Genomic DNA, 288,358 nt, shown 5'->3' with positions numbered 1-288,358 from the left:
GGGTTTTAATTTGTTGCTACCAAACAATGAAACATTTGCACAACTAGAGTAGAAGTGAAGAAATTATCCTTGGGGACTTCATGCCAAAAATAGTCGAGAAAGAACCTGAGGGCCAGTGTTCTCCCACTCCTGATTTAAAGAAAGAAATATTAGAAAACAGAACAACTGAGTGGGCAGTATTTAGGGATGAGGATCATTTTAGAGAGGAGTATCAAATAGGAGTTTGAAAGGGAAAGAGTTAAGTCACAAGAAACAAGGGTGTTGCTTTAAGCTGGTTTCTATACACCCTATAATCAGCCTTTCCTATGAATCTGAAGATACACAATCTAAATGTGGCAGAAAACCCTTCAGTGAAAACACAACAGTGATTCTGGCTGATCCAGAGTCCTCCCCCACCCCACCAGTGAGCCTCCCCATGTCACCCTGGTTCCCTGATAGAGTGACTTCTGGAGCCCCAGGCTCTCCTTTTTGTAGACATCAATGTGGCTATGGTAAGATGAGATACAGAAGGTGCTGGAGCCAATTCACACTGACTTGTGAGAACCGTGTATTAGTCCATTTTCATGCTGCTGATAAAGACATACCCGAGACTGGGCAATTTACAAAAGAGAGGTTTAATTGGACTTACAGTTCCACATGGCTGGGGAAGCCTCATAATCATGGCAGAAGGCAAGAAGGAGCAAGACTCATCTTACATGGATGGCAGCAAGCAAAGAGAGAATGAGGAAAACACAAAAGCAGAAACCCCTGATAAAACCATCAGATTTCGTAGACTTATTCACTATCATGTGGACAGTATGGGGGAAACCACCACCATGACTGAATTATCTCCCACCAGGTCCCTCCCACAACATATAGGAATTATGGAGCTACAGTTCAAGATGAGATTTGGGTGGGGACACAGCCAAACCATATCAAACCCATGGTTAAATGTAGCAGAATTTGGAGAACTAGCTATTAAGCCACCATTATTAAAAATTAAATTGAGCCAGGCACAGTGGCTCATGCCTGTAATCTCAGCACTTTGGGAGGCCAAGGTGAGTGGCTTGCTTTAAGCTCAGTAGTTCAAGAGCAGCCTGGCCAACACGGCCAAATCTGTCTCTACCAGAAAACACAAAAATTAGCTGGGCATGGTGGCACACACCTGTGGTCCTAGCTACTCAGGAGACAGAGGCTGGACAATTTCTTGAACCTAAGAGGTGAAGGTTGCAGTGAGCCAAGATTGTGTCACTGCACTCCAGCCTTGGCAACAAAGTGAGACACTGTCTCAAAAAAAAAAAAAAAAAAAAAAAAAAAAAAAACTAAATTGCATAAATGTACAATTAAATAAATCATATTAATAGCAAAGGTAATAAATATTCAAAATTCATCATTTCCTGGTTATTTTCCTACTTTTAACTACTACCTATGCTGTCATAGTTATTTACATTTATTCTGCCTGTTCAGCGGAAATACTACACAATGATGACTTCCCATCTCCATATGAAGTGACATGATACTGGTAGCTTGAAATTAACCACAGTGGGAGTATTTACACCACAGAAATCAGCAAAAGCTACACATCAGTGGTTCCCCACCCCCCGCCCTTTTTTCATTTTAGAGACTGAGTCTTGCTCTGTCCCCCAGGGTGGAGTGCAGTGGTGCAATCATAGTTCGCTGCAGCCTCAAACTTCTGCGCTCAAGCAATCCTCCTGCCTCAGCCTCCCAAGTAGCTGAGGCTACAGGTGCTTGCCACCATGGCCAGCTAATTTTTTGTAAAGATGAAGTATCTCTGTGTAGGGCTTTTTAATTTCTCAAAGAACTAAAGGTTAAACATTTACCAACACACCACCAAATGGAAGGGAGAGTAAACTGCCATTGTTTTTACTGCAAATGTAAAAGTTGCTGTTTTCTATGAAGATAGAAAATAAAGAACAAAGAGGGAAAGATGGGAGTTACCAATGTCCCAGGTGTGCATTAATTATTTTTCCACCGTCCACTGCATCATGTTTGCTACCATCCCTATTGGCCAAAACAAGTCACATGGCCAGCCCAGAGTGAACACAGGCAGTCATGAACACCTTGGGACCATTCTCGAAATCAACACATTGCCCAAAAAACCAGAAGTACTAACATTTTGTTGTTTCTTCTATAGCATTTCTCCAATATCCTCTCATCTGTGGAATAGAACAGCTGTGAACTTTGAAAAAGAAGAATAAAAATCAATGTGGTGTGCATATGTGCATGTGCGCACACGTGTGTGTGTGTTAGGGAGAGATGATTTCTAAGAAGAAAACTACAGAGAATGCTAATTTAAAATGGGCACGACCGAATAGGCACATCTTGCCAGCTACGTATATCATAGATTCCTCCTGGGCACATACTGTCTTATCCTTCCATTTTTCTCCTTTCTTAATTACTCAGCACTTAATTATGTCTCTGTAGAATTACAGGTGACCAATAGATAGTTAGATAGGTAGGATGGATGGATAGATACATGGATAGATAGATAGATAGAGAGATAGAGAGATAGACAGATAAGTAGATAGATATTGTCCTTACATATAAAATATTTTCACTCAGTTTATTCAGATATAGTCTAAGATCTCAGGAAGTATTTGCCTGTTTTTTTTTTTTTTCTAAGACAGTTTCACTCTGTCATGCAGGCTGGAGTGCAGTGGTGCAATCATGACTCACTGCAGCCTTGAACTCCTGAGCTCAAGTCATCTTCCCACCTCAGCCTCCCAAGTAGCTGGGACCACAGGTGTGCACCACCATGCCCAGCAAATTTTTGCATTTTTTATAGAGATGGGGTTTCACCACATTGCCAGGGCTGGTCTATAACTTCTGAATTCAAGAGATCCACGTGCATCAGCCTCCCAAAGTGCTGGGATTACAGAAATGAGCCATCACTCCCAGCCCCTCTTTCTTAAAGACTAAAAACTTTAAAACTGTAGACCCATTAAGTCACATATATATGCACCTCATGAGGGTTGGGCCCAGGAGAAAGTAACTACCTGCCCATGTGATGTATTTTGAAGGGTATTAGGAAACCCTCCCTTTTTTTTTTTTTGAGATGGAGTCTCGCTCTGTCGCCCAAACTGGAATGCAGTGGCGCAATCTCGGCTCACTGCAACCTCCGCCTCCCAGGTTCAAGTGATTCTCTTGCCTAAGCCTTCCAAGTAGCTGGGACTACAGGCATGCGCCACCATGCCCGGCTAATTTTTTTATTTTTAGTAGAGATGGGGGTTTCACCATGCTGGCCAGGCTGGTCTCGAACTCCTGACCTTGTGATCCACCCACTTCAGCCTCCCAAAGTGCTGGGATTACAGGCATGAGCCACCGCACCCGGCCTGGAAAACCCCTTACTGCCCAAATACTCGTTCATTTCCTCAAAGCACAAGATGCATGCTTAAGAAAACTTCAAGTGAAACTTTCATCAAAGAGTTTTACACCCATATACATATATACGCACACATACATATGTATATAATGCTGCTATATATGTGTGCGCATATATATATATATATATGTATGTATACATACACACATACATACACATATTTTGGCTGAAGTCAGACCCAATAAAATATGCACGAACTATGCACTTGGGTTGAGGCAAAAAAGGTGAGTAACAGAAGCACAGAGAAAAAACATTGAAAAGGGATGTAAAAAGAGTTTTTTAATATAACCTTTCCTTATTGTAAAATTTAGCTGAAGTTAATTTACAAGTTAACTGATAGTCTGTTAACTGATAGTGATTTTCCTGGGGTGCACATTGATGCCTGTGATATCCCCCATGTACCATGTGGGTGATGTCGTTAATCATGGCCACCAAAAAGCACACTTGGTTCTCTAGAGGCTGTTATTTTGTCCAGTTGTGTTTTAGGGCATTGCAAGAAGATCTGGTGTTCATCCCACTGTGGGTGAAAGTGCTGAATTAGCAGCTGCTAGTTCAGGATTATTATTTATTTCTAGCATTGCCTTTTTGCCACCACTACAATGGCCCTTTCAAAATAAAAATAACAATCGGGAACTTTATTAAGTTTTCTCCTTTTAAAAATCTTTACTTTGGGAGGCCGAGGCAGGAGGATCACTTGAGCTCAGCAGTTTCAGATCAGCCTGGGCAAAACAGTGAGACCCCATCTCTACAAAATAAAAATCAGCAGTGCGTGGTGACAGGCACCTATAGTCCCAGCTACTTGAGGGACTGAAATGGGAGGGTCGCTTGTGCCCAGGAGTTTGAAGCTGCAGTGAGCCATGTTCACGTCACTGCACACCATCCTGGGCGACAGAGAAAGACTCTGTCTCAAAAAATAAATAAAATGAAATATTTAGATTATCAAATTATCTTCTAGTTTCTCAAAAGGTGAAGTTAATGACCCTATCCTAACTTTAGTCCATTTCCCTGGTATCTATCACTTAAAAGAAGGACCTCTTTCCGTAAACTAATATCACTTCTTGCCTTACCATAGAAAAGAATGTAAACTCAGGTTTCTAGTGAAAAGACCTTTATTTTTGAAGACTGAAGCTAGAAAGTCCTTCCTTTAATAATGTCATCTGTATCTTTCCATTTTCTAATAAGAAAGAGGAAACAATTTTCTGGGTCTTTTTTTGCTTACATTTATTCTGAGTTAAAACTTATTTTATCTTTGAACTACTCGTGAAGAAAAAGGCTGCTTAAGTCAAAAATCAGCAAAAATCTGAGGACGATTATGTGGCAGTATCTAAGATAAGAGTTTTCAGCAAGTTCATGAAAATCCACTTACTTACAATTAATGTAAAAATATAAATACATATTTTTACATTATGTAAATGTAAAATGGGAACGTAAAATGATACAGCATCTTTGGAAAACAATTTGGCAGTTTCTTCAAAAGATAAATAGATACTTACTATATGACCCAGGAATTGCACTCCTAGATATCAATCCAAAAGGAATGTAAACATATGTCTGTCCAAAGACTTGCACACATAGCGGTATTATCATAATAAAAAATTACAACCAATCCAAAAGTCCATCAGCTGGTATATTAAGCCATTCTTGCATTGCTATAAAGAAATACTTGAGACTGGTAATTTATAAAGAAAAGAGGTTTAATTGGCTCATGGTTCTGCAGGCTGTACAAGCATGAAACCAACATCGCTTAGCTTCTGGGGAGGCCTCAGGGAGCTTTTACTCATGGTGGAAGATGAAGCGGGAGCGGGCACTTCACTTGGTGAAAGCAAAAGCAAGAGAAAGAGAGTGAGGGAGGAGGCGTCACACACTTTTAAAGGACCAGATCTCACAAGAGCTCACTGCCATGAGAACAGAACCAACAGAACAGAAAAACAGAACCATAAGAGGATGATGCTAAACCATTCATGAGTGATCCACTTCCACGATCCAATCATCCAATCACCTCCCACCAGACCCCACCTCCAACATTGGAGATTACAGTTCAGTCTGAGATTTGGGCAGGGACAAATATCCACACCATGTCAGCTGCTGAATGGATGAACAAATGTTGGTATATCCATACAATGAGCATTATTCAGCAATAAAATGGGAAGAAATACTGATACATCCAACAACATGAATGAACCTCAAAAGCATTATGCCAAGCGAAAGGGCCAGATACATAAGATCACATATTGTATAATTCCACTTATATGAAATGTCTAGAGAGGGAAAAACTGTAGAGACAGAATGCAGATTGGTAGCTGCCTAGGGTTAGAGCTGGGAGTAAAAACCATAAGCAAATGGGCATGAGAGAAACTTATGGATGGCGGCAGTGGTCTAAAACTAAATTGTGGTGATGGCTGCAAAGTTTATAAATTTACTAAAGCTTTCCAGCAGCATAATGAAAGTGGATGAATTCTATGTTATGTAAATTATGCCTCAATAAAGTTGTTTTTCAAAAGGGCATACATAGTATTCTACCATTAGTGTAAGTAGAAGGAAAAATAAGAAAACTTATCAATATCTCTTTGCCTTTACAAAAAGAAGCACAAAAGGAAAGATAAACCAGAAAACCACAAAGTTCGCCATGTATAAAGGGAATGTGGCACTAGGAACTGGGGAGGAAGTGGCACTTTTACAAGGGGAATTTTCTGTACAGTTTTTCTTTTGGAAACATGGCAACCTTCTACATAGTCAAATTAATTAAGTTAATAAGAATAGGTTGAAGAAAATAAAATGAAGAGCAAACTGAAATCAACCCAATTAGATGACTAGTATAACCACTCAGATGGAAAGTAGAAAAAGAACTAATTCTAGCAGTGTATAAATACAATATTGGACTACACAATATTTGACTAATTTTAACAGTGTATAAATACAATATTTGACCACCCTCCATTCATGATGGGATAATTGGGCAAAGAGGACATCAGAATTCCTGAACTTTTCTCAGAGGTCTGTTTTGTGTAGTGGAAAGAATGAATTCTGAAACTATTTTAGCTGTGTTATACAATTGAGCAAATATATAAATATATTGTTTTGGGGACCTAGAGTTTTCACTGAAAAAAAAACCCCTGTGAGGATAGATAGAAATTAAAATTATTGCTGTGAACTCATGAATTCTAAAATATGTATATGTTCACATGTATATGTATTTATGTATATACATATATGTCTGTAGGTATATAAGTTTGTAGGTATAAAGTATAAACATCCTTTGACTTTTTAGATCACTCATCTGAAAGGTGCAAGAAGCAAAGATTCCCCAGTAGCAATGGGCATGCCTTACATCCAGAGCTTGCTCTCTAATACCTTTTTCCATTAAAAGGAACCAAGACACATCATAGAAATGGTTAAATTCAGGGCTGGGACAGGTAGCTACAAGAAAAGCTTGGATGATCTCTTTATACCAGATATTAAGAAAGTGCTCAAAATGATGGAGGAATATCATATATCACGAGAACACAGGAGCCAGCTTGGAGGGGCTTCACTGGTTAAAACCAGGGCATTTTGAACACCAAAATCTTGAAGTACAGTAGTGAATTATAAGCCTGAAAAAGTAGTTTTTCATGAGTCCATACCTATGATAAATACATCAGGAACTGGAGATTAGGGAGAGTTCCTGCTTAAAGTAGCATACTAAGTGTCAAATGGTAAATGAGGAGGGAGTGCTACCATTGGAAAATAACTGTTTCCCAATCATCATAGTAAAGACCCGTTCTGCAGGAATCAGTAAAGAGTGAACCCTAATGTAAACCATGGACTTTGGGTAACAATGATGCGTCCTTGTAGGTTCATCAGTTGTGACAAGTGTACCACTCTGGTGAGAGATGTTGATAATGGGAGGCTGTGCATGTGTGGAGTAGGAGGTACATAGAAAAGCTCTACATTCTGCTCAGTTTTGCTGTGAACTTGGAACTGATGTTAAAAAAAACCTATATATTTTAAATGGCCCTGCATATATTGAGATGTCAGCTGTCAGCTGTCTTTCTCATTATCTTTGGGTTTCAGACTATGATGTAGCTCAATATTATTTCCTATGTATACTTATTTTTCTCCACATACATCAAACTTTTTGAAACTGTGGCTTGAAATCTTTTATCTATTAAGAACGTGTTTGTGCATTTCCTTTTCTAAGGTTAATTATTCCCTCAGTTCTAGCTTTTTTCCTTTTTTATTAATTAATAAACTTTATTTTTAGTTTTGGGTTCACAGCAAAATTTGAGCGGAGAATAGAGAGAGTTCCCATATCCAGCCCACTAATTGTGTCCCAAGTGTCATTTAAACTCTGTTTAACTTTTCTGCTGTTCATCTGTTGCATTTATTGGGACATTTTCTTTTAGCCTGTCTTCCATTTTACTAATCACAGTTTCCTGGGCTCCTCTTGTTAATTTCTTATATTCTTCATGTCAGTTCTAAATATAAAAGAAGAATGGCTTTTATAAGAAAAAGATAGAAGAGCAGCTTTACAACTTCTGAGTAGAAAAACTATTGTTTTAATGCAATAAAATTATAAACACAAAGGAAAAAGATAAATTTGATTATAATAAAGAATATGAAATGCTACTGCTCATCAAAATGCATCATTAAAGAAGGGATTGAGCACCCCACAAACTAAGAACTGTTTGCATTATATATGCCCCGTAAAGCACAGAAAGCCAGAATATAAAACAAATTCCTACCACTTAAAAAGAAAAACTCTGAAAACCCATTAGAAAAATGGGTAAAAAACTTGAATAGACACTACCCAAAAAAGAATGTCCAAATGATCAATAGAAATATAAAAAGATGTTTCACTTCTTTATCTTCAGGAAAATGCTAATTTAAATCATGATGAGATACCATTCTACACACACCCGTTCAGCTAAAATGAAAACGAGCAATATCAAGTCCTGGCAAGTCCATGGGGCAATCAGATCATTCATGTACACGTGGTGGAGTTTAAATTAAACCACACTGGGAAACTGTTTGGCAGCATCTACTGAAGCTGTATAGGTAGCTATCCTGTTCCCCTTCACACAAACATCTACAGCAGATAGGTTTTCAAATGTTCTTAGTCCCAGGAGTCATAGCATCTACTGAAGCCGTATAGGTAGCTACCCTGTTCCCCTTCACACAAACATCTACAGCAGATAGGTTTTCAAATGTTCTTAGTCCCAGGAGTCATAGGAGCTCTGCAGAGGAAACTATCCAAATGTCCATCAACAAGAAAATGGATAAACACCGTGGTATCCTCACCCAGTGGAACACTAGACAGCAATAGAAATACACAAACCAGAACGCACACAACAATGAGGAAACTCACAGGCCTAATGCCAAGCTACACCCCAGGGAGTCCCTATTCATGGTTCTGTTTACATAAAATATAAAATGAATGTTATAATTCATTTTATAAAATTGTCAAAATGAATGAATCTGTGGTGCTATTAAACAGTGGGTGTTCTCTTGAGAACTGGATGGCAGCAAAAAGTACTTCTGAGATGCGGCTGATATTCTGCGTATTGATTTCAGTGCTAGGCACGTGGGTGTGTTCAGTTTGTGAAAGTTCTTGGAGATGAACATGTATAATTTTTTGCATTTTCTGTATGCATGTGTAACTTTAGTAACAACTTGGAGAAAAAGAATGAAGTAAAAATATACAATCTGACAGTCAAAATTCAGCAAAAATTATCAGTAGGCATAGAAGATGATAAGAAAAATATGCTGTGATATTTTTGTTAAAAATTCATATTTCATTAGCTGGGTGTCGTGGCGGGTGCCTGTAATCCCAGCTACTTGGGAGGCTGAGGCAGGAGAATTGCTTGAACCCGGGTGGTGGAGGCTGCAGTGAGCTGAGATTGCGCCACTGCACTCCAGCCTGGGCAACAGAGTGAGACTCCATTAAAAAAAAAAAATCTATATTTTAGTGTGTATTTTGTATGTGTATAGAAAACCTCAAATGGCTGCATACAAAAAATAATTTAAAATTGGAAGGAAATAATGAAGAGGTTTTTAAAATACAAATTTAAAAGTACGATTTTTGCATTTTATTTTGCTTACTTGTAAGTATTTTATAGACTGTATATTCATATACATGAAAATGAGTGAACAAAATTTGGCAAAAAAAAATCTATGCACTGTGCTAACAAAAGCATATCTCAAGTGAGTAAAACCAGATACCTCATGAAATTGTTAAGCTAATTTCCAAAATTGTCACTCATCAGGTTGCTATTAATATATTCTGAATGATATTTAAATATTATTTGATTTTGATATTTAAATATAACTTAAGTAGTATTTTAAAAATAAAACATGAAGATTTATTAAAAAAAATTAACACCACCAATGAGGGGCAAATGGGTATCATGTGCCTGCAATTGTGAAGGACAGAGACTCATTTATGTAGTATTCTGGCCAAGAATGCATAACCTAAATGCAACCATGAAGAAACTTCAGACAAGCAAAAAATGGATGTTTTAGTTAAAGGCTGTGGGAGGGCCAGACTGCATTTTTCAAACATGTCAATGTCATTTTGAAAAGAAAAAGTTCCAGATTAAAGGAGGTTAAGGAGAGACATGACACTTAAATTCAACGCCTGACCAGAGGCTAGATCCTGTACATGAGAGAAGAAAATGCTAAAGCATATCATTAGGTCAATCAGTAAAACTGGAATACCAATGGTAGATTAGATAAAAGTATTGTATCAATATTAAGTTTACTAATCAGTTAACATAGAAAAAAATGAATAAATTCATAGACATATAGAACCTACAAGACTAAATTATGAAGAAACAGAAAATGTGAACAGATCAATAACGTGTAAGGAGATTGAATAGGTAGGTAAGTTTCCCATCAAAGAAAAGCCCAGGACCTAATGACTTCACTGCTGAATTCTACCAAACATTTAAAGAACTCATAGCATTCCTTAAACTCTTCCAAAAAAATTAAAAAGGAGGGAAACATTGATGAAAGAAATTAAAGACACAAATAAATGGAAAAGTATCTCATGTTCATGGACTGGAAGAATTGAAATTCCTAAGATGTCCATATCCAAAGTGATCTACGGGTTCCATGTAATCCCTATCAAAATTCCAATAACATTTTTCACAAAAATAGGAAAAAAAAATCTTAAAATGTTATGTATCACAAAAAATATCAATTAGCCAAAGCATTTTTGAGCAAAAATAACGAAGCAGGAGGCATCACAGTAACTAATTTGAAAATACACTATAAAGCTATAATAATAAAAACAGCATGGTAGTGGTATAAAAACAGACATATAATCTAATGGGACAGAATAAAAATCCCAGAAATAAATCCATGCATTTATAGTCTATGTACTTTAAAAAAGTACCAAGGACTTACAATGGGGAAAAGATAGTCTGTTTAATAAACGATCCTGGGAAAACTGGATATCCACACGCAGAATATTGAAATTAGACCCTCATCTCACACCACATGCAAAAATCAACTCAAAATGGATTAAAGACTTAAATATAAAACCTACAATTGTGAAACTAGAAGAACACATACGGGAATAGCTTCATGACATTGGCCTAGGCAATAATTGTTTTTATATGACCACAAACACATAGGCAACAAAAGTAAAAATAGACAAATGGGACTGCATTAAACTAAAAATCTCTGCATAGCAAAGAAAACAACTAACAGAGTGAAGAGAAACCTACAGAATGGGAGAATATATTTGCAAATAATAATCAGCCTCCAAAATATGTGAGAAACTCAAATAACTCAAAAGTAAAAAGACAAATAACCTGATTTAAAAAATTAGCAAATGACCTGAATGGACATTTCTCAAGGGAAGATATACAAATAACTAACTAGGTATGTGAAAAAGAAATGCTCAGCCAGGGCGCCATGGCTCATGCCTGTAATCCCAGCACTTTGGGAGGCCGAGGCGGGTGGATCGCCTGAGGTCAGGAATTCGAGACCAGTCTGGCCAACATGGTGAAACCCTGTCTCTACTAAAAATACAAAACTTAGCTGGGCGTGGTGGTGGGCACCTGTGATCCTAGCTGCTTGGGAGGCTGAGGCAGGAGAAGGAGGTTGCAGTGAGCCAAGATTGTGCCACTGCACTCCAGCCTGGGCAACAGAGTGAGACTCTGTCTCAAAGAAAAAAAAAATACTCAACATCTCTAATCATCAGGGAAGTGCAAATTGAAACCCCAATGAGATATTACCTCACACCTGTTAGGATGGCTATTACCTGAAAGATAAAAGATAACAAGCATTGGCAACGATGTAGAAGAGAGGGAAGCCTTGCACACTGTTGGTGGGACTATAAATTAGTACAGCAATTGTGGAAAATAGTATAAATGTTTCCTCAAAAAACTAAAAATAGAGCTATCATATGATCCAGCAATCCCACTTCTGGGTATATATCCAAAGAAAATGAAATCTGTGTATCAAACAGATATCTGCAGGCTCATGTTCATTGCAGCATTATTCACAATAGCCAAGATATGGAGTCAATCTAAGTGTTCAGAAAATGTAGTGTATATGCACAACAGAATACCATTCAGCCTTTAAAAACACAGAAATCTTGTCATTTGTGACAACATGGATGAACATGGAGGACATTATCTTGAGTGAATTAAACCAGGCACAGAAAGACAAACTGATGACCTCACTTATATGTAGAATATTTTTTAAAAGTCATACTCATAGAAACAAGGAGTTAAATGATGGTTACCAGAGACTGTGTGTGTGGTAATTGGGAAGATGTTGGTCAAAAGAAACAAAATTTCAGTTAAACAGGAGGAATGAGTTCAAGAGATCTACTGAACATCAAGATGACTATAGTTTATAACAATATATTGTATACTTGAAAATTGTTAAGAGATTTTAAGTATTCTCACCACAAAAAAGTATGTGAGGTAATGCATATGCAAAATGACTTTAGCCATTTCACAATGTATATACACATATCAAAACATCATGTTGTACACCATAATACATATACAATTTTTACTTGTCAATTAAAAAAAGAAAAAGTGGCTGGGCATGGTGGCTCACGCCTGTAATCCCAGCACTTTCGGAGGCCGAGGTGGGCGGATCACCTGAGGTCGGGAGTTCGAGACCAGACTGACCAACATGGAGAAACCCCGTCTCTATTAAAAATACAAAATTAGCCGGGCATGGTGGTGCATGCTTGTAATCCCAGCTACTTAGGATGCTGAGGCAGGACCATCGCTTGAACCCGGGAGGTTGCAGTGAGCCAAGGTTGCACCATTGCACTCCAGCCTGGAAAACAAGAACAAAACTTCCTCTCAAAAAAAAAAAAAAAAAGAAAAGAAAAAAGAAAAAGTAACTAAATGTACTCTATTTGTTAAGTGTACTGTGGTTACAAAGGAGAATCCCTATTTTTAGGAAATATGCTGAGTATTTTCCCCTCAAATGGTTCATAAATATATATACATATATCTAGTTTATACACAAATACATATGCAGATATAGATGATGTATTTTTAATGTATATATAAAAAGAGATTGAGAATGGTGAAGCAAATGGGGTAATCGGAGTAAACTCCTGCAAATTTTTTGTGTTTAAAATAATTTCCAAACAAAAGTTTAAAAATTGGAGTTAAATCCTAAAAGTTATCTTTCACTCCCATCTCCTCTTCCAAGGAGTAAGCCAATATTAACAGTTTTATATGTGTATTTCTAGACCCATGTCTATGTTTTTTATTGAGGTAAAATATATATAACATAAAATCTACTATTTTTAAGTGCACAGTTGAGTGCATTAAATACAAAAATGTGGAACTCTTCTTGAATTTGTGTGTCATCCTTGTGCAGGGGCCAAGCCAATTTTGTCTGTATTATTCCAATTTTAGTATATGTGCTGCTGAAGCAAGTACTCCATGCATTTTTAAACATACATGTTCCAATATTATAAATGTAACCATATTGTACCAAAAAAGAAAATGAAAAAGAAAGATGTTCCTAGTAAAATGAGAACAACTATTTCATCACCAGCAGAACTGCAGAAATGTTAAAGGAACCTCTTCAGGCAGAAAGAAAATAACTTGTAAAAATTTTAATTCACACAGTGTAATAAAGAACACTGGAAATGGCAAATATAAAAACATGTTTTTCCTACTTAATCTCTTTAAAAGATATTTGACTATTTCAAGCAAACGTAACAAAGTCTGTGGATTTCATTACCTACATAGAAGTAAAATATATTACAACAATGACACAGAGGACAGGAGGAGCAGAATGAAAGTATGCTGTTGTAAGTTTCTTACATGTCATGTGAAATCATATAATGTTATCTGAAAGTAGGCTGTGATTAGTTAAATATTGTAAACCCTGGAGCAACCACTAAAAAGAAACCTTAAAAAAGAAGAATTGCTAGTAAGCCAATAGTGGAGAGAAAATAGAATCTAAAAATAATTTGATTAATATGAATGAATAAAGGAACAAAGGAAAAAGAAAACATAAAATAGATGGGACAAAGGGAAAACAAATATCAATATGGTAAATTAAAACTCAACTATATCAATAATTCTATTGAATGTAAGTGGTCTAGACAGTCCATTAAAAGATTGTCAGATTGGATTAAAAAAGTAAGACCTAACTATATGTATGTTGTCTATAAGAAACTGACTTTAAATATAAAGACATGGACAGGTTAAAAAAAAGAATAACAAAACATTCCCCAAAATGTTACAAAAAAGTAAAAGAATGTCATGCAAGCATTAAGCAAAAGTAAGAGAATTGGCTGTATTAATATTATACAAAGTAGATTTCATATTGGGGATCATAATGGGAAATGGATCAGAAAACACAACAGTGCTCACAGAGCTTCAAAATATATGAAGCAAACACTGGTAGAAGTAGAAGAAGAAATAGACACAATTACAGTTATAAACTTCAACACTCCTCTCTCAATAATTGTTAAAATATGTGGGAAGAAAACCAGTAAGGATGCATGAAACTTGAACAACACTACTAACTACTTAAATTAATTGGCATTTATAAAACACTCACTCAACAACTGCAGAATAAACATTCTTTTCAAGTGTACACGGAGAATTTATCAAGATAGACCATATTGGGTCCATAAAACAAGTCTTAATACAATTTAAAGGATTAATTTCTAAAATATATTATCTGACACCAATAAAAAAATCACAAGTGAAATAAGAAAATATTTTGAAAGGCATGAAAATGAAAGCATATTCCCACACATATAAAAAGTGTGGGAATCATTTAAAACAGTGCTAAAAAGGAAATTTATAACTTTTTTTTTTTTTTTTTTTTGAGACAGAGTCTCACTCTGTCACCCAGGCTGGAGTGCAGTGACACAATCTCGGCTCACTGCAACCTCCACCTCCTGGATTCAAGCGATTCTCCTGCCTCAGCCTCCTGAGTAGCTGGGACTACAGGCATGCGCCACCATACCCGGCTAATTTTTGTATTTTCAGTAGAGATGGGTTTTCACCACCTTGGCCAGGCTGGTCTTGAACTCCTGACCTCAGCTGATCCAACCGCCTCGACCTCCCAAAGTGTTAGGATTACAGACATGAGCCACTGCACCCGGCCAGAAATTTATAAGTTTAAATACTTATGTTGGAAAGTAGAAAACTTTATAGTTAAATGTCTACATTTCCACCTTAAGAAAATAGAAAAAGAAGAGCAATTTAACCCAAAGTAAGTGGAAGGGAAGAAATAACCAGAAATCAATAGAATAATAAATGGACAAACAGTAGAGAAAATCAATGAAAACAAAAACCAGTCTTTGAAAACACAGCTGGTAAATCTTTAGCCAACTTAAACAAGAAAAATAGATAAAGAACACACAATTACAAGTACCCAGAATGAACAATTTCTATACCCTACTAAAAGGATAATAAAAAAAGTTATGAATAAACTTAAAACAATAAATTCATCAAATTAGATAAAAATACATTCCTTGAAAGATCAGAACAACTAAAGCTCACTCAAAGAGAAATAATTTAAACATCCCTATTTATATTAAAGAAAGTGAAGTTGCAGTCATAAACCTTTCTACAAAGAAAACCCATAGATTCAGAGGCTTGACTGATGAATTCTACTGAATGTTTAAGGGAGGAATAAAACCAGTCCTGCACAAAAGCATAGAAAGAAGACTTTCCAGTTCACTTTATGCGGCTAGTTTTACCCTGATAACACTAGAAAAAGAAATTTAAAAGGTAGAAAACTACAGACCAATATTTCTTATGAACACAGACACAAAAATCCTTAACAGAATTTCAGTAAATCAAATCCAGCTACATATAATAAAAGAATACATCATGAACAAGTGGGGTTTATCCTAGAAATGTAATATTGAGTCAACATGCAAAAATCAATAAATATAATTCATCATACTAGCAGACTAAAAAGGAGAAACTGTATGATTCATATAGTTTCATCTTAAAAGGTGCAGAAAAGCATTTGACAAATTTCAATACCCATTCATGATTTAAAACAAACAAACAAAAAGCCCTTAGCAAACTAGAAATAGGAGAAAACTTTCTCAATGTGATAGAGGAAATCCACCAAAAACCTACAGCTAATGCCATAATTTAAAACTGAATTATTTTCTCCTAAGATCGGGAAGAAGGCAAGATGTTCCCTCTTGTCACTTCTATTCAGTGCGTGTTTCCAGTTAATGTTATAAGGCAAGAAACCAAAATAAAATTCCTATCTTTGGAAATGTATATGTAAAACTGTCACTATGCACCAGCAATGTGCCTGTTGATACAGAAAATCCAAAGGAATCTACCAAAAAGTAACCACAGCTAAGAAGCAAATTTAAACAACGTCACAGGATACAAGGTCAACATACACAAATCAATTATATTTCTATATGGTAGCAACAAACAATCGGAAATTTACATTTTAACAATATGTTTAAAATGGCATCACAAAACATGATTTATTTAGGAATAAACATAACAAAATAATGATGGTATGTATAGTAACCAAATCAGTCTTTTCCTTTTCAGCAGTTTTCAGTTATCTACAGTCAACTACAATCCAAAAATATGAAGATATTTTGAGAGACCACATTCACACAACTTTTATTACAGTTTGTTATAATTCTTCTGCTTTATTATTAGTTATTGTTACTCTCTTACTATGCCAAATTTATAAATTAAACTTTATCATAGGTAAGTAGATATTAAAAAAACATAGGATATATAGGGGTCAGTACTCTCCACAGTTTGAGGCATAGCTGGGGTTATTGGAACGTGTCCTCTGCAGATAAGGTTGGGCAACTGCACAGAGAAAAGTCCAAGACTTTGCTGAGATAAATTAAAGAATATCTCAATAAATAGTGAGACACACATGTTCATAGTTCAGTTGACTTGGTATTGTTAAGATGTCAATTCTCCCTAAATTGTGAGTCAGTGCTGTCTCAATCAAAATCAAGCGAATTTTTTATGTAGAAATTTATATAGAATTGCAGGCGGGGCGCAGTGGGTCACGCCTGTAATCCTAGCACTTTGGGAGGCCAAAACAGGCAGATCACCTGAGGTCAGGAGTTCGAGACCAGCCTGGCCAACATGGTGAAACCCCTAAAAATACAAAAATTAACCAGGTGTGGTGGTGCGCTCCTGTAATCCCAGCTACTCAGGAGACAGGCAGGAGAAACTCTTGAACCCAAGAGGCAAAGGTTGCAGTGAGCTGAGATAGCACCACTGCACTCCAGCCCGGGTGATGGAGCGAGATTCCATCTCAAAAAAAGAGAAAAAAGAAATTTATGTAGAAATGCAGAATCCTAGAATAAGCAAAATAATTTTGGAGAAAAAAAAAGAACAATCACTGGTCAATTTCAAGGCTTACTATAAAGCTAAAATAAGACAGTGGGATGTTAGCATAAGGACAGACATATAGATCCATGAAACTGAGAGTTCAAAAATAGGCCCACGCATAAATAGTCAATTGGTTTTCAGTTTTCAATAAAAGTACCAAGATATCAAAAGGGAAAAGGTGATTCTTTCTTCCTTCCTTCCTTCCTTCCTTTCTTTTTCCTTCTCTCTCTGTCTCTCTCTCTCTTTCTTTTTTTTTTTTTTTTTTTAGACAGGGTCTTGCTCTGTTACCTAGGCTAGAGTTCAGTGGCATGATCACGGCTCGCTGCAGTCTCAACCCCTTGGGCTCAGCCTCCTGCGTAGCTGGGGCTACAGGTATGTGCTGCCACACCCGGCTGATGTTTTAGTCTTTTGTAAGGGGTCTCCCTATGTTGCCCAGGCTGGTCTCCAACTCCTGGCCTCAAGTGATCCACCTCAGCTTCCCAAAGTGCTGGGATTACAGGCATGAGCCACCGTGCCCAAAAATGCCCTCAATGTCTGACACAAAATGTATTCTAGAAAAATTGACACAAAATGTATTCTAGACCTAAATGGAAAATCTGAAACCATAAAACTTCAACAAAACAGGAGGGAAAACCTTTGTGATTGGGGCAAAGATTTCTTAGATGGGACAAAAAGTGTACAAACCATGCATTAAAAAATTAGCACATTGGAGATATCATCAAAATGTGAAACTTCTACTCTTCCACCTTATTTTTGTTGTTGTTGTTGTTGTTTTTTAGACAGAGTCTCACTCTGTCACCCAGGCTGTAGTAGTGTCGTGATCTTGGATCACTGCAACCTCCACCTCCCAGGTTCAAGCAACTCTCCTGCTTCAGCCTCCCGAGTAGCTGGGATTACAGGCACCCGCCACCAAGCCTGGCTAATTTTTGTAATTTTTTTAGTACAGATGGGGTTTCACCATGTTGGCCAGGCTGGTATTGAACTTCTGACCTCAAGTGATCAGCCCACCTCGGCCTCCCAAAGTGCTGGGATTACAGGCATGAGCCACTGCACCCAGTCTCTTCCACCGTATGTTAAGTGAAATAAGCCAGGCACAGAAAGGCAAGTACTATATGATCTCACTCATAGGTGGAATCTAAAATGTTGTTATCATAGAAGTAGAGAGTAGAATAGCAAGCAGTTACCAAAGGATGGGGAGGGGTCTCAAAAAATAATACAGTTAAGAAAGTGAAAAGGCAAAACACAGATTAGAAAATAAAGGACTTACGTCCAGAATTTGTAAAGAATCTCAAACTTCAATAATGAGGCACAGTCCTTGATTTTTTTAATTGGTAAAAGATTTGAATAGACATTTCCCCAAAGAAGATGTACTAATGGCACAAAAAGCACATCTAAAAAACACTCAACATTATTCATCAGCAGGGAAATGCAAATAAGACCACAATGGGCTACTGCTATACACCGTCTACAATGGCTAAAATTGTTTGAATTGGCAATATCAAATGTTGACAAGGTTGTGAAGCACCTGGGACTCTCATACACTGCTAATAGGAATGCAAAATGGTCCAGCCAGTTTGGAAAAGTGTGTCAGTTTCTTATGAAGTGAAATATACATTTACCATATGATTCTGCAACTCTATTCCTAGATATTAACCCAAGATAAACAAAAATGTATGTTCACTTGAAGACATAAATGTTCATAACAGCTCTCTTCATAATAATCCCAAACTGGAAGCCCATCAAAGGTCATCAGCAAGTGTATGGAAAAGCAAATTGTAGCACACTAGCTGGCAATATAAAGGAACAAAGTGATGCATGCAACAACGTACCACAATACATTATATTTTGCTTGTTATTGTTTTTACTTCCCCTCCCACCACACTTCTACCACTGTAAACTTGAAATCAGGAATCGTTTCCTTTTTTCCATCATATTTCCAGTGCCTAGCACAGAACATGATACTTAGTGAGTGCCCAGTAAATATTTGTTGCCCATGAAGTTCTTATTTATGCCAGATTTGCTTGTATAGTCTCTGGCAATGGGTTCTTTTCTCATGCACTCTGTCTTGGGGAAGACAACTAATTCATTTTCCTATAAAAGTACACTAACTCGGGCTGGCCGCAGTGGCTCACACCTGTAATCCCAGCACTTTGGGAGGCCGAGGCAGGTGGATCACCTGAGGTCAGGAGTTCAAGACCAGCCAGACCAACATGGTGAAACCCGTCTCTACTAAAAATACAAAAATTAGCCGGGCGAAGTGGCAGATGCCTGTAATCCTAGCTACTTGGGAGGCTGAGGCAGGAGAATCACTTGGACCAGGAGGCCGAGGTTGCAGTGAGCCAAGACTGCACCATTAACTCCAGCCTGCGCGACAGAGTGAGACTCCATCCAAAAAAAAAAAATACACCACTAACTCCTTGTTTGATTACATTAATGTGTGTGCGTGCGTGTGTGTGTGTGTGTGTGTAAAATAAAGCTCCAGAAGTGAGCTCTTTTTTGTGGCACATTTCAGGGACTTCCAGCCTTCTGACTTCGGGATGACTGGTTGGCAGAGTTTACAGGGAATGAAAGCCCCTGGACTCCCACTTCCTCCTCCTTTCCTCTTGATCCACAAGAGGTTTGAGCCAAGGTTCTCTCAGCCCTCCTTTTTAGGCTCAGGCGCTGTGCCAGCCCCAGCCCAGTCCCAGGGCTGAAATTATTTGCTCCTTTGCCCAAGCTTTAGGAGCCAACTTGCAATTTGGCTTTTACAATATGTTCTGACTCTTTCGAGTGTGGTTTGGACTCATCAATATTCATGAGCTTGCAAAGAAGAGGTTCTCATCCCCAGGGAGACTGTGTGGTGGTAGAAGGACCCTTTCCTCAGTCTCACTATGGCACTGGCCAGGCTACCATCTGCACAGAGAATAGCTGTACAGATGCTTCTTGAGGAAATCCTTACGCTTCTTCCAGATGGAACAGACCTTTCGTCCTTGAGTTTGGATATTTCGGCCTCCAGAGATGAGTACTCAGAAGTCCATGTCACCGTAGAAGATACTAAGTTTTTATCTCCTGGGGACTCTGATGTGTTTTTCATTCAGTTTTTTAAAAATGTGTTCCCAGGTCCCACATCCCACAGCAGCTAAGAAGAGATGCCAGGGCAGAGAGCAGTGTCCTCAGTGACAGAGGTTGCTGCACTTCACTGGGCTGGCAGCCAAGGAGATTGCTTTTTCTGGGGAGTGGAATAGATTACTATTTCTGCTTGTGTGGGATTTTATTTCTGGTTAGGTCATGAACTTCTGATGCACACATGTCTTTGCTTTTTTTTAATTCAACTAATTCATTTTCCACTAAAAGTATACTAACTCCTTGTTTGATTACATTAACGTGTGTGTGTGTGTGTGTGTGTGTGTGTGTGTGTGTGTGTGTGTAAAATAAAGCTCCAGAAGTGAGCCCTTTTTGTGGCACATTTCAGGGACTTCCAGCATATGAGGGCCTCCTTCTAGCTACAATAAGATTATAATGCTAGAATGATTCTTCACATTTTAGTACACACTGTGCTAGGCATTGCGTTAGATGTTTTGCAAGGTTTATATGCTTTAATCCTTACAACACCCATGTGTGGTAGACTAGTATAGACCCACTTCACAGATGAAGAAACTGAGGTTTATTAAGACAAACTGATTTGCCCAAAGTCACCTCCAGGAATGACAGAGCTGGCTTTCAACCTCAGCGATCTGATGCCAGAACCATTCCTTTTATCTCCATGTCTTGAGACTGATGATTCAGTTCTCAGAATAAGACTATCCAACAGAGAGGAAGGACAGCAGCCACCTCTAATTCCATGTTATTGGCTGCAGATGAGCCACACACTGCTCTAAGGTAAGGGTCAAAGTGTCTGGACTCTGAGTTAAGGTATTGGTTAATTTTTTGCAGAAGTGACTGCTTTGTCTTTCTCAAATATCCTCTAACCTAGACCCACAGGAATTTGACAAAGGTTCCCATGGGATGAAGGGCCTGTGTGGTTTTCTAGGAGCCTGTGAAGAACCGCAGCTCTGGTGGGAGGACAGCCTTCTGCCCTTCTGAAAAAGCACTGGCAAGAGCTCTTCCTTCATTGGTTCATCAAACATGGTTAAGCAGCTGGGCATGGTGCCTCGCACTTGTAATCCCAGCTACTCAGGAGGCTGAGACAGGAGGATCACTTAAGGCCAGGAGTTTGAGACCAGACTGGGCAACATAGCAAGACCTTGTCTCCAAAGAAAAAATGTGGTTAAGTACCTCTTTCTGGAGTGAAAAAGACAGCAACAGATCCTACTTTCATAGATCTCACAGTCTGGCAGAGAAGACAGACAATTAAATGAACAAATACTGAAGGAGCCATAAGAGTAATGCCAGAGGAAGTGCTGGGTGCAAAAGGAGTATAGCACCCTAGGAGGATGCTTCTGCTAAAGAGATGTAACAGACATCAGGGTAGGGGCAATGGAGAGCCATCTCCGGTACCCAGAGGCAATCCCTAGGGTCTGCCCCAGCCATGAAAAGAAGCAGAGTAAGATCACAGGGAGCTGAGGAAGGCGTTATCTGTAGCTGTCTCAGGACATTTTAAATCACCATCAAAGACACTGTGTGAGCTCTCTGGGACACTGCAAGAGAAAAAGACATCTAAGAGCTGCAGGATTCTGGTACTTCTGCTGGTAGGCACCCAGAACCCAACATTTTAAATTCTCGTTGCACTCGTCAACCACACTGCTAACTGGCTTTGATCTATAAAAGCTTGATTACATCCAGCCATTGCTAAAAGAAGTTTCTTTTTCTAAATATAATTTTTTTTCATATATGGGAACTGCTATCCTCCTAGGGAGAGTAGTTCATTTTCCAAGGTTGATTTTTCTTTTTTTTCTTTCTTTCTTTTTTTTTTTTTTGACAGAGTCTCGCTCTGTTGCCCAGGCTGGAATGCAGTGGCGCCATCTCAGCTCACTGCAAGCTCCGCCTCCCTGGTTCAAGTAATTCTCATGCCTCAGCCTCCTGAGGAGCTAGGGTTACAGGCATGCACCACCACACCCGGCTAATTTTTGTATTTTTAGTAGAGACGGGGTTTCACCATGTTGGTCAGGCTGGTCTCAAACTCCTGACCTCAAGTGATCCACCTGCCTTGGCCTCCCAAAGTGCTGGGATTATAGGCATGAGCCACCGTGCCTGGCTCCAAATTTGATTTTTCTAAGAAGTAAATTCTCATTGACTTTGAAAGACTAGCAGGAAGTGACTTGACAAGCCAGGGACTACTGCAATAATTAAAGACCTCAGGGTTCTCCAGCTTTTTATCAAGTACTCCAACAACGGACGAGAGTGAAACTCTAGAAAGTTTGGAATATCGCTACAAGCTCTCAGAAATTTCTTTGAATTCTTATTTTAAAATATTATGTAAATTTTGTGTTAATTGTGTAATACATCAGAGATTATTTTAAAGGAAAACAGTACATTGCCATCAAATCTCTGAGTACTTAACGGTCCCATAAAATGAGCAGGCTGCAAAACCCTTGTCATGTTGTCATTATACTTTGCATTTTTTTTAACAGTAAAAACCATCATTAAGTACATGAAATATAGAATAAAATTTGAAAATATTCCACAATGCTTAACAATTTTTTCTTCTTGGATAATGATCTCAAATCTAAATTAAAAACCTGGGATTCATCCTAAATCTCTTTGAATTTCTGGTTTTTTTTCCCTCTCCACCCGCCCCCAACCCCCCAACAATTAGGTGTATTTCAGTGTAGTTTAGACAAAGTGCAAAGAAAAGCAATGTCTTCTAAATCAAGACAGAATTCTTCACAGAATTATCTGAAAGTCAAAATACTTAAAGTTTAAAATAGGTGATTAAGGTTCTGGAGATTTAACTTCTATTTTCAACTCCCCTGTTGACTTTAGGAAAGTGTCCATTCTTTTAGAAAAGCATGTATTCTGTAGTTTTTCTGTCCAATAGTTAGGATAATAATCCTGACTTGTATGACAATAACAATAAAAATAACACAAGTTAGAATAATTTTTAACTTTTATTCTAAGTTAAACATTATTCTAATTCTAAAAATTATAATAAAATTCCAATTCTTTAAACATACATCAGTGACTACCGTGTGCCATACTTGACCATACTTTAAACATACATCAGTGACTACTCTGTATGCCATTCTTGACCATGTTTTTCTAAGTGTATTTGAGAAGTTTGATGAGCACCTGATGTGGTTTCGCTCTGTGTCCCTACCCAAATCTCACATTGAATTGTAAATCCAGTGTTGGAGGAAGGGCCTGGTGGGAGGTGATGGAATCACGGGTGCAGACTTTCCCCTTGTTGTTCTAGTGATAGATTCTCAGGAGGTCTGGTTGTTTGAAAGTGTGTGGCACCTCCTCCTTCTTTTTCTCTCTCTCTCTTTCTCTCATTCTCTCCTGATGGCCATGTGAAGATATGCCTGCTTCCCCTTTGCCTTCTGCCATGATTGTAAGTTTCCTGAGGCCTCCCCAGCCATGCCTCCTGTACAGCCTGCAGAACTGTGAGTTGACCTCTTTTCTTTGTAAATTAGAAAGCTCTTTTCTTTATAAATTCCCCAGTCTCAGGTAGTCCTTGATAGCAGTGTGAGAACAGACTAATATAGCACCATTCTGATAGGATAGGAATTCCTATTCTGGGAACAGATGAGAAATGTAAGGGAACAGGGATGAGCAGTCCTGCCCAAGGTGACTTGGTAACCGCTGAACTGGCCAACATATGACTATTAATGTCTCTGATGTCCACTTATGGCAGACAGCAGCACATCCAAAATGTTATCAAAAAGTTCGGCTGACAATTTGGAACATATGATCAAAGACTCCCTGAATTTCATCATTTTAATTATTGCACAAGAAGACTGACAAAATAAAAGGAAGGCTCAGCGCGATGGCTCACGCCTGTAATCCCAACTCTTTGGGAGGCCAAAGCGGGTGGATCAGTTGAGCCCAGAAGTTCAAGACTAGCCTGGCCAACATGGAGAAACCCTGTCTCTACTAAAAATACAAAAATTCGCTGGGCCTGGTGGCACATACCTGTAATCCTAGCTACTCAAGACTGAGGCATGAGGATCGCTTGAACCCGGGAAGCAGAGATTGCAGTGAGCTGAGATTGTGCCACTGAACTCCTCAAATATATAACTTATTTTTCTTCAGTCACAATGCAGAATTTGGTATCAACAAATGAACTTTAAGTGCAGAATATTTGGTCATACGCTATTAAAATAGATAAATATTCTGTTTTTAAAACAGCATGAGAGCTAAAATAAGCTATGTAATGTAAATAAATGAATTCATCAGGAATATGAATAAATGCAACCTTCAAATAAAATTGTTTGTGTAGTAAATTGTCATTTTTTTTAAACACAACAAAAGAACTTTTAAATATTTAGTTACAGGTTACTAAGAATTATTTTTATAGCCATATTCCTTTAAGCAAATTTGTTAAATTTTAACTGTTTTAAATTTAGGAATCTCTCAAAAGATTTCTTCGACAGTATTGAAGAAAATAAAATAGGGTTTTATTAATTCCTTTTAATAAAAAAATTAAAAGGAATTTTTAATTTCCTTTAAAGGAGGGAAAAAGTGTTCCCTCTTGCCTTGGTAAAAAGAGTAAAATATTACATAAATTATTATAGTACCTGAAAGGTTATTATATTTATTTGATAAATATGATAGATAGAAATGGTACAGGAAACAAGCTAGATATACAAACTGACATTTTATTGTGCACATAAAATTCTCATTAGTCAGGTGTTAGATGTGTTTATATCACATGACATATCTATTGGCATTTTCCTTAATCTCATTTGTTCATTTATTGCCTTCATAATAACCGTGGTGCCCTGAAAGTAGAGTCTGACAAATTTAATCTTTTACTATTGGATTGCATTTTCATATTTACTGGGCTATTTAGTAAAAAGACTAGGGGAAATCTTTGATGCCAGATTGTCACATGAAATTAAATCTATGTCCTTAAAAATGAAATGGGGCACTCAGCACATGGCTGTGCTCATACAGAATTAGATCTAGCATTGTTTCTGGTTTTTCATGTTGCTAAGAACTATTTCTTGCTCTTTGGAAAATTCCTGTCTGAAATTATCTATGCAATATTTCATTTAAATTGCAAGATGGAATAATCTTCTTCATTTCGCTTCTGGAACTTCTATGTAAATAGGCCCATCAGCCTAAAGACAGAATACTAGCTTATAGATGTAGTAAGACAGACACAAATAGAAAAAGCACTATATTTCTGTTTAGCTGTCTATTGTTGATGCTAATTGTCAAGTATAATCTTTCGCCTGATTTAAATTGTTAATGCTTGAAAATCTATTTCCCGAAATTGGCTCCCTGTCATGAATATCAAGGCATGTGAATTTCAAATAAACCTGAAGGAAGCAGGATCATTTTAATTACCCAGCAGTTATAATAGGATTTTTTTCATATATGTGTGTTTTTATATCATGATTATTAATACTAACATAAAATAATGTTAATAACAATGAGGACATGAATTTCTTGAGTGCTTCTATGTGCCAGGTATTGTGCTCAATAATTTACATGACTTATCTCCTTTAATCCTCACAAAACTCTGAAGTGAAAATTGCTATCCCCATTTTGCAGATGAAACTGAGGCTTCACGACATTAAGTAACTTGCCCAATGTTGTACAGCCAGCAAGTGGTCAAACATGAATTTGGAGGGAGACATTTTGACTTCAGATCTCATGCTTTTAAACTAGTGTCCTACCACAGAAAGAATTTAAGGTAGCTTTAAAAGACACCTACAGTATATCAAAAGAACATTAATTAGGAGCACGTGAGAAAAAGAACAGAGAATAGGAATATAAATGGCACCAGAATTAGCCCAGTACATGAAATTTACAGTACTTGCTTAGGCTGAACTACAAATATACTCAAAGCTTTCTAACAGTCTTCGCAAAGACCAAACAGAGTATGGTGCTACATTACAAAATCAAACCATTTGGTCAACTGAAACACATCTATTGTTTATATTAAGACTGTGAAGACAGTCTCCTAAGCATCCTCATAAACCAAATACTATGCAAGGTAATGAAGCCCATTTTCAACAATATCCTTACAGTAAATATGATGATGAATTTCATTGGGCTATTTCTTCCTGATCTGCTGACACAGACAAATAGCTTAATTCAGTTAAGTCACCCCAAAGCACAATTCAGTTAAAGCAACTCTTCAGGAGGCCACTGCGACATATCCAGATATACACAAGGGCTGTAAGCAAGAATGAAGGCATTAATGAAGCCAAGCAAATTGCTCTGAAAATAGAAAGCTAAAGCAAAAAAATAATAATAATGAATTTACTGCATAGTTTTCCCTCACTAAAGACAATAACTAATTTTTGTCTTCATATATTAGTAATGGATCTTTCCAAATTCTTGGTGTGGTTGTTAACCAAATTTACCCTGTAATTTCACATTTACTTGTTTTGTTTATATAATTTGTGCTCATTTCTCAAATATGCTTTTTGATTTTTTCTCCACTTTAAAAAAAACTTCCCTTTTATGATCTGCATCCATGACACCTCTATAAATTTTTCTCTAACTCTGCTCACCTAACAGAATCAATCAAGTCTTATGCTGTATTTCCATAGCACTTTGGAGAGAGTAATAAAAGCTAGAATGGATTGAGCATTTACTATGCACCAGGAACTTCCCTTTAATTTTTACAACTCAGTAAAGAAGATGCCAGTGCTATCCCCATTTTACAGTTGAAGGAATCGAGGTATTGAAGGTGAGACAACTTGCCCAAAGTCCCACAGACAGTAAGTGGCAGATCCAGCTTTCAAAGCCAAGGCAGTCTGGCTCCAGAGCCCCCACGGGTAGCTCGTGCACCATCCTGCCTATAATATACACCACCAGTTATCACTTGGTGCATGGTACTCAGTGTTTCTATTTTTATCTCTCTTCCTTCTTCTACTTGCCCGTTCTAGCTTTCTCCATTTCTTCATATCCTAATCATTCCTTTACCAATTCCGATCTGGCTTCTGATTCCCCCACTCCTTTGAAACTATGTCCAGAAAATATTTGCAAATTATGCATCCAACAAAGGTCTAATATCCAGAAGCTATAAGGTACTTAAACAAATCAATAGGAAAAGAAACACCTCATTAAAATGTGGACATAGGACATCAACAATTACTTCTGAAAAAAAAGACATGTAACTGGCCAAGAAACATATGAAAAATGCTCATTATCACTAATCATCAGAGAAATGCAAATCAAAACCACAATGAAATACCATCTCACACCAGTCAGAATGGCTATTACTAAAAAGTCAGAAAATAACATGTTGGTAAGACTGTAAAGGGAAAGCTCATACACTGTTGGTGGGATTGTAAGTTAGTTCAACCACTCTGGAAAGAAGTTTGGAGATTTCTCAAAAAACTAAAAATAGAATTATCATTCAACCCATCAATCTCATTACTGGGTATATATCCAAAAGAAAAGAAATCACTCTACCAAAAAGATACATGCACTCGTATGTTCGTTGCATCACTATTCACAACAGCAAAGCCATGGAATCAACCTAGGTCCCCATTAATGGTGGAATGGATTTTTAAAAATGTACATATACACCATGGATTACTACACAGCCATAATAAAGAATGAAATCATGTCCTTTGCAGCAACATGGATGGAGCTGGAAGCCATTATCCTAAGTGAATTAATGTGGAAACCGAAAATCAAATACCATGTCTTCTTACTTGTAAGTGGGAGCTGGCTGGGCAAGGTGGCTCACACTGTAATCTCAGCACTTTGGGAGGCCAAGGTGGGAGAACTGTTTGAGGCCAGGAGTTTGAGACTAGCTTGAGCAACATAGCAAGACAAAAAAAAAAAAACCCAAAAAAATTTTCCAGGCATGGTGGTGCACGCCTATGATCCCAGCTGCTTGGGAGGCTAAGGCAGGAGGAGCGCTTGTGCTCAGGAGGTTGCATTGAGCTATGATGGCGCCACCTTGCTCTAATCTGGGTGGCACAGTAAGATACCGTCTCTAAAAGATAAAATAAATAAGTGGGAGCTAAAGATTGGGTACAAATGGACATAAAGATGGGAATGATAGACATTGGAGACTCCAAAAGCGTGGCAGAAGGGGTGAGGACAAGGGCTGAAAAGCTACCTATTGGGTACTATGTTCACTATGTGGTTGACCGGTTCATTTGAAGCCCAGACTTCACCATTACACAATATGTACACATAACAAATCTGCACATGTACCCCATGAATGTAAATTTTTTTATTTTTATTTTTAGTTCTGGGGTACATGTGGAGGATGTCCAGGCTTGTTACATAGACAGACGTGTGCCATAGTGGTTTGCTGCACCTATCAACATATCAACTTGGTATTAAGCCCAATATGCATTATCTATTTTTTCTAATACTCTTCCTCCCCCCTCCCCATCCCCCGACAGGCCCCAGTGTGTGTTGTTCCCCTCCCTACGACAGTGTGGTCTCCTTGTTCAGCTCCCACTTATAAGTGAGAACATGCGGTGTTTGGTTTTCTGTTCTTGCGTAAGTTTGCTGAGGATAATGGCTTCCAGTTTCATCCATGTCCCTGCAAAGAACAAGATCTCATTCCTTTTTATGGCTGTGTAGTATTCCATTGTGTATATTTACCACATTTTCTTTATCCAGTCTATCACTGGTGGGCATTTGGGTTGATTCCATGCCCTTGTTATTGTGAATAGTGCTGCAATGAACATACGCATGCATGTATCTTTGTAATAGAATGATTTATATTCCTTATATACCCAGTAATGGGATTGCTGGGTCAAATGGTATTTCTGGTTCTAGATCTTTGATGAATCACCACATCATTTTCCACAATGGCTGAACTAATTTACATTGCCACCAACAGTGTAAAAGCGTTCCTATTTCTCTGCAACCTTGCCAGCATCTGTTGTTTCTTGACTTTTTAATAATGGCCATTCTGAGCTTTTTTTTCATATGTTTGTTGGCTGCATAAATGTCTTCTTTTCAGAAATGTCTGTTCATGTCCTTTGCCCACTTTTTTTTTTTTTTTTTTTTTTTGAGACGGAGTCTCGCTGTCGCCCAGGCTGGAGTGCAGTGGCGCAGTCTCGGCTCACTGCAAGCTCCGCCTCCCGGGTTCACGCCATTCTCCTGCCTCAGCCTCCTGAGTAGCTGGGACTACAGGCGCCCGCCACCACGCCCGGCTAATTTTTTTGTATTTTTAGTAGAGACGGGGTTTCACTGTGTTAGCCAGGACGGTTTCGATCTCCTGACCTCGTGATCTGCCCGCCTCGGCCTCCCAAAGTGCTGGGATTACAGGCGTGAGCCACCGTGCCCGGTCCACGTTTGCCCTTTTTAATGGGTTTTTTTTTTTTTCTTGTAAATTTGTTTGAGTTCCTTGTAGTGAATCTAAATATTTTTAAAGGAAATTTTTAATAAGTCCCCACCCCCAACCAAGAAAAAGAAGCTATGTCTATATGGTCACCAAGGATGTCGAGGTTCTCAATCAAACACTTCTCTGTCTTCATGTAATTTCTCAGTTGTGATAGAAATTTCTGACCCCTCTCTCCCTCTGAAAATAATTCTTTCCCTCGGCTTTCCTCACCTCTCTGTTTTCTGTGTCTCTTTCTATATTGCAGGTTGCTTCCTCTCAGTCTCCTTGATTCTTCTTTTTCTGCCTACCCTTAAATTTTCCTTCTGCCCCACTCTCTGACTCCCAGTCCAATCCTTAGCATTCTTTTCTCTTTCTACAGTTTTCCTAGGGAGACTCATTCACCCACAATTATTTTTTTTCCAGCACAGATCTTTCTGTTGAGTTCAACATTCATATAATCATGTTCCCTCACAACCCCAGGTTTTAGATGTAGACCTGTATTATAGCACTTCTCTTTCATCTTTCTATTCTTAGCACTTGGCACAGAGTAAGTGCTCAATAAATATTTTTATAAGAGAATCTAGGTAAACCAGACTAGAGGATGTTTTGGCAAGTCAGGCCAAACAGATGATGCTATAAACTATAAAACCTTCTACAGAAGGAACTGGACTCAAAAAACAGAATAGGTTAGCCTTGAAGACCAATAAGATACGGTTATGGGGGCAAGACTCAAATATAACTCTTAGGCATCTGTCAAATGCCACTGGGTATAATGTGTGCAAAGAGAAAAGGTTGGCCTTTTCCTTTGGTTAATTTACCAGGTAATTGCCAACATTTTCTTTTCTTTTGCTTTGTGCTGCATGGAAACATTCTGCCATGCAAAATAGAACCAAGGGAGGAGGATGTTCTCCATATGCCATTATTTAACTCTGCCATTTTACCAGCCTATAAGCTCCATGGGAACAGAAGCCCTGTTTCTTTTGTTCTAGTGCCTAGCCTATATTTTGGGCACACAACGAATAAGGATTATCTTTAATTGAATACCTTCTTCTGTACCATATGCTTTGTGTATATTTTCTCCTTTAATACTCACCAAAAAAGAGGGTCATTTTAGGGCTGAGGATGCCAATGCTTAGAAAGGTTAAGTGGCTTGCTCAAGTTTGGGGTACAAATAGCTAAGTCAGTAGTTAAACCTAGATTGCTCTGATCCAAAGGCTTCCCTTTAATAAAATACTATATGATCTTCCTATATGTGGTTAAAATTTCCAGGAAAGCTGGCTTCTGTAGCACATGCCTGTAGTCCCTGCTACTCAGGAGGCTGAGCTGGGAGGATTGCTCGGCTCAGGATTTCTAGGCTAGACTGGGCAACATAGCAAGACCCTATCTCTAAAAGAAATAAATAAATGTATATTTTAAAATTCTGATGATAGAATGAAAGAACACAAGAATATTCACATTTGGGGATATATTTTGATGTGTTTCATTGAAAGGTGTTTTTCCTTCATGAACTGTTATATGTATAAATATTACCATTTAAAATGAAATGCTTTTATGTCTAAGGTCTTTAAGCTCTTAATCAAATTATTGAAATGTTATTTGACATTTTAAAAAATACATAGATGGAGTAGATTCTTCATAATTTTATGTGTGTTACTGTTTCCTATGGTTTGAATATTTTCCCCAAATTTCATGTGCTGGAATCTTAGTCCTCAAATTCATATGTTGGTGGTATTTGGAGGCGAGGCCTTTGGGAGGTAATTAGGATTAGATAAGGTCACCGTGAATCCCTCATGATGGGACTGATGTCTTTATAAGGAGACGAAGAGAGACCTGAGCTAAGATGCTTGCTCTGTCTCACCATGTAATGCCCTCTGCCACATTATGATGCAGCAGGAAGGCCCTCACGAGATGCAGCTGCTTGATCTTGGACTTCCCAGCCTCCAGAACTGTAAGAAATACATTTCTTTTTTAAAAATAAATTACACAGTCTGTGGTATTCTGTTACAGCAATGCAAAATGGACTAAGACACTATTGTTGTTATTGTTACTGTTGCTTCTTAGGGAAAAGAGATTGTTGGTTATGAACAAAACTGCTACTTCCTTTCTTGGTGAGACTCTAGAAGTAAAATAACTTTCTATATGTGTCCTAAATCAGGAGGCCTCAGAGTAGAGAAAATTTGGAGGGGCTTTCTGCAACTGAAAAAGAAAAGAGAAATGAAGACAGGCACCCGGTAGAAAATTTTAAGATTCTGAAAACACAACAGGAGAAAATTGAGGATAGGGAAGAAGAGGTGAGAAAGAGATGCCATACAGCGGAAGTGTAGCTAGCAGTGACCGAGAAGGAGGTGAGAAGGGACTACTCATTCTCCAGGAGTGTGTTCTCAGAAGCAGTGCTGCCTTCTTGGCAAACCTTAAGTTAATGAATTGTCTTGACAGTTAAGAATATGATGAGAAGGTATTAAAGGCAGAGGTGAAACAGCAAGCCTGACCATGAGAAGAGAGTCCAAAAGTCCAAACTCTTTGCATGCTTGTTCCTCTGTCAACCAATGGCCCAGATTCTACTCCCAGTCCACTCTGGACCAGCCCAGACTTGACTTCATCTTATACACACACACACACACACACACACACAGCCCCAAGGCATTGCTGAGTGAAACCCCAGCCACAGCAGCCACATCAGTCCCCCAGACAATGGCCAAGAAGCCAATGGAAAAATTTAGTGCCCTCCTATTGGCTCTTTATGTTTCTTACATATGCTGGGAGACAAACTAGAAAAATGAGAAGAATAATGTCTAAGAAAGAGGACACAAGAGAAAAAAATTATATCCTAATAGAGTGAAATTGGACAGCCTTCTAGGCTGTTTCCTTTTTAAACAATCTCCTCTTCTTAAAAAAAAAAAAAGTTGTTTAATGTCCCAGAAAGCTTTTTGAGAAAAGCAGTTTGTCCCCTTTTTCTAAGCCAAAGGCCAAAAATAGGAACTATTTGGCGATCTCTTCTGAGGCAGATCCGGGTATGCCTAGCCTGAGAAAATCCTCCTTGACCATTAACTCAGGGAGCTGTCATGAAGGAATTCTGGGAATCATGATATGCATTTATACACAGAATGTCTAAATGGGAAACAAAGCTTGACCTGGTTTTCTCAGAGCCAGACCACTCTTCTTTTTTCTCTTTTCCCTTAATAGATGACAGGGAGGAAACAGCTTCAAACCACCACTACCTTCCAAATTCCCCATCAACTTGGGTCACCAAAAGGAAGATGGCCAGGTACCTGATAGAATCTGATTTTACAGTATTTTGCCTCTGCTACAGTAGAAACGCCTTCCTTACTCAAAGGACACATTAATTAATAATAGGTAACATTTACTGACTGCTTCCAATGTGCCTGGCACATCTGCTAAGCACTTTACATGCTATCTTCTTTATCTTCACAATAACTCTACAGGGAAGTACTGTGATGATTCTCATTTTACGAATGGCTAAGTTGAGGCTTAGAAAAGTTGGATAATGTGGTTACAGTTAGGAGAAGAAAAAGCTCAATATTAAACCCAGGCAATGGGACTGGAGCCAACACTCTTGACTACCTGGCTCTAAAGTTACAACTCAGTTATGGAGACAGAACAGAAGCCTACAAATATTTAACAACACTTTAACTTTTCTCCCATCTGTTTGCAAATAAAAATAATATTTAGCAATACAATTAGCATATCCTTTATGCCAAATAAATGGAATGAACCACTACTTCTATGGAACACAGGAAAAGGATGCTTTCGGCACAGCAGAGCCTAGGATGCAGGACCTAGGGAGGACTGGCTCTTCAAACAGCAGATTTTATTGGTATTTCCACCATTGGCCTCCGCTGAGAAACAGTATTAAAAACATCTTTGGAAGATTAAAAAGGAAGTAATTTTTTTCAAACACTTCAAGTTGTGATCTACTTGCAAAGCCAGCTATATCAACAAGCGATTGATCCCTGGAAATATATGCAAAGGAGCCCCCTAGTTTGTCTCTGATCCCCTTCCTTCCTACCTCCTAGAGGGACAGGTTCTTTGATTTTAAGGCAACTTCCACTGAGGCCAGGAGTTAGCTGCCTGGGCTGTCAGTTTCTAGCAAAGGGCAGCCCAGAATAAATTTGACTCTTTATGTATCCTAATCTGGAACAGAAAGAGGCAAAGTTCTCCCTGTCTCCTCCCAACTTCACACGCACTTAAAATTGGCATTCCCCCTCTGCAGTTTTTGGCAGACCTTTCAGGAAATATTAAGTTAGACTGAAAATTCAGAGGTCCTCGTAACTGTCTGGGCTACTTTAAAATCTGGCATGTTATGAACACAACCTAAAAGTTGTTAAACATTGTTTCTATTTATTTTAGCAAGATAGCGGCTACCTAGAATCAGAATTGAGAACAATAATAAGCTTTCAAAAAATAATATATTTTTACAGGAGCTAAAATGTCTTACTTGATAGATATATTTAATAGCTACAAAACACCTCGCTCCACACTCATATTGACTTCAAAGAAGGGTCGAAATATTAAAATATGTTATTGCCTCTTTCTTGGCCTCCCACACAGAATGTAGGACTTGACTACAGCACTGTTGGCCAAGACAAAAGACTTCTGTACCACCTAACATAGCAACTGCAATGGTCTAGGCTGCAAATATGTTCTTCCTCTTTGGGTGCCCATTTAGCCTGTCTTCAGAGGTCAGATTTGGAACAAAAGAAAAGGAAGTGAGAGAACAATTTCATCTTCAGATGTAGCAAACAGTGTGTAACCGAAATGGGAATTTCAGGGGAGGTCTCATGTTTGACACAATATAGCGCCTTTTTCTTTTTTGGCCCTCAGTTACCTTCATGCAAATGTACTAAGATGTCAGAATTGCAGATATTTTACATGTTAGGAGAATTCTCTCATACCTAAATTCCCATGCAAATTGTACAATTCTCCTTAATCTCATTATTGATGGTACTCTTTCCAAACCGCTAAAGTGTGACAAAATGTGTACCTTACTGAAACAATATGTAAGCATTTCATGGATGAGTCCCAAAAACTGATGAACTATTTTCAGACATGGTATTTATGAGACTACCAAAAACTCATTAGTCTTGTCATTTCTTTTGTAAGTTGAAAAGTAAGCACATGTTATTTATATCATTGCTCTAGAGACACTGGTAATTTTGGTCTGGAAGACATTTGCATTTAAGATACACCATGCGACTGGCATCAGTTTATTTTTTAACGTTATGTTTATACACTAATCTATTACTAGCAATGGAAATATGCAAATATATCATGTGTTTTCTCTTTTTTTTTTTTTTTTTTTTTTTTTTGAGACAGAATCTTAATCTGTTGCCCAGGCTGGAGTGCAGTGGCTCCATCTCTGCTCACTGCAACCTCCGCCTCCCAGGCTCAAGCGATTCTCCTGCCTCAGCCTCCCAAGTAGCTGGGATTATAGGCACACACCACCACACTCGGCTAATTTTTGTAGTTTTAGTAGAGATGGGATTTCACCGTGTTGGCCAGGCTGGTCTCAAACACCTGACCTCACGTGATCTGCCCACCTTGGCCTCCCACAGTGGTGGACTTACAGGTGTGAGCCACTGCGCCCAGCCTCCTTTCTTCATTTGATAAATATATTTGGAGAATCTTATGCTTTGAAGTGAGAGCAGCACATCTAAGTGGACATTTATAATACTTCAGTCTCTCCACTAAACTAGACCAGAAGGAAAACAGAACCTCAGAACAAAAATTACCCTGAATTCTTTCTCTTCTGTAAACAGTCTTGGACTTCCCTTTCCATGTGGAATAGATGGAGAACTTGTTAGAGCTGACATATACTGTACATGCCAAAGAGACAAAAAGATCCCTGTGCATCAATGACCCCTGGATGTGAGAACATCAATGCCTAGTATAAAGTGATGGCCTGTTTCCTAGCAGTTAACTTCAAATGAAGACACCCTCACAATATGTGTGTGTGCATGTGTGTTACATGTACACAGCTTGTCATTTAGGGGAACTATATAATGCAGGCTTCCTTCTCCATAGGACTACCACCAATTTCATGTCACATTTCAGAAGATTTTGCCTGAGATGAAGTTTTAAAGTTCCCTGAAGACCTGTGGGTCTTAACCACTGATGAGAGTGCAGCCATCTTCAACAGTCTTGGGTGAATTAGATAGTGTTTGGCAGAATTGTCAGATTCCTCCCATCTTGGAAGCCTGAGTTTCTGTTCCTGGCACTCTAGTTGTTTTGCTTGATTCTTGATCCTCACATCCGGCTCCTCCCTCCTGGATCATTGACTGAACCCTTTCTCAGGCTTATTTGTCTGTGTTATTATTTTGATTTACTCTGTAGGTCATAACTGGGAATAACACAGCGAGTCATAAATGCCAAAACTTAATTAAACAAAGGACCCTAGGTCCTTTCCTTTCCCTGCCTATCACATCCAATTTATCACCATGTCCTCTCAATTCTACCTCCTAAGTTCATGTGGAATCTGCCCTCTGGGCTCCATCCACACCATCGCCTCACCTTAGGACCTAATGGCCTCTTATGTGAATAGCTGCAATAGGGTCTTCTCTGGCCTCCTTCAAGTTTGCTTCCAAAATGGGAAGCCCTTTTCCCAGATCAAGGGGATCATACTAAAACAAAACTGTGATCATAGCTATCACACTGCATAGGGTATGGACCCCTTCCTTGTTTCCCCATGGCATCAGAATGAAGTGAAGGCAGCTTGCTGTGCACAAAAGACCTTTCCCTGGTCAGCTTCTTCCCAGTGTCCCAGCACCACCCCTGCCCCACTGCACAACTGCAGCACAACCCACCCCCAGTGCCATCCCACAGGAACCCTTCACCTCCCAGCCACCCTGCCCACTCATCTCTGGACTCGTTGTTCTCCTTCAACGCTCATTCTTTTTCTTTCTTTCTTTTTTTTTTTTTTGTTTTTGTTTTTGAAATGGAGTCTCACTCTATTGCCCGAGCTAGAGTGCAGTGGGGAGCTCTGGGCTCACTGCAACCTCTGCCTCCCAGGTTCAAGCGATTCTCCTGCCTCAGCCTCCCGAGTTGCTGGGGTTACAGGTGCACCCCACCTTGCCTGGCTAATTTTTGTATTTTTAATAGAGACAGGGTTTCACTATGTTGGCCAGGCTGGTCTTGAACTCCTGACCTCAAGGAATCTACCTGCCTCAGCCTCCCAAAGTACTGGGATTACAGGTGTGAGCCACCACCCCTGGCCAACACTCATTCTTTTTCTAAAATATATTTTTATTGAAACATAATAGTGTATATTTATGGGAGATGTGGTATTTTGATACAAGCATACAGTGTATAATGATCAAATCAGGGTTATTGATCACCTCAAATTGATCACTGCATTTTCTCAATTCTACTTCCTAAGTGCATGTGCCATCTGCCCTCTGGGCTCCATCCTCATCATCTTCTTCCTCATGGTGCCATGGGAAGCCAAATCACCTTAAATATTTATCATTTCTTTGTGTTTGGGAACATTTCCAAATCTCTTCTAGCTATTTTAAAATTTACAATAAATTCTTGTTAACTAGAGTCACCCTATTGTGTTACAGAAGGCTGGAACTTACTCCTTCTATCTAACTGTATTTTTGTACCTATTAACCTCCCTGTGCCTTGGGACCCTCCTCCCCTTCATCCAGTTATGCTTCGTCAGGGGAGCCCACCAGTCCTCCCCAGGGATATAAACCCCAGAGCATGGACCACATTGTGAAACAATCGAAAACTGGTCAAACTTGGGTTATGTGCATAGCTGATATAAACCTTTAGATATTCTGAGGAAAGCAAAGAAATCACCATCAAAATCTAATCTGAAAGAGATGACATTATTTAAATCCAGTAAAAGAATCAAAGGAAGGTTTTTAAAGAACAGGAACTTTTTTAAGAACTTTTTTTTTTTAAAAAGACACAGGGTCTTGCTCTATTGCTCAGGCTGGAGTACAGTGATACAATCATGGCTCACTGCAGCCTCCATCTCCTGGGCTCAAGCGATCCTCCCCTCCTCAGCCTCCTGAGTAGTTGGGACTACTGGCGTGCACCACCACACCCAGCTAATTTTTTCTTTTCTTTTCTTTTCTTTATTTTTTGAGATGGAGTCTCGCTCTGTCGCCAGGCTGGAGTGCAGTGGCACAATCTCGACTGACTGCAACCTCTGCCTCCCGGGTTCAAGTGATTCTCCTGCCTCAGCCTCCCGAGTAGCTGGGACTACAGGTGCATGCCACCTACGCCCAGCTAATTTTTGTATTTTTAGTAGAGACAGGGTTTCACCATGTTGCCCAGGATGGTCTCGCTGTCTTGACCTCGTGATCTGCCCACCTCAGCCTCCCAAAGTGCTGGGATTACAGGTGTGAGCCACCACGCCCAGCCCCAGCTAATTTTTTAATTTTTTGTAGAGATAGGGTCCTGCTATGTTGCCCAGGCTGGTCTCAAACACCTGAGCTCAAGCAATCCTCCCACCTTGGCCTCCCAAAGCATTGGAATTACAAGCATGAGCCACTGCATTCAGCCAAACTTTTGACTGGAATTCTAGTCTCAAAAATACTTTTTTGCTCAAATGGACGGCTCCTATAATATCTTTCCAGCTACTTCTTTTTCCTAAAAGCATCTCTCTAATCCCCTAATGACCATAAGATAACTATGTGTAAGAATTTTTTAAAAATCTTGTCCTCAATCAAAACCTGGGTTTTATGTGCAGAATTAGGCCACGATCACAGCATTATGTGGCCAAAATGAATTCTGAATGGACAGCCCTGCTCCCTCAGATACCCACACAATCAATCAGATTAAAGAGCACAAGAAGAGAAAAAGTGTGAATTTCAGTTAGGAGACATTTTGAGGAAATGTGCCTTTGACAAGCATGGGATGGTATTTTGGTCTCTCCCCCTCTGAAGGGTGTGATTGCAATTCCTCCTCTGCCCTCATCTCTCTCTCTCTATTTAGAGAGAAACAATGAGGAGATGGAAAGATCGAACAAACACATCTTTGTGAAACAACAAAGAGGTACAGTGGGGTCCTGGGGCTGATGGAGGGGTGGAGACTGCCTCTGGTTTGCATTCCTGGCTCAGGGGGTGAAAGAGAGAGGGGACCAGATGTGGCAGCTCACAGGAGTTGGAGGGGGCCTGCCCACCTCCCCCTCTTCATCCCCTAACTCCAGCTGTGGTGATGAGCTGCTCTTTGAACACAAGAGGATTCCACTTAATGTATCTTCTGCTGATGTTGCAGTTGGTGGTGCTGACATATGGAGAAGGAGGGAATGATAGGGAGATGATTCACACAAAGATCTTGTCCTTTAGTTTTCTTTTACAAATTTGGGATGAGGTCATGCTTGGTGGCTCATATCTCTAATCCCAGGACTTTGGGAGGCCAAAGCAGGCAGATTGCTTGAGCTCAGGAGTTTGAGACCAGCCTGGGCAACATGGAGAAACCTCATCTCTACAAAAAGTAACAAAAATTAGCTGGGCATGGTTGGTGCACAGCTATAGCCCCCACTACTTGGGAGGCTGAGATGGGAGGATCAATTGAGCCCAGGAAGTCGAGGCTGCATTGAGCCGTGTTCACATCACTGCACTCCAGCCTAGGCAATAGAGTGAGAACCTGTCTCAAAAAATAAAAAAGGGAGGTGAGAAAGAGATACCAGTGAAGAAATACTACCACAACCAAGGAAAAGATACCTCGATAAATGAGGGACTAGAGCCCAAGCCTTATCTGAGTCATTCATGCTAAACATCCCATGAGAAGTCACATTTAGAGGGATTAAGAACACACACTCTGAAACCAGACGGCCCAGCATGGATCCTGACACTCACATCTACCAGCTTTATGATCCTGGGCAAGTTTCTTAACCTCCCTGCGCCTCAGTTTCCTTTGTCTTTAAAATGAGGGTGAAATCACACCAACCTCCCAGTATTGCTTCGAGGGTCATATGAGAGAAGATTAACATAAAGCAGTCAGAAGGTTAAGTCTCAATATACGTTAGCTATTATTATGGTTAAGCAAGTTATAGAATTATTTTGTACCTCGGTTTTTCTTTTTTTTTTTCTTTTTTTTTTTTTTTTTGAGATGGAGTCTTGCTCTGTCACCCAGGCTGGAATGCAGTGGTGCAATCACCGCTCACTGCAAACTCTGACTCCTGGTTCACACCATTCTCCTGCCTCAGCCTCCCAAGTATCTGGGACTACAGGCACCCACCACCATGCCTGGCTAATTTTTTTCTATTTTTAGTAGAGATGGGGTTTCACAGTGTTAGCCAGGATGGTCTCAATCTCCTGACCTCATGATCCGCCCGCCTTGGCCTCCCAAAGTGCTGGGAATACGGGTGTGAGCCACTGCGCCCGGCCAGTTTTTCAATCTATAACAATGAATTTGTTTTTATTAAATCAACTCTATAGTCCTTAGAAAAGTTAGGAGGGAATTATGGAAAAGCTTAGAAAATATGACTAGCATGTCAACTTGGAAGACATACTTAGAAAGGCTTTGCTACTTAGTCACCAAAATATGTAACAAACAAGAAAGAAAGAACCCTGTCAACACTTAATATGCTCTTCTTTTCAAATACATCCCCCTAGAGCTATCATTAATTCTACCCGCTCTACACAACAGCAGGCTGACAAAAACAATCATCTGACTTGAGAAGATAAAAATGGAGTTTCCCCACCAACCTTCCAAGTTCTATGAAAACCAAGTCCAGAAGAGAGGCTGAGTTTGTTTATGTTCTTTGGTCATGCTGTCTGAATATTCAGAAGTTAATAATTAGCTAGAATTTGTTAAGTACATACTATGTGCCAAATAATGTGTTAGATATTTTACATTCCTGTTGATAAGAATCTTAGGAGTAAGAACTGTTGTTATCCTATTTGACAGATGAGAAGACTAAAGTATTAAAAGGTCAAGTAAGTGGTCAGGTCTGTCTGACTCCAGACCCTGTAAGCTCAATCACTGCATTATGCAGCTTCTTTTGATCCTAGGTATACTGAATAATGTTTTTCACCATATACTTGCAACATTTGATGTCAATTTTTTTTATGTTTTAGACAGGGTCTCACTCTGTTACCCAGGCTGGAGTGCAGCAGTGCCATCACCACTCACTGCGGCCTCAACTTCCCAGGCTCAAGTGATCCTCCCACCTCAGTCTCTCGAATAGCTGGGACTACAGGCACATGCCACCATGCCCACCTAGTTTTTTTGTATTTTTAGGAGAGATAAGATCTCGCCATATTGCCCAGGCTGGTCATGAACTCCTGGGCTCAAGTGATTAGTCTGCCTTGGCCTCCCAAAGTCCTGGGACTACAGGTATAAGCCACTGCGCCCAGCCCCAACATTAATAATTTTGAATTATTTTTTTAACTGGCAAATCCATATTCTAAAAAACATTTCCAGATTTACTAAATGTCCTTTCCTAGAAGACCTGTCATTGTGAAATGAAGTTTTCCTACTTTCGGGGATTAAAATGTCCTTCTGAAAAATGAAATAAAAGTGTTGGTAGATTATATATTTTCCCTCTTTTTTTTTTTTTTTTTTTTGAGACAGAGTCTTGGCTCCTGTTGCCCAGGCTGGAGTGCAACGGCACGAACTCACCTCACTGTGACCTCCGCCTCCTGGGTTCAAACGATTCTCCTGCCTCAGCCTCCTGAGTAGCTGGGATTAGAGGCATGTGCCACCATGCCTGGCTAATTTTGTATTTTTAGTAGAGACAGGGTTTCTCCATGTTGGTCAGGCTGGGCTCGAACTCCTGACCTCAGGTGATCCACCCGCCTCAGCCTCCCAAAGTGCTGGGATTACAAGCGTGAGCCACTGCTCCCGGCCCTATTTTCCCTCTTTTTAAAGAACAAAACTAAACTAAAAAAAAAAAAAAAAAAAAAAAAAGGATGGATCTTGCCAATTTTTTTCTTTTAATTGATGGACTATGAAATTCACACATCTGAGCACATTACATCATACTTTGCATAATGGTTTAATGTTTGCAAACAACCATTAGTTGTTGAGACCGGAGATCTCGCCTCGGCATCATCGCTGTTTTCTGGAATCACAGGAACACAGTCAGTCGTCTTATTAAAATACATGCTTATAATTTGATGTGAAAAAACAGCATGAAGAAAAGGTATTTTGAAAGCAATTAGGGAAATTAATTATGGACTGACTCTTACATGATGCCAAGGAATTATTGTTAATTGATTAGGTATTGTTGTTAGTTTTTAAAGTCCACGTTTTTTAGAGATGGATATTGATATAAGTCGAGGTAAAATTATACATCTGGCACTCGCTTAAAAATTCTTCAGCAAACTTAAAAAAGTAAAAGAAAAGAGAGATGAAGCAAATATGTCAGTCTTAATAATTTTTTAATCTGAGTGATGGGAAGAATGAATTACAGTCATCCCTCAGTACTCTCGGGGAATTAGTTCCAGGATCAACCCTCACCCCCACCCCCTCCCCACAGCCCACTCCCCCATGCCAAAATTCAAAGATGCTCAAGTCCCTAATATAAAATGGGGTAGTATTTGTGTATAACCTGAACACATCTTCCCATATACTTTTAATCATGTGTAGATTACTTATAATACCTAGAACAACGTAAGTGCTATGTAAATAATTACTATACGGTATTGTTGAGGGAATAATGGCAAGAAAACAAGTCTGTATGTGCTCAGTACAGATGGAACCATCCTGTTAGTTTTCTCAAATATCTTCAACCAGTGGTTGGTTGAATCCACAAATTTGCAACCCATGGATACAGAGGGCCAACTATACTACATTTGAAATTATAGTACATGACATTCTTCATAATAAAGATATATATGATCATATGTAATATTGAAATCTTGTCATCAAAATTTTTTTCCACTATTAACTATGTGGACTTGAGCAGTGTTCTCTTCTGTAAATGGGGTGAGGATATCTAATTTGCATATTGTTGGGAGATCACATGAGATGCCTGCCCCAAAAGATATTCAATCATTGTTGGTGCCCTTCTCCCCAACTTTTCTTCTTCTCTCACATGTTCTAGACAAATTCAGAATTACAAAATGATATTTAGGCAGTAGCTATTCACATTTTCCTAAATGAGTTACCATAGACTTTTTTTTTTTTTATTGAGACGGAGTCTTGCTCTGTCACCCAGGCTAGAGTGCAGTGGCGCGATCTCGGCTCACTGCAAGCTCTGCCTCCCAGGTTCACGCCATTCTCCTGCCTCAGCCTCCCAAGTAGCTGGGACTACAGGTGCCCGCCACCATGCCCGGCTAATTTTTTGTACTTTTAGTAGAGACGGGGTTTCACCATGTTAGCCAGGATGGTCTCAATCTCCCGACCTTGTGATCTGCCCACCTCAGCCCACAGATTCTTTAAAAGAACAAATTTCTCTAGTGCACCTATATGATTCAATTTATAACAATAAAACACAAAGGCAACTTTTCAGACACAGAATTTGTGTGAAGTGAGATGTAGTTGGAAGAGGAAATGATAGTCATTAGAGACAGTGGCTATAAAAGTGTTGCATGGCAATTAAATTTTTAGAAAATTCTGCATCCTTTTAATATTCTATTTTATTAAGTTTTTGATAAGAAGTATATTTCACTAATTAACATGTTTATGCAACTAGAATACAGCTTATATAGCACCAGCAAAGTCCTTCGATCTACATCACAATTCAATTGCTTACATTTCTCAACTTCACACAATTTAACGGAAATCTTTTGAAACTGTGATGCTGAAAATTCAGCAACTTTTTGTTAGCCAACAAAAAATTAGGTTTCTCTATTAGTATAAATAATTATGTAATAATTTTCATGGGCATATTCACGCTTTTTATTGGTATAATGTGGTATAGTTCTTAATCAATAAGAAAGAATTATGTCTAAATTACAGAAAGAATCTTTGAAGAGTTTGATTAATCACAGCTACAAAGAACACTTTTATAAAAATACTGGTCCAGAAAGCAGATTATTCTAACTCATTCCTCAGATCACCCTAGTATTGCTTATTGAGTATCAGTGTGGTGCTACACAAGGCACTCATTTTTGAAACTTTTGCAGAAGAGCAAATGCATTCACTATGCTTTGCCACATGGTTATTTCAAAATTTCAATTAAGAACAAACATTCATCATTTTCCCTAGCAAGCTCCTATGCCCAGACCGTTTGAAAGGGCAGGAGAACAATTTAATAAGTTAAATCCTGTCAAAAATAACCTATCAAGCAGATGACAAAAGGAACCTTTGCTTTGAAGCTTGAAAAAAAATTGCATTTCACTATGAAAAATCGCCTGTCTTTAGGATCTGTTTCATGTTTCTTCAAACGATTCATATCAACCTTCCCACAGAGCAAGATTTGAGATGAAGTTATGTAATTTATTGTCATGCTTTAAACATATTATATTTATTTGTCCCTTTGATAGCTTTTTTTCTCTTAGGTCCTTGGAGGCAGTGAGATTACTGTGAATTGACTCTTCCTGTGGTTAATGGAAAAAGTGGCAGGATTTGCTGAAAGTGAGGAAGGTAAGGAGTACAACAGAAGAGATGGAATGAAGAAAAAAAAAAGGTAATGTTGCAGAATGAAAGTTTTGTTAGTGTAAGAGTTGAAATCTGAAGGATTTTCATTCTGGACCTAAAAATAGAAGATCAACCCATAGGTAAATATCACAAATACCATTGGGGTGGAGACTTTGCCTCTAGTGTAGCTTCACCACCAAGTCCAATAGTCTGTATTGTGCAAAGAAGGGAGGAGGCCGGGCAAGGTGGCTCATGCCTGTAATCCCAGGACTTTGGGAGGCCAAGGTGGGAGGATCACCTGAGGTCAAGAGTTCGAGACCAGCTGGCCAACATGGCGAAACCCCATCTCTACTAAAAATATAAAAATTAGCTGGGTGTGGTGCTGCACACCTGTAATCCTGGCTACTCAGGAGGCTGAGGCAGGAGAATCACTTGAATCCAGGAGGTGGAGGTTGCAGTGAGCCAAGATCGTGCCACTGTACTCCAGCCTGGGCAACAGCAAGACCCCATCGAAAAAAAAAAAAAAAGAGAAGGGAGGAGAAGTTCTTGGGTGTCTCTGAGGTGCCCTGATCTGCAGTGGGTAGGCCCTTTACATATTTATCTTGTGTCATCCTCATGACAACTCCATGAAGTAGATGCCCTTTCCCAATATACAGATCAGGAAACTGACACTCAATGAAATTACAGAATAGATTGCAAGTAACCTTTGCCACAGAGCTGAACTCTAGTCTGTTAATTCTAAAGCTCACAATTCTACAACAGAAGTCATCTTGTGTTAATATGAAAATCTGTTCTGTCTGTGGCCTGCCTTTTACTCAGTTATGGTCCCAAATCCATCAACAGCATATAATGGAATGTGATGTGAGAAGATCCTGTCAATGGAAGTCTTTTAAGCCATAAATGAAAGAAAATCAATGAGGAAATGCATCCAAAATAGGACACAGACAAAAATCAGCAACCTCGGTGAGTTGGTTAAATGACACATTGATCATCCAAATTAATGGTTCTTTACCTTTGTTTGAATTATGGGACCCTTTGAGATTCTGATGACAGCTATGAAACTAGACATTTATACAACCTTTCAGAGGGCTGAAGAACCACCACTTCAGTGTATTTAAAAATAATATTGTTTAAACTCAATATTTTTCAAGTGTAAAATGTATTTAAATATGAAAATGTTTAGGTAGGGCGGGCATCTGTAATCCCAGCACTTTGGGAGACCAACGTGGGGAGATCACTTGAGGCCAGGAGTTTGAGACCAGCTTGCGTAACATAGTGAGATCCCATATTCACAAAAATTACTGAAACTAGCCAGGTGTGGTGGCATATGCCTGGAGTTCCAACTACTCAGGAGGCTGAAGCAGGAGGATTTCTTGAGACCAGGAATTCAAGGTTACAGTGAGCTAGGATCGCACCACTGCACTTCAGCCTGAGTGACAGAGCAAGACCCTGACTCTTTATTTTAAAAAAAAAAGTTATGCATATAAATGAAGGACTTTTTGGATACCTTTATATACTCTGCAAACATAAATTATCTGAAGCTTGACCACTGCGATGACACAACTTTTTAAATTTTAATTTAATTCTTAATGATTTTAGAGATGAGGTCTTTCTACGTTCCCCAGGCTGCCCTCAAGCTCCTGGGATCAAGCCATCCTCCACCTCAGCCTCCCAAGACCCTGGGTCTACAGGTACGCACCACCACACTGGCTTGTGATGACGTAACTTTTGAATGAACCGATCAATGTTAAGGGTTACTACTAGGGGCCTTGGATCAGAAATCCATCCATCTTCAAGAAGCCACATTAGAAGGGAACCATTTAAGAAGGATGTTGCTGGCATGTAAAACCAATAGCAGTACCCTACTCCTCGCAGTTCTAGAGGAATAGAACCGAGCATGAATGCTAATTCAGTTGATAATTTCATTTTCGCCCATTATATAAAGTTACATCCTATTATTTCATGTAAATTGATGCATGATGGGGCAGGGCAGGCCCAAGGGCCAGAGCCTGAGGGACCCCAGGGCCTGGATGCCCCAGCCAGCCTCCTCCTAAAGGGGAAGTTGTAAGAGGAATAGGATGACCTCTCACCACCACTTCCCTTCCCCAAAAAAGTGAGAAGCATGGAGAAAGGCACAGGAGAAAAGTGAGGCAGCAGAGAGAGACAACAAGACAGCCCACACGAGAATGAAGGACAAAGGTGGTGGTGAAGCAGATGAAGCACTTTAACCAGCCTCCCAAGCATGGCGCACTCTTAAGTTAGAAATGCTCTGCAAGACATAGCATGAAAACACACTTCGGGGAAAATGAAACTGATAAGTTACATTCCTTTACTTTCCTGCCTCATTATTAATTAGTTTCCCACATTTTTATACAAAGTGTTTATTAGTTAATGTTACAGACCCAGCAAGGGGGTTTCTATGGTTGGCTCTGCTGCCAATTTGCTCTGAAAACTCAAGAACTTCTATCTGGCATGCGGTTGAGTCCAGAAGAGTGGACTAATGAGACTCTTCCAGTTTTCCTAATGCTCTAAGAGTCTGTAATGCACTGCAAATACACGTGGAAAATTATCTATTGGTACAACACAGGAAACAGGAAACTTCTGCACCCAGTTAAGATGAAGGATATTCCCCGTCCTCCCTGCCTGAAGTAAAGGGATAAATAAAAGTTTGTCTTCCTGGAGAAAACAAACTGGATGTTTGAATGGATCATTTTTCCCCTTCTAAACTAGAAATTAAAACCTTGAGACATGGTGAAATATAGACAATTTATCAAAGTAAGCAGTTTATTCCTTGGACTGCCCTAACTCTCTTGCTGCCCCTCTGTGCCAACTTGGGAGCCTCACGTGATGTATCCTTCTCTCCAGTTCTCTCTGCCCCCCACCAAAGCATGGCTACTACTTGGCAGGCTCAGCATTCCTTGGCTTTTGAATTGCCTCACATCTTAAAATTCTTCCATACCCCAAGCAAACTTGGCAGCTTTTATTTCTTTCAGGTGCTTTAAGAAAAGCAACTTTATTGAGCCTTACACTAAGATATAAATGACTAATAATCCTTGAACATCCCAAAGATATTTGCACTTTTAATAACATCTTCAGAGAGAGAGTGAGATTTTTAATTGGTAGGAAGTTGAGGAAAGTAAAATGAAATTTTAAAAGAAAAAAAAATTCCTTTAGGTTGAGAGAGATCTGAACGCATGGACAGACCAGGTCTCCTGAAGTCAGATTCTTACACTGTTTTTGCACAATTTCTTTCCTTCCTCCTGTTCTGAATCCAGGGAAACTAAATATTCCTTCCTCACCCCTTCCTGCTGGCATGACAGCTTTTATGGAAATTACTGAGGCTCTAGCAGTTGAGAGAAGGGATAAACATTTGTAATTTTATCAGTTATTTATAAGTCTGTTTTTATAAGTCAGGAAATGTGTATATTGATAAAATTTCTAAAATCCCCAACTAAAATGGTGACAAATAAACTCCTTTCTCAAATATCAAGTGAATGTTTAAAAATCAAATCAATAAATGGAAAACATGCTTCTTTGAACCATTTTGCTCTTACATTGTTTCTGATCTTCTGAAAAGGCCAAAGTGGGAGGGAAAGAAAATACAAAAAGTAAAAGAGATTCTTAATATCCACTTACTTAAGAACTGACAAGCACATGATTTGGGAGATTACCAGAAACTGCAATGTTTTCATGTTCTTTTGAGCTTTTCAAAATGTGATTTTGAAGAAATTAAAACAAGAACTGCAATTTTCCAGAAATTGCTCAATATTGGAGAAATATATATATATACACATATACATGCACATACATACACACATAAATATGGAAATTACCTAAGTGTATATGAATTTATGTATATATGCATGTGTATATGCATGTATACATACATATGTCTATGTGTGTACATAGGTACACATGCACACATAGTTGGATTTTTTCTAAATCCGTATACTTTATCATCCAACTTACTCACTCATGATAATTGAGAAGATCATTTTGTAATCCTTTGCATTGGAATATTAGCATTTTTATACTACTGGTCACAGAAGATCAAAAACAGCAAATATGGTTAACCTTGGGCTGAAACTGAAAGTTACAGCTTTTGTCCTGTACCATGCAGTTCTGTTAACACCAAAACTTTTAAACTATTATGTAAATAACTTCCAAAAGAAATAAAATATGCAGTTACTCTCTCTCATGGCTGAATTTGAGATCTGGGTTAACAAAGGTTATTTCTATTATACGCCATGGCAACAATAACCAAAATACCAAACACATATTCTTCCAAATATCTAGAATCATCCTAATCTAAACTATTAAAGGGTCTTCCTTTACTGGCTCAGCAAAAGCTCCCTAGACAGGAAACTGTTTTGGTGGTAGAGACCCCATCAAAGACTTGAAAGAAGACTATATAATCTTTCCTTAACAGTCGTTTTTTTTTCCGGGCATCTTCCTCACTGTTGGAAGCTACCTTAAGGAGATTTAGGAAATTATTAATAGTAGGCAAAAATCAACAAAATGGGAAAGGGAAATAGAAACATCCCAGTGCTTCCCTTTGCCTAGGAAAAGCTGTACTTCTCCAGTGATGTGACCTTCCCCCTGCCATTGGGCCAGATCACCATTCAGTGAATATGCCGTCTTCTCTCCAACAGTCATGTGCTCTGAAACTCCGTCTGTCAGTACCAGGAAGATGTATGTTTTCTCTGTACAATTCAACCACAGGTTGAATCAAGGGAAGAAGGGTTGGGTAGTAGAAAGAGTCTGGAGTCAGATATCGCTGAATTCCAATCCTACTTTTGCCAATCATTAGGTGTGTGGCCAAGGGTACATTTCTGAGCCTCCATTTTCTCATCTGTGTAATGAAAATAATATAGCCTGTCTCATAAGTTGTTGGTGTGTTATTTATGTGATGCACCTAGCATACAGCAGTAAGGGTGGCTGTGGACCTTACTAGAGTGGCCATAATATAATGACCCAAGAGCTCCAATCTACCCTAGTCTGCTCTTTATAATCTGGGAGGATTTTATGGTTTTTGTGCATTAAGACTGTTCTTCTGGGTGAAGTGTCATATGACAGAATAACTGAGATGCCTTTTATAAGCTCTTCAGACAGGTAGGATTCTAGAATAGAAATGGGACAATGTAATAATTGAGTTTGAACTTTTACCTAATAAGTTAACATTTTTAAACATTAGCAAAGCGATTTGGTGAAAACAGTATGGAATTTGTTCCCTCTTCATTGTCTCCCATTAGGAGCCCCCGGATTAAGCCCAGTTCCTCCACTTATTAACTACATGGCCTTGAACAAGTTCACTTACATCTTGAAACTTCAGTTTCCTCATATGTAAAAATATCTTACTCATCTCTCAGGGCTGTAGTGAGCATTAAAATAACATAATGCATATAAAAGAGCTATGTAAGCTCTACAGTTCTAGACAAATATGATCATATTTGTTATGAAGATTGAAGTCATTCAGCGACAGTATTCAAACCTTGCTATAGAATGACGAATCACAGTATTTAATATAAGGCAGATCTTTCTCAGAGCTCAAAAATAATTTACATAATGAAATCTCTCATTGGCTTCACTTTAAGGGGACATGGATATGGATAAAGACTAAACATTATTATATTATATTATATTATATTATATTATATTATATTATATTATATTATATTATATTGGAAGGCTCCAAGCTTTCATGTTTTCCATGCCATGGGACAGAAGTCTTTTTCATATTTGTACTTTTAAAATAATTAATACAAGCCCAATGATGAACACACTGAATATGATTGTTAGTTAAAATGATTGCCTTTTAAAAAACGTTTTCTGTCTTATTTCAAAAAACCTATATTTATGTTATGTGTGTGACTCTCACTACGAACCTAAAATGTGAAAGGCCTTTTCATGCGTGACATGGTATTTTTGGTTACAGCTTTTCTTTTTAATATACTGTATATCAATGTATAGAGAAAAATTATCAGCTATAGAACTTACAAAAGTGTTATCTAAACTTTATTTGTTTCATGTCTTTTTCCTTCAAGAATATGCCACAAATATTTCCATGTCTTCAAAATGACATTTTAAGAGGTTTCTAATATTCCATTGAGGACACACATCCTATTATTTATTCAACCTAGCCTTTATGTGAGATGGTTTTTGTCTCCATTTCTTTCTGTTTCGAACAGAGATGTCAAGAACATTTTTGCAGCTATATCTTTCTACATATCCCTGATTATTTCCTTGAATAAACTGCTAAAAGGGAAATTACTCATTCAAGTGGTATGTGAAATAATAAGAATTCTGATAAATTTTGCTAAATTTCCCTTCATATGATATGCCAACTGATGCTCACACCAGTATTTTGTTAGTACCTATTTCTTCCTATTATCTATTAAATATTTATTGAAGGGTGCTTTAGAAACGTAAACAGAAGAAAATTAAAGCCTCCATAATCTCACTATGTGACCAACCATTGTTAACATTTTTTGTATCTATTAAAATATATTTTAAATATTTATAAATATTTATTTTATAATGTGTATTTTAAAAAATTATTTGGTGAAATATCTTTCTTATTACTTTGTAAAAGCTCTTACATGAAACATATATTGCAATTTTTTTCCTTTTTTTTATCCTTTAATTTTTGTTTCTGGGATATTTTGGTGTGCATTATGTTTTTATGTTCATTATTCAAATCTATCCTTTTAAGACTTTTGAAGGGAGGGATAAAAGAGATTTGTTAATGGATACAAAATTGCAGCTAGACAGAAGGAATCAGTTCTTGTGGTCTACAGCACTTTAGGGTTACTGTAGTTAACAATAACATATTGCAGTTTCAATATAGCTAGAAGGACATTAAATGGTCCTAATGTAAAGAAATGATAAATGTTTGGATGATGGTTATGCAAATTACCCTGATGTGATCACTACACATTAGATGTAGTGAAATTTCGCTATGTATTCCATACATATGGACAATTATTATTAGTCAATTAAAAAATAAAATTTTAAAAAGAATTTTACCTGTTGTGTCATGCATGAAAAGGCCTTTCACATTTGATAAAATTTTCATTTTTGCTAATCTCTTTTTACATTTAGCTCCTTAATCTACTTGGAAGCAATTTGGCATCTAGTGCAAGGCTGAGAATCCTTTTGTTTCTTAAAGAGCTAATCAATATCCATAACACAATGATTTTCTTTTAATTATCCTTTCATGCTCAATGGGAAGTTCATATTCCTTGGACTTTTATGCAATCTTACTCTGTTCAGTTTCGCTCTCTTAGTAAAGGACCAATAAATACCACACCGTTTAAATTATTTTAGCTTCATCATAAAATTGAAGATAGAAGCACAGCAAATTCTGCTTTGTTATTTCTCTACGAGAATGCTCTTGGTTTTGCTAGAATGCTTATATTACCAAAACAACAATTGCCTTTAAAAATATTTTGACAGGGTGTTTAGACTTTTATCAGGTCATGCTTAAAGAAGATTTTTGTTTGTTTGTTTGTTTTTTGTTTTTTTTAATTATACTTTACGTTTTACAGTACATGTTCACAATGTGCAGGTTAGTTACATATGTATACATGTGCCATGTTGGTGCGCTGCACCCAGTAACTCGTCATTTAACATTAGGTATATCTCCAAATGCTATCCCTCCCCCCTTCCCCCACCCCACAACAGTCCCCGGTGTGTGATGTTCCCCTTCCTGTATCCATGTGTTCTCATTGCTCAATTCCCACCTATGAGTGAGAACATGTGGTGTTTGGTTTTTTGTTCTTGTGATAGTTTGCTGAGAATGATGGTTTCCAGCTTCATCCATGTCCCTACAAAGGACATGAACTCATCATTTTTTATGGCTGCATAGTATTCCATGGTGTATATGTGCCACATTTTCTTAATCCAGCCTATCATTGTTGGACATTTGGGTTGGCTCCAAGTCTTTGCTATTGTGAATAGTGCCGCAATAAACATACGTGAGCATGTGTCTTTATAGCAGCATGATTTATAATCCTCTGGGTATATACCTAGTAATGGGATGGCTGGGTCAAATGGTATTTCTAGTTCTAGATCCCTGAGGAATCACCACACTGACTTCCACAATGGTTGAACTAGTTTACAGTCCCACCGGCAGTGTAAAAGTGTTCCTATTTCTGTACATCCTCTCCAGCACCTGTTGTTTCCTGACTTTTTAATGATCACCATTCTAACTGGTGTGAGATGGTATCTCATTGTGGTTTTGATTAGCATTTCTCTGATGGCCAGTGATGTTGAGCATTTTTTCATTTGTCTTTTGGCTGCATCAATGTCTTCTTTTGAGAAGTGTCTGTTCATATCCTTTGCCCACTTTTTGATGGGGTTGTTTGTTTTTTTCTTGTAAATGTGTTTGAGTTCATTGTAGATTCTGGATATTAGCCCTTTGTCAGATGAGTAGATTGCAAAAATTTTCTCCCTTTCTGTAGGTTGCCTGTTCACCCTGATGGTGGTTTCTTTTGCTGTGCAGAAGCTCTTTAGTTTAATGAGATCCCATTTGTCAATTTTGGCTTTTGTTGCCATTGCTTTTGGTGTTTTAGACATGAAGTCCTTGCCCATGCCTATGTCCTGAATGGTATTGCCTAGGTTTTCTTCTAGGGTTTTTATGGTTTTATGTCTAACATTGAAGTCTTTAATCCATCTTGAATTAATTTTTGTATCAGGTGTAAGGAAGGGATCCAGTTTCAGCTTTCTACATATGGCTAGCCAGTTTTCCCAGCACCATTTATTAAATAGGGGATCCTTTCCCCATTTCTTGTTTTTGTCAGGTCAAAGATCAGATGGTTGTAGATATGAGGCATTATTTCTGAGGGCTCTGTTCTGTTCCATTGGTCTATATCTGTGTTTTGGTACCAGTACCATGCTGTTTTGGTTACTGTAGCCTTGTAGTATAGTTTGAAGTCAGGTAGCGTGATGCCTCCAGCTTTGTTCTTTTGGCTTAGGATTGACTTGGCAATGTGGGCTCTTTTTTGATTCCATATGAACTTTAAAGTAGTTTTTTCCAATTCTGTGAAGAAAGTCATTGGTAGCTTGATGGGGATGGCATAGAATCTATAAATTACCTTGGACAGTATGACCATTTTCACGATATTGATTCTTCCCACCCATGAGCATGGAATGTTCTTCCATTTGTTTGTATCCTCTTTTATTTCATTGAGCAGTGGTTTGTAGTTCTCCTTGAAGAGGTCCTTCACATCCCTTGTAAGTTGGATTCCTAGATATTTTATTCTCTTTGAAGCAATTGTGAATGGGAGTTCACTCATGATTTGGCTCTCTGTTTGTCTGTTATTGGTGTATAAGAATGCTTGTGATTTTTGCACATTGATTTTGTATCCTGAGACTTTGCTGAAGTTGCCTATCTGCTTAAGGAGATTTTGGGCTGAGAAGATAGGGTTTTCTAGATATACAATCATGTCATCTGCAAACAGGGACAATTTGACTTCCTCTTTTCCTCATTGAATACCCTTTATTTCCTTCTCCTGCCTAATTGCCCTGGCCAGAACTTCCAACAGTATGTTGAATAGGAGTGGTGAGAGAGGGCATCCCTGTCTTGTGCCAGTTTTCAAAGGGAATGCTTCCAGTTTTTGCCCATTCAGTATGATATTGGCTGTGGGTTTGTCATAGATAGCTCTTATTATTTTGAGATACATCGCATCAGTACCTAATTTATTGAGAGTTTTTAGCATGAAGCGTTGTTGAATTTTGTCAAAGGCCTTTTCTGCATCTATTGAGATAATCATGTGGTTTTTGTCATTGGTTCTGTTTATATGCTGGATTATGTTTATTGATTTTTGTATGTTGAACCAGCCTTGCATCCCAGGGATGAAGCCCAATTGATCATGGTGGATAAGCTTTTTGATGTGCTGCTGGATTCAGTTTGCCAGTATTTTATTGAGGATTTTTCCATCGGTGTTCATCAGGGATATTGGTCTAAAATTGTCTTCTTTTGTTGTGTCTCTGCCAGGCTGTGGTATCAGGATGATGCTGGCCTCATAAAATGAGTTAGGGAGGATTCCCTCTTTTTCTGTTGATTGGAATAGTTTCAGAAGGAATGGTACCAGCTCCTCCTTGTACCTCTAGGAGAATTCGGCTGTGAATCCATCTGGTCCTGGACTTTTTTTGGTTGGTAAGCTATTAATTATTGCCTCAATTTCAGAGCCTGTTATTGGCCTATTCAGAGATTCAACTTCTTCCTGGTTTAGTCTTGGGAGGGTGTATGTGTCCAGGAATTTATCCATTTCTTCTAGATTTTCTAGTTTATTTGCATAGAGGTGTTTATAGTATTCTCTGATGGTAGTTTGTATTTCTGTGGGATCAATGGTAATATCCGCTTTATCATTTTTTATTGCATCTATTTGATTCTTCTCTCTTTTCTTTTTTATTAGTCTTGCTAGCGGTCTATCAATTTTGTTGATCTTTTCAAAAAACCAGCTCCTGGATTCATTGATTTTTTGAAGGGTTTTTTGTGTCTCTATTTCCTTCAGTTCTGCTCTGATCTTAGTTATTTCTTGCCTTCTGCTAGCTTTTGAATGTGTTTGCTCTTGCTTCTCTAGTTCTTTTAATTGTGACATTAGGGTGTCAATTTTAGATCTTTCCGGCTTTCTCTTGTGGGTATTTAGTGCTATAAATTTCCCTCTACACACTGCTTTGAATGCGTCCCACAGATTCTGGTATGTTGTGTCTTTGTTCTCATTGGTTTCAAAGAACATCTTTATTTCTGCCTTTATTTCGTTATGTACCCAGTAGTCATTCAGGAGCAGGTTGTTCAGTTTCCATGTAGTTGAGTGGTTTTGAGTGAGTTTCTTAATCTGAGTTCTAGTTTGATTGCACTGTGGTCTGAGAGACAGTTTGTTATAATTTCTGTTCTTTTACATTTGCTGAGGGGTGCTTTACTTCCAACTATGTGGTCAATTTTGGAATAAGTGCGGTGTGGTGCTGAGAAGAATGTATATTCTGTTGATTTGGGGTGGAGAGTTCTGTAGATGTCTATTAGGTCCACTTGGTGCAGAGCTGAGTTCAATTCCTGGATATCCTTGTTAACTTTCTGTCTCGTTGATCTGTCTAATGTTGACAGTGGGGTGTTAAAGTCTCCCATTATTATTGTGTGGGATTCTAAGTCTCTTTCTAGGTCTCTAAGGACTTGCTTTATGAATCTGGGTGCTCCTATATTGGGTGCATATATATTTAGGATAGTTAGCTCTTCTTGTTGAATTGACCTCTTAACCATTATTTAATGGCCTTCTTTGTCTCTTTTGATCTTTGTTGGTTTAAAGTCTGTTTTATCAGAGACTAGGATTGTAACACCTGCCTTTTTTTTTGTTTTCCATTTGCTTGGTAGATCTTCCTCCATCCCTTTATTTTGAGACTATGTGTGTCTCTGCACATGAGATGGGTTTCCTGAATACAGCACACTGATGGGTCTTGACTCTTTATCCAATTTGCCAGTCTGTGCATTTTAGTGGGAACATTTAGCCCATTTACATTTAAGGTTAATATTGTTATGTGTGAATTTGATCCTGTTATTATGATGTTAGCTGGTTATTTTGCTCGTTAGTTGATGCAGTTTCTTCCTAGCCTCGATGGCCTTTACAATTTGGCATGTTTTTGCAGTGGCTGGTACCAGTTGTTCCTTTCCATGTTTAGTGCTTCCTTCAGGAGCTCCTTTAGGGCAGGCCTGGTGGTGACAAAATCTCTCATTTTGTCAAGCATTTGCTTGTCTGTAAAGTATTTTATTTCTCTTTCACTTATGAAGCTTAGTTTGGCTGAATATGAAATTATAGGTTGAAAATTCTTTTCTTTAAGAATGTTGAATATCGGCCCCCACTCTCTTCTGGCTTGTAGAGTTTCTGCCGAGAGATCAGTTGTTAGTCTGATGGGCTTCCCTTTGTGGGTAACCCAACCTTTCTCTCTGGCTGCCCTTAACATTTTTTCATTCATTTCAACTTTGGTGAATCTGACAATTATGTGTCTTGGAGTTGCTCTTCTCGAGGAGTATCTTTGTGGCGTTCTCTGTATTTCCTGAATTTGAATGTTGGCCTGCCTTGCTAGATTGGGGAAGTTCTCCTGGATAATATCCTGCAGAGTGTTTTCCAGCTTGGTTCCATTCCATGGCCACACACTAAGCCTCTTAAGGTCTACATTCAGAACTGACAGACTGAATATCACTTCTCCTGCATTCTATTGGCTAAAGTAAGTCACAAAGTCAGCCCAAATGTAAAAGATCATGAAAAAGATTCTCCTGATGGCAAGAGTCACAGAGTCACCTTGTAAAAGGACGGAAAGAGTCAGGACAAGTTTCACAATCAATCTACCACATTATCTTTCAGATATTGGCTCAGGATAAGATACCTCAGAGAAGCCTCTCACAAGCTACTTGCCTAGACTACATTGCCCCATTATGCCCATTATGGACTCACTCTGTGAACCACTTCTTCATGGCCCTTGGTGCAGTTGGAATGTCATGTGTGTTTCTGTGATTATTTGCTTAAGCTCAAATCCTCCCTTCCATACACCTCTTCCCCCAAGACTTAGAGGTCAACTAAAGGCCAATGTCCCCTTTTCCAGCACCTGGCACAGAGTAAGTAGTAATCCACGAATATTTGTTAAAGAATGATTTCACTTCCCATTGTGTTATTTTGAGAATATACTTTCTGTTCCCTGATACAATGCTTTAATTAAGAAAGTAAAAAAAGAAGACCTTTTGCTTTTTGGGATGAGGCAGCGAGAGGATATTGAGTCCTGTGCACAGCAGAAACCCCAAGGGATAAAGTGATGATCATTGCCTCTTTGGGACCTGTGGCAAGGAAAAAACTGCATGGGTTGGCCACTGGGGGCTGGAAAGTAGCTTTAGGACTTAAAATACAGAGACTCGTGTGGGGTCTTCTCAGGAATTGAGACCCATGAAAGCAAAATTAAAAAAAAAATCATCAGGTTATTAGAAAAAAATAATGCGTTTCATTGTAGATTTGTTGAGTTTGAGGAACATTCATGAATCTAACACTTGGAAAAGAGCTGGAGATTTGACAAGGAGGTCTTAGTTCTCACATTGCTATAAAGAAATACCTGAGACTGGGTAATGTATAAAAAAAAGAGACTTAATTAGTTCACAGTTCCTCAGGCTGTATAGGAAGCATGGTGGCATCTGCTTGGCTTCTGGGGAGGCTTCAGGAAACTTCCAATCATGGGAGAAGGCAAAGGGGTAGTTGGCATGTCTTGTGGCTGGAGCAGGAGAAAGCTGGGTGGTGGGAGCTGCTACACACTACACAACTAGATGTCATGAGAACTCACTGACTATACAGTACCAAGGGGGGATAGTGCCAAACCATTCATGAGAACTCTGACCCCATGATCCAATCACTTTTCACCAGGTCCTACTTCCAACATTAGGGATTACAATTCAACATGAGATTTGGGTGGGGACACAGATCTAAACCCTATGAAACATGTAGAGTTGGGAGTTCACCGAGTATATGCTTAAGAGCAATCTCAACCATAGAAGTAGATGAGAGTGGGCAGAGTAAGAAGAGAAGGCTAAAGATGGAAGCTGAAAGAGAATCACATTTAAGAGGCAAGAGGAACAAGTAGGGCAAGGGGCAGTGAGGACTACCCAGAGGAATGAAAGCAGAAGTAAGAAAGAGCCAGTCTTAGAATTAGAGGAGGGAAGAGTTTCAAGAAGGAGGAAGTAACCCCCAACACCAAACATAGCTAACAGGTCAAAAGATAAGACACAAGAAACACTCAATTCAAAATGACATATGCTGTGAGTGTTATGAATTACTTTTCCTCAAAGGATTATTTGTAATGATGTGTGTATGTCTTAAAATTCTTAAAGTTAATATGGCATAAGTTTCAGGAAGGCAATTTATAAGGCTAAAAATCCAGACACAGTGTCCATTTTGTATTTGAATTTCTACTTTGAATGATTTTTAAGCCCCATTCAGATTCTTGTCCTCTTCCCACAATGCTATTTGGCCTCTCATTTCTATGCATATGTGGAATTGGTTATTTTGGTAATTTTTATTGCCACTCATATCAGTAAAGAATACCAGTATAGGTTAAGTCTAATTTATTCCCGTATTCTACTTAACTAAAATGAAACGTTAACCCCAATTTTTTTAAAGGCTAGAATAGCTAATTAAGCAAATGGGACATGCAAGATCCCTATTACCAACTGAAAATGTTGCTGCCAAACCTGGAACAAATTCATTCATTTGCTAAATAAATGTTGATTATTGAGCTGATCAACTAAAACATGTTTAGAATTACCTCTGGCTTCTGTCTTTCAGAGAATTATACATAAAAGCATTCAAAAGGGAGGAAAAATTAAGCAAGAAAATACTCTATGTACCAAATGTTAAGGATGCCTTTCTCTTCCTCTGTAGTTTTTTTTTTTTTTTTTGGTTTTGTTTTGTTTTGTTTTGTTTTGAGATGGAGTCTTGCTCTGTTGCCCAGGCTGGAGTGCAGTGGCACAATCCCGGCTCACTGTAACCTCCACCTCCTGGGCTCAAGAGATTGTCCAGCCTCAGCCTCCCAAGTAGCTGAGATTACAGGCGTGTGCCACCATGCCTAGCTAATTTTTTTGTATTTTTAGTAGAGATGGGGTTTCACCATGTTGGTCAGGCTGGTCTCAACCTCCTGACCTCAAATGATCCACCAACCTCAGCCTCCCAAAGTGCTGGAATTACAGGCATGAGTCACCGCACCCGACCCCTTTGTAGTTTTCTAATGTTGAGCTAATCATGAGCACAATTGTTTGCCAGTTTCTCTCTTCTTAGTCTTTTAAACAACTATTTTATTAAAAGGATTTCAGATCCGTCATTTCATTTTATTATATTTTTAATTAGAAATGAACTGTAACAAAATAGGAAATGCAGTGAACTAGTCTGACTTCTGCCTATAACCAGGTAGATATAGGTAATTTTTTTCTATAATTTTTATTAATTGAGACTCTAGCTAAAGGTTTGATAGTTCTATTTTGATATATACCCTTTTTTTTTTTTACCATAGGTGTATTCCTTAAAAGAGAATCTGTAAATTTACTGCTGAATGAAACTTAGAGATGTTTTTCTCCAGACCGTCTATGCACAGATGAACAAATGAGCCTTCTGCAGATTAAATAATTTACCTAAAATTACAAAGGTTTAGAGACAAAACTAAGACAAGACCCCAACTCTACAACCTCATGCTCTCCCCTACGAGTAAATACATGAGTGTATTTACAGTAACATGTAAATGAAATTTATTAAATTTAGTGTTATTTTAATCTAATAGGATAATCCATTCCTAAGAAGAATCAATTTCTAAACAAAGAAAGCTTTTTGTAATATTAACAATCTTTGTATGTCACTTTGAGATACTGATTGAGTTGTTTATTTGTTTTACTGAAGCACATCAGAAAAAGATTATATACTATTTGTATTTCACAAAGTCTCTTTGGAGGAAATTCAATATTTATATTCAACCAGAGATTCTGATAACATAATTTAGCAACAAAAATGTTAATGAGAGCTTGGGGTTATGGCAGGTAATACTCCATATCAATGTAATGTTAGTCTTTTTTTTTTTTTGAGACGTAGTCTAGCTTTGTCGTCCAGGCTGGAGTGCAGTGGCATGATCTTGGCTCACTGCGACCTCTGCCTTCAGGGTTCAAGCAATTCTCCTGCCTCAGCCTCCTGAGTAGCTGGGATTACAGGCGCCCACCACCACTCCAAGCTAATTTTTGTGTTTTTGGTAGAGACGGGGTTTCACCATGTTGGTCAGGCTGGTCTTGAACTCCTGACCTCAAGTGATCCACTCACCTCAGCATCCCAAAGTGCTGGAATTACAGGTGTGAGCCACTGCGCCCAGCAAATGTTAGTCTTTTACGACATGAATGGATTGTAAAAATAGAAACAAATGTGTCCCCTCCCTGCATCTACAGCCTTGTGAAGTGACTTCACAGCTTCCCCCATTGGGAGGTAGAGTCTGCTTCTCCACTCTTAATCTGAACTTGACCATATGACTGGCTTTGGCCAATAGGACATTAGCCAACATGACACAAGTAGAGACTTGGAAGGCACTTGTACGTTAGAACCTGCTCTCCTGCAGCTCCTGGGGACTCTTCCACCACCATGTGGAAATGTCAGGCATAGTCTACCAGAAAATGAGAAACTAGGTGATGTGGTCCCAACTGAAACATGAGCTATCCCAGCTGAGCCCCAGCTAGCTCCCATTGTAGCTGGAAGTTGACCACAGACCTGTAAGTGAGCCAAGCCAAGATCAGAATAACTCAAGAGCAAAAGAAATGACTGCTTTTTGAAGCCACTAAGTTGTACGGTGGTTTGTTACACAGCAAAAGCTAACTGATACAGGGAGAGATAACAGAAAAAAACCCTTCAGAGATATATTATTAATGTTTGATAAATGAGGCTAAATGGGAAAAAAAGATTAACTTTCTTATCTAAGATATGAAATTGAAGTATAGTGAAGTCCCACAATTTTCTCAAGGGTCATTTTGTTTTGTTATTTTTTTTTCTTTTTGTGTGTGTGTGTGTGTGTGTGTGTTTTTTGAGACAGAGTCTTACTCTGTTGCCCAGGCTGGAGTGCATTGGCGTGATCTTGGCTCACTGCAAGCTCTGCCTCCCAGGTTGATGCCATTCTCCTGCCTCAGCCTCCCGAGTAGCTGGGACTACAGGGGCTCACCACCATGCCCAGCTAATTTTTTGTATCTTTAGTAGAGACAGGGTCTTACCATGTTAGCCAGGATGGTCTCGATTTCCTGACCTCGTGAACCACCCACCTCAGCCTCCCAAAGTGCTGGGATTACAGGAGTGAGCCACCGTGCCCGGCCTAAGGGTCTTATTTTTAATATAATAAAAATTGGGGGCAAAACATTCTAAATATCTTAAGTACCAGCTATGTTCTAATTACTGTTCTGTAACTGTTCCAGATGACCTGAAATCCTGTGGTTCTATCAGATTATTAAAAGCTGATTTGGATTTTTGTATGTTGATTGCTATCGTAACTAAAAATTCTAGATCATCTAGGCCATAGCCAGTTGCACTGTGAAAGGGTCAAAGAGAATGCTCCCTTAGTTGAGGGAAGATGTTACTACATCTACAGTGACGAAACTTTAGTTTTCATTGTTCTAAAATTACAACGGAAATATGGAGGTTTATCCTTACTGATATTTTGAGTATTTTAGAATCTATATATTCCATTTATCTTTTTATGGAGCTTGGAGATTCTGAGAGACATGTGAAAACCTAAATGTTACTGATTTTCAGTTATTTTAAACAAAATAAGCATTATCAAGAAAGTGAAAAATGTAAACTAGCAAGAATTTAATTGTAGGTTATCTATCTGTAGCAATCATACATTCTACTTTGAATGCTTTTGCATATTGAACTCTCATCCTCTATTGACCACTGAGGGCCATACAACTGTTAAGTAACAATGCGAAATTCCTGGCTATCTCTGTAATTTAGTTAAACAATCAACTAATATTTATGCAGAATCATTAACTTAACTGGGAAAGCAGGTTTCATGATGTTACACACTCTGAGTTGAAGAAAATTGTCCACCTTTGCAATCCTAAAACATTCAACATAGCAATGTAAAAGTGTAGGCAAACAGCACTGGGTGAATATAAACTTTGAAGATGGATTAATTTTTTTTCCACATAGGGTACTATATTAACAAAAAAGGTGCAACATAGTAGCCACTGGATAAGGAGTCAGATTTAGGGTGAGAGGTCACATTGTATTACGTGGGAGTGATTCCAGAAGTGCATGGAACTCAGAGGAAATGAAAACAAAGAGCAAATGCCTGCGTGTCCTGAGTCAGCCATGAGGGTGATTAATAGGGAACTGCATTAGGAATAGTCCTCACAGCTAAGCTCCTTGTTTGTCCTCTTGTTTTATTTAGCACTGGGCAACACTGTCTTTATTTTATTTATTTATTTATTTGTTTGTTTATTTATTTATTTATTTGAGATGGAGCTTCACTCTGTCACCCAGGCTGGAGCGCAGTGGCACTATCTCGGCTCACTGCAACCTTCGCCTCCCAGGTTCAAGCAATTCTCCTACCTCAGCCTCCCGAGTAGCTGGGACTACAGGTGCCCACCACCATGCCTGGCTAATTTTCCTATTTTTAGTAGAGACAGAGTTTCACCACGTTGGCCAGGCTGGTCTCAAATTCCTGACCTAAAATGACCCGCCCACCTCAGCCTCACAAAATGCTGGGATTACAGGCATGAGCCACCGTTCCCTGACCAACATTGTCTTTTTTTTTTTTTTTTTTTTGAGACAGAGTCTCACTCTGTCACCCAGGTTGGAGTGCAGTGGTGCAATCTCGGCTCACTGCAACCTCCACCTCCCGGGTTCAAGCTATTCCAGCCTAAGCCTCCCGAGTAGCTGGGATTACAGGCGCGTGCCACCACACCTGGCTAATTTTTGTAGTTTTAGTAGAGATGGGGTTTTGCCATGTTGGCCAGGCTGGTCTCCAACTCCTGACCTCAAGTGATGCACCAGCCTCACTCTCCCAAAGTGCTGGGGTTACAGCTGTGAGCCACCACACCTGGCCACTTTGCAGATATTCTTATCACCCTCTTAGAGCATTTATGTAGGTGAAGAGGCCCAGGATAGCCTCCTTTAAGATGAGAGACCATGTGGAGAGACAAGCCCAGCTAAGAGTCAGCTCCAACAGCCAGACACATGAGTGAGGTTCCAGTCGAGCTCCCATGTGACTGCAGCTGAATGAGTGGTCCCAGCAAGACCAGTGGAAGAAACCTCCAGCTGGGCCCAGCCCAAAGAGCTGACTCACTGAAATATTACACAATAATATGGTAGCTGTTTTAAGCCACTGGGGTTTGGAACAATTTCTTATGCAGCAATATATAACTAATGAATACAACTAAAGTACATTTGAATGGCAAACATAAAACAAATCCAGTGTTGCTGTTTGCAAGAGTTACAAAAAAAAAATACAGGTAATTTGAAAATAAAGGGACAACAACATGCTACCCAAAAAGCAATATTAAAACAGAAAATAAATCGAAAAGGTAAACATTTCAAAAATAAAGATATTTTATACTGGTAAAACGTACATCTTACCAGAAAGGTACAAAAGTCATATACCTTTATACACTTAATGATGTAGTTTCAAAACATGTTAAGTAAAAACTGTTTTACTATGAAAGGACATAGGATAAAACAACTTGGAAGTAAATAAATTTAAAAATAAGTGAAAAATATAGAGGATTACAGTTACACAATTAATAAACCTAATTGAAGAGTTATGTTTTAAGAAAATCTGTGCCAAACATATAGGAAAATGCATTAAGTATTCTTATTTATCTTCATTTTTATGTATTATTCCCAACATAAAAAATACAGAGAATCATATCTCAACATATACCTGCCACTGAGATTTTTTTAAAGGTTAACTTTTTTTGCGTATGTATTTAGATCTTTTGGCTTTTAGAAAATAAAATGCTACAGATACAACAACCTTTATTATCACATTTACCCCTGTCGCTCTCTAAAGGGCACAACTATTCTTATTAAAATGATAAATTTCCCACCCTGTTTTTATACTTTTTTTACATATATGTGTTTCTGTAATTAATATGTAGGTTGATTTTTTTGTTGTTTTTTTGGAGACAGGATCTCTGTCACCCAGGCTGGAGTACAGTGATATCATCTTCACTGCAGCCTTGAGCTCCTGGGCTCAAGGGATCCTCCTGCTTCAGTCCCTCCCGAGGGACTAGAGGCACTCACTACCATGCCTGGCTAATTTTTAAATTTTTTGTAGAGACTGGGTCTCACTATGTTGCCTAGGCTGATCTCGAACTCCTGGCCTTGTGTGATCCTCATGCTTTGACCTCCCCAAATATTGGGATTACAGGTGTGAACCATGACGCTTGGCCTATTATGTGCATTTTTAAGATTTACATTGTGCGGGGGACGAGGGGAAAGAAACCTTTTTTCTCTACCCTCTTAGTTTTGGCATCTGGGGCCCAGAAAAGTAAACTGACATAGAGCATCTTAACAAAAAACAATAAATTTGTAGAGAAGTGAAAAGACTAAAGGAAAAAGGGTTTAGGTTCTTAGGGGTGGCAAACTACAAGAAGGTAAGTATATAGGGGAAATTAATGAAGGATGAGGATTGTTTTATAAGGTTTGTCATACAGATTCCTGTCTGAGCTGATACTTGGAGTCTAGAGTCATCTCTGGTGACTAAGACTTCTGGGGATTAAGAGTGGTTCTCTTTCTGATAAGGGAGAGGGAGACACCTTAACAAATGGGAATTTATGTTCTGCTTTAAGTCAGATAGGAGAGGGCACAGAGCTTTATTTTCTTATGTCTACTGCCCTCTTAGCTACCTTTGGCTCAAAATAATTCTTATGCCACAATGGCATATTTTCAGCTGGCATGTTCTGATCCCCTACAACATAAAATTTTAAATTTACATAAATATATATCTTTCTGCAATATTTTTAAAATTCAAAATAAAATAGCCATGCTGTATTCACTTGAAAGCATATGATGAAGTTCATTCATTTTAGCTGCTGTGAAGTATTGAATTCAGTGGTCCTGTCTCCTACTACTGACCGCTTAGGTTGCTTCTAATTTTTTGCCATTATGTAAGCCCGCAGTGTACACCTTTGTATACACTTTTGTGGATGGATGTAAAAGCATTCCCAGAAAACTGGAATTGCTAGGTCATAGGTAATACAAACCTTGAGCTTTGCTAGATATTGCCAAACTGTGCTAAGAAGTGGCACCAATGTTATCACCCTATAATGTAATCACCAATGTATACTCCAGCAGTGGCTGAGGGTTCTGATTTCCCTATATCACGACCACCAGTTTGTATTGTTAAACTTTTTAAATCTGCGCCAATTTGCTGAAAGTGATATGGTATGGTTTAGTCTAGAACTGGCCAGGTAGGTGGCTCACACCTGTAATCCCAGCGCTTCCAGAAGCCAAGGCAGAAAGATGGCTTGAGGCCAGGAGTTTGGGACAAGCCTGGGTAGCAATGAGACTCTGTCTGTACAAAAACACTTTTTTTAATTAGCCAGGAGTGGTGGCATGCGCTTGTAGTCCCAGTTGCTTACGAGGCTGAGGCAGGAGTATCACTTGAGCCCAAGAGTCTGAGACTGTGATGAGCCATGACTATGCTACTGCACTCCACCCTGGGTGACAGAGTGAGATTCTGACTCAAAAATATAAATAAATACAGTAATAGAATGCTAAGTTAATAACGGCATTCCCATTGTCATCTGGCATCTAATGTTGCAAATGATAAATACACTATCAGTTTACCTGTCATTCTTTTTTGTCACCTTATTTCTCTGTTTTAATATTTTGTCTTTGTCTTTGTCATTGTGCAGCTTACAGTCACATCATTTTGTATTTTTTGTTGTTGTTGTTTTTGAGACAGGGTCTCCATCTGTCGCCCAGTCTGGAGTACAGGAGTGTGATCATAGCTCACTGTAGTCTTGAACTCCTGGTCTCAAGTGGTCCTCCCGATTCAGTGTCCTGTGTAGCTGGGACTATAGTCATGTGACACCACACCCAACTAACTTTTTTAAAAATCATTTTACTTTGGGAGGCTGAGGCGGGTGGACAACGAGGTCAGGAGATCGAGACCATCCTGGCTAACACGGTGAAACTCTGTCTCTACTAAATATACAAAAAATTAGCCGGGCATAGTGGCGGGCGCCTGTAGTCCCAGCTACTCTGGAGGCTGAGGCAGGAGAATGGCGTGAACCTGGGAGGCGGAGCTGCAGTGAGCCGAGATGGCGCCACTGCACTCCAGCCTAGGCGACAGAGTGAGACTCCGTCTCAATAAAAAAAAATTATTTTTGTAGAGACAGGGTCTTGTTATGTTGTCCAGGCTAGTCTTGCACTCCTGGTCTCAAGCAGTCCTTCTATCTCAGCCTCCCAAAGTGCTGTGATTATAGGTGGTATTGGTTTTTAAATTAATTCTGTTGAAGACTAAGTATCCTTCCTAAATTATATTCTAAATCATTATCTTTTTAAATGCTGCCCCCTGACTTCTGTTTCCAGCAATTTGGTAAACTTGGTGTGCCCATTCAAGTATAGAACCATTTTTAAAGGACAGATAAAAATAGGAAAAAAAAATATACTTCAAGAAATGTTTTGCGGCCTTCTGGAAAGTAAAGGAAAATAACTAGGGGCCGAAAAGAACTAGAAGTCATGATTTCATAAGCACTTGAGCCAGCATGTAACCTGAGGGCATCTGCAGATGCCTGATGGCCCAGTATCTGAGAGTCAAGTAGAGTAAAGGGTCAGAAGGAGGCTGCCCACAAAAGCCAGGATCTTCCACTGACAATGACATCAGAAGTGGGTGAATAGAAAAGATACCCACTGAAAAAGACTCTGGCTGTTTTGACCTCGGCTCTGGGTAAACAGAGAGGGGCAAAAAGTCTCTTAATCAGTTGTAGCCACAAGTATGCACTCATTCAGCTTGGGAGGCAAATCCACAATATTTCTGAGACACAAAAAGGCCCAAGATAAAAATCCTCCCTAGAGGAACATCCTTTAATCATAGGCCTCAAACAACTCCAACATATAAAGTTCCAAGGAACATATTCTCACAATCAAAAATCCCTACATGCATGAGGAAACAAGCCACAATGAATGAGAGTTATAAAGAAAGATAAAATGTAAATTCAGACACACGAAGAGTACAGAAATTAAATATAGTGCAGAGGAAAATCCTTAAGAGAAGATAACATTTGGGCAAAGACATGAAGAAGGTGAGAGAGTGAGCCATCCAAGTATCTCAGGAGAGGTGACCTTAGTGGAGAAATCAGAGTTCAAAGGGTCTGAGGCAGGAACATGACTGAATGTTCCAGAAACAGCATGCAGTTTGACCTACACTTCTAAAAATATCCTTCTGGATTCTATGTTGAGAATATAGAGGTGAAGGACAAGAGCAAAAGCAGGTAAGCCAGATAGATTATGAATTCGTGTGAGATATGTTGGGTGAATTAGACCAAGGATGTAAGGCATAAAACTGAGATGTAGACAGATTCTTGAAGGTAGGGTAGAGAGGATCTGATGATGGATTGAATGTGGTTGAGAAAGAGAGAGAGGAATCCAAATCACTTTTCACCTACGATGGGAAAGAAGAAAGATGAAGCATGATTGGGAGAAGGGCAGGAGTTTTTTTCTGAACAGGTTGTGCTCAGATCACCAAATTGGGAAGTTAAATAGACAGTTGGATATATGAATATGGACTTCAGAAGAGAGGACTTAACTGGAAGTTTCATTTAGGGGCTGACATAAAGATGAAGCTAATGAAAAAAAAAATCTCACATTCAAGAAGGGCAATGCATCTCTAGAAGAATTAAAAACAGGATCTGGGACATCAGGTTTTAGCTCCAGTACGTAAATGGATTGGAACTCATCACTCCCATATAAACAATAAGATAAAAAGCTGAAGAAATGGAAAATCAATGACTTTTTTTTTTTTAACTCTTCAGAGAATTGATGTTGCAGAGCAAATGGGCACCCTGAAATCCGGAGAGAAAGACAAATACAAAGAATCACAGCCAAGATCAGCTTGCTGAGTTTTTGAAACGGTAAATAAAATTGATAAATCTTTAGCTAGACTAACTAAAAAAGAAAAAGAGAGAAGACTCAAATAAAAAAATTATAAATGAAAGAGGAGACATTCCATCTAATATCACAAAAATACAAAGTATCATAAAGAAGAACCATAAACTGTTATACAGCAATAAATTGGATCACCTACAAAAAGTGGATAAATTCCTAGACACATACAACTTACCAATCATGAAGAAATAGAAAATCTGAACAGGCCGGGTGCGGTGGCTCATGCATGTAATGCCAGCACTTTCGGAGGCCGAGGCGGGCAGATCACAAGGTCAGGAGATTGAGACCATCCTAGCTAACACGATGAAACCCCGTCTCTACTAAAAATACAAAAAATTAGCCTGACGTGGTGGCGGGCACCTGTAGTCCCAGCTACTCGGGAGACTGAGGCAGGAGAATGGTGTGAACCCGGGAGGCGGAGCTTGCAGTGAGCCGAGATCATGCCACTGCATCTAGCCTGGGTGACAGAATGACACTCCATTTCAAAAAAAAAAAAAAAATCTGAACAGACCAGTAATGAGTAAGGAGATTGAATCAGTGATTGAAAACCTTCCAACAGTAAAAGCCCAGGACCCATTAGCTTCACTGGTGAATTCTACCAAGCATTTACAGGATTAATGCCAATCCTTCTCAAACTCTTCCAAAAAATTCAAGAGGAGGTAATTCTTCCAAACACATTCCATGAGGTCAGCATTACCCTGACATTACAGCCAGAAAAATACATGACAAAAACAAAAAACAAAAAAACAGAACAATATTCCTAAATGAACATAGATGCAAAAATCTTCAACAAAATACCAGCAAACCAAATTCAACAACACATTAAGAGGAGCATACACCATGATCAAGTGGGATTTATCCCTGAGATGAAAGGATGGTTCAAAATACATAAATCAAGAAATGTGATATACCGTATTAATAGAATGAAGAATAAAAATCATATTGTCATCTCAATAGATGCAGAAAAAGCATTTGACAAAATTCAACATAATTTCATGATAAAAAAGAAAAATCTTTCAACAAATTAGGTGTAGAAAGAAGGAACCTCAACACCATAAAGGCAATATGTATCAAGCCCATAGCTAACAACATATTCAATGATAAAAAGCTGAAAGCTTTTCTTCTAAGATCAGGAACAAGACCTGGGTACTTCTATTCAACGTAGTATTGGAAATCCTAGTCAGAGCAATTAGGCAAGAAAAAGGTATAAAAAGCATCCCTACTGGAAAGGAAGAAGTATAATTATCTCTGTTTGCAGATGACATGATCTTATATATAGAAACTGCTAAAGATTCCACAAAATTTTGTTGGAATAGGCAAATTCAGCAAAGTTGTAGGATAAAAAAATCAGCATACAAAAATCAATTGTGTTTTTGTACACTAACAAATAAGTAATAAAAAATAAAATAAATAAATAAAAAGACAGAGATTTGCAGAGTTAATTTAAAAAAATACCCAACTATATGCTGCCTTCGAGAAACACAGATAAGGCAGAAAGACATGGATAGGTTAAAAGTAAAGCAAAGGAGAAGGATATTCCATGCTAACATTAAGCAAAGAAATGTTGGAGCAGCTATATTAATTTCAGACAAAACAGATTGCAGAACAAGGAAACTTATTAGATAAATACCTTCACATGATCTGAATAGGCCTATATCTATTAAAGGAATTTAATCAATAATTAACAACCTGGCATTAAAAAAAGCAACAGACTCAGATGGTTTCACTGGTGAGTTCCACCCAGCATTTAAGGAAGAAATGATACTAATTCTCTACAAGCTTTCCCAGATAATAGAAGAGAGAATACTTCTTAACTCATTCTATGAGACTAGCTCTATCCTAATATCAAAATCACATAAACAACACAAGAAAGAAAATTTATAGCCTAACATCTCTCATTAATATGGTTGCAAAATTCTCAAAAAATATGTTAGAAAATTGAATTCAACAAAGCATAAAAAGAATCATACACCCTGACTAAGTGAGTTATTTCAGATATATGAGGATGGTTCAGCATTCAAAAATCAGCTAACCTAATCCACCACATCACCAGGCTAAAGAAAAAAACCGTACAATTGTATCAACTGATATAGCAAAAGCATTTGACAAAGTCCAACACCCTTTCATGTCAAAAACTCTCAACAATCAAGGAATAGAGGGGAACATCCTCAATCCCATAGAAAGCATTTACCAAAAAACCTACAGCTAACATTATACTTACAGCAAAGAGTTCGCCTCTTATTACTCCCATTCAACATCATACTGGAAGTTGTGGCTGGTGCAATTAAAATAATAATAATAAAAGGAAACAAAAGACATATGATTAGGAAGGAAGGAACAGAACAATCTTTGTTCACAGCTGGGATCTATTTAAATAGAAATTCCCAAGTACAGAACACAATTAATAGGTATAAAAGATATTAATTTACAGGGGAATACAATGTAGAAATTTATATCAATAAAATATGAAAAAGTGGTTACTTTTCTAGAAAAATATTTTATCAAAATTGACTCAAGAAGATGGAAAACTGAACCAATAAATAACCATCCCCAAACCCCTGAAATAAACGCTATACCTTTAATGAACAGATGACTAATGTGTTATTTAAATAATTCCACAAAGAGAAAAAACATATAATGTTTTCCAACTTATCTGTTACCGAAACTGTGCAAGAGTTATTGATAAGAATATCACTATAAACCAGTCTCACTGGTGAACATAGGTACAATAAAATGCTAGCAATGAAACCCAGCAGATTCATAATATATTCCCTCACTGAAAGAAAAGACATATTCTATTGACAAAAGTGGGAGGGAGAAGCAAAATACTTGAAACTTAACAATAAATGTGTATTACCTATGTGAAGAGAACTATAAAGCTTTACTGAAGGTCATAAAAGAAAACTTCAAAAAAATAGACAAATGTATGATGTTCATAGATAAGAAGTTTTAGTGTAGAAATATCTCAATTGAGTCTGTAAATCTAATGCAATCCCAATAAGACAAGTTCATTCTCATGTTCATAAGAACGGAAACATGCTTCTAAGTATATTTTAAAAATTTGAAAAAATTGTTTGGGAAATTTGACCAACCAGAGAGCAAAATATAAAAATACATTGATTTTTGCATGAGGTATTAAAAAAAGAATAGGCTGGGCGCAGTGGCTCAGGCCTGTAATCCCAGCACTCTGGGATGCCGAAGTGGGCAGATCACCTGAGGTCAGGAGTTTGAGACCAGTGTGGCAAACATAGTGAAACCCTATCTCTACTAAAAATACAAAAAAAAATTAGCTGGGTGTGGTGGCACACGCCTGTGATCCCAGCTACTCTGGAGGCTGAGGCAGGAGAATCGCATGAACCCAGGAGGCAGAGGTTGCAGTGAGCCGAGATCAACACTGCACTCCAGCCTGAGCGACAGAGCAAGACTCCATCTCAAAATCAGATCGCTGGAATTGGAGAGTCAAGAAATATTCCATCTAAATTAAAATTTAAATTATCTTAAGTATGATCTTTTACATCAGTCTCTAGAGACTAGTCTATTAAATATATGGTGCTGTGATATTACCTCATATCAGGAACAAAAATTAACTCCAGAGCAATTAAAGAGCTACACATAAAAAAGATAAAAGCATAGAAATATTCAAATAAAACAATATTTTTATAATCTTGGAAAAGGGAGATGGACAGTTTTGACCGTATTGTAACAGATCTTTAAAATAAATGACCCCTTAACAAAAAAGGCCAGCAGTAAACTGAGATACAACGCAGTATATTTTGCAACATATATAACATACAAAGGATTAATATCCAGAACAAAGCCCCACTACATATCAATAAGGAAACAGAAAGACTATAAACAGGCAATTCACAAATTAATAAATATAGTCAATGTAACGCATGCTGTGCTGTGCTCCAGTACTGAAGGATTTATTCTCCCAGCTGCTGAGGGTGTCCATCCTCTCTGGGAGTTGCCGTCAGTGGAAGGGACTCACCTTGCCCAAGGGCATGCGTCCTAGGGCTGCCCTCATTCAATAACTGGGGACTCAGGGCTATGCTGGCATCATCACCATGCTCTAAGTTGGACAACTGGAAAGCACCATTCTAGCTTCAAAGATCACCAGGAGGACAGCTGAGGCCTTAGTTGTGACCAAATAGAAGCCCAACTTCTTCCTCTGCCCAGTCCTGCTTCCTTCCCTCCCAATTTGGGTGTTAATCAAGAGAGCACTTCCTCATAACTTCCTGTACCCTAATTTCCATCTCTCCGCCTGCTTGCCGGGACCTGACCTGCAACAGTCAGTGGACATAAAAAGATACCTTGCCGGCCAGGGGTGGTGGCTCACGCCCATAATCCCAGCACTTTGGGAGGCTGAGGTGGGCAGATCACGAGGTCAGGAGTTCGAGACCAGCCTGGCCAACATAGTGAAATCCCATCTCTACTAAAAATACAAAAATTAGCCGGGTGTGGTGGCACAGTCCTCTTGTCCCATCTACTCGGGAGGCTGAGGCAGGAGAATCGCTTGAACCCGGGAGGCGGAGGTTGTGGTGAGCCGAGATCGTGCCACTGCACTCCAGCCTGGGCAATAGAGCCAGACTCCGTTTCAAAAAGAAAAAAAAAAAGTACTTTGCCCCAGTCCTAATAAAATCAAAGGTTCTATTTTGCTTATTAGATTGGCAACATTTTCAAAGGCTGATAATATCCAGGGTTAGTGAGGGTGTGAGTAAATGACCATTTTCATACATGGTTGGAAAGTAAATTGGTAAATCATTTTTGGAAAGCAATTTTCCATAGCCTCTCAGTTCTGCCTTTCAGTACCTATCTATAACAATTACTAATGCATCTGCATAAAAAGACATATAAAGCAGTTCACTGAAACTTCATTTTTAATAGAGAAAAACTGCAAACACTACACGTGCTGTTTTATAATCTGCTCAACATTTCCTGCTTTGGAGAACCACCTCTTTCCATCTTATTATGAGATGGTGGGACTGTTCATCCCAATAGCTCCTTCCTCCATCTGGGTGCAGTGGTGAGCACAGAACCCAACCCTGGCCAATCACAGCATCTCATTTCCCTGAACACAGGGAAATGGCCCTGGCCAGGAGTGGGCACCTGATCCCAATAGGGCCAATCTCAGAACTGCTGCAGAACTGACAGACGGATACCATTGCAGAGAAACTTTCTTTGCAGAGTGGTGGAGCCAGGGACTCTCAGTGACCGTCTTCCCTGGGATGTGAAGAAAACTTGTGTGTGACATGAAAGCAATGCACACACTGAGGCTGATCAAGAGCTGGGAACGTTGATCTTTAAAGCAATTGTCCAGTCTCTAGATCCAGGAATGTCTGACTCTTCCATTTCAATAAGCCAGCAATTTCCCCAATTTTACAAAAACTAGTTTAAAACAAATTTCTAAACCTTGCAACCAAAAGAATATTAATGTGATTTGTTGAACATTAGGGGATTAAATAACTAATATTACCTGTATACTAGAAGCTGGCAATTTTTCTTTCTTGCAGAAAGAGCCAAAGAGTAGTTATTTTAGGCTTTGCAGATCATGTGGTCTATCTCAGCTACCCAGCTCTGCTGCTGAGGTGTGAAAGCAGCTATAGACAATACGTAAATGAATGAACGTGGCTGTGTTTCTGTAAAACTTTACTTACAAAACCAGGCAGGATTTAGCCCTCAGGAAATAGTTTGCTGACATGTCCTAGACAATGAAATCATGAAGCTTAAACATGATGTCCTTTATAGATAAAAATGTAATGAAGTAATATTTTGCAACATAAACCCATGGTTTTTGTTTTGCTTTGTTTGAGAAAGGTTCTTGATCTGTCACCCAGGCTGGATTACAGTGGTGCCATCACGGCTCACTGCACGGGGTCATCACGGCTCCCTGCAGCCTCAACTACCTGGGCTCAGGTGATCCTTTTGAGTAGCTGAGGCTACAGGTGTGTGCCACCATACCCAGCTAATTATTTTATTTTTTTCTAGAGACAGGGTCTTGATATGTTGCCCAGGCTGGTCTTGAACTCCTGGCCTCAAGCAGTCTTCCCACGTCACCCTCCCAAAATGTTAGGATTACAGGTATGAGCCACCAGACACAGTCAACCCATGGTTTTTCTTTCTTAGTGACTCCTTTTAAGCTTTCTGCATCAGAACCTCTGCACTTGCAGGTACTTTGCCTGGAATATTCTTCCCACAGGTACCTGGATGGCCTGCTCCCTTCCAACTTCAGGCCATTACCCAAATGTCTCCTCCTCAAGACTTTTGCTGGTCATGCTATCTAAACACCTTCCTTACTTTATGTTTCTCCTTATTTTCCCCATCAAACATGCTACGTATTTTTTTACTTTGAAATCTCCATGAGGACAGGTAATTTAATCTGTTTTATTCACTATCCCAGTCCTTAAAACAGGGTCTGGCACATAGCAGATGCTCAATAAACATTTGCTAAATGAATGAGTAGAAAGGGTAACGTTTACTGAGCACTTACTATGTGCCAGGCACCATTGCAAATGCTTTCTATTAATCATAATCCTCACAACACCATTTCTAGCAGGTGCCACTATTATTTCTATTGAAGATAATAGTCTTGGAAGACAAGGTTTTTCCTTGCAAGAGCTGACCTTTTAAAAATAAAAAAGAACAAAAGCTTTCTGTATGGCCAAAAGCCAAGTACCCAAAGGATTTTTGAGCATAAAGCTTATTCTTAAATGATAGATTGTGATGAATACTTGGATGGTCAGTGGTGCCTTTTAGAAGGGGAGGTAGGGAACACTCTGGGTGCAGCTGGGAGAGTTTCTGAGAGTTGGACAGTGGCAGAATCAGCCCTGGTGTGGGCCGGGAGGTGTCCCACATCAGAGCAGACCTAGACCTTGATTACTAGGTTTGTCCCAGGAGGCTGAGGTCCACTGAGAAGAACCAGAGCAGGACCAGAGCAGGACCAGAGCATGCAATGTTACTGGCTGACTGAGGTTCTAGGAGGAAGGGCCAAGGGCAGCCCAAAATCCCTGTGATCTCTCAGGGAGGCAGAGGTGGCTGAGAGGGAAGGGTAGACCCACAGGGAACTGGAGTCAAGCTGAGAAGTTTCCAGAGCACAGGGGCCTCGGTGGAAGAGACCATGGTGTGATGGAGGTTACCTGGGGGGAATCTGAGGAGATCAACAGACCAAAAACACATCCACAGTCTCCATCCCAAAGCCACAATACATAAGCCTCCTACCCCCATCCCAGGTTGCTCCTAGCAGGAGGGGACTTGACTTTCATTAAGTATTTCCCTAATAGGGGCTAAGGAAAACTCAGAATTTGACCAAGTTTATCTAGAAGAGACTTGATCAAGTCCTCTGCTATTCAGCTAGCAACTGAGCTAATGGTAAAATGAAGTACAGGATGGATGAAGAAAATTATAATTTCGTATGGATGAGATTTGTGATAATTAAGATTTGTCCCTGTTACTCTGACATGGAAAGATCTCGAAGGCACAGTGTTGAGTAAAAAGGCAGCAAGTTGTAGAATAATATGTACAGTATATTTCCGTTTACATAAAAAGCTAACATATGGCGAGGGGTGGTGGTTCAGCCTGCCATCCCAGCACTTTGGGAGGCTGAAGTGGGAGGATCCCTTGAGCCTAGGAGTTGGAGACCAGCCTGGGCAACATAGCGAAACGCTGTCTCTATAAAAAATAAAAAATAGCCGGATGTGGTGGTGCGTACCAGCTATTCAGGAGGCTGAGGTGGGAGGATCACAACCCAGGGGAAAAAATAGTAAACAAAAAAAAGTAAGCATATATTAGTCCATGTACATATATGTGTAAATACATAGAAATTAACTGACCCACTCAGATATAAACAGAGGGGAAGGGATTGGAGGGAAAGTGAAAAGATCTAAGAAATGGAAAGCAGGAGTGGAGGAGAGGGAGGAGGGACTTTCCCTTTTTAGTCTATGATGCCATTCTGTGCTGTTTGGGTTTGTTTTTTGTTTTTTTTTTTAGACAGGGTCTTGCTCTGTCATCCAGGCTGGAGTGGTAGTGGCGTGATCATAGCTAACAGCTCACTGCAGCCTCCAACTCCTGGCTCGAGTGATTCTCCCACCTCAGCCTCCTTAGTAGCTGGAACTATAAGTGCACGCCAGCACACCCAGCTAATTTTTAAATTTTTTTGTAGAGACAGGGCCTCATTATGTTGCCCAGGCTGGTCTCCAACTCTTGGCCATAAGTGATCTTCCAACCTCTACCTTTCAAAGTGTTGAGATTACAGATGTGAGCCACCACACCACATGCTAATCGTGTGCTTCTTCCTCCCTCTAAGCATTTACAGCCCTATCTCTATTGTCTTGCTATAGAAGGTACCATATTGCATTGGAAATGGCTGGCTTGCAGCTTTATCCTCCCTACTTAATTATGCACCCCTCAAGGGCAAGGGACGTGTCTTACTCACCTTTATGCTCAGAATCTTCTAGGACCTCAACACATATGTGACGAATGAATGAGCAAAAATGGTAATAAACGTACCTCTGATTTCAAGTTAGTCCCTGAGTTCTAGTTTATCAAGTTTTTAAATACCAGTAATATGACCTACTTAAAATTTGAATTTGAAAACTAAAATGGAAAAAGCCTGAGTTAGTAAAGGAAAAACAGGACTCTTCATTGAAAGTTAGTTGTGACATCAACTCTCTAAGGAGGAGCCATCCCATAGTTAAGGTGAAAGCACAAACCAGGGGCATGAATATTGTGAATAATCAAGACTCCCCATCTTTAAAATTCAGACCTAGAATTTTATGTAACAACGATTTCATCTGTAACTTCCTTTTAGTGCAACACTCAAATGTTAGCTAGTGCTAAAAGTATGGAAGGGTGTTTTTTTGAAAAGCTGTTTTTCAGAGTCTAAAAAACCCTCAAGCCCAGTTCCATCGCTTCTGAGATTTTATGAGACTTTCGAAACTGACTAGGGCCATGTCTGAGGGTGACAAGATGAGCACCAGATTACTAATTGAAAATACCCAGAACTTTCTATCAGGCACTCAAATCCAAAACTAAGAGAACTCAGGAGGCTGAGGCAGGAGAATCGCTTGAACCCAGGAGGCAGAGGGTGCAGTAAGCTGAGATTGCGCCTTTGCACTCCAACCAGGGCGACAGAGCGAGACTCTGTCTCAAAAAAAAAAAAAAGAAAAAGAAAAAAGAAAAAAAAAAGAAAACTCATGGGTTAGAATTTCATGATGTTTGCACACGTGACAGGAGAGGGTTCCGTGGGTTTGCAGACTTCTGTGTAACTGAGGTAAAACTGGATAGGCTCCCCAAGTTTGGGAGCACAGGTATGGGTGACAGATGGATCTAGGAATGCCTTTGCAGTGGGGGCCTCCTGAGTGATTGTTCTGGGGCTGCTTCTGAAGGCTACAACCGCAAATTTCAGGAACTGAGAGTGGTGAGGAGGAAGTGGAAACAGCCTGGGTAGCACCAGGAATCTCTCTGGGACCTCTTGTTCCTCTCACCTACCTCAATTCTTCCTCCTGGGTTAATGAACAGGAACCACACAGGGTTCACCAACTCATACCCTCAGCGCTACCGGGAAAGCAAGGCAGTCCCTGGCTAACTCTCAAAGCTGTTGTTCTGTGTCTTCCATTTGGTTCTCGAGGGCAGTGGAGACCCTGGGAACTGCCCCATCCCTGACCACTGGACACAGCAGCATGAAGAAGACTGTGATCCTTTTCTTACGCTGATCTCAAGTCATATTTTTTTAGATGCTTTTCAAATATGCACATCAATTATTTCTCTAGGTTATCTTCAGTGTAGCATCAGTACAGTGTATACTATATTTTAGAATTTAAAAACTCCATGAAAGCAGACCTTAGGTGAGATTTCCCTCTAGGTACCTTCCCATTAAGAGCAGTAGGCATGTAAATTAAGAGTGCCCCTTGATTGCAGGAATGCGGAAAGCACAAATAAGGCCAGGTACGGTGGCTCACGCCTGGAGCCCCAACGCTTTGGTAGGCTGAAACAAGAGGATTGCTTGAGCCCAAGAGTTCAAGGCTGCAGTGAGCTAAAAAAAAAAAAGGCACAAATGAAGGTGTGGCTGAGATCTTCCACTATGCACTGCTCTAGGCAGGGAAGCTAGTTTGAATTTTCTCCTTGCTTCCTGCTTCTGGACTTTTCCCTTGCCCAGGGCAAAAGGCTCAAGCTAAAATCTTCTGATTCCTTTGCTTCTTGGCCTTTTGGCTAAGATCAAGTGTAAAATCTTCTAATTCCTCTGGTCTTGGCATTCAGTGTTGGCTTCAGGTCTGAAGGTCACACCAATTTGTCTGGACCTTGTTGATCTACAAAGAATAGAATCTTTCCTCCCGGCAGCCATTTAAAAAACTCTCCTAAGGGCTGGGCATCCTTATTTTTGGAGGCTCCAACCCTTCAGCGTATCAAACATATGAAAATGCATTCACAGTCCACATTTAATTCAACGTTTTTGCTGTAAAATAAATTAGAAAAGATTTTTATAATTTTGCTCTAAAAATGTTTAGCTATGCCTTTTTTTTTTTTTTTTTTTTGGAGATTCAGAATCTCAATCCACCCAGACTAGAGTGCCACTGATCACAGTTCACTGCAGCCTCAATCTCCCAGGCTCAAGTGATCTTCCCACCTCAGTCCCTCGAGTAGCTGGGACCACAGGCACACACCACTATGACTGGATAATGTTTTATTTTTTATAGAGGCAGGGTCTCCCTATGTTGCCCAGGCTGGTCTCTAACTCCTAGGCTCAAGCAATCCTACCACCTCAACCTCTTAAAGTGCTGGGATTACAGGCATGAATCACCACGTCCAGCCAAACATTTAATTTTTGATTGACTATTTACTATCTTTTTTATCAATCATTATGCATACTTGTAACATAAGAAAAGCTAACTCACAAATTCTTTATATACGTAATGACTTTTTAAATACTAAATTTAAATTTAATAAATGGCAACATTTAGTCAAATGTTATTATTGATATCACTTTTGCAGTTTTCTTTTGTAATCAAAATTTTTGTTTTCACATCTCAAATTTTTTCTAGGTCCCCGAAAAACGCATAGGCTGTATGCATTGGGAAGATGATGCCCAATGGGTAAACAATTTGTAAACTTGCATAAGGACTCTTTGCGAACACAGGAGGTTCCCTTTTTCCTACATATAGGAAAATGTTCACCACAGGCTTAGTTCGCCATTGCCTAAATCATACAACGACTATTATAAATAGCAAGGAGCAAGTGAAAATGCTGGTCTCTTATTGGAATTGGGTTAGTATGTTAAATGACATTACTGTGTTACTTATTTAACTAGGAAAGATAGTTGCATTAAAAAAATTATAAAAGTAACACGTATGCATCTTATAACATTTGGAAAATGCAGAAATATATTTTAAAAATCATCCATAATCCTAACTGCACCCCTGATATAGCACTGTCAAAAGTATGCTCTGTTTTCTTTCAGTGTTTTACATGCACACACATTTTATAATACACTTTTTACTTTTTAAAAATTTTTAATTTTTATTTTGTAAAGATAGGGCCTTGCTGTGTTGCCCAGGCTGGTCTTGAACTCCTGGCCTCAAGAGAGCCTTCCACCATGGCCCCCTAAAGTGCAGAGATTATAGGTGTTAGTGCTATTTGGAAGCTTTGTGCTTTTTAAAAAAAGCTTTGTGCTATTAAAACCATAGCATATATATGATATGTATCCTATTTTTTCACTTATATTAATATCATGATTATTTTATGTCATTACATTTTCTGTGAAAATATCATGTTTATTGGATGCATTATATCCTGCCATGTGATCTCCCAATGTTGAAATTTCCATTTCTATAATAAAGAAAACTTTCATATATATATAAAGATATATATGATCAAGATATAATGTCCTTCACACAGCTTCCTGTCTTCCAGCGGGGGAGGCTAGCTCAAGTTCTCATGTTGCTGCTTGGGGAGTGGAGAAGGTGGGGTGGTCTGGGGAATGGTTAGTCTGCGCATTACCTGCTTTTTACTCCATCTTCTCCCAGTCCAATCTCCCCAAGTCAGGCTAACCAGACAGGAGTCAACTAACTGGTAGATTCCTGGAATGGCTGCCACTGTCCAGGAAGTCCCAGCCAGCTACAGAAGCCAGAAGAATCACCATCGATATTTAAATTGGAGTGGAAAACCCCAACTGGCTGGCACCAAACCACAGCCAGTCCAGGAAGTTTAGCCAGACCCCTGGAACTCCCAGAAAGCAAGCTGTGCTGCATCATGTCAATAGCTTATCCCCCCAAAAGTAACTCACTTGTCACAGTTGAATTTTTAGAGCCCATTTATTGCATTTGTAGCTTACTTATTGCCTTTTGGCTAGATTTGACAGCTTATGCACTTTAAGAATGGTCTTCCAACATAATAATTTTGCATGGCAAAGCTCAAGGTGACATTGTAGAAGGATGAATGGAATTGTCTCACATCTTGCTCTGATCTTTTCATAAAGCAAGGAAAAGCACAAAGCTTCCAAATAGCACTAAGTCAAAAAAGCTACCACTTCCCTTTTCTCAAGGAAGAATTGGAATTATTCGATTGATAGTATTTTTTTATTAAAAAGGGTAATATAAAAAATCAGAGCATCTACCCTATTCGACCTCTACTTCTGGTCTTGTATACCTTAGGCAACATAATATTTACACCATGTAGTTTTATACTAAATAAAGTTATTTATACTAAATAAAGATACTAAATAAAGTTGATTATAGTAAATGTAAGCAAAAACAAAACCACAACAACAAGAAGCATAAACAAGTCAGTATTGGGGGCTGGGCACAGTGGTTCACGCCTATAATCCCATCACTTCGGGAGGCGAAGGACGGGGATCACTTGAGGCCAAGAGTTCCAGACCAGCCTGGGCAACACAGTGAGACCTTGTCTCTACAAAAAAATACAAAAATTAGCTGGGCATGGTGGTGTGCACCTGTAGTCCCAGCTATTAGGGAGGTGGGAGGCAAGAGGATCACTTGAGCCCAGGAGGTTGAGGTTGCCATGAGCCATGATTATGCCACTGCACTCCAGCCTGGGGCACAGAGTGAGACCCTATCTCAGAAATAAATAAATAAATAAATAAATAAATAAATAAATAAATAAAACCAAGTCAGTATTGGGAACGTTTTAAATCTTCTTGACATGTCCTTCTTTCTTCTTAGTGAACTTGGCTGCTGGAGCCTTTCTTCCATTTGTGATGGCTTTGCCATCTGGATGTGTAACATCCCACCAGGCCAAATGCAAAAGGATGTGGCTGTTGAGGAGGGCATGGCATTCTTCTTGACTGACACAACCACATGCTCTTCTTGAAGTCACACTCCCTTGATCTTCCTCCTAGAGAAGGAAGATCTATGCCTCTCTTCCAGACCTTTGGCGAATGTTGATGGTTTGGCAGCTTGACAAGGTAAGCAGCTTGAACCAGGTGGGCTGAACCAAGAACAAGCAGGACATACACTTTGTCTCATTAGCATGCAAACCCCAAAGGAAAACAGCGATCAAATTGCTAGGTGGCTAAGTCCGCATGTAGTATCTAGCCCTCGAGTTTAAATATTATGTCTAGCCTAATTTCCTAACAAAGTATTTCTGAATGGAACCTTGCACAAAACATTTTCTGGCTACGCAAACTTTACATGTAACTTTGTTATGAGAGATAAAATATTCCTTTTTTCTTTATTCACCAAAATTTCACCACGGGTGCTATGGGAAAGGGAGTATTCAGGGTTCACTGAGACGCCCTAGAAGTGGGTACACCATGGTCCTTGCCTTCAAAGTTTCTTATTGCCCAAGAAATTACTTATTACATTTCTCTAGATATCAATTGTCTATCGAATGCATACAATTTGAGAATTGGATTACACATTTTGAGGTCACTTTGTTCTTCTTTCCTTTTCTTTCTTATTTTTAGAGACGGTCTCACTCTGTTGCCCAGGCTGGAGTGCAGTGGCACAATCAGAGCTCACTGTAACCTCAAACTCCTGGGCTCAAGCGATCCTCCTGCCTTGGCCTGCCAAAGCTCTGGGATGACAGGCGTGAGCTAAGGTCATTTCTGTGACTCTAGAACTCTTGCATCACACATACCCTCCACAGAGCACAAAGCTAATGTGAAAGGTTATTGGCAAAATCATTTAATAAGGCAGGAGATGGCTTGAGGTCAGGAGTTCAAGGCTGCAGTGAGCTGTGTTCTTGCCACTGCACTCCAGCCTGGGTGTCAGAGTGAGACCCTGTCTCAAAAAAAATAAATAATAAAATAAATAAATAAATAATTTAATGATGTATTTGTGAATGGTATTGTGTTAGATGGCTTTCAAAACATGTTAAATCACCAGAAATTCTGTCCTTTGAAACCTGCAAGTCTCCTCATAACTACCTAAAAATACCACACTATGCCCCTATCTGTCCCTCACATGGTGCTATTGGCCTCTGCACCCACCCACAGATTGCTGCTTTCCTAAGGCGGAGCCTCTCCTAACAACAGGTATCCATCCCCTCTTCCTCTAGGGTCATTCAGCACTCTGTCATCACTAAATTCAGTTTTTTGGCAGTTGCAGCAAGCCTATTGTCTTGCATTATTAATATAAAATTAAGTATAATATAGCTATTATGAAACAAATAAATGCTATGGAAGCACTGAGGTGGAAGGATGAATTTGAATTAGGAGGATCAGGAAAGCATCAGGGAAGAGAGGATTTTTGAGTCTAATTGTTTTCAAGGGCAGGATCCAATAAAGGAGTTTAGGTTGGGTGGTGGTGAAAGGCAATAATTGATGATGATGGTAAGCCTTCAAGCCTGGCCAATGAAAATTTGTTAAATAAAAGAACTTCCAGCTGGGGTAACCGAGTGATATGAATGCCATTTCCAATATAATACAAGAAATAAAGTAACTTGTGGATGGGGAAAGATGTCAAACTTGGCTTTAGATATCTTTTTTTTTTTTTTTGAGATAGGGTCTTGCTCTGTTGCCCAGGCTGGAGTGCAGTGGTGCAGTCATAGCTCACTGCAGCCTCAGTGATCCTCCTGCCTCAGCCTCCCAAGTAACTGAGACCACAGGATGCATACCACCATGTGCAGCTAATTTAAATTTTTTTTTTTTTTTTTGGTAGAAATGAGATCTCGCTATTATATCCAGGCTACCCTTGAACTCCTGGGCTCAAGTGATTCTCCCATCTTGGCGTCCCAAAAGTGCTGGGATTACAGGCATCAGCCAGCATGCCCAGATGGTTTTAGACACTTTTAAAAGATGCCTGTGGAAAAATGATGTACAAATGTGCAACCAGGCATTTCTCTGGGGTCGGGGAAGAGTTTATGAGTTACTTGCAAGCACTCTACATTTTCTATTGTGTTGTCTGGTTTACAAAGGGTTTTCATTGCCATTATCTACTATTGATTTTGATTCTAACAAACATCCTATAATGTAGGTAGGGGAGGATTATATTACTAGGTTCAAAATAGTTCCTAAAGTGACATTTGTGTCTGATGATAGTTACTGTTAACATAAAGAACCCGAGGCTGGGAGAGGTTAAGTGATTTGCTCAAGTAAGTGGGAGAGCTACAGCTCAGTCCCCGTGATGTCTCACTAAAAATTTAGGTTTTGGGCTTTTTTAAACCACTAAGAGCAGTGATGGTTGATGCTGGAGAAGCAGATATCATTTTGGATGAAAGCAAGCAGGAAATTACGACGAGGGGACTTAAAAAACAGTCAAAGAAAGAATAGGAGCAAATGAAGGTGACCACATGACCTCCCCTCAACCCCTGAGGAGACTCAAGATCCTAAAGGGATAATGGCCTGTCATCCTTCATCTCCCTGACAGGACCAAGCAGTCTGCCAAGGGCACAGAAGGTATCTACTATATTTGAGTGGAGTAATAATGACAACAGACAACTTACAGCGGGTCCTCAAATACTGTCATTTTGTTCAATGTTGTTTTGTTATAATGTTGATGAGAAAAAAATGGATTTCTAGCCGGGACCACTGTTTGTATTTGCAGGTTCTCCTCGTGCCTGCAAGAGTTTTCTTTGGGTACCTTGGTTTCCTCTCACATCTTAAAGACATGCACGTTCAGTTCATAGGCTTGTCTACATGATACCAGTAGTTTTTCTTTTCTTTTTTTTTTTTTGTTTTAAGAGACGGGGTCTCCATCTATTACCCAAGCTAGAGTGTAGTGGCATTATCACAGCTCACTGCAGCCTCCAACTCCTGGGCTCAAGCAATCCGCCTACTGCAGCCTCCAGAATAGCTGAGACTACAGGTGTGTACCACCATGCCTGGTTAATTTTTGTATTTATGGTAGAGATGGGGTTTCACCATATTGCTCAGGCTGGTCTCCAACTCCTGGGCTCAAGCAGTCCACCTGCCTCATGCCTCCCAAAGTGCTGGGACTACAGGCATGAATCACTGCCCCCTTCCTAAATGGTCCCAGTTTAAGTGAGTGTAGGGGTGTGTGTGTGTGTGTGTGGTGTGTGTGTGTGTGTGTGTGTGTGTGTGTGTGTCTTGCAACAGAATGGCATCCTATCCAGGGATGGTTCCCACCTTTTGCCCAAGCTGAGCAGCTGGGATAAGGCTCCCACTATCTGTGACCTTGAACTGGAATAAATGAGTTGGAAAAATGAATAAATCCGTGAAACAAATGACTGTAAAATAAAAATATGTAAGTGTACATTAATCATAAAAATGCACGACAATAAATGAGATAGGAGTGCACTCAGCTACCATATTTGTGATTGTTTTTGAATTTCATGGTAGCAGCAGGTCCTACAGGCAACTTTTGCTTTGCAAACACTTATTCCTTGACTTAACCCAGCACCACAGCAACCATCGCTCACTTAATCACTAGAAATTTGGCAAACCATTATCTTGTTTTTATCAATCTTTAAAAAATGTAGGTAGGCCAGGTGCAGTGGCTGGTGCCTGTATTCCCAGCACTTTAGGAGGCCAAGGTGGGCAGATTCCTTAAGCCCAGGAGTTCGAGACCAACCTGGGCAGCATGGTGAAACCCCATCTCTACCAAAAATACAAGAAGTTTATCCAGGCTTGGTGGTGCGCGCCTGTAGTCTCAACTACTGGGGAGTCTGAAGTGGGAGAATCACCTGAGTCTGGGGAAGTAGAGCCTGCAGTGAGCTGTGATTGCACCACTGCACCCCCAGCCTGGTTGACACAGCGAGACCCTATCTCAAGGGAAAAAATAAAAATAAAAAAGAGGTATAGCTCACATTTATTTTAATGTTTAATATTAGAAGTGTTTTGAATTTTTACTTTGAAGTTCGGTGATGTTTTTGTAACCGGAAATAATGCTGTAGGAACTTAACTCTTTTTTTATATGTCAGCCTATGGCAAATTTGGTTTTGTTATATGTTGTTTTGCTTAAGGTGACAGTTTCCAAGAACCTACTCCGTGAGGACTGGTGAGCTGGGTCAGAGTAAATAGCACAGGATGACGACTGCAAGGACGATATGGGGGCAGCAGGGTTTTAGACATACTTGGAATGGCAGCTTCCTGAGGTAGGCCAAGTATTCTCAGCATAATAAGGGCTACATTTAGGTGTATCTGGAGGAAGACGGTGAACAGATTTCCACGGACGGTGAGTGCACTGGAAAACAGGCAGGGATGGCAAGTACCATAGTGATGGATTGGAAGAAGGTGCACTTTGGGGCATGATTCTACTGGTTAAGCCAAGGGCTCTCGATGAGGTCCGAGGTTCCTGCCCCGGGCACGGAGTGGGTTGGCAGTGACAGCCCAGCCTATTACGTGGGAGTCTCCCTCTTGAATGGCTCCAGGAGGCCCATATCGAGGGTCTGAAAGGCCAGACGGTTATCCGCACAAAAGTATTAAGTTCATTTCAGGGACTGACCCGGCAATGTGCCCGGGTCCTTCCCCTCGGTGCTGGGAAGCCCTGGTCTCCCTGCAGCATTTCACACCTGGCTGGGTCTCCTGACTCGTGGCGTGGGTGAGTGCATGAGCCTCCCTCCTTCGCCTGATCGACGCCTGGGGGCTCCTCTCCCCAACCTCCTCACTCTGCCCACTCTGTCCTCTCCCTCCTTGGGGAGCGGCAGGGGACGCCTAGCCGGGGTCCCCAGGCTCCCGCTCGCAACCCACGGCCTCCTCCGCGGGCAGGGAGCGAACGCCCGGAGGTCGCCCGCGCACAGGGGGCGGCCCGGCTGCAGCGGAGCCGGGGCGGGAAGGCGCAGCCTAACGGTCCAGCTGCCGCGCCCCGCGCCCCGCACCCAGTGCCCCGCCCGCGGCGCCGCAGCCGCCTCCCGCCTGCCCGCCCGCCCCCTGCGTCATGACGCCGGCGCCCAACGCGGAAGCCGCTCGCCGCGCGCCGGGTCCAGCCGCGGGCTGAGCGCGGATCCGCGGCGGGCGCAGGATACGGGCCGGGGCGCGAGCCGAGCGCAGTCTGCCGGGCCGAGCGGGCGGAGCGAGCCGAGTGGGGCTGAGCGCGCCGGCGGCGGCGGGCGGAGCGGAGCGCGGCGCGCCGGGGCCGCCGCCGGGGGGATGCGGCTGCCTCCCCGGGCCGGGGTGTAGAGAGGGCGGGTCCCCGGCCTCGGGAGCACGGCGGTGGAGGGGACATAGGAGGCGGCCATGGCGACCCCCGGCAACCTAGGGTCCTCTGTCCTGGCGAGCAAGACCAAGACCAAGAAGAAGCACTTCGTAGCGCAGAAAGTGAAGCTGTTTCGGGCCAGCGACCCGCTGCTCAGCGTCCTCATGTGGGGGGTAAACCACTCGGTAAGGGCTCAGCTGCGGCGCGCGGTCCCCTTCCTCCTCCTCCTCTTCCTCCTCGTTCCCCTCCTCCTCCGGCTGCAGCTGCTGCGGGGCGGGGAGCCGGAGTCAGCCCTGGACCTCCGGCTGCTCGCCCGCCTCGAAGCCCCCAGCCCCGCGGCGCGTGCCCCCAGCCCTCTGGGCCGCCCAGGCACCACCACTTGCGTCCCCTTTAGATCTATGGCCCGGTGCGGGTCGGGGGTCCCGTGTGCATGTGAGTCTCACGGTGGGTGCCAGTGCCGCCCCCGGTCCGCCCGCCCGCCCGCAGGTCGGTCCCCGCAGCCTGGGAGGTAGGAAGTTTGTGCGGGGCACGGCGCCTCGGCTGTCAGCCCCGGCGGGAGCTGCTGGGGGCCGGGTCCGGGCGACCGCTACCCGGTGTGGGGGCCGCGCGGCGCCCGCGTCTTCCGCTTGCGGGCAGGTGTACCTGTCCCGGGCTGGGCGCGTGCGAGCCTCCCACTGGGGCACTGGGGCGAGGATACCGGAGCGCGAGCAGATTTGGGGCAGCAGCTTTAGTGCTTAGGTCCTTTCTTTTTCCTTTAAAGGCAATATTACTGGGCACAAGTCGGCTTTTTGGCAAAGCAGCAGCCGATGTAAATATGGCTCTGGCGTCGGGCGGCATCCCTGCGCTTCTCCCGCATCGCCCTGCCGCTGTGCGGGCTGGAGAGCCCTTGGCGGGGAGTCTTCCTCCCTTCGTCGCCTCCCCCCACTTTGGGGAGTCAGGCAGAAGTCACCGACTGCGGAAGGGCGGCCGGGGCGGGGACAGCAGGCGGGGGTCCCGGCGGGCGCGGGCGGAGGGGGTCCCGAGTTGGCCGCACCCGCTGTGGGGGGTGTGGGAAAGGCTGGAGAACGCGTGGAAAGGTTAGCGTCACGCACAGTCGGGGATTGGAGGATGCGCCGCTGCGGGCTATGCGGACTGCGGTTCGAGGGTCTGAAATAGCCTCCTGCTGATCTGACAGCGAGAAACTCCTGCAGTTTTAATCCACTTCGATAGGATCAGGAAACATGATCGGAGCTGTTGGCTCAGCCAGGAAAGTTTAAACGAGCTGTGAATTTTGACCATGACCTTAGCCACTGCAGTCACTTAGCATCTGGGGAAAAGTGTAAGTTCGCTTTCCCTGCTTTTGATTTCGATGGATGTCTGTATGTCCTTTTCAGCGTAATGGAAATGACAGAAAACCATGCTGGTTTTTCGGAAAACACACACACAGACACACACACACACACACACACACACACCCTCAATGTAGTGAAGTTGTTTAAAATGCCTAAAAGCATCGTTTTTGTATTTTTCTTCCCCAAGCTGAGCAGGGGGAAGGGCAAAACAGTATCAGGATCGATCGTGTTTGCATGGAGTGAGTGTTTTTGGAAAAGTTGAGAAATGATTATTTTTATCCAGCTTAATGACTGACTCACTGAAGTTCATTTTAACTTCCTGGCAACTTCTTTAGCTATTTGGGAATGTAAGTTGTTACAAGAGCATGCATTACTGCACCAAAAACTCCTCTCTCAAGTTTTATTACGGAAAATGAAATGCAATTTTTCCTAAGTAATAAGTTTACAATGTAGAGTTATGTATAATTTTGTTAAGCTCTTTTATTATTTATGTTAGTAGTTTTTGGGTCCCTTATTACTAGAATAGAAACTTACAATTTAAAAAAAGGATGAATACTGTAGTGCTTACTCATATTTATGGTGCTTTTATCTCCTTTGGAGTTCTGGTGTTTTGGTCAGGAGAGTGTTTCTGTCTCGGGGTTTAATTTAGTAAGGTAGTGTCAACAATATGCTGCCGAAAAAGAGTGTGCTTTCTGGGAACTCGTCTGAATTCCAGTTTGCCTTAAAAAATCTTGTAATTGTGTATGTTTTACTGTAACCACTTACGTTGCTACCTTATATTTATGAATTGCTACATTTGTTTTAGAGTTTCTTGCTAATTGGAAATATTTTGAAACTACTTAAGTGTTTCATAGTGTATGACTTGTAAATAGTACATTTGGTGTTATTTTCTTTTGCTCTCAAGAGAAGTTGGCAGTTCTAAGTATCCACAACCAGAGGAGTGAAGTTTCCATTTCATATAAATGTAAGCATGTTACTCATTCAACAGATATATATTGGGCACATACAGTGCCAGCTACTGTGGGAAGAATTGCTAAAACACCTCTAATATTTTTATCCAACTGTCTTTATTTTGAGGGCTCTGAGTTGACATAAGAAAGGTCTGTTTCACAGCCTTTTTTTTCAAAATGTCTATTTTCTTTACTATATTATTTTTGAAAAAAGAATGGAGGTGTAATATAAACATGAAATCTAAAACCCTTAGATGCCATGTATTTCTGGTTTGATTTCATTTTAGGTGACAATGTCTGATATTAGATAAATGTTTTATATGACCTTCTGTGCACCAAAGTTTATAGTATAATGTGAGAATAAATATGTCAGCAGTCTTAAGAACAAACAAGCATGGTGTTGTATACGAGCATCTTCCACATACTGTGGTAAAACGCTCATTGAATCTGCGCTTTAAGTTTTTCTTAAATTCTAACTGTTGACCTTGGGCATGTTAAGGTCAGGTTTTGGCATCAGTGTTTGCATCTGTGAACTGAGGTTGTTTGGATGATTTCCAAGTCTAACTCAAGATTCTGTTTTTTCAGTCTACTAGGTGCACAGTGTTATACTAGGATTTGTAGAATACTATATAAAAGTTGTCTTACTATTATAACCTTCCAAATGCAGCAACATTCAGGGAATTTTCAAGACCTTGACTACAGGGGAAGGAAATCTATGGTGATTTTAAGAGACTGTGAACTAAGGGTTTGTTATATTGAATGTAGCTGAACTGCATTGCAGTCTATTAAGCCAAAGTCGATTTGATTGAAACATAACAACTTGCAATTAAGGTGAAAATGTTCAAGTCCATTGAGGTGGTAATGAAAATCTTGATTTGGGCAATGGTCATAGTCGGGAGTAAGCCTGCCATTGTGTGGTTAATTTGATATGTTACTGCTTTGTAACTTAAAATACCCATCAGTGAATGGATCAGTGCCAATTTTTAAGTATTTTAAGCAGAGAATATAACTGAATACATAAAGGAAAAGACTTAAGGCAGTTTTGTCTTGTTACATTTAGAATTAAACTAAAAATGATCAAACAGTAAGCGTCTTAAGATGATATTTTAATAGTGTGGGGAGGATGTTGAATGATATGAGCCAAGACTTGTTTTAAATAGATACTCTAAAAGATTTTTATCCACAGTGAAATGTGAGCCTTTTAGAAATTAGTATTTTAAAACCTATTTAAATATCCAAAGGAAAACATTATCTGTATAGAAAAATCTTAAAGCACATAAAACTTGTTTAAAACATGTAGCATTTAGAAGTAGCTAAGTATTGATGTTAGAGGCTTTTGGTTTAAAGCTGTAGAAGTTGAAATGAGCTTTGGCAAAAATGTCAGGTATTGAGGGGTTTGGGGGGCCTATCACAGTAGAAGGAAAGGCTGGTAATGGAACCATGTGAAGAGCTGGGTGCTTGAGTGTGTGGGTGTGTGAGTGCGTGGGACTTTTCTGTACCCTTTGGCTCAGTTCTCCTTCATAGCTGGCTGGTTCCTCCACAGAGCAGGGAATGAACGGTTCCTGTATTTCACATTTTGTCATTTCTGCTCCCCCAAAAGGGTTTCCTGTCTCTAATTCAGTTATAAAAATACCGTGGAAGGATTCCACTTGGGATTGGTCTGGCCTTGGTCATTTGTGGCCGTCCCTTGGACTAAGCAGTTATAAAAACATGGCAGCGCTTGCCTGTTGGCGTTGGGGAAAGAACAGTCCCCAGAGAGGGGAAAGGGCCTGCCAGGCAGTTTCAGGCAGGTCTCTGTCCGAGTAATAGAGCTGGATGGTTCTGGACATCCGTGGGTCTTTACCGTGGGAATCTGTGAGGGCCAGCCTGATGAGCACCATGTGCTGTGTTGTGTGTGGATTGGAGAATTCATGGTGTCCTTGGTGGAGCGTCAGTAGCTTTGATTATATTCTCCACAAGCTCTGGTTTTTGGAATAGACAAAGACCATATTGGATACATCATAATTTTTTTTTTTTTTTTTTTGGTTCATGGGTTTTTATTTGGGCACTGAAAGAAGATAAGGAAACTAAGTTTTAAAGTGATTTGAGTGACTGTGAAATGACTTTGACTGAATAGGACATAATAAGGCAATTACATTAAAATTAAAATTAGACATTAGATGAAATTATTGAGTGGAACCCAGCTACCATTCATTCAAGAACTAGTCTCCTCAAACTATTTTTTTGTTCTTTTTAATCTTCAGAGGAAAGAAACATACCAAGCAGACATACAGAAAGTTTATTAGGGAAGTCGTTTTATACTCCTTAAAACTTGGGATTATAACCAGAGAACAGAATACATTTTCCTCTCCATTTGTCAGATACTTTAGAGTGAACTCTAAGTATTTATACTTAGTACTTAGTGTTACTTAGTACTTACAGTTACTAAACTTCAGTACTCAGAATGATGCCCCATGTCAGGTCAGTGATTTCTATTTCCAGGGTATCCTGATCTGCTGTGTCTTTAGATAGGTTGCCGGCAAGAATTATAATAAACCACCAAAATCTGCCTTAAGTTGATTAGAAAATACAGGCAACCAGAGTAATTAATTCTGCCAGCATAGCCTTCGAAATACAAATTTTGGAATTGAAGGGAATTGGTGCAATTTGGCAAAAAAGGTTTGTGGTTAGACAGATGAGGTTCAAATGCTAACTTTGGAACTGATGGGCTCTTTGAGCAGGTGATTTAGTCACTTGAGCCTCAATTTTCACATTCTTAAAATGGAGATAATGATATGACTTCACAGGGTTGAGAGTTAAATGAGATACTGTGTTTAAGGCCTAGCACTGTAATTAGCACATCATAAGGATTCAGTAAATGATGCCTAAAAGTAATAAAGTTCAAATGCAGTTTGGATGGTGATATATTAAAAGAACCAGATCCCTGTTTCTCAAAATTTAAGGTGTTTATCAATCGGGGACTTTTAAAAAAAAAAAAAAAGTCTGCTAAATTAGGCTCTGCTGCTGGGTAGGTGGCTCATGCATGTAATCCTAGTCATGCATTGGGAGGCTGAGGCAGGAGGATTGCTTGAGGCCAAGATTTTGAGACCAGCCTGGGCAGCATAGCAAGACCCTGTCTCTACAAAAAATGTAAAAACATAGATGGGTATGGTGGCACACACCTGTAGCCTGAACTACTCAGGAGGCTGAGGTGGGAGGATCATCTGAGTCCAGGAGGTCCAGGCTGCAGGGAGCCATGGTTGTACAGTGTACTGTAGCTTGGGTGACAGATGGAGGCTCCCACTAAATGTGAAACAATAAAAATTAAAATGCAGTGTCTAATTCAGCAGATCTGTTGGGAGTGCTGCCTGAGACTGTGCATTTATCATACTCTCGGGTGGTACTGATGCTGCAGGTCCACAGGCTACATAGCAGTAGAAGGAAGAACTTTACCACTAAGGATTCCTCCCCCAGCCCCAACTGTATGTGATGAGCCCTTAGAAGAATGGTGGCCCCATGATAGATTAGAGAATTTGGGAGAAGAAATTGTAGGTTGGAAAGGGACACAAGCAATTTAGATTTAAGAATGTGGAATTGCAGGTGATGGTGGTGGGTGGATCCTGCAGTTACAGTACCATGTAGGATGCTGGAAAGGTGTGATTGGAGCTCGGGAGCCACTAGGGCTGGGATAGACCATTGAGACCTGCCCGTACAGAATCGGTAAGTCAGATCTCCACCGGAGGAGCAGGGACACTGGGGACACTTGGCTTTGAGGGAAGGACAGAGGAAGAAGAAACAGGAGGAGAAAACAGAGGTCGGCACAATTAGATGTTCCCAAGTGCTTGAAAGTCATGGCTGTGCTTGTGGTTGATTGCGGGTGGCTGTGAAAGCTTAAAGACTTAAGGAGTGAATGAGTGGAAGTAGAGGCAATTCCTCTTTTTTGGAAGGTAAGTAGAAGGAAGGTGAAAGATGCCATTTTGTTAGGAATCCCTGGGGAGTTTCCTTGAATCCGTCTCTTCGTTTCCATTCTCACTTCTGTCACTCCTAACCAGATTTGTTTCCCTCTTTCCTAGACTGATATTAAACCCCCCTAGCTTATTTCCCTGTGTCTGCCTTTATCCTCATTTCTTTTCTTTTTTGTACTAGGAACTCCTATGGCAGTCCAGTGAAGGCCATAGACTCCTCAGAATGAGGCTTTTAAAGGAATAAATGAAAATACAGAGGATATGTCCTAGCAAGTTCAAGGATCCTTTTAATTCTATCCATGGACCACTTGGGAGTTCATGGAACCCCATCAAGAACCCTTGCAAGAATAAGATGGGGATAGTGTGGGGTGAGAAAGTGGGGAGAGCACGCAGCAGCCAGGAAGAATTCTTGGGGGGGAACACGCATAGGCTGAATTGATTACCCGCCTGGGTCACAGTGCCTAGTACTTGGGATTCACAACGGTACCGTTAACCACTGAGCTGTGCTGCCTGGGCCAAGCTCAGGAATCATTCATTTCTTTGAGTTCTTTTATTTTCTTAGTCTTAAGAGCTGTTCTTCTTGGATGGACAGAGTATTAGCTGTTAACATGGGAGAAAACTACTTGAAAACCAGTTTTTCCCTTCATAGAAAGAAAATCATTGTTAATGTTCAGAGCATGTAGGGAGAGAACCAGTACATAATTTATTTAAGAAAAATGTTGTAGGGAGTTTTAAAACAGTAACTTACCTAAAGCTAAGCCTCACAATTCTAAATCTTTATAGTTTTTCAGCTACCTGGGCACAGTGATTAAGAGCTCTGGAGTCCTTGTTCGGTTGGCTATGTGACCTTGAACAAGTTATTTTGCCTCTCAGTTCCTTGATTATAAAAGGAGGTAATAATGGTACCTACTTTGGAAGTTTGTTATATGGATTAAATCAATTCATACTTGTAAGATGCCTAAATAGTTGCTGGCACATGGTAAGTTCTTAATGTGCTAGCTGTCATTATTACTATCCTTTAAAATAGAGACAGGGTCTTGCTGTATTGGCCAGGCTGGTCTCAAACTTCTGACCTCAAGCAATCCTCTCACCTCAGCCTCCCAAAGTGCTGGAAATAGAGCCTTGAGCCACCATGCCTATCCTATTTTTTTTTTTAATATCTTAAATGCTAAGAGGTAGCAAATTATCAGATTGTATGCTAAATCAATGGTTACTTTATCCTGTTTTGTAGTAGAACATCATCGTTGTTCTTGGCATCCTTGTGTATTTTTGAGTTATGAATTATCATTTTAGAATTACCCTTGTGCCCTTGCTTTGCTTTCTGTATCTATTTTGTTATGTTCTTTCTTGTATTTTTCACACTTCCACTAGCGATTAGGTTCTTTGAAGTGTCAGAAATCTAATTCACATCCATTAGTTGCAAGTTATGTCAGCTATTGACTTGATATTTCACCTTGTCTTTAAATATGGAGACACTGCAAGATGCTTCAGATGCAAAATGAATATATTGTGGACCTTGCTCTCAAATTGTGCATAACTACAGGGGACACAGACGTAAAATAAATATATGTGTAAATAACTACAGTGTCCAGAATGCTAGGGGTGGAAGGTATTAAATAGACCGTGCAGAACATTGAGCAAAGGCATGACGTCGGTGAAGGGCTTAGACATGAGGCAGTTTGGGAGAAGAGCATTTCAGGCGGAGGGGTCAGCTGGTGCAAAGGCCGTGAGGCTGGTGTTTGCTTGGCTTGTTATGGCAACTGCAGGAAAGCTGGCATGGCTGGAGCACAGCAAGAGGGGGATATAGTGGTAGGAGATCTGCCAAGGTGCTAACCAGGACTGGATCATGATTACTTCTGCCTGGGGGACTTGGAGAATCCTTGAGAGGAGGTAACAATGAGGAGGACCTTGAGGATTAGATAGAATCTCCCAGCTGCAGAAGATGGGTGATATGGTTTGGCTGTGTCCCCACTCAAATCTAATCTTGAATTGTACCCATAATCCCCAGGTGTTGTGGGTGGATCAGCTGGAGATAATTGAATCATGGGGGCAGTTTTCCCCATCGTATTCTCGTGATAGTTAGTTCTCACGAGACCTAATGATTTTAAATAAGGAGCTTCTCCTTTTGCTGGGTGTTCATTCTTCTGCTTGCTGCTGCCATGTGAAGAAGGATGTGTTTGCTTCCCCTTCTGCCATGATCGTAAGTTTCTTGAGGTCTCCCCAGCCCTGCAGAACTGAGTCAGTTAAACCTCTTTCCTTTATAAATTACCCAGTCTTGGGTATTTCTTCACAGCAGCGTGAGAACAGACTAATACAATGGGGAAAGGCATATGCAGCTGAGGGTCCGACAGCGGGCAAAACCAAGCAGAGCGGAGAATGTGAGTAGTTGGCTTTGGGTGTGGCCACAGTGGCAGAACCCAGTAACATGTTAGAAATGCAGAGCTTGGGCCTCTGCAGACCTGCTGGAGCAGAATGTACATTTTAACAAGACATGTTGATCGTCAGCATATTTAAGTCTGAGAAACACCCATCAGGGTAAATCTTTGGTTTCAAGCCCTGAGATTCCTTAGATGTGCCTCAGGGGCTGGTGGGAGGGGGCCAAGCTGGTGGGGGAATTTAGGCCTACCTCAGTTTCCTCCAGAACAGCCTTGTTTTTGTCCTCATTGTCATCTCTCTGTCCTTTTTTTTTTTTTTTTTTTTTTTTTTTTTTTTTTTTAACTGGGGTACTGAATATAATACGTAAAGGGGGTAAAAAAGATCCTGCAGCCAAGAAAATTGAAAACCACAGAGGAACATAAAGGGAGTGTCAGGAGATGGTTGAAAGAGTAGTTTGAGGCCACCTTTGAAGGGCCAAGTGGTTGATGTTTGCCAGAGAAAAGCCAGCAGTTCTGACCAGGGTTACTTTAAAATTTGCCACAAATCTCAAATGACACTCGACCCGGAAGTGTTACTGCCTCCTTTAATATGTTCTCCACTCTCTGAAGTCATTTCTTCCTTTTCACTTCTCCTTGAACTTCACCTAGTGTCCTGTCCCCCACTTCCCCCACCCCGTCCTTCCCTCAGCATATAACCTCATTTAGAAAGCATTGAACAAATAGAAGCCGTCAGCTTCCACTCTTCCCACCATCCCATCTAAATTTTGGACAGCTGGGTCCGTCAGTCTACAGACATGCTGGAGGGGCTGCCCTGCCTGGTTTTGTAGCTGCTAGCTATATATGGCAATTTAAATTTCAGCTAATAAAACTTAAAATTCAGTTTCTCATATCAAGTGCTCACTAGCCACATGTGGTTAGTGGTTACTGGATTGAACAGTGCAGATATAGACGATTCCCACCATTGCAGTGTCTTCCACTGACATGGCTCACCATTCCGGGGCCGCCCATCTTGAAAGCAAAATAAACTACAGTAACAGCAGAAGCTCTCCTTCACCCTTAGTCTCTCATTTTAGTGTCTTCTCGTGTTTTCTGTTCCTTTTTTTTTTTTTTTTTTTTCAGATGAGGTCTTGCTTTTTGGCCTGGGCTGGAGTGCATGGTGCAATCATGGCTCACTGCTGCCTCAAACTCCTGGTCTCAAGCAGTCCTGCTTCAGACTCCCTAAGTGCTGGGATTATACATGTGAGCTACCACACCTGCCCTGTTCCTTTTCATAGCAGGAGTGAAAAGCCTTGTCTAAAGCTGAGGTCTCCTATTTCTATAGAGACACCGTACCTGGCAACCGTCAACTTACCTGCGATGATCTCCTTAACTTACCCCAATCTAGCTTTCACCTCCAGCACACCTAGGAAACTGCTCAAGTCAGCATCACTGGCAGTGCTAACATTTTCAAATGCAGGGGGCTCCTTTTTTTTTGTCTCTTGTTTTCCTTCTGCTTCACTAGCCACTCCTTAGGTGCAGGCTCCTCTTTTGCTCAGTCTGGAAATGTTGGAATGCCCCAGGCCTGTGTCCAGGATCATCTTCTACAATTACATTTACTTTACCTACATGATTTCATTTAGTCTCATGGCTTTTTATACCATTTTACAGTCATGATTGAGAAATTTTTAACTTCAGCTCTAACTTTCCTCTTGGGCTCTATATGCAGTTTCTTACCAGGTATCTTCACATGAATAACTAATAGACATCTCAGATGTCCCAAGCAGGCCTCTTGATTTCCTCCCTGCACTCTGCCCCGTCCCCTGTCATAACTTAAACTGGCCTCTTCCCGTCTCAGAAAATGGACCACCATAGACCCAGGTGCTCAAGCTTAAACGTAGGGAGCAACCTTGATTATGCTTTTTTCTCCCCACTCCTTCTCCACATCCAATTTTTGAGTCCCGAATCCACATGCTTTCTATTTGAATCTTCTTTCTCAGGAACACTGTGGTAGCCTCCTGTTTGGTCTCCCGGCATTCAGTTTTGCCCTGTTTCAGTCCACCTTGTCTGCAGCAGTGGCAGAGGAATCTTGCTAAACTGTAGATGATTTCATGTCATGTCCTCAGTTAAACCTTCCAAAGGCTTTACATTGCATTTAGAATAAAATCCAAACCTTTTCTGACCTGCAGGATCTTACTGGCCTGGGCCCCACTTTCCTCCTTGCCCTCATCCCATAACACCCTCTTCATGATTCCTATGTTCCAGCTGCCCTGCGCTTTTTCTGTTCCTAAAGGCAAGCTCAGAGCAGCCACAGTTCTTCAGTCTTTATTTTTCTCTTCGTCGGGAATGTTTTTCCCTCTTTTATTTATTTATTTTTTTATTTGAGACAAGGTCTCGCTCTGTTACCTGGGCTGGAGTGCAGTGGCATGGTCATAGCTCACTGCAGCCTTGAAGTCCTGGGCTCAAGCAATCCTCCTGCCTCAGCCTCCTATGTAGCTGGGACTACAGGTGTGCACCACCATGCCTGGATAATTTTTATAATTTTTGTAAGAGATGGGGGGTCTCGCTGTGTTGCCCAGGCTGGTCTTCAACTCTTGGCCTCAAGTAATCCTCCTGCCTCAGCCTCCCTAGGTGCTGGGATTAGAGGCATGAACCACCATGCCCAGCCTGCCCTCAGATCTTTGGATGGTTGGCTCCTATTAGTTATTTTAGTCTCTTAGCTAAGGGGTTGCCTTCTCAGATGGCCTCTCTGACCTCCTAAGCTAAGGGAGCCCCTCCACTATCATACTGTTATTTTCTCTGTGACACTTAACACTGTTTGAAACTGAGTTGTGTACATTTTTATTGCTTATCTCCCTCAACTAGAACAATAAGTTTCATAGCAACTGAGACTTTTTCCTATTTACTAGGTGTATCCCTGCATCTAGAACAGTGTGTTTAGATAGTAGGTGCTCAGTACATATTGTTGAATGAATGAGTGGGGCTGGGATTCTAAACCGTAGGCCATTAGTTCTCAGGTGGTATACCATGAGGCCTCCCATATTCAATTTTCATAAACATAGAAAGTTGACTTTTGTTATAATCAAGCATAGAGCATTTTAGAGCATTTTGCTGAGCGGGTTGTGCAGTGTGTTAGAGAGTGGGGAAAAACTTGCTGCAAATTGGTGATAAGAGGTATGGGGTAACTGCAAGCCAGTGCCAAAGAAAGAGGTTATGTTTACAGCAGCATGCAAGAACTGTGTCTTGTGAACACGACAGAAAAGGTTCAGAAAGTAAACAACTTCTTTCAAACAGTGTCAGATGTTGAAGGGCCGCCAAGTGAACTGCGTGAAGACTATGAATGCATTTCTAAGTAATCTGAGATATTATGTTAGAAGAGTGTGCTGCAGTGTTATTACTGACTTGTTCTTTTAATGGCTTCAGACATGCCTCTAAAAATTGTAGTATTCAGAAGTGTACCATAAGTTAAATTTAAGATTGCATAAACATTGTAAGAATAGGGATAATGTCAGTATCTCAGTCCTTTGTGGGTCTTTTTCTATTGTGTATTGTTTCTGCTGGTTCTTCTTCATGGTGCCTTGTTGCCATTTATGTTTGGTTCATTTTGGCTCTGAGCTGCTCACTTCCTTGGATAGTCATTCAGGGAACATTCTTCAAGTCTTAAGATAAAGATGTATCCTTCCAGAGAGAATTGTTTGTTTTTGCCACATGGCTAGGGATACTGGAGACCAAGACCATTTGAAACTAAATTCACAGCTTGGAATTTTTTGGACCTCATGGTGATATAAAATTGGGCTGCAGTCCCTGGGGTGGCATGGTTTTATTTTTGGTAGACCCATTGTAGCCTTATGGAGAAAAGGTTTCCTATTAGACTTCACACCTTGGGTGGGCCCTAGTCTTTGTCTTCTGTTCCTGTCAACCCATGAGGCCATCAAAGCCCTTAGAGCCAAAGTGGCTTCCATGACTAACTTATTCTTCCTGCTTCCAGTTTTCACTAAGATCTTGACAGGCCGACTTCTCTCCTCCCTCTTCCAACTCTTTCATGCCTTCAAGAAGATGTTTAAGAACATATTTTATTCAGGACGCTTACTTATTTTCAGTGCAGAGCTGACCTGAATAACCCTGTCAGCAGAAATGCAAATCAACCTCAAAGTTTCAAAAGAGGGAATCCAACAGTAAGTGAGACAGTGAGAAGCCAAAGCATGGTGGCACTTCTGCAGCCTTCCAGGGATGGATCTGTGAGGGGAGTCAGTGGGACAGGAGGTGGGACTGCAAGAAGGAAGAATGCCATTTCTGTCTTCCAGAGGTGATGGGAACCTGAGCTTGGGCAGGGGTAACAGACATTGTTGGATAACCAGGTATAGATGTGGTAGAAGCTGTGTTGTCTAAGTGGCCCATAGCCTAAAAGGTTTGAAGATACTGCTGTAAACAAGCAGACAAAGGATGTGCTTAGAGAGATTTCAGGTAGAATCAGCTGGATTTGGTGACTGTTAGGTAACAGGAAGGAATCGACAGTGACTCACCTAGGTCATTTTCTTACCATTCACACTCTCCATTACATTATTGTTATTTGGGGGCTGTTAGCTTCTGGCGGGATACCCCTGCCCCTCTTGCCACAACTGGGATTGTACACACAGATACTGTGAGACAGAAGAGGATTAATAAACTGCCCTGGGAGAGTTAGTGGTAGGCTCTTGAAATTCTTCAAGAATTGAATTAGCGTGGTGGATGGAGAAGCTGGAGAAAACATGTTACAGGCAGAGTAATGCATAGAAAAGCATAAAGGGTATGTGGCATTTCCAGGGAACTGCCAAACCCTTCTTCAGGTGCTTCTATACTTCTCTCCTTCTGATTTTATGGTTTTATTCATTTCCATTCTTATGGACATGTTCTTATTTAAATTACTTTTGTTTGTGTTTCTGTAGGCTTGGTCATTTAGGCTTAGAAACATATTTGCAAGTTGCTAGACACCCTAACATTCAGAGCTTAGTTTATTTGTAGTTGTAATAAATAAGCCTTGCTTTTGTTTTTTCAGCCTGGACTTTGAGGAAGGTGTTAGGTATTAGTCAACCCGAGAATGACCTCTGTAGCATTCTACATGACCTGCACAAAGGCTCCAGGTGGTAGGGGCAGGTGGGGGCTGACGTCAGTATTGCCACCTGCACACCATAGCAAGGGGCTGCATTAGCGGGAGACAGGCACCCTTTTTGTGAGTTGTCCGCACAGAGGAGGCTCATTTTCTGATGTGCACAGAGGTGCCTGTGTGCTAGCAGCTGCCCTGGTTTGCCTTGCTTTTCTCGGGTCATGCATCCAAAATTTCTCATGTCACGTTCCCAAGCACTGGTGTCTTTGGAGGAGCGTTCAGGTGGTGTTCAGTCTGGACAGAAGAAAAGAAAGTGGGGTTTATAAAGTCCCCTTATAGATTTGAATCTGCTTTAGAAAATGCACCGTTGTGCAGTCTTTGCTGCTGCTACATACATGCTTCTATAATGCAGATTCACTTGTATGAGATCGGTGCTATCGGGAATGTGGTGTAGGATGTATGAATTGGTCCATAAGCAGTTTTCCTTGAGTATGCCACTGCCTCCAAGTATCAGCAGCTAGGTGCAAAGTACACTAATACAGCTCAAGGCAGCAAGCCAAATTGAGAAACAGGACTGCATACCTTGCTCTTGTATCCGTTTTCTTCCTCCTGACTCCAGCAGGCTTCTGCTCGATCTCAGAAGTACTCATTTCAGGGTTCTCTCCAATCTCTGGACATTTTCTCCTAGTCTGTGTAACTTAGAAGCTTGGTTACTCCTTGTATTCCTTCCATCAAATGATCCTCACCTTTGTGTTTCTAAAGTCCATTATATATCTATTAGAAATTACACTAAAATACTGTTTATTTTTCTATTTTTAGGATTTTTATTTTTAAGCATTCTGGTGATAGAGTTTCATAGTTTTTCAGTGGTCTGCCTAAAATCTGGATTTTAGTGTCTATGTAGAACTTAGAAATTTTTCAGAAATACATATATTGCATTACAATAAAAGTGTTTGTATTTACAATGTATTTTGAACAACTATATGCCCAGGCTGCAAGTTTCCCAAAGAAAGATGTAATCGTTGGTTTTTTTGTTTCCAAGGATAACCAGGTATAGATGTGGTAGAAGCTGTGTTGTCTAAGTGGCCCGTAGCCTAAAAGGTTTGAAGATACTGCTCTAAACAAGCAGAACATTAATTTATTTGTCGGCCCTTTGAGTTTTCTTACTAATCCTCTTCTGGCCTGACCATGTGCCCCTCCCAAGTTTCGCACATTCCCAGGTATCTAGTGTGTTCAGTTGTCTCCCTGCGCTACTCAGCAGCTACCTTTTTCAGCATTGGCCCTAGCTTGCTTCTGTGCCCAGGAACAGGAACAGAAGTTTTCTTCTCAGGGGTCCCCTGTCTCTCTTAGACCAAGTCCACAGGCTTTTACTACATTAGGCCTTGGAGTACATTTCCTGTAGAATCAAAGGGCCAACTTACAAATGAATGTTTGGAACACAACCCATTCATAAATTAGGTTCTGCCTGCACCCAGATGGAAAGTTAAATGCTTTGGCATCAGAAGAACTGTTGGGAAACAGATATTGTTTCTGAAATTATGATAAATCCATAAGGCACTTTCTTTTTGGCACGTTGCGCCAAAGTAGGAGGACAGGAGCAAATTTTAGGGACATTAAAAAAATAGGTTAGGAGAAGCTAATCTTTTTGTCTAATTCACTTTCTCTTGCAGTTCTGGCATCGGATACTCACAGATTTAACACATGCCAATGAATATTTGAGCCAGGAAATAGCCAATAGTGAATATTTTTATTATGTGTTAGATAAAGCTTCTTTCTTCTTATGCTTATTTAGGTGAACTAGAAATATGGTTTCAGTGAAATTTAAGTTCTGATAAGTACAGATACATAGCATATTTTCTGAAAAATTTGAAAAACACACACAAATATAAAAAATTACCATAACCATTCTATCAAGCAACCAGTGTTAATGTTTTAATGTTTCTTTCCAATGTCTTTTTAAAAAAATCTCATTGAGACTATTCTATGTATTTAATCTTACTATGTATTCTTAACAATTATTTTAAATTTTTGATCACTGCTTAATAATTAGGTTGGTGCAAAAGTAATTGTGGTTGTTGCCATTACTTTCAGTGGCAAAAACTGCTATTCCTTTTGCACCAACCTAAATAGTTTAATGAAGTTTAATAGTCCAAACATTGGTCCCAGTATTTTGCCACCACAAATAATGTTGCTGTCAGCATCTCCCTGTATGAAACTCTTTCTTATTTAGGATGATTTCCTTAGAAGAGATTCTCTTTTTGGGGAATTTACTTGGTCAAAGGGTATGAATATTTTAAGGCTCTTGGTACATGTTGCCAAGTTGCTTTCAAAAAGGGTTATACCAGATTATAACCCTAGCAGTGTGGCTAAGAGCTGCTTTCCCACATCTTCTGCTTTCAGGGTTCTAAATTGAACAGCAAAGATTGGAATAAAAAGATATCCTTTTTTCCCATATGCTTTTAACCCATTTAAATCTCTTTATAGAGATTTTCAGCAGTTTGACCAAAGATGTACGCACATGGGCAGTGTGGGAGTATCAGGTCTGAGGTTGGAAGATGGCTTCCACATAGGCTGCCTGGCCCGAGTCTGCCCTCTGAAAAGAGCTGCTTTCAACTGACCCACTTCTCCCAGTTTTTCTTCGTCGGACTCTAAGCAGAGAGTGCCTGCATCCCAGAAGCAGGTCGCTGTCCACTGTCTGTGGTTGGTTAATTTTTGCTGGCCATAGCCCACATGATTTATATTAAACTCAATCCAATAGCATTTAATGGCAGGCAGAATTCTTCCCATGTAAGTAGACTAGTCAGGAATTTGCCTTTCATTATCCTCGGTCTGACTGCTTAACGTTAGACTCGACCTATGGACGATTCACATGAACCGTTTCAGAAAATGTAATGTGACATCTGCTAGAGTCCACAATTACAGGGTGTGTGTGTGTTTGTGTGTGTGTGTGTATGTGTGTGTTTAATTTTTTAAAAAATTTTCCGAGATGCAGTTTTGCCCTGTTACCCAGGCTGGAGTACAGTGGTGTGATCATAGCTCACTACAGCCTCGAATTCTTGGGTACAAGTGATTCTCCTGCTTCAGCCTCCTGTAATAGCTGGGACTATAGTTGTGTGCCACCATACCCCGCTAATTTTTAAAAACAAATTTTTGTAGAGATGGGGGTCTTGCTGTGTTGCCTAGTAGGATAGTCTTGAACTCCTGGGCTCAAGTGATCTTTCTGCCTCGGCCTCCTAAAGTTTTGGGATTTCAGACATGAGCCACCACACCCAGCCTTGCTTTTTAAATGTTGGATGTTACCATCCCTCTACTGTGGTCCTGTAGTTTGGCTTGAAGCTTGATTCTGTGCGCTAGCCACTCTGTCAAGAATTATGTAGTATAAATAATGCCGGTCACTTGTGCTGACCTCACAAACATTCCGAAGCCTGGCAAGGCAGGTGTGGAAGCTCAGAGCTTTGCCATCTAACTGAGTACTCAGGCTTCTTTCCATTTAGATAAGACACTCAGAAAGGAAAAGCAATGCAATTTTAATTTTTACTTAACATACAAAGTAGCCTTTTTTTTTTTTTTAAGCTGAAGGAAATGAACTCCAGAGAACACTGAAGAAAATTGAAGGAAAAAAGTAGAGCTCTTAGAAAGAAAGGAAAGGTCACGCTTATAAACTGTAGCCATCTAGATAAACTGTTATTTCCACTTTATGTGGATGTATTTTATTGTGACAGTGCTAACTACAGTTGCCAATTTTCAGGAGGCCTAAATTACTGACTATTTTAGATGAATTCAGGCTTTAAAATTAGCCCTGGGATAATATATTTCTTTTAAAATGGGACCTTAATTGATCCTTATTTTTTAAAGCTTGAATTAAGTAGAAAATTAAGGGTCTTTTGTAAAAGATGATAATATATATTTAACTTGGATGATTACCTAATAGAGAATTATTCCTTGTTCTAGTATTTTAAAATATTAAATGTTTGACACAAAAACAGACCATTCTGAATAGGCTTTAGGAAGTAGGTGACTTTTCAGTATGAATAAACTATATGTAATTTTTCATTAACTTCAAAATAAGAACTTTAAAAATTATGGATATAAATTTTTATGCCCTATTTTAAGAAACTACCCTTTTTTTCTTATGAGAAAAATGTCTGCAAGATTGAAAAAAGCTTCCATATAGAGTAATACATTGAATGAAATGAGTTGTTTTCTACTTAATCAGAGTGGCCAAAGGCTATTTCAAAACAAATTTATTCCCATTTCTGAACCTTCAAATCAAGAGACCATTTAAGGATTCATTTCAATTTGGTTATTTATAAGAAGAAAAGACTATTCTGATGGCATGTAGGATGGTCCTAAAGTAATCGGCTCAGCTAAAAACACACTTATAACAGTTGGGCATGTCAGCTGAGGAGAGACCCTTATAGCCTGTGTTTCCTACAAAAACAAAAACACAGTTCTTTTATGAAAGTAGACAAGTTGATGGTATATTTGGGCTAAATAAAATACAATGTTGACATATGTTGAAATATTCTATAGTTGTTACACATGTTGGCTGAGGTGGTTGTACTGATCCAGACACATGGCTGATACTTTGAGTGGGAACATAGCCAGTGTGGTTTTAAAATATTATGTCCCTCTGAGGAGGGATTACAGATGATTTTTTGCTTTCTACTTACACCTTTTTATAGGTTTCTTACAAAAATATTGCGCATGCAGTCTTCTTACAATTAGGGAAAAAACCCAAGACATGCTCTAAGGTGAGATGAGTGGGGGGAAGAAATCTGTATACAGTCAGCCCTCTGTATCCAAGGCTTCTGAATCTTCAGATTCAACCAACCACGGGTCGAAAATATTAAAGGAAAAAAATGAAAAATAATATAAGTAAAAGCACCAATACAGTAAAACAGCTACTTACTGTGACCATACATTGTGTTAGGTACTTACACATGGACTAGAGATGATATAGAGTATATGGGAGGATGTGTGCAGGTTTTATACAAATACAATGTTTTGTATTAGGGACTTGAGCATCTGGGGAGTGTGGTATCCTGGGGAGTCCTGGAACCAATCCCCCAAAGATACCAAGGGAAGACTGTATATTGAATTCAGTGAGGCAGAAATGACTTGTACATTTTGGTTTGTGAAATAAAATATTCTCTTCATATAGGGGATTTTTCTCTCTGTGTAGCTCTCCTAGGAAATCCCTTGATTAAAAGAAATATTGATTGTACTGGGAGAAACAAATAATAAATGATTCTAAAAGTTGTCACTTTTTGTGAGTTTGGGAAAAACAAGGATAAACTGCAGTGATGACCACTAATTTACCTACAGGTATCCAAGTTTTTATTGCATCTTAGCAGTGAAAAAAATCGGAGCATGTGCTCTCAATATATGAATTTTTATTTATAAGTTTTCCTGTGTGTACTACTGAATTATTTTGTCTTATACATAGAAGTTTTAAAAGGATCCACTGACGGTAAATATTAGTAACTAAAACTTGTTTTGTTAAAAATTATTGATAGCGTGAAAAATTATCATTAGTGTGTAGTGGATTTTATTTTTTCAAATGAAGGTTATGTGGATGAGTTTGTATCACTGTTTTTAAAAATGGTGAATATTTTATGATAAAGCAATTTGAAGGTCTGGTCCTATATTCATTTTGCTATTTGGTTTTAATAGCTCAAAAAGTTACCTACAAAGATACACGGATCCAAATGGGTGAAGTGCATTGTTGACTGTGCTTTCTAACTGGTGATTCTCATTTTCACACTGTCCACCAGTTAGATAAAAATTTTTCTGGTAAATTTCCATTTTTGTGGATAGCAGTAAGTTCTCATAAAATGTGTTCCAGTTTATGTTAAGGATAAAGAGGGTTGAAAATAAAAAACTTTTTACATTTATTGAAAATTTTAAAACAGATGAGAAGTATTTTATAAGTTCTTTGTACAAAAGATACAAAAGCACATCTCTTTTCAAAATACTTTCTGTACAGTCTGAGTTTCTTTTCAAAAAAGCAGTTATTTTCTTGCACTTCTTAAAACCTCATCTTTACCTTGAAGGGACTGATTAAGTAAGGTCATTGAAAAAAACATCTGCCAGGTATTACTGACAGCCACTTGTGATCACAGAGTAGGTCAGGAAATTTGGAGCAAATTGTATTTATGTAAGGGAAAAATGTGTTAATCATTCTTAAAACAATTCTTCTATGTATTTTGCCACAAGAGAACTGGAACACCTCTGTATGGTACAAAACATTTTTGGGGTCACGCCCCACCTCATTACTGAAAGGCTTTGTTTTTTATACTACATAGATGGTAGCCCTACATGAATAAATTGAACAGATGACAGAGGGACCCACTGCCACATCTTGAGTTATTTAAGTGGCATGTGACATCTAACCTGTGGACCCAAATAAGGGCTGTCAGTGTTGGTAAAAGCTGCATTTCTTAGCTTTTAAGGTAAAATTAAGTGTAAGTAGACATTCTGACAGTTTCTTCTTGCACTCAGTAGATTGTCTTGCTTACCCCTCGCCTATACACATCACTTAGATTTTCAGGTACAGTAACCCCTTGGTATCCCCAGGGGATTGGTACTAGGATCCTGCAGACACCAAAATCCTCAGATGCTCAAGGCCTTGCAGTCAGCCCTGTGGCACCCAGGGGTATGAAAAGGTAGTCCGCCGTATCCATGGGCTCTGCATCCAGCCAGTAATGTATTTTTGAATCGCCTTTGCTTTAATCCGAGGGCTCCGCATACTCAGATAAGGTGTGTAAATGAAGGAGAGAGTGACTCTGGACTTAACACCTCTTTTATCATGCTCTCTTCATTTCTTGGATTCCATTAAAAAAAATCATAACCCATCAGAACCAGATGGTAGTTGTAATTTTTTTTTTCCTAATCCCTTCATGTTATAGCTGAGAAAGCTGAGACAGTAAAATAAAGAAACAGTGCTCAGTGATAGAGCGAGGACCAGAATTATGTCTCCCAACGCAGCACCAGGCTGGGTGTGTGTGTTAAGGTCATCTGTGGGTAGTGTGTCGATGACTAAGCTCCCCAGATGGGAACTAGTGGAGATCTGTTGATATCTGACTTTCTAAAAACTAATTTCTCTCTCAGATCTCTCGGCTCTGTTCTTTTGTTTCTTAAACATACGGCCTTGAAATCATCTTTAGTTTTTGTCTTTTTGCTTTCTTATAGACACATGCTTTGTCTAGCTATTACTGAAACATAAAGAATACTCATAAATAGATTCTCATTTCCTGAGAAGTTGCCTTCTGAGTGAATCAACATGCCATGTAGAATCACTCTTGGACTCTTTTTAGTGATGATGGTGAAATCCTTGTATGTATTACTCTCCAAAAGCCTTAAAAATGTTAACAAAGAATACATAGGTAAAATAAAGCAAAATGCAATCAGCTAAAAAAAAAATGAAGTTGTAAAGATGGGGAGAGAAAAACACATTTACCATAAAATTTTTCACAGTCCTGGTTAAGGAAATTGACATTGGAACTTGAAACTTAGGTTTGAATTTCTTAGCAACCTTGACAAATCTGTGATCTAACTATCCTTGTCTAATGGGAGGACAGATACTGGTTTATTTTCACCCCCTGATTCTAAGGAAAACTTATGACCCCAATCGATTAAAACAGGACTAAAATTAATGGATATGCAGAACTATTTGTTATTGAGTCCCATGAAAGCCAAGGCAAAATGGGACACACACCAGGTATCAGAGTGAGGCAGCCCAGAGGTACGGCTTTCTCCCAGCCTGGCTGTAAACAGAGATCAGCCTTGAATAAATGATTCCTTGACGAACATTTTCCAGTCCAGCTTGGTGAAAAATTGAGATCACTATTGAGTGCCTAAAGGACATGTTTTCTGCATTGTTGACTGAAAGAAGATTCCTATACCATAGTTACCTTGGTATGTAGGTAGTAAAGACCTTGTACCATTGGGTCAAATGAGAACCTCACTTGTGGTCTTGTATGAAGGGCTGTTCCATCTCTAAGGGAAGGCCGTAAGTGGGGCCTGGATATTTCTGAGAAAACATTTGATGGTAGTACTCTATTGAAGCCCCAAATTCTAAGCTACAGAGCAGAAAAGACAACGTCTAGGAAAAGAGACACCAAGTGCCTACCCCTTTCACAGAAGAATCTAGCTGCAGCTTCTGTAATATGTTTATTTAGAATCACATCCCACCCTGCCCTAGTTCTCAAATAATCTAGTGTGGATTTTAGACAATTTTCTGTTGTCTAAGACAGATCCCCAACCCCTACTCCACAGATGGACCAGTAGTGGTCCATGGCCTGTTAGGAACTGGGCCACACAGCAGGAGGTGAGCAGCGGGCAAAGGATCAAAGCTTCATCTGTATTTACAGCCGCTCCCCATTGCTCACATTACCGCCTGAGCTCTGCCTCCTGTCAGATCAGCAGCAGCATTAGATTCTCATAGGAGCGCAAACCCTATTGTGAACTGCACACGTGAGCAATCTAGGTTACTCACTCCTTATGAAAATCTAATACCTGATGATCTGTCACTGTCTCCCATCACCCCCAGATGGGACCATCTAGTTGCAGGAAAACAAGCTCAGGGCTCCCACTGATTCTATATATTATTGAGTTGTATAATTATCTCATTATGTATTACAGTGTAATAATAGAAATTAAGTGCACAATAAAGGTAATGGTCTTGAGTCATCCCAAAACCATCCCCACACCACCCCAGTCCCTGGAAAAATTGTCTTCCACAAAACCAGTCCCTGGTGCCTGAAAGGTTGGGGACTGCTAGTCTATAAGATGGTTTTCTATTGCACAGTCCAGACTGACAATGACAAGGAATTTAGAATCTCAGCTATTGTTCTATTTCCAGCAGCTCTTCCTATTGATTAACTATGAGAAACATATTTTTAAGAAGGCTTATTTTTGGGAAGTTAGAGTTGTGTTGTTTGAGGTGTGCTCCTGAAAGCTGTTTACTCAAACCTTTATGGGTCAAGTTTTGTGCTGGGAGCAGGGTTTCCCTTGTAGTGAGGAGCTTACACCTGGAAACATAGCAAATGACGCAATGGGAGAGCCACCTCACTGTGGAATCAGGTAGGGCATACATACAGAAATGAATTTTAAATGTTAAAGTATTTCTATTTTACACAAATGATCATGTGAGGACTTAGATTTTATGATAAAAAGTAAGGAATAAAATTTGAAAAAGCTTTATAAGAACTTCTGGAAAACAAAAGCAAAAACAAGTCTCCCTGGTATAAAGATGCATATGCAGTGGAAGGAAATGTACTGGGGTGGCAATCGAGCATCCTGGGAGGAGGAGAAGGGGCAAGAGTCAGAATAAACATAGGGCTCTGTCATGTATAGGTCTGAAGAAAAGAGGGCCGGTATATGGATGAGCATTTCGGGCCTTTTAACTACAGAGCTGGAAGATAATGCAGGTTCCCAGGAGGTAGGATGACAAGGACAAAGGAGGGCAGGCCTGAACTATTCAGGGGACGAGCTCTGGGCTGTTCTGAATCGCAGATGCCATCCTGAATTGCATTTGTGTCAAATAGGCTGCAGTGGTTCATGCATACCTTTGCTTCTGTTTGGCACACACCGTCTGAACCTCAGGCATTTCTTAAGACTTTACCAAAACCATTCAGTTTTCTTATTGTAAAATCGAGACACCACCACCTCTTCTGTCTCCCTTAGGGGGTTACGTGGGGGACCAAATCCTTTTTTCTACCCTGGAGCAAGTGCCAGCACAGGGAGGTGGTAGAAATGTTTGCTCAGGTGCCCACAGCCAATTGATGCCCCACTGCTCTTGTGTTTGTATTGAATCCCTTTGTTAATTTTTTTCTTGTTTAGAGGAAATACATATGGTGATTTTGCAATCAATGCAGCATTGCATAATAATTAAAGGGCTAGCCTTGGGGCCAGACTATTTCAGATTCTAGCCCTCCCATTTGCCTTGCATGATTACTTATCTCAAGCTCAGTTTTCTCTTCTGTAAAACGGTTATTTCTTACCATGCTATTAAGAGGACAGAATGAGGTAAGGATGACCCAAATGTCAGTCCATGTGCACTCATTGAATCTTAGGGTTTTTCCTCCCCTTCTTTGGTATTTGTGCTCTTTGAAGAAAAGAGCACATATCTCCTCTTGAAAGAGGAGATATGTTGGGTTTTTGTTACTCTCTTCCACAAGAGGAGATGTAAAAACTTTTCAAAATTTTATTTAGTATTTCAGCTTGTGGAAAACACATTAAGATGGCAAATAATCTTAAAATAAATTAGTGGAGTTAATGATTTCCAAGTAGGGGGAACCCTAATGATTTAAATATGTCCCGATGCTGTATTAACTTACAGAGTGTAGCATAGTGCCTGAGTTCAGATTTAGGAGCCTACTGGCTGGACTCAGCACTTATTAGCTGTGTGACCTTGGGCAAGTGAATTAATCTCTCTGTACCTCAGTTTTATTATTTATACAACGTGGGTAGTATTAGCACCTAGATTTTGGGATTGTTCCCCCAACCTCTACTCCAAAATAGGGTTTTTTTGAGGTTTAAATGAGTTAATATACATTAAACCCTTAGAACCATGCCTGGCCCTGTTTGCTGTTATTTATTATTGTTATGATGCTGCTGCTGTAGTGTGAATAAAGTCAAGAGTAATTTAAGTTTTGAGAAATACTTAATTATAATAAAATGTCTTTGGACAAGCAGTTATAAGGATTTTTTTTTCCCCCTGCAGGGCTCAAGTGTTTGAAAAGAGTAAGTACATTCCAGCCTTATTCAGTGATGTCCTTACAGGGACCTTGCTTTTGTGCATCAGTCTTTTGTGACATGAAAATGTTGCTAAAGAAAAACTTGAGCAGTTGGTAAAGACATCGCAAGGTGTTGTGGCAACAACCATCAGTTTGCAGTGATTATGCTATGGTTGGTTGTTCTCATATGTTTCCACTTTCTTTGCAGTAATACCTGTATGCATTATTTACAATTCCAAATTGAAGCCATCCATTCCTTTACTGTCATGCACCTTGAAATCTGTTTACAGTCATCCCTCAGTATCTGTGAGGGATTGGTTTCAGGACCACTCCCCATACCAAAATCCTGAAGATGCTCAAGTCCCTGATACAAAATGGCATGATGTTTGCATTTATACTGTGCACATCCTCCTGCATGCTTTAAATTCTGTCTCTAGATTATAGTACTTAATACAATGTAAGTGCTATGTACATAGTTGCCATACTGTGTTGTTTAGGGAATAATGGCACGAAAAAAAGTCTGTACATGTTCAGTATAGCTGCAACCATGGTAGGCCTAGTTACATTTTCCATCGGATGCGGAACCTGAAAATATGGAGGACCTGTTGTGTGGGCTTCATCTAGGTGATTAATGACATAGCAGAGCAGTGTTTTTTTGTTGTTGTTTTTTAAAAATATTTTTCAATGTACAGGCCTTTATTAACTGAGTGCTCAGAAGTAAGCTCAGTGTGTGTCACAAGCATGGAGATGGGGGATTGCTCCCAAGGAGAAGAGAGGGGGTGAGGGGCAGCTTGGGGAGTGAGGAGGGGAGGAAGGACAGTGGGACCAGGGCTAGTCCCCCACCTCCGACACCCTAGCTCCTGAAGAGTTCCACCAGACCCACCCTTGTGCTCCTCGAAGAAAAATCTGCTAAGGAAGAAGAAAAAGATAGGTTAGTGTTTTTAATGTGACAGACAAATGAATCTTTAAGTGATTCCTTGCATGAATCTAATTCTTGATGATAGCCAATTATTTGAGATGGGTGATAAATTATAACAAGCCCAGACCTTTTACCCTTGGCTCTGGGTATGCATATATGTAAGGAACTTAATGGTAATAGGAACACCCCGTTATCCAGTCTAATAATAAACCACTAATTGTACCAGATAAAAAATATTATGAACTGAAGACCTAATATTGTTGAAATGTCACAACTTCTGTGAGTAAAACATTTCAGCTGGGCACGGTGGCTCATGCCTATAATCTCAGCACTTTGGGAGTCTGAGGTAGGAGGATCACTTTAGCCCAGGAGTTCAAGACCAGCCTAGGCAACGTAGCAGGACCCCATCTCTATGAAAAATAAAAAAATTAACCAGGCATGGTGGTGAGTGCCTGTAGTCTCAGCTACTCGGGAGGCTGAGGTGGGAGGATGACTTGAGCCCAGGAGGTCAAGGCTGCAGTGAGCCAAGATGGTGTCAGTGTACTCCAGCCTGGGCGACAGAGGAAGACCCTGTCTTAATCAGTCAATCAGTATTTCATGCTTTTAGATACTTTGTGGTTTTCCCACCAGATACTGTCACTACTATCAAAGAACCACGTAAGGAAATTCTGTAAATGGTTCTTAACTTTGTGCCAGACACCTGAGAATGTGCGCAGGTTTATTAGCTATAGTCCTTCATCTTGAGTCTGTATAGAATCCTGTCCTCTCCTGATACTGTACGTAAGTTACTCAGTGTTACCAGTTTTCTTTTTTCTTCATGTCGCTTTCTTACTGTATTCAGAAAATTTTCTTCTTTAAAAATATTTCAGATTATTGTCACTTTGGTGGACCCTTTACTCGTCTCTAATAAAATGTGAACTGAATACATTTTCAGGTGAGATGTTTCAGTTCATGCTGTGGGGTCTCCTGTCTGTGTGAAGATTTGACCTATGGTGTACTTTCTCTTCATTTTTTCCCCTATTTCTTTTTCTAAAATTAATTTTACTCTGTATATTTGAGGTTTACAACATGATGCTATGGGATTCACAGAGATAATAGTGACTATAGTGAAGCAAATTCATCTATCAATGATCTCGCACAAAGTAGGCCCTTTGTATCTGCATGTTCCGCATTTGCAGATCCCACCAACCACAGATCGAAAATACTTGGGAGAAAAACAAATAATAATGTAACAATGAGAATAATACAGATTTTTTAAAAATGCAATATAACTATTCACATAGCATTTACTTTATATTTGGGATTATAGAAATGATATAGAGTATCCAGGAGGATGTGTGCAGATTATATGCAAAGCTGCGTCATTTTGTATCAGGGACTTGATCGTTGCGGATTTTGGTGTCCTGAGGGATTCCTGCAACCGGTTGTCCACTGATCTCAAAGGATGATGGTAGTTAATTTGTGTGTGTGTTTGCATGTGTATGCGTGTGTGTGTGTGTGTGTCTGCTTTCGTAACGAGTAACTAAAACCTATTTATTTAACAAAAATCCCCAATACAGTTTTATGAACTCTAGGCCTCATGTTAATACATGAGGTCTACATTAGACCTCTAAACTTGTTCATCCTCTGTATCTGCTATTTTGTATCTTTTGACCTCCATCTCTTCATTTGGGCCTCCCTCCACCTCGGCTCTGATAACCATTGTTTGATTAAATGCATACCTGACCTTTTTAAAAAGAGTCCACATATAAAATCATGCAACATTTTTCTCTCTGTGCCTGGCGTATTTCACTTAACATAATGTCCTCCAGGTCACTTCGTGTTGTGGCAAATGGCAGGGTCTCAGGAAGGGTTTCTCTTTCATCTGAGGTCGACATTTCCTTCATCCTTTTTTTTTTTTTTTAATCTGACTTATTCTTGCCTACTTGAATTGCAGATTAGTATAGTGTCACATAGCATGCCGCATCATGAGCATATCAGAATATCACATTTAATGTATAAGAACTTAATCCAGTAAAACAAATAAGGTCTCATTTGCTATTTACGAGTGAGCATGTATGTGCTAAGTAACTGTGGAGCAGGAGACAGAATGTGCGCGTTCTTCAGCTGCGGAATACCTCTCATAACAGACGGCCCTAAATGCGCTTCTGGCGTCTCCAGACATGAAAAATTCAAATGGTCTAATTTAGCTGCGTCAGCGTGAGAAATTTAAAATGTTGAAATGTTACCTACTTTGTACCATACTCTACTTTATTCCTAGATTAAAGAAAAAAATAGAGGCTGGGCACGGTGGCTCACACCTATAATCCCATTCCTTTGGGAGACAAAGGTGGGAGGATTGCTAGAAGTCAGGAGTTTGAGACCAGCCTGGGCAACAAAGCAAGACCTCGTTTCTACTAAAAAAAAATTTTTTTAACTAATTAGTTGGTGTATGCCTGTGGTCTCAGTACTCAGGAGGCTGAGGTGGAACTTAAGCCCAGGAGTTCAAGGCTGCATTGAGCTTTGATTGCAACACTGCACTCCAGCTTGGGCAACAGAGTAAAACCCCATCTCTTAATTAAAAAATAAAAATCCAATAAGAAGAAAATAGAGCTTGCTTTCTTCAATTATTGAGTGACTTCTCAACCTAGTATAACTAACAGGAAGAAAAGTCTTTTTGATGCCTACTGATGTCAGTTTTCAGAACCCTGAAAGGAATCCAGGGGTTTAAAGTCCCCTCTCTCAAATGGTTTGTGGGGTTTAGTTAAGACGTAATTTGTGGAATCTATTGGGAGATTACATTTCCTTCAGGAGAGAAGAACAACTATCTAGGAGTTCAAGTTGTCCAAGGATTTGGCCAACTGCCTTTGGGAATAATGAGTTTCCTGTTCCTGAAATTATCCGAAATGTGCCGGTTCAGCATGTTTCCAAGTTGTTTTCCACAGTGATAGACAGGATGGATAAACACTCAAAAGCACAGCAGACTCCCATGGGCACTGTCGGAAGTTTGCAGCAATCTTGACACGCCCAGTATTACTCGATCCCTGCCTCACTTAAGGCGAATATTGGAATGAGAGGGAGAGGATGGCGTGGCATTGAATCTACTCACATTCATATATAAAAAGTAAATTAGAGAACTGTAATTGTTATTAAATTACAAACAACAAAATAGGTAACTGAGTATTGCAGTCACCAGTGTGAATGACTGGAGGTGTTGTCTGCTGACCTCATGGCCTGCCATTGCTGTGAGGGGCATGGCACCAGACGAGTGATAGGACTAGGTAGCTTTTCTCTTTCTCCCTCCCTGCCCCGCCGCCACCCCCACTTCTTCTCTTCTGTTGTCTCTTTTTTTCTGAGACAGTATCTGTCACCCAGGCTGGAATGCAGTGGTGGGATCATAGCTTACCACAGCCTCAATCTCCTGGGCTCAAGGGATCCTCCTGCATCAGCCTTAGCCCCCCTGGGTAGCTGAGACTAAAGGCACATGCCACCATGCCCAGCGAATTTTTAAAGTTTTTGTTTGTTTGTTTGTTTTTTATAGAAAATGGGTGTCACTTTGTTGATCAGGCCTGTCTTGAACTCCTGGCATCAAGTGATCCTCCTGCCTCAGCCTCCCAAAGAGCTGGGATCACAGGTGCAAGCCACTGTGCCCAACCCTTTTCACTTTCTTAACCCTGAGATTTTGATTCTGTCATGACCAAAATTTCACAAGGAAAATTGTCTTAATGATTCGCCTCTCTTCTGAAATTTTTTAGTATTATGATTCATTAATAGTATGACTTGATGCTAAATGTCCAAAACATTGTTTAATAAAATCAGTTGAAGAGTATACACTGGGACTCTTAAACTCCTTTTAAAAATTATCTGGATATAATCTCTTATGCTGTGTAATTATAAGTTGTACTTCTTATCTCATAACTTTAAATACTCAATTCAAGCAGAACCATTTTCAGAATCAAAGTCCTATTGAAAATGTAAACATTAGACTTCTTGAAAAAATATATACATGGCAGATCTACTGTGGTTGAAATTAAATGACAAGAGTGTCACCAGTAATGCGGTTTCTGTTATTGCACGGGTTCCACAGGTGTAAAAATAACCCTTACTAGCACCCTGTTTTACTAGCTGGACACTTGCCGAAATGGTCAGGAACACAAAAGTGAAGCAGCTGTGTATCGGACAGCTGTGGACAAGATGTCCATAAGCAGTGCTATAAGGACCCACCAAAGCACAACTTCAGATGACTTGGCAGGGCGGTGACATGCTGGGAAGCAACAGTCATGGGCTGTGCATTTTCACAGAAGTGTTCAAGGAACTCCAGGGTAATTTACAAATGGCCACTTTGCCATATGCCTGAGACACTGGAAAGATTTTTAGTGGGTGGCATCCTATAGACCAGGGATTGTTTTGATGCCAGGGAGCTCGAGCTGATACTGGACATTGGAAGGTGTGTCAGGTTTTCTGATAGACAAATTATGTTTCACTAATAGAATGTTTTGTTTGAGGTAGGGAATATTTTTAAGAGGACAAGGAAAGCCAATAGGTATATTTTTAAAAATTATGAACATATATGTATAAGAAACAGTATAATGAAACAAGCGCATTACAAAGAATAATGATAAAACACATTGTGTGTTAGCTTTTGGCAGAAGGAATATAAGCTTAAAAGTTTTTTAAACAACTTTCTTTGGCAAAAGAAGTAGAGGCAGTGGCAATCAAAGAAAAAATAAGGGATTCAGACAAAGCGTACCTAGTATTAACTGTTAGTACCACAGATACTAATGCTGGTTTTTAATTAAAACGACCCAATCAGTAATGTCTTTGAGATTGCCTAAATTTACATTTTGCTCTCAAGTATTTTTAAGTCATAAAACAGCAAGCCAGTGGGGAAAATAAACTGAAAGATGGTTTGCCACAGGCCTGAAACTGTGAGTGGGGAAGTTGGCATACTAAATTGTAATACAGACAGATGTGAGGTAATGCATTTAAGGGGGGGAAAAAGACTACATTCTACACACAAAGTAATGGGCTCCAGGCTTCTTGTGAGTATTTCAGATAGGAATCATTCAGTTTCTAATGGGTATTTGGCCGATGTGGTGCTTATTGTAGCCAGGAACGTTCCGGGCAAGGAAGCGCTGGGCGATTCCAGGAGAGATATAAAGAAAATATTTCAAGATCTGACACACTTTGAATTGTGTGTGTGTGTGTGTGTGTGTGTGTGTGTGTGTGTGTGAACTGCTTGGTAGGAAAGCTACAAGAGAGACTGGGAAAGGCTAAGGGAGGGGCGACTGAAAGAGGTACCAAACCATGAGAAGAAATTACAGTCAGGAGGGACGCTGCAGTCTGGAAAGATGAAGCTGTGATTAAAAACCATGATAAACACGTGCTCAACAGACTTCTTTATCAAACCCTGCAGAAGGGAACAGAAGAAAGCAGTTGCTGCTTGAGGGGGAAAGTTAATGGAAGAAGAAAATAACTTGTTTTCGACAGTTGACAAAGCAGTTTCACCTTTGTCATCTCACCTGACCTGTACCCAGCACTGAGGAGAAGGCTGGGGACAAGTCATTATTCACATTTGACAGATGAGCAAACAGATCAGAGTAAGTGACTCGGCTAAGTCCACACTGTCAGCTCTGCGGTCAGGATCAAACCTGGCTCTGACTCAGGTCCCCTTGCACTTGGCCCACCTCTGAGTTGCGAAAACTTGGGGTCTGTACCACAGCATGGAAGACTTAGGATCACTGTGAAAAACTGTGACTTAAGATCACAGTGAAAAACGGCAAATGCAAATACTGTTAAAGCCTTGACTCGGTGGTATGAGCAGAACTCATAAGAGTTGAGTCAGAGAGCAGTCCAGGTGTCTTCAGCTCAGATAGCTGCCCTTGCTAGAGAGGCTGCTGGTTGAACAGTAATTTATCAGCTTGATCCAACATAAAGTTTCTTCATTTTTATTTATACTGTACTGTCGTGTCAGCTGTTTTTGTTGTTGTTGTTGTTGTTGTTGTTTTTCTTTTTCTTTTCTTTTTGGCTTCAGAAATGGCCTCAGCTACGCAAAAATAAAGAAGGATCTGAAAGATCAGTCTTGTTGTAAAGAAGACAGCAGGTGACATGGTAGATGACCGCACATTGTTCATTCCCAAGGTCATGGGTAGTGCCAGGATTTTCAGACGCAAATGATGCATATGTAAAGATGACTGGACCATCTGTGTCTCTTCAGATCCTGTTGCAATTACCAAGTGTTCCCAGCAAGGGTTAATGTGGTGTGTGAACCTGACTAACCTCAGGTTCTAGTTCTCCCTCCCTGAGTAGAGAGTCTAGGAGCCAAGTTCAGACTGGCTCAGTCTGGAGGAATTCACAAGTGAGGCAGGTTTAATGGAAGAACAGATACTCTGAGGTTTTGGAGGGCCTGTGATGTGCTTGTCAGCGGGTTCCTGCTTCTGCCACCCCCACCACGGAGCACCAACCATGTGGTTTGTTCTTTGTGTACTTTGTTAGCTAAACTCTCAAGTGTCAAGTTGATGGCACTTTTTTTTTAGGTTCATGGACACTGTTACTGTCCAATAATTTGTAAGTCAGCAATGCTTTGTTTTATCAGTAAAATAAAACACTATATTAGGAATAGCATGATCAGAACAGGGTGGTTTCCTAATTTTTAGATTGCTGGCCTTTTCTAGAAAATAAAGGCAAGGTGTGCATACTTGAGGTTTGAGGGCTACCATTGCCTCCTGGCAGAGGAAATGAGTAGGCCTGATAGTTGCTAGGTTAAAAAGAAACAGTAGTTGAAATACTGAGAAAAGTTTAATGAAAAGTAACTTTGGCTCTTAAGTAGAACAGTTTGAGGACAGTGAAAAATTCAGTAGCTAAGGGTTGTGTGCTCTCTACACAGGGATGGTGTGTGGATTTGTGGATAAGGTATGCAACAGAGTACTCCTCTTTGAGCATTTTTATATCTTGAATTAACTATAGCACAGGAGTTGGCAGACTATGGCTTGTGGGCCAGATCTGGCCCGCTGCTTGTTTTTGTGTGGCCACGAACTAAGGATAGTTTTTACGTATGTACAAAAAAAAAAATGGTTTTCTAAAAAAGTATTTCATAATGTGAAAATTCTATGAAATTCAAATTTCAGTGTCTGTAGATAAGTTTGATTGGAACAGAGCCACACTCATTTGTTTGCCAGTTTGTAGCTGCTCAAACAGCAGAGGTGAGTCATTGTGACAGAGACTGTGTGGCCCGCAGAGCCTAGAATTATTTACTGTCTAACCCTTGCAGGGAAAGTTAGTCAGTTTCTGCTACAGTAAAATATTGCTGGTAGCTGAAATTAGGAGTTTTCACCTCTTTTCCTGCGTTTTATTTTTTAATTTTAATTTAATTTTATTTATTTTATTTTTTTTTAGAAATAGGGTCTTGCTCTGTCACACAGGCTAGAGTACAGTGGCGCCATCATGGCTCAATGCAGCCTCTACCCCCCAGGCTCAAGGCATCCTCCTACCTCAGCCTCTTGAGTATGTGGGACCACAGGTGCATGCCACCACACCTGGCTAATTTTTAAAATTTTTTGAAGAGACAAGGTCTCACTGTGTTGCCAAGGCTGGTCTCAAACTCTGAAACTTAAACAGTCCTCCTGCCTGGGCCTCTCAAGGTGATGGGATTACAGGCATGAGCCACTGTGTCTGGCTGAGAAGCCAGGTCTTGAGAAGCCAGGTGGCTCAGAAGGCCTAGCTGACAGTGTAGGGGAGACAGAGGTCCCCTCCAACCTCCCTTTAGCTCTTAGTGGGCTCTTCAGCTGGATCTAGAAGTCAGGTTGACATCAGGCAGATTAATAGGAGAAAGGAATACAAATTTTCTTAGTGTTACTTGCACCTGGGAATCTTTAAAAGAGTGAAATCCAAAGGAATTGGCCAAAGCAAGACACTTTTATGCTGAGAACGATACATTTGAGAAGAAATGACAAGAAAAAATCTGGGGCAGTACATTTCTAGGGGAGTCACTGGGAGGATACATGGGGAGTATAAAACAGGTAGAAGATAAGGGCTACTTCCAGAAATTTCCTTATTCAGGTTAGTTGCATCTTCCAAACCCTAGTCTCTGGGATAAGGGCTATTTTCTCGCCTGAATAGGTGAGGGGCCCCTCCCAAAGGAATCTTTGTGGCTTGCTACATGCAGGAAGACCCAGGTCACCTGGCTTGTTGGGGTCAAGTTGGAATCTACAACTTTTTCAGTGTTTTCAGCTCACACTAATCAATATAAAAATCCGGCATATTTTGGGATGGCATGTCCTTCACTCTTTGAACAACATCACCAAGACCTCAATACATGTGTAGGGTCACCTTGGATCACCAGCCCTCGCTGAGCTGTCGCAGGAACACAATGTTGAGCCTCCTTGAGTTCTTGACCCATGTCATTATGAGCCAATAAAATGGCAGTGGTTTTAAGCCATGAAGTTTTGGGGTGTTTTTTACGCAGTGTTACTTAACTGAAAAGGACTAGGGATGTATGCTAGCCTTTTTATTGTCATTCATGACAGAGGGAAAATACCCTCTCATCCAGGATGTTAGTAAAGAATGTAGTTAAATCCTTCTGCCACTTGAGTTCCTGGTACGTGTGGCTCATCTAAGACATTAAATGCTATTTTTATGATTATAAAAACAATGCATGCTTATTGGAGAAGATTTAGAAAAGGATAGAAAATTCTAAAGCACAATATTTAAATTACTCATAATTCGGCCATCTAAAGATAATCACGATTAATACCAGCCTTTTCTTTAAAAATATATTCTTGTTTTATAAAATTTATTTATAGTTTTGTACTCTGCTTTATTCGTGTAGTAAACAAGCATATTTCAAAAACATAATTTTTAATGACCACAGCAGCCCATTTAAGTGGATTTAAAAATCCACATAATTCAAAAGTAGTGCATGGTCTTCATTTTTTGTTTCTAGGTTTGCTAGAGTATTTTTTTTTAAAGGAATCCTTTTTAAAGACAGCTTTATTGAGATATAATTCACATATGATATAAAGTGTACAATTCAAATACCATTTAGAATATGCAATTCATTGCTTTTTAGTATATTTACTAAAATGTATATATTTTTATATACTATTTAAATATAGGGGTTGTATAACCATTCTCAATCTAATCTTAGAACATTTTCATCCTCTCTAAAAGAAACCTAAACCTTATTTCCCCCAACCCCTACCCCCAGCCCTAGGCAACCACTAATCTGCTTCCTGTCTCTGTAGATTTGTATGTGGGCTTTTGTGACTGGCTTTGTTCATTTGGCATAAGGTTTCCAAGGTTCATCCACATTGTACCTTGTAACAATACTTAATTCCTTTTTATGGGGGTCAAGGCATATTCTATTGTGTGGATAGACCACATTTTGTTTATCCTTTCACCCATTAATGGACCTTTGGATTGTGTTCATGTTTTGGCTATTACGAATAATGCTGCTATGAACATTTGTGTAGAAGTTTTTGTGTGGACCCATGTTTTTATTTTTCCTGGGTACATACCTAGTAGTGAAATTGTTGGGTTATATGGTACCTCTGTGTTTAATTTTCTGAGGAATGGCCAAAGCAACTGTATAATTTTACATTCTTACTAGCAATGTATGAAGTTTCTAATTTCACTGCATCCATGCCAATACTTGATATTGTCTGTCCTTCTTCTTATAGCCATCCTAGTAGGTATGAAAGAGTAGTATCTCATTGTGGTTTTGATTCACATGTTCCAAAGGACTGATGATATTGAGGAGGTATCCATATACTTATTGGCCATTTTTGTATCTTCTGGAGAAATAGCTATTCAGATATTTTGCCCATTTTTTAATTAGGTTGTCTTTTTATTGAATTGTAAGAGTTCTGTATATATTTTGAGTAAAAGTCACTTGTCAGATTTGCAAATATTTTCTCTCATTTTATTAGTTTTCTTTTCACTTTGATAGTATTGTTTGCAGCATTAGGTGTAAATTTTGATATAGTCCACTTCCTCTAGTTTGTTGCTTCTGCCGTTGGTGTCACATCCAAGAAACCATTGCCTAACACAAGTCACAAAGATTTTAGAGAATTTTTTAAATGTTATTTTATTCATTTATCTTACACTTTATAGCTCATTCTGCTGTATTTTTAAAAAGGCAGATCCTTCAAGGACAATACATAGGGAACACATTCTTTTTCATAGCTGTCTAATACTCTAGGTATAAGTAGACCTTAATGTATTCAACCATTTCCTATTGATAGACATAACCTATTTCCAGTTTTTTGGGTTTTGCCACAAATAAGACTGCAAAACTGTGTACATTTATTATTTTGTTCTGGTGTCTTTATTCCTAAAGGATACATTACCTAGGGCGGAATGGGAAGCTTCCTTCGGAATCTAAGTACCAAGATTTGTCTGACATTAGAATTTGAGCACTCCAGTCTGCTGGCTAGGAAAAAAATAGGAATCTGCTGGAGAAGAGTTTTCATCACAGCAAACTCATTTCATAAAGCTGGGTTGCCTTCACATTCTGTTGCTCTTTCAACAGCTTATTTTTATTTATTTATTTATTTATTTTTTACTGTCTTCAAGGAAGTAAAACAGACTTTTCCCCATAGAACGACAAAGGAAAGAAATGCAGAAAGGTTTGGGAAATAGCCACTAAGAAAAGTATGCCGGTGTTCATTCTCAGTCTTGTATTTGGAGTGTGTGTGTATGTATGTGTGTTCTCTTTATCATGCACTGCTAAAAAGAATTCAGGGACCACATGAAGACACGCACATGTGTGGTGCCGTATCTGCTGGTGTATGAACCTAATGGGATCACCGAGAAAGTGGAACCCTCCTGGCTCTGCTCTGGTCCCTGGTATCTCATTTCTGTTGTTGAAAGGGGGGTTGGCAGGGGTAACACTGAGAAGACAATTGTGACAAAATAGAGATTTTTTTTTTAAAGTCCAGCAATTAAAATTGAACATAATTTTTATATCATTCATTCCTCATGGTTTAAAAGGAGTGAAAAATGTACAGGAGCTTTAACTGATGTCTGCTCTGTAAAATCTGTGTTAATGTGATTAATGGTCAGCTATTCATTTAGAGGAGCCAAAGTAGCAGATGAGTGTTTTCGTATTTTTAGATTCTTTTTAAGAGCCCTTAGTGGCCTATTATATCGACTCTTCCTTAGACCACACGCAGCCTCCCTTTAGCAAATCTCCGAATTGTTACTTTCATTTAAACTTCAGCTAGAAGGCCACTTTAGGACCTTACTGACTGATTGAGATGCTAGATTATATTTTAGCTGCATCTTAGAAACATTTTCTGATGGTTTGAAGAATCTGTGTTACTGCTTGCCATGAACTAAGTAAGCTAAGTGAATAGTTTGTAGGAAACTGACAAGTGGAAGTGGTTTTGAGGATTTATTTTTTTCTTGTACCTTTTTATTGAGGGAAACTTAAAACATTTCAAAAGTAGAGGGAATACGCATGAACCCATCACTCAGTTTCCACATTCATCCTCTCAGAGCTCATTCTGTTTCATCATTCTGCAGGATCCCACATGCAGCCACGAGCCACGTGTGGCTGCTGAATGCTTGCCTTGTGGCTATCTGCAGGGAGTTGTGCCCCAGTGTAAAATGCAGCCTGAGAGCCTGTTCCAGCAGCCTACTCCCTCTTGGGGTCTCCTCATAACTAAGCAGACCCTCGCGCTAGCCCTATCTCTGTGTAAGCCCCTCCTTTCTTTCCTTTAAAACACTTTGAAAGTGCCACTGTTTAATTATTTGGCGTGCCCATTAAGTCTCAGTCTGATTCCCTATGATAATACAGTCTCCAGAAGGGGTAGGGCCTGGTGTGGAATCGGTGCCCGGAGTGCACCCAGTGAATGAGCACACCCCAGTAGGAATTCTCAACCCCAGCTGGGCCCAATACCTTCTTTGCCAGGTGATGCAAACATGTACATGCAAAACATGTACATGGTAACCTCCTTTAATAACTTGATATGAAATTCACAGATGATAGCTCTTAAAAAATGAATATAATGTCCTAAGTATAACAGGAAAGAGAAATATAAGGAAAGTAATTTGCAATAAAATCATGCTTTTTCTTCTCCTATTTCTAGTATTGGTGGCACAGATTGTACCAGACTAACCTACTAGCAGGTAATAAATATTGTAAGCCTCTTAGGCAAAACAGCATCTCCCAGTATTCAGCTCTTGCCATCCCTCTGAGCTAAGCCTTTCTCCCCTGTGGCACTTAGTACTGAGTGACATTCTGGTTTTTTAATTGTTGGCTTCCTCCTCTGCTAAGAAGCTCCATGAGGGAAAGGAATGTTTTCTGTTTCATTCAGCTCTGTATCCTCAGCACCCAGAACAGTGCCTGGACTATAGCAGTTGCCCAGTTAAGCAGATGTACCTTTTACTTCTTGTTCTCTGATTCATCAGCAGGAAGAGCCTATGAAAGGTCTCCCTTATCAGCCCATCACTGAGCCAGATATTCCCTCTGGTTAGTCTCTTGCCCTTGTTCCTCTCTGCTGGATGAGATGATGTAGCAGCTGAAGACTCTCCACCTATAACTGTATCGTGCCACATTCAGATTTTTAGAATGCCCCTCTTGATCTGGCCATATCTACATTAAATGCTATTTTCTTCAAGCAGTGAGACAAAGCTGAGAGACGATAGGTTTAAAGATTGGTTACAAATTCTGATGAAGACTGGTCCTTGAAGTCTTTGGGCTGTTACATGGCCCTTTGGAAGCAATAGGTCATCACTGTGAACAACTTCTGTAGGTACTGGTTTCCATACGAAGGGAATACATCTTGATGACTTTACATGAAGTCTTAACTTTATTTGCTGTTTAATGTAAGTTGGTCAAGGGTCTTATTGAGCAGAAGAAACTTGGGAAATGAAAGCACTGTTACTGGGACCACAGTTTTTGAGCCTCTGCTGTCAATGGAAACAGACACTTCAAAAATGCTCTCCACGGAGGCTCAGAGAGATGAAAAGACAGGAAAAGGAGCCGAAAAGATGAAAAGACAGGAAAGAAAAGACAAAAAGGAAAAGGAGCTCCATGTGCCATCATGGAGCACAGGGACAAAGAAATGGCAACAGTGTGTCTGTTTCCCTGTTAATGGTTGTTGAGAAATACTAGCCACAGTTTCCAAAGTATTTAAGGAATAGGAAATGTGCAATAAATTATGTGATTTTTTTGTGGATCAGTTTCCTTCTTCCAAGTCGGGAAATGTCAGAGAAACACTGTGTTGTTCAAGGATGACAGCCAGGAACTAGTCAGGCTTCAGCACCTCCTGCCATTGACCCTCTTCTCTGAGCATTATGTAGAGTGGATGTGAGGGCTCATTCATGGACTGTGTCAGGAGAATTGTACTACATTGATCATTTAAGGGAACCATTCTGCTTGTTCAGGAGAGTCTTTTCATTACTTATAATGGCTTGTTTATTGACATTTCTTATTTACTGTTTCTCCTCAACAGTGTTTTTGTTTGTTTGTTTTTTGAGACGGAGTCTCACTCTGTTGCTCACGCTGGAGTGCAGTGGTGCAATCTTGGCTCACTGACTGCAACCTCCACCTCCCGGGTTCAAGCGATTCTCCTGCCTCAGCCTCCTGAGTAGCTGGGATTACAGGCACACGACACCATGTTCGGCTAATTTTTGTATTTTTAGTAGAGATGGGGTTTCACCATGTTGGTCAGGCTGGTCTCAAACTCCTGATTTCGTGATCTGCCCACCTCGGCCTCCCAAAGTGCTGGGATTACAGGTGTGAGCCACCGTGCCTGGCTTCTCCTCAACAATGTTCTAAGAGATAAAGCAAAAGTATCAGGTAATATGTCATTGTAATGGTACCTGGGATAGAAGAATTTCATTTGCTTGCTACTATCTCCACTCTTACATGAATACAAATGTTCCCAATTTTTAGTCAATGTACCAATCAACATTGAATGAATGATATGTAAATTACAAGAATGAAGGGCCAGAAAGATGTCACGTATCAGTGATGACTGTTCTGAGCTGTGCCCTCTTAAAGCAATAAAGTAAGTTCTCTTTGATTAATAGTTACGTTGGCTACCTTTTAGCTGCCCATGAAAAATATAGATGGACTTTTTTTTGTTTTTTAAAGACAGAATCCTACGGTCTTGTTTTGTTGCCCAAGCTGGAGTACAGTGGCATGATGATAGCTCACTGCAGCCTCAAACTCCTGGGCTTAAGCAATCTTCCTGCCTCAGCCTGCTGAGTAGCTACGACCATAGGCACACCACCACTCCTGGCTGGGTTTTATTTATTTATTTATTTATTTATTTATTTTTTGGTAGAGACTGAGTCTTGCAATATTGCCTGGACTGGTCCTGAAATCTTGGCCTCAAGCATCCTCCCACGTTTAGCCTCCCAAAGTGCTGGGATTACAGGCATGAATCACTGTGCCTGGCTGGAAATTTCTTAGTAAAACAAAATTCGTTAGTGGTTCAAATATATTTTCAGTGCTATAAAGAATATAACATTTCTACCTATTGTCAGCTAAAGCTAAGAGTTAAAGAACTACACCTAACATAGTGACTGGCATAAAGTAGATGTACAATAAGTATTTGCTGAATGTGTAACTGGATGGCTGGAATTAACTTTGAGTAGGAGAAACAGCTGGTCTGGTCTTCTTTTTTTTTTTTTTTTTTTTTTTGCTCCCAAGTGTCTTGTCTCTTGTCTCTTCTCTGATCACCACAGCATGGTTCTTAGGAGTCACAGTGTCTGGTATATACGGAAAGAGTGTTTTTGGAGGGAGAATTCACCAAAAGAACATGATACAAGCCAAAAGGGGTTATTATTAGAGAAGAACAGTGTTGATATGAAGGCTAGTTAATGCTTTGTGAATACCCACCATGCACAAGACAGTGTCTGCTGGTTGCTGGAAGTCCAAGATGATCAGTTTGTGTCCCTGTGGCTAAATGTTTGGTTGTTAGTCTGCATGAAATAGATATGACACCAAATTAGAAATAGGAGAAAGCAGCAGAAGAAAAGCAAAGGTTCTGTGTATAACCAAGACAATGGGGTTAAAAAAACACACACACATTGCTGAAGAAAGTAAGTTAAGTAAGTTGAGCTTTCATTTGCAAAATGACTTTTTATTTGGCTGTAATATTCCTCTGGGATGGCTCTGTGAATTCAGTAAAACAAAGCTAAAGAAAAACCTATTCTGTTTGAGGGACCGTATAATTAACCATAGAAATGAGTGCCATCCAGTGTATTACTGAAGAAAAAGGATTAAATAGTGGTATGAATAAAAATAGTATCCCTTTTTATTCTCTCTAGGCTAAAATTATAAGGACTGTCAGTCATTTTGTTAAGGGTCTAGTTTATTATTGGCTGTGTTGGGAATAGTGCTTTCTATCTTCCTATTATGTAATAGTCCACAATTACATGAATAGTGGGATTTTTATTTTTTTTATTTTTTATTTTTTTTCCTCAGAAGAGCCTGGTGTTGAGGGGCTGCAGGAGCAGAACAGGAAGTTATGGTTGTTTTGGAATTGTGTGTGGTGTATGTTTAAATTGTATTAGAATAATTTTTATTCTTTTTAAACTGTCTTTCTGGTTGTCTCATGCTACTTTGAGTTTAATATACCCTGGGCTTGATGCAAGACCCCGGGCCAGGGCCAGAGCACCTGGTTCTAGTTCTAGGTCTACCTTTGACTGTTGTGGTCATTTTAATTAATTCATGCATACATATTTATTGCATTTTCCTGCACTGAGTCCTGCGCATACAAAAATGAATAAAACCCAGTTCCTTCCTGTAAGGAATCAGTTTAGTTGGAGGATCACAGAGATAAGCATAATTATAAGACAGCTTAGAGATGTATATGGAGTATTTTGTGATGTAAGGGAAGGAACCCAAACCATCCTTGGCAGGAAGTAATGGGAAAGACTTCCTGGAGGAGGTGATGCCTGAATTAGGTAGAAGTCATAACCATGGGGATCAGGGGCTTTGTAGGGCATTCTGGCTAGAGGTTATCAAATAGCAAGGCAGATAGACCCCAAGTGTGTTCAGAGCACTCACCTGTCCAGGAAGTGGCCCTGGACAGGGAGACAGGAAATGAGGCTGCAGGAATGAGAGAGATCACTGGATCTCCGTTTCCTTACCTAGAAGTGAAGCTCTGTTAATACTAGAAGGCTTCTCAGGAACTCACTCATTTTCTGGAAAGCTTTCATATTGCTGCTTGTTGGAGAATGACATGTTAACCTGCTGCTCACCTTTTTAGGACGTTGAGGGCTGGGTATTAACTGTCTTGAGTTTGGCAGTATTTTGAAGAAGGACATCCTAAATTACGGTTGGTGTGACTCATGTGAGTTATCAGATTTGTATCTGTTGGTCTTTTTCTCTGCGTCTGTCTGGTTGTCCAGGCGTTTGTGCTTCTCCACCCCTTCTTAATAGGCCCTTCTGGAATTGATCTCTGCATCCATCTCCTCTGGACGTAAATATTCATTTCTCTTTTCTCTGACCCTTCACCAGCTCCCATGCCCTTTGTGTGCAGATGCCCCACAGATCTGGCTGGGTTTTCCCTATCCCTGTATATATTCACAAGTACACCTGTGACATTCAAGTATTGTAATTTAAAAATCAGCATTAGCAAGAAATATGCACATATCAGAAACTGAAGTGGGCGTGTTATCCAGATTAAATCACTATAGACAAATCTCTTTATCCATTTTTTTAATTCTTTGGAAGTGGTTATGAAGGTGTGAATAGTTCATTGTTCAAGGACAGTGCATTGGATTCTGTTTTTTAATCTCATCCGCCTCCAACAATCCCCCCCCACACTGTCCCCCCGACCCAGAGCTGTCAGGGCAGCCAGAGGGAACCTTGTTTTCAGGATGCTGATGCTGATATATTATTCATGATGTAGCGGCATTAAATGTGTTAGATAGCTGGCCTCCTTTTTTTCATTTAACAATAACTGCCTATTGTACATCGGTCTTTTTCTGTAGTAGGATAAGAATTACAAAGAGTCTTTGGAGGAAGAACCAGTGCTTCAGGTTATGATATACCTTATATTGTTTTTGTTGTTAGGGGCTATATGTAAAATATAGCTGCATATTTGTCTAATAGCTTTGACTTAGACTGAAACATTGGTTGCCAAAAACAAATTATTTCACATTAACAAATATTATATTATTAGTTATTTTAATAATTTATTCCTCTCAGTGGGTGCTAGTCCAGACATTTTTTGTGTTTCTTAGTGGTAATGGGCCTGTCTACTTCATGAAAGAACAACAGCGTCTCTGCATTTCGCTAGAAAAATATTCTTGGAGGAGAGTCCTAGACCACGTGTGTGTGTGTGTGTGTGTGTGTGTGTGTATTTTCCAAGTAAATCAGAAAATTCAGGCAATTAATAGTGAAAACTGTCTTCTCAGTAACCTTTTCTTCAAGTCTTAACATAAATGACATTTCTTTGAGAGGGCCCCCTAGATCTGGTTGTACCCCTTTGCCTCCCAGCATCCTGTGTTCTCTTACAATGCCCCTAATGACTCGCACAGCCTCGGAGCTCCATGTGGCCCATGTGGCAGGACCCAGGTGGGCAGTCTTGTTTATCGCAGTGCCAGGCATCAGGCTGCCACCTTCCAGCGACCTACCCTAGGAGTGTGATTCTGAGGATTCAGTGAAACGGTTTAGGCAAACTCCTCGGAGCAGTGGCTGACCAGAGCAAGTCATTAATAAGTGCCAGCTCTTTTTAAAAATTCATCAGGTGTACTCTCTCCACCCAGAAGAGACTAGTAGTTTAGGCTTACCAGGTCTTTCTTCCCACTTCTTTCTCTGCATTGTTATTTATTCATATTTCTTTCTATAATGGTTTATTGCCAAAGGCAGTCAATAGTATGTTGAATTAGCTATTTCTATAATATTTTAGACTGATATATGTGTGTGTATATATAAATATATGTAAAGGTATATATATATGTGTGGACGTGGGTGTGTGAATTATATGTATATAATATATGTTCGCTTTCCCTGGCTTTTCACTAAGAAACATGAGGATTTACCACAGTGTCTCTTGGGTACTCAGTGAAGGGAAAGGCATTTACATCATAGCCAGTAGTTACTGGATGCCCGATGGGATGATGCCAATATGATGACTGCTTCTCTGCTCTTTCTTCTCTGAGCCAATTTATTCCAGGAACTTTGTGCTCACTGCAGCTGTGACTATAATTGCAATCAAATTATAGTTTCTAGTGTCACACTTACATTTGCCGTTTTTTAAAAAAAGCTAGAATTACGTTACTGTCCATAGCAGGAATTTTTAGTGCAAAGAGATAATCAAGTGTTTGTAATGATTCATATCAACTGGTTGTAATATGTGAAAAGGCTACAGTATTTTTAAATATTTCTAGGGTGTGTGGTGAACTGTTTTTGAATACTATGGAGAAATATATAAGTTTTTACTAAATTAGCTTTAAAATTATGTAAATAACATATTATGGAAAATGCAGACGATATGGGTGAGACAAAATTTTTGAAATTACTATTATTAATTGCACTATTAGCCCCTGGAATCGATTTTGATGCCCTGTACGTATGCAATAAAGAATTGCCGAGTAAGAGGGTGAATAAATGAACCCCTGTCTTTGTAGTGAACACCCCATAGAAGGAAGGTCACAGCTGTTTGCATATGGAAGAAGTTTGTCAGTCAGGTGGACCTTAAGGAGTGTGTTGGCTATCATACTGTTTTGTTTTTGGTTTTGTTTTTTGCCCAGGCTGGAGTACAGTGGTGCCATAACGGCTCACTGCAGCCTCAACTTCCTGGGCTCAAGCGATCCTCCCACCTCAGCCTCCCAAGTAGGTGGGACTACAGGGGCGCACCACCATGCCTGACTAATTTTTGTAGTTTTTGTAGAGATGGGATTTCACCATGTTGCCCAGGCTAGTCTTAAACTTCTGGGCTCAAGTGACCCTCCTGCATTGGCCTCCCAAAGTTCTGGGATTACAGGCTTGAGCCACAACACCTGGCCTGTCATACTTTTTAGTTGTCAGAATGAGTTGTAAATTACATGTGGTATGATTATTAAGACTGCAATTAATGGAAGCACTAAGAAACACAATAGGTCATGGTAGCCTGGGGCTCTAATTTATGTATGCATCATGCTGAGGTCCCATAATGTCCAGATGAGGTGCTCTGCTTCTAGTGGCTGGCCCAGCCTGGCTTTCTGTAATCATGGTCAGCTTGTGAACTAACAGGTCATAGTCATTCATTTTCACTGAGATTCTGCAAATAAACAAATATGCAGACTAGAAATCAGAAAGACATTCATATTTTTTGCTAGCAAAAAACGGTTGGTAAAAAAGTGATTGCACAAAGTCTTCCAAGCTCCACTGCCCCATTGCCTGCACCTGGAACTTGGCAAGTCGCAGACCGTCTGTATCCTGCATCCGTGGTGTCCTCTGAGTGTGCATGGCCTCTCCAGTGGGCACGCCCGCAATAAACCCGGTGTCCATAGCCTCAGCTGCATTACCCTACAGGGTTTGCTGTCTTGACTCTGTGGAGAGGACTTAGTGGGGAGAAGTGCTCCTTTTCCTTCTTTCTTTCATAGCTTGGTTTTTGCTTCTGACAGTTTTGTTGTTTTTTGTTTGTTTGTTTTTGTTTTTTTCATTTATGCATAGTCATGTGTTGCTTAATGATAGGGATATGTTCTGAGAAATGTGTTGTTAGGCGATTACGTTGTTGTGTGAACATTACAGAGTGTACTCACATGACCCTAGGTGGTGTTGCCTGCCCCACACCTATAATCTTATGGCACCACCGTCGTGTATAGGCTGTGTCCTTGACTGCAGTGTCGTTATGCGGCTCATAACTATACATACCTTTCCTTCTTTCCTTTTTTGATCTTCGGTCTCTTCTAATTTCCTTTTTACTCATTCTCTTTGTGAGCCAAAAATCTCCCCTCATTATAGTTGCAAAGCATATGGCTAGTACTGTGACACTTCCCTATCAAAGGATTTCAGAGCCACATTATTTTTGAAGCAAAGTGAGACTTGTGAATGTAGTGTTCTTAGTCCCCAGAGCTCTTGAAAACTCCATAGACATGTTCAAATTATCAACTAGCAACAAAAAAAGAGTATTAAAACCAGGAGTGTTTTATTAAAAATGAAATGTATTAAAACAGAAAATTGAGCTAACAGAAACAAAACATGAAGAAACATCCCCAAAGTTTACTGTTAAATTATCTTATTTGGTATTTTTTCTTTACAAAAACAGCCCAAACCATGTTTTGCTTGAAGCATCAGGCTTCAAGAGAAGTACATGTTTCTTATATAAATTCCCATTCGTGTTTTGTTTGGTTTAATATCTACTGTTGCTAGTAGACTGTGTATTGGAAAGGAATATTTTCTAGTATTTTCTGCATTGATCCACATGCATAGTATTTCATTTACATTGTGGGCCATATAGAATTTTGCAGACTAGTTCAGAAAACCAGCTTCTATTTATAACATTGAATTTTCAGGAAAATGCATTCTGAGTTCCAAATAATGAGCTTAGAGCTTTACTTTTGAAATACAGCCCAATTGTATGTTGAGAGCTGCCTACCCTGTAAGCCAATGAAGGGTTTTTATTTTGTATGATATTTCAATATGATCCAGAAGCATCTGGTTTATCTAGCATACCATTAAAAAACAAACAAACAAAAAAAACACTGTGCTACTTAGCCAGGAGAGGTCTTAGTTTTGCTTTGACTTCAGCCCATTGTCTTTTTAGTTGGTGATAGTCTGTGATGAAAAGGCCTACTGGGAAACGTTGAGAGAATCTTTTAAAATTTTAATGCAGGGAATTTTAAAGACCAGTTTAAAAAATACTACTTAAGATTGGGCGTGGTGGCTCACGCCTGTAATCCTAGCACTTTGGGAGGCCAAGGCAGGCGGATCACGAGGTCAGGAGTTCAAGACCAGCCTGGCCAACATAGTAAAACGCTGTCTCTACTAAAAATACAAAAATCAGCTGGGATTGGTAGCACGCGCCTATAGTCCCAGCTACTCAGGAGGCTAAGGCAGGTGAATTGCTTGAACCTGGGAGGCGGAGGTTGCAGTGAGCCGAGACCATGCCATTACAGTCCAGCCTGGGTGATAGAGTGAGACTCTGTCTGTCTTTCTGTCTGTCTCTCTCTCTGTCTCTCTGTCTCCCTCCCTCCCCCTCTCTACACACACACACACACACACACACACACACACACACACACACACACACACAGAAGTTCACTGAAAACTTCAGGATTTTCTGTGGCTAAGAGTCCTTTCAATCATGAAAGTATTATTTACTTCTAAAACTTTTTGGAGGACTTTTAAAATTGTTACAAAGTTTTTTTCAAAATCCTCTTTTTACAAGTATTAGTTTCTGGGAAAAGCTGGAAGACATCTATTTTCTAGTTAAAAAATAAAGGCAAAGGATTCATTTTCTAAGAGAATTTTAATTTTATAACCTCCCAGATTAATGTCTTGGTGTATAAATGTGTATCTCATGGAATGTGACATGAGAAGCACGTCATTTGTTAGGTGCTAAATTTGTTTTTACGATTATCGATTTTATAAGTGATCTTCAGTTTGTTGAAGAATGAGTAAAACCACATAGATATTACTTTCCCACTTTAATCTTTTGGATGAAAGCAACACATTCAAAGCCAAAGGACTTAGAGTGAAATCTTAAGGTGTTTGCTACCATAATTCTAATTTGGTATTCATAAAAAATTATGTAATATTTCAAGACTTAACGTGCTCTGTTTGAATACACACATCAAAACTCTGTGGTTGCTTTCTTTTTTCCACTTGAGAAACTAAATTAATTTAAAGCTAGTTTGTGGAATATAATTGAACACTAGTTATTTTAATTTCCTTGCTACTTGATCAAGATCTTGCTCTTTTAAGCATCATGTGAAACCGTTAGTACCCACTTTCACCTGGCAAAATAAGGCATTTTACATGATCAGGGCAAATATTTTTCTGACTCTGATGAAGGACTTCTGTGCCAGTCAACACATTATTATTTTTACAAAGTTATAGTCTGTGAGTTGGAAATGTGGGTATTTTTTTCTTTCCATGTTATTTGCTATAGTTATTAATATTAATTGGAAAGTGATTGTTATTAAGCAGGTAGTGAATAGATTCACCTGCCCTTTTTACATGTGCCTCATAGAATGGCATCGGCCAATGATTAACTTTCTTGCAGAGATGTGGATGTTGGTTGTTCTGATGCTATATTGGTATATTATTCCTATCGGTATAGGACTATTAAAAACTTTCTACAAATGTAATGGGAAAATGTACGTTCGGGGAGCAAAGGGGTAGTAGGGCTTATCAAATGCAAGTGACTACTGGGAGAGTGCTGTTTCAGATGAAGCCTGCAGAAAGAAAAAAAGAAATGTAGGTGCCGGAAACAGTGCAGGGAGAACTTAAGAAGAACCGCAGTTGGGGTTTGTGCAGGCTGAAGAAAGCATTTGATGATAAGCCAGCTGCAGGATGTTGACACAGGGGCTGTGTTAGCCTGGGTGTTTGGAATTGCCTTCTGAGTAGAATTTTAGAGCTGTTCCTTGGTTCTACTTAAGTATTTGATAATATCTTTTGGGATCGATAATTTTTCAAAACAGGCTTCCTAAATTAATGCCTTCCTGCTGCATAAAAAGCTGTTCCTTTTCTTTGGTAGATTGGGAAAAGAGCATTGAAAGGTCATGGTTTCTCCCGTGACTTTTATATGAGGGTACGTTTTTCTCCCCCTGGAGTTTAGATGGCCATCATAAAAACTGGTTGATAATCAGTAAGTTATACAATATACTTTAAAGGCATTGTAGCTCTCAACATTTCTCAGATATTTATTTTGAAATTCATGGTGGAAGAATTTGTGTAATGTATTCTTTTCTGTGTTTCCCTATGTAATATTGGTAAAAGCATTATTGGGAAACAAGGAGAGTAATGAAAGTAGCATCAAAACTTATTGGAGTTAGGGGAAAATAATTAAAATGTGTTGTATTAGATTTTTTCCTAAAGATAGGTGGCAAGGCAACCTTTCCTTGGTCAAGTTTATTAGAAACCTATTTCAGACATTGTAGAGAATGTTGTATGTTTATATAGCATTCCTGGAAAGCCATCTGAAAATAGTAATCAAAATTAATATATATGGCCTTTGATCTCACAGTCCCACTTCTGATAATCTATCCCATAGAACTAAAAGTACTGATTAGTAAAACTGTGTGTGTGTATATATATGTATATATATGTATGTGTCTGTGTGTGTATGTATATATATGTGTATGTCTATATATATAAATATATTTATAGCATCATAGTATATTGCATCTAAACATTGGAAACAGGCCAGGTGCAGTGGTCTCACATCTGTAATCCCAGCACTTTGGGAGGCCAAGGTGGGAGGATTGCTTGAGCCCAAGAGTTTGAGACCAGTGTGGGCAACATAGTGAGACACCATTACTTTTTTCTTAAAAAAAAAAAAAAAAAAAAAAGCCAGGTGTGGTGGTGCACCTCTGTAGTTTCAACTACTTGGGAGGCTGAGGCAGGAGGATCTCTTGAGCCCAGGAGGTTGAGGCTGCAATGAGCCATGATAGTGCCACTGTACTCCAGCACGGGTGACAGAGTGAGACCCTGTCTCAAAAGATACAATGGAAACAAAGTGAATGACCTTCAGTAGTGGAACAGCTAAATAAATTATAGTGCGTTCACTCTCTGAAGTAATATAATTAAAAGTGAGCTAGACCAGTTGTGTAGGAGGGATCTGTATGATGTAGTTTAGGAAAAGGCACATTCAGAGAAATATATGTAATAGGATTTCATATTTTTAAAACGCAAAGCATTTCTCTTGTTGCTTTTGTCATCACACATACCAACCAAGCTGCGCACCTTGGCTTGTTAAGGCTTGAAAGTCACAGGTTGGTTAGAGGGAAAAAAGTAAAGTGATGAAGACAGACATCATAGAGCCAGTTTTTCATTTATGTAAAAATGTATGTGTGTGTGTTTGTATATGAATGTATTAAATATATCCATAAAGATATGTATACAAAAATCAAAATATTGTGGTTATCTTGGGTATTGCTATTACAATAATGTTATGTTTTTTTCCTTATTTTTCTCTATTTGAATTTTTTTCAAGGATCCTGTGTTTATATAATGTGAAAGGAAAATAAAACTTTTCATGGAGTGGGGGACAAAAGAACAATGATGTCCAGTTTTCCATTTTGTGTTATTAGTATTCTAATATAAACCTCAAAGTTTTAATGAAATCTGCTAATTCACCCAAACAGAGTTCTCACTTTCAAATGTAATATATTTTAAGACCTAGAAGATGTCTGTGGCTCTGTGGTAGTACTTCGTACTGAAAGCATACAGCTAAATGTTTCTTTTATGTTGAAACTCTAGGACATTATTTATTAGCATTAAAAAATAAAAGTAAAACATTTTGGATTGTAGAATTTTTGTTTAAAAGCATGTATATACCAAATAGAAAACAAAGGGCTTAAAGACTAATAGATTTAACCACATAAGAGCGAAAACTTCTTTTATCAATGCTTATCATAAGTAAGATCAAAAGAAAAAAATGGAGAAAAATTGGCAAGCATAAAGGCATACTATTGTGTGTGATCACCAAGAAAAAGTAATTCTGTAGAAAATGGAATTAAAAAAACCATGAAGAGGAAAAACCACAGATAAAAAATATAAATAGCCAGGAAACATAAATATGTTCAGTCACAGTAGTTATCCATGTAAATTAAAACAACAGTTACACATTGCTGATGAGAATGTAATTTAATAGTCTTTCTGAACAATAGTTCGTGTATGTGTGTATGTGTGTGTATATATATATGTGTGTGTGTGTGTGTGTGTGTATATATATATGTATATATATATATGTATATATATATGTATATATATGTATATATATATATGTATATATATATATGTGTATATATATGTATATATATATGTATATATATATATGTATATATATATGTATATATATATATGTATATATATATACGTATATATATATATGTATATATACATATGTATATATATATATATGTATATATATGGAGAGAGAGAGAGAGCCTTAAGTGGGCATACCCCTGACCCTAGTAATTCTTCCTCTAGGAATTTATTATGATTTAGCTAATTAGGAATGTCTTTTTAGAAGAATGTATATACAGTGATATTTATCATGCAACTCTGTTGATAATGGCCAAAATGGGGGGAAAATTGTGAATGCACAACAGTGAGATTAAATGATGGTGTAGTTACACAATTGAGTCCTATGTCATTACAAATCATGTGACTGTGTATTTATGTGGAATATTAATGTAGAATTAATTTGCAAAATAGTATGTTTAGTGTGCTTTCCGCTTTTATAAAAATATTTATGGAACACTGTATAGAAAAATGTCTAGAAGAATATATATCAAAAACATTTATAGTGACTATCCCTAGATGATAGTCAGTGATTTTTATTTTTTCTCTTCGTATTCTTTTAGCTTTCTGATATAAGCCCCAAACTTTTAATGAAATATGCTACCTACATACATTTGTCAGTTTACAAATATAATATATAATTTGTTCTTTCTGCAATGAACATGTGTTACTTTTATAATTAGAAAAAAGTTGAATTGGCTTTGTTCATTTGAGATATTAAGAAAAAGCCAAACAACCAACCATATGGAAATTATACACAAAAGATTTCTCCAAAGTTAGAGGAAGAGGAGAATCAAGGTAGTGAACATTTATTAGGCTCTAATTGTATGCCAGTTCTTGGCATACATTATTTCAACTAAGCCTCGATTTACTACCTTAGCAAATATATATCAGATACCTCTTCCTATGTTACAGTCACAACAAAGAGTCATTTATGCAGAAAAAGAAATAGTCTCAGAGACGTGACCTTTGAGATCACACAGCTAGTTAAGTGGAAAGCCAAGAATTTAAATACAGCTGGAATTGTCAGGATCCTCTCAGTTTACTGCTGACACTAAGCTCAAATGACTGATGTACCAGAGGTCACCATACTGTCACTAGGAGTGGCAGAGCCCAAAAGAATGTGCATCTAATTCCAGATTTTTGGATTCATCAGTTGCCTCCTCTTTCTCCTCACCCTGGGGCGACACACACCAGACGTTGCAGAACTGCGTGGGGGCTGCATTGCTGCATTACCCCATGTAGATGTGTGCATATCTCTGTAAGCCCAGGCTTGGAGTTCTCTTACTTTCCCCTAGCTTGGCTACATTATCAGATTTTATGGGAAGGGACAATTTGTATCATAGTCTTTGGGTGTCCTCACCATTGTGGCGGGGGGAGTTTTAGTTAATTCCTTGCCCCTGTGGTGTCTCTAGATATACTGTGCTAATATATTTCTCCATTTTCTGGTGAGTGCCTGTGAGTTTTTTCAACCATTCAAGCAGTCATCGGGCTAAAAGTTTCTTTTATATTACTTTACTCAGCAAATAAGCTTTTAAGCTAGCTCAAGAGTATCTTTTTCTCCCAGATAAACAGTGATGTACCCTGTATATTAAAGGGCAAAGCTGAACACTGAAGGCAAGTACCCTTAATTATGTGCAAAACGTTTTCAATCAAATCTATTGTCGTACGCACAAATATCAAATTTAGAGGTTGGCCTTTGGAAAACTCACAGCACAACATTTCAGAAATCTTCAGCATTCAGCAGAGTCTCCCTGAAATGTTACACCCAAACCAGAGAGAAAACTCTTGTGATCTTACAAAAGGTTCTTGATTCTTTGAATTATATTTGGGATAAAGGAGAAGAAGAGGAGTTGGAGTGTGGGAAGATAGATGTAAGTGATGGAAGAATGCAGTCTGGTGGAAGAATGGGGATGCCTAGATTAAACAATTGGCATTTGTAAAAATGAAAATGAAGTGGAATAGGAGCGTACAGAATCTGGCAAATAATAGGTGATGCAAAATTCAGTATCAAAAATAAAGACAGCTTTTCCCCTCTGCTTCCTGCAGTATAAATGGTGGGTACATTTTTGTTTTCTTGTCATTCATTCCTTGCACCCAACTTTTCAGAGATGGATTTATAATAAATGATCAAGGGTGTTGTTTTGACTGTTAAGATCCATTTTGGTATCCAGCTAAATTTTACAGAATTCCTTTCACATCACAATCTTGTTCCTCATGTTTCACAGTGTTTGTCTTTGCTTTCCCTACTGAGACTTGTTTTCTAATTTTCAGCCTCTTCTCTCTGGTCCTTCATCCTAGAATTTGCATCCGGTGTTTCTAACTTCTGCTCAGAAACCGTGAAAATAATATATTCATTTACCGATTGATTCATCCAAACAATAATTGGGTACACACTACATACCAGGTATCGGGAATAAAGAGCAATGAAAAGCAAGTCCCTTGTCCTCAAGGAGCTTAGTTTAACTTAAAAGTGTTCTCCTATTTAAGGCCAGTGAGTGGCTCACACCAGTAATCCCAGCACGTTAGGAGGCTGAGGCAGGAGAATCATTTGAGGCCAGGAATTTGAGACCAGCCTGGGCAACAAAGTGAGACATTGTTTCTACAAAAAAAATTTTTTTTAAAACTTAGCCTGGCACAGTGGTGCGTGCCTGTGGTCCAGCTACCCAGAAGACTGAGGCAGGAGGATCACTTGAGCCCAGGAGTTCGAGGCTGCAGTGAGCTATGACTGTGCTACTGCACTCCAGCCCGAGCGACAGAACAAGACCCCATCTCTTAAAAAAAAAAAAAAAAAAAAAAAGGCAGCATCATCCTCACAGATAGGTATAGACTAGTATATACAAGTCTGAATCAAAAACAAGATGAATTTGGAGGATAAGTGTTGCTTTCATGAGAAAACTCCATCTGATCAATGTTTAGGCACTTGGAGTTAACAGTGGTTTTTGTCACACTGTGCTTTGCAACTGCAAAGATGAATACATGGTCTAAGTTAAAACATTTGACTCTAACAATGTGGATTAACTGAAGTGGTGTTCACTTTTTAAAAATCAGCTTTATTTTTAGAGCCATTTTAGTTTCACAGCAAAACTGAGTGGAAAATATGGAGAGATTCTGTATAACTCCCTGTCCCCAGACACACACAACCGCTCTCCTGTTGTCCCACACCTGAGTGGCTTGTTTGTTACAATTGATGAACCTACATTGACACGTCGTTATCACCGAGTCTGTAAAGTGACCTTAAGGTTTGCTCTTGGTGTTACATGTTCTGTGGGTTTTGACAAATGTATGACAGGTATCCACCATTGTAGTTTCATATAAACTTTTTTTTTTTTGCTTTAAAGTACTATACATTTTCTTGAGTTCTAGAAGTATGGTGTATTGATTATTTATTGATGTCATAGAGTTAGGAGGCTGTACAGATTATTAAAGAAAAATGTAAGGAAAGGCTATATTTGAAATTAAGGTTAGGTTCTTGGAAAATATTAGCAAGCTGAATCAAGGTATAAATCTCATCTTTTGTGCAAAGTGAGATAGGGCTGTGCTTGGTATTTGTTTAACGGGATCCTGTGAGTCATAAAGCACATGGATCACCTAGATTCTTGCATCTTCTTTCCTGCCTGCCTTTCAGGAAAAAAAAAATTCAGGATTCAGTAAGCGTTTATTTATTTTTTATTTTTTTGAGATGGAGTCTCACTCTGTCGCCCAGGCTGGAGTGCAGTGGCGTGATCTCAGCTCACTGCAGTCTCTGCCTCCCGGGTTCAAGCAGTTCTCCTGCCTCAGCCTCCCAAGTAGCTGGGATTACAGGCACGCGCTTCCACACCCGGCTAATTTTTTATATTTTAGTAGAAATGGGGTTTGACCATGTTGCCCAGGCTGGTCTCGAATTCCTGAGCTCAGGCAATCCGCCCGCCTTGGTCTCCCAAAGTGCTAGGATTACAGGTATGAGCCACCGTGTCCGTCCTCAGTAAGCATTTATAAACACTGATTATGCGCCAGGCACAGTAGCAAGGAGTGGGTGCTGGGGATGTAGGGGGAAGTGAGACGGTTTTCATGTCTACTAGGGGCCCACATCTGTGTAGCAAGGCAGAAAGTCCTGGAAACAATCAAAGTTTGTGGGGGTGGTTAAGGACACAATGTCTGTACCTTGCAGCCAGGAGGGACCCAGAGCTCTGCTTCGCAAGACAAGTGATAAATGACGTTTAAGCTAAATTAAAGATAGCCAGCCCTGCCTCAGTCTGAAAACAGCCCTAGGAAGAGATTCCTGATAGACCTGCCCTTTAGGCTATTAAATCAAACCCTATTTTTTTTGTTGTTGGGGGTGGGAGGAGGGGCGCGGAGTGGGAGGGTTGGAATCTTGTTCTGTCGCCCAAGCTGGAGTGCAGTGGTGCAATCTTGGCTCTCTGCAACTTCCACTTCCAGGTTCAAGCGATTCTCCTGCCTCAGCCTCCCGAGTAGCTGGGATTACAGGCGCCTGCCACCATGCCCTGCCCCCATTAGCATCTTGGGGGAATCAAACCAAGAATCTACCAACCCTTAAGAGGCAAGTTCCTATCGATCTGCTCTACGGAGCATTAATGTCTCAATGACCCCAGACCTTGCTACCGTCCTCCTCTCAACTCCTGTGGCACATTTAATGAAATAATATAGAATTACTCCTAAGTGTTTCATCTCATGTTATTGTTATTACAGGCACCATGCCCAGCTAATTTTTGTATTTTTAGTAGAGACGGGGTTTTGCCATATTGGCTAGGCCGGTCTCAAACTCCTGCTCAGGTGATCCGCCCACCTTGGCCTCCCAAAGTGTTGGGATTACAGGCATGAGCCACTGCACCCAGCCAAATCAAAGCCTTTTGTCTGTAGTCCTTATGGTGCTTGAATCCTTTTGTGGCCATAAAGACGTGTTATGAGTATATTCAGTGGTATGTGCCTAGGAAAAGAAAAAGAAAATGACTGAAGACTGGGTAAAGCTAGCTTTTTCCTATGGAATCCAAGTGTTAGCCAGAAGGAACCAGGGTGCATTCAGTCCAACCTGTTCATGTTATGCAGAGGGACCTGAGGCCAGAGGGGTGGTGGTTTGACAAACCAAGATTACTAGTCCCAACCTCGGAGCCAAGGCAGACCCAAGTTTCTTGGATTCTGGTGGGGGTACATTCCGCAGCCTTGAGCTGCCCCAAGGGGCCTGGAGATTTGCTTAGGAACCCTATGGAGCCCTTATCAGAAAGATGTGTAAAGCTCCAGGCTTTGTCATCTGATAGTCATGGGATTGAATATGACCTTGTGACCTCGGGTGAGTTACGTAACTTTTCTAAACTCAGTTTTTTCTTCTATAAAATGGAGACAAAAATTCATATCCACCAATGGAATTGCTCTGCAGACTTTTTGAGATCATGTATGTAAAATGCCTGTGACATTCCTGGGCTTAGGATAACTGCTGGAGAGATGTTCACATTCTCATTCTTATGGGATCTTTTGCTGCGCAGCAACCATATGATCCCACTGGATTGATGAAATAGAGATTTGGTAAAGATCTAGTCTAAGAAGCTTTACATTTTTTAAAAAAGCAGGTATAGAATAGCTTCTAATTGCAGTTCTTGAATTCACTGTCTCCCTGTATTTTGAATGTTTGGTAGTTTAAGCCTATTATCCTTCCTGCTTTACTTTTTAATTTATTTGTATCAGTTTAACAGGTAGTATTTTAAGTTCTCAGATTCTTACAGTTATATGAAACATTAATATACCGTGGTCCCTTTCTCCACCAATACATGTACCTCAAGTATTAGAGATGGTGTTATTTTGTAAAGTATTTCAGTTCTTTCCGGTAATAACCTTGCTTGTTATCCAAGTATTTCTTCCGTTTCAGTTTATGTCACATTCAACACTTTTAGTCTCCTTTTGTTAACTGTTAACATTTTCTATAGTATTTTTCCAAAATGATTTGTATTGTGGTGTGACATTTTGATGCCACATATTCAAAGTAGAGCAAACCTTGAAATTCTACTAATTCTGAGAAGATCAACAAAGGAAGTTTTTAAGAAACATTTTCCCTGTGGGGTGAGTAAAGTATTCTTGCATTTTATTCATAGCTGATTGCTTAGAAAAAAATTACACGTTTCTCTTCCTGTCTGTACTTCTGGCGCCACATATTTCTGTAGCAGTGATCTCAGTAGGGTTTCTAGCCTGAAAAAAACAGGTCCCACTTTCTACGTCCAGCTAAAAAATGATTTCACAATAGCATTAGTTTATATCCAGAAAAAAAACTACTAGATTTGAAATTTAGCGATTGCACCCATATTAAAAATTGATGGGATGTTTAATAACAGTGTTCTTATTTACTGTCTCTAATTCCATGCCTGGGCAAAATGGGTTTCAGTTTTTCAAGTGGGCAGGCCAGCTACACTTCTTGCTTTTTCAAGTAGTCACATGGATAAGGACACATTTCCAAAATTCAAGCTATGACATCAAGTCTTTGTTTTATTTGGTGAAGCATATTCTTTCAGAAGACATTTATATCAAGGCTAAAGACTCTTTGGTTTACCATTGTAGAATCTAAATTGGTTTCAGCCTGTTTTTTTCGTGTCAAAGCAGTGCGTCTGTCTTTGCTTTGGAATAGGGAGTTGAAAGGCATCCTTTTGAAGATCCTTCAGGTGAAAAGAAAAATCCAAAATTGCTCTAGGAAGACTTGTTACTGACCCACAACAGTCAAAAATAAAATTGAAGAAGTTCCTTGAAAAGACAAATTTTAGTCCCTTGAAATATGGAATACCTTTTGATAAGGGCTGATGGAAGACTGGTGCTTTGTTCCTAAACGTCATTCATTATCTTAAGTGCTTTGGGGTTATTCCCAGCTGTCTCCCATGGATGTCTGGAGGTGAAGGCATCCCATTGCAGAGGGAGGAAAAAGTACTGCGTTGCCAACAGAGTTATCTCCACCAGCTGTCTGGGGCGGTTGGTGCTTCTGAGAATGTTCTGTTCCAATTGTGGCCTGAGTGCTACAAAGTAAGACACAGATGTTTGATATATCAATCACAGTATTAGATGTTGGGGCAGATATAAAGCAAAATAAAATATGGCCCTAGAGCCAAAGTGTACATTAAATGCTGAACACTGCTCTTGGCCCCGTTGGGAACTGGAAGAGGCTTCCTCAAGCTCAGGGAGTTTAGAATCTAACTGGCGAATCATTTAGGACTCTATTTTGAAAGTCAGTTTTGAAAGTGACATAAAATAACTCAAACTGACTTGATCAGAAAGAGAACTTCAAGTATAAAAAAAATCCAGGTGTAGTTCTACCTAGAGTCTCATATAGTTTACCATGGCCTGGCTCTTTCTTTTTTCTTTGCTTTTTTTTTTTTTTTGAGATGGAGTCTGGCTCTTCTCACCCAGGCTGGAGTGCAGTGGCACGATCTCGGCTCACTGCAACCTCCGCCTCCCAGGTTCAAGCTATTCTTCTGCCTCAGCCTCCTGAATAGCTGGGATTACAGGTACCCGCCACCACACCCAGCAAATTTTTTACTTTTAGTAGAGATGGGGTTTCACCATGTTGGCCTCAAACTCCTGACCTCAGGTGATCCACCCGCCTCAGCCTCCCAAAGTGCCGGGATTACAGGTGTGAACCACCGTGCCTTTATTTGCACCCTTGTAGCAGCAAGATGGTCTCAGCAGCTCCAGCCTTACCGTGTTCACCACTGAGTCCAGCAAGACAGTGTCTCTTCCCTTAACAGTGGAATGAAAGTCTTAGGCCTGACTGTCCTTACCCCAAATTGGGTCATACGTCTGTCCCTGAAGCAGTTGTCGTGTCCAGGGGAATGGGAAGTGCTTATTTTTTTTAGGCACAGTTCCCCTCTCCCACTTCTGGAGCTGGACTGGGAATTCGAGAGGGGCCGGTGCCCCAGGTGGGGACACAGGACACTAACCAGAAGGAGCTGAGTAGATGTGGAGGAGCGGGAACAGCCGGTGTCCCTCACACGGGAGTCAGAACTCATCCATGAGGAAACAATAACATGAGATGAAACACTTAGGAGTAATTCTATATTATTTCATTAAATGTGCCATAGGAGTTGAGAGGAGGATGGCAGCAAGGTCTGGGGTCATTGAGGTCTTAATGCTCCGTAGAGCAGATCGATAGGAACTTGCCCCTTAAGGATTGGTGGATTCTTGGTTTGATTCCCCCAAGATGCTAATGGGGGAATGCCTGGAGTTGGAATTGATGCCCACTCCAGCGCTTTGTGCCCCTCCAGTGGAACGATGCAACACTACACAACACACCCAGCACAACACACTCAGCTCTTAAGGCTGACACAGGAACCCGGAAACTCCACTCTTGCACAAATCACAGATTTGGTAAAAAGCCAGGGTATGCTTCAGCAACAGTCAATAAATGAGTAAGTAAGCGAATCGTGGTACAGATGCATGTCGGAATGTTTTCTAGCCATCCAGTCATGTTTACATTTTAATAAATAGTTGTTGAGCACCTACTCATTAAAATATTTGGAAGAATTTTTAAATGAGAAACGCTGAGCTGCAGAATTGTTTACAGGATGAGTTCAGCCATCTGCAAACAACTTAGAACACAAAAGCCTAGAAGGAAATACATCAAAAAGATATGTGGTTGTTTCTGTTCTTTATACTTACCTGTAATTTTAAGACAAATGAAAAAGACCGCACAGCTGTGAACTGGCTAAATCAAGAGACAGCATTTGAAATATGGGGCGTCAGGCTTGTGCAGAGAAGAAACATAAATTACCATGGTTCTGGAAGGCAGGGCAGCAGTCACAAACAGACCTCCACCTCCTGCCGAGGGCTCCAGCTCTGAAGATCTCATCTTGTGCATGGCTGCATAGACAGGGATCGGTGCCTGTTACACTGGGTTAAGAGCTTCAGCTTTTCTTAAAAATCTTCAGACCTCTGCCTTAGAGATGGTATTTTGCAAAGTGTTTCAATTGAGTCAAATTGTTATTTTTCCACCTGGTGGTATCCCAGGGCTTCTATCAATTTACCTTGTGTATGTCCTCTGTCCTGCCTCTTGAGGCACAATTTCCTTTTTCCATTTTCATTTTTAAATTTTAAATTTTCTTTTTTAGAGACAGAGTCTCACTTTGTTGCCCAGGCTGGTCTCAAACTCCTGGCCCCAGGTGGTCCTCCCTCCTTGGCCTTCTAAAGTAGGGATTATAGGTGTGAGCCACCCTCCTGGTGCACTGTTTTTTCAGTCCACTCATTTCTGTCCCCTGCATTTTCCTTGGGTAAAGCCCCAGGCCCACTTTTGCCGTAGCCTTCTTTGATTTGCTTTAATTTGAACTTTCACAGGTAAAACCTTTCATAGGTTTCAAAGCAGTCGCACACATCTCATTTGCTGCCTTGAGATATAGCTGGATGATGCCATCATCCCTATTAAAATATGTGAGGGGAGGGCTCAGAGGTGTTAACTGCCCAGAATTATACAACCCTGGTCTCCCAACTCCAGCTTGCAGGGCTTCCCCACCATGACCAGCAGCTGGACCAGACCCTTTCTTGGGAATGCACACTTGACTACCCCTGAATCACTTTAAAACTCACCTGTCTCTGAAGACATTGTTTCTCAGCGACAGCTTCACTAGCACTGTTTGGTCTTATTAACCCCTTTCCCTTCTGTTGCCCTTTTGATCCTGAAATCTTAGCCCATGTTAAGAACGCCTTTCACAGATGTCGTTGTTACTAAGATTCTCCAATTTTTAGCTTTTTGTACTTACGATTTGGATCATTTGCCCACTCTGAGTATCTATTTTTACACGTCTTTTTTTTCTCCACACATGGTAAATTCTTGGAAAGTGAGAGCTGTGTTTTTCATTTCCTTAATAGTGGATATTTCTGCTAGGGGGAAGTTTAATCTGAGTGAGTGTCCAGCTCACCTTGAGGAAATAAAATAATTCAACCTTGAATATTTTCATAGCATTTTTAAAAATTATGAGATTAAATTTTCCTGAAAAATTTACGGAAACATGTGTTTTTCAAAATTAAGTTGGAAATATTAATGGCCTTGGGCATCTGCGGCCAGCAAAGTCATTGCCATTCCAGAACCCCTCACTGCAGGGTTTCCTTTCGTCCATTTATTAAATCTAAGCCCCATAGTGAGGAGAGACACTGCTGCACTCACCAAAAAACCACTGTTTATAAAATGCTTGGGCACTTCAGAGACAGCAGCTGTTTTCTCTTGGTATTAACACCGATCTGCAGATTGCCAGTTCTTCAGAATACAGACCTTTCCCAAATCTCCACTAATTTTGTTTATTTATTTATTTATTTTGAGATGGAGTCTCACTCTGTTGCCCAGGCTGGAGTGCAGTGGCGCAATCTTGGCTCACTGCAACCTCCGCCTTCTGGATTCATGCGATTCTCCTGCCTCAGCCTCCGAGTAGCTGGGATTACAGTAGAGACAGGATTTCGCCATGCCGGCCAGGCTGGTCTCGAACTCCTGGCCTCAAGTGATCCACCCACCTCAGCCTCCCGAAGTGCTGGGATTACAGGGGTGAGCCACCATGCCCGATCCCAAATCTCCACTAACTTTAGGTGCGTAGGATGGACTGAGCAATTTTGGAAATTCCAAAGCACCAGGGCCCTACCTCCTTTCTTCTGTCTGCCTCCCCTGCCTTCCCAGTGTGCATCTGCTGAATTGAATCATTAAGAGAAAGATTAAGATGAGTGGAAGGTGAGCCTGTTGTTGCTGACAGTTCACTTTCCCCAGTGAAACTGTCAGGAAGACAAAGAGATGTTGAAGTTTTAGAGTAAGTGGCCCAGGGTCTTACGGTATCCTGCAGTGTGACACTGGGTAGAAAGAGGTGGAGGAGAAGGAAGGAAGTGGCCTGGCTTGGCTGTCATGCACTGCCTTCCTTCATTTCCTTACCTCCCACGTACTGCCCCCCACCTGAGGCAAGAGGGGAGGAGTTTTCACCTTTTCCATATCTTCTTCTTTATTCTTTGAAACTATTTTTCTTCTTAGAGTTGTCTTTGGTAGAGTGGCCCTTAACTTAGTGTACAGTATGATTCATACCCCCGGGGGTGGTCCTTTCTCATAAACCCTTCTTTCTTTTTTTTGAGATACTCTGTTGCCCAGACCGGAGTGCAGCAGCACCATCATAGCTCACTGCAACCTCAAACTTACGGGCTCGAGCCATCCTCCCACATCAGCCTCCTGAGCAGCTCAGACTGAAGGTGTGTACCACCACTCTCAGCTTATTTTTGTGGTTTTGTGGAGATGGGGGTCTCATTATGTTACTCAGGCTGGTCTCAAACTACTGGGCTCGAGTGATCCTCAAGCCTCAGCCTCCCAAAGCTCTGGGCTTGTAGGCGTGAGCCACTGCGATGGACCCTTCATAAACGTTTCAAGCAGCATTGAACCAGAACAAGGAGCAGCGTTTTCAGTTGGGAATTCATTGTGTATTTTTCATTAAGAACATAACATTTCTTAACTTAGATGTTTGTGTAACCTGAGTTGCAAGATGAATTTACCACACAGTGACAGACTTTAAATTTTTGGTTTTAATACACATTTGCGTATTTTAAAAGCAAATGTACCTTCAGCCTGTGAAATAATATGCTAGATAATTACAGGTACTTTGACTTCAGTTATGTCTTAGATTTATTATAACTACAGTGTTGATTACTACGAAGACATTGCTTTGCAGAGGGAGATGTCTCAAAATGTCACAATTCAGTGTTTTATTATCAGACAGTTGCTAAAGTGGATAGTTAAAAATTGAGGCCTGGCATGGTGGCTCACACTTGTAATCCCTGTACTTTGGGAGGATGAGGCAGGCGGATCACTTGAGGTCAGGAGTTCAATACCAGCCTGGGCAACATGGTGAAACCCTGTCTCTACTAAAAATACCAAAAAAATAGGCATGGTGGTGCGCACCTGTAGTCCCAGCTACTCGGGAGACTGAGGCAGGAGAATCGCTTGGCTTGAACCTAGGAGGCAGAGGTTGCAGTGAGCCAAGACCATGCCGCTGCACTCCAGCCTGGGTGACAGAGTAAGAGTCTGTCTCAAAAAAAAAAAAATTTGTGTGCAGTTTTTCAGTTATTTCATGACTATTAGTGGTTATTCAACACAAATTAAGCACTGTATCAGTTACAGGGCTCAGTTAAATAATACAGAATCTACAGGAGCTGATTTAGATAGCAAGGCATTAAATGTACTAGTGAGTATTAATAGTGGCTCAGTCTCTGCAAATGCTGAAAAAGCAGCTCTGGATAGTGCTAGCAGGTGGGGAATCATTATTTTATATCCAGATCACTAGTAGCAAGGAAATCTGAGAAATTAATTTTCAGTTCCCCAGCCAAAGCAGCACAGGAAGTCACACAAGCAGTGAGGGGTCGCCCACGCATCTGTCCTTGGCACCCTGCAGCCACTGAGCTGCCTCCCGGGCACCAGCACAGACCTCAGTAGTCGTGGCCTTGCTCTCACCGGTTCCACTGTCCGGGAGACAGATGTCAGATACATCATACAAATACCAATGATGACAACTGCATAAGGCTAAAAGACAGGTTCACAATGCTTAGAAGTAAATAATAAGGGGACAGAGTCTAAAGTGGAGGTGGTGTGGACGCCTAGGAAGTCTCCTGGAGGAAGATGCATCTAAGCTGAGAGCTGGCCAGGAGAAGCAGAGTGAGGGAGTGAGAGAATTCCAGGCAGAGTTGCTGCGTGGGAGGCCCCAGGCTCGCTGGGAGAACAGAGCAAAGGCCGGGGTGATCGGAGTGAAAGGCCACAGGGCATAGAGTTGGGGACAAGGTGGGGTCAGGTAGGGCTTTGAGGTCACCAAAAGGATTTTTCCTAAGAGCAATTGGAAGTCATCTTTTGAGGCTGGGAATAGTGGCAGATGAGTGCTTTTAAACAATCACAGCCGCCTCAATTGGGAGAAAGGCTTGGAGGAGGGACAGAGTGAAAGGCAGGAGACCAGTTAAGGGTCTGCTTGGTGGACAGACTTAGTGAGTCCAGATAGCTGGTGGGGCTTAGGAGGTGGAGAGAAACTAGACATCCACTCATCCAGACTCAGGGCATGGTTTTCTGGCATAATTAACTTTGTGGTAAGAGTGCCTTTTTAGCCCTCTAAATGGAGATGTTAAGAAAGCCATTGGTCGTGGAAGTCTGGAGCTCAGAGAGTGGGTAGGAGCTAGAGCTACAAATCTGGGAGCTGTCACTTCCAGATGAGATTTAAAGTCCGGTGGTGAACCAGGTAGGCTTGAGAGGCCGTGGCCTGAGGTGGCTCGAGCCAGACCACTTGGACATGTAGAAGCAGGCTAGAGCAGGAACAGCCAGCCAGTAAAAGGTAGGGGAAAAAAAAAAACCCAGTAGATTTCCAAAAAGAAGAAACTCTCCATCTAGTTTAGGAAGTAATCTTTTTGTTTGGAAATAGACCATTTCTAGAAAGTATAGAAGTTGGTTCATGTATCTCATCCTGCTAGCAGCTAGGCTGTGCCTGGAGAAGTTAATTTAAAATAAAGAATGAGTTTATCTCTGTTGAGAACATTAACTTTCTTGCTATACCGCGAGTGGCACCTAAGTGAGAGTATATATTGAAGCGAGAAGTCCAGCTTGTTCACAATATCACAGTAAAATTGAGCTCAAATAGGTTCTCTTGTGTATAGAGTGCTCTGTATTTCATGGTGGACTACATAGGGCAGATATTCCTTCTTCCATTTTATAGTTATGAAAACTGAGGCAGCCTGGGCAACATGGCAAAACCCCATCTCTACAAAAATTAGCTGGGTGTAGTGTCATGCCCCTGTAGTCCCAGCTACTCCGGAGGCTGAGGCTGGAGGATCCCTTGAGCCCGGGAAGTCGAAGTTGCTGTGAGCTGTGGCCATGTCACTATATACTCCAGTCTGGGTGACAAAGGGATACCCAGTCTCAGAAAAAAGAAAACTGAGGCTAAAAAACGGTAAGTGATATGACTGTAAAACCTTCACACCTGCTTGTAAATACCTCTGATAGATCATCAGAGCTGGGTCACCTGGGAAGTCCCTAAGGGAGTGGCCCACAAGGCAGGCCACTTGGGATTCTGGAATAGCCTAGAAGATTTTTGGACACACACTTAGTTTTATTGGTCAAATGTTTGAGCCAAATCCCATGGATGGGTTCTGGGGAGATACACAGTCCCTGTCCCCAAGGAGTTGATGGACTAATGAGGAAGGCAGATAGAACCATGAACTCTGGGTGTTCCTGCCATTCTCTTGCAGCGATACAGGGGAACTTTTGTACCTGATGGGATGGGAGAGGGATATGAATGGCCATAAAGGAAATAGAGGAAAAAAGTAGGGCTGATATCGTTTGCTGAAGAATGAATCTACATAAGTATTTTTCCTGGGGGCAGGTCCTTCCACCTGCCTGTGCTGTGTAATTTAGCGAGGAGACTGATGTGGGTATGGCCATCCCTCTTACTGAGTAAATCTGTCCCATTATGTAGCTGTCCACCCCGTTCCTGGTCTTGCCGCTGAGGGAGCATGCCCCTCCCTTGGAGGTGAGCTAAGTCAGGATGTTCGGGTTAACCATGAGCCTGCGTGTGCTAATGCTTTCAGACTTCTTCCTTCCTTGTGTCTGCAGTGTCACCCACTAGTTATTTTATTAGCTCCTGGAGGACAGGGAGCATGTTTTCTTCTCCTGGTCTTGGCCCCTTGCACTGTGCCGGGTGCAACTTGGCGCTTAGGTGGAAAAGAGATGGCCGTTTGACACGTGTTTTGGCTCAGGGGTTTTTCTCAAGTTCAACAGTAACTCCACTCACTCAGCCCTTTTATGTGGAAGATGATTCATTTGACAGCCAAGTTAATATTTTAAAAGTGTGAACTTAAAACAATAAAGAAACTTTTGGGGAGCTGGAAAATCTATAGTCAAAGGAGAAAGAAACAGACATTATAGACCCATCTGATCGTGGAATACAGGAACATGTTAAATTATTCATAAGTTGCTTGATAACTGGTGAATAAATGTATGATGGAACATTTAGAATCTGGCGAAGCCTTCTAGAGAATCCATTAAACAAATGCATGCAACAGCAAGAAGTTTTGGATAAATTTTTATTCTTATAAATTGATGACATATAGCTAAACTCAAATTTGAACTATTAGTGAAAATATTCCAGTGCCCAGATTAGTAAATTATTTTTATTAGTGCTTTCTGGCTCTAAAAACTGGTATTTTATGGGAAATCAGAGGGTTAATTCTTGAAAGTATGATACTGATGTCCTAGAATGTGCTTTCTGCCCTCAAGCAAATGGCATGGCTTTGGGCTACGTTCTGATGATCACAAGTATCTCTGAATTGCTTTCTGTTTCAGGAATGTGTATCCTCTCTAGTATTCATTGGCCAAATTGATCTCTTAAAGACATTGTGGTCTGGCAAAGTTGCTTCTTGCTCATTAAGCTTGGGAGTATGTTTTAAATAGTTACATTCAATTGTTTCCTTGAAGCGTGTGAAGGAAATGTGCCTGTTTCAGACCACAAGAGCCAGGGAATTTTTTTAATGTCTGATTGTGGTTAATCAGTTTTCTGTTCTTCCTGGAGATAAACTGCATAAGAAAAGGTCACATGTTTCAGGGCTCCTCCTGCAAAATCAGAGATAGTATGAAATGACAGGAAGAGTGTTTTCCAGTCTGAGGAAAATACTTGGAAAAGGCAAAATATTCATTATCTGTAACAAGTGGTTAAAGATTTTCAAAGACATTCATAAAAATTGAAGAATAATAATGAAGTTGTCCCATGGAAGAAATATTCTTCAGATTACTTTTCCTCTTCTTTGATACTGTAATAACCAGAGGGCCATTTAATGTCAGCTAATAAAGGAGTCACAGAGTAACTACTAAGCAGACTTAAGGAATTAACTCTCCCCACACCGTCCTTAATTGAGTTTTTTGGTTGTCTGAATATTTTCTGTACATATTCTCACTCATTATTTGGTACTTTTTTTTTCTTTTTACTTAGCATATTTTAAGATACAACCTTTGCAGGAAAGAAGAGAGAAAACTGTATATTTAAACAGAGTGAATTTTGTGTTAACTCTGAAAGGACAGAGACTGGAAGGAAGATAAGTCAGGGCTTGAATATTCCAGGAAGGCTTTGAGGAGGAAGGAAATAAAGTCTGAACAGCCTTGAAGAATGGGTAGACGTAGGAAAGGATTCAGGAAGGTCTTTAGATAACAAAAGTAGAGATCCAGTGGCTGAGATGTTGTCGATGTTTTATTTTTATCTTCTAAATGCTTTTCTTGGAAGATCTTATTTCTTTTCACACATTGTTTTTCTTTTGTTTTTCCCAGCTCTCTGCTTCCAGGGCTAATGGTGAGTTTTCTGCCGTGTAAAATCCCAAAGGGTCGCTTGCATGTACTTGTTGCCAGTAGCCTGTTTTCATTGGGTCATTTACTGTGGTTTAATATGCCACTTCCCCAGTGGACCTGATGTGAAGAAAGTCCCCACAATCCTGTCTTCTGTGACCTTTCTGAGGCCTTTTCCTTGTTACTTGGAACAAAGATGTGATAGCTGATTGGGAGGAGAGTGTTTCATGTCATCTATCACACCAGTCACTTTGTTTTTCCATGTTGTTGAATGCAGATTGAGTTACTGTTGTGGCCTATGTTATTGTTGTCCATGTTGTGTAGATCTCATGACTCTCTGATGGTGTTTAAGATGGGATGCCTCTGCCATCAAATCCCAGGAGAGCCTGTTTTTCTCCACCTCGGTCCTTTCACTTTCTTATCTGCTTCCCTGCCTCCTCCTCTGGTCCCACAAGCCTTTCACAAAATAGTTAACATATTTGCTTTAAGACAGAGCTTGAAAACACACGCACACGCGCGTGCACACACACACACACATACACACACACACACAGTATTTAGAGACTAGATACTGAATTGTCTGATGAGACTTAGAATTTGATTCTCCTACCCTGTATCTTGCTACCAAAAATGGCACATGGGCACACATACACACTTTTAATAGGCAACTTAAAGCCCATGAAATAATGAGAGTAATAATAATAGTAGTTACGAAGCCTTGCATTTCCTATTCTGCTTTGGCCAGAGAGCAATAAAGCCTCATTTAAAAAGCAGCTTTCCATCTTTCTTTGAAAAAACTTTGTAGTAGAAGTAAACAATTCTGTTTGTTTCAGTGAGAGAAAACACCCATGGATCAGCCAGGTTGACAGCCTAGTCAGCTTGCATCCTGGTTTGTTTTTTTTTGTTTTGTTTTGTTTTGTTTTGTTTTTTGTTTTGTTTTGTCTTGAAGAGTTTTTGCTGAAGGAAGCATTAGAGTTCTACTTAATATGCATACAATAGAAAGTAGTAATTAAGGAAAAGGATATATCAGCCAACCTATCTTAAGAAGGATCTAACTAGATAAACTTTGTCTTTAAGACAGTCCTGACTCTCAGACTCCACAGGTGGGTGCAAACAACAGTGCTCCCCACTGGAGATCCTGGGGCCCACTTTGGCTTGCCTTCAGAAAGGGAAGACAAAGTGTCCCTCCCAAGTTACAAACGCAGGTTGTATACTGTGGCTTTTACTCTCTGATAACCAAATTAGCCTTCTAAACAACTATTCTCAGCAGAAGTAAGGGTGGTCTTGATTTTTGTGTTTTTTTTGCCATCCATACTAGTCTGCTTCCTGTCTTTTCAGAGAGCAAGGCTGTTTGTAAGAAAAATGTGTGAACTGAAAACCACCACTACCACCTATTAGATGAGTACAAGATAACCAGAAACCAAATACGAAATGAGCTGTCAGAGCTGTTGATAAGCTCTCTTGTGTGAAAGGAAAGAATAAAAATGCAGCAAAAGGCCATGAGAATTATTTTTAAAAGTAAGACTATAGACAAAAGTCCAAGGAAATCTTAATCTCCCTTTCTCTATTCCTCTTGTCTCATTCTCCAGCCAACTTTAGGGACAAGCAATGTCTTCATCGAGAGGCACATCACATCCCCAAAGGTGGGTTCTTGGTGACCAAAGTACCTGCCTACAGAAAGCAGAGAAGCCTGTTTTCTTCCTTGTGTCTGTAGGAAAGTTGTCTTTCAGATGTAGTCTTCTTTGTTCATCTGTTACTGTGCACTGCCAGGCTGACCCCTTTTCTCAGGCAGATTGATCATGAAATTAAAAATGGTTTACCTGAGTTAATTATATTATTAGGCTGGGCACAGTGGCGCACACCTATAATCCCAGCACTTTGGGACGCCAAGATCGGTGGATCTCTTGAGCCCAGGAGTTCCAGACCAGCCTGGGCAACATAGGGAGACCCCGTCTCTACAAAAAATAAAAAAATTAATACAAATAAATAAGTAGATTAGCTGGTGTGTTGGCTCGTACCTGTAGTCCCAGCTACTCAGGAGGCTGAGGTGGGAGGATCAACTGAGTCCAGGAGGTCCAGGCTGCAATGAGCCCTGAGCTGAGATCTCACCAGCTTGGAGTGTAGACCCTGTCTGAGTCCCTGAGTGAGACCCTGTCTCAGAAAAAAAAAAAAAAATTAAGTACTATCTTCATGTTTTTCAAGACATTTTCCACTTGTTACTTTAACAAAGTTTACAGTATTCTACTTGTTTTCATTCCTTCAAAACTAATCTTTTTCTTTCTTTTCTTTTCTTTTCTTTTTTTTTTTTTTTTAAAGAAATAGAATCTTTCTCTGTTACCCAGAACTGGAGCACAGTGGTGCAATCGTATCTCATTGCAACCTGAAACTCCCAGGCTCAAGTGATGCTTCCATCTCAGCCTCCCGAGTAGCTGGGACTACAGGTCCTGCCACCATGGCTGGCTAATTTTTAAAATGTTTTGTAGAGACAGGGTCTCACTATGTTGCTCAAGCTGGTCTGAAACTCCTGGGCTCAGGTAATCCCCTCACCTCAGCCTCCCAAAGTGCTGGGATTATGGGCGTGAGCCATCGTGGCTGGCCCTAATTCATTTTTAATAACTAACCAGACACACTAGTGGTGTTATACGTGAGCATTAATATTTTTTTGTCATCGTCACCCATTTAAAAAAATTGCGTTTTCAAAATGAGTTGCTTCAACCTAGTGTGGAGAATCAAAATTTTAAAAGATCAAAATTTTGGTATTTTAAAAGTCAATTCTGACCAATTATAGTGATTTGGTTCTACCTGATAGTTTAATATTTCTTTGCTCTTTTAGTAAGTCCCCAGCATAGGGGGAAGGGGGTAGGCAGTAAGTCTTAGAAAACTGTCTTGCGAATTTACTGACTCTTATGGATTGGGAATTTCTAGGAGTATCTGGAAATTAACCGAAGCAGTTCTTTTTCTTCTCCAGTTAGGGCAAGTTGCCATGAAACAAATAATGGTGACTTGGTTGGTTCATTTAGTTCATTTATTTATTGAATATTTATGGCCTGTCCACTAATTACCTGGCACAAGTGTAGGTCCTAGAAGATACACACTAGGGAAAAAATAGACACACAGACTAGATCCCTACTGTCCTGTCTTACATTCTAGGAGGCGGAGAGAAAATGTTAAAAATGAACAAAGTAAGTTGTCAGGTCAGGTGCTACCAAGTGCTAGGGAAGGAGATTAGAGTGGTGGGTGCCATCTGGATAGGGTGGTGAGGGGAGCCCCATCTGCTAAGGTGGCATTTGAGAGGAGACTTGAGGTGAGAGACTGGGAAGTGAGGTGGGGACCGAAGCCTGACGGACTAGCCATGGGCAAACCAGGCAGGAGTTTAGCCAAGGTGAGGACTTGTAGAGGAGTTGGGCAGGGATGTGAAATAATTAGCTTGATGTTCTGCATAGGATGCCCTGGGCTGCAAGGTGTGGAACTGATAAGCCAAGACCTCCCAGGAGGCTTTGCCGCCATCTGCAGAATCATGCTGATGGCTTTGAAGAGAGAGGCAGTGGTGGAGAGAAGTGGCTGATTTGGGGCATGTTTTGAATAAAGAGCCCACAGATTTGCTGAAGACTTGACTGCAGGGTGAGAGGGGAGTCAGAGTCAACTCCGGGAGTTTGGGCCCAAGCTACTCTGTGCATGGAGGTGCTACTCTGTGCGTGGAGGTCCCACTGGCTGAGAGAGGGAGGGGTGAGCAGGAGCTGGTTGCAGGCCAGGGGAGAACAGGACTTCATATTTACGTGTTGTTTAGTTTTGGGGATGCTTGTTAGAGATCCAGCTGGGGATGGTGATTAGCAGGAGTTTAGAATTCAGTGGAGAGATTAGGGCTAGAAATGTTTTAAAAACTGAGAGCCATTGCACTGCAGATGGTGGGGCAGGCTGGGTTCTGGAGGATGATAAACCCTCCAAGGGAAGGGGAAGTGGCCAGGAGCCTTCCAAGAGGCAGAGGCGTGGTGTAATGTGATGGTAGGTGCTTCAGAGGGGATGACCGCTTCAGGGAGGAGGAGGGAATGGGGGTGTGGGATTGGTCAGGAGGAGCACAAGGCACCTACCCCATCTTCTGGTTCTGTGGTTCCTGCGCAGAAGAAAAAAATACTTGAGGGGGGCTGCAAGGGAAGTGTGGTCCTTGGGGACAATCAGAATTTGGCTGGCATGAAAAGATAAAGGTTCAGCGTTAGGTTAATTTTTGCTGATGAGAAATTATGACTCTTGGAGAGCCCCATGGAGGGATTTGGGGGCCTGGGATGGCAAAGGTTCAGGTCAACTGGGTCAGGTTAGGCAATCTTTGGAGGGGAATGGAGCGAGCTGGTGGCTAGAATTCTTGTAACATCTGAATTAAACAGGGATGGAAGGCCTGGTGGGATTAATCTGCCTTCCTAAGACAGATCTAAGGGTGAGCAAACTTTTTCTGCAAAAAGACAGTAAGTATTTTAGGCACTGTATTTAGGCCATACAGTTTCTGTCAGTGACTCAAACTTCTATCATAGCACGAACACAGCCATAGATAACACAAATCAATGGGCCTGGCTCTGTTCCAATAAAACGTTATTGACAAAAGCAGCCAGCGGCCAGATTTGCCCATAGGATGTAGTCTGGCAAACTGTAGACAAGGGAGTTAGTAATTGGTGAGAGAGGGATGAGGAGATGGGTGGGAAGAAGGGGCCCGAGACTTGGAGTTGGGAAAACTGGAGCTCCAGGAGCCAAGTCCTCAGTCTGTCCCCATCCTGATGAGGTGTCCATCACCCACAGGGAGAACTAGGTGTTTCCACTCCTCCTCCTTGGTGCTGGAGCCTTTTGAAAATTGCTTAATGAAATAGGCAGGTAATCCCAGGTCTCATATTCAGGAGCGTGATGAGCTTCTCCTCATCTCCACAGCAGACAGACTAGAGGAAAGAGACTTAAGATGTAATCAGAGATGTTTACATTGACAAAAGAAAACTTCTTGGCAGGAATGAAGCTAAAATACATGAATTACTATCTAGGAAGGTCTGAAGATTGTTGGAGGTTAGAATGAACAAGACCAATTTCCTTCTCTTACCTGGACCACAGAGACTTTGTTGGTCTTTTCCAAGCCCTAGATCTTTTCATGTGAATGTGTCATTGTCTTAACTCTATAAGAGGCAAACCTGTTCTAACTATCGTTTTGATGTGCTATAAATACACTGTTCTATTATAGATCTGTTTATAAACAGATCAGTGTGTGTGTATATAGAGACACACACACTGATCTGTTTATAAATACACATATAAATATACATACAGACACACATGATCTGTTTATAAATACACTGTTATAGATACTCCTAATTTAAGAATATATATTTAAAATTTCTCAAGTTGCAAGTGGTAAAGTTATGTTTAATTATTTATCTTAATAAATTGAATACCTATTAGTGACATTCTGAGTGACAAGGTTGATTTTTCCAGCCTATCCTAGTATTCTTTGTTGGTATGATTTTATTTGCCAAAATAAATTGGTTTGCCTCAAACCACACACTAGGTGCTAAGTATCTTCAAAGCAAAATTCAATGAAACTTGAAAGTGCTATAGGACTGAGGTTGTAAGTGACAGAAACCCAATTCAGACTAAGCAGAAAGAGAGCTTTGTCTCCAGGATCCGAGGGTGCATTCTGGAGGCCCGAGCTAGGATGTGGAGCAAGGGATGTGGCTGAGCCCACAGTGCAGCTGGAACCAGGGATGCAAATGCCGCCAGGACCTCTCTGTTTCTCACCTCTGCTTCCATCCGCATCTCTGCCTCCTCCAGGCCAAATTTTGGTGAACAGTGACTGTGTCCATTCTTTATATCTCATCATTAAATTATGGGAAGAGTCCTGCGTGAAAGTCCGAAGGTCAGATCCTGGAAAGAAAACTCATTGGTCTGCTTGGGCTTGGGGCCAGCCTTGGCCAGCCCTGAACAATTCTGGCTGCAGAGTAGAGAACCCTGTGATGGCCAGAGAATAGGGTCACAGACATATAGAATCATCACTCCTGTGGTAACCAGGTAGATCTGGGGTTCAGGGAAGGGTGAGATGTGGGTGGTGAGCTGGGCATTCAAAAGAGAAGGTAGGCCGGGCATGGGGGGCTCATGGCAGCTCATGGCCTATAGTCATAGTGCTTTGGGAGGCTGAGGTGGGAGGATCACTTGAGGTCAGGAGTTTGAGACCAGCTGGGCTGATCTCAGAACCCATCTCTACAAAATTTTTTTTTTAAAAAAAAACCTATCTGAGTGTGGTTGCACGTACCTGTAGTCCCAGCTACTTGGGACATTGAGGTGGGAGGATCACTTGAGCCCATGAGTTCAAGGCTGCAGTGAGCTATGATTGTGCCACTGCACTCCAGCCTGGGTGACAGAGCAAGACCCCATCTTTAAAAAAAGAAAAAGAAAAAAAAATGATCAGGTATATGTTAAGTAAACATGAAATCTATATAACAGAACAAAAATTCACTCTTATGTCAATGTCAGCGTGTTAATGTAGATCTATTTACTGAGACAGACTCTGTAGTGGCAGAGAGTGGCCTTGTTAAGCCAGGACCCTGTTCTGCAGGCTGTGGGTAGAAGCTAGGAAGTCCCTGGAGTTTCACCCAGCTTTTCCATGAATGACCTTGGCCTCAGTCTCTTCATTTATAAAATGAGGGGGTTAGATTAGGTGGTCTCCAGAGTACCCTCCGAGTCTAAAACTGCTCTGTCTGCAGCATCATATGTCATAGGATATAATAGACTCTACAACAAGGTTTAAGATGACAAATTTTAAAAATACTGCTGCTACACAAGCATATATTACCATTTGTTGAGCTGATAAGGCTTGATAATGTAATTGGAGGCATTAAATTTTTTTTTCAAAATGGAATATGAATAAAATTTTATATTTCTCCCAAATATTTCTCTCAGTTCTTAGAACTGTTTATTACTTTTTTGCCTGTTATTTTCCCACTAGGTCTCATTGGGCTCCACATCCTTGCTCTATGTTTATGTAGAATATTAAACATCATTCCCTTTCATCTCACTGCAACTGCTTCTCTGTTTCATCCGCACTTTATTTCCACTTTGCATTAGGGAATACAAAACTGAGCCATGTTTAAGCAACGTAGTGTCAATCACCCCGTTTAGATTCCATTTTCCCAGGCGGAGGAGAAGGTAAATAAATTGGATCCAGTGAGAAGCCTGGATATTAGGATGTGCCCATCATTGTCTCTTTCAGCAGAACTCCACACAGAGGACAGGCAATCCCCTAGGCTCTGCACGGGTCACTGGGCACTCCACCCTGCTACACAGCATCAGCATAATCCACTCCCGGAGCCCTTTGTGGGGCGGTGGGTCTTGGCCAGCCTGTTTTCCCCACAGCTGCTGTCCTTAGACCCCTTCATGCTTCACATGCATTAAAAGGACCTGGTGTTGACAAACAAGCTGAGGCTCCTGTGGGATGAATCTCCCAACTGGGAGGTGCTCTTCTGTGTGCAGAAAGAGCACCTGATTGTTGCTAAGGTTTCTTTTGGTACCAAAATAGTACCTTGTGCTACCAAGGGAAATACTGTAGGAGTGAATTTCCCAGATGCAATAGCCGTCATCCTTCTTTGATGATTTATGAGTCCCTGTTAAGTCAAACATTTTCTTTCAATATTCTAAAATTAACAATTTCAAAAATCTAGTGAGCTTCATGTAGAGGATTGTGTTTTAATAAAAGTGATCATTCAAAACACCTGTTTAACTCATAGCTTTCAATTCCAATCAAAGCACTGTTAATCCTTTGCTTGGGATGTCTTGATTTTTCTTTTTCTTTTTCCTTAAAAAAAAAAAAAAAAAAAAAAAAAAAAGACAACACATCCATGCATCTATTGGATTGATATTTGATTCTTCTTGGTAAACCGCCAGTTTTAATTAAGTTTGCAAATTGATATCTGGCTGGAAATTGGATGAAATTCAGCATAGTAATTTCCTTCACGTGTTCTTCGTGTTCTGGAGCAGGGAGTGTGAATTTACGTGGCTGAAGACATTATGTGACTTTAATTACACCTGCTTTTGTGAATGAAATACAACTTTTTAGTTTTGATGGTGTTCATAACAATCCTTTTATGCTTCTTGAAGGGAAGGGATCAGTAAAAGGATATTCAGTTTTAAGCTATGGCAACTTTTATTCACTATAGCAAATAAGTTCACATAGGGATTTTAGTTAGGAAAGCTTGCGGCATTTTGTATTGTGAAAAAAATGTACTCTAATTTTAAAGAAATTTCAGGATATTCCGCGAATTGTGCACACTCTATGTTCTTGACAATTTGTATTCTTGAGTATATTACCCACTTTTTTCCCCACTCATTTTTAAGTCAATTTGAACCTAAGAAAAGTTGGACATATACATACCTTAAAAAAAAAAAACCTCTTAATCCTAATTCTCAAATGGAGAAATTAGAGAACTATATTTGTTTTGTGTCTCTAAGTTAATCAAAATGTTAATTCTTTTTTTTTTTTTTAGCTTCTTTTGATTTCTCAAGTATAAAGTAAATGGGTGTTTCTGGTAAGCTCAGCTGGTGTTTCTCTGAGCACTTTTTGGTTTTGTTACGTGCATGATAAACATGCATGGTAAAGGTTGACAGTTACCTAAATGGCTTTCGGTATTCCTTCTTGGCTTCCTTGGATTTTATTGGCTAATTGATGTGCTTTAAATGTTTTTTTCTGATGTCTTTGATTTGGTGGATGCTCTTTACTGAGGATTCTTTCTGTCCCATTTCCTAACCACCACATCTTGACCATGAGTCATTGTTTTTCTATCAGTGTAATCAAATTAATTTGATTTAGTTGAAGGTATGGGCTAGGGCTTCTGGTGGCCTTGAGAATATACCTTCCAATTTTGCTGTCATGGCACTGTTAGCCAACCACATGCTCAGGGTGGTGCTAACAAAAACACTGTCTGAAGAAGACTTTAACAAGTGCTAATATTAAGATTTTAACCAAGTAAGAATCACTACTAAGATTCTTACACGGGCATAATACTTTTAATCTTACAGAAGAACTGTAATAAATATTCTAAGGCACCATGATTTTTGGACTTTGTCCTTCACTGAACTTCAAGGTCCTACATACTTAAAAACAAAAGCCAAAAATATGTCAATGAATTTCTTTCCATCAAACATACAATAACAATAGAAAAGTGGGTTTTTTTCCCTCCCCCTTCAAAAATTGATCCCTGTTCACTAGGAGAATAATTTCCGTTTAAGATACTTATTTTGAAAATTACTTAGATGGGATCCAGAAAAAGTAAAGGGAAAAAGAATAAAGAGTAAAAATGAGTAGTTCTGTTGTACTCTTCCTGCTCTTTCCTTTTGGTTACGTATTTAGTTTGAATAGGAATGCTTTAAGACATACTTAAATAATAATTTAAGTCAGGAAGACTAATTCTGGGAAGAGGAGAGGAGAACAGTTATTGAGAGAGGCTATAAATTGAGGTCAGATTAACCAAAGAATATGGCCATCCATATAGAAACTTAATATGGAGACAGAAGAGATTGTTCAAAGAAAGGGGAGAGTGTGGCAGAGAAGAGTGGAGTTAATTTACTATGATATACTTAATTTTATATGGGGTATTTTAATCAAAACCCAATGCTTTCTATATTTATTTTCATTATAAATTTTATTCATTCATTCTTAGCAAGTACACTCAACCAGGATGATCAAACCTGCTTCAACATGTAAGTTATTATCCAAAATGCAGCCTTCCTGGAGCCCCATTGGGGATCATTAGTGCAAATTCCACTGTGTTCTTTGGTCCTGGGGGACTGTTCAGGAGGAAGGTGATGCCAGAATTAGCCGATCGAATTGCGGCACTCAGTATCTCCAAAGAGCAGATTTTCCAGAGATAGTATTCACTTATACATCCATTACAGAACTGTCTTCATACTTATTTTCAGATTATCCATTCAGAATCATTCTGTGACTCTGAAAAATCTGTTTTAGAGTATACTTGCTGAGATCCTTTTAAGTAAACAAGTACTTTTTACATTGTCCAGCTTGATGGGCATCAAGACTGTTGAATGAACACGTTTTGTGGGATTTTACACTCTTTGTGGCCGAGTTGCTTTGCTTTGGTGGCTTGTGTCTGAGTTGTGGTTTCGTCTGGGCAGCATGGTTGCTGCAGCCTTTTGGCCGGTGCACTTTACACTGCTTGTCTTGCTTTGTGCTGTTTGCCACCTGGATGATTCCATCCAGCCATTGAACCTCACTGCACAAAGAAGAAAAGAACAAATAACCCATGTGTGTTAGGGCATGCAAGATGCTGGCTTTCTTGAGGATGGCAAATCTATGAATAGAGTCTGGATAGGCTAAGTTATGCAGCATGTGTTGTTATGTTTGGGCAGGTTTCCATAGTCCAAGGCACATCAGCTGAGCAGTAGCAGGTCTAGCTTCTGGTCTTGATGCTAAAAGTAATTTCTTGTGTTATTTTAGTAATAAGTCACTTATTTGGCTTCAGTTTATTAATCTTTTTGTCATCTTTAGGTCCTTTAAGCTCTTAAACTATGGAATCTGTATCTTAGATCGTTATGGATGGGATCAACAGATGAGGATATAACGGTTTGAAAAGAGCCATACTGACAAAGGTGCTTAGTTCCAGAGAGACCAACCTAGGTGTCAAATCATGGGGCCATTTTCACTCTTCTGTGGGTTTTAAAATATACACTTCCATTCCAGACCTAAAGCTTGTTTGACGTTTGCTCTTCCTTGCTACCCTACATAGACATACATTGCCTCCATCTTTAAAATGCTCTGTAGTACTTGTTTATTGCTATTAATGTATAATTGGCCTAAAACAACAAGTGTTTATTTGCTGGGGATTCTGCAATTTGGGCTGGGCTCTGCTGCGCAGTTCTTCTGGTCTCACTCACGTGGCTGCAGTCACCTGGGGAATCACTGGATCTGGGGCTGTTGTAACCACCTTCCAGAAGAACAAACCCAGGGCTCAGTGCTTGTCAGGCTTGTGCTTATGGTCTTGTTTGCTGATTGCCCACTGGCCAAAGCCACCCTCGCGGCCAGTACCAGAGTCACTGTGGGAAGGGGCTGCATAAGGATGTGAACACCTAGGAGTGTGATTCATCGGGGACCGTTAATATGCAGTCGTCCACATATTTACACGCTGGGCTTGTATTTTGAAAGTCTGTACTACAGACTTGAAGGACATGTCTCTATTCCCTGTCCTAGGCTGTAAACTTTCAGAAAGTTTTGCTTGACAGTATCTACACCCCTACAGCGAATGAGGTGAGTGCATAATAAGTTTTGACTGTGTATGGCAGCTCATGCCTATAATCCTACCACTTTGGGGAGGCTGAGGCAGGAGAATCGCTTGAGGCCAGAAGTTCAAGACCAGCCTAGAGAACATAGTGAGACCTTGTCTCTACAGTGTTTTTTGTTTGTTTGTTTTAATTAGCTGGGTGTAGTGGCACACACCTGTAGTCCCAGCCACTCAAGGGGCTGAGGTGGGAGGATCCCTTGAGCCTGGGACGTTGAGGCGGCAGTGAGCTGTGGTCATACCACTGCACTCCAGCCTGGGTGACAGAATGAGACCCTGTCTTTAAAAACTAAAAATAAATAAATTTGAAAAATAAATCAGTTGTGGTGACAGAGGTGGGTGTCTGTACTTCCCTGAGTATGGCCAGGAGAGAACGTTTCCTGTTCCTTCTGGTTCTTTCTCCAGTTCCTTTTCAAGACTCCATTGTGGAGTCCTCTTCCTGAAGATTTTCACAATTTTTTTCTCTCTGAATCCCTTTGTGGCGTTATCAATTCCTATAGCTACGCTTTTCCTAAAGCTTTAAATAAAATCTCTTTGCCGATTACTTCTAAATGTTTTCAGCCTCAGAACCACATTTGTGGCTGCATGTTAAACATCTCCACATGAATAATCTGTGGACAAACCAAAATAATGCATCTTCTACGTACCCTAAGTCGACTTCTCTTTCTGCGTTTCCTGTTTTTGGTAATGGCTTCACCACTCTTCCACTCTCAAGGGCGTGAAACCTCTTAAGCATTCCTAGCACCTGTTGCTTGGTCCTGCATTGTGATTCTGGCCTCCAGTCCTCATCCTTGCTTCAAATTATATTCCACACACTGAGCTCCTTAGAGGGTCCTCGTCATAGAACCCCCCGGCTCATAACTTTCCATGCTTCCTCGCTGCCCACAGAACTCGGCCTGGCACTGAAGATCCCCATCAGTTTGGGCCTTTTAAGTTCTTCAGCCATTTTCTGGGTGTAATGACATGCTCTCTTGAATAAGAATCCAAATCCAAGTGTTTTCCCTCCTTCAGGGTCTGGCTCCAACATTTCCTCCTCCTCAGACAAACTCAGTGGGTAACAGTCTCTTCCCTCTCAATACTATCACAGCCTTTTGTGCTGTTAGCAACTTTTCTTTTTATTTAAAATGGACATTATTTTTTTACAGAAGTTTTAGGTTCACAACAAATTGAGAGAACTGTGCAGAGAGCTCCCACAAAGCCCTTCCAGACACACACATTCAGCCTCCCCACCACTGACATCCCAGTTGGCACCAGAGCAGGACGGTTGTTACATTCGATGAACCTGCCATAACATTTCATTGTCAACCACAGTTCACAGTTGACATTAGGGTTCTCTCTGTGTTGTACATTCTGTGGGTTTTGGCAAGTGTATAATGATACATACCCACCATTATATTAATAGTATGATACAGAATAGTGTCACTGCCCCCCAAATCTGTCGTGCTTCACCTCTGCCTCCCTCCCTCCCCCAAATGTGCTGCACTTCTCATACTCACCTCACTGTTTCTGTTGCTCACCTATGACTCTCTCCACCCCATCGTAGTCTTCTGTTACTATATAGATCTCTAAAAGATGTAGATTACATCTTTGAAATCCCAGTTAAAGTGCAGTCATTATCTCCTAAGACCCAGGTTTTATAGAAATTGGAAATTTTCTTTGGGGACACAAGCCACTAAGGTTAGTGGTTACTTAAGATGAAACTTGACAGGGGAGACATTTTACAGCCTAGTAAAGGTCAGTAAGTATTTGGTGACATTAGAGATGATTTATGCTTTATGTCATAGTTGTGTATGCTCCCTCCTAAATGGTTTCTCTATAGATTAAAAAAAATGTATGCTTCCTAAAACACTTTACACCTCTGCTATGGAGAGGGAGAGAGAGAAAGAGAGAAGAATTGGACCTTGGACAGGAATACATAAGTGCATCCTTCTTTAAGGCAGTCTCCATTTCTAATGTGAATAATAACCTCTTAATTGGTTTTCTAAATTTGGACTTATAAAAGATCCTATTATAAGAAACAAGCGAGTAAATGCCAAACAGGTTAACAGTAACATATGCAGAATATGGTATAATATTGCTGCAAAGAACTCGGCCAAAACGGATACAGCGTTCTAAAGTTGTTGGAACAGCCTTGTCAGCAAGTGTCTAAATGTTCCCCCAAATCTGTAACCGCTAAAGGAAACAAACTTGAAAATAAACAAGAAGTACCATAGGAAAGGAAGGTGATACACCAGAGCAAGACATTACAGTTTCCTATAGCAAAAGGTGTGATGCATGATAGTTTTAGATTGGCCAGCAGTAATGAAACAGGCAAGGCCACTTCTGTTCTGTCCCGTCCTCTTTGGCTGGGCTCTTTGGTCTCTTCTGTGATTTGTGGACACAGTTTTCACAGGTGCTCAGGGTGGCATTGCCTCTCAGCTGCTCTGTGAAATATCAGCTGCAGGTTCTATGTTGAGTTCATGTTCATAGTGACTCTAAGTCCCATAATCATATTTTGATTTAACTACATTTTGTTTTCAATAAAAGTCAGCAAAGATCTATTAAGCGTCTACTCTGGGGCAGCCCTCTGGGGACAGTGATGACAATGACAGTGAAGTGCCTGAGCCAGGCACTGTTGTGGACTCCGTTTTTCCTCACAGCAGCTCCACGCTCCTAGCACTGCATCTGAGATGCCTTGAGAAGCCGACACTCACTTTTCTACCTGTGAATTCGCTTGCTTGGCCTCCCGCTTGCTTATGCCCAGTTGCCTCCATACTGGGGCAAAGATCCGAGAAAACAAAACTACATGCGAGTGTTTAGCATTTATTGTTTCCTTGGTGACCAGTTGTGTGAAGCATTTTTGGAACATATTGCAGACAGCTCTGGGTGTGGCGAGAAGGAATGACGGTCCGGGTGAGAAGGACTCAGCGCCTGCCATGTCTCGGATCCCTTTGACCTGGGTTTCTTGCCCCAAGGTCCCCTCCCCTGCCTGTACCCTTTGCTCCTGGCTCCAAGGAGCACCCCAAAGTTCCAGCCTATCCTGAATGATGAAGATAATTATATTTTTTCCCTCTCCTTACTGGTAGCTGGGACAAAGTTGGGATTTTTTTCCATGAAGGTATTTTTACTGTGGGTAAGTGGGTAAAATAAAAAGAGCAGAGGATCGCATAGACTTACAGAAAGTGAGTGTGTTCTACAGAAAGGCTGTGTGTTTGTTTAATCTAGCTCCCATCTACCTCGTAAGCAGCTTTCCCTCCGGCTACTTTAAGTAGTTGAGCAGGTTTTTCTTTTTCTTTTAAAAAATTATGTCCCTTTCATTTATTTATGTGTTTATAAAACAAGAGGCAGTTGAGAGCCATGGCCAAGAGCCCAGGTTCTGGAGCTGTGTTGCCCAGATCTGAATCCCCTGCGCCATGCAAAGGTCTCTGTGACCTTGAGCCATCACTTAACTCAGCCTCTGCTTTCCTACTGTAAAGAGGGGGGCTGTGTAATAGTTGTGCCCATTTCACAGGGTTAAGGTGGTTACATGGGAGGCTATTGGGGTGGTTAGCAGATACCCGATGTATACTAAGCCTTAAATAAAAGTTAGCCTTAGTGATGTATTGTTATGGGCCATTTTTTGAAATGATGAATGTTGAGGATGAAAAGGGGCCATACAAATAGAAAACCAAAGAATATAAAACAAAATATGAAACTCAACCGCTTCCTACAAGTAAGATATTTTTTTCTTTTGATTGGAAATTATCCATCAAATTTGATAATGTAAGAGAGTCAAGAATATATTATGTCCTATTTCCCCCTACCTTTTTTCCCCATAATTTTTATTTCAAAATAAGCTCTAGAGATTCTTAGCTGGTTCAGCAGGTCATGGAGTAAAATTAAAAAATAACAATGAAGGGGCACTGAGCTAGGTGCCAGGGATATGAGTGTGCCTGGTGGCCTACACCGGAGGTCATGCTTCTTGCACATGGAATAGAGCAGATGACATTGCTTATCCCAGTGGGGTGTGAGAGAAATACTCCAATTAATTGTATGTAAGGTGCATTTTGTGGCATAAAAATGACAAATCCAGCTAACACCAACTTGTCAACTTTAGTAAGGATGGTGCAGATTATTAGGGAGAAAAACAATGTTGTACATACTATACTAAAAATACCATTTTAATGTTTGTTTTTATTTTCATTTTGAAACAATTTCAGACATAAAAATGTAGCAAAAATAATACAAAGAACTCCCATATGGCCTTCACCCAGATGCTAACATCTTATATAACAAATAGTACAGTTATGAATATGAGGAAACTAACACTGATACAAGATGACTGCGTAATAATAGAAAGCTCTTATTTACATTTCCGCACTCATTCCACTTTTGTTTTCTTTCTTGTCCAGGATCACCTGATGCATTTGGTTGTCATGTCTCTTAGTCTCCTTTAATCTGGACTATTTCCTGTCTTTGTCTATCATGACCTTTACACTTTTCATGAAGACTGGTTATTTTGTAGAATGGCTCTCACCGAGAGCTTGCTTCCTAATGATTACATTCATTATGCAGTTTTCACGAGAATACCAGAGCGTTAGTGTTGTGTCCATCTCAGCGCACGTATCAGAAGGCGCGTGATGTCCACTGATCTCATCACTGAAGCTGTTGACTCTGGTCAGTTGGTTACGGTGATGTCAGTGTCAGCTCTCTCCACTGTTAAGTCACTGTTGTTTCCCTTTGTTCTTAAGTATGTTGTGGGAGATACTTAGAGATTGTGTAAATATCCTGTTTCTCAGCATACTTTTGCTCAAAAAAATTGAACATTTATTGCTGATTCTTAATGTGTAACAGTTATTACTGTGGTATTTGCAAATTGCTGATTTTTTAATTTTCATTATTCCTTCTACATAGTTGAAATTGTACTGTAAGGAAGAGTTTCCTCTTCTTCCATAGAACGTGAAATCATAGATTCTTATTCTATGGCTACTGTATTAGTCTGCTTAGACCCACCACCAAAATGCCATCAGTTGGACGGCTTAAATAACAGATACTTATTATCTCCCAGTTCTGGAAGCTGGAAAGTTCAAGATCAGGGTTCTGACAGGGTTCGGTTTCTGGTGAGGGGTCTCTTTCTGGCCTGCAGATGACCACCTTCTGCCCCTGTCCTCACATGGTGGGCCTGGGCTGGGGATGGGGGCATTGAGCTCTTTGGTGTCTGTACTTAAAAGGACATTAATTCCATCAGATCAGGGCCCACCCTGATGAACTCATTTAGCCTTAAATACCTCCTAAGGGCCCCATCTCCAAACAAAGTCACACTCGAGGTTAGGGTTGCATTGTAGGAATTTGGGGGAGACAAAAACATTGAGCCCATGACAGTTACAGTCTGTTATTATCACTATTTACAAAAAGGTTATTAAAAAATATTTGGAAGAGGGATTATTGCTAAAGCAAAGAAACTCTGTATTGACCATCAATACAAAGTAAAACTGAACGTCGTATCCTGTGGTGTGTTAGTATACCGTGTGTGGCCTGTTGTGCTGCTTTCTGGGCAGGGTGCATGACTTGGCTCCTGATCGCGAGAAGCTGTCATTTTAGTTCCTACCTACTCTCTTGTCCCTGTTGCCATGTTCCTGTCCATTAGTATTTAGTCTTGTAAGAAGAATAAGAGAATTGATGTGTCAAACCTTGCCTGAGTCTGCTGGCTTAATTGGGTGGATGATGATGGAAGGTGAGAGGACCCAGAACCCAAGTATGTTGTAGTAATTGATAGATGGTGAGTCATCCCTGCAATTTGCATATCCTGTCCCAGCTTTAGAGGACTGTTGGGGATTTTGAAACCAAAACTTAACAGAATATGAATTCTGCTGTTGCTCAAGTTTTTGAGTTTGTTACCCTTTGTGGCTCATTCTGAAGTTTTGCTGATAATCATATATTTGCTAATGTCTAAAAACAGAACGGTTGGGTCACTGCTGTAAGGCAGATAAATACAGCAGTTCTAGAACCTGCTGACTTGGTGGATTCACATCTACAAGGGAAAGCAGTTTTCGTTGTAAAAATCCCCATTTCATGTATAAGAAAGATGATTCCTATCTAGTCATGTTTTTAACAGTCATCTAGTAATTCTGTATTTTAACATCTAAGTAGCTACTTATATTCTGAATAGCTACAAAGCAGAGCACTTGAAACAATCTTTAAAACATAGGGCTAGAGGAAAAAATATAAACCACATGATTAAACTGTTATGGTGATCATCAGGGACAGTGTAAATCATTATGGAAATTAGGTGGAGGAAATGGCATTGTATCATTACCAGCTTCATATCAAACAAAAAGGCTGTTTGATATGAAACCCCAGCCCTCCAAATAACTGGGACCACAAGTGCATGCCACCATACCTGGCTTTTTTTTTTTTTTTGTAGTCATGAAGTCGCCCTGTGTTTCACAGGCTGGTGTTAAAACTCCTGACCTTAAGCGTCTTCCCTCCTTGGCCTTCCCAACATGCTGGGATTACAAGCATGAGCTACTGCGCCTGGCCTTGGGTGTGCTTTTGGAGTCAGATGGAAACTTCTTGAGAAATACAGAGAGCATCTTGTAGCTAGTCCAGTCAACCAAAGACATTTTTGGAGAACATCTAATACCGCTTCCTTTTGTCATCTAGTGAAAGTAAAATATCTTTTTTTCTTAATCCTGTTTTGAAGACATCTTATAGAAAGGAGGGCTCCCCTGCTCACTCCTTCTTTAGAATTGAACACTTTTATTATCACATGTATCATGTATCTACATGTGCTAATAAAAACAAAAACTACAGCAAAGACTGGGTTGTCTTTGGTTGGAATAGGAAATATATTTCCTCTAGAGTGTTAAAAAGGGTAAGAGAAAACTAGTGAAACTGATTTAGCTAATTTAGTCAACAAGTTAGGAAAATGACATTTCCTAAAGTTCTGATGGGGTTAGCTCTACCTCCTCAGTGGAAATAGTAAACCACCTGGAATTTTACTTTTAGTATATGTCATTATTTGTATTTTAAATTTATCTTCAGTGTTGTTTATATATTACTTTAAAGTCACTCTTGATTTTTTTAATTATAATACAGAACTTTGTTTTCTTTTAAAAGGACAACTTATTTTATAGTTAGCATAGATTGCTTTCCTCGAAATAAAAATTGTCATTCCATTCTAGCATCCTCTGCCAATTGCAGTATGACTCGAGGTATGACTGCAGTTGTCTTAGAATCATAGGTCTAGTGAGTGCTTTAGGCTTCCACATTTTTGAAAAGAATGCAAGTATGGTGGACCTTTAACCACATAAAAGTAAAATATTAAATGAAGCATGCTTTTAATAGCCATCCTGTCATTTTTAAGGTTTCAATAGTGTATGTTTAGAGGCAGTGAATTTAAAAGTGTTTGTATATTAAAGCTTAATAATCCTTAAGCATTATTAAGTTTCTGGTAAATTGTTCTGTTTGATGGGCTGTCAACAAATCATGTGGAAATAAGAGAGAAAATTGTTGTTTTGGATTTTTTTAGCAAGGAGAGTTATGTAAACCAAAAACAAAATTCTGAGGTCCCCAAACCATCTGAACGGACCCCTCCTGTAGGCCAAGGGTGTTCCAAAGTTAACCTGAAAAACGTGTTCAGGCCATGATGGAAGAGGGGGTTGGACATGCCTCATTCTACCATTTTCCCTTTTGGAATTCAGGAGAAGCCAACCAGCATTAACCTCAACACAGATCTTAAGTCTGATAAGAAGCATTTACAGTCTGTTCTTTCTGAAGCTTGCTACCTGAAGGCTTCATCTGCATGATATACCCTTGGTTTCCAAAACCCCTTATCCTAACTCAGACATTGCTTTCTATAGAATAACTCTTTGAACCAGTTGCCAATCAGAAAATTTTTCAATCTACCTATGACCTGGAAGGCCTGCCTTCCCCTGCTTCAAGATGTCCTAACCAATGTGAATCTTACGTGTATCTGATATCTCATGTCTCCCTAAAATGTGTGAAACTAGGCTCTGCCCCAGCCTCCTTGGGCACATGTTCTTAAGATTTCCTGAAGGCTCTGTCATGAGCCGTTGGTCACTCATATTTGGCTCACAATAAACCTCTTCACATTACAGAGTTTGACTCTTCGTTGACGTTACTGTTTCCTGAGTATACAGCAACAATTTAAAGCATTTAGGGTACAATTTTTTCTGTGATTTTTGAGACTTTTTCTAACGATCAAGATTCATACTATAAAAAGGACTTAAATAATGGATATGAACATTTATAAGTTTGAGATGCTGTGCACATTTACAAAAACAAACAACTTCTTCAAAAATTGCTTGGCTGGTGGAATTAGTCTGTGGAGAATATTTTATTGAATTTATTTTATGCCAGTAAAATAATCTTTTAGTAAGTCATCTTGTGTTTAATCAGTCTAAACTTTGGTAACTTGGTAAACAGAAACTTAATCATTGGCATTGTAGCTTTTGGGTTTCTGAGAGATCATTATGAATATCAGGATTTTTCTTTGCTAGATATAATAGTAAAATCACTTTAAAAGTTTATAACCCAGGGAATGAGTTTAAAATTTGGTCAACAACTGTTTCTTGTAGTTGGTTCCTGGGATGTACCAAGTGTGCAAAAATGAATAGATCTAGTCCCCACCCTTAAGGTAGCTGTAATATTGTAGGGAATAATGACAACCATAGGCCAACTTTTCTCTCATTAGGAAAAATTGTGTTTTATCCTGTTGTGACAGCTAATGCTTATATTCTTACATTCTCCCTAGACTGTCTTTACATAAGAAATTACTAGAGTCCTCAAATAAAGAATATCATGGGGATTCTTAAATTTGACAGTAAAAGACCTTGCACACAGGCAAAGCCCTTGCATGGTGAGGTGGCAGCAATGAAAGCACAATGTGTCATGTATCCCAGCAGGTTTGTACAAAGCCACAGCCAGTGGCTTTCCTTATCTTTTTTTTTTTTTTTTTTTTTTTTTTTTTTTTTTTTTTTTATTACATATTAGCTTTTGGTTAAACAAATGCAGGTCTATTTTCAGTATTTCTTTCACATTCTTGATGAGCAGGGAAAGGCAATGTATTAGAGTTTATGTAAAAGAGATATTTGTGAGAAAATATTAAAGAAACTAATACGCTATTTAAGATCTGTATTATTCACCTAATAACCTTTGAGAGATCACTTAGGGCAATCTATGCTGTTCCTAGGAATATGTGTGTGATGCTGGGTGGTTTGGTGGGAGAGACTGTGAGAGTTAAATACTCACAGTCTGCATTTTATCTTGATGAAAACTGTTAGCCTCAAATGATTCAGAAGAATTTTTAGAGGTTTCCAGGTTTAAAATGTAGTGAGAACTGCCTGGATTAAATCTGGGTAGATTGCATGCTTGATTCATGTTCATAGCATATGGAGAATGAGAAATTAATGTTAATTGATCTAATTAGGAATTAGGATTCTCTGACGTCTAATTCTCTGGTTTATTTTGCTCATCTTTTTTTTATAGTTGATAGAATACATAGAATGCGTGGGAGGAGATGGGGAGAAGAGAGAATTATTTATGCAAAACTCATGTGATGGCAAATGCCCTTTTTCCTAAAGTAATGAAAACAACTAGTAGCAGTTTTGTTCTCTTGACAGTTTGTGAATAGGAATATTTGTGGGTAGGAGATATATATTAATTGGCATGACATATTTTTGAAAATGAGTCATGAAACTGTGACAGTTGTTTTTTACTAGGCTAAAAGAAAGTACTTGTTATTTTTGTTATTTGTAAAGCTAAAGTATTTTTTTGTGAGTATACATGCGTCTAAATATAGATGAAAATATCCTGTTTTCAGCTATGAAAAAGAAATTGAGCTTATGGTTGTTTTATAAACCACACCCCTATACTTTACATTAAAATATGAAGTAAATTTGTATCTATACCGGGAAGTGATTTTCTGCACTTCAGTGTGATGATGGAATATAGGTGTGCTAAAACCTAAAGTGAAAAATCTTTGTAACAACTTACTGTACTGGGTAGCTCATCCTTATTCTCCTCAATTTTCAGAAACATTTTCAGGCACAAAAGAAAATTATGTAAGAAATGTAGTGTGGTATGTCTTATAAACAATATCCTCGTGTTCTGAATACAATAGCTTTGAAATATTACTTGCTAAACAATTATTTCTTTAGACAAAACTTGAGTTGTCTCTTGGCTTTTATTCTTTTAACAACATGCATTTTTAGAAATAGTCTCTTAGGCTAAAGAACATAACTCACCAGGAAAACATGATTAATTCAGTATATGAGAAAAGCTCTGAGCTCAAAAGCAAGTTACTCTTTTTTTTTAAGCAGAATATATTTTAGAAATTTGGGTAGGAGAAATTAATATAGAAGATTGGGATTTAGATATCAAAATGCTGAGTACCCCATGCAGTCATCTGATTTATATTCCGAACTTGCATAGTTTTTGCAGGCTCCTGGAATGCAGCCTCCCACCAGGCCATGGGAAAGACTCAGCGGGACCACGCAGGATGGCTATAATGTCATCTCTGTCCATGTGGCACTCACTTCAAGACTCCAGAGTCCAGCTAGAAAGGACTCTGGAGTCCATTGTGTAGGTGACATTGGTGTAAGCACAGGCCTTTATCAGAAGTCTGAATCTACCTTTTCTTCTTGTGACCCAAGAGATAAGAAAGGCCATTTCCCCTCCCTCCTGAGTTATTTAACTTTATTTCTCTTCTGTTCAGTGAGAATAATCTTATTTCAGTGTTGCGAAAACCACGTCTATGTGAAAGGTTTTTGACAGTGTTTAAAACATGATATTGCTGTGGCTAAGCGTGAATGCTGTTGTCGTGGCCCTGCCTCCTGCCTCTGGCCAGCCTGAGTATAAGAGGATCACTTTCTTTCTCAGCACTGCCAACTAAATGCCAGGAGCATGTAGAAGAGGAGAGGATCGTATCACAAATACCTGGGGACTGTTTTGTTTTTTTAACTCCAAAGCCCACCGCCAAATATCCTGTTTCCTCATCCCTGGGGTAATAGATGCATAAAGATAGGTGTATTTTGAAAACATCTCCCTTAGAACAATAGACTCCAGATTTTTTTGGATCACATAGCTGTGTTTATGTGAAATCAGGGCATACGAATAACATGTATTGTGATGTATACATTATAGTCATATAGAAGTATTAATGTTCTATACATTTTAATGCATATTTAAGACTGAAAAAGGTAAGATTAAGTATTTTCAGTAATTTTAACACTACAGAAAATCTTTTGCTCTCCGTTAGAGATTTTTTCATGAAAGCAGTAAAACTAATTTTTGAATTTTCTGAAAATGTTGTTTTAATAGTGATTTTTTAAAAGCCTAGCTCTTAAGTTTAGCATATTTTGATTGTCAGTTTTAATGGCTTTCATTGCTGAAAAATACACCCCACAAAGATTTGTAAATACAAGTGGAAGAACTGTATCACTGGCCATTTTTACTAAATCATACGAAATTATTATGCTCCTTTTCTCAACACATCTCGCCAGTTATACAAAGGTTTTTAGTTGACTTTCAGATGATAAAATTTTATTCTGAAACTTATTGGAAGTTTATTGTGTTTTTAAACTTTTAACAAATAGATTCAAAAACCATTAACAAATGGGTTTGAAACTCTCTGGCAAGATTTCTAATACACTAGAATATTCTATTTCCAAGTTACTAAGTGTGCTGATATAAAAGTTTTCATAGGTGACACAGTTTCATTGTTTTTGGCAAAAAGATAACAAAACAGTGGAAATATTTTCAAACATCTGTTTGTATAATACTCTTTCAAAGCTTTGGTTTCTCTTGAAAAGCAGTTAATTTCTTACTCAATGTTGAGTCTCACCTTTACTTTGAAAGGAAGCGTAAAGTGTGCTGATTTTTTTTTCCCCCTGCTAGGTAACATACTACTGAGAAGCACCTCTGACCCCTGCAAAGGTCCATGAATTTGGAACACATGTTTTATAAGGGAAAAGTGCATGACTCATCTCCTAAATTCCACAACTTTTTTTTAAAGTGCTTGCATTCTTCTTCCCTCTCAACCATACACAGTAGTTCTTTGAATACAGGAAATAAGTTAGCAAATACCCGAAGCAGAGAAATGTTAGAATCATCTTTACTTTGATGCAATTCTAAAGCAAACTTCATAGGCTGTGTAATTTATTCTAATCCTTGAGTCTTCAAATATTGACTGGTGTTTCTATGCCTCTGCCCGCAGTATTTGCTGACAAAGGAATTCATTCAAATTTGATGCCATATTGGTTTTTACATGCTTTAAGCCATTTTTGCCTTGGTAGAAATAGCAAGTGCTTCTCCAGTAATATGTGGTTTTTAGTCTTTTCCTAGCAGAGGAACCCAGAAAGAAGCTTCTACATGTTAATCATTAAATTAATAAAATTTTGTGAAGTACTGAATTTGTAGTGTAGTACTGCCCAATGTTAAACATAGTGAAGAAAACTAGAGTTGTTTGTCTTCAGGTCCTGAGTGCTTAGATTTTAAATGACTTGCGCATTTTGATAGCTCTGGAGTATCATTAGCTGGTATCTCTAGGCACAGTGTACACTTAGGGAAGCTTTATCATGAACAAAAATGAATGGAAGCCCACATTTTAAATAAAGTCTTCCCAGTCATTTTAATTGTTGTGAACTATTCTTTTCATATCTGATGAAATCATCAGTGCTTTGACCTCATCATGTGACTGATAGCGAGAACCCTGGGAGCTCAGGGCTCAGTCTTAGGCCTGCCACGTGGCTTCTTGTTGATTGGTCCTGTGTGTTTAACATTAGCTTCAGCCCATGTGGTTGTTTTTCAGGCATCCTCTTAAGCACTTACCTGTTTTGTGAGCGTTGCTTTAGCTTAGTTAAAGCCAGATGGTATGATCTGCAAATCCACTTAACTGGGCACATGTAACCTACAATTGGTTGCAATGCACTGGACCTGAGCAGTGCACGGACGTCCCCTGCCAACCGCCAACCTCTAAGCTCCTACTGTTCCTGGGGGTACCTCCCTTCCAATATACAGCTCATGACGCTCACATTGGACTGAGGAGGGCATTCGTCAGACAAGCTGTGTAAAGGCAGCCTTTTAGTATAATGTACATAGAGAAGCTCTGCTGTCTTCTCCCCGAGGAGCACACCGCCCTTGTGGAAGACCCTTGCGACCCTTGCCTTAGAGCTGCGGTCTGCCCCTGAGTTAGACGCTTCCTTCGTGAGCACTTTGGTTTTTCTCTCCATCATTACTATGAAAATAACAAGTGATCAAGAATTTAAACAGTACGGAAGCTCACCATTACAGGTGAGCTTCACCCCCGACCCCAGACACCTAAACTTGATCTTTGTGCTTTTTTTGTGCTTTCTCAGTGAGTTTCATAGACAAACACATGAATGTGTAACCTTTTTTTTTAAAAAAAAAGTCAATGGTAGCACATTAAACGCATCTCTATCTCGCTTTTCTCACTCTGCACTATTTCTTAGAGAATGTTCCATGTTGGTTTACACAGCTATACATAATTATTTGCCCCGGTGTTTGCTAGGTAATATGCTTGTGCCATTATTTATGAATTTGTCATGTTAGGCATTTTCTTTTGAGTTTCTGCCAAGGCAGATGATGCTGGCTCTCTCACACCATCTCTTTTCTCCCCTCATCCTTCTTTTTTTTGAAATAATGCATACTTTTTTTGGTAAAATAATAGCATTCACCTTACTGTGACTCAGTTATTTTTAGTACTTTGTGAAGTACTAAATTTGGCGATTTAGTATTGCATGATGTTAAATAGCATTGAGAAAAAAATTATAGATTTGTTATAGTCTCCTTCATGCTAAAGGCTTTCCTCCCATGTCCGGTGGTTTGTTGCTCTCCAGTCAGGTTTTAGAACGAGGTGCTGGAAGACAGACGACTTGTCCCGGGTATGTGGAGTGGCGGTGCCCGTCCACTGACAGTGGGGAAGAGGCCAGCCTTTGTGCTGCCGCCCACTGGCGGAATTATTAATATTTCTAGGGCCTTTCCGCCAGAATGGGAATCCTCCAGTGTCCCCTCGGGGAGTGACCCAGGCCAAAGGTGCGATTGCAGCAGAGCAGGGGACAGCGGCAGAGGGCCCAGGCCTCAGAGCACAGATGGTAACTGGCTCCTCCCGTGCTCCGTGACGCCCAGCCCAGCCCTGTGTGAGCTGGGTCTTCCCGTGCCCGAAGCTTCTTGGGCTGGGGTTTCTGAGGAATCAGTCCTGTGCCTCTCATGCGATGGGATGGCATGGACAGCAACAGGCAGCGCACCGTCTTTCTGCCACCTGAACCCCAGCTGTGGAGCCCCTCAGCATCTGGGAGCACATGGCATTGAGTGGCCACCGGCACAGAGGTAGCAGCTTTGTCTCCTCTTCTGTCTGCTAACAATCCTCTACTACTTTTCTGTCTTTAAAAAATTCTTTGACATTTCTCGTTTTCTATTGTCTGCTCTCCAATGTTCTTGTCATGTTTGGTGGTGGTGTTTTTGATTTTCCCCCAATCTCTAACTTCCTTTACTGTCATCTTAGCAGAGCTTCTGGAAGGAAAAGAGATAAAAATGCATGGTCAGGTCATCTCTTAAAATGGGAATCCGGGAAAGCAGTGTAAATGGCAGCATGGTACCCTTCCTCTCATTGTTCTTTCAGGATGGATGCTGGGCAGGAAAGCAGGCGGCCCCTCTGTTGTGGTCATGGAAAGAAAAACAAAAGTTCTGGTGTAACAGAATTAGGATTTCATTGCTTCCTTCTGGAATCTTAACGAAGGTCCCAACTGTGAAGTCTGCTGAACACATCTCAGTTCAAAATGCTGAACTGTACATGCCATCCCCTTCTCCATTGTCTTACAGGTTTTATTAATGATGTGTTTCAGTGATTGATTTTCTGAATGCACAGCTGTCACTCACTGCTTACTTTTTCAGTAGATGTGGTTATCTGGGGTACCCAGGGACACCTGTATTACATACCAAACTCCTCCCCATCTTCTCCATGGCTAGCCAGATTTAGGTATGAGATTTAGGGCTTCTGGCCAGCTTGGTATCATCTAGCACCTTCTGGAAGCTTTGCCTTCACAGCTTACTTGGGGAACTCTAGTTTTAGAACATCCTTATCCCAGGATGAATGGAAAGAAAGATACCAGGGAAGTATTAAATTATTTTAGCATATTAAATATCTGACTAAAAAGTAAAATGTTTATTTGAAGTTTTCAAGATCAGTTTCTTAGAGTGCTGTGTGATTGCTAGTGGTCATGCCATTTGGATGAGTGAAGTTCTTATTTGACATCCATTAAGTATTTGAGTGTCTTCAATTGCAAGTGGCAGAAATTTACCTTCCTCTAGCTTAGGGGATTGATTGGTTTCTGTCTCTGGAAAGGATGTTGGATTAGGCTGGCCTCAAGATCCCCCAGGTCCAGAGATTCAAATGATGTCATCTGCACGTGGCTCTTATCTGTCTTATCCCGTCTTTTCTGTGCATCAATGGTGATGCTTAACTTTACGTGGCTGAAGACATGGTTACAGGCAACTGCAGGCATATTAGCTTCATTTAGCATCTCTTCCCTGTCCCCTGTGTCAGTTTCAAAAGAAGACCAGGAACTTGCAATGCCTTTGATTAGAATATTGGAGCTGTGGCTTTTCTTCCAATCTTTGTCCCTGCACTGCCACATCCACATAAATGAAACACTTAAAGAGGTTATGTGTGTCTTCCAGGAATTAAGTGGATCTCTGGAAAGTTGTTTTGTGATTCATTTGAATTTGTGGGAATGTCTCCCAAGTGCAGGCACCAGAGCCCTGTGGTGGCTAAAGCCCTGGAATGGGCCAAGTCATCCAGGCAGGAGACTCCAGGGAGTGGCAGGAACTGTGCCCAGCTGGAGGGTGTATCCCCACAGCTACTCAGCACCAGATGAGTGATGCCGGGCCCGGTGCCAGGTCTTCCCATTTTTAAAAGAAGCCAGAAATCCAAATTTGTATGTAAATGTTCTCAAGTCTGAAAAGATTGGTGATTAATTCAAGCATTTTCTAAATCACTATCTGGGCCAAAGCACACATCACTGTGATCTCTTCTCAGACTCGTTTTTTAAAGTATAAAGCGAGATCAAGAGTGCTGGGGCACTTTGCTCAAGGCCAGAGGGTGGTGACGTGGCTGACCAGGGCTCAGTCATAGGTCTCCTGACTCCCTGAGCCTGGGGCCCTTTTGAATGGACCACGTTGTAAGCTCTTGTTTTCATTGGCAATGTCTTTGTTTGAATTTTTAAAAAAGCCAGTATTACCTCTGTACCAGATTATAAATTTTTGGCCTGAATTCAGTAGTTTTATGTCAGATTCTGTGGTTCATGGGAGGTAGAATTTTAACATGACTACATTCTTTTGTATGAAGTTGACAGTGGGCCAGCCGGCAAGGATGTCCGTAAGAGTCTGATTGAGCTTGCAGATACCAAGTTGACAGATGGGAGAGTTTGTGTCTATGTTATAAATTAAAGTAAGATTCTAAGCAAAAGTTTAAATATTTCTGATGACATTTTAATTTTAGTCAAGTAGCCATTAATCAAAAGATTGACTTAATGATTCTTGTTTAATTGAAAAATCTGCTGAAGTGAATTAATTTAGGCTTTTGAGTTTGTGGACCCTGGAAAGGATGACCTTTGTGCTTTTATTCTCATTCCTACTCACCTTTGATATCAGAATAACTTTATTTGGCTTGTCAAAAAAAGCATTTCTTTTCTAGATATTGGAAGGTAGCTCAGATTTCAGAAGAAAATGTTAATTAAAATATACTTGGATCTTTGATTTTTGTCTTATCTGCAGATAGACATCAACTTTTGAGAAATGGTCTTAGAAAATGAATATTAGCTGGGCGTGTTGGCTCATGCCTGTAATCCCAGCACTTTGGGAGGCCAACGCGGGTGGATCACCTGAGGTCAGGAGTTCGAGACCAGCCTGGCTAACATGGTGAAACCCCATCTCTACTAAAAATACAAAAACTAGCCACACGTGGTGGCGCCCACCTGTAGTCCCAGCTACTCGGGAGGCTGAGACAGGAGAATTGCTTGAACCCAGGAGGCGGTGGTTACAGTGAACTAAGATCATGCCATTGCACTCCAGCCTGGGCAACAGAGCGAGGCTTTGTCTCAAAAAAAAAAAAAAAGAAAAAAGAAAAAGAAAATGAATATTGATGAAGCAGCTGTAGAAAATTGACCTCTTGCCTCAAGACAAATAAAAGTACATTTCCCAGACATTTTCAGCTGCCCGTTTTTTCCTGCCTCTGTAACTGATTCTAATTTGCCCTGCCTGTCCCTCTGAAACCTCAGAACTTTCAAATTGCTATTTGGTTTGCAGGGTAGGTTGTAATGAGAGCCACAGCATTCCAAGTGTGGGCTACATGCCTGAATCATATTAGAACTTCATTTTTTTTTTTAAAGTTCTTAATTGTTTCAACCTATATTCATTGTAATATTATAAAAATTATTTCCAAATGAGAGCTGGTGCTCAAGTTGGTGATTTTTTCCCCCAGTACAAAATTAACAATTACACATGAATATCAGATAGTGAAAATCAGATTAAAAATGTTTAGGTAATCCCTCATTCTCCCAATAAGACACTTAGTAGAAAAAAGTAAGAAAAAATTATGCCTTTATGATGGTCTTTGTTCTAAGTATGTTCTGGTTGCTACCAATACACATCAAAAATATGAACTTTGGTGTATAAATAGTCGTAGTTTCCCCATTTTACAAACAAATTGGACACAACTTTCAAGTATTCTGAAGGAGAGGTCGTAGGTATTGCACCTAATGTGGGTAATTCTGTGTCAGCCAGGCAGCCTACTACTGTGTTCCTGCACATGATTCTAACCCTGGAAGCTGTATTGTCTCTGCTTCTCAGCTCCCAGCCAAGCCCTCTGCACCTCTCCAGAAATAAATTGTGTGCAGATAGCTCTGGAGAGAGAAGAGCATGGTGTGGAGGGGATTGTGCAATGTGATGGCCTTTTTTAGGTGACATTATGGAAAATATTTTCTTAGCAATGCACCTGAGGTCATTTTTTAAACCTTTGTGGAGAACAAGTGAAAGTTCTGATCACAACTGCAGGGCCCTTCTGTTTGCGGGACAGGGACAAAACAAGTCAGAACTTCCAGCTGTGAGTCACTTCAATAGCTCTGGATACCCTCAACTCTTATCTCTTAATAGTCCTAATTTTAGTTCTCTGTTCATTCACTTCTTAAAGCGAATGAACCTCAGGGCAGAAATTGTTCAAAGTCATTTGTTTGGTGGAAGGAATCCTTGTGTGCTTTATCAGCCACAGAGTCACAAAGGAATTTTGTTTTCTTAGGATGAGTCCAGTAAGTGGAAAGTATCTATTTTAAGATACTGATAGGAAGGGATGTGGGGAAAGAGAGGAGAGATTTTTATCTGTAATGTTGAACTCATATCACATTTTAGGTCGTGAACCTAGCGAGCATCCATTTGTAGAAGCCAGAAGCAATTGCAAAACTTGCAGAGTCTAGGGAATCTGGTATGACATATTTATTGTTTGATTTCCCTATGAAATTAATTACAGTAGTATCTAGAATAGTCATCATATCAAGTTATGCGTTACACTTCTTCCTGTTGGGCCCTCATTGATCTTGAACCCTTTGTGCTTAGCTCGCTCTGGTTATTTTTGTTATTGAATTATGTTTTAAAATAGGCCCTCATATTTAAGTAGTAGAAATGTATCTTGGGAGATAAAGTGAGCCCTTTTTCAATCTGTGTCTTGAGATTTTTGAGGAGGGATGCACGGGCCTTTCAAGATAATTCCCAACCCACTCTCGACATCTCCTGTCTTCCCCCATGCTCATGCTGCCATGAAATAGCTCCCCCTCCAGGCCCCCTGCCACTTCCGCCAGCCTTTATACCCAACAGGGGCTCCACACAAGGGGTGCTTCCTGTTTCATCTCAATATGTCATAATTTGTAGGGAATTGTCTTCATTATAATCAGATTAAGTATCTCAGTGTCTCCTCTACATGTGAGAGGCTTTTTTGGTACTTTTTGCATATTCTTGGCTGAATGAAAACCAATTACTAATTATGTATTAGTCTGAGAACATAGTGTTTAGGGTGAATATATCTGAATTAATTAAGTGCCATTAATAATGCCTCTCAGGATTTATGAGCATATTCTTTGCTTGACTTAAAAATGATATAAATTAGTGAGGTTTATTTTTTAAATGTCACACTGTGAGATGGCTTTGTGGGGACACCCCTGTATGCCGTAATTTCAGAACCGTTACCAGCTGGGTCTCACTTATTTATTCCTTGTCCAGTAGCTATTTAGTATTCCCATTTTTGCAGCTTAATTGCAACCTCTCTTTTCCTGCCAGTGTGAATTTAGTCTTACATCTGCAGGAGTGATACTCATTGCAGTCAGCCAGTCTCACACGAAAAAACAAACCTGTGTGTTTTGCAGTGTTGGAGGGAACTTGCATGTGATGTAAATGTCAATGCCTTGCTCAGGAGAGGAATCAAGGTACCTTTTCTGAGTTGGGCTATATAGTAATTTAAAAGGAAAGGCCCACATAAATGTTACTGTGTTTTGTGTTAATTATATTTTTCATGAAGGAAACTGAGACAATTGGCTTTAATAAATAATTGGCTTAGAAGTAGATTTTACATCCTTCAAGGATATTGTGTATGATTCATTAAGATTTAATGGAGCTTTGAGGAGTATTTATTTTCCCTTTTTTAAAATGACAAGAAATGTTAGATGACAACTTTTCAGTCACACAGTTCTTTCCAGATTTACATTGTGCTATTATACCACAGCTGGTGTAATTGTAGTAGCCCATGGTACATATTCAGTTAAGTGTGTATTTTATCATCTGCCCTAAACATGTACTTAATTACTTTTTTTTTTTAAATAAGGAATCTTTTAGAAGTTTTTTTGAACACAATGAAGACTTAAATTTCAGGCAGATATCTTATGAAGTTGCTAGGAATCTTATCTCACTGGCTGTTAGGAATTTGAAAGTATCTTGGGCTCAGCCAGTCCAGCTCCCTGAATTTTATATTCCAGGTAACTCATGTGAGTTATGTTGGCAGAAGATTTAAGATTGGACTGAGTTCCAGGTACAGCTCTACTGTTTAATAGCTTGGGCCTTTTCTAATCTCACTAAGCCTCAATTTCCTTATCTGTGTAATGGGCATGATAATAGCACCTCTACCCCCTTGGGTTGTAAAGATCAGATAAGATACTGTGTGTGGAGTGCCTCACGTGGGTCTTGGCACATGTGCACCTAGCATGAGCCGTAAGGTTAGTGCCAAGTGTGGCAGTGAGTTAGGGTAAAGCTGAGCCAAGCCTGAGGAGCTCTCCCCGGCTTCCTCCCTCTCCCTGCCACATGTCAGCTCCCCCTCTGCTCTCTCCCCTGCCCCCACTCTTGAGTCATACCATAATCAGGGACATTTTGGCGCTCTGCACTAGCCCTCTCCGCCCCGTTTGACCCTGTTTCTATTGATGCAGACAACAAAGCTGCTTTATTTTATGTCATCTTTGGAGCCCCAGCATGGGCAGCTTTGATGCCCAATGGCCGGGCAGCAAGGCAGTGCAGACCCACACCTGCAATTTGGGGGTGACTGGCACGGCATAAACAGGAACAAGAAGTCCGGCATAAACAGGAACAAGAAGTCGCTCCCAGGATGCCCTGGGGCCCCAGGCTCCAGCCACTCTGTGTGGGGCGGGGAATTTCTAATACACTTGTTTTACAGGCCTGTGAGTGTGACCAGCAGTACAGAGAGAACTATACTGTGTTTGCCAAAGGGGATTGACAACCATTAAGTATTTGACAACCATTAAGTGTAAAGTGATATTGCTCTTTTGCTGTGAGAATTTTATTGAATATTTGCAACCTGAAGGAACCTTAAAGGTGGCCTGTATGTGATAGTATAACTGGTGCTTTCACTTTGTTCAGCTAACCTAAGAAAATTTTAATAAACTCAAAAACCACTTTCATCTTCATGAATTAAAAACTGTTTGGATTTCACAATATATGCTTATTCCTATAAAGGGTGTATGATTCTTTCCTTCAAAACAGTAATGGTTAACACAAATCTTTCTGTTTCCTTTATGAACATTATGTAACATATAGATAGAACTATATGTGTGCGTGTTCCCAATATAAGTATCTTAGAAAAGTGTCAATTCTTTGTATAAAAAATACTGATGAAAGGACAGGTGGGATGGTTCATGCCTGTGATTCCAACACTTTGAGAGGCTGAGGCAAGAGGATCTGTTGAGCCCAGGCAACATAGCAAGACCTTGTCACCACAAAAAAATTTTTAAAATTAGCCATGCATGGTGGTGTGCGCCTGTAGTCCCAGCTCTCAGAAGACTGAGGCAGGAGGACTGCTTGAGCCTGGGAGTTCAAGACTGCAGTTGGCCATGATCATGCCCCTGCACTCCAGCCTGAGCAACCCTATCTTTTAAAAAAAAAATCCTGATAATAAGTGTAAAATAATGATGATAAACCACTGTTAGTTATCAATTTTAGGGTAGATCATATAGAATGGTTGGTCTAGGTAGGATGCCAAACTAATAATTTAAAGTTTTCTAAAACTGGAGACTTTGAAACCCAAGAATCTTTATTTTGAAATCTGAAAGTTCACAGCCCAGAGCGCTATATAAAATATTGAAGTTAACAAATAGGATTAACTCAGCCTTCTTCAATCTGGGAGCTCATTGCCATTACCTGCATTTGCACCAAAATTTGAACTAGAGACAAGCAATATATTTTAGTTTGGGTAAGAGCAAAGTAACAGGCTAAAGGAGAGAGTTTTTCAGGAAGTTAAATGTCTTTTCAGTTATTAAGCAGCTCTGCAAGTAATCCATTTCAGTAAAACTGACGAATGATCGCTAAGCCTCATATACAACACAATAAAATGTGTTGTAGAAAAAATAATATAGAGGCTCATGGGTACACTATTGAAAAAATAGTTTACTAATTAAAAGCTTCTCTTTTAAGTAGTAGATCCTCTGTTTTGTGAAGTGTTTGTTTACAAGTCATTAAATCTAGCTACCACCTGACGAAGAAGTTTTCTGGGGGGAATCCGGAGGGGAAATAAAGCCAAAAGCAATGTGATGCAAATGTAAAGAATGAAAGGCCACCTGGAAGAAAGATAAAGTAGCCATAAAGTAGCTGTCAGATCTAACTCAGTATCCTGCCGCACTACTCAATTATGAAGGTATAGATACTGCTGTACCAGGACATATTACAATCTGCAAAATGAGAGGTTAGACTATATGATCTCCGAAATTCTCTTTTAATTTCAGCATCTTATGATTCCATGTAAACCATTTGATTTTTCTTCTTGTCTCATTTCTTGTCTTCTTAGATAAAGAGGACCAAACATTCTCTACCTCTTGGGGTAGTCTGGTTTTGGAAGATGGGGAATAGCTAAAAGTTTGTGTTTCCCTGACATTTAAATGACACAGTAGTCAGAACTCTCCGTCCCTCAAGGGCCATGTAGGGCTGCACTCCTTCCAAGAAGCCCGTCACCCACACCCGTGACCACGGGCTCCTGCTCTGTGCTTCTGTGGCACTTGTTGTCTGGCTTCAGCATTTCTTCTGTGCTGCTTGGTATTTTACTACATGTGAAGGTCTTGCACCATCGACTACAGTGGAAAACTCCTTACAGTCAGGGATCTTGTTTTGTACTGACTTTCCATTTCCAAGTGATGGTCCTGGAACTCCTTTCCCCTTTATGTCACACTCAGCCAGCAAACACCCTCCATCCTGAAGAACGCCTGTCATCCTGTCTCTGCACCTGCACCCTGGGGTTGAGCTCTGCCAGAATGAGGAATGTCATCCACAAGTTCACTTGGTTCCTGTACGTGAACCATCACAAACTGTGGATGACGCTCAGCTCTGCCCGGAAGCCCAGCCTCCTGTCTCTATTTAAACTTGTCCATCCACATTCTGCAGTCCCCTTTTTAAGCTCTCTGTGTTCTCTTTAACCTTTGAAGTCCTCAGCCTGCTTCTCACTCTTAGCAGGTGGCCATGGCCCTAATCCCCAGAGAAAATAGGAGCCAGTGGTCGGGAGCCCCATCTTCCCTCCATCAGTTCTGCTCCCTCCCCATGACACCTATCTCTTTTCCCTCCTGTGAACAGGAAAGTCGCTTCCCTCCTCAGAGCCTCTCCTTCCTGCATGCCTGAATCCCATCCCCTCCCACTTTCTCGAGAAGTGCTACGGAATGTCCCTTCTCTGTCAGGTCCTCCCTCTGTCCCTCATCCCTCTTCATCTCGCTCCTGTCCTTCCCTGCCAGGCTCCTTAGAAATCAGCCCTGTGCAGTGCCAGCATTTCCTTAACTCAACTTAGTCTGGGTTCCATTGCTACACTCCACCGAAACAACTCTGCCAAGGTTGCCAAGGACCTCCTGTGCCGTTCAATCTGGCTGACATTTCCCAGTCCCTGCCTTCTCAAAAGCATCATGATCATCCCATAGCATGTTTGAACCCCCTTTTCCCTTCACTCCCATTGGGTGGCCCTGTGCTTTTTCACTTCCTGCCTCGATGGCAGTTTTCCCCTTTCTCATCCTCTTCTCCAGGCTTGGAAACATTCCCGTTCTTGAAGACTGCTTCTCCGCCTTCCTCCCCATCACACCGGCCCCTCTCCAGGTTACCTCATCCACTCCTCTGGGGAGCTAATGTCTGATGCACAGATACACACATTTTTATCTCTTGCCCCTGCTGCCCCTGGGAACTTCAGACCCACCTGTCCACGGCCTACCTGACATTGACACTTAGATGTCCCAAGAGCGCATGAAGTTTAACAAGCTCAAAACTGAACTCTTCTCTTAAGATGCATTGTGCCAGTCGTTGGACCCACCAGCTTCCCCCGCATGCATGCAGCATTCCCTCCATCTTTCCCTACATTTCTAGTCTGTCATCATCAAGCCCCATAGATTTCAGCACTTCAGCATGCCGGAGTCTCTCTGCTTCTTTCGTTTCTGCTGCCGCCTCCGCCCTCTGCTGAGCTGCTCTCCTCTGTCTGGTGCAATTCTACAGCAGCCGCTTCCCGGTGCTCCTGGGCCTGTTGTTCATCCCTTTCATGCCACGCACCTTGTCTATTTCTGCACTGTTTTCCCATTAACAGTGTCCCCTCCTCTCTAGGACTCGCCTTCTTCCTGGAAGCCCTGTCCACCTGCCCTCTCCTTTCTCCACGAGCCATTGCTGCCCAGGGAAGCCTCACATGCCTCCCCCATCTGGCCTGGGCCTTTTCCATACTTGCTCGTAGCCCATTGTGCTTCTCCCTCCTGACTCTGTCATTGTTAGAGTTCAACACTTGGGGCAGTTCTTCAGTTAATGTGTCTGCCCCTCTGGACCATAAGCCCCAAGAGGACAAAGACTGGTGTCCGAGCTGTGCCCAGCACAGAGTGGACTCTTAAAGGTTGTGCTGACGCGAGGATGGGTGGGGAAGGAAAATCAATAAGGAAAATTCTCAGTTTACTCATTCCATGTTGGCTGAAGTTTTCATATTTTCTCCACAAAACATGTTCCAGAGCAGGTACCATAAAGCAAAAGGATGCAGAAAGTTTCTGGTTTCCTGTTTCCTGTCTGAGAAGACTCTCTTAAGTGATACTGATTTAAGCAGCCTGAGGAGGCATCAAAGCTTTGGAGGATCTGCTGAACACATCACGCGCATTTAAATAATCAGTGTCTGATCCCACCTCCACGTTGGGTTTCGCTTTCTCTTGTTCCACAAGATATCGAAGTGCTGATTGAGTTGGCATCCAGCTTCATTCGCATTGTGTTTATTATCACAAGACTTGGATTTCCATTATGATTTTCTTTTTCTGTTATTTTTCAAACTTTGATATTCCACTGATAGCATAAGGATACATAAACTTTAATTTTTCATAGATATACTCTGGGAATGACTTAGTATCATAAGATGCTTGAGTAAAGTGAACTGGAGAAGCTATATGACGTTAGATTCCTGTTTTTGTTCAGTGGGTTTGAGAAGCTAGCTGTCAGCTGTCACTATCATTCCTCTGTTGTGTTTGCCTTTTCTCTCTGGCCACCATTCCTTTCTTCTCTTTGCATTTGGCCTTCTTTAGTTTAACTACAGCGTATCTAGGTATGCTTTGAGTATTCTTACTTATATATTGCTTTGAGTATTCTGCTTTTTTTTGTTTTTTTTTTGTTGTTGTTGTTTGTTTTTTGTTTAACAGACATGGATCCACTCTGTCACCCAGGCTGGAGTGCAGTGGTACAATCACAGCTCACTGCAGCCTTGAAATCCTGGATACAAGTGATCTTCCTTCATCAGCCTCCTAAGTAGCTGGGACTACAGGTGCACACCACCACGCCCAGCTAACTTTTGTTATTTTTTTATTTGTTAGAGACGAATTCTGTTGCCTAGGCTGGTCTCAAAGTCCTGGGCTCAAGCAGTCCTCCTGCCTCAGCCTCCCAAATTGCTGGGATTACATATATGAGCTGCTGTGCCCAACTGTATCTACAGATTTATAACGTGCATTAATTGTGGAAAATTCTGAATCATTATTTTTTCAAATATAATCATCTTTTGTTCATCTTCTATTTCTGTATAATTTCTCACAGCTTAAAAAATTCTATATCTGATCATCTTAGTAACTAAAGTCTTGAAAATATTAATTAGTCGTTGCTGTCTCTGTGAGCTCATGTTTGATTGATCTTCATCTGTGGGAAGCCTGGAGGCCTGGCAGGGGTTGCTCTCCTCCGGAGATCATTTACATTTACTTCCACCAGGTGTTGGGGCCACTTTCAAAGGCTTCCTTCAAGGATCTCAGGTTAACGTTGAAGCCTTTGTTGAGCTCCCAGCTTTCGTTTGGCCCAAGTAAGTGTTGAAACTGGCATTTGTCCTCGGAGTCCCTCCTTTCAGGCTTGCTTAATGGTCCCCACACTCCCTGTGGATTAAACTCACTTTGGGGGAAGAAAGGTGTCTTGGAGATTGCCTCTACTGTCTGTGAACCCAGCAATGTGATTAAAAAAAACAAATAGCTCTATCAAGCAGCTCATTCTTTTGTTGTTTGCTTGTTTTGTTTTTGTAACTGAGAATCCTTCAGCGTACCTGCCTTCTATCCTACTGGAAGCATAAATCTTTGACATGGTTTTTATTGCTAGCAACAAGGAAAGTCAACATGCAAAAATAGTTAACGAAGAGAAAGTTCAGGTTTTTCAAAATTGTGTCCAAAGCTGTCCCTTTCATTCACTGGAACTTGATCTTACCCTTTGTCCTTTGGAAACACATCTTTGCTTTTGTTCTTGACTCATGTCCAACCCACCTCCTTCTCTTGTAGTCCTGGGACCACGTGTCTTCTTCCTTCCCTGAATGGAGGTTCTTCTTTTGGTAAATTCATGCCCCACCCCAATCTTTATTTTTAAACTTAGTTCCTGTAAGGGAAGTAAAGAGCACACAGATGAGTTCAATATATAAATCACGTCCATTAATCCAACAAATATTTACGTGAAAAATTTAAAAGCTTTCTTTCTCAGATAACATTTTCTTTACAGAAGGAAGTTGTCCTGGACATGTGACCAAAGGGTCTGTGGGATGAGGTTGTGGAGGGAAGGTAGGGAGAGTGGATGGGCAAGAAGCAGGGACAGGTGGCATGAGGATTGACTCTCCCTCACCACTGCCGTCCGGTGGCCACCATGGACCCAGCATCAGACAGACATAAGAAGTGGGAATGAGGAAGGCAGGAAGAGAGATTATGATGGCAGAGGGAAGGAGGGTGGGTTGGTGGGTGGGAAGAGAAGTTCCTGTGTCCACCATGTTTTTTTTCCCAAGGTACACATTCAAGTCAAGTCCTCCTCACCTGGATAGTAATAACCCATGCTATTTATTTTATATTTTTCCAGATCAATGAACTGAGCCATGTTCAAATCCCTGTTATGTTGATGCCAGATGACTTCAAAGCCTATTCAAAAATAAAGGTGGACAATCACCTTTTTAACAAGTAAGTACAAGTATGACCTTTCATAAGACTAGCGTGGCTGCTAGGAGTACAAGTTTTGTGAATTTTTGTAATCACATAATTTGTCAATGGGTGGGAGTAAAGTTTTGCTGATGAAGTTAATCCTGTGATAAACATAACCATCTGTCATTTTTAGAGAAGCAACAGCAGGCTCTCTGGGATAATATCCTTTGCCATATGGCATATTGTTCTCTATGAATATCTTATACGTTGAAAGTGATATTCTCATTATAATTCAAATTTTTGAAGCTGTAAATTGCTTGGATTTTTGAGCAGTTATGAACCTCTGCTCTTGTACACAGAACTTTGAAAATGATGATTTATGAACAGCAATGACTCCATCTTAGAACAATAAAGACCCAAGGTACATTTTCATAAGGCACAATTAGATGCCATGTTGGGCATTGATAACATTCCTCCTTCATTTGAATGTTGTTTTAGACGTCATTATGAAGCACCTATTATATGTTAGGTGGTCCATTGAGAGCTAGAGATGCAATGATATAGAAGACACGGCCCTGCCCTCAAGGGGCTCAGAGTACAAAAACTGACACATATACAAACTGCTATAGTTCAGTGTGCAAAGTATGATAAGGGAGGGGTGTGTGCATATGTATAATTTAATTTATCTGGTTGTGTGGGAACACAAAGAGGGAAACAATTCTGAATGATTAGGGTGAACCTCAAATCACTCCCATGTGAGGATCATTATGAAATTTTTTTTTGAGACAGGATCTTGCTCTGTTGCTCAGGCTGGTGTGCAGTGGTGAAATTATATCTCACTGCAGTCTCAAATTCCTGGGGTCAAGCAATCCCCCTTCCTGAGCCTTCTGAATAGCTGGGACTACGGGTGCAGGTTACCATGCCCAGCTGATTTTTTAAAAAACTTTTTGTAAAGACAGGGGTCTCACTATGTTCCCCAGGCTGGCCTCAAACTCCTGGCCTCAAGAAATCCTCCCACCTCAGTCTCCCAAAGTGCTGGGATTACAAATGAGTGGTGTAAGCCACCATGCCAGGCCAATTATGAAATTTCTTCAGGGGGCCATTGTCCTTATGTGAAGCTGATGTTAATTTTTCTCATAACAGTGTTTAGAAGCTGACTTTCAGGGAATTTCCTCTAAGCAAATTTAGAATGTGGCATTTATATAAAACAGGCCTTTTAGGGGGGTGAGGGAGTGGCCCTCCTTTCCTCAGCAGTAGCTGAGAGGGAACCTTGCTCCGCTGCCTCTTCCTAACTCACTCTCCCGCCATTGTGCTTTTCCCTCACTGCTCCCCCTGCCTGGCCCGTTCCTTCCCCACCTCTTGTTCTTTGAGGAATGGCTGCAGTGTGTGGCCAGGATTTAAAGAGGTCACATAGTCCAAGCGTGCCTGTGACAAAGGAGACAGACAGACATCCGTCTGGCCCCCTGTGTCTCCTGGATCTTTCTGCGGGTTGTACCTGGTTCTAGGAAGCACACCTGTGCTTTTGGTAGGCAGTGAACTCTGAACCCTTCTTTGGCTACCTGTGGAACTCAGTGGTGGCAGATGCAAGTCTGATTGACTCTCTCTGAGCTTTATTCCACGCTGTGACTGTTTCAGAGAAAACATGCCGAGCCATTTCAAGTTTAAGGAATACTGCCCGATGGTCTTCCGTAACCTGCGGGAGAGGTTTGGAATTGATGATCAAGATTTCCAGGTGAGTTGCGTTTGTAACATTTGCTTCCAGTAGGAAATGGGTTTTGCCATGACTTTTGCTGTGTCAATTGGGATCTGTATTTTTGTCAATAAAAGTATTATATAATAGTAATTTTCATTTTGTGTAAGAAGTTTTTAATGTTCATGCTGAAGTAAAGTGTTCTCTTGATTGGGGACCTCTATACATATGATACCGGTATAAAAGTCAGTAGGAAAATATATTACTTTTCTTTGGAAGGAGACTGAGCATGTGAGGGTTTTATATAATACTCTCATTTCCAGGTGGAAATTAACAGGCTAGCAGAGCTGCCTGTTAATTTCTGCTGTCAGACATGTCAGTAGCCTGTGTGAGTGTGCATGTTTTGTATCTTCGTAGAGGCTACTTAGGACTCTCAGGAATCTTTATCTTGCTGATTTGCTGCTTTTCAAGTTGGTCAGACTCTTGCTGCAGCATTTTTGTCAAAGGGCACCCTTTGTGCACTGCAGTGCTGGACTGTGGAGTGACCATAGCACTGTGGTCAGCACCAGGAACCCAACATCCTGGGCGTGTCCTGTGGTACATCTTCCTCTTCATCTTGATTCCCACCACGTAAAAATGTGCACTGCTGCTCTCCTCCCCACACTGGCCTGGTCCTTCATTCTAACTTTTAAACATCTGTTTTAACTCTTTAAATAACTGTTGAGCCATGATCATTTTTTTCTGAGAAAGGATTTGACATTGGTTACCCAAGTTTCATATAGCGAGCCAGATTCGTAAATGCTAAGGATTTTTTTTAAAAGTGGAAATCCAAGGGACAGGTTGAGTATCCCAATCAGAAAATCTGAAATCCAAAATGCTTCCAAATCGAATATTTTCTGATCATCAACGTGATGCCACAAGTGGAAAATTCCACAGTTAAGTGCTCAACACAGCCTTTGTTTCATGTACACAATTATTTAAAATATTGTATAAAATTACCTTTAGGCTATGTGTATAAGGTGTATATGAAATAGATAAATTTCGTGTTTAGACTTGGGTCCCATCCCCAAGATATCTCATTATCTTTGCAAATATTCTGAAATCTGAAAAAATCTGAAATACGACTGGCTGCAGGCATTTCAAATAAAGGATGCTCAGCATATACTGACTTAAGTCCCTTCAAATCTAGTCCTAATCTGCCCTCAATTTAAGATCTGAATTTATCCTGCATTAAGTGACATATTGCCACCCTGGGTGACTACAGATTGAGTACTGATACAGCTTACCCTGTATTTTCCTCTGAAGAATAGGGTCCCTCAGGCAAACTGAGATAGTTAGCACACTTTCCTAAAGATCTGTGCTCCCACTGCCCTCTCTGTACCATTGCCAAAAATTTCCAGGAATTTTTCATATGTTTACTCAGGCATGAGAGAGGCTGCCATGTTTGGAGAAAGCAGCGCTGACCAGGCTGCCGGTGACATTGTCTCATGATGGCCTGGGGTTGTGGTTTACATGGAGGTCCAGACCCTGAGCTGAGGCTCTGTGTACACAGAAGAGCTGAGGGCTGGCTAGTGGGACAGGAAGGATGTGGTTGCTCATCTGCTATTAAAACTGCGTGGGAGCCAACACTCCTGTTAGGGCGTTTCTTTTTTTTTCTTGATACAAGGTCTTGCTCTGTTGCCCAGGCTGGAGTACAGTGGTGTGATCATAGCTCACTGCAGCCTCAAACTGCTGGGCTCAAGTGATCCTCCGACCTCAGCGTCCAGAGTAGCTAGGACTACAGGTGTGCACCACCATGCCCAGCTAATTTTTTTTTTTTTTTTGGTAGAGATTGGGGTCTCACTATGTTACCCAGGCTGGTCTCAAACTCCTGGCCTCAAGCCGTCCTCCCAGAGCATGAGCCAGTGCACCTGGCCTTGGGGCTTAATTTTTAAGAGAGAACTTAGATCACAATTATGGACTTGAAATTTACTGCTGTAAAAATAATTAACTTTAACAGAAAATTATTAGAATAGTAAAAAGCATTTCTCTGAAGTTAAAATTAATAATTCTGTATCACTTTAGAACCATTACTAAATTTAAAGAGGCCACCTGAAAATGAACTAGGTGCTTTTTTTTTTTTTTTAAAGGAATTAACAGCAGATAGCTTCAGTGTCTTAAGAAAATCTCCTCTGCCTTAAGAAAAGCTGAACACCAGTGTGTTCCTCCTTCTCTCCACGTCCTTTTTTTGTTTGGCTGGGTTTTGTTTTAATAAAACAATTCCACTGGCATTTCACAGAAACTGACTTTTGAGGGCCCATGCATCTATCTTATCTTGTTAGATTCCTCAATTCATTATTGAAATGAAGTCTTTCTATTTCTTGTCATAATCAATTCTGTCAAATGAGATCCAAAATGAACCCATTATGGTCTGAGTTCTGCACTGCAGCAGAGAAAAGTAGTTTTTAAAATTTCCTCAAATGACCAATTTAGTTGCTGAAATGCAAAGACATGAACTGGTTTTCCTTCCCTTTTTTTCGCCCTACAAAGAAAACTACGTAAGTTGATATTGAAGTCAGTACAAATTGCTGAGTACAAACTTTGAAAGAAAATTAGGCAAGTGGAGGATGATTCACAAGTAACTAATTGGCAAGTCCGTTAAACTCTTCACATGAGAGCTCCCTGTTGGGGAGAGTGGTGTGAGTGTGATTAATCATTCGAACACTCCTCCTTTCCTTAGCTCTGCCTGCTGCTTTCTCTTTGGCAACTGTATTTCTATTAAAAAAAGAAAAAAAAGAAAGAAAAAGTGTGTATTCAGAGTCACTTCAGTACTGCAGAGGTATACTCTTCTTCCCTCCTCAGTCGTATATTTCTTTCCCAGTGTCTGTACCTCTTAAAATTCTTCAGTAGGGTCAGGGACCCTGAGTTCCAGCTGAAAACAGGATCGTAAATCTGGGGCTGTATCCCAGTCTTTTGGCTACTTGGTTTGGAAGAAAGGAGGGTCGTTGTGACAGCTCTGGCTCCAGGGTCACCTCGCAGGCCCCTGTATACTGCAGGGATTCAGGCGGCAGGCGGGCAGGGGCCAGGACCTGGGGCTTCAGCTGCCTGGCACATTGTTACTGCCCAGACAGTTCAATCCTCATGCCCAGTTCAAGTAACAGGTATCATTTGGCACATGTGGCGCCAAATGACTAAAAGCAACCTTGTTTTCCTCTCCTGGAGCTTGCCAATGTGCCTTTGCTGAGTAGAGTCTCCCACCGGCCGCCTCTGTCACTCCTGGGTACTGGCTGCTGAAGACTGCGTATATCGGAAAAAAACCAACTCTCTTTCTGAGCTTATCAATGTGAGCTGCTTTTTGAATACTCTTTCCCAACTGACTTGGAAAGTAGGATCAGTGACCTAGGCTCTCATAGTGTTTTGGAGGACACTGGATAGCTGAAGGGGAACAGGCATTGCCTGCTGTGTTTATTTTTCCAAACTGCTTGCATTTTGGACAAGCGGCTCTAAATCAATGTGGTGGTTAGGGGCTCCATCGTCTGGTTTATCTCGTATTCAGACCTTTCCATTCAGCCAAGTGGGTAAATGGTCCCGACTTGTCTTGTTTGTGTGACCACCTTTTTGCTACACCTGAAAAAAGTAGGTATTGGTCTGTGGAGACCACTCTGATTAAAGCAGAGCATGGTTAAGTAGTAACCTATGCAGTTGACCCCTACTGGTGAATTTAAACTTCTTAAAAAGTTTTTAAGATAAATGAAAAGGATAATGAAATGAAAAATGAAAACATTCCTGCTTTCTCAGTAAACATTTGTATCTTTCCTCTGGTTTTGATTTCTGGAATATCTTTTAAAAATGACTTTTCCTTGTTGTTAAAGACAAATTCAAAGAACAATTCTAGAATATCCATTGTTAATAACAGTACCACAGTACCATGTAACATACATATGTAAACCTCTGTGTGTGTGTGTGTGTGTGTGTGTGTGCGTGCGCGCGTGTGTGCTCGCGCATGTGTGTAACCAGTGCTTCTAGATTCAGAACTTTTTCCAATTCATTAGGGCATTTTTAAATTGCATGATAGGTTTGTAATATGCTCAGGGTTGAATCAGTGTGTCATCAAGGTTCTGATCATTGTTTGGCCAGCATGATATCCATCGTCATACTTTAAAGGTGTGTTTCAGGATGAATGCTGCCTGGGAGGCCTGTTCTGTGACTATAGCCGCAGTCCTGTGTCTACCATTACCACTGCCCCCTTAAGCCCTGATCACCCTGAGGTCTGGGATTTCATGCATAATTATCCAGTCAAAGTATTTGTTTGTACCTACCACATGTCAGGCTCTGTGCTAGCCGTTTTAGGGAATGCAGAGAGAAGAAAGGGTGAAGCATCACTTTCTTTAAAAACTATTGCATACCAGATTCTGTATTAGATGCTAACGAGATTTACAGAAACCCAGCATCTTGATTTGTAATGTTCTTCATGAAAATCTGCACCCCTCTTTCCAGTCTCTTATACTCATTTGATCGTCTCTTATGTTTATACCCAGAGAGACTGGAAAGAGGGGTGCAGATTTTCATGAAGAACATTAAACAGCCCTGGGAAGTCAAACGGAGGCTTCAGTTACATTTAGTAGCTGCCAGAGAGGGTTGCCTCCCAGAAACCAAAAAGTTATGCAGGAGGGAGCTGATGCTGTTAAACCTAAATAGACCACACATTTGAAAGTGAGGCCTCTTGTTCACTGTGGAGGATAATACCAGGTTTGCTTTTCCCCTACTGTGACTCCTGAATTAGAATCCCTCATTATTGACATCTGATGCCCTTTCTTCTTTGTGTTTGTAACAGAGAATTCTAATTTTAAAATAATTAATTTTAAGAGCTAACATTTTAAACTTTTGATATTCTTATTTCAAGTTTAGAAATAAAATTCTAAAGTGTTAAGACCTTCAGTGTATACTAAACTTGAAGTGGGGCAGCAGGAATTCTGCCTTTATCTCTAGAATATCAAGTCTATCCTCTGAAACTTTCACTTGTAGATTTCTCACTTTTGACTTTAAACTGCCTGAGGGCAGGAGCAGTGTTTGTGTTTGCTGGCTGCCTGTCACCCGTTGAGCACAATGCTGGGCTCAGCAGGCACTTAAGAAATATTTGCAGTCAGGACAGTGGCCACACCTGTAATCCCAGCTACTCAGGTGGCCAGTGCAGGAGGATCTCTTGAGCCCAGGAGTTCGAGACCAGCCTGGGCAACACAGTGAGACACCATCTCTAAAAACATGAAAAATAAATAAGTAAATAAGAAATACTTGTGAAAGAGAGTGAGGGCTAATGGGGACTTTGAAGAGAAGTGAACTCTCTGGGCCCAAGCGGAAGGCAGGAGAGCCCATGAAATGTGAAGGTATTTGGATGGTGGCAGAATAGTGGGAGATAAAGATGTTAAAATAGCAAGAAACACAAAGACACCAGGGACACTGGGCCGATTCTGCTGCCAGCGAGCAGCCCTGTGGGTTTTGCTCAGGGGAATGGCAATGTCATGACATCTGTATTTTCTTTTCTTTTCTTTTTTCTTTTTCTTTCTTTCTTTTCTTTTCTTTTCTTTTTTTTTTTTTATAGACAGAGTTTCACTCTGTTGCCCAGGCTGGAGTACAGTGGCACAATCTTGGCTCACTGCAGCCTCCCAACTCCTGGGCTCAATCGATCCTGCCACTTCAGCCCCCTGAGTACCTGGGACTACAGGTATGTGCCACTATGCCCAGCTAAGTTTTGTAATTTTTGAAGACACAGGGTTTTGCCATGTTGCCCAGGCTGGTCTCGAACTCCTGGGCTCAAGCGATCCACCCACCTTAGCCTCCCAAAGTACTGGGATTACAGATGTGAGCCACTGCACCCACCCGAGGTCTGTATTTTCTAAAGATAACTGCATTGTAATTTATAGAATGCATAGAAGGGAGATAAGGAAATCAGGAGGCCATGAAATCCCAGTGAGCCAAGCCTCCGTCACCCACCATGTAAAGCACGGAGCAGCTTGAAAAGACATTGAGAGAAGTAAACCCACAGGTTCAGTGGCCAGTGGCAAAGGACAAGAGCCACAGAGGCACTGGGACCTGAAAGCTAAGAGAGCAGGGATGCGGGTCACAGAGGGAGGGATGTTTGGGGCTACAGGTGGATAGAAAGGAAGATGGAGTTGAGTTTTTGACCTGTTGACTTACCGTAGTGGTAGGATACCTGGTGAGGCTTGTGGCCTGCATTGGGCATTCTGGGTCACAACTCTGAATGAGGTTGGAGCAGAGGTCCAGCTGTGGTGAGGATTGGCACAGTCGTGCTTGTGGGACTCCTCCTTGGTCCAACTCTAATGCTCAACCTACACCATCACCCCTGTGCTTGCTCCTCTAATGCCTAAGCACTGTCATTCCTTTATCACTAGTAGTTGCCTGTTGGGTTTGCTCCATTTGTCCTCACAGGTTAGCTGCCCTGGAAGGAAACTCCACCCTGCTCAGAGACGCACTGAGGCTGAGACCCAAGGGAGGCCCCTCTCTGATTGGACAGCCTCTTGATAGACTGGGGGAAGCTCCCTCACAGCCCATCAGGGTCAGCAGGCATTTCTTGCACTGTTTCAAGTCCTGTTTATGAACTGAGCAAATTACTGTTCCTACCACCACCTGCCCCCACCTGGGACCCCAGGCTTCCTGTTAGCCTGTGTTTCCCGCCTCAAACCTGCTTTGGGTTTTGCCTCGTGGCTTTTGACAGAGAGCTGACAGCCAGTCATCCTTGCTACTGGGTGCTTCTCTCCAGGTTAAACGCTGTGTTTACCGTGAGCCTTGGGGACATGTTCCTGGTTTGTTTTTTTTTTTTTTTTTTTTTTTTTTTTTTTTTGAGACAGTCTCGCTCTGTTGCCCAGGCTGGGTCCCTGGTGTTTTAATCATCGTGAAACAGCAGCTGAGATTTAGAAGATGATCTCATGGCACTCTGTGAAGTTTCTGCAACTCTGTTGCTTTCTCTGTTGGTCATTGCCTTTCATTTTTATATTCTTTTTTTCTGATAAGTTGTTTCATTATTGATAAGTGTTAAATTGCACTGTGTCTTGCTCCCCTCTATAATGAAAGCTATTCTTCACTTGAGATCACAGCTTAGATTTTCTTTGAAATTCCCCAAGAGCTTAACACAGGGCTTTGAACACAGTGGGCATTTAATAAATCCTTGATGATGATGTTCAAGTTCCACATTGGTCTTCAACTCTCTGGCGGGGTCAGAGGACCATCTGTGCTCGCTCAGATATGTCAACTGCAGACCCAGAAAGCAGCCTTCTCCAGACAAGTTGCTCCTGTCTCCTGGGCCGTGTGATTCGAGGCATGTAATCATAATCCTGAGCTGTCAGCAGGGCAGTGATTGGTTTCCAGATTTCCAGTCCATGAAACAGGTAGCCAGGGTTGGGGAAAAGAATATTTCCGGGAAGTTAGGAGGCCTGGTTGAGTCTTGGATCTTCAGTGACTGATGCTGTGACCATGAGATACTCACTCACCCCTGGTGGGTCTCAGTTTCCTCATCCATAACATGAGGAGAGGGACACAGTGCTCTCTCCGGCCCCCCAGCTGTCAGGTCTCTAAATCTATTACTGTGCCACCGTGAGGAGATGGCTGTCACGTGAGTTCTGCACGGTATTGGCATGTTCCCTTATACGAGGGTGGCTTTACACATTTGAGCATGGCAAAGTTTAAGTGGCCCCTCTTTCAACCAAAAATGAAAACTTTTCATACATGATTTTTAGCAGAATGTATACAAACGACCATCAAAATGGAAAAAAAAAACAAATTATACAAGACTTACGTGATTAGTTCAAGAGAATTAAATATGCAAAATGCTTGGTTGTTTAAAAAATGCAGGGAAAAGTAACTGTTACTAAATGAGGACACTTTTATGAGAGAGAGAAAAGATTGGCGGTAAGAATGAGCTAATTAAATTGACATTTATGTTTCCTTCCCCCTTCTGGGGGCTCCACTAATCCTGGACCTCCGACTGCGGAAATAAACATCTTCAGCGCAGACGTTTAGAGGAAGGGGGAAAGGACAGCATCGTTAATCCTTTTCTTAAGGGAAAGGACAATAAATTTCCAGTTATAAATGTAAAAAGGCATTACAGAGGGAGCTTCATCTATCATTGCCTTCCTTTATTTGCTGTTGAGAGGACCGAGATAGCACCAGAGCCTCAAACAGCTTTTGTGGTTTGAGCTAGGATAGTGTAAGGTAGGAAAGGTATTTGGCTATGGGAAAAGTACATTTATTCACCACGTTGCAAAATAGGCGAAAATGAACTAAATTGTCATACTCTTACCTGCCCTGCATCATACAGCTTTGCCCTAGAACTTGAATGTTTGTCCAACTGTTCGTTTTTCTCTAGCTCCCTATGCTAGGAGCAAACTTAGAAGCAACATTTATTGGCTGTGATGTGTCCACTGCAATCGTGTATGGGTGCTGGCCTGAGTAGAGAGCACTTGCCAGGTCACCTCACTCATCCAGAGACAGCCTCATGGTGGATGAGTGTGTCTAGGCTAGGGCACTTGAAAGATCAATGTTTGGGCCAGTCACAAACACCTGTGTAATGTATGGTTACATCCATATGAAATGTCCAGAATGGGCAGATATATAGAGACAAAGATCAGTGGCCTTTCTAGGCTGGGGGATAGGGGAAGGAATGGGAGTGATTGCAGATAGGTTCAGGTTTCTTTTTGGAGTCATGAAAATGCTCTAAAAATGATTGTGGTCATGGTTGCATGATTTGGTGAAAACATTAAAAACTGTTGAGTTGTATACTTTAAATAGGTGAGTCATATGATATGTGAGTCATATCTCAAGGAAGAAGAATGCTTGGAGTTTGAAACTCGTTTAATTTATTCAGTAAGAGACGTTTTTTTCCCAAAAGGTTGAAACTAGTTTAATTTATTCGATAAGAGACAGTTTTTCCCAAAGTTGATTTTGGCTGTTGTTGTTTTTTTGGGATGGGTTATGGTATCAGTATTTTTATTTAGAACAGGTGACTTTAACTAATTTCGTAATTTATAATATGAAACTATCAAATGTATAGAAAGAAGAAAAGGAATAGCCAATGAAGAAAGTGTATTTTTGCAGTTTGTGCATGTTGATTATTAGATTTTTTTCCCATAAACTAATAGTAAATCATCGTCCATTCCCTAAGTCTCTACAAACTGACAGCAGAATAATAATTAGAAGAATGAGCAGGAAGCTTAGAGACCATTAAGTCCAGCTGTCTTTCTTTGCAGATAATCAGATAACAGAGTAAGGGAGGTGGGAAGGGTGAGTTGGAGGGAGGACGCAAAGCCCTGACTTCAGCCCATTGCTGTTGAGATGGATCACCCTGACACTCTGAGGCTGCTTCCTGGGTCCATTCTGTTTTGTCGTCATCTATGTCCTTTGCCCATGTCTGGTTTGAGAGGTCACAGGGAAGTGAGCAGGGGCCAGCAATAGAAGGAAGACCTTGTGGGCTGGGAATTTTCAATCTGAAACTTCCTTGTGAAATTTTAAATTCTCCTTTTAACATGTAAGTTATTATTGAGGCCTTTAGGAAATAACTTACTGTCACTTTTGAACTGATAGGTGCAGAATCCCCAATTTTGTCTGTTTGTTTTTATTTTTTAACAGAGTCTCTGTCTGTCAACTAGGCTGGAGTGCAGTGGTACAATCATGGCTCGCTGCAGCCTCGAACTCCTCAGCTCAAGTGATCCTCCAACCTCAGCCTTCCTTATAGCTAGAACTACAGGCACGCACCACCACATCCGGCTAATTTTTTAATGCTATGTAGACACAGAGCCTTACTATGCTGCCCAGGCTGGTCCCAAACTCCTGGCCTCAAGTGATCTTCCCACCTCAGCCTCCAAAAGTGCTAGGATTACAGGCATTAGCCACTGTGCCCAGCCCCCAATTTTGAATTTAAATAATGTCACTTTATTGCAGACCATATAACTCTCCAAGTGTGTCCATGACAAGGAATTTGATTTTTAATGAGAGTAGATCTCTCCAAAGCCTGGGTGGATTTCACTGGGTAATTTTATCTGGCTGCTTTCTCCTGAAGACAGACAGGTAGATAAGGGTAAGTGTTCCAGAAAGTGAATATTTTACTTTGGAGATGAAGAGGACTAAACCAGCCCTCTAAAGGGTGTTTTTAAGGCCTTAGGTAGGATCAGCTTCATCTCAGATTTGCCCTTTTAAATTAGGTGATTGAGAAGAGAAAGAATTTTTCTAAATGGTGTCTTCTGCTAGGCTTTTTTTTTTTCCATGCAGAGCTGGTCTTAACTTGCAAATTTCATCTTAATTTCTTTTTTTCCCTTCTCGTTTTTTTTAATCCTCCCAGCTTAGTAGTATAGAGAGTGCATATAGAATATAGAGTAACCCAGAATTCAGCACTCCCAGTATAAAAGATTGCTCCTTTCAACTTTGGCATTCTTTGTGAAGAAAATCTGTGGAGTTGTAAGCAGAGAAAGTGGATGGGACAGTCTTCTAAAGGCAGAAACCAGTGACAGGAGGAAAACAAGAACCTCCGACAATTCTCAGACCACATAAACTAATTTAAATAGACATGATGCAGTGTGCCACATGGTCAGAAATGTGAAGAATTCTTAGGGTTGACATCGTCACCACAGTCAACAGGACTCACAGGAAATGCTAAGTGCTGGTCCTCCTTCAGCCCTGTGTTACGCTGTGTGAGTGCCTGACTCTGGGCCCAGGGCTCAGCAGCACGGTCTTCCTGTCCCAAAGGCTTATTCCACAAACACATCTGTCTCAGCTCCTGCGTGGAGAGAAGACAGCTCCTACTCTTCCTACTCAGTTAATGTAAAGTAATGAACAGTCCTAGAATGAGTTCAGATAGCTTTGTACACATGTTAATAAAAGTGTAAATAACAGACTCCGGACTGCATTAGCACTGTGGCTGTTACTGATATTTTCTACACACTTTACTTGGCAAAATCGAAAACCTGAAGACAGGTTTGGTTTTGTGCCAGCTGGCTCACACTCTAAATTGGCATTAGAAGGTGTATGTCACTATAGAAAAATGACTGTCCCTTCATAATGCCCACCATACTCTGGAGCCCAGGCAGGGAAGCAGCACGGCAGGGGGAGATGGAGGCTCTGGGCAGGGCCCCTGCAGGGCCCTCCATGTACACCAGCCCACCTGATGTTGGAGAACTGAGTTGGGCAAGTCATTTCTGCTCTCTGGGTCTGTTTTCTTATCTGTATATTGAGTGGTTTGGAATCATCTCCAAGGTTGCTTCCAACTCTAATGCTCTTTGAGGTTTATTTATACATGGAGGGACCCCTCGGGGGCACCTGAAGGTCACTCCCAAGCTCTGTTTCCATCAAGGGCCTCCCAACTTGTCCAAGCATCCAACATCATGCTGTGATTCCTTTTTCCTTTGCAACAAAACAAAGCACACTGAGGAGTTTCTTATTCAGTGTCAGTAGATAGACTGTTTTGAGGCAGCACAGTGACTGTGTTGAAGATATAAGACCTCCTTCCCTGAGCTCATGTGCTCGTTCTAGCTGACGTTGTCCTGAATACATCTGGAATCTGTGAAGTGTTATTTTCACTGCATGTTCTCTTTCATCTCAGCCCAGGTGTCCTAAACCATCATTAGGCCCCTGCTGAGATGATGGTTGTACTGTCTTCTGATCGGACTCTGTTTCTTGGGACGGTTGTCCTGAGTCACCTTCCGAGGCCCATGCTTTACAGCATTTCCTAGAGCAACGAGTCGAGTCTTCGAGTAAATCCTTTTTTTTTTTTTTTTTTTTGAGACGGAGTTTTGCTCTTGTTGCCCAGGCTGGAGTGCAATGGCACAATCTCAGCTCACTGCAGCCTCCGCCTCCCAGGTTCAAGCGATTCTCCTGCCTCAGCCTCCCGAGTAGCTGGGATTACAGGCATGCCCCACCACGCCTGCATAATTTTGTATTTTTAGTAGAGACGGGGCTTCTCCATGTTGGTCAGGCTAGTCTCGAACTCCCAGCCTCAGGTGATCTGCCCGCCTTGGCCTCCCAAAGTGCTGGGATTACAGGCGTGCCCCACTGCGCCCGGCTGAGTAAATCCATTTTTAGAGTCATAAAAGATCCAAGGTAGAGGTCTAATTCAGCCTGTTCTCTCCCCAAGCTTATTTTCCATCACTTCATAGACCCGGAAACTAAGGCTCAAAGAGACTAAATGCAATCTACAAGAACTGATGAATGTTCTAGATCTCAGACCAGTGCCCTCACCATTACCCTGTGCTGCTCAGGTTGGAGTGCGGTGGTGTGATCTCGGCTCATTGCAATCTCTGCCTCCCAGGTTCAAACAATTCTCGTGCCTCAGCCTCCCAAGTAGCTGGAATTACAGGCATGCACCACCACACCTGGCTGATTTTTGTATTTTTAGTGGAGACCGGGTTTCACCACGTTGCCCAGGCTGGTCTCGAACTCCTGGCCTCAAGTGATCCGCCCACCTCAGCCCCCAAAGCGCTGAGACTACAGGCATGAGCCACTGTGCTGCCTTTAAAAACACATGTCTGCTGCATGCCTTGGAAGAAGGCAAGAAAGTAAATGATAATAAAAATACATAAACAATTTTACTTTATTTTAAAGGCTACAAAAAGTCTATGATTATGATGACAGAAGTTTAGTCTTATCTTTGTAAATCGCCCTTTTTGGTTAGTTCATAGAAAGCTTTAGACAGGAATCTTAGGCACATTGCTTGGCTCCATTGTACACTAGTTTCTTTATCTTGAGGTGGGAAAAATGGATCTAGCTTTTCCTCTCTCACAGGAATATTGTGAAAATAAATATGAAATAATGAGTTGGATTTTTCCAGGCCTTAGAATCATTCCAAGGATCAGGTGTTTTGTATAGAATTGCATGAACTCTTTTGATTTCCTCCTTATCAGATAAGGCTTTTAATACACTTGATTTATGTATTTTTATATTCATAGTGATATGAAAGGTACATTCTATGTTTTGACACAGTGTTCCTAACTTCATTGGTTATTTCATGTTCATGAACCTTAAAAATATTCAGATAGTGTGGGTTGGGGCTACTCACGTGGATTATTAAAATGGTGATTTGAGACAGAATCAAGATTCGAATTTTTAAGGTTTTATATCCCAGGGTGAAGACATGGCTGATATCCTAATCCAGTGTCTGCATATATGATTATAGTAATGCCTTTGAAATTGAAAGAAAAGGCACAAACTGGGGAAGAGGTAGTATCTGAGCTAAGGAGTTCCTACATTATTTGCTTTTACGTTTCCAGCCCTTTATAAACCCATATGTTGCGCTGGGCATGGTGGCTCATGCCTGTAATCCCAGCACTTTGGGAGGCCAAGGCAGGCAGATAGATCACTTGAGGCCAGGAGTTCGAGATCACCCTGGCCAGAATGGCAAAACCCTGTCTCTATTAAAAATAAAAAAATTAGCTGGGCATGGTGGCACATGCCTATAATCCCAGCTACTCAGGAGGCAGAGGCACGAGAATCACTTGAGTCCAGGAGATCAAGGCTGCAGTGAGCCAAGATCGCACCACTGTACTCCAGCCTGGGCAACACAGTGAGAACCTGTCTCAAAAAATAAAAATAAAAAACCCTGTACATTGTCCTGGTACTGGTACATAGTATTATTAAACCCTTCTTTAATTAGTAAAGTAAATGCCATGAATTATTATTCTGAACTATAAAGTTTCCCATTTTAATCGAACTAGAGGTGTAGAGAATATAATGGGAAAGGCATGAGTGCCGGTAAGTCTGTAATTATAATGTACTTAATACGCTAGACTTTACGTGCTGCATGCCAGTAAAACACAGGGTAAACACCATTCTGTAGACCTTGGTTCTCATGTGTGGTCTGCAGACCCACTCCAGCAGCAGCATCTACTTCTGAAAATGCCCCACCCCTGACCTGCTGGATCAGAATCTGCATTTTCACATGATCCCTGGGTGATTCAGTTGCTTGTTAAGTTTGAGATGCACTGACTATGCAGCTTTTGATTCACCCTATTGGCCCATGAGAGGACGTTATACTGTCCTATCTAATGTGCATAAGAAAACGATCTATGAAACTGAGGCTGCTGGAATTCTATCCTGTGCTGAATACAGTTCTCCTTTACTATTCCCCATCCCCCAAAAGTTGTTTTACACGTATTGTCAGTTTGACAGAGTTTAAGGTCTGTTCCACTTGGTCTGCTCCACCTGGCTTTCATAAACTTGATTGTTCCCACTTTGATTTTATGCCCAAAGATAATCTGCAATCTTACAGTTCCTAGAGTTCTTGTTTTATTTGAAAGAAATACCCTTTTGCAAATTAGTGATTGCAAGAAAAAAGTAAGACCACTAACAAAGAGCAATAATTGCTTTTTGGGGGCTAGCATTTAAAACCCCACAAGGGGAAATTCACTTTGATTTTCTTCCTTTTTGTTCTAAGTGGGAAGTAGTATAAAGGAGATCTTGTTCATGTTTTAGGAAAGAAAAATGTAATTAAGAATTAAACTCTTGTTAATGTAGGCATTTTCATCCTGAAAGTCATTTTTATCATTCTCAGTCTATCTAATAAATTTTAGTTGTCTTAAGAATAACTGAACACTGCCAAGTCTTGCTATTTAAAGTCATTGGGGATTATGTAGATTTTTTTTTTTCCTTCTCTCAAGTTTTCTAATAAGCTAAGGAAAGCAAATTCAGTTACTTGGTGGCCTGGACTCTGCATCTGGCAGGTGCGCCTGCTTGCCTTCAGATCAAGGTGTGCTATTGCAGAACGTGTGATCCACCACAGGGGGTGCCAGGGTGGTGAGGTGAGAATCCTGGAAGATGAAGATTTGCTCATGGGCCACTTTTCTCTTCAGGCATAGGTAGGGCCTGCGTAAACCCCTGCACTGCTGCAATGGATTCTACCTCAGGTGGTTCAGTCCTGTTGATTTCATCTAGAAAGGAAGGAAAGGATAAAGAGACTGGAATATACTAGACAGAAAGGCACTCTTTCTTTTGCAAATTCATGGGCAGAGCTATCTATCACCTGCCCCTCTGAAGGTATCTGTGTTCCCTTAACTTGACAGCATTTGGCCACTGAGGCCTTTGAATGCCCACTTCAGAGAGCAAGTTAAAGAGAGAAAGCATGTTTGCCTTTGAATCCCACACAGGCCATCCCGCAGGGCCAGGCAAGGAGTGAAAGTCACTGCTCAGGAGCAGTCGGCAAGGATGGAGACGAGACTTTCTGGGGGCCAGGGGTTTGCTAGACCCCATGGCTGGACGGCCATTGTCAAGAGGTTGGGGCAAGGAGGAGGCTTCTTGGAGGATGTAAGAAAGAGGAGATCTGAACGGAAGAGTCACATGGGAGGAGAAGGGTAGACCTACCTAGCCAGTGTCACTAGCATGAACCAGATCTTGGAGTGAATGATGTCAGCAGAGCCCCTACTCAGAGCCCGTCCTTGTCCACCCTCCAGGAGATCAGTAGTTCTCAAAAATGGTGGTAGGGAGTGGAGGATGGACCAAATTCAAATCGCCTAAGGAGGAGCTGTTTTAGAAGACACTCTCCCAGGCTCCTGCCTCCTCCTCCTGGGGCACACAGGTAGCATAGTCTGCAAGTTAAGTACTTTACTAGTTGAGTAGTTTACTAGTTGAGAGTTTGGATTCTGAGCCAGCCACACTGGAGTCAGAATTCTAGCTCTTCCCTTATTAGCTATATGCCCTTTGCCCAGATACTAAGCCTCTCTTATTCCCATCTCCTCATCTGTAAAATAGTGATGATAGCAATCGTAACCATTGCATGGGAATGTTATCAGAATTGGGGGAAATAATCTGTGCAAAATGCTTGGCACGATACCTGTCATATAAGGAAATGCTCAGTGACTGTAAAATTTTCTTTTATGACTGGAACCTAATTTTATTCAGAAGAAAACTTTGAGAGCTTGTCCAACTCTGAAAAGAACTAAGTGATTAAAGTTACTTTGATTATAATTCTAGACATTAGCCTGCTTTAAAGATATTAGAATCATAGTACAATTCAAGCTGTTTTCATTTCATCTGAAAGGCTTGCAATGTGAGTTATGATGCATGTAAAAATGTTGTCATCCTACTTATCAATTTATCCCACACACAAATGTTTTTGAAAACTTGCAATGATGACAAATTATCTGGGAATCGGAAAGCCACACCTTTAACTAGTTATCTTCCCCCGCCTTCCTTCCCCTCTTACCCCACCCGGGAAGAATTCCCTGACCAGGAGCGCACCCCTCCCCAACGACTCCCAGGCCCGCAGTGGAGCTCGTTTTCACACTTCCTACGACAAAAGATACATCATCAAGACTATTACCAGTGAAGACGTGGCCGAAATGCACAACATCCTGAAGAAATACCACCAGGTAATTTTTCTTGATCTTTATTTGAAACTCCAAGAAGATTAACATGCGTAGCGATTTCTCACCAAGGCCAGAGATTTAAATATATAGTTAGAGAACAAGAAGAACACATTTCACATAAACATCTCCTCTAACCCTGTGTTCTAAAATTACAGTGGCCAGATTCCTGGCAGTTAACCTTTAGGCATGCTTGTGCTATAAAGGTCATTCATTATTTGTATAACACTTTTAACCTAAATACTCTTGTGTAATAGTTTCAGTTATCACTACTCTGATTTTAAAATCATTCAGCTTAAGATTTGGCAACTTTGCAGAAGTTTTTGCCTGTGCCAGAGATTAGGTGTTGACCTCTGAGTATGTATCTATTTACACCTCCGAATCCTATTTTGCTGTCACTGGTTCTTCTGTCCTGGCCCCAGCAGGGCCCACGCCATTCACAATCTGCTACGGAGCAAGCTCTCTGATTTTAGAAGGTGGGTGTTGGTCTGCTTCTTGCCCCCTTTTCATCCCCGAGCATAATTCCATTGTAATCACTGGAGGTAAAGTAGACCATCCTTGGGAGCAGCAATCTGTCTCTCCTGGAGTAAATTCCAGCACAAGCTTCTCTGGTAGAGCACATGTTCCCAAGGCCCAGCCCGCGCTGTGAGAGGCCTCCTTCACCATGGAGTATAAGAGCATGAAGTCCAGCGTTGGACAATCCTGGGCTCAAATCCCAGCCAGGTCGCTTACTAAGCATGTGACTTCTGGTCTTGGTTGTTTTTTAGAGACAGGGTCTTGCTCTGTTGCCAGGTTGAAGTGCAGTGGCGTGATCACAGCTCACTGCATGCTCAACCTCCTGGGCTCAAGCAGTCCTCCCACCCCAGCCTCCCAAGTAGCTGGGACCACAGGTATGCACCACCATGCCTGGCCAATTTTTTTAAGTTGTGTTTTTATAGAGGTGGAGTTTTGCTATGTTGCCCAGGCTGGTCTTGAACTCTTGGGCTCAAGCAGTTCTCCCATCTTGGCCTCCCAAAGTGCTAAGGTTACAGGTGTGAGCCTCCACACCCTGCCTGGATTTTGAAGCCACAGTTTCTTTGTTTATACAGTCGGGATAATAATAACACCTAATATGGATTCTAAAGATTAAATAGGAAATTGCATGTCAAGTGCTTAGCACAGTGTCTGTCACACACTAGATACTCAATGTGTGGTGGTGGCCATAGCATCGCTATTATCAAGATAACATCCATGGTATAAAAATAACGTAACAACTAAGTCACTTGGAGAAATTGTAGTCATATGGTATGAACATGTCTGCTGTTGCAACATCCCAGGAATCATCTTCACAACTGGTGTTTAAAACACATACACACATTGTTGCTTTTAGGACCTTAGTCAGCTTGAGCTGTCATAAAAAACCGTAGACTGGGTAGCTTAAATGACAGAAATCTATTTCTTACAGTTCTAGAGGTTGAAGTCTGAGATCAAGGTGCCAGTATGGTCAGGTTCTTCCTGGTTTGCAGACAGCCAGCTTCTCACTGTAGCCTCACGTGTGTTGGCAGGGTCATGGTGGGTGGGATAGGATCAAAAGCACTCTTCTGTCACTTCTAATAAGGGCACTGATCACATAATGAGGGCTCTAAGCTCATGACCTAATTAGCTCTCAAAGGTCCCACCTCCTAATACCATCACTTGGGGATTAGGGTTTCAACGTAAGCATTTTGGGGGACACAAACTTTCCATTCATAGCAGAGTCACACGGTGTTTTTAACTTAAATAGCTCCCAATCCCCCAAAGGTAAAAATTGGCTGTCACAATGGGTATTCAAAATAAAGTGCCGCAGGTCCTGAATATATTAATAAAAGGATTCTCGAGTATAAACAATCACACTTACTAAGTATCTGCTTCGAAGGCAGCACTGGCCTGGACTTGTGAGCTCCTAGATGTCTGTTTAAACATCCCTTTAAAAGCATTACTTTATGTTCATGCATGATGCTCTAATATCATGGATTCTTTCTTGGCAGTTGCTTATTCTTCCAATCTTTGCAAATATGATCAATTGCATTTTGCTTGCAGTGAAGTCTATAAAAATCTTTGAGCTATATTCTGTTTCTTGAAACTTGGTACTGCCTCTAGTTTGTTTTCTAAAATCATTAGCCTCTAAATTCATTTAATATCTAATAAATCTTTTATAATATCTATTCCTTTTGAAATTTGTTCTACACTGCTTATGCTACTGCCTCTTATTCTACAGGAAATTTTAAAGTGCCAGGATGCTACCTGTGAGGGGGAAGACATGAGGCTCTGTTATCTGAATGAATTGAATTACAGGTTGCAGCTTTGAACTCTTCACCTTTTAAACTGTCTACTTTTTCATTTTTTCCCCTCTGGAAATTGATATCATACTTATGCATTCTCTTTATACTTTCTTTCAGTTGTCTCAGAACATTCAAAGCGAAGTGATATCTCATGACTGATGAGAGCATATTGTTCTAAAAAATGGCCATGATACCATGCTAATAAAATGTGACACAGAATTGAAGTACCAACTTCTTGATGACAACTTTGAGTTTAGCATCCTTTGACTTTACAAAAATCACGATTTGAAATGTTTTCTCTGGGTTAGTTATTGTAACCTAACATAGGGATTTGACATATCCCCAGTGTTACATAAAATAAGTGTGGGATCAAAATAAGTCTATTGACACCTCCCAGGGGCTTTAACAGTATAAAGACTTCCTTCTGTTCCACTGCTACAAAATTGTTATCTTATTGGTGAGTTCTTTATTCAGAAAAGTCTCCTTTATCCAACATCTATACTTTTTCTTTTTATAAACAGAATATTTTAAATATAATTTGTAGGGTCTTAATGATTGGGAATCACATTATTAATATAAATTATTTAAAGGGCACTAAGTAGAAGTCAGGAGACATAGATCCTAACCTGTTAGGAACTGCCTCTTGGATGATCTCTGAACTCAGCTTCTGCACCTGCATTTCATTCATTCATTCATTTATTCATGTATTCACTCTTGACCTTATTCCAGAAAGGATTTAAGGTGGCCTTCAAAGAAGTTGGAAATACAAGCTAGAATAAATGAAAAAAAGAAAAGGAAGAGGCAGAAAGATAAAGGCACAAAATGGAGCCTGGAATGAGCGTAGATATTCATGCCAAGATGACCAGCATGCTTGATACTTTGAGTCTGTTGCCAAGGAGAAATGTAAGTGGTCTTGGTACTAAGATGCAACAGGGTTGACTCTAAGGAGTTCCCCACAGAGCGGACACAGGGACATCTGACCTGATAAAACAACATCCTTGCCACAAGCTGAGAAACATACAAGAATGTTAGAGAACTTAAAAAAAAATTGTCCGTATAGGCTGCTAATTATCAGTATAGGCCATGTATAAATACAGCCACAGTTGCAGCACCGTTTTGCTAATTTGTCCATTTTTAAATTACATTTAAACGAAAGCAAATTAAGAACAAGGAAATGTATAGGTGACACAAACGTTGACCATTAAAGGTGGACATGCCACTCATATACATCTCAGCAAAATCTCACATAGAAGAGGTTTTTAAAAATACAGCAGCAGTGAAGAGTAACAGTGTTAATTACATGATCAGAGAATTCCACAGAAACCTCATAAAAGGTCTCAACATTCACACAGCTTATTTGATACTGATCTATTCGGGGTGACCCCTGCTAGGCTCACTGAGGGCAGGTCTGGGACCCTGCTCAGGTTGGCAGGTGTTCATGAAGGAAGATGCAGTCCGCCGAGTCAAACATCACACCCGCAGCAATTAGCAAAGGCCACACCAGTGTGTAGTTTACATTTAGTAAATGCTGTTCTACAGAGAAAGGCTATAATGCACACCGGCTGCCTAGCCCTCTCCCATTCTGGCTTCTGTTTGAATGTTCTTCAGGCTGTTCTTCTTGTATGCCACTTCCAGACGAGATTTTGATGAATATTACTGGGTGGTGGGCTCAGCCTGGCATGTCCTCATGTGATTCTGTGTGACCGGACACAGGCCTGTCATTGGTAAACCCAGGGAGGCCTGTCAAGCTTTGTGTTTCTATCCCTGTGGTTTGAGATGCTCAGAGGTATTTGAGGTATATGTCAGGCCTTCATTCCTACTTTCTGTGGGCCTAGAGTACTTTTAGGGTTTGTATCTAAGAAACTTTCTCTCTCTAGCTTCAGTAGTGATCATCATTTCTTCTGTTTCTTCTTGCTTGTTGTTGCTTTTGCCTTGGAACTCTCTGGGCTTCTGAACCTTCCGAATCTAGACAAGTAATGCAGATCGTTCAGGTGCATATCAGTTGATGAGAGGCTCTCATAGAGGGTTTCTCCCGTGGAGTGAATTGCATGGACTTTCTGACAACTTTGGTTACCCAACAGCCCTTTTTTTTTTCTTTTCCTTTGTTGTTTTTTGTTTTAAGGAAATGCAGCCACAGTTGGAATTATATTCTGGAGGGTTAAAATTGCCCAAGGCCAGCCTCTGGAGAAGTAGAACATGGCTAGTTATTTGAATATTTGAATAAATTCTTCCTAGGTTTAATTTTCTGACACACTGACCTTCCCAGCAATCTGGGATGGCAGGTGGTTCAAGAGCAAGGACTTGGAGCCAGCCAGCCACCTTCTGGTCCCAGCCATGCCCCTGGCCAATGGCATGACCTTGGGCAATTTACTTATACTTTTGACACCTCTTGGTCTATAATATTTGGATAATAGTACCCTCTTCATTTGGGTGTTGTGCTAATTAGGTGAATTCATATTATAACATGCTCAGAGCAGTGTCTAGTATATAAGAAGTGCTAAATGGGCCAGGCGCAGTGGCTCACGTCTGTAATCCCAGCACTTTGGGAGGCCGAGGTGGGTGGATCACCTGAGGTCAGGGGTTCAAGACCAGCCTGACCAACATGGTGAAACCTCATCTCTACTAAAAATACAAAAATTAGCCAGGCATGATGGCACGTGCCTGTAGTCCCAGCTACTCGGGAGGCTGAGGCATGAGAATCGCTTGAACCCAGGAGGTGGAGGTTGCAGTGAGCCGAGGTTGTGCCACTGCACTCCAGCCTGGGTAACAGAACGAGACTCCGTTTCGAAAAAAAGAAAAAGAAGTGCTAAATGAGTGACTGAATAAGATTTTTAATTAAATATCGTTCTTGTATTTAATTTCCTACACCTCAGTGTTGAAATCATTCTCATGTGGCATTCAGTCCTTAACTCTTTTAATCCACTAGGGGGCCTGGTTTCTGGTAGACTGTGGCACTGATGCAGAATTACGAAGACTTCAGCCGTGAGGAGTTAGATTTTTCCCCCAAGTTCCAGTATCTTGCTCTATTCTTTATTTCCTGCCCAAATTCTACCCTAGCTTTCACTCTGTGCAAAGAAAGAAGAGCATCATCTCTCAGACCAATGGAGAATTCATATTAAGCACAGCAAACTTTCATAAATTTTGTTTACTTCATTTGATTTTCTCTTGTAGTTGGGAAAATAATGTTTCGCTATAAATATCCTTTTCACATTTCTGTTAGGCTGTAAGAAACTCGGATCCTATAAATGATGATTATCAGTTGATTAACTAAACAATGTTAGAACATTCAAAAAGGAAAAAATGGTAAAAAACCTATTTGCCTACTTGAATATCTTTTTATCTTAAATCGACTGAATTTTTTTTTTCCCCGCACTGACGTGAATTCATTGGGAGCTTTGGTATCATGTAGCTTCAACTTGAATTAAAATTGAAAAGTATTGACTGGACACAGTGGCTCATGCCTGTAACCCCAGTGCTTTGGGAGGCCGAGGTGGACGGATCACTTGAGGCCAGGAGTTCAAGACCAGCCTAGCCAACACAGTGAAATCCGGTCTCTACTAAAACTACAAAAAATTAGCTGGGGGTGTATGCCTGTAGTCCCAGCTGCTCAGGAGGCTAAGGCATGAGAATCCCTTGAACTCAGGAGGCAGAAGTTGCAGGGAGCCAAGATGGCATCACTGCACTCCAGCCTGGGTGAGATTCTGTCTCAAAAAAAAAAAAAAAAATTGAGAGGCACTGTTGGTAACATACTTCCCTGAAGTTGTATAGGACTTAGAATGTAACCCGAGGGAAGCTGCAATATAGGTGATCAAGAAATACCTTATGAAAATATTATTGAGTATTTTAATAGCTTTTGAAATGCAGCATTTTAATTTACTTTCTTATTTCAAAGTGACTGAATCGATAAATGGGTAAAATTGATAAAAAACGACTTAAATTCCTTTCTTATCCTTTTATTTAGGGAAACAATTAATATCTTTAGTTGAATCCAGAAGTTTTGCCCCAAAATCTGAACTCCCTGTTAAATAAGCTAATCAGCACCTCAAATTTCAAGGATTTTAGGGCAAACATGTGACTTCTTTGAAATCTCCTCATAGTACATCTGCTTATCCTTTCCCGAAGGTTAGGGACGTTGGTGTTACTATTCAAAGGATGAGACTTCGGTAGAGCAAAACTGAGAAAATAGGGACCATAAAAGCTAAATACAAAAAAGAGTGGAGAGGGTTATAGCACCAAAAGAGAAAAGGTTCCACATTGTGTCAGTGCTTCTTAGACTTTCATCAGGGCTCTGACTGGCTGGGTCTGGAGGGGCTGTCGGGGAGTCTGTGGAGGCCGCCTTTCTACCAGGCCCCCAGGTGATGCTCATGTGCCCCCGGTGAGTGACAGGGCAGCTCCTGTGTTCTGGAACAACAGAACATTCTGAGCACTCAGTTCTGAATCTGCTCTTGGGCCCTTTTGTTCATTTTTCCGGAGGAGTGATCAATTAAAATTTGGAAAGTACTTGGATATTCTCAGTCCTGTGTAAGTATCAGATTATGAGACTAAACACAAGCTCCCAGTAGACCCTCTGCTGCCATTGTAAACTGCGGACACGTCTTGCTTCTCTCTTAGAAACAGGGGAAGGTATTTGTCATCTTGGGAGTTCCTGTGGCCCAATGAGTGCCCCGAAGCTTGCCGATGGCGTCATTTGTAGCCCTCTGTTCCCAATGTCCTCAGCCATTTCCTCCTAGTTTCATGGGGAGCTGCCCGGCACACTCCCCAGCAAGCTTTTCCTGCAGTACTTCTTCTCCAGGGTCTGGAAGTTCCGCAGTCCTTTTCTCTTTCAGCCTCACCTCTCCCCTTCTGTTTCTCCAGCAAGTACATCTTTAACGTGCTCATCCTGGCTTCCCCATCTTTAACTTTTCTTTTCCATTTTCCATCTCCAAACATCTCTGCCCAATTCTGGGTGAATTCTTCAAAATATATCATCCAGTCCTAAGTGTCTCTTCAACTGTTCTAATCTTTTTTTTTTTTAATTTCAACAATTATCTTTTTTATTCTAGAAGTTTTCCAGAAGATTTTTCAAAATCTGACCGTTCATTCCTGATAGTTTCTTGATTTATGCTCATCTCTGAAATTGCATCCTTTGTTTCTTTACACGTTTTGTACGTAACTATTCAAAACTTACTCCTGAGAGTTCCCACCTCTGTAATTCCTGGGGGCCTGAATTTGTTGTCATGGTCTGCCAACTCTCACACACAGTGACTTGCCCAACCAGATGATGACACAGTTTGGGGTCAAGATGTTGATCAGGATCAAAGCTTATGTAGGGAAGAGGAAAGAAGTGAGATTGGGCAGAGGGAGAAGTCAGACTGCCATGCTGGCCCAGTCAAGCCTCAGCTAACCTGGCGGGGCACTATGGAACATGCCCCTAGAGGCTCCTATGTTGGGCCAAAATGACAGGCTGCCCTCGGAAGGCAGACCTAGAAGGAGCTGCCCCTGCAGGCCTTCTGCAGACCGTACACGCTCAGCTGGGCAGCATGACCTTCCCTGGAGGGAATCTGGGCGTCCCATCTCTGTGGCTACACTTGCTTTCCTTAGTGTCTGAGAGTCTTACTGAACTCTTAGCTTCATCTTCACCTCTGCAATGTTTGGGAAGGCCTCTGACCCTAATTTACGGAAGCTCTTTTTCTGAGAGTTTTGTTTCTGCAAAAGAGGAGGGTGGGGATTCCCAGCCCTGGACCCTGTCAGCACCCTTCAAGGGTTTTGCTAGGAGTGGGAGCCCCTGGGCCCACTCCCCCACCATGCTAATGTCCTCAGTGTCCGTGTACCCCTGTGCTCCTGACAGGCTCTGTCTAGCACCTCCAACACCTTGGCTTGGATCCCAGCTCCTCACATGCTCCCTGGGCACACCTGCTCTCCGGTGCACCTGCCCAAATGATCAGCTCCCCCCCAGCCCCAGGCATAGGCTACTCAGGCCCCAGCTCCCCATTGTGTGTGGGGTACAGGGGCCATTCTGGAACCTTCCTGCCTTTATACCAGCTAAGCTTTCTATCTGGGATGGGGCTTTCCAGGAGGCCTTGGGCTTGTCAAAGCTCCCTGCCAGCGGTCATACGTGGAGCAGCCATTCTGTGCTTTTTGTAACAAGTGGCATCTGTACATATGATAAAGCACTTTATTGTATTTTTTACAAAGTTACTTCATTTTTAATGATGATGTTGTTTATGAGTCCTTACTATGGTGTGTCACAAATTGAATGAGGCACATCCGTGTATGTACTTAGGCATTTCTGCATATCTCAGTAATAAGAATTTGTGTAAACACTACAGAAGAATGCTTGTTCCTTTTAAGCTTGAATTTTATCAAGCTTAATTAAGAAAAGCAGTAAAGTTTCATTTGTTTTGTTATATTTGTTATATTTGCTTAAATGTAGTCATCCTTACTTTTTTTTTTTTTTTTTTTTTACTTCAAGACGATTTGAAATCAAATTATATTAACTGACATTTACAGATCATTATCCCCAAACATACCAAGACATCCACTCAAAGGAAGTTGTATCATTTATTTATTTATTTGGTCATTGTACACCAGAGCAATCCATAATTTCAGGCTTCTTTCTTCCCTTCCTTTCCCTTCCTTTTCCTTCCCTTCCTTTCCCTTTCCTTTTCTTTCATGTGAAGTATATTGTAGGAATAATCTCTAAACATAGCCCATGGCACAGTAAGGATTACAGATAATTTAACCTTTCAAAAACATTAAATGAAACAAGACTTTACATTGAAGTACTAATTTGATGCTATATTAAATTGTCACTTCAAGCTTTTTTAAAAAATGAGTGAAACATGATAATAACAGCAATTCCTGAAAGCCGGAGCCCAGGTTCACACTATCGTGCGGAGATATAAATATTTATCTATTGCAGTACATCACTTAGAACCCTTTCTGCTTCAACCTTCAGTCAGCTGTGAATCTCTTAATGGCATTTCATTCTCCATGAGAATAGCAACAAATCAGGGCTTCATAACCCTTATTATTCTCGGTGAGTGCCTAAGGGCAAAGGAAACCTAGGTCTGGTGGCTGTTACGTTTTATGTTTTTGAAAGCCTAATTCCATGACTCTAATTTATCATTGCATTACATTTCTAACAAGCCCACAGTAGTACAGGAAAAAGTTCTGAGGGAGAATTAGGAAGGGAGAAACTTTACCTTTGTTGACGACATCATTTATAAGTAGACTTTTTTTTTTTTCTTTTTTGAGACAGGGTCTTGGTCTGTAACCCAGGCTGGAGTACAGTGGCGCAAACACAGCTCACTGCAGCCTCAAGTGATCCTACTGCCTCAGCCTCCCAAGTAGCTGGGAATACAGGCATGCGCCACCACACCTGGCTCATTTCTTTTATTTTTTTTTGTAGAGATGGGGTCTTCTCATGTTGCCTAGGCTGGTCTCAAACTCCTGGACTCAAGCGATCCTCCTGCCTCAACCTCCCAGTGCTGGGATTACAGGCATGAGCCACCATGCCCAGCTGTAAGCAGATTGTTTTTTAAAAAAAGACAGAAAAAAGTGAAAACTGTTAGTGTTGGAAATGCATGTTACAGATGAGAAAAATGTAAAAAGCCAGCAAAAATAGGAAAGTTTCTGACAGCACTCTTAGAATTAACGGAAGCTATTATGTGGTAAGTAATGAAGGGAAGTGACAAGAGCAAGAGGTGCCCAGCTATGACAGTGCAGAAGTGAACGGTACTTAATAAAAGGAATATTTTAATTTTTTTTTTTTTTTTTTTTTTTTTTTTAGAGATAGGATCTCCCTGTGTTGCCCTGGCTGATCTCAAACTCCTGGGCTAAAGCAACCCTCCTGCCTCAGCCTCCCAAGTAACTGGGCAAAAATAACATTTTAAAATGCAATGCAGTGAATTTAACACTGAGAATAGGAAAGCTGACCCCAAAGAATAAGTGTGATTGACTTAGCTACATATAGCAAGTATAAGAAGAATTGGTGATAATCAGGTTCACTTTTATGAAGTTTGAGAGTAGATTTTCAGCACCTATTCAGATGGAAGCTCAATGTCAAGCCTCCGCTCCAGGTGCCAGGCAGAGCTGCTGTTTGATGTGAGCGGAGGGCTTAGATACAGGTGACCTGCAGAGTCAGACAGGTGGAAATGACAGGTGAGCATTGTGCCACCAGGAGGAATGCCTCAGGGGAAAGAAAAGCCCTACTCAAGGAGCCGCTGAAAGGAACACTCTTCGGTATTGTGTTCATGCTGCCTGTGCTCTCACAGGAGAATAAGCCCACTTATCTGGTGTGTGCTCTTAATTTCTGAGCCACACACGGGACGGCCAGCATTGTTCAGTGTTTGGTCCATTTGCAGCCTCATCTGCCTTGGGACTTCAAAGTGTCTGCAGACAGGAGTTGGCAGACTCATCCATTCTACAAAGGAGCCTCCCGGGCCGCATTAGAGCACTGCACCTGTCGAGTCTGTAAAGCGAGACATTACCATCGCAGAAAGGGACAACTGTGTTGATGACGTCCTTTTGCCAGTGGGGAAGGATTGCCTTGTAGCCACATCTTGTAGACCGTGGTTGAAAGTGAAAGAAATGCACCTTTCCTAAACAGTGGCCCCAAGGGACTGCATTGTAACTTTGGCATTCTTGTAATCTGGAAGTTAAACATGTGGAAGAGAGGAGGCAAAGGTTCCTCAGATTGTCTTGTGGTTGAGCCAACAGTGTTTTACAAAAGGGTAATAGATAGGATGCTTTAAACTCTTACAAAGAAGAGAATGACCGGGTCAAATAATAGGTTGTTAAAAGCATGGCATTGTGGTACCCCCAGTACATGCTCTTCTTCTCACTGTCTTTCTTTTATTTTCTTTTTGTTGAGATGGAGTTTCGCCATGTTGGCCAGGTTGATCTCAAACTCCTGGGCTCAAGTAATCCGCCCGCCTTGGCCTCCCGAATTACCGGGACTGCAGGCATGAGCCACTATGCCCAGCCTCTTCTTGCTGTTTTTGAAGCATTCGCTTACAAGTTATTTTGTTAATTTGTCTATGATATTTAAGTTTTGAAGAAAAATGTGCTCACAGTTGTGATCCTAGAAGCAACATAAGATAGAAATATTTTTTTTGGTGTTTTACGTTTACACTAATCTCACTTTATAAATACAGAGACACTGCAGCATTATTAATTATGGAGAGTCCTTGAAATTGGGAGTCCCCGTCATGCATTAAAGATACAACCCGTGTCTCTGAGAGCATTTGGGGCACATATCAGGTGCTCCTGGAAGTCTCCCTCCCTCACGCCTTCCTGCCTTTGCCCTCTCCACCCCTCACCTCGGGGCCTTGGCTGCATCTTGGCCCTGCTTGAGTCATGAGCAGGTCTTGTTTCCCTTATCTCCACATTCATCAGAATGGGTTGTCTTTTTTTTTCTTTTTTCTTTTTTCTTTTTTTTCTTCTCAGACGAAGTCTCGTTCTATCACCTAGGCTGGAGTGCAGTGGCACACTCTCGGCTCACTGCAGCCTCTACCTCCTGGGTTCAGGCGATTCTCCTGCCTCAGCCTCCCGAGTAGCTGGGACTACAGGCACCTGCCACCATGCCCGTCTGATTTTTATATGTTTAGTAGAGGCGGGGTTTCACTATGTTGGCCAGGCCGGTCTCAATCTCCTCCTGACTTCAAGTAATCCACCCTCCCCTGCCTCCCAAAGTGCTGGGATTACATGCGTGAGCCACCATGCCCGGCCAGAATGGAGCATCTTAAAGGCAGCAAGTTCCTCTGTGGTTGGTATGGGAGCATCATGTCTAAGCAGTGTTATGCCCAAAGATCCCCTCCCCTCCAAGGGTGAGGATAGGGAGGAGCTGGAGGGGAAGGAGGCAGACGTCCTCTAATTGTTGTGCACGTGACTCTGTGGAGAACACCATTTATCAGCTTTATCAGTGCATACAAACTTTGGGAAGTTGAGAGAATTTTAAGTGTGAATTCTGTATAAATCATCGGATGTGATTCTTTACTCTTATTCAGTGACAGATTGATATCACTAGGGTTACGATTCTGCTCCACCCCTTTCCTCAAAGTTCTGTTTCTCCCGTGATGCTGGAGAATGAGGATACATTGCGTGGTACAGTTTACACGTGCGGTAATAGTCCCAGAACAGATAAACTGTGACCATTTCCGAATTCTCCCCCAAGTTAACCATGTGACTGCCTTGTTTTTTTTTTAAGATTAACATCCTTAAACCGTTATTTTGTGGTACCCTCTTTTCCTCCTTTCATGCCCGACATATGCCTTTTTTCCTACTTATTGTGTAAAGTTCTTCATTTGTCGTGGCCATCGTGAGAAAAATCTGGGGCTTCCCTTTCATCATAAATGACAGGTTTTTTTTCTGCTTTCAAAATCTAGAATTTTCATATTTGTAACACCTGGAGGTAAGGGTCATGGTGTTAATTATAAAGAGAGCGGAGAGAGTAGGCATCTGTAGGAAACATCTTGGGTTTTTTTAATTATTTGCTGGATTCATTTATTCAACAGTTGTATATGAAATGGTTTTTACACATGAGGTCCTGCTAAGGGTAGTGCTTGCCACCTTCGTGGAGCTTACATTTGGCAGGAAGCTGTATTACACTAGATGAATCCTATGTGGATGTGCAACTCAAAAGAAAGGGTTGTGGACTGAGAATCATAAGTTTGGGGGTTATCGAGACGCAGATAGAAATGTAAACAAACGGTGTGGATCAGGTAGCCTGTACACAGTGAAGAAGAGAAGATGAGAGGACATCTAGGTCAGGGCCCTGACAATGGGCATGTAGAGGAGGAAGCATTGGCCAAAGAGCAGGAAAGATGGGACGGAGTAGGAGGACTGCCAGGAGAACACAGCGTCTCAGAAGCCAAGGGAGGGAGGAAGCCCCAGACAAGAGCGCTGTTTGCTCATGGGGTTCAGGAGAGAGAAAGGCGGAGAAGCATCTGTCAAATTTAACCACTCAAAGGTCATTGAGATCTCAGGGGGAACAGTTGCTCTGAAGGGAAAGGAAAGTAAAATCCAGAGCAGGATGAGCTGCAGAATGGATGGGGGGTTACAGAGCAACAGAAAATAAGCGTAGACAGCTCTGCCAAGAAGCCAGTCAGGAGAGAGACCAGAGATGGAGAAAGACATGGAGTCAAAGAAGGGTTTGTGTTTCTTTTTACTTTTTATTGTAAAAATGTTCAAGCAGACAGAAAATTGGTAGCATATACCCATCACTTAGATTGAACAATTATTAACATTTTACCACATTTGCATCATTTTATTTTTGCAGAAATGTTTCAAAAGTAAATCACAGACACATTTCCTCTGTAAATACTTTGATATGCTTCTCTGAAACATAAGGACTTCTCAGGTTAAGAAAATTGCCAATAAATTCCTTCCTATCACCAAATATCTAGTGAGTGGCATAATCAGGTGTCCCCAGTTGCCCTCAAAGTGTACGTTCAAGCCAGGATCCAGGCGGTGCCAGACCGTGCATCTCTGCAATTGAGAGGGCGTTTTGTGTTTTGTTTTTGTTGCTTTAATGAGAGAAACTTCAGCACATTTAAGCACTGTTGAGAAGCTGCTAGTGGAGGGAGAGAGGTTGAGGATCCTGGACTGAGAGGGAGGATGCTCAAGAACCCGACAAGATGCGTCGCAGTGTGACTGGAGAGACCACTCTCAGAAGGGGATCCACCGTGCAAGCACTGAGTGTCTTTGCCTATTTGTGTTGCTGTGAGGAATACCTGAGGCTGGGTGATTCATAAGGAAAAGAGGTTTATTTGGCTTGCAATTCTGCAGACTGTACAAGAAGCATGGTGTCAGCATCTGTCGCTGGTGAGACCCTCAGGAAGCTTCTACTCATGTTGGAAGGCAGTAGGGAGCTGGCATGGCTTGGCGAGAGGCAAGGAAGGAGAGGGGAAGGCTCTTTTCCATAAGCAGTTCTCCCTATGGCACCAAGCCATTTATGAGGGACCCACCCCCATGACCCAGTCACCTCCCACCGAGCACCACCTCCAACATTGGGGATCACATTGCAACATGAGGTTTAGAGGGGACAAATATTCAAACTGTATCACTGGGAGATGGGGCTACCGGAAGTCAAGCCATTCCCCTCCCATGGCACCCTTTTCCACCTGAAGTAGGATAACTTGCACACGGACAAGAACCAGGTGTCTCTGCTCCCTGATGCAAAGTCAGCACCGCTCATGGTACCAGGCATATGATGGATGCTCAATACGTATTTTTTAAGTGAATCTATGAATACTTTTTTTTTTTTTTTTTTTTTTGAGACAGGAGTTTGCTCTGTCACCCAGGCTAGAGTGCAGTGGCGCAATCTCGGCTCACTGCAGCCTCCGCCTCCCAAATTCAAACGATTCTCCTGCCTCACCCAGCCTCCTGAGTAGCTGGGACTACAGGCATGCACCACCACATCTGGCTAATTTTTGTATTTTTAGCAGAGACGAGGTTTCGCTGTTGGCCAGGCTGGTCTCAAACTCCTGATCTCAAGCTATCCGCCCACCTTGGCCTCCCAGGGTGCTGGGATTACAGGTGTGAGCCACCGTATTCTCAGCCTCTATGAATGAATATTGAGAGTGATGAGGGGGTTTTGAGGTTTAATAAAAATGGAAAAGGTTCAAAAGATAGATAACACTTCCATACTACTTTTTATGCACCAGGCTTTGTTCTAAAAACTTTATAACTAACTCATTTAATCGTTAAGTACTATTATTACCTCCCAGTTTCCAAATGCAGACCAAGAGGTTGAATAACTGTCCCAAGGTCACACAGGTAATGAACACGGAGCTGGACCGGGAGGGCTCTTAGCTGTGTAAGGTGGCTGAGGCTCGTGAGACCCCGGCTAAAGCTGTAGCTGTAAATCTACAGTCTCCCTGGTTCAGGGCTGACCTCCAGCAGCTGGTGTGTGTAGGAATCCTTGGAGTTAACACCCGCTGGTGTTACGAGTTTGTGCTCAGCATTCTCTGGGTCAACTGGGAGAATCCACCAGGATTCTCATTCAGGTCTCTTTGTGTCAACATCTGCCTACAACAGCGCATCGTGCTAGAGAACAGAGGTTCCTAGCCCAGGCATTCACAGACCCAGTTAAATGTTCCTCCACTGAAATGCAGCAGTGTGCCCTTTTCCCAGTGCTTCCCCCCAGAAATTCAGTTAATAGGTATAATTTTCTCTACTGCAAAATTTTAACCCATTAATGCTTTCTAAACCTTTGATATCACCTGCAGCTTGGCAGTACTCGAATCTAATAGATAAACTTTGGTATGACTTGTGGGTTTGTACATGTTTATATCCTCAGGAGTTTTAGGTATTCATCAAGGAGCCCCATAAGTGAGCCATACGTTTGAGAACAACTGTGTGTAGACTTGCTGATAAAGTAGACAGACTTTTTTTTTCTTTTTTGTTTTTTTTTTGAGATGGCGTCTTGCTCTGTCACCTAGGCTGGAGTACAGTGGCACGATCTCGGCTCACTGAAACCTCCGCCTCCTGGGTTCAAGTAGTTCTTCTGCCTCAGCCTCCCGAGTAGCTGGGATTACGGGTGTGCACCACCACACCCAGCTAATTGTTGTATTTTTAGTAGAGATGGGGTATCACCATCTTGGCCAGGCTGATCTTGGACTCCTGACCTCGTGATCCACCTGCCTTGGCCTCCAAAAGTGCTGGGATTACAGGCGTGAGCCACCGCGCCTGGCAAAGTAGACAGATTTGATCTGTCTCTTTTCAGTGTAATAATTTAGCTAATGTTTAAGGTAGGGGAGGTATAGAATGTAATCTGTATGGGTGTTTTTTCCTAAGGGGGGACAACTAGTCAATGATTTGCTGTATAATATTCAAAAGATTTCTTGACCATATTTGTAGCATGAATAATGGTTCTTTGTCGCTGTGAGACATAGCTTTCTGTGGCTCTGCACAGCAACTTGAATCAGAGAGGAATGGCGGGATTCTGTAAAGGTAGTTCGTGATGGGAGCTCAGTGAGGGGTTGAGCAGCAAAACCAAAATCGGTGTGTCCCCTGGGGCAGGGACTGTGTCTTGTGGGCCTCAAAAATAACTGCCTCGGAGCAGACCCCACTCAGTACATGTCTGTATGTCAGTTGGGAGCACAAAACAGGTGTAACATTAAAATTTCTTAACAGAGTTTTGAATGAAAATAATCATTATCATCTTCAGTATAGTATAGTACACAGCACCGTGTGAAGTATTTTGACATACTCTTACCTGTAACCCTCAAAACAACCTTCAAGGTAGGAATTAGGCTCTTTTTCTGGAAAATGAAGCTAAACTGTGGAGTGATTTGGTAACTTGCCCAAGATCTCACAGCTCGTAAATGGAGGCGCCAGGACACACACACACACCTTTCTGGCTCGCAAACCTACGTTCTCTCTACTGCACGTGGAGACTAGACTTCCTCAGTCTCCATGTTTGAAGGCCCATCCAACCACCTTTCTACAGAGGCCAAGAACCCCTTTTCATTTCTCTAGATCAGATGTGAGAAATTTTCTTTTCACCCAGTGGCTATTTACTGCCTGTTTTGCATTAGCAAAACTCAATTTATTATATTTTGAAAGGAAATAGAAAATGTTTCACTCATCTAATTTCAAATAACAAGGTGAAACTCTACTCAGGAATTACATGAGATTAAAATTTATAGCTCAGTTATTGTCAATAAGAAAAAAGAAAGGGAAGAGGCATCTTTAAAACTTGCCAAAACTCTAGATGGCAAAAATCAGAATCAAGTACCAATGCTGTTTATCTTTAATGATCAAAACCAAAGACTTTTTCATTCTTAAGGTGGTTAAATATTATCAGAATTGATTATTAACAGTATTTACAACTAAGAAGTTTGAAAGGACATTTTAATTACTTTTGTATTTTTTATAAAATGCTCATTGTAAAAAAAAAAAAAAACAGAAAATGAAAAATTCAAGCAGTATAGTAGAAAAGGATCAGAATTCCCTCCAATTGCATCATTAGCATCTCTGAATATGCCCAACATGTATGGTGTTTACAGTAATGGAATCTCACCATTTATGCTGTTTATTATCCTGGAGATTGCACACGTGTCAGTGGACATAGAGCTTTTTTGAAATATTACTTCCCCATGATTTTAAAGGAAGGAAAACCTAAGCTTCCTTTGGGAAGTGCAGAGGGACCCGTTTTATGAAAATCTGCTCTCAGGGAGAAGTGGCTCCATCTTGTGGCCCTCTGGAGTTTGGTCATGAAAAACAGCCAAGGTCGTGTTGTGTTTTTTTTGCAACTCTCCTCGGAAATGGTGTCAACCCTGGGCTTGTCCAGTTAACTTGGTGGAAACCAGCAGGGACAAGGCAGTCCCCATCTGCCGGCAGAGCAGGAGCGAGGGTGCTATGGTCACAGGGGTTGCCCCCTTCTCCCCTGCTCTCTTGAGAAGCTTAGCTCTGCCCTCCCAGCTTCTAACACTGGGCTCCCCACAATTTCCTCTTTCATCTCGACTTCAACACTGTTAGAGAAGCTATTTTAGCAGCCAGGTTGCTCTGCCTCAGCCTTGTAGTCAGGGCTTTGGGGGTAGAAGACAGAGGCGCTAGGTGGAGTGTAATATCCCTTAAAAGGAATTTGAGAAAGATAGTCACATGTCCTCTTGCCTTACACGATCATATCCAAGGTTTGACCATACAAATTCCATTTGGAATGTTGGAAAAAAATCTGTTTGGAGATAAAATTGAATTTTCTTTTCTGTGTAGAGATGGTGAACACAGATGTGATTGGTAAGCAGTACAAATGTGGTCATTTTCTGTAAATAAGACCCTAATGGCTGGAGGTTTTCACTTTGTATGAACACCATAGGCGTATGTATTTTACATCTAAGGAAGCAATCTTTTGATTGGATGTTTTTTTCCTTTTTCTTTCTCTCCTATGCAGTACATAGTGGAATGTCATGGGATCACCCTTCTTCCCCAGTTCTTGGGCATGTACCGGCTTAATGTTGATGGAGTTGAAATATATGTGATAGTTACAAGAAATGTATTCAGCCACCGTTTGTCTGTGTATAGGAAATACGACTTAAAGGTGAGACTGATTTTATGAATTTTTGTAAAGTAACTCAAGCTTACTCTTCTACATTGTAAATGTTGTCATTGATCATCAGAAATGCTTAGGAGCCGCTCAGCACTTAAAGCTACCAGACAAGTAGCAGTGTATTCCTTCCTGTGAGGCAATAAGTGCTTGCTGGCCTCACCAAAAAACACTGGCACATGTTAGAGATATCACATCTACTTAAATATTCAGCCAACTGCATACCAGGCACTGTTCTAGATGCTGGAAGTGATGGGATGAACAAACCAAACCTGCACTCGGGGAGCTGACATTCTGGTGGGTAAAGACAGGCAGTAAGTAAAAGTGATAAGTTAGTCATAGAGCATACCCAGAAGTGGTAAGTGCTATAGACAGAATTAAAGAGGGGGAGGGTTTTAAATAGTCCTGTCAGGGAAGGTTCCCCTGAGAAAGATGACATTGGAGCAGACTTGAAGGAGATGAGGAAATGAGCTGAGGAAGAATATTGCTGGCAGAGGGAACTGTAAGTACAGAGACCATTTCAAAGGCTTGGAGATAAAGGGGGGCCCCTGGAAATTCTGAGAGTGGAGTGACATAATCTGGCTTCTGGTATCACCAATTCAGGGGAGAATGTTCAAGTTAGGGGTTGGAAAACTATGACTTTCCTGAATTCCAAATCCTACTTGAGGGACTTTTTTTTCTTTTCTTTTCTTTTTTTTTTGAGAAAGAGTCTTCCTCTGTTGCTCAGTCTGGAGCGCAGTGGCTCAATCTTGGCTCATGGCAACCTCTGCCCCACTGGCTCAAGCAGTCCTCCCACGTAGCTGGGACCACAGGCACGCACCACCATGCTCAGCTAATTTTTTGTATTTTTTGGTGGAGACAGGATTTCACCATGTTGCCCAGGCTGATCTTGAACTCCTGAGCTCAAGCAATCCACCCACCTTGGCCTTCCAAAGTGCTGGGATTATAGGCATGAACCACCGCGGCTGGCTGGGCCAATTTTATAAATACATTTTTATTGGAATACCACGATGCCCCTTGTTTCTGTATTGTCTGTTACTGCTTTTGCACTGTAATGGCAGAGTTTGGTAGTTACCGCAGAGACCATTTGGGACCACAAAGCCTAAAACGTTTACCCACTGACTGTTTGCAGAAAAGTTTGCCAAACTCTGGTCTCTGACATTTGGTTCTCAAGTTTTTTGGTCTCAACGCTTTCACGCTCTTACAAGAGGACACTCGAAAGCTTTTGCAGATGTGAGTTGTGTCTGTGGATATTTACAGTATTAAAAATTAATATAAGAAATATTAGAATATGTAGTTTCTTTAAAAATGAGAAAAACATTACATGTTAACATTTTTATGAAAAATAACTATTTTCCAAAAGCAAAAACATGAATGAGACAAGTAGCATTGTTTTACATTTTTGCAAATCTCCGTAATGTCTTGACTTAATGTGAGATAGTTGGAATGTCCTGTCTGATTCCGCTGTCAGTCTGTGTGGTGTTATGCCGCTGAAGTATGTGAAGAAAATCTGAACTCACACAATAATGAAGTTTGGAAAGTTGTTAAAGCATGTTTTAACAACTTTTTTGGATAATTGTAGATATTCTTCTTTGATACTACACCAAAGCTTGACAAGAGGTAATTTCTCAAAGCTTAGTTACATTATGAAATCTGAAATCATATCAATGAACTTTTTGTACTCTTCATCGAAATCCATTGATTGGTTTGCATGCATTGTTTGAATGTGTGATTTTGCCAAGGCATGCACTTGCCATTTGGAACACATTGGTTCACTGAGTTATTTGACTCTTCCAAATATTGACACATTTCATTATACAGTATCAAAAAGTCATAACAGTGTTACCACCAATGTCATCAGAAAAGTCTTTTACATATTGGGAAGCGGTCAGGCCCAGGATGGTGGATATAAGTTTTTTAAAAATCAGTTTTTTACTTGGAATCTCAAATTTTATCACTGGCCACAAGCCCTGTCAGTTGTTTTCTGTGAAATGACCACATGTAGCAAGCACCCCAGCATACAGGGGAGCCTAGCAGCTTCATTCATTTTGTAGCAAACATCAGTCACATGCCCAGATCTAAATAAACATAGACTGTCAGTTGTTCTTTCAAGTAAAAGTGTTGTTTCATGAAAAAGATGGCCAGTTCAACTCATAACTCAAACCGTCACGAAAACAGTTCTTAAGAAATCATTCCTTCTTTATAAACAGAAGTGCTTTATGTATATTTCCTGCACAGAATATTGAAAAGACGTGTACTCCTGGGTCTAGATTTGATACATTTAATGTTATGCTTTCATGTGTTTACTAGATGCCTACTTGTATGACACACCATCTTAGCCAGAAGTTCAGCAACTCGTACACAGCTCACAAGTCACAAAAACCAGGATGTGTGGCTTCAGAGGTTTCTGAAATGACGCTGGGTTTCTTAGATGGTGCTGGTTTTTTTCATTGTTTTTTTTTTTTAAATCACAAACACTACTAATACCCACTGTTGCCACTGTTTGACTTATGCTAAACTGCTAGCAGTTCTTCCCACCATTGTTTTTGCATTATTTATACAAATATCAAGACGCTGAAAAAGGCAAATAATTTCTCAGTATTATTATAAAAATAGTTTTGGCTTTGTATAGTTTTGGTCTTGGGACCCCAGGGTTCTGAACCATGCTTAGAGAAATGCTAGTCTAAGTGAAGGAAATGGTCTGGGCTTGTCTCCTAACCTCTGAAGTCCCCACACACTGGATCCACTTCCCAAATACACCCTTGTCCTGTCCTGTCTTAAAGTCTTCGCCCAAGCAAGCCATTTTGTGCCCCTGGAATTGCCCCTGGGGAAATCCCAGCCATCCTCCAGGGCCCTTGCCAGCACCAGCTCTTTTCGTGAAGCCTTGGCGGTACTGCTCAGAGCACACAGGACTCTGTCTGACTTCCCCAGGGAAGAAAGCCAGAGTGACCTCTAAAGTCACATGTTGTTCTTTTATGACTTGTTAACCTTGTGTAAGTTGCTGAACCTCTATGACCCTCCGTCTCTTCATCTGTTAAAATAGGGATAATTTTACCTACATTTGCAGGGATGTTTTGAGAATTAAATAAGATACATATGTATTGTGTCCAGCGTGAGGCATGGCATATGGGAGTTAATGAATCTTGGTTGCCTCATTCATTCTCCTGATGTGTAAGTGCCTCAAGGGCAAGTATGTTCTTCTACTTAACTTTTTTTTTTTTAATCCCCCTGCAATGCCTAAGATAGCGCCTCGGACAAGTAGGCATCTGGTAAACATATCTTGGAGTAAATTATACTTAGAGATTGGATATTCTAGTTTTAATTTGCCTTGCTTTTTTCACAGTTTCATCTCCCTTTCTGGCTTGTGGCATAGATAAACTCTGTTCTTGCCAGTGCTCTCAGTTGTGATGGAACCTGTACATCTGGCATTGTTTCATGGCTTAAACTCTTGGCCTTCCTTTTCTATTTTTTTTAATAATTTTTTATTGTGAATTAATTTAAACTTGGATGAGTTTTGTGTTTTGTTGTTCCCAAGCTAATGATCAGCATTTGCATACAGATGAAGCTTCCCTGAGAATCAGAAGCAGGGTGGATTATATTGTAGGAGAGGAAACACACACACAGACACAGACAGACACACACACACACAGACACACACACCCCAAGAACTTGGTTAAGAATTCAAAGTAGAATAGTTTCTTCCTGTTCCCAGCATCATAGGCAGTGCTCAAGTATTACAAATGTCCCATTTTTAAAAAGTATTTGGGAACATTCGTTGTGAAAAATCAGTGTGTAAAGGAAGGTACTTCTGGTCCATATTCAGGAATCCCTAAAGGAAGGAAAGTAGACCATGGCAAGTAACAGTTGCTGGGCATGGCTGTGCAGAGGGGCTCGGACTGTGGTCGTAGAATGGGTTCTCAGGTTTGCCTTCATGAATGGTTCACATTATCTGTCTCCATCTGATGGGTCAGCTTTGGGCTGCTCTGAATCGCCCTGAGAAACATTGAACATTTTCCCTGGGCCAGCAGCAGCGTCCCTCGGATCTTCCAGTCCTGGGGGCACTGAGCACCAGGGGGATGGAAGATCGGCCCTGGGGAGACCCCCCCAGCCTGGTCTTGGCTCCCTTCCCCAATGTGAGGAGTCTCTTCCGTTCAAGTTTCCGCATCTGTGAATTGCAGGAAGCTCAATCCTAGTCAATGCCTGAGCTGCTCGATGAAAGCCAGTAATCAAAAATTTTGATTTCTTTGCAGATGGCCAATCTAAAAGCCACTTTCACTTTTCCCAAGCCAACTGTAAGTTCATTTAATGAATGGCTAACTCAAGTAACCCAGGGCAATAGATGTCTTTTCATCAGGTGGTAAAGAAGCAAGTGGCTTGGCTGACCTCACGATAGTTAGGGGTGTCCAGTGCAGGAGGGGAAGGGAGCCCAGGAAATTGGCCTGTGATTCTTCTCCAGCCATTTATGCAGTAAACACAGGACATCTGCTGTGTATGAGACACCGTGATTGTCATCCATACTTAGGAATTCACCAGACCATTTGTTTCCCAGCTTTTCTTTTGAATTAAAATCTTCCACAAGCCACGGGAAGTTTCTCTGCTTGGACTCTACCCCTAAAGCCTCCCCGTCGGCCTCCGAGGTAGACTCAGGTCATGCTAGACAACCCAGAGCTCTAAGGCAGAGTTTTGAACACCACTGCAGTAAGAGCACAAACTGCTGAGATCAAGGGCCATGTTTTCCTCCACTTTGTACCTCTGCACTCAGCATAGGGCCTGGCACAAAAGAGGTACAAATAACTGTGTGTCTTTGAAGGAATCTCCAAAGTAAATGGGGTCAGAGAGTGGCTGTGGGGGACTGATGTATAGCAAGCAAGGAAAGAGTGTTCATCAGTAACTCTTAAGACGGGAGAAAACAATGAGCATTGCAGAAAAAAGTCAGCAGGTGAGGATGTGCCCACAGAAGGACGTAATGTGGGGAAAGAGGCACTTAACGCTCCTGTGGTCCCACTGCAGCCAGCTAGTGGGACTCTTTAAGATAACAGGACTGACTATTTCTGGCAGTTGATACAAGGAGTAAAGTGTGGGGCTGATCCAGTGTTGAGTAAGTTACTGCTCAAGTAAGTGATGGTCAGGTTTTCTAACTTCCAGCAGGTGGACAAGAACCACAGAAACACAGGTGAGCAAGACAGAGTCAGGGCTAGAGAAGCGGCCAGTGGCCAGGAATACCTGCAGAGAGGGGACACAGGCCGGACAGAGAGCCATGGTCAGGGAGGGATGAGAAGCCCATTCCGCATGGGCTGCGAAGCAGAGTGGGTGCTGAGCTGGCTCTCTGCTCCGCCTGGAGCCATTTTCATATTTTCTGCGTGTGAAACCCAATGCCTCCCATGCGCATGTTTTTATTATTGCCTTGTGTTTCAGGGCTCTACAGTGGCTAGAGAAGCTAGTGACAAAGAAAAGGTAAGTACCTTGCTGTATGTCTCCCCATGTCCTGGGGGCATGATCACATACTCCCAATCACCTTTACTCTTTATTTCTAGTCTCCCACCCCTGCTATTGTGGTTCTTCCTGTTCCCCATTCTGCTGCCACCAGCGAGAAACACTGTATTGACCCGATGAGAGTTCTACTTCATTTCTCTTCATCAAATTGTTGAATAGTGAAACAGTTATTTGTTGCAAGCATGGTTGGAAGGAACATTCCACATGCAACTTGCTCTTGAAAAACACAGCCACCTGTGCAGTAAACCTATAATCGAAAATGGCACTGACAGCTGAGAGTGCGTTCCTGCGGGTCAGGGAACCAGGACCTAACACTGCTTCACCGATATCAAACCGAATGTGACCCTGAATACATTTCTTTGCATCGCTGAGTCTGCTTTCTCACCTGTAGTATGTTGGCTTGGATGAGCCTCAAACTCCTTTCCAACTATTAAGACATGATACAAGTATTTTTTGCCTAAGAAATTAAGGATAAGAAGACTGCATCTCTTTTTCTCTTTTCCTGGCTTATTGGACCTTAGGTAGTATTTGAGCCACATTTAGTTTACTGTGCAAGATTATAGAGAGAGTCAACTTGAAGGATTGGTTTGAATAGGAATTTAGGAAGTAGCTTCCTGGATGTAAACCTAAACTAACTCAAGTCAACACATGCTTATATAAAGGGTACATCTATACTCTTAGTTATGCCTTCTTGTCACCTTGGGAAGTGCCTTTTTCTTAACTATTCCATTTGAAAACAGAGCTCAAAATTGTTGTTTGAAAGTTGTTCTTTTAGACTGATAGCAGTTTTGAGTTGAATTTTATAGATTTGCAAATCTACTTTTGTTTGTTCATTCAGAGGTGTTTGTGAATATTTTTGTGGCTACTATCCTAGCTTCAGGGGCTAAAATAACAAGACACACAGAAAGATCTAGCAGGGGATGCAGACCTCAAATAGAAAATTATGTTATCATGGGGTGAACACTTGGACAGGACACTCAGGGAGCTCTAGAGCACATAGCAAGGGCGCCTGGCTCAGGCTGGGCAGGGTCAAGGAAGGGCTTCCTGGAGGAGGTGATGTCCAGAAACCTGAAGGATCAATAGGAGTTAGTCAGAGGAAGAGCGGCAGGTGCAAGGGCATGAGAGTCAGAGTGGGGAGTATTTGGTGCATTTGCTGCAGGGAGAGAGGAAGCCACAGAGGGAAGGAAGCCAGTCCTGTCAGAGAGGCTGATGAAGTAGCCCGGAGAAGATGCTGGCCGGAGCTGGGATGTGGTAGAAGTGGATGAATTACAGAGAGATTTGGGAAGACAAATCTACAGAACTGAGGGATTGAGTGCCAGAGGTGCCAGGGAGTGTGCGTAGAGGGAAGGGGGTTAAGGATGACCCCCAAGTTTCTGGTTTAGGCAGTTGGGTAGGTAGGTGTTCATTCCACTCCCTGAAATAGCAAACAAGAGCAGGAGGAGGAGTTTGAAATGTCAGTTATCGGGGAACCTGCCCCGATATTCACATAGGTTCTTTTCTGTTTTTCCTAAGCATCAGCCGGCTTGAGAAATAAAGGGACAGAGTACAAAAGAGAGAAATTTTAAAGCTGGGCGTCCAGGGGAGACATCACACGTTGGTAGGATCTGTGATGGCCCCACAAGCCACAAAAAACAGCAAGTTTTTATTAGGGATTTTCAAAAGGGGAGGGAGTGTGTGAATAGGTGTGAGTAACAGACATCAAGTACTTAACTGGTTAATAGAATATCACAAGGCAAGTGGAGGCAGGTCGAGACCACAGGACTGAGGCGAAATTAAAATTGCTAATGAAGTTTCGGGCACCACTGTCATTGATAACATCTTATCAGGAGACAGGGTTTTGAGATCAACCGGTCTGACCAAAATTTATTAGGTGGGAATTTCCTCTTCCTAATAAGCCTGGGAGCGCTATGGGAGACTGAAGTCTATTTCATCTCCGCAGTTTCGACCATAAGAGACAGGCACACCTGGGGGGGCTGTTTATAAGCCTGTATCTCCAGGCGCGTATTCTCTTTCTCAGGGATGTTCCATGCTGAGAAAAAGAATTCAGCGATATTTCTCCCATTTGCTTTTGAAAGAAGAGAAATATGGCTCTGTTCCGCCCGGCTCACTGGTGGTCAGAGTTTAAGGTTATCTCTCTTATTCCCTGAACAATTGCTGTTATCCTGTTCTTTTTTCAGGGTGCCCAGATTTCGTATTTGTTCAAACACACATGCTGTACAATTTGTGCAGTTAACGCAATTATCCCATGGTCCTGAGGCAACATACATCTTCCTCAGCTGACAGGATTAAGAGATTAAAGTAAAGACAGGCATAGGAAAGCACAAGGGTATTGATTGGGGAAGTGATAAGTGTCCATGAAATCTTTACAATTTATGTTGAGAGATTGCAGTAAAGACAGGCATAAGAAATTACAAAAGTATTAATTTAGGGAACTAATAAATGTCCATAAAATCTTCACAATCCACGTTCTTCTGTCATGGCTTTAGCCGGTCCCTCCGTTTGGGGTCCCTGACTTCCCCCAACAGTCAGTGCGGCGTCAGAACAGAGATATCCAGTAGGCATGAGAGGCTGCACAGTGGCTCTCAGCTGAAAAAAGAGTGTGGGAATCCTCCCTGAAAGGATGGTTGGCAGAGACAGGAAAGTGGGTGAGGTCCCCCAGGAGGAGTGTGTGGAGAAGAGAAGCATGTCTAGAACAAGCCCAGCAGAACATCACCTTTTACAGGAGCCAGGAGACACTGGGTCACTCACTCAGATATTGATTGTCTGTGATGAGTACACACTCTGCCAAGCATTGTAAGAACTGCTTCGTGGAACTAGGCTGATACAGTCCCCATCCTCATGAAACTTTCACTCTAGTAATTTTCCATGAACCAGAGGAAATGAACTTCCCAGCGTCAGATGCTTTCGTGAGGCCAGGTAGGGTAAGAATGGAGAGTTGTCCAGGGACATATCCACAGGGAAATCGCTGGGGACCTGGTCGGTGAGGGCGAGTGGGGACCAAAGCCAGATTGCAGCAGGTAAGGAGGAGAGAAGAAAATGGTGGAGGCTTCTTTGGCCATTTGCCCTTTTACTGTACATCAGTGAATGTACATTTTGAGAATTCAACCTTCGCCTAAACCCCCTCTAAGGCACTGGCTTTGGCCAGAAGAGGCAGAAACAGTGACTGTCGACTTCCATGCTGCCATGAGTGAATGTTTCTTCCAGGTACTGAAGACTCAGCAGGTATTTCAGTTTTAGCCCATGAGAAGCTCAGAGGCTAAATTTTGTTGAGATTTTCTCCTCAGAGGAAATGCCAGGGTGTGTACAGAGTCACACATGCTCTTCAGCATCGTACGACAGGCCAGCCCCTGAGTCACATGATGCCCCATGTTGGTGGGTCTGTTTTTACTTTCTTCCAAAGTTCCTTGGGACTACCACTAGCAGGATTTTTTTCCTTCATTCATTTTGATTTCTTCAGGTTCAGTCAACAAGTGCTTGGTCCTGCTCTGACAGTAAACACTGCCAACAAGGACAGTTACAGCTAATGGCGTGGTTGCTGCTGAGGCCTAAATCATAAAACAAGGGCACACAGAGAGGAAAGCCACACGTATTTGACTTCCTGTATCTGTAACGGTTCCTGCAAAGCAGGACATTCACTTACCTATCTTCCGTTCCGCTGTTGCACCTATAGGACTTAACACACTTTCCAGAAACCCAGGGCATGAACCACAGTTCACTGCCCTCCTCACCAAAAAGTGTTTAGTCCCTTTATTGGTATAGCTTCCTATGAAAAGAGAATAATAGAATTTGTTTGACCGAGAACTCATCTTTCTAGGACTCTGCTAGGATGCTTTTATCCTGTATCTAATATGAACACGTAGCCATCATTCCTTCAAACATCTCCCTAGGGGGTAGGCTTAGAGGAAGTCACAACTGGCACTGGTTGAGTACAAACTATATGCCAGACCGTTTTAAATTGTACATGAATTATGTCATGTAATCCTTAACAGTCACCAGATGAGATTGGTGCTGTCGTTACTTACTTTGAGTGGATGAAGTTGCTTAACTGACAGGTTTAGTAACTTCATCCAGGGTCCTACAGTTAGGAAGTGACAGCGCCAGGGTTTGAGCCTGGGATCAGCAGCCCCAGAGCGCACATTTCTAACCACTATGCCACACTGCCTTGTAAATGTTTGTGAGTTCATGTCTCTCCTTTCCTTTAAGGGCATATTATCAAAAAGTCATGTTAATCCCATTGTGAAAATGAGGAAAAAGTTAACTACATTGACAAAAACATTGTTTCAGAGTTAAATATGGTGCTGAAACAGTTGATTCTAAAACTTGATTTTTTTTCTAAAGTAGTGAAATAAATTATTTGTTTCCATACTATGTTAGCAAAACAATTTGTATTTCCTCTATTTGAAGAGCTTGAGCATTTTCGCTCATACTTTCAGATGTACATATTTGTAAAACTTTTACGTTTAATGCAGTCTTTATCACGTGTCTTACACTGTGCAAACATTAGAATTGTCTGCACAGTTGCCCTGAGGAAGAATTCAGTGCCCTAGCCTTCTTTTTGTGGTTGAGGTTTCTAATAACTCTTATTCCAGAAGACAGAGGCTGCATAAAGCTACCCCACCCACCCTTCTATATTAAAAATGCTCACTTGGGAAGGGGAAAAGGAAATAGCTTGAAGATGTGGAATGTCAAAGTCATAGAAATTGGTAAATGATGGAGAGTGTGCCTGCCTTGACAGTAGGGTAGAGATCAAAATGTACCTTCATTCATGCACAGTAAAAGGGCAAATGGCCAAAGAAACATCCACCATTTCCTTTTCTCCTCCTCACTTCATCACCTGCTGCAATCTGGCTCCCACCCACCGTCACCGACCACGTCCCCAGCGATTTCCCTGGGGATACATCACCCAGACTAGAGAGAGAGGAGGCATTTGAAATGTCAGGGTGGCGTCAGAACAGAGATATCCAATAGGCATGAGAGGGTGCACAGGGTGTCTTAGCTGAAAACAAAGGGCTTGGGAATCCTCCCTGGAAGGACGGTCAGCAGAGACAGGGAAGTGGGTGAGGTCACCCAGGAGGAGCGTGTCGAGAAGAGAAGCACGTCTAGAACGAACCCAGGGGAAAGTCGTCATTCACGGCTCGGTAGAGATCATGCCATGCCTTCTCTCTCTGATACAGCAGTGTTTTGTAGACTCTAGAAACGTTTGTTAAACTGTAATAGATGAAATGAAATGTATTAATAGAGCCAAACTGTTTTGTTTTTTTTCGAGACGGAGTCTCGCTCTGTCACCCAGGCTGGAGTGCAGTGGTGCAATCTCAGCTCACTGCAAGCTCCGCCTCCTGGGTTCATGCCATTCTCCTGCCTCAGCCTCCCTAGTAGCTGGGACTACAAGCGCCTGTCACTACGCTTGGCTAATTTTTTTGTATTTTTAGTAGAGACGGAGTTTCACCGTGTTAGCCAGGATGGTCTCGATCCCCTGACCTCGTGATCCACCCGCCTCGGCCTCCCAAAGTGCTGGGATTACAGGCATTAGCCACCGCGCCCGGCCAAGCCGAACTCTTAAAAACATTGTTTGTTTGTTTTTTTAACTTTTAAAAAAAGTCTTTGCTTTCCCTTTTCTGCCATCCTTTGGGTTTTCTTTCCATGATCAGTTAGGATTTTTGACTCTTCCAAAAAGCCTACCATTCATTGTGTTCACAAATCATAAATACTCCTTTTTATGATCAGACATCGGGGGGGAAAATGCTATCAAAACAGTCTACTAAATGCTATCAAAACAATCTACTGGTACCTCTGGTTTGAAATATTTGGGGAAGGCTAAAAACACTTACTACATTTTAGCCTTTTATAAATGAAATGATTTGCAAGAATATTATATTCATTGCTATTATATATAACTATATTCCTTTCCAAATGATCGTTATGGTACAAAGAACAATCTTTCTAGAGGGCTGGGCATGGTGGCTCACGCCTGTAATCCCAGCACTTTAGGGAGGCTGAGGCTACAGGATAGCCTGAGCTCGGGAGTTCAAGACCACCCTGGGAAACATAGCGAGACCCCCAACTCTACAAACAATTCAAAAAATTAGCTGGGCATGGTGGTGCACACTTGTGGCCCCAGCTACATGGGAGGATTGCTTGAACTCAGGATGTCGATGCTGCAGTGAGCCGTGATCACACCACTGCATTCCAGCCTCAGTGACAGAACAAGACCCTGTCTCAGAAAAAAAAAAAAAAAAAAAAAAAAAACTGCGTAGAGAATCTCTGGTGACATAGTTTAATTAGTAATCTCAATTCTTATTCTTCCCAGGTTTTCTTTCATATGAGTCATTATAACTTCTAGTTTTCCATACTTTTAACTTGTTGATGACAAGTTTGAAACTGTCATTTCAAATATTTAGCGTTATAGGTGCAGACAAGTCCCATTTCTTAGATTGTAGCTTGACATGTAATTAGTGTGATTTGCATTAGCATAATCATGAAGATGGAACTGAAGGAAATAAGTTATATTCTAACAATGGAATCACTTTCATGGCAACAAGTCTCAGAACATGCATGTACAGATGTCTTGAGGTTTTTTTTAAGAGCAGAACAGTGCTTTAAAAAAAAATAACCATTGTCAAATTCTGACAGCTGCTATGACTTGTTTTATTCTTTAATTCTTTCCTTTTTAATGGAAGGGCATCTCCCATTCATGGCTCCAGCAGTTTCGCCTCCTCTAAATGAGACAGAGAAATGTGAACCTCCCTGGTGGTCGATCTTTTCACAGCTGCGCTGCAATTCCAGTGTGACATCAAATTAGTAATTATAGCTGAGCGGGCTGCTTTTTACAAATGACAGTCTTAGCATGCTGCCTGCTAGCGAGCGACTCAGCAGGGGACCTGGGGAAGTAAAAGAAAACATAACTGGACTCACTTGATTTCTGGGGGATTTGACCTGACTCTTTAAAAAGCCCATGTTCTTGAGAGAGAGAGTCCTGGGGATTTACACAAATATGCATTTTGTTCATCATCCTGCACAGTTCTTCTCAAAACTCATGTCTGATTTTATTAGGTAAAGTAAAGTATGTGTAATGGAGCCATAGGGTCACAATAAGAAGATCCCTTTTAACATACAGCCTTCTTCCTGAAACCCATTTGAAAGAAAACAGCTGCCCTGCAATTGGCATTTGTGTAACTGTATTGGCAATAATCATTGTTGACACTTTGATAATGGGCTACAAAAAGCCGCCTTGTCGATTCTCAGGCACTGTGAATTGCACCAGCAATTAAGTGACTGTCACCGTCTCCGACGTTTTACCTATTACCAACTGAGGGTTCGAGAGGATTAATCATTAATACCCTTACGTCTAAAAATGCTTTTCGAAACCAGTTTTCAGCATTTCTTTTGTGGTCTTTAAATTGTAACAAATTATAATTAATTACTACCCCTATCTGGTCATCTGGGCTGCCATTGAAGTGAGGTGGCCAGGGCGGCGGGCTCCCCAAACGTGACACAAAAGCACAGCAGCGTATCCTTCTGGAAATCTTTATTTGCCGCTCAGCTAAGAAGTGCCTCTTTTTCCACTGTGGGCGGATCATCGGTTAAAGGGGGGTTGTCAAGCTTTTTAGGCCCTCAATTCAGCTAATGCTTTAACCGCCTTCTGTAAAATTCCTTTTCTTCCGAGATAGAAGGGAATCATTTCCCTTTGCCAGCCAGTGTTAGTTAGGGACACCAATCCTACTACCCAAAGTGCAGGGGAAAGTTTCCCACTAGGGCAGAAGCAGGGCTTCTTTCTCAGACCTTAAAGGTGGCACCAGTAACATCTACCTTCTGGACCAGAGACATTTTATAAAAGGGAGATTTGGGTGAAGGACTCCAAACAGAGGGTTAGGGGATCTGAGTCCCAGCCCTGGGGGCACAGGGCTGCATTAATGGGGTTTGAGTATAGGTCATCTGACTTTGTCCTCGTTTGTAAAATTAAAGGATTTGCTTGCGTCATTGCTCCTCATGCTGTAGTGTTGGTGAGAATCTCTTGTTTCAAATGAAGCTTTCCTGGACCTTCCTCCAGAGATGTGGTTCAGCAGTCGGCCCCACTTGGAGAAGTCCTGGCCTGACCATCACTAAAATCTTCTCTATTCCAGATATAGATTAAGGTGATTGCTATGATTGATGGGGAAAAAAATGTTCTGTTCAGCAAATATAGATAAGAACCCCATAAACCATGAGGGGTATTCTGGAAATGAAGTTTTAAAGCTTCATTTAGAATATCTCGTAACTGGTAAGCATGGCACGTGACAAAAAGAGAGGATCACATGCAGTGACTCTTGTGAGCACTTTCCAGATTTTCACTCAGATGACAGCATTAAAATCCTCAAGGCTTTATGACTTATGGCTTATGGTGCTTCATCAGCTCTCATTTGCCTCAGATTAATTTTTATCTCACTGGAATGAAATCAACTCAGAGTATCCCAAGCACACGTGGAGCACTGCTGTTAGGTATGGGAATGTTTTCACGCTAACAACTCGTAGTTGGTTCTAGAAAAAGTTGGGGTGGAGAGAAGACTTCCAAAATTCAGTATGTGGTCTGAATTTAAACCAAGCTGCTACAGATGTGTAATTCTTAATTAAATAATGATCTTTAACATGGTAGTATTAAACCAGAGATCTAGAGGAGTTAGCAAACTCCTTGAGTGTTCAGCCTTTGACATTTCTTAGATTATCACCATAGATATCTGCGCACCAGAATCTTCTGTTACGACTGGAACGAAGCCATCCCGTAGGTCCTATTTTGTAGGTCTTGTATGCAGTTCAGCTGTCATATCCCAGTTTGTGGAGGAAGACCAAACCGTCACCTTTGACATTACCACATAGAGTTGTCATAAAATATGACAGTATTAAAAAAGGAATAAATTTTACTTTTTACGTATTAGCTTGAGGGAAAATTGCCAACAGCTAGGTCTTGCCAGCCCTAACAGTTATAACTTAACGCTTCTCCAGTTTTGCGCGGCTTACTTACAGCACTGTTTCACAAGTATGTTGAGGTATATTCTCTTTCCACATTCATACATAAACAGATTCAAAATAAAAATTATAAGATGTTCACATCTGGATGCTAGTCACAGATGTGCACATTCTCACTGTTTTCACTGTGAAAATTAGAAGTTATTAATGACCTCTTAGATCATTTCTCAAACCATGAACTTGTATAGACATTCTGCTTATGTAGTTAAAGGAGGTTGGCATATGTACTATTTGTGCAAAACCACCCTTTTTCTTTGCTACTTCTGTATGAACTTTATCCGTATCCACTAATTTGCCTTTTGATGTATCAAATTTGTGGCTTAGATGTTCCAAGAAGCAGAACTGATTTTATTATAAATCTCCAGCATCTCTTATTACCCCAGAATTGATACCAAATATGTTACTCCATCAAATTATTTTTATCCTAGCTCCAACATAAGGATTACCTAAAATTCCTTCCCTTATAGAAATACTTGTGAATTATGTTTTCAGTTCCATAGATGCTGATTTTTATGAAGATTTTTGCAAGCACGGCAAAAGGGGTTTTATTCTTTTTTGCAAGTTTATTTTCATTTGGGTGAGCTTGGAATTACAAGTAAATCAGGAACACAAGCAGTTCTAACATAAAACAATAATTACTACGTATTTTTTATGTGGAGCATTCAGCTCTGAGTGTCACAGTGACAGCGTATCAAAAGGACACCCGGCAGCAGTCTTTGACATTGAGGCTTACAATTAGACTTAAAAAATAATAAATAGGTTGCCAAATGAGCATATCAAACAAAAAATTCATTCCGAAATACAAGTCCTTTAATCACAGAGTACTATGATATGTATTATCCTTTGCATTAAAACCTAGTGCCAAAATCCTGTTTGCATTAGACACTCAAGTGTGACTGGGTGCATTTCTTCTTCCCAGTAAAGTTTCCATCCAGACTAAAATAAAAACTTGGCTCTATATTATAAAGATTTTGGCTCTGTGCATTTTAGGTTCATGTATTTTCTATTTCCAGTTATTAATGGCCATTTACCCATACTGTTGGCTCTTGTTGTATAATTAAAGTTTAGAATGATCATTAAAAATCCAATGATATTTTAGTTTGAATTCTGTTTAATGTTTCAAACTATAGTTTGAAATTTGTGATTTTTAAAAATTTTGTGTCATCTGAAAGATAGTTTTTTAAAATCTCACTAAAATAAAATGTTCATATAACTTCTGGCTTTACTAAACCTTAGAATATCCAATATTGCTCAACTCCATATGAATGACAGCAGTTATGCATCAAATTACAGAACCTCATGAAATAAGCACATATGTACACATACACGTGAGTTAATTCCCACTTCAAACAAACAAAGCATTTAACTCTTTTGGTAAACACATTGTTTTGGTTTTGGTTTTAGAGATTCTGCAAAAGTTCTTAGTCATTTGGAATTTTTAAGCATAAAAGTACTAAATAATATTAAGCAGGAATTTTTTAGGTGTTGCTTTTTAGCTCCTTTTTATCAGTTCTGGGAAGCAAACAGTGCTGCATCTCCTTTGCTCTCATAGAATTCTGTAATTTTTATACCACAGGTCTCTGCTAAAAGGCGGCATGTGTTTAGAAATTCTAAAAATGAGGGCTCTGAACTTTGTAACTGTCCTGATACGTTTTCCCTTTTTTAATCCCAACCCCCTGGCCAAATCTGTCCTTAGAGATCATTGATACCTTGTATTGAACCCTAGGGCGTAAGTAATTCCGTTGAGAGGCTTTTATACACTGAAAGCCTTACGCGTGTGTTGGTTATCTTCAGGCTCTGACTCAGCTGAGTGTGCATCTCACTTCGCACATTCATGTTGTGTCTTAATGACACACAAACTATTTTTGACCATGACCTGTATTGTCACACAGTGTGTTTCTTACTGTTGACTTACAGTAGACTTGCTGAGGCCTGTGATGCTGTGCTTTAAAAGCCAAAAACTTTGCAAAATGAGGGAGAAATGTCTATAATAAATGTATTATATATACACAAATGTTTATAATAAATTTTCTTTTTACAACTCATAGCAAGTTAAATGTTCCCAGTGGGTTCACTGCTCCCTAGGAGTGAGTTCACCATTCCCTAGTATTTTGGTTATATTTTCTGGCTACTAAGATTTCAGCTTCTGTGGATTTTTGCTTTAGGTCAGCAAAACAGCATTCACTAAATTATCCACTATTATAATGTGCTGAGAAAAAACTAACCCATGGAAAATTAAGGTAAGACAGAAGTCAGCAAATTTCTGTCTTTGGCCAGATACGTAAAATCATTACATTTTATTCCATATATTGAATAAAGATCATAAATTTCAAATTCTTTATTACTTCAGGAATTTAACCAGTCCAATTTTTATGATAAGATAGGGACATTTTACTCTCATTTGGGTTTCAGTTTAAACAAAAGGTCTTTTCAGTGAGGTTTCCTACTAGGAATAGCTTTTGCAGGTGATCACAGAGGTTTTTCTAGCTGGTAGCATTCACAATTGAGGTTTGCAAAGCAGTGTAGGGAACTAGAGCCGCCACGACAGGGAGGTTGGCGCCTCGGGCCATGTCACCTTCGATGCATCCTGTCTCATGTGCCCTCTGTGTTCCCCGTGGGTCCTGTGTAGTGAAATGAAATACTAACTTTGCCCTCATGTATGGTAGGTTTGTGTGCAGTGTGCAGTGACAAAAGTGTCTTCCAAATTTGAAGACAGTATGTAGAGAATTCATGTGACATGTTTGTAACTAGCAGATAAAACCTAAAAACAAAGGAAATTTTAAACATCGTTTAAATAAAGCTTGTCGCTCACGGGCTGCATGGGGCCCAGGACGGCTTTGAATGTGGCCCAGTACAAATCCGTAAACTTTCTTAAAACATGATGAGATTTTCTTGTGATTTTTTTTTTTTTTTTAAGCTCATCAGCTCTCATTAGTGTTCACTGATTCTATGTGTGGCCCAAGACAATTCTTCTTCCAGTGTGGCCCAGGGAAGCTAAAAGATTGGACCCCCAGGTTTAGATTACCGACATCATAAATTGTTTTTTTTTTTTAATTATCCAGGTATCAACTAGAAGGTATCCTAAGTTTAAAGACCCTATTTTAGAAGAAATAGACATAGCAAGTTACTATTGCCAGGCACTATGTGCTTTGTGTCATTTGATTTACACACTAACCCTATTACATAGGTACAGTATTATTAATTACCCATTATATAAGTAAGGAAACTGAGGTTTGGGCAGACTAAGCAACTGGCCCAGAACATCACAGCTAGTGTTAAAATGTTAAATATGTCAGTATATTTTTTAAAAGAAAAATCTTGCTCTGGATTGATCAGCGATGCGCTTTTCCTAGATCCATAAGCCATACTTGAGAACATGATTAGCATATAACGACGTTTGTATATAACACACTGTGTGGCAGGCACCATTTTAGGCCTTTTTACATGTGTGAACTCATGCAACCCTCACAACCCTATGTTTGCAAATCCCCCTTTAAAGATGGGAAACCAAGTCACAGAGAGGTAACTTAACTTGCCAGAGTCACATAGCTAATAATTGGAGTTGCGGAGCTACAACCCAGGCAGCCTGGATCTAGTGTGTTCACATAACCATGGGCTTCAGTTTGTCTCCTACGTGGAAAGCTGAGCCATGCCTAGTCGACCTGGGGTCGGGCATCACTCCGTATGACAGTGAAGGGCTCATTTTATCCGAACGGGAAGCAGGACAGCCAGGCTGCGGGGGGAACGGCGTCCCTCTGCTGATGCCTGTGGCTGTGTTTGTGCATTTACACGTCACATTAGCGGAGATGAATGCCACTTGGAATCCAACCCACCGCAGCAGATTACCTCATGCAAGAGAGAAAACAGCCCTGCCTGTGCTAGCCTGGCTCTGCGTTGGGCTGTATTTACTCACGGGGCCTCAGCTGGCCAGGGCCTTGGAGCAGCTCTGGGGCCCCCGACCCGGGCAGGAATCCCAGCTCAGGACTAGACGCACAGAGGAGGACGGGGTGGGGAAGAGCAGTTCCCTCCCATACCCTCGTCCCCTCCCAGCAAGTACAGAGGGTCGTACAGCAATCGTCCCGCCTTACTTAGAGGCTCTGATCTGCACAAAACTGGCCAGAGCTGAATTCAGCGCAAATAAAGACTCGGCCCGCCGCCACTTCAGAAAGGTTGCTGACCGCTGGCTGGAAGCCGGCCTCGGAGAGTCCACAGCTGAGAAGCATTTCTGAGCTGTCTTTAGTTAGCCCTGGGGGTTTCTTCCACCCTCTGGCTGTTTCTGCACTGAACTAGAAAAGATATCAAAGACACTCATTAAAGAACCAGACCCAGTGACTACAAGCTTGGAAAACTCTAAGCGCAAATAATCCAGTGTTTAAAAGCAAAGTGTAGAATCTGTTGCTACATTAAGCTGTCGCTGCCCACAGTTAATTTTCTGCTGCTCTGCAGACGTCATCTTTGTAGGCAGTTTTACACCAAGAGTTTATTAAGTTCATTAAATCATAGTATAGTTTTCCACATTTAAAAAAAAGATGTTTCTAATATAAGCACTGCTCATTATCAGAGAGATATATTGAAATTTCTTTTAAAAAGCTAAGTAGTAAGATTTTCTTGAGAGTGAATCATTGTCAGGTGACTTAACCTTTGTCATCTCGTTTTTTTCTTTTTGTTTTTGAGGTAGGGTCTTACTATGTCACCCAGGCTGGAGTGCAGTGGCGCGATCATGGCTCTCTGCAACTTTGACCTCCCGGGCTCAAGCGATCCTCCTACCTCAGCCTCCCAAATAGCTGGGATGAGAGGCACACACCACCACGGTTATCTCATATGTTTTATTACTTTTTTGTAGAGATGGAGTCTCACTATGTTAGCCAGACTGGTCTCGAACTTCTGGGCTCCAGTGAACCTCCTGTCTCAGAGTCCCAAAGTGCTGAGATTGCAGGTGTGAGCCGCCACGCCCAGCCTATCTTGTTCTTAATTTAAAAAGAACAGTTAAGTTTTTGTAAAAAAAAAAAAAAAAAAAAAAAAGTTTTTCAACCTGTAATACCCATTTCAAGTCTGTGCGCTTTATTAAATGCTCACAGTGATGATGATGACGATGGGGGTGGTGATGGGGATTATAAGCACCACTATTTGAATCTGTCACATGGTTTCTGATTGAGTTCCCAGCACAACTCTACCTTAGCAGAATGATTAAGGTTCCCATCTCAGCTCATCACTCACCAAACTCTGAGACCTTAGTTAAATTGCATGATCTCAGTTTCCTTGAATGTAAAACGTGAATAATAGTTAAGGTTGTTGCAAAGACTGAAGATAGATGATAGATGTGAATAAAATGACGCACACAAAGTGCTAAGCAGGTTACCTAAGGCTGCTGCGTGTTTTCCCCTTTCTGCATCTATGGAAACAGGCTGGAGAGGTCCAGGAACCTGGCCCCTGGTCCCTGGCAAGCAAGGGGTGGAACCAGGATTGCAACCTCAGGATTCATGACCCCAAAACCTTCGTGCCCCTGAGCACTCTGTCTTGCAGCAAGCATTTGGGAGGTTGATATCTGTAGGCCAGTGTTAGATTCCATGCTGGCAGCTGCCCTGCCAGGATCCGCCTTCGCCTCTTGATCCTTTCAGTAAGCCCTTAAGTCTTTTAGCCAATCTGGGTGCCCTTTTTTGAGCTTGATCCAATCTAAATACGACCCTAGTGCCTGTGAAATTCACAAGTCAGCTTAGTCATAGAGTACATGGTGTCCAGAGTTTTATGAGGTAGGATTATACTTTCCCTGTCACATGAGGTAATTCTGCTGGGGTGAACCTGAAGTGGCATTCATCTTCATTAATGTGACTTGTGTTACAAACACACATCCAGCATGTAATTTACTGCCTTGTCGGGGGTCTGTCATCTCTGCCTTCAGGTTTCTCACATTTATACAAAACCAGAAAAAAACACCCTCTACCCTTCTTTTCTTACACTTATAAAATGGGTTGTGGAATTGAGGCAGATATCCTTAACACCCCCACCCACACGCCTCCCATCGCCAACACATAATGACACAGAAATGCCCAAGGTGTCTGCTGGGAAAATTACGATCCTTCTCCATCTCTCCTGTTTTTGTGTGTAGGTCTGGCTTCAACCCTTTTTTCTAACGTGCTTCCAATTTTCTGTTTTGGGCAGTGCTTATGTTCTCACTGCCCTCTGAGTTTTGTTAAACTTCAGAACCTTGCATTTCATTCTTGGTGAAACTTCATTATGTTTACAGTTCTAATAGGAGAGAAACCTTATAATCTAGTGTGATGAACTCAAACATTTTAATATTGTGCTGTCTTCACATTTCAAGGTTTGTGGGAATGGGGGGTGCACGTATTGCATTATTTTAAAATTATTAATGACAGATTTAGGGGGTAAGTCTAGCAGGCGCATCCTGACATTTTGTGAAGAATGGCGTTGCATTCTCATTTCTTAAAGACTCAATAACTCAGCATAAAAGTGTTTGGAATTAGATCAGTCTTTCCTAGAATCTTAGTATTTATCTTTACATCTTACATACACATCCCATCCTGCTTTATTTTCTACCTACGTGCTTTCATATCATTCTCCCGTACGAGATTACAAACTCCTTTACAGCAGAAATTGTGACCTATTCATATTTGCATCTCTCTACTTGACTCACTCAGTAACTGCTGATTGAATTGAATCTTGACATTTCTGGGCCTTGCTGTACCTGCTTTGTAAGGATTAATTCTGTTTGGCTTATAAAGATTGTGGTTATATCTAATTCAAAGTTGCAAAACTGTTTAAATTTTCTCAAAGTTAGTAGCCAAAGCGACTAATTTAGAAATGCATAATTTATGTACATATGTGTTGCTGTAAATAGATGTGACTGTTTACATGCATGTCTATACTTTATAAATAGGAGGGGAAGTGAACAGTTCGAGCATGTGAAAGATGCAGGCGATGGACCCAGGGAGTGTTCTTTCATTGCTCTGAATAAGGAGGGAGGAGGAACAGTGCCGGAGCCAGGAAGGACAGCAGCTTGTTTCCTTGGATTATTTTGTTTACATTTGGTTCACACCTACAGAAAAGAGGACCATTCCAGGTTCATCAACATACAGGCAAAGGCAGTGCATGACATTGGATTTCTTTCTGCTGAAATAAACAAGCTATGGTTAGCCGAAAGGGGTGGGAGATTATTTTGAGCTCGTACTGAATGCAGGTTGCACAAAGTTAAATAGAATAATCCACACTGTTTTAAAACTATATGCCTATATTATCCTGTTTGCTGCAATACAAGCTACAGTGTTTTCTGCTCATGATCCATGTTTTGATAGTTGCTCATTGCTTTGTGTTGGTTGCCATAAGTGCAGTTTACTTATTAGCTCACCCTCTCGTTCATTTGTAAAAGGTAGAACTCTGATCTTAATACGTTTATGTTAAGAGAAGACCCTTTTTCTTTGATATTGTCCAAATGAGAAGAGAATTTCCTTCTTGGAGTGGTGAACAGGAAGGCTTGGAAGGGCAGATGGCTAACCTCGTGCTGCATGTCTCCCTGGTGCAGAAAGTAGATATGATTATGGATAGAGCTGTTCTGAGACAAGATAACATGTTATTTGCAATGTGAGCCCAGCAACGGCTCCCCAAAAGTGGGAGGAGGGATGGAGTTGGGTTGTAAGAAAATTGAGGGTTCCTGGGAAAGTATTCCAAGAATACAAATTTTATACTTAGAAGACTTCTTGTAAGAAAGTGAGTCTAAGAAAGCAGTCAGGTTCATTCCTCTGAAAAACATGAAATGTGTTACAAAAAGCCTTATGATATGGAGTCTGTCTGACCCCCACCCCACTGCTCTTGCGAATGCTTCCAGAGATTGGGGCTCACTGGCGCCCCCCGGTGGTATTCAAGCCTTCTCCTATTTTATTGTTTGGGTAAGACCCCTGTGGTGGTGAACGGGGTGGGGGCGGTGAAAGGGGCAAACTTCAGTGTCCAGGGTTGGAAGGTGTATGTGGTTTTTTTAGGTTTTCTTCAAGCGCCTTTGTCATTGTTTTTCTCATTTGTTTTAGGCCAAAGAACTGCCAACTCTGAAAGATAATGATTTCATTAATGAGGGCCAAAAGATTTATATTGATGACAACAACAAGAAGGTCTTCCTGGAAAAACTAAAAAAGGATGTTGAGGTAAGAACAGTCAGTGGAGAGGCCAGACTCATTGTATAAATATCAGCCCTGTTGGGTTTTAGGAGCTTTTTAAACCATCTATTTAAATCTTCAATCAAGGCAAAAACCTGCATACTCTACCTTAGGGAAGTCAGACATGAAGGTGTCTCATGTTACATGATCTGGTTTAAAGCAAACGCATGCCAGTTTAGCAGCCCTCTCATTTAGGCACCAAACACAAGAAAGCACCTGCTGTCATCCGCTGGGAATCCCCGGTCCCAGGCCCCTGTATTCTGTATTGGGATGGCCCATGAAGACTGACCTGCCCACACCAGCCAGTTTGGGAGGGGCCAGGGGAGTACTGGACTCTGTGTCAACCAGCAGAGCATCTCAAAAACAAATATTCAGTCACTATTACAGTCTTGGCACTTTTCCCTCTAAAGCACAAGTCAGTGCTGGTTAACATAGCCTGGGTCACTTAATGCTTTCCTATCTCCACCAGTCACCACAAACCATGTCATGAGGCCCAGTGAGGCCCCCTTACACATTGTGGGACTAGCACAGGGGCAGCTTGGGATACTAGGTCATAGGGGACAGTGGAGAGACATAGAACAGTGTCCAAGGGGCTTTCGTCCATAATGATGGAGTTTTGCTTTTAAACACTGTTCTAAACATTTAAAATGTACCTTTTCCTGTCATTTAGTTTATGATAAAGGCATTGCAGCTTTTCCATTGGATTTGCTCATTATTTAAGTCTTTTATAAATCCAGGAAAAAAGGAAAAAAAGGTTATTTTCTTTCCTTTCTTTTTTTTTTTTTTTTTTTTTTTTTTTTTTTTTTTTGAGATGGATTCTCACTGTCTTCTAGGCTGGAGTGCAGTGGCGCGATCTCGGCTCACTGCAAGCTCTGCCTCCCAGGTTCACGCCATTCTCCCGCCTCAGCCTCCTGAGTAGCTGGGACTACAGGCACCCGCCACCACGCCTGGCTAATTTTTTGTATTTTTATTAGAGACGGGGTTTCACCGTGTTAGCCAGGATGATCTTGATCTCCTGACCTCGTGATCCACCCGCCTCTGCCTCCCAAAGTGCTGGGATTACAGGCGTCAGCCACCAAGCCCGGCCAAAAAAAGGTTATTTTCTTGGACTTCGTTGAGTTACAAAACAATGCAGTGGGAATTAGAATTTAGGCAGCTACTAAACTCAGCTTTTCTTAGCTGTTGCTTTCATTCATTTGTGTACACTTCATGGCACACCAGTACGGATCTGCTACTTAGAGAGAGGCTTTGTGGGAAGATTGTCTTTTTATGTCATTAAACCAAAAAAAAAAAAAGAAAAAGAAAATGACGAAAGCCACAGAATGAGTGTCATACATTTGTATTTCCCATGAAGGCGGAAGCAGTATAATTTATTTTTAATCTTCTAACAGTTCTTTTTATTACAAGAAACTCACACTGACCAAGTTATTAGTAGTTAATATTTTTAGATCATAAATTAGTTTAATAAAATTTTTTACATTATTTTACCTTTATAGTATACATACTTGGATTATTTATAGTATACATACTTGGATTAGAACCTATATATTGGTTATTTGTGAAGGGTGTAAGTATCTACTTTCTTGTTGCCATTGTTTTTAGAGACAGTCTTGCTGTGTTGGCTAGAGTGGGGTGGCATGAGCATAGCTCACTGCAGCCTTGAACTCCCAGCTCAGGCAGTCCTCCCGCCTCAGCCTCCATAGTAGCTGGGACTACAGGCATGCACCACGGTGCCTGGCTAATTTTTGAATTTTTTTTTTTTTGTAGAGACTAGGGTCTTGCTTTGTTGCGCAGGCTGGTCTTGAACTCCTGGCCTCAAGCAATCCTCCCACCTCAGCCTCCCAAAGTGCTGTGATTACAGGCATGAGCCACTGTGCTTAGCCTGTAAGCATCTACTTCAAACAAACAAAACGATACAAGTGTTTGCTTTTCTCTTCTAACATTTTCCTCCAGTCTTTCATTAAGGAATGTTTAGTTTTCCTCAGTTGTGAGTGGTTACTAATAAAATGTATTAGTTAAGCATTTCCCCCTTGCTTTGGGATCTGTTTGATCCAACTGATAAGTATCCTTAGTAAACATACTCTTGGATTTTTATTGATTAATCAGCAAATCCTTGATACTGAGAAGAATATGGTTTTAGCAATTATGGTAAGTAGCCCTTAGGGTTATCTGTGACCTATTAAAAAAATGGTTTTTTTCTGTTGGCAGTATATCACTATGATATTTAGACTCCAGAAATAATGTAATTCAAGCAGTTCAAATTTACAGTTGAATTACAGAAGGATCCTCTTAGCTCTTTTGTTGTCTCTAATAATACCATTGATTAGAGGACTCTATAGTCTAATCCCATACATGGCTCAAGCACTTAGCTGTTTCGTTGAAATGGAGGCAGGGTGTAAAACATCCTTTCATTTAAAAATATTCTCAATAGCTGATAACAGTGTCTTTAGTTTTGAAATTTATGCAGAACCATCATTAAATTTTTAAGCAGGTAATTATGGTGAAGTAGCTTGACATCTGATCTTGATAATGAGGCTAGAATTTAATCGAGTTTTCTGTTTTCATCAGTTCCATGCTTTCTAATTTAGCTGACTGACCCATTGGAGTTTCATTGCAGTTTTTTGTTGTTGTTGCTGTTTTTCCTTAATGCCTCGAGTAGGAGATCTGAGTGTATTACAGCTCAAGAAATCTAGATTTTAGGAAAACTAATTTTCATCTGAGGTTCTAGTTGCTGTTTTTCTGTAACAGCAGCCCTGTTCTATTCCTATGCCATGCTGGGTATTTTCATCCACATAGCTTTGCACGTAACACAGGTGAGTCTTTTTCTGCACACAAACACACACACAGATCGGTGTATGAGGAGTGACAGGCACTTTTGCCTTCTGCCCTGTGTTTTGTCAATTCTGATCACGGCCCTGAAGAATCAACCCTGGTCTCTCCTCTCATTGACTCACATGATGCAAAACTGTTCTCCCTCTGTGGCATCCAGGAGTACCCCCTCACAGGGCATTTCAGTTGTCTGAGGTTTATAGCCCCCCATCCATGGAGATGGGTGAGAGGGGATAGGGCGGTGGGAGTAGTGGGATGGGTGGCAGCATTTATGGAGCACATCGAGCCCAAGTCCTTCCCATGCAGTGTCACTTGTCATTCTCAAAACAGCCCCTTGACAGTGGTCCTGCCCCTACCCTAGTTTGATGAATGGGGAAGCCGAGCCCAGAGACCCTATGTAATTTGCTCAAAGGCACAAAGCTTCTAAATTCAGACTGGGGCGTCAGGCCCTCAGAGGGCACAGTCCTTAACTACTCTGACATAAACACAAGTTAAAAATACCTGTGAGAGCACAGTGGAGGCTTTGTTTTCTGATAATTGCTTCGAAGGAGGATTATAATTTTTAACAAGTGGTAAGATATAACCGTTAAACAGGGCTGACTGGCATTTTAATTCTACTTCACAGATATGTTGGGAGATGGTGATGTGGTAGAACACGGTGTGTTAGTAGAGTTAAATAAATCAGTTGAGAACCATTGTGAAGGATAGTCTTAGACTCGTAAAGATCTCAAGGAAGATTGTAGCTCAAAGATTTGTCACAGCAAGGACTCAATTAGTAAGGAATTAGATGAGAAGGGATATTCTGAGGGAAAAAGAGGCAGATGTGAGGTCCAGCAGGTGGTTTCTGAGAAGCTGGAAAGGAAGAAAAGCAGGGGACCTAAATAAAGACTGAAAAATCTTCACACTTTGAAATCTTATGTTCTTAAAACTTAAAGAACAAATATATACTGTTTTCCTGCAGTGAGCCGGAAGCAGACCCCGCAGTGAAGCCCACGCCCCCTTTCTGTCTTCTCTTTCCATCTGCGAGCTTCCAGCCCACGAAAAATCTCAGATGTATTGCCACACTTCATTCACTCTACCTCAGAACAGATTTAAAGTAAAGTTTGAGGCCTGTTGTGGTGGCTCATGCCTGTAATCCCAGCACTTTGGGAGGCTGAGGCAGGAGGATTGATTAAGCCCAGGAGTTTGAGAACAGCCTGGGCAACATAGTGAGACCCCATCTCTACAAAGTTTTAAAAATTAGCCAAACGTGGTGGTGCATGCCTGTGGTCCTAGCTACTAGGGAAGCTGAAGCAGGAGGATCCCTTGAGTCCAAGAGTTTGAGGCTTCAGTGAGCCATGATCACACCACTGCACTCCAGCCTGGGTGACAGAGCCAGACCCTGTCTCAAAAAGAAATTTAACGTTTTGAAGATGAGAGCCCGTGAATTAACAGGCTTTTCCATATGGTTCTTTTTCCCCCGGTCTACAAACTGAAACCTGTTTAAATTGAAATCTTGATATTAAAAAAAGACTTCTACCATAATCAAAACATTGCCAGTTACAAATAACAGCTTCCATTATTTTGTGTGAGGCACCATATTTTTTCTCTCAGTTTCATTATCTTAATTCTTCGACACCCCTGTGAGGTGAGTGGCATTGTCCAATTTTAAAGTCAGAATGACTGAAGATCCAGGAGGCGAACTCGTCAAGCATGGAACTGGCGAGTGAGACCAAATCAGACTCTTTGTTTCTTGAATGGGTCTCCCTGGTCAGCATGACCTGTCCTTTTAACCACTGTGCCATATTTGGTTTTTCCCATTTCTACCTCAGTCTCAGAGACTTGAAATCATGAATAATAATCCCAGCAGTTTGGGAGGCCAAGGCAGGAGGATCACTTGAGGCCAGGTGTTTGAGACCAGCCTGGACAACACAGCAAGATCCTGTCTCCACACAAAATAAAAAATAATTAGCTGGGCATGGTGGTGCACCTCTGTAATCCAGCTCCTCGGGAGGGTGAGGCAGGAGGATTGCTTGAGCCCAGGAGTTCAAGGCTACAGTGATCTGTGATCATACCACTGTACTCCAGCCTGGGCAACAGAGCAAGATCCCATCTCTTAAACAAAAAGAAAACATGTGCAATGCCCATTGTGACTGCAATTTTCTCAGTCTTCTTGGGTGCCTCAGAACAGCTTCTTACCTAGAGATGCATTTTGCATCATGCTGATGGTTTTTGGGTTGTGCTAGGAGTTGACTGCACCTTTATTTCTTCCTCACTGGAAGACGACAGTAAGCGGTCTGACCACAGGCCTGAGGCCCAGGAAAATTACTCTGGGCTGCCCGGTGTGGCGAGGAACCCAGATGGGGTGCCAGGGGAGGCTGGGCCCTGGAGGCTCACCCTGGTGAGTGCGGCTGGCCAGTCCCAGTTGTCCCCTTCCCTCTCTGCCCTTTGGCAAGTTAATCACAGACAGCCCTGACTTCTGTAACTAAAACATACTTGAAGGTCAACCAGTAGACCTTCCTGTTAAGGTAATCGTCTTAAATGGTCACCTTGCGCTTCCTTTGCAGAGCTGTTGCCTCATGCAGTCTCAGACAAAAGTTTTCTGTTGTTGCTTTGTTGTTTGTATTTGGCTTTGGTAGTTACTTCCTGCTGGAAGCAGGTTGGGGAGAATTAGGGAGAGTTGGGACGGATAGGGAAGAAGTAACAAGCATCCCATTCACTTGTCCAACAAGTGCCGAATACTTTCCCGAGCCCTCTGCCTGCCGGGATTCGGGAATGCAGTGAAAGCCAAAACCTTAGAGCCCCGTTTGGGGCTGCCTTGCTTGGGAAAGAGAGAAGTCGCTCAAATACTCCAACAAAATGAATGTGCAGCGAGGCCCCGTGTCACTGGGGAGGAGTGTGCGGTGCCCTAAACACCCAGACTCTGGGGCTGTGCTGCCCTGTGCAGTGCCCCGCAGCTGAGACCTGAAGGCACAGGAGGAAGTACCTGCCCCCAGAGAAGCCCAGGAAGTGGGCAGAGCAGAGCTCAAGTGGGCCCCAGAAGTGGATGGGGCCAAGCTCTCCAGGCCTCCTGGGCCATGTGAGTTTTGTTTGTGCCCTGTGAGAAACGCGGCACTATGGAAATGTGTTAAGCAGAACAGGATGGGATCAGGTTCACATTTTGAAAACTTCTGCCCTTTGCAGAGGACTGGAGGGGTGGTTGAGGCACCACTCAGCCTTTACCACTTCACAGGGACCTTCCAAGCACCCAGAGGGAGCAGGTGTGGGCAGAAGGGGGGCCTTTTCCCTGTCACCTCTCAAGCCGAGCAGGGCCTGGCCTGGCTCCAGAGAGGCTTCCAGGTGTAGAGAGAGAGGCCAGGGAAGCCGTAGATCTAGGGAGCAGAGCCAGGCACCGTGCTAGGCTTGGGAGGGGCAGCAGAGGTGGCCAAGGAGACCCTGACCCAGTCCTCCAGCAGCCCAGAGGCCTTGGAACAACAGGGCAGGGAGAAGTGGGCCCACCATAAGCACCCCCACCCCCACCATACCCCTCAAGCATTGGAGAAGACAACTGGGTACTTACAATGCAGTATTTTTCAAATAGGCTTCTGAAACCCCAGGCCCACAGGTCATTCTGACGGGAAAGCAGGTTCCATGATCACAGCAGTGCCATGTGTGCTGCTGCTGGCCACCTAACCCTCCGGAGACCCACAGCGCAGAGTCATGTGTGGAGGGCCTCCGATGCCAGCTGATTTTAACTCGTTACCTTCCTCCTAGGGTTGCGAAGAAAAGGAGAGGGGAAAGCTGCTTTAAGGCAGCCTCCAGAGGTAGCTGATAGAGAGCAGAGAGTACAGGCTCAGAACAGGCCCTGAATTCACCCCTCCTTGGATCTGAATCCTTGCACTCTCGTCCAGCTGCTGAGCCTGGCTGCTGTCTCACACGGAGAGCCTGCCCCCTGCCTTGGATCTTGTCACCTGTCCCTATACCCCGGAGTGCCCAGTTCTCTTCCACATCCACAGGCCCATGTATAGCGGAGCTGGTACCCGAGACCCAGCTCCCTGGCTGGCTTCACCGTGCGGGTGGAGGACTCAAGTGAGCCTTCCACCACTGTAGATTTCTCCCCGCAGCCGCCCCCACAAACATGATCCCAGCCAGGTGATCTCGGCCAGGTGCACCTCACAGCCTGGCAGCTGCCGAGATTCTAGGGGAGGATGCGCAGTCTCTGACTGCTGGAAAGGAATCTGGCAGAGAGAGGTGCAAGTGGAAAGTCAGTTCTCATGTTTACTGTAATGGGGGAGTTTGGGGAAAGACCAGGGGGGATGAGCAGTGGCTTCCCCTCTTCTCTGGGACCCAGAAAGCTGAACGCAGGAGCCCCATGCTGTTTCCACGAGGGGTTTGCCTCTATTTTTAAACAAACAGGTTTCTCCCACTTTGCTTAAATATTTGAGTGTAAGATTTGTGTGATTTCTCTTTTTTGAGCTCAAAACAATTGGGGAAGATATAGCTGGCCCTGGGGGATTCCTGTTGGGAAGGCAGCGAAGTGGGAGCTCTGGCCAGTTTGCTGGGCTGAGCGGGGTGCTGGCTGATGGAGAATTGCAGGCACCAGGAACCAGCTGGAGAGTGGGATAGCCCTGTGCCCAGGGGTCCTCTCCTCGTCTGTAAGGAATCGGGGCTTCTCATTCAGTTTCGAGACAGAACTCCTTCCCAGCAGGCTGAGGAGAAATGACTCTGCGGGGCTTAGCAAATTGATTTCATTTTTAGCCAGAACTTCAAGACCTGTGATTTTATCTGTTTGCCCTTTGCATGAGGACATCTGCTTCCTAAATTCTATCAGCATAGCCCAGAGGCTGCTCAGCCACTCTGCATTCCCCAGCGAGGTGGCACTGAGTCCTTCCAGAGCCAGGACCGTGAACCTTCCTGGACCCTGAGCCCAAGGTCGGAGTGGAACAGGATCCTGTGCAGAGCCAGCCAGCCACGGGGTCAGGGAGCCAGTTGGGTCCAGCCCGCAGATGGGCTGCCACTGTTTGCACTCAGCACAACCATCCACATCTTATGGCAACATTGGAACGTTGTGCTGAAGGTCTCAAATAAGAAAAGGGAAACAAAGAGAAATCGTGATCTGAAAAGTCAAAGAACTGGGCAGACAGGAGTAGCCAAACACACAGAGCTGGGTCTTGCCCCCACATTATGTTCTAGCCACGGCTGGAGGAGGAGAGGGAGGACAGGAATCCTGGATGTGTGGTGCTTCGTGGAAAGCACACGTGGAAAGCACCTTGTTGACCTGGACAGGACTGCATTACTCACCAGATGTGGACACAGTGCCTTTACTTTTACTTATTTACAACAGCGTAACAATCGCCTCCACAGAGCATGCTGAATTCCAGGGTGCTTTCCTGAACTACCACCAGAGACTCCGCTGGAAGCTACTTGGGAGATGCCTGGGTTTCCCCATTAGCCAGTCTTAATCATTGGGAGGAACTTGCTCTCTCTCCCAGTCTCTCTCCGCATCTCTTACTGGTCATGCTCCTTGCTATCTGGTGAAATCCAGCCACCCTGTGATAGATACACACCTCTCCGCATCCAGTGTGGCATTCCAGGGTAAACAGCCTGAGCTCTGAGCCAGCCTGAAGTGTGAGGCTACATTTTAGATAGAGAAACAGCCCAGGAGTGTAAGAGCATCGTGAAGGAGGCACCCGGCGCCTCTGCTGCCCCACCCCACAGCCTTCCCTCTGGGTGTCACCCGAGCTTGTCTCCTTTAAATGTTGGCTTTTATGTTTAAGGTGTGGCTGACTCACCCTGTTGCCTCTGTCCCCAGTTTCTGGCCCAGCTGAAGCTCATGGACTACAGTCTGCTGGTGGGAATTCATGATGTGGAGAGAGCCGAACAGGAGGAAGTGGAGTGTGAGGAGAACGATGGGGAGGAGGAGGGCGAGAGCGATGGCACCCACCCGGTGGGAACCCCCCCAGATAGCCCCGGGAATACACTGAACAGCTCACCACCCCTGGCTCCCGGGGAGTTCGATCCGAACATCGACGTCTATGGAATTAAGTGCCATGAAAGTAAGTTTGATTACTGTGGACCCTTTTTGCATGTGAAGTGGTTTGACTTTGGCCTTGTTATCTACCAGTAAGCACTACCCCAGTTATGAGGGTGCTGCCCGGCAGCACTCATCCTCCAAACTCCAAAGAAATGGATTTGGGGACAAGAGTATGTTAAAGCTAACCGTGATCTCAGTGCTGAAACATAAGGCGATCGGACCTTTGAATTCTGTGATGTTGAGGGAATACAGCAAAACCACGAACTATACTATACATGTACAACACACCTGTACATATGCACATACACACTGGCATACAACGTACGTGCACACACAACACAACATGCATGTACATATGCACACATACATGTTCACAAATAACATCAGAAATGCTTTAAAATATTAATACGTTTTTGCCTAGTTATCTTTTTTATCTAAGTCAAAAGCATCATGAGTCTAAGCTAGGCACATGCATGTGATCCTCTGTGACCCTTAGCTTGTCCTCTTGTCATTACCAACAGCCCTCTCCCTCTCAGGGGTGTGAAGGGTGTGTGAAGATGGGCCCTGTGGGTGGGGTGGGAATCTGATTTGCTGCTGAGTCTGGCTCTGCTGTCCTCCCCCATGGAAGGGCCTATGGCCCTCTTCCCTAGAGTCAGATAAATCTTAATCCACCGTATCCAGGTGATTGGGTGCACCAGTTATTTGAATATTACATCCTACCTTAGCAACTTATCCGTGACAATACCAAAATATTTTTGTGATAGGATAAAAACAGCTTCTTGGTTTTTGAATAATAAAAACTGTGGCTCATCAGTTGTTTTTTAATCTCAAATGGCATATCAGCTGAGGATCTGAGTTCTGTTTTGTTCTGTTTTGCTCACCAAAATGTTTTCTTCAACACAGAAAATTAGATAGTCAAATGTACTTTTCTTACTGTTCATATTTTTGGAAATGGATAGAAAACAGACACGGGCCGGGCGCAGTGGTTCATGCCTGTAATCCCAGCACTTTGGGAGGCCGCGGCAGGCAGATCACCTGAGGTCATGAGTTTGAGACCAGCCTGACCTACATGGAGAAACCCCATCTCTACTAAAAATATGAAATTAGCTGGGCATAGTGATGCATGCCTGTAATCCCGGCTACTCGGCAGGCTGAGGCAGGAGTCACTTGAACTCGGGAGGTGGAGGTTGCTGTGAGCCAAGATCGCACCATTGCACTCCAGCCTGGGCAACAAGAACAAAACTCTGTCTCAAAAAAAGAAAATAGACATTGGAGTGGATGTATGCCTTTATCCAGTTCTGATACTGTATCCAGTGAGAATTATGAACAGTTCTACCATTTGATGTAAAGGATTAGTGTACATAATTAGTTCTGTTTTATAGGGTATTTTTAAATAGCATATTTCTTCACACCAAAGCAATACACAATTATTAAAGAAAATGCAAATTAAAAAAAAAAAAAGACTCCGTTCCACCGTTGGATCTCCACTGTTGATACCCTGGTGTGATGATGTTTTTAGTTGTTAGGGTTGTTTCTTTTTAAATTGCAGGGGGACTGGGTCAGAGAGGCAAGCTGTGTGTTTAGTCAGGATCCGCAGGGGTGGTGTAGAGTTTGTCTCTGGACTCCTTCCATCCGCGTTCCATTGAATCCCCTCCCTCCAGGCTCACTTCTCCCTCCCTCCCTCCCTCAGCAGCAATGCTGGCACTGGTGTTGTCACATGTCCCACAGTCATTGCTCTCCTGTCTCTGCAGACTCGCCTAGGAAGGAGGTGTACTTCATGGCAATTATTGACATCCTTACTCATTATGATGCAAAAAAGAAAGCTGCCCATGCTGCAAAAACTGTTAAACATGGCGTGAGTATCTCCATTTTGTTTCCTTCTCTCTTTCTCTCCCTCTCTCTCTCTCTCTCTCCCTCTCTCTCTCTCTCTCTCTCTCTCCTGGCTCCTCTGTGTGACCTGTAACTCAGGGATCACTCCTTTCTGCCACTGAGCTGCTTTCTACTGAGCCATTCAAAGCCCTTTAGTGACGCTTGTTCCCTGGGGGCAAGTCATGTTCTGAGCGTAAGATACAGAACCCACAAACGCTTACTGCTCACTGCTGCTCTTACCACAGCTCCCTGTGGCTTCCAGCGAAGTCACTTAAACATGAACATCTCTTCTTTTTACACATGGCGGACACTAACAGGCATGCGCATCACTAGGATGTTACACAAATTCTTTTTTGTTTGAAAAATGTTCCAGAGATAAAAGTGCAAAAGAAGATAATGAAGTGTTCTAATATGAAATATTCAAAACTGAAGCATGATTGTCTGCTTAAGACACTTCCCAAGTATACAGGATTAATATTTCTTTTCTCACAGTGAGTTGTATTTTTTCTACTACAGAAATCTCTTGAGTGCAAAATCAAAGTTGCATAATATTACTCACCGTTAATGTTGCTTGATGGGAGTTTTCACTGCTCTAGCCATATGTTAAGCTATTTTATCCCCCATGAGAAGCCTATGAAAGAGATAGTAGTGTACCTGCTTTTGTCAGTTGGAGAAACTGAGGAAAATAGCTTCAGGAGTAACTTGCCAGGGCCTCATAGTAGCAAGTGGCAGAGATGAGATTCCTCCCCCGGACCCAGCCCCCTCCTGGCTCTGTGTTCATGCTCATCCCCTTGCCCTGCCTGCAAACACCTCCTGCCTGGCTGAACTTTACAGCTCGCCAAGTTTCAGGCTTGTATTGCAGGGTGCCATCTTTGTTTTGCAGAGGTCCTGAAAGCCATAGAGCCCACCCCACACAGATGAATGTATTCCCTGGTTTGTTGGCCCTGGAAGAAGAGGTGCTTCCCACAGACTGTGTAGAACTAATGAAGATTCACCAGAACCAAAAACTCACTTGAAACCTCTTCTTTTCTATTTTAAAATAGAAATCAGCCTAACAAACACAGTATTCTATTTGCCAAAGAAATATTTCAGTCACATTGTCGATAGCTATGGTATTCCTGCTGTGTGCAGAGCACAGACTGGGACCTCACCGCCCCCGAGCACGTCAGTAAGCAAGTGTGCCTGGTGGCTTCCCCCCAACAGAAATTTTTGAGTACTCTTTTTAAACAAACATCCGCACCAGGTGCACCACCCCCATTCCGTCATTTCTGAGGCCAGTTCAGGAGGGTGAGGGAGGGGTCTTCAGAAGACTCCATGGTCATTCTGATGCTCACCTCTGGTTGAAAACCATGGAGTGTGGCAAAGAGAGAACTGGCGAGGAATCCTCGTTTGACCCTTCCCACTTGTATGACCTCAAGGGGACACTTTTGGAGCTCCTGTTTTTTCACCTCATACAGAAATCCTACTGCCTTGCTGATGGGGTTTTGCCAGAGATACAAGAGTTGTCTGGACAAATGCTTTGTAAATGTCTGTTCCCATATTATACATCCTGTGAAATTGGAGTGTATCCTAGCCAATATGGCTCCATGTTCATCTCTCCTATCCTAGCCAATATGGCTCCATGTTCATCTCCCCATAAGCCACAAGTTCGCCTCCATAGTGTGCCACACGGCATAAAATCACAGGTAGTTTGCAAGAAGAAAACATTACTGTCAGCAAAGGAACGCTGTGTTAAGCTGCTGTGGGGGACCATTCTCTCTGCATTCAAGCCTGGGCTCCTCCATGCAGCCGAGGCCTGGAAATATTACAAGTTCCCCGGTGAACATGGGTGTCTAAAAACAGCACATGCTCACTTAGCAAAACTCCGTGCTTGCCCTTTGCAGCTCAGGAAACTGGCCAGTGAGTGACTCCCTTGAGTGTGCTGGCCTGCACCCTGCATCTCATCATGGAAAAATCCCTCACCGTGCTTCTGCAGGGGGCCAGGCTTGCTTGCTCTCTGCAGGGCTCAGAAAGGGGAACAGTGGCACCCCTGTGTGCTGCTGCAGAGGGAAGTCAGCTCCTTCCCCCGTGGGCAAGATGGAGCCAGCAGTGTTGTGCCTCACCTGGTTACGGTGCAGGGAATGGGCTGGGGGCAGCTGTCCCAGAACCTGTGGCTGCTGCTGTTGCCCCTCATGTTTGAGCACTGAGCTGGGGGCCTCTGTCCAGAAACGAAGGGGTCCTGAAGAAATCATGCGGTTTTAAGTCATCGTCATTAAGGTTTCCCTTTCGCCAAATGTTGATGTCATTCTCAAGGTGGCTCCAGTCTGCCTTCTTGAAAAGTATAACATAAGTATTGTTTCCGTGACTTCTGAACAATTCCACTCTTTGATAGTAACATCCCAAACGTGGCCTGTTTGATTTTTTTGTGAGTTGCAACAGCCCCGGTGTGTGTGGTAGCATCTGGTGCTCCTGTCGCCCTTTGTCTCATTTGCAGACACAGATTTGTAAGAACCTTGCTTATTCAACCATGAGCGCCAAGATATTTTGAGTGATGTTTTTCAGAGCAGAGACTGCATGGATTTGAAAATTGCTTGCTGTATATTCAGTTGCCATTGGAAATAGCTGTAGATATTGAGTAATAATTTGGGGAAATCATAAACACTATGTCAATATTTCCTTTTTTAAAAACTGCCCAGGCTGGCGCGGAGATCTCCACCGTGAACCCAGAACAGTATTCAAAGCGCTTTTTGGACTTTATTGGCCACATCTTGACGTAACCTCCTGCGCAGCCTCGGACAGACATGAACATTGGATGGACAGAGGTGGCTTCGGTGTAGGAAAAATGAAAACCAAACTCAGTGAAGTACTCATCTTGCAGGAAGCAAACCTCCTTGTTTACATCTTCAGGCCAAGATGACTGATTTGGGGGCTACTCGCTTTACAGCTACCTGATTTTCCCAGCATCGTTCTAGCTATTTCTGACTTTGTGTATATGTGTGTGTGTGTGTGTTGGGGGGGGGTGAGTGTGTGCGCGCGTGTGCATTTTAAAAGTCATAAATTAATTAAAACAGATCCACTTCGGTCAGTATGTGTCCCAACAAAGACCCTTTGATTCCAGCTATGGCCGAATGAATGAGTGAGTGAGTGAGTGAGTGAATGAACACACGTGTGGGGGAGGGGAGAAGGAAGTGCATGATGTCAGGCACCGTGTTGGCATCACACAACAAACTGTGGATCAGTTTTTTTTTTTTTTTTTTTTTTTTGGAGTTGAAAGATGTGAGACAGTATTCAGAATAATGAAGATAATAATGATGATTATTATAATAATGATGATGATTCCAAGGAAAAAACCTACAGCGAATGTTCCATTTCTACCCCGCACGCAGACACTCTCCCTAACACTGATAACCTGAGCCCCCAGCACTGGACGGAAGAATGCTGGCGTCTCCGTGTGTACTGGTTCAGGGTTCTGGCCCCAGCCTTGTCAGGACCCCCTGGTGTCCAGAGCCCCCACCCCTCCCGCAACAAGCAGCTGATGCCCCAGTGATTCTCTATACATTTTTCACCTCGGCCAATATGTCCAGGAAAACTGCTTACTTCTCTTTTCTTGCCTGGAGCCTTCATTGTTCACCCTTACGTTGCAATATAGGAATTAATGCTACAAAATAAAAGTAAAGCTTACCTGAAAAGTGCATAGTTTGGGGCAATGGTATCTACATCTCCCACTGTGGGAAAACCAGCAAAGCATCAAAACTCTCAATTCTCCTGTTACCAAATGCAGATCTGAATTATAAGATGTTTATGTTTGACCATTGTTTCAACAATGGGATTTTGTTACGAATTATCCCTTTAACTGAAACCCTCAGTTTTACTGTTTACATTATTAGGAAAACAGGGATATCTTTTGAATCTAAAAATTTGATGTACAGCATGTGATTTTTGAAGTTTACATGTAAAGTCACAGTATAGGTGAAATAACGTTTGTCATATTTTGAGACGTATCCTGCAGCCATGTTTTTACGTGAGTGTTTTAGTCAAAGTACATGGTAGACAGTCTTTCACAATAAAAGGAAAAGGATTTTTTTTTCCTCCAAATGTACATTTATCAACCTAATGATTGATTTTTTTAAAAAGAGATTTCGCCCCAGTCTGGTTTATGAAAGTTCATTGCCCTAAACTGTGCTGATTGTTTTTAATCAAGTTATAAATTTCCAACCTAGATCATGTATCTACCAACTCTCCTGCATTTTCCAAAAGGCATTGAGCTTAAATATTAGTCTTGCTTAGAGTAGGTTATCCACTTACATGCTGCGCTAAAGCCATGCCTTTGAAACTCCTTGTTTAAAACATGATATGATTTTTGTGGGCAGTTTCAGAAAAGAAAACAAACAAACAAAAATCGACCCTTTAATTATTACTTGCAACTCAACAGATCTCCCTGCCGTACTGCCTTTTCCAGGAACTTTACTTCAGGGCTGTCCAGATTGCAGCTGTGCCCCGTGTATGTGGATCTAGTTCACAGAGTCTTTGGAAGCCAGCAGTCGTGCCCTCCGTATACTGTCCACTCATTTTATGTAGATTTGGTATCCTCAGCAGCCAGTGTTAACACCACTGTCACGTAGTGTACAGATTCATCTTTTATGTATTTAAAGTAATCCATACTATGATTTGGTTTTTCCCTGCACCATTAATTCTGGCATCAGATCAGTTTTTGTGTTGTGAAGTTCTACTGTGGTTTGACCCAAGACCACAACCATGAGACCCTGAAGTAAAGATAAGGTACACATACATTATTTGAGTAACTGTTTCCTTGGGGGCCAATCTGTGTATGCTTTTAGAAGTTTACAGAATGCTTTTATTTTTGTCTATAACAAACAGTCTGTCATTTATTTCTGTTGATAAACCATTTGGACAGAGTGAGGACGTTTGCCCTGTTATCTCCTAGTGCTAACAATACACTCCAGTCATGAGCCGGGCTTTACAAATAAAGCACTTTTGATGACTCACAAGATGAATCCTTTTTTCCTCTGTCCCAATTGTGTGTCTCTGTTCCAAACACATTTTAAATACTCGGTCCTGACAGTGTCTTTAGCTAATCCTTGAAGAAATGAAAGTGGAATTGAATCTTTTTAGTTTCTAGAGCCTTGCCTTCAGTTTGGGAATTATTTTATCAGTAATAACAAACTTCCACAACACAATTGACTTTGCCGCAAGATGAACAAGTAGAGGAAAAGAATCTCTTCCATGAACATCCTATAAAGTCATATGTTTTGTTTTTAGCTTTGATACACCTTAATTCTATGTGTATCACCATTTTTTGAAACTTCCTTGGGATACCATTGATGGATAGCAGACTTAACGGCATTCCACTTGGTGCCAGGTTAACACAGACAGCTTGTCTATAGCACTTGCTCTGATAACTCATTTTTCTTCTAATGCAACTGATGTATTATAGCAGGGGTCCCCAAACCCCGGGCCACGGACCGGTACTAGTCCATGGCCTGTTAGGAACCTGGCTGCACAGCAGGAGGTGAGCAGCTGGCCAGCATTACCGCCTATGCCCCGCCTCTTTCAGATCAGCAGCAGCATTAGATTCTCATAGGAGCGCGAACCCTATTGTGAACTGCACATGGGAGGAATCTAGGTTGAGCACTCTTTATGTGAATCTAACTAATGTCTGATGATCTGAGGTGGAACAGTTTCTTCCTAAAACCATCTCCTCAGCCCCCTGCCAGTCCGTGGAAAAACTGTCTTCCACAAAACCAGCCCCTGGCACCAAAAAGATTGGGGACCACCATATTAGAGAATAATTTGAGCATAATGCACTTGTCACATTGCTTGTGTGCCGTTTGGTCTGCAAGGAACATTAGGTGAATGCAGAGAACTGCACTCAACTGAGCTGCATAGGGAAACACAACACACCGACACTTCAAACATCTCCAGCACCTCACTTCAGTGCATGTGATTTGTTACACTCGTTCATATCTGGAGTTACACGTTTCCACCTGACATCAGATCACCTTTCTCCTCTTTACAATAACCCAAGAGCTGCCATCCTTCTGATGCCCACAACCACAGGCGTGCCTTACATCTTTTTCAAGGTAACTTGCCCTGTTTTTATATTTTGAATATTTCCTAACCAGTTAGCGTTTTTATAATTGTGCTACTGTTTTTATTAGATTTCTTTTTCTTTTCAGTGTGTGACTCATTACATTTTGGGATGTTGTGGCCCTAGTTTCATTTTTCCCAGAAGTTCTGTGATTTCCATTGTGCAGCTTTGCCTAAAGCAGTGATTTCTAGGAACATACATGTTGCATTATTGTAGAATTGACTGTGGTCAGCAGGGAGCTTTAATTCAATGTTCTTTGTGGACTGTTTGAATGTGGACATTCATTTTCCCTTCATTTTGGTTAAGTTCCTGGATTAGAATCCACAATAGTTCCAGAAGGTTATTTCTAATTCATGGAAGGGCAAAAGTTGGTATGAAGCATTAATCCTGAGCACAACACTTTTAAAAACAGTGGTTAAGAGTTAAGTGCAAGAGATTACAAACTATATGTTGTGAAATGGTGATGTATATAGTGTGCAAATGTACACAGGCCGAGAGGCTGAACAAAGACTCAGGACCGCTGCACACAACCTTTCTTGGAATTTTTAAATAGCACAAAATCAGTGATTGGAGTGACTGTTGTACACGTGCATCTTTCTTCGAGCTCTGAAAATAACTGGCCCCCATTCCTTCCTATAATATAGATATATTAAAAGCATAAAAATTAATATAGATTGCTATATTAAAAACATAGAAGTCATTCTTCCTAAAGGGCAGAAACTCTGCCATGTCTTTTGAATTCCTATGCTAGGCTGGGCACACTGGCTCATACCTGCAGGGGGATCACTTGAGGCCAGGAGTTTGAGACCAGCCTGGGCAACCTAGAGAGATCCTGTTGCTAAAAAAAAATAACAATTAAAATTTTAAAAAATTAGCTGAATGTGATGGTGCATACCTGTAGTCCCAGCTACTCAGGACGCTGAGGCAGGAGGATCTAATTGAGCCTAGGAGTTTGAGGCTGCAGTGAGCTATAATCACACCACTGTACTCCAGCCTGGGCGAACTTGTCTTTTAAAAAAATAATAATAATTAAATAGATAGTGAATTCCTCTCCCGTAGAGTCACCTGCATCGCCTCATGGAGCCTCTGGCCAGCCTGCCTTCACTCCATATTTTCATTATTCTGAGCTGGTATCTTTATAAACAGTTGGCAAATTGAAGGGGCAGTCATAGTAAAGTAGCCCAGAAGACCAATGAAGTGACCCGGGAAAATTACAGTTGCTAATTTAACCTAGAGTGGTCATTGAAAATTATTTCATAGGCCGGGCTTGGTGGCTCATGCCTATAATCCCAGCACTTTGGGAGGCCAAGGCGGGTGGATCACCTGAGGTCAGGAGTTTGAGACCAGCCTGGCCAACATGGCAAAACCCTGTCTCTACTAAAAAATACAAAAATTAGCTGGGCACGGTGGCAGGTACCTGTAATCCCAGCTACTGGGGAGGCTGAGGCAGGAGAATAGCTTGAACCCCGGAGACGGAGGTTGCAGTGAGCCGAGATTGTGCCATTCTACTCCAGCCTGGGAAACAGAGCAAGACTCTGTCTCAAAAAGAAAAAAAAAGAAAAGGAAAATTATTTCATAAAAGAAACTCCTGAGGAGTAAAGTACCTCTTTTTCTTAACTGAGTGCCCTTCAGAAGTTTGTCCTAGTTCTGCTTTTGGAGTTCTGTGAAAATCCTGCCAAAGAGCAATTAAATGCCCCAATCTGTGATTGTCTCTCAAACACTCTGTAAACACTCTGTTTAATTTCATAAGAGAGGGGACAAAAGATTAGAATTCTCCAGAATCTACTGTGATAGATCTTTGTTTTTATAGAATGTTTTATAGAACTTGTTGCTGGAAGAGATGTTACAGATGAGAAGACCTTGGCCCAGAGAAGCTAAGTGACTTCTTCAAGGTCAGACAGTGGTCAGTGGCAAAGCTAAGCTTAGAACTCAGCTCTCTGCCCCAACTTCTAAGAGTGGAATTTGAATGCATGCGCTATGGACCTGGAACCTCACCATTTCCCTAATGAGAATTAATCTGTATTATCCCATTTTCCTAATTCTTTCCCTGAGTCCAACAGTTTTGTGGGTTTTTAACTGTCTCTTGATTTTTTTAAATCAAGGAGTCTCACTGGGGAATATAAAAATATTCGTAGACCTACTTAATGGCACTGTGGACATGGAACTTGAAAATCTGTCATGAATAGATTTCCTGGGTGCTTCTGAATGGCCAGATTTAGAAACCACTGTCTTAAGTAGTGAAGCACTCCCAATGATGACTAAGGGGTTTTTTTTTTTGTTTTGTTTCTTTTTTTTTTTTTTTTTTTTTTTTTTGAGATGGGCATTTGCTCTGTCGCCCAGGCTGGAGTGCAGTAGCCTGAACATAGGTCACTGCATCCTTGAACTCCTGGGCTCAAGTGATCCTCCTTCCTCAGCCTTTGGAGTAGCTAGGACTACAGGAGCATGCCACCATGCCCAGCTAAGTTTTTAAATTTTTTTTGTAGATAAGGAATCTTGCTACATCCCCCGTCCATCTCCATCTCCCTCCCCCTCTTTCTCCCCCTTTTTTCTGTACTCTCTCCTAATATATGAACAAGTTAACTTCTCATTGATTAGAGCAGGAGTTAGAAAATTACAGCCTTAGGGCCAAATCCAACCCAGAAAATGATTTTTATTGTAAATAAAGTTTTATTGAAGCATAGCCACACCTATTGATTTAATGTTTTCTATGGCTGCTTTCAAGCCACAGTGGCAGACATCATGGTCCACAAAACATGTACCATCCAGCCCTTTACAGCAAAGGATTACTGATGCCTGAAACAGCCTCGTTTTAGTATTACAGTCTAATTTCTGCAAAGCCGTGGGCTTCAGCTACAGTTGCTTCACGTTTTTCCTCAGCTGTGATATAAAACAAAGTTTGAGAAACATTTCAAGATGTGCCAACAAAATTGAATATTAAAAACTTGGTGGGATCTGGCAAGATGGCCAAATAGGAACAGCTCTGGCCTGCAGCTCCCAGCAAGACCAATGTAGAAGGCAGTGATTTCTGCATTTCCAACTGAGGTACCCAGTTCATCTCACTGCGACTGGTTAGGCAATGGGTGCAGCCCACGGAGGGCAAACAGAAGCCGGGTGGGGCATCGCCTCACCCAGGAAGTGCAAGGAGCTGGAGGACCTCCCTCCTCCAGCCAAAAAAAGCCATGACTGTGCTACCCAGCCTGCATACTAAGCTTTTCCCACAGTTTTTGCAATCTGCAGATCAGGAGGTTCCTTCACGTGCCTACACCAACAGGGCCCTGAGCTGCAAGCACAAAACCGGGCGGCTCTTTGGGCAGACACCAAGCTAGCTGCAGGAGGTTTTTTTTCGTACCCCAGTGGCACTTGGAACCCCTGTGAGACAGAACCGTTCATTGCCCTGGAAAGGGGGCTGAAGACAGGGAGCCAAGTGGTCTCACTCAGCTGCTCCCACTCCCAGGGAGCCCAGCAAGCTAAGAATCACTGGCTTAAAATTCTCATTGCCAGCACAGCAGTCTGAAGTCAGCCTGGAATGATCGAGCTTGGTGCAGGGAGGGGTGTCCAACATTACTGAGGCTTGAGTAGGCAGTTTTCCCCTGACAGCGCTAAGGAAGCAGGGAAGTTTGGACTGGGCAGAATTCACCACAGCACGGCAAAGCAGCTATGGCCAGACTGCCTCTCTAGATTCCTCCTCACTGGGCAGGGCATCTCTGAAAGAAAGGCAGCAGCCCCAGTCAGGGGCTTACAGATGAAACTCCCATCTCCCTGGGACAGAACACCTGAGGGAAGGGGCAGCTATGGGCACAGCTTCAGCAGACCTAAACATTCCTGCCTGCTGGCTCTGAAGAGAACAGCAGATCTCCCAGCACAGCCCTCAAGTTCGGCTAATGGACAGACTGCCTCCTCAAGTGGGTCCCTGACCCCTATGCCTGCTGACTGGGAAAGACCTCCCAACAGGGGTCAACAGACACCTCATACAGGAGAGCTCCGGCTGGCATCAGGCCGGTGCCCCTCTGGGACTAAGCCTCCAGAGGAAGGAGCAGGCAGCTATCTTGGCTGTTCTGTAGCCACCACTGGAGATACCCAGGTGAAGAGGGTCTGGAGTAGACCGCCAGCAAAATGCAGCAACTTGCAGAAGAGGGGCCTGACTTTTAGAAGAAACACTAACAGAAAGCAACAACATAAACAAAAGGCCCACACACAAAAATCCCATCCAAGGGTCATCAGCCTCAAAGATCAAAGGTAGATAAATCCACGAAGGTGAGGAAAAACCAGCACATAAATGCTGAAAATTCCAAAAACCAGAATGCCTCCTCTCCTCCAAATGATCATAACTCTTCTCCAGCAAGGGCACAAAACTGGATGGAGAATGAGATTGACGAATTGACAGAAGTAAGCTTCCGAAGGTGAGTAATAAACTCCTCTGAGCTAAAGGAGCAAATTGGATAAAGAGTCAAGACCCATTGGTGTGCTATATTCAGGAGACCCATCTCATGTGCAAAGATGCACATAGGCTCAAAATAAAGGGATGGAGGAATATTTACCAAGCAAACGGAAAGCAAAAAAAAAAAAAAAAAGCAGGAATTGCAATCCTAGTCTCTTGTAAAAGAGACTGGCAATCCTTGTTACTTATAAAACAGACTTTAAACCAACAAAGATCAAACAAGACAAAGAAGGACATTACGTAATGGTAAAGGGATCAATGCAACAAAACCAACTATCCTAAATATATATGCACCCAATACAAGAGAACCAAATTCATAAAACAAGTTCACCTACTGGTTGTGTTTTTCTGGTGGAGTTTTGACTAAAACAGCCTCTCAGATGTTCCAGACTTTTTCTGATAACAAGGGAAGAAGCACCTCTGGAAGGATGGAGTAAAGGCCTCTAAGCTCTTCCTCAGGAGGCTTAAATGCTACTGCTGCTGCCACCATCCTGTCTCTAGTGCCCTCTGAAAAGTTCCAGCACATTTTTTAAGTACTCAACACCAACACTGATGGGCAATGGAAAATAGCTTTTGTCATCATTCCCATTAAGGATGAAGGGCGAAGATGTGCTCTTGTATTAAGGACAATTCGTAGAAAGTGTCCTTAAGAAAGCCTAGATTTTGGACTTGTTAAATAATAACTTTAAATCAGCCATTATAAATATATTCAAAGAACTAGGAAACTATGCCTAAAGAGTTAAAGGGGCCAGACACTGTGGCTCACGCCTGTAATCCCTGTACTTTGGGAGGCCGAGGCAGGCAGATCACTTGAGGTCAGGAGTTCAAGGCCAACGTGGTGAAACCTTGTCTCTACTAAAAGTTAAAAAAAAAAAATAGCTGGGCATGGTGGCGGGTGCCCGTATTCTCAGCAAGTAGAGAGGCTCAGGGAGGAGAATCGCTTTAACCCGGGAGATGGGGGTTGCAGTGAGCAGAGACCGTGCCACTGTATACCAGCCTGGGCAATAGAGTGAGACTCCATCTCAAAAAAAAAAAAGAGTTAAATGAAAGTAGGAAAATTATATCTTAAGAAATGGAGAATTTCAATACATAAATTAAAATTATTCAAAAGAATCCATAGAAATTCAGGAGGTGAAAAGCATAATAATTAGAGCAAAAAAAAATTACTACAAGGGTACAACAGCAAATATGAACTGGCAGAAGAAAGCAAGCAAACTTAAAGGTCCATTGAGATTATCCAGTCTAGGAAAAAAAGAAAAAAATGAAGGAAAATGAGCAGCCTTAGAGACTGATGGGATATCAAACATGCCACTGTATAAATAATGAGAGTTCCAGAGGAAGAGGGGAGAGAGAAAGGAATAGAAGAAATATGTGAAGAAATAATGGCCGAGGGAATTTTAAGAAATTTACAGATAGAAATATGTAGAAATTAAATAACATTTCCTGAAAACCCAGTGGGTTAAAGAAGAAATCACAAGGGAAATTCTAAGATACTTTGAAGTGAATGAAAACAAAAACACACATGCCAAAACTTCTCAGATGCAGCCAAAATCATGCTTAGAGGAAAATTTTTTCAACTCTAAGTAACTATATTGAAAACTAAAAAATCTCAAAGCCTTTATTCATAAACAGCCTGATGATCTTAATAGATGCAGGAAAAGCACCGGACAAAATCCTTTCATAAAATATTCAACAAATTACGAATAAAGGGCAACTCCCTTAACCTCCATGGACATCTATGAAAAACTCACAGCCAGCATTGCACTTAATCCTGAAAGACTGAATATTTTCCTCCTGAGATCAGGAACAAGACAAGGATAACCACTCTTGCCACCTCTACTCAGCATTTGTCTTAATTAGTTTGGACTGCTATAATAAATTACCATAGACTGGTGGCTTAAACAACATTTATTTCTCACATTTCTGGAGACTAGAAGTCTGAGACTGAGTGCCAGCATGGTCAAGTTCTTGATGAGTACCCTTTTCTGTAGAGAAAGTAAGACTTTTTCTAGTTGCAGATGACATGATCTTACATATAAAAAATCTTAAGGAATCCACCAGAAGAAACTAATAGGGCTAACAAGTTCAGTAAGATTGCAGGGTACAAGATCAATAAACAAAAAGCAATTTTATTTCTATGCTAGCAATGAACAATCTGAAAATTGAAGACAATTGTATTTATAATAACATGGATAAAGTTTTTAAATCTGAAAATAAACTTAGCCCAAAAGTGTAAAACTTGTAGACTGAAAACAATAAAACATCATTAAAAGAAATTAAAGAAGACCTAATAAGTTGAAAGATATCCTATATTTATGGAAAGCATAACGTCATTAAGATAGCAATACTCCAGATTTAATCCAGTTTCTATCTAAATCCCTGCAGGCTGCTTTGCAGAAATTGACAAACTTATCCTAAAATTGTATGGAAATGCAAGGGACCCAGAATAGCCAAAACAATCTTGAAAAGTACAAAGTTGAAGGATGCACACTTTTAGATTTCACAGTTACAGAAATACAGCAATCAAAAGTGTGGACAGATATACATATAGATCAAAGAAATATAATACAGATTTCAGAAATGAACCCTTACATTTACGGTCAATTGATTTTTCATGAGGGTGCCAAGACAATTCAGTAGGTGAAAGAATAGTCTTTTCCACAAATGATGCTAGGACAACTACGTATCCACGTGCAAAAGAATGAAATAGGACCCCTACCTCACATCATACATGAAAAATTAATTCATAGTGCTTCAAAGACTTAAATGAAAAAACTAAAACTAAAATTCAGAAGAAAACATAGGCAGAGGCTATGGCTTGGATAAGTATAACGAAAAAGCAAGTGTTGGTGAAGATGTGGAAGAATTAGAACCTTCATATACTGCCTGTAAGTGTGTAAAATGGCACAGCTACTTTGGAAAACAGTCTGGGAGTTCCTTGAATGGTTAAATATAGGTTACCATATGACTTGGGAATTTTAGTCCTGGGAACATACCCTAGAGAAGGGCTGCATCCTTTCTGGAAGCCCTGGTGGAGAATTTGTTCTCTTGCCTTTTCCAGGTACAGATTGTCTGCATGGTTTGGATATTTGGTTTCATCCTTATCTTCAAAGCCAGCAATATAGCATCTTTCTCTGGCTCTGCTTCCATCATATGTCCTTGATTAAATTAGCTGCTGGACTATCTAGTTAGTATGTTTTTTCTAGTTTGCATGTCTCTGAAAGAAAGGCAGCAGCCCCAGTCAGGGGCTTACAGATGAAACTCCCATCTCCCTGGGACAGAGCATGAGGGAAGGGGTAGCTGTGAGCCCAGCATCAGCAGTCTTACAAGTTCCTGCCTGCTGGCTCTGAAGAGAGCAGGTCTCCCAGCACAGTACTCGAGTTCGGCTAACGGACAGACTGCCTCCTCAAGTGGGTCCCTGACCCCTATGCCTGCTGACTAGGAGAGACCTCCAAAAAGGGGTTGACAGATACCTCACACAGGAGAGCTCTGGCTGGCATCAGGCTGGTGCCCCTCTGGGACTAAGCTTCCAGAGGAAGGAGCAGGCAGTGACCTTTGCTGTTCTGCAGCCTCCAGTGGTTATACCCAGGTGAAGAGGGTCTGGAGTGAACCTCCAGCAAAATGCAGCAACTTGCAGAAGAGGGGCCTGACTTTTAGAAGAAACACTAACAGAAAGCAACAACATCAACAAAAGAGCCACACAAAAACCCCATCCAAAGGTGATCAGCCTCAAAGATCAAAGGTAGATAAATCCACGAAGGTGAGGAAAAATGAGCACATAAATGCTGAAAATTCCAAAAACAAGAATGCCTCTTCTCCTCCAAATGATCACAACTCCTCTCCAGTAAGGGCACAAATCTGGACAGAGAATGAGGTTGATAAACTGACAGAAGTAGGCTTCAAAAAGTGAGTAATAACAAACTCCTCTGAGCTAAAGGAACATGTTCTAACCTAATGCAAAGAAGCTAAGAACCTTGATAAAAGGTTACTGGAACTGCTAACTAGAATAATCAGTTTAGAGAAGAACACAAATGACCTGATGGAGCTGAAAAACACAGCACGAGAACTTCATGAAGCATACACAAGTATCAATAGCCGAATAAAGTGGAAGAAAATATATTGGAGATTGAAGATCAATTTACTGAAATAAGGCATGAAGACAAGATTAGAGAAAAAAGATTGAAAAGGAATGAACAAAGCCTCCAAGAAATATGGGACTATGTGAAAAGACCAAACCTACAATTGACTGGTGTATCACAAAGTGATGGGGAGAATGGAACCAAGTTGGAAAACAAATTTGAGGATATTACCCAGGAGAACTTCCCCAACATAGCAAGACAGGCCAACATTCAAATTCAGGAAATACAGAGAACACCACTAAGATAATCACAGAGAAAAGCAAGCCCAAGACACATGTTTATCAGATTTTCCAAGGTTGAAACAAAGGATAAATGTTAAGGGCAGCCAGAAAGTTCGGGTTACCTACAAAGGGAAGCCCATCACACTAACAGCAGATCTCTCTGCAGAAAGCTGGCAAGCCAGAAGAGGGTGGGGGCCAATATTCAACATTCTTAAAGAAAAGAATTTTCAACCCAGAATTTCATATCCAGCCAAACTGAGCTTCATAAGCAAAGGAAAAATAAAATCCTTTCCAGACAAGATAAGCAAATGCTGAGGGATTTTGTCACCACCATGCCTGCCTTACAAGAGCTCCTGAAGGAAGCACTGGGTATGGAAAGGAAAAACCAGTACCAGCAACTGCAAAAACATGCCAAATTGTAAAGACCATCCAAGCTATGAAGAAACTGCATCAACTAATGTACAAAAAACCAGCTAGCATCATGATGACAGGATCAAATTCAAACATAACAATATTAACTTTAAATGTAAATGAGCTAAATGCCCCAATTAAAAGACACAGACTGGCAAATTGAATAAAGAGTCAAGACCCATCAGTGTGCTGTATTCAGGAGACCCATCTCACATGCAAACATACACATAGGCTCAAAATAAAGGGATGGAGGAATATTTACCAAGCAAATGGAAAGAAAAACAAAACAAAACACAACAAAACAGGGATTGCAATCCTTATTTCTTATAAAATAAACCAACAAAGATCAAAAAAGACAAAGAAAGGCATTACATAATAGTAAAGGGATCAATGCAACAAAAGCTAACTATCATAAATATATATGCACCCAATACAGGAGCACCCAGATTCATAAAGCAAGTTCATAGAGACCTACAAAGAGACTTAGACTCCCACACAATAACAGTGGGAGATATTTACACCCCAATGTCAATATTAGATCAACAAGACAGAAAATTAACAAGGATATTCAGGACTTGAACTCAGCTCTGGACCAAGTGGACCTAACCTACATCTACAGAACTCTCCACCACAAATCAACAGAATATACATTCTTCTCAGAGCCACATAGCACTTATTCTAAAATCGACCACATAATTGGAAGTAAAACACTCCTCTGCAAATGCAAAAGAACAGAAATCATAACAAACTGTCTCTCAGGCCACAGTGCAACCAAATTAGAACTCAGGATTAAGAAACTCACTCAAAACCATACAACTACCTGGAAATTGAACAACCTGCTCCTGAATGACTACTGGGTAAATAACGAAATTAAGGCAGAAATAAAGAAGTTCTTTGAAACCAATGAGAACAAAGAGACAATGTACCAGAACCTCTGGAACACAGATAAAGCAGTGTTAAGAGGGAAATTTATAGCACTAAATGCCCACATCAGAAAGCTGGAAAGATCTAAAATTGACACCCTAACATCAAAATTAAAAGAACTAGAGAAGCAAGAGCAAACAAATTCAAAAGCTAGCAGAAGACAAGAAATAAGTAAGATCAGAACTGAAGGAGATAGAGACACAAAAAACCCTTCAAAAAAAGCAATGAATCCCAGAGCTGGTTTTTTGAAAAGATTAACAAAATAGACCACTAGGTAGACTCATAAAGAAGAAGAGAGAGAAGAATGAAATAGACACAATGAAAGTGATAAAGGGGATATCAACACCAATCCTACAGAAATACAAACCAACTTCAGGGAATACTATAAACACCTCTACGCAAATAAACTAGAAAATCTAGAAGAAATAGATAAATTCCTGGACACATATAGCCTCCCAAGACTAAACCAGGAAGAAGTCAAATCCCTGAATAGACCAATAACAGGTTCTGAAACTGAGGCAGTAATTAACAGCCTACCAACCAAAAAAAGCCCAGGACCAGATGGATTCACAGCCGAATTCCACCAGGGGTACAAAGAGGAGGTGGTACCATTCCTTCTGAAACTATTCCAAACAATAGAAAAAGAAGGACTCCTCCCTAACTCATTTTATGAGTCCAGCATCATCCTGATTCCAAAACCTGGCAGAGACACAACAAAAAAAGAAAATTTCAGGCCAATATCCCTGATGAACATCGACGCAAAAATCCTCGATAAAATACTGGCAAACCGAATCCAGCAGCACATCGAACACCTTATCTACCATGATCAAGTCAGCTTCATCCCCAGAATGCAAGGCTGGTTCAACATACACAAATCAATAAACACAATCCATCACATAAACAGAACCAATGACAAAAACCACATGATTATCTCAATAGATGCAGAAAAGGCCTCCAATAAAATTTAACATGCATTTATAACATGTAAGGAAGGGGTCCAGTTTGTTTTCTGTTTCCCTTATACATCCCTTCATGCTAAAAACTCTCAATAAACTAGGTATTGATGGAACATATTTCAAAATAATAAATTGTTATTTATGAAGAACTCATAGCCAATACCATACTGAATTGGCAAAAGCTGGTAGCATTCCCTTTGAAAACCGACACAAGACAAGGATGTTCTCTCTCACCACTCCTATTCTACATAGTATTGGAAGTTCTGGCCAGGGCAATCAGGCAAGAGAAAGAAATAAAGGGTATTCAGATAGGAAGAGAAGAAGTCAAATTGTCTCTATTTGCAGACAACGTGATTGTATATTTAGAAAACCCCATCGTCTCAGCCCCAGAACTCCTTAAGCTGATAAGCAACTTCAGCAACATGTCAGAATACAAAATCAGTGTTCAAAAATCACAAGCATTCCTCTACACCAATAACAGACAGACAGCCAAATCATGAGTGAACTCCCATTCACAATTGCTGCAAAGAGAATAAAATACCTAGGAATACAACTTACAAGGGATACAAAGGACCTCTTCAAGGAGAACCACAAACCACTGCTCAAGGAAATAAGAGAGGACACAAACGAATGAAAAAACATTCCATGCTCATGGATAGGAAGACCCAATATCGTGAAAATGGCCATTCTGCCAAAAGTAATTTATAGATTCAATGCTATTTCCATCCAGCTACCATTGTCTTTCTTTTCAGAATTAATTAGAAAAAACTACTTTAAACTTTATAGGGAACCAAAAAGAAGCTATATAGCCAAGACAATCCTAAGCAAAAAGAACAAAGCTGGAGGCATCACACTACCTGACTTCAAACTATTCCACAAGGCTACAGTAACCAAAACAGGATGGTACTGGTACCAAAACACCACACATCCTCTGTACCAAAACACCACACAACCATCTGATCTTCGACAAACCTGACAAAAACAAGCAATGGGGAAAGGATTCCCTATTTAATAAATGGTGCTGGGAAAACTAGATAGTGCAGAAAACTGAAACTGGAACCCTTCCTTACACCTTATACGAAAATTAACTCAAGATGGACTAAAGACTTAAATATAAAACCCAAAACCATAAAAACCATAGAAGAAAACCTAGGCAATACCATTCAGGACACAGGCATGGGCAAAGACTTCATGACTAAAGCACCCAAAGCAATTGCAACAAAAGGCAAAATTGACAAATGGCATCTAATTAAACTAAAGAGTTTCTGCACAGCAAAATAAACTATCATCAGAGTTAACAGGCAACCTACAGAATGGGAGAAAATTTATACAACTTACCCATCTGACAAAGGTCTAATATCCAGAATCTACAAGGAACTTAAACAAATTTACAAGAAAAAAACAACTCCATCAAAAAGTGGACAAAGGATATGGACAGATACTTCTCAAAAGAAGATATTTACGTGGCCAACAAACATATGAAAAAAAATCTCATCATCACTGGTCATTAGAGAAATGCAAATAAAAACCACAATGAGATACCATCTCACGCCAGTCAAAACGGTGATTATTAAAAAGTCAGGAAACAATAGACACTGGTGAGGCTATGGGGAAATAGAAAAGCTTTTACACTGTTGGTCGGAGTGTAAATTAGTTCAACCATTGTGGAAGACAGTGTGGTGATTCCTCAAGGATCTAGAACCAGAAATACCGTTTGACCCAGCAATCCCATTACTGGGTATATACCCAAAGGCTTATAAATTATTCTATTGTAAAGACACATGCACATGTATGTTTATTGCAGCACTATTTACAATAGCAAAGAATTGGAACCAACCCAAATGCCCATCAATGATAGACTAGAGAAAATGTGTCTTATATACATTATGGAATACTATGCAGCCATAAAAAAGAATGAGTTCATGTCCTTTGCAGGGACATGGATGAAGCTGGAAGCCATCATTTTCAGCAAAGTAACACAGGAACAGAAAACCAAACACTGCATGTTCTCACTCATAAGTGGGAGTTGAACAATGAGAACACATGGATGCATGAGAGAGAGAGGGAGGGAGGAAGGGAGGGATGGCTAGTTGGAACAGTTAGAACATACACAACAGTTTATTAAGTTTGCCATTTTACATGGGGACAGTTTGTGATGCCCCCAAACAATTACAATAGTAATATCAAAGATCACTGATCACAGATCACCATAACAAATCTATTAATAATTTAAAAGTTTGAAATATTGCAAGAATTCCCAAAATATGACACAGAGACATGAGGTAAGCACATGCTATTGGGAAAATGGTGCTGATAGACTTGCTCAACTCAGGCTTACACAAACTTTCAATTTGTAAAAAATGCAATATCTGCGAAGCTCAATCAAGTGAAGCACAAACAAATGAGATATGCCTGCATTTCCCTTTTAACCCAAGAGCTGTCGAATAGGAGGGGTTTTTTTTTTAATTTTAAATTTCCAGGTAGAAGTGCCTTTTTGGTTTTTAATATCTAGCTTTACTGTGTTGTCTTTAGAAAATGAGTAATATTTTAACTTTTTGGAACTTATCAATATTCTCTTTGTGTCCTCACATATGAGCACTTTTCAGGAATGTTCATGAGTACTTTAAAAAGAAGGTATATTCTCTATCACCACAGAGTGATGTTTAATACATACACAAAAGATGTATCTTATGCATTATGCTGTAGATCTTTTGTATCTTTACTTAATTTTGCCCATCTGAACTGTCCCAACAGGATCTATTTTGTACTGAGAATGGTTTCTTGTTCTCTTGTTGTTTCTATTTCTCCTTAATCTCCTGTAGTTTGTTTTATATAGGTAATTGGTGTGTGATTTGTTGCATACATATTCATAATTGCTACATCACCATCTTGAAATGTGACTTTTAGTGTTATAAAATTCCTTTGTCTCATGTAATGCTTTTTCACTTGAAATTCTACTTTATCCGCTATCAGAATCTCAATCTTCTTTCTTATTTTTTCCCTTTGCCTGGTAAATCTTCCACCTTTATTTTCTGATTTTTGAATAACTACATCTTAGATGAGTCTCTTCTATACACCATAGAGTTGTGTTTTACTTTGTATGCACACTTGAATAGACAAATTAAGCCCATTCATTTATTTTTGTGCCTGATAAGTGTGGTCTTAATTCTCCTATATGCTTTGTTACACTTTCTATGTGTGATGTGTTATATTTATTGTGTTTCTTTCTATATTAGATGTGTTCTCTTTGCCTACATTTTCTTGGAGTATTTAGGAAGGTTTGCATTTTTATTCTTTTGGTTACCTTAATGTCAGTATTTTTGTAATGTCCTAATTCTCTCTTTTTATCACTTAGTCTGTTACTATCTTCTAATAGGTATTCTTTGACATCCATTATGTCTATAGCAATCTATAATCATATGCTACTTTCTCCTCTGTCTCCCTCCTCTTCCCATTGGGTCTTATTCTACTTTTCCAGAACATCAAAATAAGCCTACTAAACAAGGAACTGATTTCATTAACAAGTATGGATTTTTATATCCATAATCCCATCCTTATTTTAGCTTTGGCACTACAATTAAATACAGGGAATGCTCACCATAAGTCCTTTTGCCAAAGTTTTCTTGATCATCTTTTATTTGGATGCAGCTCATCCACTAGTACAGGGGTGGGCAAACTTTTTCAACAGCTGAACTGATAGTAAATATTTTAGGCTTTGCGGAAATCTTTTGAAATTACTCAGTTCTGCTACTGTAGTGCAAAAACAGACGTAGACATTACATCAATGAATTGGTGTGGCTATGTGCCAGTAAAATTTTATTTAGATAAATAGGCATCAGGCCAGTTTGAGGACCACCACTTTACTAGGTTTCTTAGGAAGAGCACCTGTCTCCTGTATTACCCAAGTTCTCGCACATTCAGAACTGTTTTTCTATAGCCTTGATACTTGAAGGATGCCTGGCTGAATGATTTTTCTAGTTTATATTTTCTTTCCTTAAGTTTCTTGAGAATGCTATTCCACTGTTACCATTAAAAATCATCTTGTCTTTTTGCTTGCAGGCCCTGAAGATTTCTTCTTTATCTTTAAAGTCTAATCATGTTATTAGGTCTAGTATGCAGGCTCCAGTGAGCCCATCCTCCTGATATTCATGCCTTTGTTTAATTACCTTTCCTCAAGTGTGGGCTGGAGCAGTGACTCACTTCTAAAAAAATAGAATATGACAAAAATGAGATGTCACTTCCAAGATTAGGTTACGAAAACACTCTGGCTTCCACAGTCTTCACCCTCGCTTGCTCTCTTGCTTGAACACTTTGATGATATCCATTTGTTATGCTATGAGCTAACACACATTGAAGCCTACTAGACAAGGAATTGATAACATTAACAAGTGGAGTTTTGAAGCAACAATATAAAGTCCTCCCTCAATTGAACCTTCAAGTGAGGCCACAGCCGTGACTGGTAAGTTAGCTGCAGCTTCTTCACAAGAGACTTTTAGGCAGAGGCACCTAGCTAAGATGCTCCTGGATTCCTGACCCATAGAAATTGAGTTGACAGGTGTTTGCTATTTTAAGCTGCTAAATTTGGAGGTAATTTGTTACACAGTTGTATCTACATAATTATAGATAACACAATCATTATCTACACAGTTGTAGATAACAATTATACAAGGATCCTCAAAGTTGACCATCCCAGGTTAATTTTGAGGGCACCCAGTTGGTCCTTTCTTTCTGGTGGTAAAATACACATAACAGAAAATTTACCACCTCAACCCTCTTTAATTATACAGCTCAGTCATGTTACAAACATTCACACTGTTGCACAACCAATCTCCAGAACCCTTTTCTTCTTGCAAACATGAAACTCAGTACTCATTAAACAACTCCCATTTTTCCCCTTCCCCCCAGAACCTGGCAACCACCATTTTATTTTCTGTCTCTACAAAATTAGCTACTCTTAAGTATTTCATATAAGTGGGATCACACAGTATTTGTCTTTTTGTGACTGGCTGATTTCACTTAACATAATGTTCACAGGCTTCATCCATGTTACAGCATGTGTTAGAATTTCATTTCTTTTTAAGGCTGAATAATATTTCATTATATGTAGACACCACATTTTGTTTAGACATTCATCTATTTTTAGCTATTGTAAATAATGCTATTACGAACAAATTGGCCTTTCTTCCTTCTTTTCTTCTCTTCTCCTTTTCTTCTCTCCTCTCTCTCTATCGTCTCCTTTCTATTTTGAGCCTGTCTGGAGTGCAGTGATCCCATCATAGCTCACTGCAGCCTCAAACTCCTGAAGGGATCCTCCCACCTCAGCCTCACAAGTAGTTAGGACTAGAGACATACACCACTGCGCTTGGTTAATTTTTTTTTAAGTTTTTTTGTAGAGATGGGGTCTTGCTATGTTGCCCAGAATGTTCTCAAACCCCTGGCCTCAAGGGATCTTCCCACCTCAGACTCCCAAAGTGCTGGGATTGAAGGCATGAGCCACCTCACCCAGCCTGATTGGTCTTTTTAATGGGTACATGCCAGGAGGCGGGGGGGCAGGGGGAGGGATATCTTTCTTTACCTCATTTTCTGTCTCTTGGGTTTTTCCCTGGTTTTTAATATCTTTTATTGAAATTTAATTTGAATTTATTCTTCCTTGGGCACCTTGCAATTGAATCTTTGTTTCTAATATGATTTTACAGTTTTATTGTGTTCCTGAGTTTAATATTCCCTTGAATATTAAGTGAAAAGAGGCATTGTCATTTTTTTCTGCAGGATCCTTAATTTCCCCCTCATATTTTTTTCCCTTTACTGCCACATCTCTAAGAAGTACTTTCCCTACACTATATTGCTGAGACTTCCCCAGAAGCAATATTTCCTTCCTGCACACTTTCAAGCCACTTTCCTCTAGCCAGTGCTATGAATTAGTAAGCCTTGACTTGGATTCAGTATTTTGCATTGGACTTTCTCTTTCTGGAGGTGGCATTTTTCTGTTCTCTGCACCCCTCTACTCTTTTTTTTGAGTCTCTTAAGTTTCCTCTCTCCTGCTTTCGATACCCACAGGCTTGCAGTGGAGGATGGACAGCAGGAGCTTTTTTTTTTTTTTTTTTTTTTGAGACGGAGTCTCGCTCAGTCACCCAGGCTGGAGTGCAGTGGTGGGATCTCGGCTCACTGCAAGCTCCGCCTCCCGGGTTCAGGCCATTCTGCCGCCTCAGCCTCCTGAGTAGCTGGGACTACAGGCGCCCGCCACTATACCCGGCTAATTTTTTTGTATTTTTAGTACAGACGGGGTTTCACCGTGTTAGCCAGCATGGTCTCAATCTCCTGACCTCGTGATCCGCCCGTCTTGGCCTCCCAAAATGCTGGGATTACAGGCGTGAGCCACCACGCCCGGCCGAGTTTTTGGTTTTGTTTTGTTTTGTTGAGACACGGTCTCTCTGTGTCACCCAGGCTAGACTGCGGTGGCATTGTATCATCATAGCTCACTGGAGCCTTGACTGCCTGGGCTCAAGTTATCCTCACTCCTCAGTTTCCTGAGTAGCTGGGACTATAGGAATACACTACAATGCCTGGCTATTTTTTTAATTATTTGTGGAGATGAGGTCTTGCTATGTTTCCCAGGCTGGTCTTGAACTCCTGGGCTCAAGTGATCTTCCTGCCTCAGCCTCCCAAAGTGCTGGGATTACAGGTGTGAGCCACTGCACCTAGCCAGGAGCTCTGTTGATATTTGGTTTTCTTTTTCTTTTTCTTTTTTTTAAGAGACAAAGTCTCACTCTGTCCCCCAGGCTTGAGTACAGTGGTGCTGTCATACTCATTGCAGCCTTGAACTCCTCTCCAGTTTTCAACTAAGCATCAACTCCTATTCGTAGATCTCCTGCCCATCTCTCTCCTCAAAGGCCCCTATCTTCAGCCAACTGGCTATTCAACCTCTTCACTTGGATGTTTCAAAGGCTCTTATTCCCAAAACTCTGCAATCCCAAGCTAAATTCATGCTATTATGTCTCCCAAATCTTGGATTCCTCCAGTTTTTCCTATTTTATCCCATTCATTTAGGTATATAAATCAAAATCTTGGGAGCCATTCCTCTCCAACCTCAATTACATCATGCTTCCCCAACGTCCAAGATTCTCACACCCTCCTAATTCTCCTCCTAAAGAGCCCTCAAATCCATCACTTCCCTCTGTGCCCACCACCTTGTTTAAGCAACTGGAAGTACATTCAGTTACTCAAGGCAGAAACCTGGGAACATTTGTTACCCATTTCTTTCCCTCACTACCACATTGAATCTACCATCAAGTCCTGCTGGCTCGTCTTTCGAAATATCTCATTCTATCAACTTCTATTTCCACTGCTACCAGGCTGGCCCAGGCCACTGTCATCTCCCCCTGAGTGTCCTCTTGCTTAAAGGTATATTCTGCTCTTCCGACAAGGTAAATCAAACATGCCACTCACATCTTTAAAGACCCTTCCATGGCTTCCCATAGTACTAGGATAAAATCCACACTCCCCACATGACTTGCCTGGCCTTGCTTAAATCATCTTGTCCCTGCCTGTTTTTTAGATTTTATCTCCCCATCACCCAGCAGTGCCCTCGGTGCTCCAACTATACCTGATTTATTGCTATTTCTCAAACAAACCTAGTTCTTTCCAAACTAGGATGTTTCTCTTTGCTGTTCTCAGATATTGGAATCTCCTTCCTGGAAGTCTTTATGTCACTCATTCCTTCTCATACTGAACATCCTGTGAAACGGAGGTTGTTTCATTATTCTTTATCATAATACTCTCTTTATTTCCATTCAGATTCATCTCATGGTCTGTAATGTTTTTCGTGTGTGTTGGTTTGCATACTTATTTTTTGTTTTCTGTAAATCTCCTGCTATCAGGTGGAAGTGTAGGTGCTATGGGTGCATCTAGGCAAGGCATTTACACCATTTCTTGAGGAGACAGAAAGCTGCCTAGAGGAAGTGGTGCTATTTTGCCTGAGATCTAAAGGATCCTATTCCAGAAAAGGGTGTGGAGTGGCTCATAAGAAGGGACTTTTTGGGAAGTCACAACAGTAGACAGAGAGTTTTGAGAAAGCACAGCACTTTCACATGGTTTCCTGTGGCTGACATGTAAATTTGAAGGCTGGGCGCAGTGGCTCACGCACGTAATCTCAGCACTTTGGGAGGCCAAGGTGGGAGAATTGCTTGAGCCCAGGAGTTTGAGACCAGCCAGGGCAACATAGCAAGACCCTGTCTCTATAAAAAAAAATTAAAAATTGAAAAAAAAGGGGATTTCCAGCAAGATGTCTGAACAGGAACAGCTCCAGTCTGCAGCTCCCAGCAAGATTGACACAGAAGATGGGCAATTTCTGCATTTCCAACTGAGGTAACTGGTTCATCTCATTGGGACTGGTTGGACAGTGGGTACAGCCCATGGAGGGCAAGCCAAAGCAGGACAGGGCATCGCCTCACCTGGGAAGCACAAGGGGTCACGGGATTTCCCTTTCCTAGCAAACGGAAGCCATGAGAGACTGTACTGGGAAGAACAGTACACTCCTGCCCAGATACTGCATTTTTCCCATGGTCTTCACAACTGGCAGACCAGGAGATTCCCTCCGGTGCCTGGCTCAGCAGGTCCCATGCCCACGGAGCCCAGCAAGCTAAGATCCATTAGCTTGAAATTCTCGCTGCTAGCGCAGCAGTCTGAGATCGACCCAGGACAATTGAGCTTGGCAGGGGGAGGGGCGTCCACCATTGCTGAGGCTTGAGTAGGCGGTTTTATGCTCACAGTGTAAACAAAGCTGCAGGGAAGTTCGAACTGGGCGGGGCCCACCGCAGTTCAGCAAGGCCGACTGCCTCTCTACATTCCACCTCTGTGGGCAGGACATCTCTGAACAAAAGGCAGCAGTCCCAGTTAGGGACTTATAGATAAATCCCCCATCTCCCTGGGACAGAGCACCTGGGCAAAGGGGCAGCTGTGGGCACAGCTTCAGCAGACTTAAACATCCCTGCCTGACAGCTCTGAAGAGAGTAGTGGTTCTCCCAGCACAGCGTCCGAGCTCTGATAACAGATAGACTGCCTCCTCAAGTGGGTCCCTGACCCCCATGTAGCGTGACTGGGAGACATCTCCCAGTAGGGGCCGCCAGACACTCCATACAGGAAAGCTGTGGCTGGCATGTGGCGGGTGCCCCTCTGGGATGAAGCTTCCAGAGGAAGGATCAGGCAGCAATATTTGCTGTTCTGCTGCCTCCACTGGTGATACCCAGGCAAACCTGAGTCTGGAGTGGACCTCCAGCAAACTCCAGCAGACCTGCAGCTGAGGTGCCTGACTGTTAGAAGGAAAACTAACAAACAGAAAGGAATAGCATCAACAAAAGGGATGTCCACACCAAAACCCCATCCGTAGGTAACCAACATCAAAGACCAAAGGTAGATAAAACCACAAAGATGGGGAGAAACAAGTGCAGAAAGGCTGAAAATTCCAAAAACCAGAATGCCTCTTCTCCTCCAAAGGATCACAATCCCTCACCAGCAAGGGAACAAAACTGGACAGAGAATGAGTTTGACGAATTGACAGAAGTAGGCTTCAGAAGTGGGTAAGAACAAACTCCTCCGAGCTAAAGGAGCATGTTCTAACCTAATGAAAGGAAGCTAAGAACCTTGAAAAAAGGTTAAACGAATTGCTAACTAGAATAACCAGTGTAGACAAGAACATAAATGACCCGGTGGAGCTGAAAAATGCACCATGAGAACTTCGTGAAGCATACACAAGCTTCAATAGCCAAATCAATCAAGCAGAAGAAAGGATATCAGTGACTGAAGATCAACTTAATGAAATAAAGCAAGAAGACAAGATTAGAGAAAAAAAGAGTGAAAAGAAACAAACAAAGTCTCCAAGAAGTATGGGACTATGTGAAAAGACCAAATCTACATTTGATTGGTGTACCTGAAAGTGACAGGAGAATGGAACCAAGTTGGAAAACACTCCTCAGGATATTATCCAGGAAAACTCCCCCAACCTAGCAAGGCAGGCCAACATTCAAATTCAGGAAATACAGAGAACACCAGTAAGATATTCCTCGAGAACAACAACCCCAAGACACATAATCATCAGATTCACCAAGGTTGAAATGAAGGAAAAATGTTAAGGGCAGCCAGAGAGAAAGGTCGGGTTACCCACAAAGGAAAGCACATCAGACTAACAGTGGATCTCTCAGCAGAAACCCTACAAGCCAGAATAGAGTGGGGGCCAATATTCAACATTCTTAAAGAATTTTCAACCCAGAATTTCATATCCAGCCAAACTAAGCTTCATAGGTGAAGGAGAAATAAATTCCTTTACAGACAAGCAAACGCTGAGAGATTTTATCACCAACCAGGCCTGCTTTACAAGAGCTCCTGAAAGAAGCACTAAACATGGAAAGGAACGACTGGGACAAGCCACTGCAAAAACATGCCAAAGTGTAAAGACCATCAGCACTATAA

The 288,358-nt window shown here is 41.1% G+C and overlaps 2 protein-coding genes and 2 pseudogenes across 7 annotated transcripts, besides 30 other annotated features; 2 read left to right on the top strand and 2 right to left on the bottom strand.

The window, feature by feature from the left end:
• Positions 13,175-13,281, bottom strand: RNU6-413P (RNA, U6 small nuclear 413, pseudogene; annotated as a pseudogene).
• Positions 77,294-77,403: an enhancer, noted in NCBI's record as "active region_3148". NCBI's record gives its function as "activates an Ori minimal core promoter by ATAC-STARR-seq in GM12878 lymphoblastoid cells {active_cell/tissue: GM12878}" and the evidence as "EXISTENCE:reporter gene assay evidence [ECO:0000049][PMID:35858748]".
• Positions 85,234-85,841: an enhancer, noted in NCBI's record as "H3K4me1 hESC enhancer chr10:23003762-23004369 (GRCh37/hg19 assembly coordinates)". NCBI's record gives its function as "activates a minimal SCP1, AML or CMV promoter by ChIP-STARR-seq in naive and primed H9 embryonic stem cells {active_cell/tissue: H9 hESC(naive and primed)}" and the evidence as "EXISTENCE:reporter gene assay evidence [ECO:0000049][PMID:30033119]".
• Positions 85,234-86,450: a biological region, named in NCBI's record as "hESC enhancers GRCh37_chr10:23003153-23003761 and GRCh37_chr10:23003762-23004369".
• Positions 85,611-86,280: a silencer, noted in NCBI's record as "silent region_2215". NCBI's record gives its function as "represses an Ori minimal core promoter by ATAC-STARR-seq in GM12878 lymphoblastoid cells {active_cell/tissue: GM12878}" and the evidence as "EXISTENCE:reporter gene assay evidence [ECO:0000049][PMID:35858748]".
• Positions 85,842-86,450: an enhancer, noted in NCBI's record as "H3K27ac-H3K4me1 hESC enhancer chr10:23003153-23003761 (GRCh37/hg19 assembly coordinates)". NCBI's record gives its function as "activates a minimal SCP1, AML or CMV promoter by ChIP-STARR-seq in naive H9 embryonic stem cells {active_cell/tissue: H9 hESC(naive)}" and the evidence as "EXISTENCE:reporter gene assay evidence [ECO:0000049][PMID:30033119]".
• PIP4K2A (phosphatidylinositol-5-phosphate 4-kinase type 2 alpha) lies at positions 86,096-265,820 on the top strand. 6 transcript variants are annotated; one of them, NM_005028.5, is made up of 10 exons: positions 86,096-86,491; positions 190,957-191,054; positions 192,651-192,747; positions 208,893-209,045; positions 227,217-227,363; positions 232,785-232,823; positions 249,902-250,015; positions 258,627-258,870; positions 260,600-260,703; positions 263,393-265,820. In NM_005028.5, exons 1-10 carry the CDS (start codon positions 86,348-86,350, stop codon positions 263,471-263,473), a joined length of 1,221 nt encoding a protein of 406 aa, NP_005019.2. In that variant the 5' UTR covers positions 86,096-86,347; the 3' UTR covers positions 263,474-265,820. The 6 variants fall into 6 exon arrangements, with proteins under 6 accessions (NP_005019.2, XP_006717513.1, NP_001316991.1 ...); NM_001330062.2 differs by lacking the exon at positions 86,096-86,491 and adding an exon at positions 86,566-86,738; XM_017016330.2 differs by lacking the exon at positions 86,096-86,491 and adding an exon at positions 87,482-87,624.
• Positions 86,581-86,660: a silencer, noted in NCBI's record as "silent region_2214". NCBI's record gives its function as "represses an Ori minimal core promoter by ATAC-STARR-seq in GM12878 lymphoblastoid cells {active_cell/tissue: GM12878}" and the evidence as "EXISTENCE:reporter gene assay evidence [ECO:0000049][PMID:35858748]".
• Positions 86,831-86,950: a silencer, noted in NCBI's record as "silent region_2213". NCBI's record gives its function as "represses an Ori minimal core promoter by ATAC-STARR-seq in GM12878 lymphoblastoid cells {active_cell/tissue: GM12878}" and the evidence as "EXISTENCE:reporter gene assay evidence [ECO:0000049][PMID:35858748]".
• Positions 87,251-87,360: a silencer, noted in NCBI's record as "silent region_2212". NCBI's record gives its function as "represses an Ori minimal core promoter by ATAC-STARR-seq in GM12878 lymphoblastoid cells {active_cell/tissue: GM12878}" and the evidence as "EXISTENCE:reporter gene assay evidence [ECO:0000049][PMID:35858748]".
• Positions 96,239-96,298: an enhancer, noted in NCBI's record as "active region_3147". NCBI's record gives its function as "activates an Ori minimal core promoter by ATAC-STARR-seq in GM12878 lymphoblastoid cells {active_cell/tissue: GM12878}" and the evidence as "EXISTENCE:reporter gene assay evidence [ECO:0000049][PMID:35858748]".
• Positions 100,118-100,177: an enhancer, noted in NCBI's record as "active region_3146". NCBI's record gives its function as "activates an Ori minimal core promoter by ATAC-STARR-seq in GM12878 lymphoblastoid cells {active_cell/tissue: GM12878}" and the evidence as "EXISTENCE:reporter gene assay evidence [ECO:0000049][PMID:35858748]".
• Positions 106,314-107,708: an enhancer, noted in NCBI's record as "VISTA enhancer hs2048". NCBI's record gives its function as "enhancer in: branchial arch[4/8]" and the evidence as "EXISTENCE:transgenic organism evidence [ECO:0001131][PMID:17130149]".
• Positions 109,135-110,049: an enhancer, noted in NCBI's record as "OCT4-NANOG hESC enhancer chr10:22979554-22980468 (GRCh37/hg19 assembly coordinates)". NCBI's record gives its function as "activates a minimal SCP1, AML or CMV promoter by ChIP-STARR-seq in primed H9 embryonic stem cells {active_cell/tissue: H9 hESC(primed)}" and the evidence as "EXISTENCE:reporter gene assay evidence [ECO:0000049][PMID:30033119]".
• Positions 116,621-116,690: an enhancer, noted in NCBI's record as "active region_3145". NCBI's record gives its function as "activates an Ori minimal core promoter by ATAC-STARR-seq in GM12878 lymphoblastoid cells {active_cell/tissue: GM12878}" and the evidence as "EXISTENCE:reporter gene assay evidence [ECO:0000049][PMID:35858748]".
• Positions 117,231-117,450: an enhancer, noted in NCBI's record as "active region_3144". NCBI's record gives its function as "activates an Ori minimal core promoter by ATAC-STARR-seq in GM12878 lymphoblastoid cells {active_cell/tissue: GM12878}" and the evidence as "EXISTENCE:reporter gene assay evidence [ECO:0000049][PMID:35858748]".
• Positions 118,191-118,310: an enhancer, noted in NCBI's record as "active region_3143". NCBI's record gives its function as "activates an Ori minimal core promoter by ATAC-STARR-seq in GM12878 lymphoblastoid cells {active_cell/tissue: GM12878}" and the evidence as "EXISTENCE:reporter gene assay evidence [ECO:0000049][PMID:35858748]".
• Positions 145,191-145,260: an enhancer, noted in NCBI's record as "active region_3142". NCBI's record gives its function as "activates an Ori minimal core promoter by ATAC-STARR-seq in GM12878 lymphoblastoid cells {active_cell/tissue: GM12878}" and the evidence as "EXISTENCE:reporter gene assay evidence [ECO:0000049][PMID:35858748]".
• Positions 162,855-163,064: an enhancer, noted in NCBI's record as "active region_3141". NCBI's record gives its function as "activates an Ori minimal core promoter by ATAC-STARR-seq in GM12878 lymphoblastoid cells {active_cell/tissue: GM12878}" and the evidence as "EXISTENCE:reporter gene assay evidence [ECO:0000049][PMID:35858748]".
• Positions 176,548-177,048: an enhancer, noted in NCBI's record as "H3K27ac hESC enhancer chr10:22912555-22913055 (GRCh37/hg19 assembly coordinates)". NCBI's record gives its function as "activates a minimal SCP1, AML or CMV promoter by ChIP-STARR-seq in naive H9 embryonic stem cells {active_cell/tissue: H9 hESC(naive)}" and the evidence as "EXISTENCE:reporter gene assay evidence [ECO:0000049][PMID:30033119]".
• Positions 181,940-182,234: a silencer, noted in NCBI's record as "tiled region #2326; HepG2 Repressive DNase matched - State 5:Enh, and K562 Repressive non-DNase unmatched - State 5:Enh". NCBI's record gives its function as "represses a minimal TATA promoter and a strong SV40 promoter by Sharpr-MPRA in HepG2 and K562 cells {active_cell/tissue: HepG2 | K562}" and the evidence as "EXISTENCE:reporter gene assay evidence [ECO:0000049][PMID:27701403]".
• Positions 184,465-184,704: an enhancer, noted in NCBI's record as "active region_3140". NCBI's record gives its function as "activates an Ori minimal core promoter by ATAC-STARR-seq in GM12878 lymphoblastoid cells {active_cell/tissue: GM12878}" and the evidence as "EXISTENCE:reporter gene assay evidence [ECO:0000049][PMID:35858748]".
• Positions 184,465-185,212: a biological region, named in NCBI's record as "H3K27ac-H3K4me1 hESC enhancer GRCh37_chr10:22904391-22904959".
• Positions 184,644-185,212: an enhancer, noted in NCBI's record as "H3K27ac-H3K4me1 hESC enhancer chr10:22904391-22904959 (GRCh37/hg19 assembly coordinates)". NCBI's record gives its function as "activates a minimal SCP1, AML or CMV promoter by ChIP-STARR-seq in naive H9 embryonic stem cells {active_cell/tissue: H9 hESC(naive)}" and the evidence as "EXISTENCE:reporter gene assay evidence [ECO:0000049][PMID:30033119]".
• Positions 184,735-184,784: an enhancer, noted in NCBI's record as "active region_3139". NCBI's record gives its function as "activates an Ori minimal core promoter by ATAC-STARR-seq in GM12878 lymphoblastoid cells {active_cell/tissue: GM12878}" and the evidence as "EXISTENCE:reporter gene assay evidence [ECO:0000049][PMID:35858748]".
• Positions 184,835-184,904: an enhancer, noted in NCBI's record as "active region_3138". NCBI's record gives its function as "activates an Ori minimal core promoter by ATAC-STARR-seq in GM12878 lymphoblastoid cells {active_cell/tissue: GM12878}" and the evidence as "EXISTENCE:reporter gene assay evidence [ECO:0000049][PMID:35858748]".
• Positions 189,595-190,129: an enhancer, noted in NCBI's record as "NANOG hESC enhancer chr10:22899474-22900008 (GRCh37/hg19 assembly coordinates)". NCBI's record gives its function as "activates a minimal SCP1, AML or CMV promoter by ChIP-STARR-seq in naive H9 embryonic stem cells {active_cell/tissue: H9 hESC(naive)}" and the evidence as "EXISTENCE:reporter gene assay evidence [ECO:0000049][PMID:30033119]".
• Positions 195,432-195,581: an enhancer, noted in NCBI's record as "active region_3137". NCBI's record gives its function as "activates an Ori minimal core promoter by ATAC-STARR-seq in GM12878 lymphoblastoid cells {active_cell/tissue: GM12878}" and the evidence as "EXISTENCE:reporter gene assay evidence [ECO:0000049][PMID:35858748]".
• Positions 199,039-199,198: an enhancer, noted in NCBI's record as "active region_3136". NCBI's record gives its function as "activates an Ori minimal core promoter by ATAC-STARR-seq in GM12878 lymphoblastoid cells {active_cell/tissue: GM12878}" and the evidence as "EXISTENCE:reporter gene assay evidence [ECO:0000049][PMID:35858748]".
• Positions 201,500-201,549: an enhancer, noted in NCBI's record as "active region_3135". NCBI's record gives its function as "activates an Ori minimal core promoter by ATAC-STARR-seq in GM12878 lymphoblastoid cells {active_cell/tissue: GM12878}" and the evidence as "EXISTENCE:reporter gene assay evidence [ECO:0000049][PMID:35858748]".
• On the bottom strand, positions 236,952-237,024 carry TRP-GGG1-1 (tRNA-Pro (GGG) 1-1; annotated as a pseudogene).
• On the top strand, positions 245,379-246,177 carry LOC124902393 (uncharacterized). Its single transcript, XM_047426113.1, has one exon. It carries the CDS (start codon positions 245,474-245,476, stop codon positions 246,089-246,091), a length of 618 nt encoding a protein of 205 aa, XP_047282069.1. The 5' UTR covers positions 245,379-245,473; the 3' UTR covers positions 246,092-246,177.
• Positions 256,561-257,192: an enhancer, noted in NCBI's record as "H3K27ac hESC enhancer chr10:22832411-22833042 (GRCh37/hg19 assembly coordinates)". NCBI's record gives its function as "activates a minimal SCP1, AML or CMV promoter by ChIP-STARR-seq in primed H9 embryonic stem cells {active_cell/tissue: H9 hESC(primed)}" and the evidence as "EXISTENCE:reporter gene assay evidence [ECO:0000049][PMID:30033119]".
• Positions 286,595-287,231: an enhancer, noted in NCBI's record as "NANOG-H3K27ac-H3K4me1 hESC enhancer chr10:22802372-22803008 (GRCh37/hg19 assembly coordinates)". NCBI's record gives its function as "activates a minimal SCP1, AML or CMV promoter by ChIP-STARR-seq in naive H9 embryonic stem cells {active_cell/tissue: H9 hESC(naive)}" and the evidence as "EXISTENCE:reporter gene assay evidence [ECO:0000049][PMID:30033119]".

Source organism: Homo sapiens, chromosome 10 (genome assembly GCF_000001405.40).
Source record: "Homo sapiens chromosome 10, GRCh38.p14 Primary Assembly".
In the NCBI taxonomy this organism is placed as follows: domain Eukaryota; kingdom Metazoa; phylum Chordata; class Mammalia; order Primates; family Hominidae; genus Homo; species Homo sapiens.
Note: the sequence above shows the minus strand (reverse complement) of the source record. Positions and strands in the feature narration are given on the sequence as shown.

Excerpts from the sequence above, each read along its gene's own strand:
- PIP4K2A (NM_005028.5), top strand. The coding sequence starts at position 86,348 with ATGGCGACCCCCGGCAACCTAGGGTCCTCTGTCCTGGCGAGCAAGACC. Across the intron at positions 227,364-232,784 it reads ATAGGAAATACGACTTAAAG|GGCTCTACAGTGGCTAGAGA; the intron begins GTGAGACTGATT and ends CTTGTGTTTCAG. Across the intron at positions 232,824-249,901 it reads AAGCTAGTGACAAAGAAAAG|GCCAAAGAACTGCCAACTCT; the intron begins GTAAGTACCTTG and ends CATTTGTTTTAG.
- LOC124902393 (XM_047426113.1), top strand. The coding sequence starts at position 245,474 with ATGGGCTTCAGTTTGTCTCCTACGTGGAAAGCTGAGCCATGCCTAGTC.